General features: G+C 42.0%; 3 protein-coding genes across 4 annotated transcripts; 2 read left to right on the top strand and 1 right to left on the bottom strand.

The window, feature by feature from the left end:
- Positions 1-68187: 68187 nt before the first annotated feature.
- On the top strand, positions 68188-145661 carry B3gat2 (beta-1,3-glucuronyltransferase 2). Its single transcript, XM_041655575.1, has 4 exons — positions 68188-69412; positions 119499-119643; positions 145102-145250; positions 145329-145661. The coding sequence occupies exons 1-4, from the start codon at positions 68819-68821 to the stop codon at positions 145413-145415; spliced, it is 975 nt and encodes a 324-aa protein (XP_041511509.1). The 5' UTR covers positions 68188-68818; the 3' UTR covers positions 145416-145661.
- A 134-nt stretch (positions 145662-145795) lies between these two features.
- Positions 145796-230329, bottom strand: Smap1 (small ArfGAP 1). Of its 2 annotated transcripts, XM_041655573.1 has the most exons (11): positions 230000-230329; positions 197880-198013; positions 185716-185801; positions 178622-178697; positions 171338-171418; positions 165777-165857; positions 160313-160403; positions 153364-153491; positions 149624-149789; positions 148529-148836; positions 145796-146728 (listed from the first exon to the last, which is right to left on the bottom strand). In XM_041655573.1, the coding sequence occupies exons 1-11, from the start codon at positions 230115-230117 to the stop codon at positions 146594-146596; spliced, it is 1404 nt and encodes a 467-aa protein (XP_041511507.1). In that variant the 5' UTR covers positions 230118-230329; the 3' UTR covers positions 145796-146593. The 2 variants fall into 2 exon arrangements, with proteins under 2 accessions (XP_041511507.1, XP_041511508.1); XM_041655574.1 differs by lacking the exon at positions 171338-171418.
- Positions 230330-286913: 56584 nt separating this feature from the next.
- On the top strand, positions 286914-287477 carry LOC121451081 (60S ribosomal protein L27a-like). Its single transcript, XM_041656584.1, has 2 exons — positions 286914-287171; positions 287286-287477. The coding sequence occupies exons 1-2, from the start codon at positions 286914-286916 to the stop codon at positions 287475-287477; spliced, it is 450 nt and encodes a 149-aa protein (XP_041512518.1).
- Positions 287478-288358: the final 881 nt, after the last annotated feature.

Raw genomic sequence — 288358 nt, 5'->3', positions numbered from 1 at the left:
TGCTCCTAAATAAAGCTCTAGACGGGGATGGAAGCAGTGGTGTCCTAATTGCAGCCCTATGAGACACTGGGAGGAAAGCACAGCTAAAATCTTTCTAGGTTGTCCCCTAGAGATACAGCCATTCCTCAGCATCCCTGAGATGGGTCCAGGACCCCACAAGGACAACAAATCCACAGATGCTCAAGATACATAAGAACCAGGTCATAATTCTTAATGTTTTTTATTCTTTTTAATGTTATTTTATTATTTATTTTTATTATTTTATTTAAGAATAATATACCAAGTGAAAAACTAAATCTGTACAAGATGAAAATGTTGAAGTTATTTCTTTTTTCTGTGTTTGTTGGTCTTTGAAAAATATCTGTGAATATTTCTATGTCTGCCATCCATAGTTTAGACATTCTTTTTCAAAAAGGAAAGAGTTTCAACATGAGGAACTGTATTAAAGGGTCAAAGTATTAGGAAGGTTGAGAACCACTGATCCATCATCTATATTAATCATCTATCTATCTATCTATCATCTATCTATCTATCTATCTATCTATTTGTGCTGGTATCAAATCCTGGGCCTTGTGCATGCTAGACAAGTCTTTACTACTGAGCCACACTCCCCTGATCCAAAATTCTCTTCAGATACAGAGACATAAACAGGTTAAATGTGAATGGGCAGGGGGAAAAAGTGTGTGAAAACCAGAAAATAATAATTTAACATCTTACAGAGTGTATTTATTTGTCTTGTTGAATGTGACCAAATACCCAATGGGTAGCAACTAAAAGAAGGAAGTGATTGTTTTGTCTTGAAATTGGAGGAGAAATAGTTCATTGCAGAAGCTCCTCCCTGGAGGAGGGAGCTTGCAGTTGGTAACTCCTTGTCTCAGTCTTGGTAGAACAGGAAGCACAGTGAACAGGAAGTGAGGTCAGCAAATCTCAAGGTAGCCCAGTTATGCCCTTCCTTTAGGAAGCCTCCCACCTCCTAAAGACTCCAGAGCTTTCCAAGTGTGGTCCCACCTGGGGACCAAGTGTTCAAACCCACGAGCCTATGGCTCTCGTATAACACGGGTTTTTAAAGAGAATACATGCATACAGATAGAACTTGCTTTCTATTTGGGAATCTAACAATAAACCCCCTAAATCTCATCTTGTCACCTCCATTTTATAATCAAATTATATCTAGGAATATAGAGGTATAAAGTATAAGTGAGCCCAACCGTCCTGTTGTTGCCTGTGCCAGTGTTTCTCAGGTCTATAAGGAGGAAATAATCTCAAGAGCCAGATTTGACTTCTTCCCTCCCCCTTGGCATATCTCAAGTTTCCTGTAAACAGGCAAGCATGCGTCCAGTGTTGCCGAGGACACAGGAGCCTTGCAAATGGGAACCTGCTGTTCTTCCAAACCCAGAAGGACCGCCAGGGAAGGCAGGTTTGAAAGACAGATCACATGACTCCCTTTCATTTTTTTTTTCCCTCCCGCGCATTTCCCTTTTGATCTTATGTAGTCCCAGCCTCACTTTTCAGTGACCTCGGGTTCCATGAGCTAGGCAGAGCATTAAATTCAAAACAGGAGCAGCGTCTGAATAGGAGGCCTCGGGTGACTGACACACAACCTGAGGATGCAATCTATTTCACAGGGGAAAAATGCAGCTGGTTGTATCTCCAGGCTCTTTGAAGGCTTTCCCATGAATAAAATTTGGCTGCTGAGTGACCCGCAGTAAAGGCTTCTGTTTAGATACGTTTTCTCTTTTTCCCGCTATGCCTCTTCGCTGCTCCCCGCACACTCCTGGTCTCCTTACTTTCACGGTCCTTTAACATCTGCCTTCCTGTTTGAAATTAGAGGCCAATCGTGACTGTTGATTAACCATTCGTTGTGCGCTAGGCACACTACAAAGGACCTCGTATTTCACTAGTCTCATCAACTATCCAAGTAACTATATGTATCCCTGTTGTTAATATTGCTGAAGTAACCCTAACTCGTGTTTTCAGGCAGCAGCAGGGGACCCGACTCCCAACAGACTTGAGCAGGATCTCCTCCGGATAGCATGCTGTGTAGGTTTCCTGCCAACGCTAAGACCCAAGCTATCACCGGGTCATGCTTTAAGGCTGCCCCATCCTTCCAGTAGACCCAAAGTAGCGTAAAATGGCCTAAGTAAGTTTCAACTCATTTTAGTGGCAATCCCAGAACATAATGACTTTTGCTTTCTATGTATATATAAGAAATCTTCACTGTCTTAGTAGCTCCCCTATTGGTACAGTACAGCCATCTCTCTGTGTCCATGGGTTCCTTGTCCTCAGATTCACCCACCAGCAAACTGAAAATATCCCAAATTACACTTCAAGTGCATTTAACTCATAGAGACTGTGTCTTGCCGTTAACTCAACAAAACAACACAGCAGCTGCGCACAGAGGATTAACACTGCATTAGTTGTTCGACTTTTGAAGGGGGTCAAAGGACGCTTTCCCAGAGGTTGCCTATCAGATATCCTGCCCATCAGGTATTTATATTTTGCTATTCATAACAATAGCATAATTACAGTTATGCTGTAGCAACAAAAATAATCAGGGGTCATCACAACATGAGGAACTGTCTTCAAGGGTTTCTGCATCAGGAAGGTTGAGAACCATTGTATTAGGTGAAGGGATCCATAATTGACTGAAGATGTTCCCACACCTTTGACAGTGAGACAAGATGCTGCCATCTGCATTCATAGCTGTTCTGGACACTTGCAGCCTGTGGGCTATAAGGTAAAACACGTCTGAAATGAAGCATTCTAAAGAGGGTGTAAACTATACGGAAAGTCTATAAGAGACTTGAGCAGCGATGAATTTGTTGTCCTCGTGGGGTCTTGGAACCACATTCTACAGATGCCGAGGAATAACTGCTTTTCCAGTGGTCAGTCTAGAAAGACTTTTAGCTGTGTCTTCTGCTCAGGGTTGCACAGTGCCGCAGTTAAGATGCTGCTACTCCTACCCCATCTCTCTGCCTTTAAGGAAAGTTCTCACCCAGTTCTGCTCAAGTTACTGACAGAATTAATTTCTTGGGCTGGAGAGCTGAGGATTCTTCTGTGTTAGATGACAACAGCTGTTTTCAGCTCCCTAGTTGTGTGACCCTTCCCGCTCCACAACAGAGAGTGTCCCCTGCCTTTCAGGTTTCAAATCTCTCTGACTTCTGCTACCAGCCAGATAAAGCCCCGCTTTTAAAGAGTACATGTAATTAGGTCAGGCCTACCTGGGCCATCCTTTTTAAGGTTGGCTGATTGGTACCCTTAATTGCATCTGAAACATCCCCTTTGCCAGGTAATGCAGTGTAATCACAGAAGAGATGGGAGATTGCAGGGCCCATCTGAAAATTCCACCTCCTGCAGCAGCCCGAATTTAATGGATTTTTCACTTATTTTTGTAATCTAGTCTACTGATCTAGCCCATTCTTTGAAAAGCCAATAAATACTGAAGAAAGAAATTCAACCAAAATGAAACTTGCACCCATGAGAAAGTAAGTTTGATAAAGCTCTGATTTGATTGGTACACGGTGGGCAGGGTCCCTGGGGCTCTACATCACAGCCAGTATAGGTAGGATCTGCTGGAATTCAAAATTCTTCTTCCTACCTTTACCTAAGTCCTCTGGCCCTCCCACACAATGCTCAGCTTCATATGAGTCCCAGTGCACCTTTGGGAAAGGCCTGGGCTAGGAATCCTATCTCCTCTCATCCTCATCTGCCCTCTCTCTATCAATCCAATGCAATCCGACTGAGAAGACCTTTACCGCTCCTGTTTCTGATATGGCTGTCTTGTGGATGATCCATTTTTAAGATGCATGGTTTTAAAATAAAATAATTGTTATACCTATATTTAGCTATGCCTGTTATTTTGAGCTGTTGTAAAGGATGGAGTATAGGTTTGGGGCTGACACAGTAAAGTACTGGATAGTTTGGTTGGCTTTTGCTTTCTACATTTGTTTCCTTTATTTCTGAAAGGTGGAAGACCCAAGGTCAAATCACCAAAAGACTTAGGGTCTACATGGTGCTTCCTAGCTGTTCTCACACTGAGGAAAGGATGAACCAACTCTCTGAAACCTCTTTGCTCAGAGCATTCATTGACGAAGACTTCTTCCAAAAGGCCCGGTCTTCTAATATCACAATCTTGGGTGCTATGATTTTAACCTGGGAATGTGGTTGGAGGCAAACACACATACTTTTTTTTCCTATTTTTCCTATTTACTTTATAAGCTCAAATGTATGACACTGACTTTCACATAACTCATACAGTGTCCTAAGCAAAGCATTTCAAATAAGAAACACTATAAACTAGGATTTCTGATAAAATGTAGAAAGACTAAGATTTGTTCTGAAAAAGAGTGGGCTGAGGAAAGGAAGCCTAAATCACTAGGAAACAAATGGATTTCTGTTGAGAATAGGTGTCATCTGGAGAGCTGCATTTCCTGTGTGTGCTGGGTCACTAGAGTGATGAGCAGATACAATACAAATCTTGGATCTGTGTAACAACAACGGTCCTTGGAGAGAAGGGTAGTGTAGATAAATGAGAAAGCTGGGGTACAAAAGCTAATACAACAAAAAAGGAATATAGGGCAGCTGGGAGAGGCAGAGGTTGAAAAAGACACAAGAAGAGAAAGACCAAGAATTGGAAAGGGAGAAAAAAAATAACTTCCCTTGGAAGAGAGACCCTGTGGTGCTTCTGAGCTCCATAACTAGCGGTGGGCTCTGCTCACCCGGCACAGAGGAGATGCTCCTGAGATCTTCCAATATAGGTACCCCAGTCACCATCCCCTGGTCTTAGATGCCAGTGAGAAGACACAGGAGGTGCCCCAGTTGGAAGAGCTAAGGAGCCACTGAGGAGGCCTGGGTACAGCAGTTAGCAGCCAGGCAGTGGCGCACTCCTGGAGTATTCTTGGGCCTCAGGAAAAACAGGTGCGGGTGTTATGAAGACCCACACATTCTCATGACCCCTCTGGGGAATCCAAAGCCATTCAGAAAAATGGGTGCAAGGCTCCTAGAGCGTTTCTACCTGCGACTGAATCCCTTGGGTCCCCTACCCCTCCTTAGTAACCTTCACAACGTACTAATCTCCTTTGAGCTTCTTCTTTTTTTTTTTCAGCTGTAGAATAGAAACACAAAAATTATCTCCCTAGTCAGGACATGTAGAAGATCAAAGAACATTGTCCACATAAGGTTCTTAACAGGCTTTAGGTGTCCTCAGTACTTTAACTCAACCTTTGGAACCTTCAGCAAAGCTTCCCATGATCCGCTGTGCACAAGAGAGAAACCGTAAATGCCATAAACACAGTCTCGCTACTTGTAGCATGCTAATAACAAAGAAAAAATGAGAAATACCAGTTTGGAGAATTGTTGTGGATTAGAAAAGCCCTGCTGTGTTTACAGGTTGATTCCATACTGTCAATCATGACTTTAATCCTACAGGACAAGTAAATGACGACAAGCGGACGCTCAGCACCAAGAACAGATCCCAACTCCCTATTTAGCTCAACTGACCCCACTACGTTCTTCAGCAGTAATTAGGTAAAGTGTACATTTAAAGCGTTTTAAGTTTACACTAATAGTATAGTGTCAGGGGTCTCATTATGAATTTTAATGCATGTATAATGTACTTTGACTGTATTCACCCCTTTGGTTACTCGCTCAAAGCCTTGCTCTCTCTTCTATGCCTCTCCCATCCCTTTTGAGTTCTAGTTTTCTTTGATCACTATGAGTTTGGTGATCAACAAGAGGACCCCAGAGTTTGTACTCTTTCATTGTGTGACACCTGGAACTGCACGTAGATTGTCTTCGCTACTCTTTCTATTGCTGTGACACAAACACCATGACCAAGGCAACTTCTAAAGTAAAGAATTGAATTAGAGTTATGGTTTAGAGGGTTGAAGACCATGATGGTGGAACAAAGGCATGGCGACAGAAACAGCTCCAAGTTCACATCTTAATGCACAGCAAGACGCAGAGTACTGGGATTGGCACAAATCTTTTGAAACTTCAAAGCCCACCCCTTGTGACACACTTTCTCCAATAAGGCCACACCTCCTGCAAACCCCAAGCATTCATATGCCATGAGCTTATGGAGGTCATTCTTTTTCAAATCATCACATAGGCAAACTATTGGTGGCAAGAACAGTCAAGAAAATGTTTTTTATCCCATTTTATTATATTTTATTATAATTACCAAAGCATTAATTGTACACACATGTCTTATTCTGTTTCTAAATATTTATATACAATCCACTGACCATGTCTATCTACCTTTCTATTCTTAAGACTCTTCGTATCCCAAGAAGTTTTAATTTTTTTTCTGTTTCTCATCTCCTTTGCCTTCCTGAAAGCACTGTTCTAAGCCATAGGCACTGAGTTCTTGGTTTCCATAAACGAATTATGATGTGTGATAGTTGTCTTTTTAGCATGGTTTTTATCTGGCATAAACATCTCCAGTTCCAACCATACTGGGTCAAATAACAGGATTTCACTCTGCTTTTCTCCCCACAGATGAGTGACTTTTATCTTAGGCCCAAAAGAATTTAGAGAATTATCAGACAACAGGGAAAAAAATCAGATCTAAATCATTGTTTTAGATAGGAAGGGTTACGGGAGATTTCATTGTTTTGTGACTGAGTAGTATTCCACTGTGTAAATACACTATATTTTCTTTATCTATTCATCCACTGGGATGAGTCCATATTTTAGTTACTATAAAGAGTACTGCAATAAATAAACATAGGGATGGCAAAAATGCATGAAATAATGCTCAGTTTCATGAGACATCCGAGGAACTAAATAAAAATCACACGAAGCATCATCTCACTTCATTACAATGTGCGATGCTTATATTAATTGACAATTGGACAAGACTTAGAACCACCTAAGAAAGGAACCATGTCTCTGGGGGGGTTTCTTGACAAGATTAATTAAAGCAGGAAGACTTATCCTCAATGTGCGGAGTGATGTTTCATTGGTATTAAATAAAAAGGAGAAAGAAAACAGAACCAGCCTGCATCATTCTCTGTCTCCGTACTGTGGGTACACACAGTATGACTGGCTGCCTCCAACTCCTGGTGCCACACTTCCCCACCCTAATCGACTATGTCCTCATATTGTGAGCCCAACTAAACCCTTCCTTCCTCAAGTTACTCTTTTTGAGGTATGTGGTCATAGCAACAAGGCAAGTGACTAATACAAATGCCTATCATAAAAACAATAGGAAACTATGATTTGTTCTGTAGGTTAGCAACACGAAGAACCATCACATGACTCGGTCGGTTGTGTATTAATTGGTGGTGGCGCCACCTATGGAAAAGGAACTGTTGGTCTGCAATTCCCAACCTGTTATATAAACCACAGCTCCTATACAGTACAGTACCCGGCACATATTGAACGAAGCTGGGGATGAATAAATTAGTGGAGCAGGGTATGGCAGCTAGGGGCCTAACTAGTCACACAATATGAAATGATGGGAATTAGGGAAGTGCTGGCTCTCTTGTGTCCTGCACTGGTCCCTTCCATGGGCAGGCGCTGCTCTTCAAGAGAAGGATGGATACTAGCACGTGTCTGCCGAAGTCCAAACAACAAAGGCTGGGAATTGTGAAATAGGGAAGACAGCCAACAGTGTTTACCTTGGAGAAGAGAAGGTGTAGGTATTATCTACAAGAAGGCAGTCTTCAGACACCGTGCCTTCTGGCTGTAACAAAACTGCTTGGTCACCCATCAAAGAAAGCCAGCCTCTGAATAGAGTGTGCTACTCTGGGAGAGAAAGCTTCATAGGCCTGAATATGGAAGACTCACGGGAGACGGGAGAAGAGCGTGGGCAGCCCACAAGCACTCAGTGCTTTCTGCAGACTGTCCAACTCTATCATTCTAAGACACAAATTAATTAGCATATCAGGCCCTTAGCAGTCCTGGAACATCCCAGCTCCTTTGTGTTTTGTGGGAGTACGCAGCCTCGACAAATGAACTCCAGGCTTTTCAGCAGAGACAATTCCAGCCAAATCTTTCAGCATGATTGGATTTTTTTTTCTCTCCCTTCCAACTGTCTGTCAGTGATTACAAAATTGTGTGTTTTGCTTTGTAAGACTTGTGACAAACTGTTGCAAGGGGAATGCTAAAACCCAGAGAGAAACCACTTATTTTCCGCACGTAGAAAGCCTGAGAATAGAATCTGGCCACGGGCTCAGATGATATCAGGCTTTCCTGTTTATACACAATATCATCATTATTCTTCGACTGACACGTTTGATTCATGGTCCTTAATATTGCTGAAGTAATACACTTGATAATTATAATCACTCTATTGCTTTTTATAAAGCTACTCTATACAAAGCCAGCAAATATTCACTCTCCATCCAGTTGGTTGGCAATGTGAATATTTAGACACAGCTGAGGCCGTGATCTGGACGGCATGTACTCTGGGACTGTGTCTAACTTTTCATCGTGTGTGTGTGTTTGTTTGGAGGGATCACTCTTCAGCCTTGTCTGGCCTAGAAATTGCTATGTACACCCAAAATGACCTCAAACCCACAGAAATTTGCCTGTTTCTGCTTTCTCAGTGCTGGGACTAAAGACATGAACTACCACAAGCAACTGGGACTGTCCGTTTTGTTTATTTGTTTGTTTGTTTGTTGGCTTGCTGAGACAGCCTTGGCTGTTTTGGAACTCACTTTGGAGACCAGGCTGGCTTCTAACTCAGACATCTGCCAGCCACTGCCTCCTGAGTCAGTGCTGGGCTTTATAAAAGGTGAGTGCCACCATGCCTGACGCAGGACTGCGTCTTTAAATACTCCAAAGAAACTTGATGAAATGGCTCAGCCAATAAACAATAAAGGTGTTGATGACAAGCCTGAGGACCTGAACTCAATCCCTGGCTTCTACATGGTGGGAAGAAGAAAACTGACTCCTGCAAGCTCTTCTCTAACCTCCATGTGTGCGTCATGGCACATACTTATGTGTGTAAAAATATTCATGCACACAATAAATACAAAAAAATTAAGTAAACAAACACACCAAAGAATCTTCCCACTGAGTAACTGTGCTGCTAATGGGTCTGGGACACCTTGCTTTATCTCCAGCATGTCCTCTTGGCTCCCATAAACCTAGCAAGAAGCCATTTATATGTACACACACTTTATGTGTCCAAATAAAAATGGACACATGAAACAAGGGAGAAAATCACCTGCTTATCAAAACCCACAAATAATTACTAACTGCCATGCAAAAGAAGGTCAAAACTGGTAAGAAAAGGAAAAAAAAAAAAAAGGTCGAAGAGGCACTGACATTTAATCTTTCCCTGTTAGAAACCACAGTCTGCCCGAGGCGAGTTTTCCTGATGGATTGCTAACGTAAGTTGCTGGTATTGGTCTCCTTTTATCCATCTGCGTGTGCCTCTGTGAGACCCGTAAACAGATTTCAAATGCGGTCATTTCGTTCCTGTTTAATGGGCCCAGTGTGTTTGCTGCTCTCTGCTCTGTGATTTGCTTAGCTCGCCGCCATCAATATTCAAAATCCAGCTTTAAAGGACTGGGTAGAGCAGGTCATTGATCAGCCCTGCCACAAAAAAAAATACAGCTGGATTCTCATGTTTGTGTGGCTGAAGCCCTACCCGGGCATTTCTGCATTTACAGCCTTGCCCAGAGTTTGCTGGCTTGTGTTGATGAGCAATGCTACAGGAAGAACTAGAAAGGGCGTCAGAGGGGAGGACTTGCTTCCCATCAGATAGGTTAGAATGGTCAACCCAAAATGTCCTTGAACCTCTGCCTCGTCTCTACAAGTCACGCAAAGATTCTTGACTTGTCTCACTAACTCGCTAGGAGAACTAAGTGATACAGGTAAGCAAATGTACCTAGTGGTAACAAGTCACTAGTATCTTTAAGGTATAATTTTATTGTTTCTAATTATGGGCGAGTGAGGTACATGCAAGTTCAGAAGCATCAGATCCCCAGAGCTGGAGCTACAGGTGGTTGTGAGCTGCCGTGTGTGAGTGCTGGGAAATGAACTCAAGTCCGCTAGAAGAGCAGTACAAGGCTCTTAACCAGGGAGCTGTCCCTCCAGCCCTAACAAATCGCTGACTGAGCAACAATCATCTTACTTATCACATGAAATGGCTGTGGGAAAAAGTAGTTCCCTTCACGGTTGTAAAGAAAGAATATGGGCATGTACAAAGGGAAGAAGAAATCTCACAAATGGAGACATGTAGTTTCTGAATGAGTTTATGAGAACTGTATATTATCTCTTCCTGGCTCTGATCTGAGACCATCAAGAGCATAGTTAGACAAGTCATCTCTATATTGTGCTCACGACAAGTTCATGTCAAACTCCACACAAATAGAAATACAGGAGGGACAGGACTGAGATGGGGTGTTCTCCGGATCAAATCTTATTACCCTGTGTGGAACTGGCCATGAAATTGTCCATTTCTAACTTCTATCTATGGCCTCCATAGGGGCAGGAGTTGTTTTGCTGATTCTGGGTTCCACAGAAGTGAAGCTCCCCAGGCTATCTAACTGAACCACCCTACCATGTGAAACAGAAGTGTGATAATGGCACAGGACACCATAAGGAACAGAGGCCAAATGCAGCGAGGAACAAATTCTTAGTCTCCTTTCCCAGCCTCGGAATCTCAGGGTCTGGGAGTCCCTGCTCCTAGGAACTAACATTGCAAAGGCTGGCATTTGAGAAACACCCAGCACGTCTCAGAGGCTGTTGTGAGCAACCTCTGCATCACGTAGCTTCAGTAAAATGGGCTGACAACTGAGGGGAAACTGGGATCTGAGTAGCACAACCTTGGCAAAGCTGCTTTGCTGCAGAAGCGCCATTTGTGAGATGCTGCTGATGAAAGACCTCTCATAGGACTGTTCAAAAGACAGCGAGGAAAAGGTGTGGAACTCGGATGTGAAGGGCAAGGGTACAGCAGTCATGGAAGCAAGCACAGCTCTCCCTGTTGGCTGCCCATGCCTTCAGAGATTGGCTGGCAAGGAAAAGTCACCTGTAACTGTGATCTGCTCCTTGTGACCCATCAGCCACATAATCTGTTCAGTCCTTATATCGGTATATATGCACCCCACCTAAGCAATGGCTTTGAGTCTCAGTACTGAGACTTGGACCTGCCTCATCAATGTTTCATTTTTAAAAATAATATTTAGCCCTATAATGACAACAACATGCAATTTATCAAATATATGGCTAAATTCCCCCAAAAGATTTTAGTAAGTGGTATCATTGGTATCTCTTCCCTTCTAACAGAAAAAGAAACCAGGATTGCTGAGGTAGCTCAATCAGAAGAGCATCAGAAGAAACTCTAGCAGGTTTGAATGGGTCCCAAAAGTATTTGGGTCCCCAAACCTGTGTCCATCAGCACCATGTCTCAGCACTCACTCATGGGAGAAACGTAGCCTGTGTTCCTTCCTTTCCTATTCTGCCTTCACACACATAAACAACAGAGCACTGGAAATAAAAGTTGGCATCTGAAGTCCACGCATGTGTAAGCATGGCCTAGTCACCCATCAGCCTGGCCGGTGACGGCCCTGTTGTCCTGAGCTGACTTCTAGAGCTGGTTATCTTGGCTAATGTAGATGTATGTAACTATGGTTACATACAGAAGAAATGGACTTGAGTGTGCTGATAGTGGTTCAGGAAAGAATCTACACACAAAGAAAATTACTAGAAAATCTATTGTAAAGGCTGCAGCTAGGATGTAACATTGAGTGTAGGAAATTACTGGAGAGTGAGTCTCTAGGTGACAATGCAGGAAGCTCTTCTCTGATAGATTAGATACAAAAGTATGGTCATTTCGATCCCACAGGAAGATTACAGTAGCTGCTTCCGGTCTCCGTAGGGTATCTAGAAGTACTGGTGCATCTTCTTTTCTTCTCATCTCTTACCAATATTCCTTGTTCCATCCAGCAGGGGGTGTCAGCAGCCTCGGCAGCAGGGATACCATTGTTCTTGATCTAGAACAGCCAAGACAAGCCTAGAGAGTGGATGGAGTAGAAGACAGGCCCGGGTCTAATCACTCCAATGACAAGTGAAAGGCCCCTTATAAAGCTTTTAAATGACCAAGTAGAAATGGCAGTTCTTCCCTTGCCTCGAAATATCATTTGAAGGCAAGAATGAGTATGGGAGACAGGAACACAAACTCTATCTGTAGTATTCAAGGAAGTGCTATCAGGGGCAGTGCCCCTGGAAGATGCTAACAGGCTTAATCCAGAAACAGACACAGTTCTATGAGGTAAAGGGCCCTCTCCAAGAGGTAAATCCATGGTCCCTTAGTCATATTTAGAGGAAGGATACAGAAGGGAGGCAGTTTCAGGAGCATACTTCAACTGTACTTGGCACAAAGAAAATTCCAGAATGTGGTATGGATAAAGAATCCTAGACATAAGCCATAAATGTTTCTAGAAGTTTGTTCATGAAATAGGAATGAGAATACATGGTCCAAGAATGCATACCCCTCAAAGTATTGTTCAAGTGAAGAAGCTACTACAAGACACGCTTCAGCATATCAGAACTGACGCCAAGGCTAAAGGACATGCTAGCTGAAAGCCCTAAGTTCATTTCTCAGAGCAAACCTAAAACAAAGCAGAGACTATGAGGAACAGAGGTCAAATTCTGAAACCATTTTCATGTTATAATAAATAAGGCTATTTATTACATAAGGAGGAAAAGAGCAACAAACAATGAAAGAGATTGCAGTATGGTCAACACCTGATCTTTTTTGGATCAGAATGAAAACAGCATATTGAATTAGTAAGTATAGCTATATAGTGAGTAGTATATGTAAAGGCAAACACAATATAAAGTCAACAAAATAGTGGGAGGTACAAAAAGGAAAGAATGGGCATAATGGAGATGGTGAAGATTAAAACAGAGACCTGTTCTGAAGGAAGAAGACATAGCCGGGCAGTGGTGGCACACCCCTTTAATCCCAGCACTTGGGAGGCAGAGGCAGATGGATCTCCGTGAGTTAGAAGCCAACCTGGTCTACAGAGTGAGCTCCAGGACAGGCTCCAAAGCTACACAGAGAAGCCCTGTCTCAAAAAGTCAAAAAAGGAAAAGAAAAGAAAAGAAAGAAAGAAAGAACACATGGTTGCTCATTTCCATCACCTTTATTCAATATTTACGAGAGACACTAGGAAGAAACATATCTGTCATTTCTTCTGAATAGTCCCACTCCCCTCATGGGAAACAAAAGCACTAAGCCAATGTTAAATAGTCAACTGCTTTTCCACTCATGGGCCATAATAGAAATGGTTTCTAATGACATCATTTTTAATAGCAACAAAGATATAATTGTACACAGAAAAATCTAAACGGACAAAGGACCACTGGGAAGGAAATTATAGAATTTTCTTATAAATCATAAAGGACTTACATAAGAAAACAATATTTATAAATCTTCTTTATCAATTGCCAAATTTCAATTCCAATCACAATCTAAACAACATTTTCCTAAGACTTAAAAAGCCCTCAAATTTATATGAAAAAGCAAACCTTTAAAAGAAGAATGGGTGGAGGTATTGGTCCCATAAGATGGGAAGATTCATCATGAAATAATATTAATTCGGTTAAATTAAGAAGGGGTAGAATTGGAACAAGTACAGAAAAGTTGGTCACTAGAGGGAACTGAGCCTAGAGCAGGCGTGTATGAGAAAACTGGCCTCGCCACAGAGGCAGAATGCCAGATCGGTGGAGAAAGGAGAAAAACTGAACTCACGACAGAGGCAGAATGCCAGATCAGTGGGAAAAGGAGAAAGTGTTTAATAAATTGCACAGTAGAGAAATAATGGGCCAATTACTCATCCATAAAGTACACATGAAATTGGATTCCTACCCCATATTATATAAAACTGCAATTCCAATCAGATTAAAGATTTAAACAGGGAAGTCAGAACTATAAATCCCATTTTAGAAAGATCTTAGAAAATAAAGGAAGACCCTGCTTTTATATCCCGGCAGGGATGGGATTTCATAAGCAACCACAAATGAGATCAAGTTCAAGTCTGGTATATTAAACAAATTTAAAATTAAGACCCAGCCACAGAAAATAACCACAATGGCAGTGGAAAGACGAAGCCACACAGCCGTAAAAGATTCCAGCAAATACATACAATCCACAGAGTGTGGCCAGGACATTTCTTCTACCTCAAAAAATGAAAACTCACATCCCGGATGAGATGACAGACAAGAACTTGCCTCCACAGTGGGAAGTTGCAATAGAAGAAAGATGGACTGTATTCAAAAGAGAGAAAGAGATCCGAGTCCTCTCAAAGATAACAATGGAATTCCTGCAAAGTGCAGAGAGAAAAGAAAGATGGCACAGTAAAGTAAGCCAGCCGGGCTGAACACAAGGCAAGTTGTGAGGAGCCCTGCAGCTTGGTTGTGGAGGAGGGGCAAGCAGAAACCTCGCCTGAAACACAAGGAGGGTGGTCCTAGTGAGGAGAGGCTAAGGGTCGTAGCCCCAGAGCAAGCCCCATCAACAACCCTCAGCTCTAACTGCAAGGAGGCAAGTGTTTGTTTGTGTGCGGGATGCTGTTTGTGGTTGGTTTGAAGAAGGGTTTCAGTGGGAAAATCCTGCCGTTGCTCTGTAGGACTCAGAGAGAGGTGGGTAAGCCCCATTCTGAAGGATGGTTTAGAAGGGAGATGCACTGAGGAACTAAAACCAGAGAACACCCACAAGCCGGGGGGCCTGAATTTAACCTCCCACAACCTCAGGATGAGAGGCATCCCCCAGGCGGTGATGGAAACCCCGGTGGACAAAAGAGACAAATGAAAAAGCGCAGAGAGCAGGGGCCTCGGCTCAGTTAGTGAAGCGTGCAGAGGACAGGTAGCCCTGCTGCCAGCAGCTGGGGGCAGGACTCATCCACTGAGAATAGCCCTGGGTTTGACAGCCTGAACCTGAGGAGGTCAGCGGATGGGTCAGTCTCTGGAGCTGCCTGTCTGCCACTCGCTGCTCTAGAGCCGAACACATGGACTGGGCTCCTTCATACCCACAGCTGTATCCCTACAGTACGTGATTAATACTTAGATCTTTACAACACAAGGCCAGCTCTCAGCATCCCGTAGGTGCCTGTGGTTCTCGGTGTAGAGTGAAGGCCTTGTGAACTGTCCCCATCCGCTTGCCCTGTCCCTGTTCAGGTCATGTTTGCGCAGTCACGTTGGTAAGACCTCATGAGTGCAGCTTCTCCTATTTCTAGGAGACATGCTCCCACAGCAAACTTCCTGGCCCTGCGTCCCTCACAGTTTTTCTTCCCCCTACCACGATGATCCCTGGACCTTAGGTATGAGAGCTGTGTTACAGGTGTGTCCGTTGGCACCAGACTCCACAGCTCTGCATTTTGATTGGTTGTGGCTTTCTGTAATGGTGTCTGTTCGTTTCAAAGAGAAGTGTCCTTGATGAGAGTGAAAATTATACTTCACTGTGGGCATAAGGACAAATATTTAGAATGTAGCTCGTGGTTCTAATACTGGTTATTAGAATGGCAGTTGTTTGCTTATCCAATAAAAATGGCCTGTTTTACACATACACATACATATACATGCAGGTACCATACAGACTGGGCAGGGTGTGTGTGTGTGTGTGTGTGTGTGTGTACATACCCATGTGTATATATATATATATATATATATATATATATAACAACAATTAAAGAAAAACTAGAGGGTGAATTTGAAAGAGAGCAGGGGAGCACTTGGAAGGGTTTGGAGGAAAGAATGAGACATAAATGATGTAATCACTCTATAGTCTGAGAATATATTTAAAAAAATACAATGCCTTTTCTGCAGGGAAGAGAAAGAAATCTTAAATAAATAAATAAATAAATAAATGAAAAAAATACAATGCCAAGCCCTCTACCTAGATCAATCTCGGTGCTGTGGTTGCTTTCTCTACACCCAGCCAGAAAGTCAACCACACTAGGGGGAGTTGGGGAGGTGAGATAACTCGTCTGGCTGAGAACCTGCAATGCTAAATTTGGCCAGCAGAGGCCCCTGGTACACAGAGAAGGGAAACTGTGACCATGAGGCTAGCTCTAGGAGGAATCAGACACTTGCCCAAAACCGGCTCAGCACTTACAAGCTGATCCCCAGCGTCAGCTGACCACCCCCACAACCCCCACTTGTATAACCAGCAGACCTTAAGCTTCAAGGATGCCAAAGGCGCCCCTACAACAATATGCCTTTTTTTTTGTGCTTTTATTTTCTTCTGTGTACTTTTCCCTTTTGTTTATTTGTTTTTAGCATATTTTAACAGCATTTTTCACTTTGTATTGACTTTTAAAAATACGGTTTGGAGCCTGAAAGATGGATCAGTGTTTCTAGGGACTTGCTTCTAACCCTGGCCATCTGAATTTAATCCCTGGGAATCTATGCAGTAGAATGACAGAATTGATTCTTTACACACATGCTAATCACACATAAATAAGTGTAACAAACATTGAAATATATGTGGTTTTATTTCATACATTCTCCTGAACCACGGCAAGCACACTCAAGCTAACGTCGTAGACACAAGCAGCCTGAGTCTCAGCAAGAGGAAAACACCTGGTGCACAGGTGTGCACAGAATCTAGACACCGAAATCTGCCTAACATACTCAGGAAATGGTTTCTGACGGCGGTGAGGGGAGTATCCTAAAGTGTCACACGTAGGGAGGGCTGGTACGCTCCTAAGGAGAGCTGAGTCCCACTGACACCAAGACAGAAGCTCATCCGTGAGACCTTAGTCTCAACAGAGTTGCTCGAACAGATTTGGACAGGTTACGACACTTCCCAGCTGAACCAAATCCACAAACAACTAAGGGATCAGGGGAGCGTGAAATTTTACCACCTAAGAGACATTGGCTAATGACAAGCTATCCTTCTTTTACTTTATTTCCATTGTTTCTTTCTCAGCTTCACTGCCACGTAGACGTTCTGTGTTAGCTTTTCTGTTGCTTACTTAGGTTTTATGAGGGTTGTGTTTCAGGACTTGCTCCACCGTTTTCTCTACTCATTCACAGCACCTATTACCTCTCGGTCTTGCTTTCTTTCCTTTGTCTCTCCCCATCCTATACACTTATTCTTATTTTTAACTATGCATCCATGTGGCAGGGTGCACAAGAGCACTGGTGCCCATTGAGTTCAGAAGAGGACGTCAGATTCCCCCGGAACTGGAGTATACTGGCGGTTGTCCGCCACCTGACAGAGATGCTGGGAGCCAAACTCGGGTCCCCTGTAAGAGCTCTTAATCCCCGGCTTGGTTAGGGGACCTTAACCAGAAGCAACTTGTGGAGGAGAGGGTGTGTTTGGCTTCCATATCCTGAATCACTGTCTGAAGAAGCCAAGGCAGGAACGCATGCAGGGCAGGAACTCAATGTGCAGTCTTGCTTCCTAGCTTGCTTCTTATGGTTTGCTCCTCCAGCTGTCTTACAGAACCCAGGACCGCCAGCCCAAGGCACCACCCACAATGGGGCGGGGCCTTCCCCATCAATCACTAATTAAGAAAATATCCTGCAGCCTTCCTTGCCTGTCCACAGCCAAATCTTATGGAGGCATTTTCTCAGTTGAAGCCCTTTTCTTCCAGATGACTGCCTACAGCTTATCAAGTTCACACACTCACTCACTCACACACACACACACACACACACACACACACAAACTAGCTGGGAAAACCACTGAGCCATCTCTCGAGCAACCCCATATACCTCATAATCACAATTTTCAAAAGCTTTCGTCATCTCTAAGCTCCAGTTACCCAAACACTATCTCAATTCTCCACCCTTCTCTTTACTCTCCTTCCTCTATTATTTCTCTTGTTCTTAGTTAATTCCTCATCTTACTCCACTTATCTTCTCGTCATTCTTCCTTACCATAATCTGTGTCACACTGCACAGCTTCAGACTGACCTACATGGGACAGCAAGAGAATGAAGAAATGAAAAAACGCATGGTTGGCGTTTGATTGTCCGCCGGGCACCTGCACCTACTGCTATGCCTTTTGGCCCAAGGTTGGTTTTATTTAATTAATGCTATCTTGTGTTTCACAGTGTGATCAAATTATCCACAACTCATGGATACAAAGAAAACTTGGATAGAGAAACCTCAGCATTCCCAAAGTTCAGCATGTTTATCATATACAGCTGAATGGAGAAGCAGGGTTATTACAGACAGCTGAAAAAGGAGGAGGGGTTATTCTATAGCTGAAAAAGGAGGCGGGGTTATTTTAGACAGCTAAACAAGGAGGTGGGGTTATAGACAGCTGAACAAGGAGGCGGGGTTATTTTAGACAGCTGAATAAGGAGGCGGGGTTATAGACAGCTGAACAAGGAGGCGGGGTTATTTTAGACAGCTGAACAAGGAGGCGGGGTTATTACAGACTACAGCTGAACAAGGAGGCGGGGTTATTACAGACTACAGCTGAACAAAGAGGCGGGGTTAGCTAACCTCCTTAGAAACAGTCTCTGTAGGCGCTGTGGGGGTAGCTGTGGTGAACATTTCACATGCTCTTAAGATCTGAGCATGGGCTAGAAGAAGGCTTTGCCATCCCTCTGAATCAGACCCAGGAAGGCTTTGCCACTGCCATGGGTCTGAGGCTAGGAGTGCTTGGTCTGGCTGTGCCCATGACAACAGCACACCTCCACTCAGCACCTCACCGCCTCCCTACAGTAACCAGTGTCCTGGTATAAACCGCACTGTGTTTGCTTGCTTTGTTCCTGAAGTGTGGGAGTTTAAGGGGCAGTTGTTTGGGACTGACTCTTACTTCATGGCGCCATCACCCATCCCTTGGGGTTCGGTTTGTGCAGGTATTGCTCTTTCGGGGTGCTGCTGAAGATGGTGTGTGTGTATGAGTAAAAGTGAACTAAGGCTAGAAGGTTTTGCTTTTCATTCTAAACCCTTTTGTGTCTTTTGTTAATTTTGCACATGTGGGTATGTGACCTGTTATTTTTTAAGCACTATTTTACAAATAAAGCAATCATTGCTTATAGTACACAAAAACCCCTAAAATCGGGGGATCAGCAGAGGGTCACAGTTTATATTGCTTCTCAAAGACATATCCCGACAGGAGGGATGTAGGAAAACTCACATACAAATGTGACTGTGGACATCAGGACTGTAACCAGAGGGGTCCAGGAGGGATGGATGCTCTTACTCACAGAAGGCAAAAAGTGGGAACTGGGTGGTTTGGCCCTGACACCAGCATCATCTAGAGGCGTAAGTCACAAACAATGCCACACCAGTTTGGAATTATGATTAATAGGGTGGTATTTATTTAAAGGGGGAAAAACTTACAGATGACCGTCCCAGACAACAGCCCTCTGCACAATCAGGAAGAAGTCTAGTCGCCGGAACTGGAGCAGGAAGCAAAGAGAGCAAGAAGGGAAGTAGCCACTTTTTTAAAGGGAGAGAGACCACACCCCAATGGGCTGGTATCTCAGCGGCTATTGGCTGGAGGAGCGGAAGAACCTCCTGCAACAATCATCCACTGCATCTTCACCAGAAAGCTTTCATTTGCTTCCAGGATATGGCAGAGGCAACCTCACAGCTAAGAGCAGTGAAACAGAAAAACCTGGAATAGCAGGGAGGAAAGAAAAGTGAAAATTCAGCTTAGCCATTGCTAGCTGCACACACCGATCTGGTTTACCCAATCTGGGCCTGTTACTCAGTTCGTGAGGCCCAGTGCAAGAATACACAGGTCCCTTGGTCAGAAAAACAGGGGATGCTCCTTAGGAAAGACCGTGTAAGGAAGCACAGCTCTGACCTCTGCAGCTCCCTCAACTTCTCTTTCTTTACATTTGCTGTGGAATGGCAGTCTAAGGGGAAAAAAGATGCCAATTTAAATTATCAGCCTACAATGTGATGTGCTAGACTTTATTGGCTTCCCTTGGGTGGCCTTACCCTGTCTGAAGAGTGGATAGGGGTAGGGGGGAGAATGTGAAGGGAGCAGGAGGAGGGAGGGAGGGGGAACTGGGATTGATATGTAAAATGAAAAAGTTTGTCTTAAATTTAAAATAAAGTAAATAAAAATACTATTCTAGAAATAAATAAATAAATTATCAGCCTAACTTTTAAAACTCATCTCTCTATTGCATATTAAATGCATTAATTCACAAAAAAAACATGATGTTATACAATTCATATTTCTAAGCCCATACCCACAAATATGGGTTATCCTTACCAGAATGATGGAAATACCACATAGAATTGACCGTTTGGTTTTACTTTCTAATATGCAGTCATTTTGCCAACACTCTTTGCCTTCAGCGTATTGGCAAGTAAAGACAGACTGAAGGAAAAGGAAATGCGGACTACCCTGCTTCTACCTTTCTTTATGACATTCACATCTCTGAAGTGATTGGCTAATACAGAAAAGTGGCATGAGTGAGAAATAATATGACTGGGATCCTTGGTCATTCATATCTCTTAGAAAGTCATTGCCTTCCCTACCACTCACATATACAATGGTTAAAATAAAAATATGGTTTTTTAGGAGTGTTGGTACTGATATTTTTTCATTTATTGTTCATTCTTATTCAGAGTTTTCCCAATGACTCTGAACATTTAAAGATGAATTCATGGATGGATAGATAAGTAGGTAGGTAGGTAGGTAGGTAGGTAGATAAATTAGATAGATGATAGGTAGGTAGATACACACACACAGAGAGAGACAGAGACAGAGACAGAGAAATAGCATTCCTAGTTGAGAAACACCCATGTGTGCCAATCCACTAGACTCCGATGCCTAGGGCATATCATAAACATTGCATGTAAATAGAAGGAGAGGAATGGTGACATGCTTATTATCTCTGCTCAGCTGCATGCCTCATTCATTTATTCAATCTTAATTTACAAAAAGCAAGTTAAGCAATAAAACTATCAGGAATTCGTGTGGATAACAGGCATGCTTTAAATCTATTGTGGAGCCCTTCAGAGCACAGACCCTGGGCTCCTGCACATGTCCCGTGTCCAGGAAGCCTGCCCTGCATCTGGTCTATTATTAAAGAAGAAACTCTGTATAGCCAGTTATCCTCACCGGTATTTTTCTTTGTCCCTTAATATTGAAAGACCCTCCAAGAGTGTCTTTCCTCTGGGGAGACCCTTCCCAAGGAACAGCGAGACCACTTGTACGGATGCAAACAGCAAGAGGTTTATTCAGATACACAGGTACCTGGGGCGACAAAGTCTCTCAGAGGACTTGTGCACCTCCAGGTCGGGGTAATGGGTTTATATATGTTTTGGGGAGCAAAAAGCGCGGTACAGAAGCGAGAAGCATAGTTACAGGGTTTTCATTGGTCAGTTTGAATGTGGCCGAGTTCAGGTCGGGACAAGGTCTCTAGTTCCCAAGAATTCAGATATGGGCTGCCTTGGCTCTTATCTAGGGCAGACTTCACCGTTCCTCCCCGCCTGGGACAGACGGTGCCTAGCCATATTCTCGGTATTCCCGTTCCTCCCCCGGCCCAGCCACAGGTGTCTCTAGCTTGTTTTGGCAGCTTTTAAACTGCCCTTTGTTCAAACCCTGAATATTCAGTACAAGCCTTGTAAAATGGCGTTACCGGTGCTAAGTCGTTTAATAAGCTGGGCGGGGGGGTCTTTCATTCCCCCATTTCTCTCATGACTTTGAATGGAATCTTCCATTCAATTGTTTTAAGTGGATTCGGGAATCTCTAGGTCCCAATCATTTGATCCTTCAGCTAACTGGTAAAAATCGGGTGTGAGAGTAGGCCACCAAGTGTTAAGTGCATGGTTGTCCTGAATTTCCCAAACAATCTCTCCACTTGGGGACAGGACTTGCCATTTTAAGGAGAATGTCTGGTGTGGGCTCCCCTCTAGGGTTGCCCCTACCAGTCTTAGCAGGGCCCAGAGAGTAATCAAGGGGCCCCACAGGTGAGTCTTAGTTTTAACGGGTTTTGGATGCGCTGGATTCTCCATGGTGGGGTCGCAGTTGGCTCCTTCTCCTCAGGGTGATGTGCTGCCTTGACGTGGGAGGCGTGGACCCAGGTGGTGATGCCGTCATTCAGCGCCGTGGGGGTGGTCAGCAGTACGGTGTATGGTCCCTTTCAGCGGGGTTCTAGGTTTTTGGTCTGATGTCTGTGGACCCAGACAATGTCTCCTATCTGGAAGGGATGTGGTACCACCAGTTTGTCCAGTTGTTCCCGATAGGCTGCAGCTAATGGCCTCCAGACCTCTCTTGACAATCTGCAGTGCCTGTAAATGAGCTTCCAGAGAAGGGCTGTTAGCAAAATCAGCAATATTAGAGTCAAAGAAATTAATGAATGGTGGAGGTGTCCCATATAGTATCTCAAATGGGGTGAGTCCATGAGGGCCTGGCATGTTCCGGGCCCAGTAGAGGACTGGGGGAAGGAGGAGCACCCAGTCTCTAGAGCCAGTTGCAAGCGTTAATTTGGTCAAAGTCTCCTTGATGGTTCTATTTATCCGTTATACCTGCCCTGAACTTTGGGGTCGGTATGCACAATGTAATTTCCAATCAATCCCCAATAGCTTGGCCACCAACTGACTTACCTGGGAGATGAAAGCAGGTCCATTATCAGTGCCCAATACCTGGGGCATGCCATACCTGGGAAAGATTTCTTTCAAGAGCTTTTTAGTTACAACCTTAGCAGTCTCGTGTTTGGTGGGAAAGGCTTCCACCCATCCTGAAAAGGTGTCCATGAATACCAATAGGTATTTGTATCCATATTGTCCAGGTCTTAGTCTTACCTGCATTTACTTGAGCACAGGCTTTATTTTTATCAGTTACCTTTTGTAGGGCCCAATCTCTGTTTAGGAGGTTGGGGCCAGTTTCCTGTCATTCCAGTAAGGTTTCTCATTGGCATAACAGTCTTTTCCTTGAAGACCCAATGTTACTCTTTGGGGTCATAGGTGGCCCCCATTTTCTTTAGGAGGTTGGTGTCCTCTTGACTTTAGGGCAGTGGACATCAGAACAGCCTTGTATTTTCTGAATCGGTCAGAGTGAAGGCTCAGGAGGTGCTGATTGTTTTTAGGGCAGCCTCTTTGGCGGCAGCATCCGCCAATCGATTTTCTTTTGCCTCTGGGCTGTGACCGTTTTGGTGGCCAGGACAGTCCATAATACTCAGTTTTTGGGGCAGAAATAGGGCTTTGAGTAGTGTCAAGATTTTAGTCTTATTTTTAATTTTTTTCTCTGAGGTCAGGAGCCCTCGCCTTCAGTAAATTTCCCCATGTATATGGGTAGTGGCAAAGGCGTATCGACTGTCCATATAGACATTAAGTTTCTTACCTTCTGCCATCTGGAGCATCTGGAGTGTCTGGGTCAATGTGATGAGTTCTGCTCTTTGGGATGAGGCACTTGCTGGTAGGGCCTCAGCCCAAATTACCTCAGTTTCCGTGGTTACTGTTGCCCCCGCTCTCTGTTCCCCGTTTTCCAGGAAGCTGCTATCATCGGTGTGCCAGGTGTAGTCAGCGTCCTGAAGAGTGTGATCTGTCAGGTCCGGTCTGGTCCCGTGCATTTCCGCAAGGATCTGGAGGCAATCATGCTGCTCTGCCTCCTCCAGCAAGGGGAGCAAGGTTGCAGGGTTGAGAGTGACCACAGGTCCAAATTGCACCCGGTCCGCATCCAGGAGCATGGCTTGGTAATGAGTCATGCGGGCATTGGAAAGCCAGCGGTCTGGAGGCTGTTTGACCAAGGCCTCCATTGCATGGGGTGCCAGGATGGTCAATGGCTGGCCTAGAGTCAATTTACCTGCGTCCTTGGTAAGGACTGCAATAGCTGCTACCATCCATAGACAGGGTGGCCATCCAGAAGCTACTGGGTCAAGTTTCTTGGACAGATAGGCCACAGGACGCCTCCAGGGGCCCAGTCTCTGGGTCAGGACCCCCTTGGCATATCCCCGCTTTTCATCTATAAACAGTTCAAAGGACTTGGTAACGTCTAGAAGGCCCAATGTGGATGAGGTTAGTAAAGCCTTTTTGATATTGTCCTCAAAAGCCTTTTGCTATTTCTTTTCCCATCTGAACATTGCTCCCTGCTTGGTTAGGGGGTACAGGGGTGTAGCTATCTCTGCAAACCCTGGGATCCAGAGGCGGCAGAACCCCGCTGTTCCCAGAAACTCCCGCAGCTGGCGGGGGTTCTGGGGGGCAGGGATGTTAGTGATAGTCTGTTTGCGCGCCTCGGTCAGCCATCTCTGTCCATCTCTCAATGGATAACCTAGGTAAATGACTTGTTTCTGACATATCTTAGACTTTTTGGCTGATGCCCGATATCCTAATTGTCCCAATGTCTGTAGGAGGGCTTTTGTGCCCTCCTGACATTCTTTTTCCGAGGCGGCCGCCAGAAGGAGGTCATCAATATATTGGAGCAATATCAGGGCGGGGTACTGAACCCGAAAGTCTGCCAAGTCCCAGTGTAAGGCCTCATCAAAGAGGGTCAGGCTATTCTTAAATCCCTGGGGGAGCCTGGTCCAGGTCAATTGACCCAAAAGTCCAAGATCTGGGTCCTTCCATTCAAAGGCAAAAAGGGACTGGCTCTCAGGATGTAACCGCAAGCAGAAGAAAGCATCCTTTAAGTCCAATACGGTGTACCAAACGTGGGATGGTGGCAGAGTACTCAAATAGATTGTAAGGGTTGGGGACCGTGGGGTGTACGTCCTCCACCCTTTTGTTAACCTCTCTCAGATCCTGCATTGGCCAATAGTCCCCAGTCCCCGGCTTTTTTTTTTTTTATTTGCAGGAGGGGGGTGTTCCATGGCAATCGGCAGGGAGTGAGAATGCCCTGATCCAGCAGCCTCGTTCCTTGCAGTAGGCACATTGGTCAATATCCATTTTGGCCCCCTTCCATTCTCCCAGCCTACCTCCCTGTTTATCTTGTCCTTGAACTACAGTGGCCAGCAGCCTGCTTAATTCTTTATTCTTTTCATGTCTTTTTCCTCCTGATTTTTTTTTTTTTATTTTCTGCCATAATCTCTCTTCCTTCAGTAAATCCTGTAAGGTATATCCCTGCAGACCCTCCAATCTCTGCAACTTGCTTTGGATATCTGGGCTGGACTGCCAAATGAAAGACATCGAAATGCTAGTGGCCTGTCCAGGCTCCTCAGGGTCATAAGGGGTATACATTCTATATGCTTCCTTAAGCCTTTTAAAAATGCTGAGGGTGTCTCCCCATTCCCTTGTATCACTTGCTTTACCTGAGCCAAATTAGTGGGGTGGTGTGCTGCCCCTTGGAGACCCGCTATGAGCAACTGGCGGTAAAGACATAGGTGTCCCCTACCTGAGTCCATAGTAAAGTCCCAATTAGGGCAGGTCAAGGGAAAAGCCGCATCAATCTCATTCGGCAGCTGGGTCGGGCGTCCATTGTGGCCCAGGACATTCTTCAAGCCTCCAAAAAGACTCTTTGTTTTTCCTCCAAGGTCAACAGAGCCTGCAAGAGCTGCTGGCAGTCATCCCAGGTGGGCTGGTGTGTAACTAGGATAGATTCTATCAAGTTAGTTGCTTCCAGTTGTAAAGATCAGAAGCTGAGAATGGCCAGTGCTGTTGCTGGTCATTCGGACCCTCTCGGAGGGGAAGGGCGTGGGAGGTGGAATCAGGCGGTGGCCTGCGTCTGCCCCTCAGTCGATGGGCCATAGGCGAGGGGGCCGGGGATTCTATGTCGAACATCTGCTCCTTCACCTAGGAAATGATATCAAGGTTAAAAGTGCCGTCCCGCGGCTATGAATGTGGGCCATTCAGACGAACAGACAGTCACCCATTTTTTCTTTCGCACTTCGACCGATTGATTGTTTGCTCGGTCCCGGACATCAGGCCAGTGATCTAAAGTGAGACTTAAAGGTGTTGTTAACGATTGTCCCATGGTACCAGATTTAGACTCGAGTACAAACAGATATACCAAAAACAAAGGACATAAAAACAAAGAAACAAAACAACCAAAACCAAACTCAAAATCAGAAGCTGCGCAGCATTACGGATTCAGATGGAGGCCTCCTGGGAACTAGAGGAGTGACCTGGTCACTCTTAGCCCCTATGGATACTGGAGTGTCCTCCAGTTACGGATTGAGCCCCAAAGGCTCCAGACAGACACCCTTAGAACGTCTTCTAGGGCTGCGGGGGGGAAGTCTGAGCTCATCAGCTCCTTCCCTGGCCCGCTAGATACTGATAGACCCTATCGAATCTTACTGAATGACAGAACGACAAAAGACTCAGACAGACATAGACACAGACACAGACAGGGCACTGGCCAGCTTACCTCCCGGTGGTGGGTCGGTGGTCCCTGGGTGGGGGTCTCCAAATCCGGGACGAGCCCCCAAATGAAAGACCCTCCAAGAGTGTCTTTCCTCTGGGGAGACCCTTCCCAAGGAACAGCGAGACCACTTGTACGGATGCAAACAGCAAGAGGTTTATTCAGATACACAGGTACCTGGGGCGACAAAGTCTCTCAGAGGACTTGTGCACCTCCAGGTCGGGGTAATGGGTTTATATATGTTTTGGGGAGCAAAAAGCGCGGTACAGAAGCGAGAAGCATAGTTACAGGGTTTTCATTGGTCAGTTTGAATGTGGCCGAGTTCAGGTCGGGACAAGGTCTCTAGTTCCCAAGAATTCAGATATGGGCTGCCTTGGCTCTTATCTAGGGCAGACTTCACCGTTCCTCCCCGCCTGGGACAGACGGTGCCTAGCCATATTCTCGGTATTCCCGTTCCTCCCCCGGCCCAGCCACAGGTGTCTCTAGCTCGTTTTGGCAGCTTTTAAACTGCCCTTTGTTCAAACCCTGAATATTCAGTACAAGCCTTGTAAAATGGCATTACCGGTGCTAAGTCGTTTAATAAGCTGGGCGGGGGGGTCTTTCAATATCACAATAAATGCTGCTGGGGCACATTATTAGAGCCATCGGCTGAAAGCATGTATAACAGACAAGGAGGATGCTGTAAATTTTGATTATTTCTCAAGGTCCTACTGATCAGTTCATCAGCAACTTGTCTCTGTGTGAGAGAACAGGACGGCCTTCCGTGCGCTCTGAGTAACACTGCTTCTGGATTCTTAGGATTATTAATGCAGGCTATGGAAATTTCCCCTGAAGAATTGAGAGCGAATGCTTAAGTCAAGAGTTGCTCTTCAGGGAATCTATTCAAACCGATAAATTCTGGGATTAGTATGCAGTAGGAAAACAGAGGGGATTTGGGAGTGCTGTTGGCTCCCATCGTCAAAGTGAGGCTTGTCAAAATGTCTCGGTTTCTCTGCACCATTTGTTTTGTGGGGTACTAGAGAGCACATGATGGGAAGAAGGGGTTTCAATCATTGTGATGAGTCCACTGAGAGCTTTTCAAAATGCATTTGACTTCCAGTTGCCTACGAAATAAAGTTGGCTCTATTACTGCAAGCCACTAGATGCTCACAGTGGAAAGTCAAGTTCCCCTAGGTTTGATAAGCTGTTTGGAGTACAAATATATCCTTGTACATGAGTTGAGGCAAGGGCAAAGGGGTTGGTTAAAAAGTATTAGCACATGGCATTTGTGTGATTTAAACACAAAAGACAAGACTGAATTCTAATGGCTTGATAAATGTTCATTATTATCCTTATTAGCTGGCGTTTCAATTCTCAGTAAACTTCGTGGTAGCCTAGCCATTCCTTGTCAATCATCCTTTACTTTCTTTCTTCCCAGAATCCCAGGAGACACCGTTAAAGGAGTTTCCTCCAGGCAAGGCCTTCAGACATTCCCCGCTAGGTGCCTCCACCTTAGGTAACTGCCTCTTTAATTTAACAGAAGGTTCACAAGGTGGGCAATTTGAAAAGCTTCTTCCAGCCCTATGTCCTTTCCCCAGAGTGTAGGCTGAAGTAATCATGGGAGCTGCTCTCCTTTTAGGACTGGTCATCACAGGTCATCAGGACGCTGGCTTATCCTAGTCATACCAGTATTTCTTTTTACTGGAAGAAGGAAGTTAAAGTCTAAATTGCCCAAGTTATTAGAATAAGTGTCCCCGTGTCTTTAGTAAGAATTGGTAGCATGCCCATAATTTAAACCACAAAACCCCTTGTCAAGAGTACTGAGCAATGCAAGCCTTAGCATTTTGAAAGCATTTTACAGTTGTTACCAGGAACAACAGCCCTTTCACCTCTACCAGTGAGGCTAGTCTGAGAAGCTACTGGCTAAATAGATCATGATAGTGAGGACACAGCAACTTCTCCAACTACAGTACCTCATTTAAATTGAACAAGCATCTTAATAATTATCCCCAAAGCATCAGCTTAGTCCTTTTTTTCCCTAAGTAAATGCATAAGATGCTGCAAGCGTATTAAGCAGAGCGGCCTATGAAGATTGCCTAGTGGGGCAAAGATCAGAGCCCAAAGGGAAAGAAATAAATTAATAAGTAAACTATTAATGTGAGAAATAATCAGATAAATTTGCCCTGAATAAATACAAAGCAGCAATGTAAAAATGCACGAAATATAGCCAAAGCCAGATTCAAAGGGGAATTTATAGCTTCATTTGCTTATATTCAAAACATAAAATCTCTTATTGAAGATAGTAATCTTAGCTTTGACCTTAAAAACCTAAAGAAGAAAAGTATATTAAACACAAAGAGAACAGAGGAAAGAAATAAATAGAAAACAGGCCCCAATACATAAACAATACCGTAAAAAGACTAAATTAATGCAGAAAATGACATTTCTTTTAGAGTCACAAAATGTATAAATACCTGGTAAGATCAAAAAATGAAGAAAACATAAACCACTAATGCCCCAAACTACAGCTAAGGATTGTCCACTGAAGCAATGTGTTGCTACAAAGGATAAGGGGGTATAATAAGTAACTATGGCATTAAATTAGAGCCAGATTACCAACATTGAAGAAAAGTGTATTTTATTTTTAAAATATGAAAGCCAGGTATGAGGGTGCATGCTTCTAACACCAGCAATCTGAAAGCTGAGAGAGTACCACAAGTTCAAGGCCAGCCTGAACTGCATAGTAACATCACGTCTCAAGAGATGGGTGGAATTGGGGAAGAAGAAGAATGTGATCAAAATATTGTATGAAAAATTCAATAGGAGGTCTTAAAAACCATAAAAATTAAGATTATATTAAATGATAAAATATAAATAGCCCTGTATCTTTTAAACAAACTGAGTTTAAAATGTAAGGCCCTTCCACAGAGGTTTGGGTCCAGAGAGTTTTAGAAAGTGATCCTAAAAAAGCAAGACTGAAGGCCTTCTGCTAAGCTGCATATCTAGTTTAAAGGCACAGCAATCACACACGTGATATCTGTCTAAATACGGATGAACAGACTGACAAAATGAAATAGAAGATTCAGAAATAAGCTCAAGATCATATGGTCAGTCGACTTTCAATACATACTCAACCATTTGTTATAATATACGTGTGTGTGTGTGTGTGTCTTTTTTGCATTGTTTTCACTTTATGTATGTGGACACTCTGCCTGTGTGTGTCTGTGATACATGCATTTCCAGTGGAGCCCAGAAGAGGGTGTCAGAGCCCCTGGGACTGGATTTCGGGGTGGTTGTTAGCTGTCATTTGTGCACTGAGAACTGAGCCCCGGTCCTCTGGAAGACCAGCCAGCCAGTGCTCTTCACTGCTGAGCCATCTCTCTAGACACAAATAGGTTTTTTAAAAATGTATTTACTTTTAGTTTTGTGAGTATGGGTGTTTGCCCTAAACATGCATGTCTTGTACATTCAGAGTTCTGAAGAGGGTGTCAGAACCCTGAACCAGAGTTAGAGATGGTTGCCAGGCATCGCGGGGGTGCTGGTAGCCAAACTTAGTATTATCATAAAAGAAACTTAACAAGATTTAAAGCAATTAGGATGGTACTCCAGTGGCCCAAGTGATGATCATTAGAAGCTGTAAGTAAAGCCAGAGAAGTCAACTCTCCAACGGCTGACAGAGGCAATAGTCTCAACATGTCTGGCTTCAAAGCCAATGATTTCAATCGTGTGATGGAAAGAGACCTAGCATCTTGCAGCTCAGTGTGGCATAGACCAGCATCACTTCATGTCACCTTGCTACAAATGGGATTCCTTAGATAAATCAGGATTGAGGGGTGGTTGATGCTTCCTCCCTACAGCCCAGGCTTCACCGTGCCAGAAGATGCTATGCACAGTGCTGGGGAGAAAAGTCCTGAACAGTCTTAGACAGCTGTAAACCACAATAATGACCTCACAGGCAAGATGAACCCATGGATGCAACAATGGCATAACTGTTAGGGAGAAAACAACCGCTCTATGATTTGAGGCACTTGCTGAAACATGATCAAAAGAATGACACACGGTAAACAATGCCTTGGGGAATTGTGAGGAGGCTCCAGGAAAATGCAGAGGGCATTCTGCTCCCTAAATTGTTCTTGGATATGATTTTGTGCCTCCTGCGTTGAATATTTACATTCAATTTTTAAGACATGTTTGTTTTGGGGGCATGTCAGGGCACAGCTATAGAACCCAAACTGGTCACTGTATCCTGACTCTGGATATGGCCTTCTGCTTTGCTTTCATGTTTTACCAGATACAGTCTATAGGATGTTCCAGGTAGTTGTGTTTAAACTGGTCCATCATGAAAAAGTCCTGGGAAAACGCTGCGCTCTCAATATTTAGTCTGTGCTTACTGGAACTTATTTACATTTTCTTCTGGTCATGTTTTTCTTAACTCAGACAACCTTCCTTGGATCATCGCTTTCTTTGTTAAATTCTGTATAAAAAGTACGTTGAAACTGACGTAAGGGTGTCTATAACATTAGACTGTCGCTCACCCCATTCTCTAAGGGCCTCAAATCCCAGATCTCGCAGCAGATCTTCATAGGATGGCAATCAAAACAACTTGGGTAGGAAAGGTTCTGTTTGGCTTACATATCCAGAATCACAGTTCATTGAGGGGAGGCAGGACAGGAATTCAAACCAGGCAGAAATCTGGAGGCAGGAGCTGATGCGGAAGTCATGAACGGGTGCTGTTTATTGAGTTGTTTGCCATGGCTGATCCAGCCTGCTTTCTCAGAGAACCCAGGACTCAAGAGTATCCCCACCCTAGTGGGATGGACCCTCCCACATCAATCACTAAGAAAATGCCCTACATGCTTGTCTATAGCCCTATCTTAAGGGGCATGTTCCCAACTGAAGTTCCTTCCTCACCGATGGCTCTGACTTGTGTCAAGTTGTCATAAAACTAGCCAGGACATGTCTCATATGTTAGTTTTGGATCCTCAGATACGTGTGTTTCCTTTGAAATACACACAGAGGTAGGAACATTTTACAAAAAAAATAAAATAAAGACTACCCTCCAAGTTGTTGCTAGGCGCCTGATTGCTTGCTTGTTTTTCCCTAGCCCTACCCATACACTAGGTAAAGTTAGGGCGTGGCATGAACCTCAATGAGGAAGCCCTCGATGAAGGGCCTGGGTTCACCTCTCTGCAGTAAGGGGCAGGGCTATTGTTTTCCTGTGTCCCCCAATTCACCAGGTTCCCGAAAGATGTCAACCTTTCCCTGGAATCTATTGGTTGAACAGCTGATCCTGAACAAATAGAGGATGATGGCCAGGAAGGCATCGACCAACATCATTCCTGCCCCTGACTGGGGCGCATGGAATGCGCTTTTAGAAACCTTGCCTCCATTCAAGTCCTAGAGGGCTGTAAGGTCCTCATTCTAAAACTGCCGGATTAAGGATACTTTTCATAAGACAATCACACTGAGGGTCCCCATAATCAATAGCATCTGTAAAAATAATCCCATGAAAACAAAACGGGACAAGGAAGTCAGTAGCTAAACTGAGTACGTTTGGGTAGTGTGTCTTTCTTTGGAAACATTCTTTGGGCCTTACTAATATTTTGATGTGACTTGAATGTGTATTTCTATAAAATTAGAGAAACGTTGGTTCCAGGTTTGGGCAATGCTCTGGTGTCAATACCAAAGGACACCAATGTGTCTCCTACAAACCAAAGGACAGCAACTGAATAGTCTGTCGCCTGGAGGAGTGCCTGTCTCTCGAAATCACTTGATAGACATCTGTCAATCAGTGATTTCCTTCTGGGCCTCAGTAATTACATTTTTTACTTAAACAAAAGAACTCTCATGGTATATAAGTATACAGCTTTCAAATGTTTCTTATGAAAAGAGCATTAGTGACTACCCTCGTTTTGAACTGCAGAATGCAAATGAGTTCCTTGCTTTGTTTAAAATTCCTCAGTCTCATCCAGGCATCCCTCTGAGAGCTCAGGGTCTCCCACTTCTAACGATCTGCTGGCTGAAGCCAGGGACACAGTCGCTGGTGCTTAACTTCCCAGCACACTGGTTGTTAATAGTAACAGTGGACCCACGGCTTTCTGGCTGAGATGGCACCGGGAAATCGATAGCTCTTTGTTGATTAATAACTGATTTCCCCACTGATCAAAATGCACTGATCGATGGTTGCTCGTGTGGAGGCTGTTTCTTTAGGGCAGCAGTTCCTGTATCAGACTCACGCTTCTTTTTGTCCAGAACGGGTCCAGGGTACCCCACAGTAAGCAAGAGGATTGGGCCATCCCCCAAATTTGGCTCTCAAATGTTCGAGCCTGTTGCCTCTGCACTGCCCCCCTCTTCTGTCCACTAGATGGCACTGCAGACCCGTATTTTAACACTTCGCTGGGTTTGGGGAAAGATGCGTGGAAAAGCTCGACAGGTTCCCGGGATGCTGTGGAATGCTTAAAATTTGTGGAAGCGGATGCTTCCCCCCATCCTGCTCTGTGCGCACGTCTTATCGGGCACTTGAATAAAAGGCCCGTCCAAATTAGTGAGACTGTACAGCGTTCCCATCTAATTACTGCCCCTGGCAGCCTGAAGCATCCGTGATTTCAGGACAAGGCCCTCTTGGTACCTCTGTGTTTTAAATTCAAGCAGCTGTTTATGCAGTAAAGAACAATAATAGGCTCCCCAACGGGTAGACTTTATGAGACTGAGTAAGCCTGGGATCTCCCAAGAAACCACTCAGGAAGATCAGCGGCCTGTCATATCTCAGGATTCATTAATTGTACTACAATTCCAACACACTCAACAGGAAATCTAGGGTGGGGATTTTGCCACCAAGGTATTCTATTACCAGCCATAACCTTCAGACCCGAAGGTCAACATCACGGAAGAATCGTGAGCACACAAGGAAACCTGGATGCTCCTTCTGCGCAGGAAAGAACCCCGTTTCTAGTTATTTCCGTGGGTATCCCACCGCTGAGGGTCAGGGGCGGAGCCCAGTCACCATGACTCCCACGGAGAGCAATGTGAAGCCTCTTTGATAAAAAGGCCAATTCTGTTGTTCTGCTGTGCTTTGTTTTGCCTTTCTTTGTGGCATCGAGGGCCTCTCAGCAGTGACATAAATCAAGCGGACCTGCCTTGCAGGCCGCCAGCAGCCTCTTGTTCCTATGACAAAATGGATTTAACCTCATTTGCGACTGACCACCCCCTTTTTACTGATTTTGGATTGTTTGGTTAACTCGCTGTGGGAAGGAGTATCAATAATTCAGCATTAGCCAGTTGGCATGTCACCCTGACAGATGGAAACGGCGACAGTGCTATCGATTGGCTCCCTCTTGGGGGCCGTGGTGAAATTCTACCCCCACCCCCACTGCCAGGCCCTGTCATTGGGATTAGTAAGAAGGGGAAGAGTGATTCCAGCCCAGTCACTAAAGCCTGTTCAAAACCTCTGACTACAGCCAGATGTGCAGATTTTCTGGGATGTTTTCACATCAGGGAGAAAGGAAGGAGAGGAAGGCAAGGAAGCAGGCGTCAACACCGCACCTGAGAAAACTGAACACTTGAACACAGGTAAGAGGGACCCAGAGAATAGCTGAGCTGGGAATCAGACTCCTGATTTTGATCTGTCATTCTCTGGTACCTTAGAAAGAGGATGCATGCTCATGTGTGCGTGCGTTCATGTGGGTGGGTGTGGGTGGGTGTATATCTGTTTATACATGCGGTGTGTGTTTGTGTATATGCATATGCTTGTGTGTGTCTTATGTCTGTGTGTGTAGTGCATCTCTTTGTGGGTGTGTATCTGTTTACATGTGTGGTTTGTGTCTGTGTGTATAGTGTACCTCTGCATCGATGCGTATCTGTTTATATGTGTGCTGTGTGTGTCTGTGTGTCTTGTGTCTGTGGATGTAGCGAATCTCTGTCTGGGTGTGTGTCTTTACATGTGTGATGTGTGTCTGTGTTTGTGCACGTGTGTGTGTGTGTGTGTGTGTGTGTGTGTGTGTTGTATATCTGACAGAAAGACAAGGAAGGGGAAAGGAGCTGAGAAAGCAATAGAGCTAAAGTGTGTATGCCATGCTCAGTGAGGCTACTGACTCTCAGTTTCAGATTTCTCAGTTGCTGCCTCAGAGCCAAAGAAAGCGAAGAACTACAGACTCATCCCCAGAAGTCTACCTAGTGGTCATGGGCCTCAGCCAAAAGGCTCACAACACACATCTTTGACTCATATCTAGCGAAAACAAACTGATTCTGTTTTATGTTTCAACTGTCTTTGAATTCATAGCTATCAGAGCACCATAGAGCCTGCACGTTCGGAGTTTAGCATGATTGTTAATGAACTTCTAGCTTATCCCTTCCATTAAATCCCCAAATTACTGAACTTTAATACAGCAACGGTATGGGAGAGCCAGAAAACTGACACGGTACAACTACCAGAGGGCCCAAGCACCCTGAATTGCTGCAGAGCCAGCAGTGGGAAAAGTCTTGGAAACACACTTGGAAACCAGGAAAAATAAATCATCCCTATGGGGATGAGATGAAGAAGAACCCACCTTCTTAAAGTGTAGTTCATGACTTCAAATAGAGTTGTTGAACTAAATGGGGCCATGGGAACTTTGATAATGATACCAGGTTTCTGAGCCCCAGAGTGACTGAAAACTAAGTCAAAGTCAAATGAACGGACTGAATAAGCATGGGATGAAACCAGACTTTCTGAACGTGGCGGACAATGAAGGCTGATAAGAAGACAAGGACAATGGTACTAGGTTTCGATCCTAATACATGAACTGGCTTTGTGGGACCCTACCCTGTTTGGATGCTCACCTTCCTGGTCCTGGATAGAAGTGGGAGGACCTTGGACTTCCCGCAGGGCAGGGAATCTGGACTGCTCTTCACTCTCCAGAGGGAGGGGGAATGGAGTGGAGGGGAGGGGGAGAGGGGTAGGAGAATGGGGAGGGGAGTGAAGGGGTGATGTGTGCGAGGAGGGGGAGGGAAGTGGGAAACTGGGAAGAGGTGGAATTTTTTTTTTGCAACAACTAAAAAAATAAAATAAACAAAAAAAAAGTCAATTGAACAATGAATTCAAGGGGTTTGCGGCAGCACTTGGCCATGTTGTATCACAAGACCCCACTGCAGTCTTGCTCTGAGCATACAGTATGTGCACACCATCACCCCTGCAGCCCGCACCTCAGCTCAGACTCCAGATGTTAGATGGCATAAATCTCAGTGGTTTCACTGTACACGATCACGTCTGCTCTTATGACACCTAACGACTTAACCACCAAACACAAAGACAGTGTTCTCCTATTGTCATCCCTCATTGTGTAAGCTTCAAAGAAGCGTATTTTTAATTGTATTCGAATGTTTGAGTTTTCAAAGTTTCTGTTTGAGTTGATAACTTGAGTTTTATTTTTGAATGAGTTTTGACTTGGGCCTAGGACATAATTTCCAACAATTTCTGAAATAGCTTTAAATATACTTCTGCTATTCCATACTGTGTCCTTATGGCAAGCAGTGTTCTCAGCACAGACAATTTTAAAGCCAAAATATCAACCAACTCCAAAGTGCATTGACAATGCTTGCATATGTCTTGCAGGGTCAAATGCTCAGTCAAGATTAATTCTGTACATAAAAATCAAAAAGAACATACTTTTCATTAGGTTACATCTTCTCCTTCATCTCTAATGATTAGGGAAACTACAGATAGAAAAAATATTGTTTTAAAATAAGTTTAAGATTTATAATTAGCAAATATTTTATTTATATAGTATTTCATGTCTACATGGCTAAGGAGTCAAAAATATCTAAGAAGATTTGAATAAAAGATTCCCAGAACCTTCCACATCAAAAGCACTGGTCCTCACAGACTTTGTAATTAGAAGACCCTTTGTCCTCAGAGTCTGACCCCATCTAAAGTCCTCACTGCTGAGCCGTCCTTAGAGTGGAGAGGTCTGATACCAAGGGCCTTCTGTAGGCACTCACAGTTGCCCAGCTGAAGTGATGTTGCTTATGCCCAGAGGAGGCTGCTGTGCAACACATGATTAACCCACTCTCCAGAGAGACAAAGAGTTGAACTTCTCAGCAACTTAGACTGCAGGAGAAGGTCAGTGCCAGACAGGCGGGGCACTGTGCCTGTTCTGTCTAGGGAATGGAGTGACCAGTTCAAAGTTCTGATTCCGTGTGGATGAAACATCATGTCCACACTACCCAGAAAACGCAGTTGCAAAGGTTGGTGGGATCTCTAAATCCCTGAGGGAGGGAAGATGTGCCAGGGGAGTGAGACAATGTCTCTCTAGGAGGGTTTCAGTACCACATGGTTCACCATGGTAGCACCATGAGTCACGGAAAGTGACACAGAGCATCAGGTCCTCTAGGGATGACTGATAGAAGGAGGGTGTAGAAAATGTCATGGATCCTCACCTGACTATTCCCTGACCAGTGTGTATAATTCTGTCTGAATTGTAAGTGACTTCACAGTCTTGGAGGTGCTACAATATACAAGTTTGGGAGGTTAATTGAAGAGGGGACTCCAATTTATGCTCCTTTGAGGAAATGGTCATCCATGCTTGGGTATGCATGAATATTTTGGAGTCACCAACACTCCTATAAATAGTCCCTTACCCGTGCTCTGTTAGTAAGGTGTTTGTGGGGTTGTCCAAGCTGGACTTTGGAGGAATACACTTTGGTTTGTTTGTTGTTGGAGCATGGGTGTCTGGCTCCAAATCCACTCTGAGCCACTTTGTATAAGGAAGGGGTATACACTTGTTTATGTCTCTCAAGAAAAAATCATTTCTACAGTGTTATTGTATTGTTTTCTACATCCTGGGTACCACATCACAGAGGCATCTTGCCATCCTAGTTCCTTGATGCTGCTATACCTGGTACCACGGAACCTGGGCTACAACATTGCCATACCATTTAAGTGTCCAAAGTCACCAATGATTGGGTCCTCGTAACCCAGAGCCTGAGGTGCCACTCTGTCATTTCGGTTCCAGGACCCAAATTGTTGATAAAACTTGTGTCTAGAATTACAGCTACATCCTTGCATCTGAGTTATTAAAGTGTGCCTCAGAGAGGGAAAAACCCTTTGACTTAGTTGGAACACTGGATCCATTGTGCCTTAAAGAGACTTCACTTCAGCTTCCAAGTACTGCAATAGTTATGTAAGACTCAAAGCATGGGTGTCTGGCTCCAAATCCACTCTGAGCCACTGTGCCACAGATTACAATGTTACTGTGATGACTGTGAGCTGCACCAGAAGACCCTTTCAGCCAATGATCCTCATTGCAAGAAGACAGAAGCAAACATGCCCCTCCAACCTTACCCTAAAGGTCTATGCAGTCACTACATCGTAGTGACTGCCAATTCCACAGATTCCTGCAGCCTCGATCAGTGATAGTCCATACTCATCACTACTAGTGCACAAGTCTATACGTGCATGACTGCACTCACACACAACCTGAGCCATTGCACTCTGCAAACCAGCACCTGCAGACCACACACTGGTGTGTGTTGCTTCTTGTGAGATTCATACTGTTAGATTCAGAAATGGTAGCCCTGGTACATAGACAGCCGGCAGCAACAGAGCTACAAAAGCAAAGAAGCATGATACCAATTAAGAAAAACAATAATTCAGCAACCAATGGAGTTTACACTTCACCTGAAAGGGAATTTCAAATAGCGCTCTTGGGGAAACTTGGGAAGATATAAGAGAACACCAATAACTAAGTTAATGAAACCAAGAAACAATTCACAACTTGTGTGAGAAATTCCACAGACAGTGATTATTAACAAGAACCAAACAGAAATCTTCAAGCTAAAATTTTAAACAAGAAATTTTTCAAAGGCAAATGAGAGCTTTAGTAATTGTTCTGTATGAGCTAGAAAGTGATTTGCGATGGCTGTGTTTTCTATTCTGAATGAGTGAGTCTGTTAAGTATCTAGAAAGCTAAGGTAAAAGAATAAGTAGAAAAAGATGACTGACAGATAGAATAATAGAGAGAGATGATAGATTAGATAGATGATAGACAGATGATAGATGATAGAAAAATAGATGATAGATAGATAGATAGATAGATAGATAGACAGATGATAGATAGATAGATAGATAGATAGATAAACAGATGATAGATAGATAGATAGATAGATAGATAGATAGATAATAGATAGACAGATGATAGATAGATAGATAGGTGATAGATAGACAGATAGATAAACAGATGATAGATAGATAGATAGATAGATAGATAGATAGATAGATAGATAGATGATAGATAGATTATAGAAAGATAGATAGATAGATGATAGATGGATAGATAGATAGACAGATGATAGATAGATAGATAGATAGATAGATAGATAGATAGATAGACAGACAGATGATAGATAGATGATAGATGGATAGATAGATAGATAGATGGTAGATAGATAGATAGATAGATAGATAGATAGATAGATAGATGATAGATAGCTGATAGAAAGATAGATAGATAGATAGATAGATAGATAGATGATAGATAGATAGATAGATAGATAGATGATAGAAAGATAGATAGATAAACATCATCAACACAGCTACTTAAAGCATCCAGCAGAAATCACAGAGAAAGCCCCTTTAAGGCAGCAGGCTGTAGTTCCCAAGAGAGACAGTCTAGGGCAGAGCAATGAGGTTTCCAAGTAAAAGAACCAAGGACAACCAGATGGAGGGAATGTCATCAAATCAAGCTCTCAGAACATCCAGCACAAACCAACTGGGGAAACTGAGGCAACTGGCTGAAATTCCTGATTGAGCTTTCACCCCATGGCTCAGCAGCATGTGGCTGAGCTTTCAGCTTCTCCCCACTGCACGGGCACCATTTTTATCATGGGATAAATAAAAGGAACAGGGATCTATTGGAAATAGTTCCATTTCTAGCTACCCTCAAGGGCACAAGGTTTTTACCCTTGACCTGCTCTTGGGAGGCCAGCCCAGCCTCAAACAAAAGGTCTTGGGGAATACTTTGGGATAAATGTGCTTGGGTCTGAAATGAGATTGGGTGAAGTCCTGCTTCTCCACCCCACCCAGCTTCTCACAGAGAGTTCGAACAGTCCATGACACTTTATCAATATAATGTACATGACAGCCACTAAAGAAGATCAGATAAAAGAAAAAAAATCTGTGAACTTGAATATAGGTATCTTAAAATAATTCAGTCAGAGTAAGGGGAAGAAAAAGAGAAAAAGAAGGAGTAAAGACAGCCTATAGAATAATGGGAGCTAGTCCGTGAGCAACACCTTACATATGGGCCTGATGTAAGAAAGAACAGAGAAAGAGACAGAAAGACTATTTGATAAAATAGTTCTTGGAATTTCCCTCTGCCTTGTGGGGAGAATAAACATCCAGATCCATGAGTTCCAAATAGAATCATCCAGAGATGTCATCCCTAAAACACACTGAAGCTAACTGTGAAGGGGCTAGAAAGACGGCTCAGTGGTTAAGAGCGCCTGTTGTTCTTGCAGAGGTCCCAAGGTTTATTTCCAGTACCCACACAATGGCTTTCAATCACCTATAGCTATAGTTCCAAGGGATACAACACCCTCTTACAACAAGCTTGAGATGCATAGTGTGCAAACATACGGGCAAGCAAGACACTTAGACACTTTTTGAAAATAGCAGCTAAGTGATGGGAAGGATTTAAAAAGGAGGAAAAGAACAGGGAGGCTCAGTAGCATTTGCTGGGTTTCAAGAAGAGGCAATGTGAAGCAGGGGAGAGTAGATAAAACACCCAATACGCGTAAGAATTAACAACAGCAGCAAAAGATATCAGTCAAGAATATTATACCCAGCAAAGCTATACATTCGAAATGAAAGATAAAACCTTTCAAAATGTGGGGTGAGGGAGGATCTGAGGAAATTCTTTCATTTCCACTAGAATTCCTTTGCAAGAAATAGTCTATAGATGGGCGTAACTGTGATAGAAATGATCAGGGTGACAGTAGTCTCTATAAGTATGGGGTGTTTTACATAAGTGTCATGTAAACACTAAACAAAAGTGCAGCAGAGTACACTAGAAAAAGAAAGGAATTTCTTGTTTGTATTTTTGTTTTGTTTTTCAAGACAGGGCTTCTCTGTATAGTCCTGGCTGTCCTTGAACTCGCTTTGTAGACCAGAGTGACCTAGAATACACAGAGATCCACTCACCTATCTCTGCCTCCCAAGTGCTGGGATTAAAGGTATGTGCCATCGCACCTGGCGAGAAATAACTTCCTTTTTAAGTTAGTATTACAGACAACTAGCAAACCCCAAAGTAAAAATAGCAAAGGAACTAATGTCATTAATAAGCCCTTACCTACTACTAATATTGTTGAAAGGATTAAATTGTTCAACCAAAACTCCCTGGCTGAACGAATGAAGAACAAGACCCAACTGTAAGCTGTCCTTCGAGAGACGTGGGCTGAAGGTAAAAGAATGGTATAAGCATCCCGTGCAAGTGGCAACCAAAAGAGCCAAGGGAGCTACACTTACACCTGGCCAAATAAACTTCAGCTCAGAAACTGTGCAAGACCCAGAGAAGACCACTAAGATGAAAAAGACCACTTATGCAAGAGGATGTAGCTATCAGAAATTCCTATGTACCATGCTTTTGTAGGCGTATGCCACCACACCCAACCCTAGTCTCTCCTGTAAAAATGTGTGCCTGTTGAGTACGTGCATGCGTGCAGTGTTCATGAAGGCCAGAAGAGGGCGACCTATCCCCTGGAGATGGAGTTCCAGGCAGCTGTGGTCTACCTGATGTGGTACTGAGAACTGAAGCCCTGAAGCCAGGTCCTCTGGAGGAGCAGTACCTACTCACAACCACAGCCATCTGTTCAGCCCCTCTCTCTTGTTCTCCCTCTTAGTTTCCTGGTTGATACTATGAGCATTTGCTGCACCCTGGTGCTCCGTGTTTGCCATTGTTATTTAGCAGCCCCAGGAGGGGTCAAGGTAACAAGTCCACCTAATACTGGACAGGACCCTCTGGATCCATGAGCTAAATAAATCCTCCCTTCCAAGTTAATTGTCTGGGTTGTGTGACCACAGTACGTCAGAGCTGACATCACCGCCACTGACTTGGTCTCCTCCTGTTGCCACCTGCTGGAAATGGGAACATGGGGGAAAAATGTGTTTATGGCCATCCATAGGGCCAGCCCCCCCCAAAAAAACCCCTGCAGCATCTTCACAGTGTGAGCACATCAAATCCTTTCTGACCCACTGTTTGTCGGCTTTAGAGCACTTTGCATTTAACTCATTTACAAGTCCATTAGTGAACTTCTGAGACAGGCCAAGTGCCATGGCCACCATCTCACGTATGAAGGGACAGCTCCAGAAGAGACTGTCCTATTCCTCCTCCAGAGTTTCACTTCTAAAAAAAATGAGACCTAACCAAGCCACTTGGAAAAATGTATGGGTTTTTTTAAGTGTTGCTTTTATTCTCGAGCACACTATACTGTTGAGATGCAGATGCACTTCCATCAGGCTCTAAGATAAATTAGCTTCTCCATAACCACGGATTTTGCTGGACTACCTGACAATTATAAACACTTAAGGCTACAAATTAGCAGGTGCATGTTGGAGGCCAACAGCAGAATATTAAGAAGAAGCCTCCGAGAGGTATCAGCAAGCTGTGTCCTAGAAAGTAATGGACAGCCCAAAGCTATTTAAGATTCCCGTCTCTCATTCAAAGTCTCCCATACTATATCCTCCCCCCCCCCCGAAAATGAAATGCTCACACAATTTGATCTCCCGCTGTGTTATGGCAAGAGACAAAGATTCGTCCTTTTCTTATTTATACTGCGTTACGGCATCAGCCCCAATTACCCACAGAAACTTGATTACAACAATGAAGATGAATTAGCTATGATGGGCCTAAGTATATTAACCATACCCTGTGAGTCTTTCCTGGCACCATCAATATGAGCTCAGAATGTTCTTCAAGGTAACCCTTAGACATGAACAGGAAGCATAGGTGGACTATTTCTCCGTAAACCAGAAGGTATGCTTGCAGTTAAATCCAGATCCTTCAAAGTCAGCATCATGGGAAGAACAGGCAGCTGTGTTTGGACATAACTGAAGAGGTCATTTGAAAGACACGCAGATTCGTCTCACTATGGCCAGACTGTGAATATGATTTGTCTATGCTTGCAAACACTCTATGATGTCACCAAAACAGATTTTCCCAAGCTTGATTCGAGACAAGATAGAGACACACTTACTCTAGATACTCTTGGAAGTAGCCAAAATTCAGGTCTACCCTTAAAAATATAAAACTTTGATATTCAAAAAATGATGAATTCAGCAGGTGCTAAGTGTTCAAATGGGGCTCTTGATCTGAAAATAATTGTTATCCAGCCTCTTGAGACAGGTCAAAAGTTACTTCTCTTGTTCTCTGTTGTTCTCTCATTCACTCCGCAGAACTCAGAGCCAACCTGTTCCCACATGGAAAGAGAGTAGAGTGTTCTTTTCTTTCTTTAAGCAAGATTTTATATTTTATTTATTATTATTTTTAACTATGTATCGGTGTGCATATCTCCATGTGGGTGTATATATATGAGCATAGGGACCATAGCAGCCACAGGTGTCAGATCCCCTGGAGCGAAAGTTACAGATCGTTGTGAGTTGCCATTTGAGTGCTGGGACTTGAACCCAGGTCCTCTGGAAGAGTATCCATTGCTCTAACTTCTGAGTATTCCGGTCCTAGAGTGCTCTTAATTGTTGACTCTCAAAGAGTGCTCATTCATGCATTTCTCTTAGCTCTCAAGCCCCTGTTATTGCTGCCATGAATAATGGAGAAAACTGAAGTCCAGGCAGTGAAGGAGTTGGGACATCCTGGCCTAGCCATTTCAGTTTACCAAGACAATATTCTTTTGCCCACACTGGTGCATGTCTGAAGGTAAAAGAGTTCACTGTGGAAGTCTGTGGTAGTTTGAATGAGACACCCCATCCCCCATAGTCTTGGGGCATTTGTATCCTTGGTCCCCAGTGGGTCATAATGTTTGGGTTTAGGAGGCATGGCTTTATGAAAGAAGTATGTCACTGGAGAGTGGCCCTTGAGGTTTCAAAAGCCACACACTATTCCCAGTTCACTCTCTGCTTCCTGTTTGCGGATTGAGATGTGAGCCGCAGCTGCTCCAGTAGCCACGCCTGCTAGCTACCATGCTTCCCTTCTGAGAAGGTGATGGAGGCTTATCAGTCTAAAACCGGAGAGCCAAATAAGCCCTTCTTTCTGTAAGCTGTCTCGGTCATGGCATTTTATCACAGGAATAGAAAAGCAAATTAATACAAGGTCTAAGTGATGTAGATGTGGAAATGAATTAAATTACACTATAATCATCCATCGTATTTTAGAGATGTCATACTTATGGGGACAATGGCATATATATACTCCAATGTTATTTCTTCTTTTCATACAATATTTTTGCTTTCCATTTATCTTATATGTTCCATAAAAGGTTGTTTAAACCCTTTCCTCTCAATTAGCTAACAGCAAAATGAAAGCAATCTCTCATGATTGTATTCTGAACAATGTTCACCAAAATAAAACCCAAGTACCGGGAAAGATGGCTGTCAGTAAAGTGAGTGTCTCACAAACGTGAGGGCCTGATATTTGGATCCCAACGTCGGAATGTAAAAACCTCCAATCCAGTGCTGGGGAGGTAGAGACAGGAGCATCCGGGAACTTACTGGCCAGCCAGTGAAGTCAAATAGGTGCACGCCAGATTCAGTGAGAGACCACGCTGAAAAAAACCGAACAAATAATAAAGGTCAAACTGGATATATGCTCCAATGGCTAAGAGGGCTTGCTGCTATCGCAGAAAACTCAAGTTCATCTCCAAGAATCCACATCATGCAGATGGTAACTGCCCGTAACCCCACGTGCAGAGGGCCTCACACCTCTTCTGACCTCTGCCAGCACCCATACTCATACGCCCACACTCCTCCCCACCACACACACACACAGAAAAATGCTCAACTGTCAGAAGTCATCCCCTACGTCCAAGCAGGGCCCGTGACGTCAGGACCTCCTATGGTTAGCCCCTCTGAGTTCTCACAGGTCTTTATCCAGTTAGCTTTCTGGTGGATGACGAAAAGGGGAGGCCTCTTGTTTTCTGCTGCCATTATCAGTGTTTCCCTACACGAAGGGAAAATATCAAGTGCATTTTCAGAAGTGCAGAAGGAAGTAGGGCACACTGTGTTTATCAGGCGGAATAGAGAACTTTGACAAAGGCAGAGGGCCTGGGGAACAAAGAGCCCATTCTGATTAAATGAGCATTGCTCACCAGCTTAGCTCCAGTCCACACTGTTAACCCTCTTGGTGGCCTCTTCAATAGCTCACCTGGAAGGCAGCGAAGAGAAACTCTCCCTGGAGACTACAGCAGCTTCTGAAATTCAAGGCGAATGTTTAATATAAAAGATTAAATTGTGCCTGGCAGTAGTGGTTCTACAAGTGATTTCTTGGCTTGCTATCTGTGCACACAATAAACACAGTAATGTCTTTAAGGGGGAAGCTGGGGACAGTTTTAGCATGGCTAGGTAGCATTTGCATGAAAACAGGCATAGCAGAGTAGTTAATATGGAATGCATGCAATGCTAAGGCTTGGTGTTCATGCATATTTTCTTCTTTTAAAAAGAATTATTTTAATAATTATTATTATTTTAAAAAGAATTTATTTATTTATACAGTATCCTGTCTGTAGGCCAGAAGAGGGCACTAGATCTCATTATAGGTGGTTCTGAGCCACCACGTGGTTGCTGGGAATTGAACTCAGGACCTCTGGAAGAGCAGTCAGTGCTCTTAACGGCTGAGCCATCTCTCCAGCCCTAGTTTCTTCTTCTTAAACATTAAAATAGTAATGAACATTCCTTTCAGGGACTTTTTCTGATGTGCACCCTACTCATGCTCTTCACATGTGGGAGAGGATGTGTATAGTCAATGTCACTTCAACACATATGCATACGGATGACACATGTGTGGTGTGTGCCTTGGCAAATGCACAATTCTATGCATTTAGTGTCCATTAGAGAAGTTATGATCTGGCATACAAAATTTTTGAAAGAACAAAGATTGTACCTGAGGCGCTGTGATTGGTGGTGTTTGGCAGAATCTAGTCTCACCTGGCATTCCAGGCCTCCGGGCACGCCTGTGCGGGGTTATCTTGATGCTTTTAATTGGTGTGCGTAGATCCTTCATAACTGTGGGCGTGGCCGTTACCTGCATCCTGGGTTGTGTAAAATGGAGACCACCAACTGGACACTAGCGTGCTCACAATCCTTGCTGCCTTCTGACTGTGACTATGGGAGCAGCTGCTTCAAGCACCTGCTGCCTTGACCTCCCCGACATGACTGAGTTAAAATAAGCCTTTCTCCACGAAGTTGCTGCTGTCACGGTATTTTTATCCCAGCGACAGGGAAAGAAACCGAGCAGCTGAGGAAGCTTAAGCAGACACGCAGGTCCTGCCATCCTCGAAAGAAACCCATCTATACTGTAAGATGCATCTGACTTCTTGAAGGAAGAATTGCCCTCTCTGTGCCTGCTGTCTCGCGTTGTCATCAGAGACATTAGTGTCAGCGCATGGCACGTAGATTTCCAGTCATGACCGTTAGTGGTAATAAAAATGTAAATACATTCCCCATATTTATGTAATTGGCAGTCCATGCGTTTCTCTGTCACAATGGCTGTCACTTCCCAACATGCTGGCTTCCCAGAAGCCCTGAGCACCGTGCCTTTGCTCACTGTCCTCACCTCGTGATTGCATGCTCAATGCCACACTCACAACTCCCACGTCTTCCTCGTTTCCATCTAATTGCCTGCCTTCTGAAACCGCGGCTGTCCTGAAGATGCGGAGGATCCGCGGAGAAACCAATAGCCAAACCAGTGCAATCAAGTTTGACAAGATGCCAAGGGTACTAAGGCAGGTTGCAATCCCATCCTGTGGATTCCCTCAGCAATCAAAAATGGCTTTCCTTACTTTAAATATGTAGATATTTGGGGACCCATTAGAGATGTCAGCTGCCCTCCACTGGGTAGATGGAGCATGATCTCCCTCCACCCAGTAATTCTGGTGAAATATCACTTTGATTAGAATAGAATATTCTCTAGCCATCCTGTAAATTGGCAAATGAATGCCCCTCACATACACACACACTATCTCCTTCCTTCCTTTCTTTCTTCCCTTTCACACAATTTTAATGTACTCTTTCTACCAAAAGTAATTGACTGATTTGTTTAATTTAAAAATTCTTCATCCACATTTTACTAAATTTCCAGAAACAAATTCATTGTGAGAGTTATCCAATTTTTCTTTCCAGGTTCAGAGGAAATCACACACTCCTGACTTTACTGACAGAACCCCGAAACTGTAAATAATGAGGTCTCCATCAACAAGTAATTAAATTAGTCAGGCACTCTGAACTTTACAAGAAGTCTTTAATAAAATATCTGTCTCTCTTTGTACAGAAGCAGTTGGAGGATTTTGTTTACTATAAACCACTACCACCATAACAAATATAACAAGAAAAGAGATTTAATTTTTCTAAATCAACTTTAAAAAAAATATGTGTCCCAGTTCAATAAAAGGCCAGCGTCAACTCTGGAACCTTTCGTATATCCAATTATGTCGCGGTTCAAATTGATGTGCACAATGATAGCCTTCAGCCATCAAGAGCCTCAGTCACCTAAGAAAAAATCAATTATGCTCTGTGCCTTTCATCCTCTGCTGTATAGCAACAGCAATAAAATTGCAGGCTACTTCTTGACGATAGCTGAGCCACAACCACCTTTGATTAACTCTGTGCTGACCTCAGAGTCCTGCTAGCTCAACCCTCTTCTTGATCAGACTCTACCGTAGCAAACGTTATCATGAGCTTATTGCTCCTTTAAAATGTCTCCCATGGGTCTCCAATAATAAGACCTTCTACACTATGGAATCCCGAGTTGTGTTTATACATTCTACCTTGGTGTGGGAGTTCCTTCTGTTTGTGTGTTGCTTTCCTTGGGTAATGAATAAAGAAACTGCCTTGGCCTAGTTGATAGGGCAGAACTTTGGTAGGCATATCAGACAGAACTGAATGCTGGGAAGAAAGACAGAGTGGCAGACGCCATGGATCTCCTGCCTGAGGTGGACGCTGGTTAGAATCTTGCTGGTAAGCCACAGTCACATGACGATACACAGATTAATAGAAATTAAGTTAATTTAATATGTAAGATTAAATTAAGATGTAAGAGTTAGCCAATAAGAAGTTAGAGCTAATAGACCAGGCAGTGTTTTAATGAATACACTTTCTGTGTGATTATTTCTGGTGCAAGCTAGCCAGGTGACCGGGACAAACAAAGGGCCCCCCCCCCCCCTTGTAAGGTGCCAGGAACTTTATTTGACTGATTTGAAAATCCAAGCACCTCGAAGAAAATAAAACCAACTTAAAACAGGTTAGAAACGCAAGAAATAGTCTAACAAAAGTAGGAAACTTAGGGCCGTGAGTGAAGGAGGCGCAAAATGCGGACTGTTAAAATCCTTCAGGTGAGGCGGTGGAAGCCATGGTTTTCTCGCTGCTCCCTTTAGCCACCAAACCTTTGCTCTATAATTCTTCATTTCACAGAAACTTTCCGCAATGTTTACAGACCATGAAATGCTGAGGAGCATAGAGTGAGCTGGATACAGGAGATTCGAGGTTCCCGAAGCCAGTCCCTGGGATCACAGCTACAGGTCTTCAAAAACCAAGGCCCAGGGGGAAGGGGAATAAAGACACCGCGTGTGCCTTCTGCACTGCTTACTGCGGAACAGCCTCGGTGGAGAGCAGTGTTTCTCAGCTGTGTTCCTTAAGTTCAAAACCAGCCTCAAGGATAAAATCTCATGGGCTAGAGAGGTGGCTCAGCAATCAAGAGAACTCACTGCTCTAGCGGAGGACCAGGATTCTGTTCCCAGCACGTGGGTCAGCTGACAACTCCTAGTTCCAGGGAATCTGATGCCCTCTTCTGAGCTCCAAGGACAGTTGCACGCATGTGTACTAACATACACGTATATACATACATAAATAATAGATCTTTTTAAAGTATAAATGCCTAGCTAGCAAAAGCCAAATACAAACTAACAGTAAAAGTAATCGCTCATGTCTATAAATTGTACTTTCACTGAAAATAAAAATACGGTGGTTTCCTCCCCTGAGAAGAAGGGATCAGGGTATCTGCAGGGCAGGCAGGGCAGGGTCCTGACCACCCAAAGGGGCCTTCCTAAGAAAGGGCATGTTAGACCCTGGCAGACTGCCCAAAATCCACATGGAACTTAAACAACAGAAAGCAAAGAGGAGGGAAAGTGCACAGTCAGACAATAGAACCTGGAGTGGAGCTGCAGCCTTTAAACAACTGACTGCTTCCTCTTTCCCTGCAGCCACTGTTAGTAGCCAGAGGAGAGCATTTGAAGGGAGCAAACATGGAGCTCAAAATGCAGCCCATGTTCCCCTTGTCCCATGATTATTTTAGTACATTCCAAACATGGCATAGATGATATTCACATACATTTAACATTTCAGAGACCACCCCCATGCCATCTAGACTTGCTGCAGGAGTTTCCACAGAGACTGTCATTTGCCCTCTAGATCTGTTCTTCTACCTCCTAGAGGAGGCTGAATAATGGATGCTGACCTTCTCGCCATATCCTGGGGCTATAACACTTAGACTTAGTCCGTGGGAGGCACAGAGGTCCTTGTACTCACAGACAAGTGCTAGGAAAACCTGTGGTGTTAGCACACAGAGTTGTTCCTTCAAGGGAAGGAATGCATAACCTGTTATCCACGCAGAAGGCTGGGAGAAGATTTGTATACTAACCTGGTGACCTTTGTATTATCTGTGTGGCCACTCCAGACCTTCCCCCAGATCTTTATCATTAGCTTGTTTCTCTCAATCTATAAAATCCACCTTTAGAAAAGGTGTCACATGTCCTTTACAGAGAGCTCTAATGTAGTCACATCTGATCTTTATTTAGCTTACTTTGTTCCTGTAGGAGAATTATGTATGCTTTGTGATACACATAGGGTCAGGTTAATGATCACCAAAAGTTTTCACTAAATTGTGCTGTGGTTAAATATACCTAAAATAAACCGCTTAGGGTCAGACTCCTGAAGTTTGAACCAACACCAGATACTCATTCACACTAAACTGAGCTATCTTCCTGCCTTTCACAGGTCATTCCTTTGCTGGCAAGGACATTGTAGAGACCCCTGCATTAGATAATCTTAGGCTGAGTCTGTGTTTGGGCACACAGGGAGGAGGGTTCTGCTGAAAAAATCTCCCTATTTAGCAAATACAGGAGAGGCAGGGGGCAACAAGCCAGGCAAATGATTGTTTGCCTTTTTCTATGACAGATGCAATTTTCTTAGGTGCTTAATGAAAGAGTGGGTGTGTGCGTCCTTAGAAGATAAGTTGGTTGCATTGTAAATAAATTGCAGCCAAATTTCAGGGTATAATATCAGGAAAAACGTCCCTTCTGTAATTAACGTAGGATGGATATTGTAAGTACAAATGAAATGAAGAAAAGGTGCTAGTTAAATGCTTTCCCATGGTGGGGACATGGAAATTTTTGAAATCTTTTACACCTCAACAAATGAAAACATAGGACACATTCATTATTTTGAATGAGGCATTTGGGGGCAATAAAATAAATAAGGAAAATATAAAATATCCGCATAGATCAACACATTGCAGAGATCTTCATGAAAAGCCAGCGATTCATGCTGCTCCAACTTGCATGTTTGACTGTGGTGGTTTAAAGGAGATAGATTCTAGAGTCTATGGAATAAAAAATGCTTTAGGGGCTAAAGAGGTAGCTCAGTCAGCACAGAATGCGCCTCCCAAGCATGAGCTCTCGTTCAGTTCTCAGACTCTACATACAGAAACCTAGCATGACGGTGCATACTTGTTATCCCGGCAATGGGGAGACAGGAGGATCACTGGTCCTCCATGGCCAGCCAGCCTAGCCTTGGCAAGCACCAGACTCTGTCTCAAACCAAGTAGATGGTGTTCTTGAGGAAGAGCACCCAGAGTATGTCCTCTGACTTCCACACGTATGCACACACACACACACACACACACACACACACATGCATGCACACACACATAAACACACATGTACACAAATGAACACACACTTTTAAAAGACTTTGAAAGGGGCATTGAATGTGGCAGCTAAGTTTCTTTTAAACTGTCCTTGATGAGTGGGGTGACCTTGAGCACTAAAGCTGTCTGGCCTCCATTCCCTCCTTTGAAAACTGGGGAGCTAAAGGATTATTATCTGCCATCCCCCAAATTGTATGGATGCACTTTAGGTCTGGGGATTTTTATGTTTGGAATTACTGTGAAATGGCTTCTATTATCAGTTTCCTTTCCAGTTGAAATAAAATCCATGGTAATTTGTTTAGAAAATTGGAGGAGAATATGAACCGTATGAGATGGGAGAACGCTGTGAAGGATTTATTCTCTGGGTGGAATTGTACCTATCTGTCAAACATATCTGGCTACTCTGAGTCAATTTTTTTTTATTCATGTTTCAAGAGAGGGGAGAAGAATTGTTGTGGAGATATAGGGTTCTTACAATGGCTCAGGTATAGGTCAGTATGATAAGTAAAAGAAAACCATATGAATTCTGTTCAAAACCAACAGCATGCACACCAGCCAGAGCAGGCTCACACCCCATTTCAGCTCTCTAGCATCATATCGTGGACTGTGACAATGTATTTTAGTGTCTAGAATCCCTTCCCAAGTTTTCTTAGGTTTTACATGGATTTATTCAGTCCCACATTGTACACCAATTTGTAGTAAGGAACCACTTGTTTGTTTTCTGGCCTCCCAGACTCCCAAAATAATCACACAGAAACTATATTATTTAAATCACTGTTTGACCTATTAGCTCTAATTTCTTATTGGCTAACTTTTACATATTAATTTAGCCCATTTCCATTATTTTATATTTTACCATGAGGCCAGTGGCCTACCAGCAAGGTTCTGGTATGTCTGTCTCTGGCGGCTCCATGGCTTCTCTCTGACTCCACCTCCTTTCTCCCAGCATTCAGCTTAGTTTTCCCCACCTAACTAAGTTCTATCTTGCCATAGGCCAAGACAATTTCTTTATTCATTAACCAATAAAAGCAACACATAGACAGAAGGACCTCTCACACTATGTGTGTTGCTTTGTTTGTTTTGTAGACAAAAGTCTCAGTGTGTACCCTGACTGACCTGGAACTTACCTTGAAGACCAGACCACAGAGATCCACCTACCTCTGCCTTCTGACTGCTAGGATTAAAAGGAATCCACTACCATACCTGGATTGAACTAGCTTTTCTTTTTTTGTAATAGAGCTACTTACAGCCTTGCTCCTTTTGGCTTGCTTAGCTAGATTTTTTTTTTTAAAACCGCCTACAGTGGGCTGGGTCCTTCTACATCAATTAGCAATCAGGAAAATGCTGCACAGGCCAATTTGATGATGAAGGCAATTCCTCGGCAGAGATTTGCTCTTCCCAAGTGTGTTGCAATGACAACCAAAAGTAGCACTGACATTTCCTCTTGCCAGTTACGCATGCAATGACCCAATTGCCTCCCTGTTATAAACGTCTTCCTGCCTACCCATATTCAGAGTTTTCAATATTTCTCCCTCATGCTATGACCTCAGTACATTTCTCACATGAATCAAATCTGTCACTATCTTTTCCAGTTCCCTTTTGGCCCCGGTGCTAGGAATTCAACCCAGGAACCCCTGCACACCAGGCACATAGTTGTTCTCTCACCAGGCTACAGTTCCAGCCTCAGCTCATCATCTGTAACAAGGGGGTTGACTAATTTTTAAAATATTCTTCCCATCAGGAATCCATACAATAGCAAAAGGTTAGGAAGGAAGTTGAGGGGAAAGGGCAGAACACCTCCAGATACTACGGTGAGAAGATACTTTTAACAAACACTGCAAACAAAGAGCAAAGATGGATCAAGGTTCTCCCTGGGAGGAACAGGAGATCCACCAAGCTTCCACTGAGACCTGTGACGTGGGAGTGTCATATATCAATCTGTTGATTTCATTGGTTAAGCAATAAAGAAACTGCTTGGCCCTCATAGGTTAAAACATAGGTGGGAGGAGTAAACAGAACAGAATGCTGGGAGAAAGAAGCTGAGTCAAGGAATCGCCATGATTCTTCCACTCCAGACAGACGCAGGTTAAGATGGTTCCTGGTAAGCCAGCTCGTGGACTACACAGATTATAAGAAATGGGCTAGTCCAGGTGCGAGAGTTAACCGAGAAAAGGCTAGATATAATGGGCCAAGCGGTGTTTAAAAGAATACAGTTTCCGTGTAATTATTTCGGGGCATAAGCTAGAGCTAGCCATGTTGGCGGCCGGGGGCCAGGGTCGCAGCCCCGCCACTCATATTATAACAGACCTGGGCTTTGGGATTCGGGAATGACTCTTGACATAAGAGTTCAGGGAGACAGAGCAGAGCATTTCAAGGCAGACTAACAAGGAAAGATTTGCATGCTGGTCTGTGCGTGCTGAGTGAGTGAACCATTTCTTTGTGTACCATATCAGATGCTGGGAAATCCAGGAACAAGACGCTGGCAGGCTTGCTGGGGGGCTGTTCTTTGCTTCTGATATAACACCTTCTTTCTGCATCATCATGACCCTACTGGCAGAAATGAAAGAAGGGCTGATCATTTATGAGGGCATTGATCCCAACACAGGAGCAGATTCCTCATGACATAATCACCTCCCAAAATGTTTCATCTCTTAATGCCATCACTCTGAAGATTGTATCAACTGGAATTGAGGAGAGACAGAGAAATTGACACCGTAACAGTGAAGTGTACCAAGAGAACAGTGACCCAATATATCATGTTAACACACACACACAGGGTTATAGTTATTGGATAGTCACATGGTTGCTATTCTAATGAACTTCTTTCTTAAATAACCTAATCAATTGCCTTAGAAGTTAATAAAATGTTGGTAAAACCTTAAGTGAGAATTCTAATTTTTACAGTAAAAGTACAAAGACTCAAATATATAGTCACAGTTTGTAAGCGCATTCACCTATGGCAGCAGCTATGACTGTGCAGTACCCTGCGGAATGTTCATGAGAAATGATCACAAACCATTAAATTAACCCCTTTTCCTGAATGATCACATTTCAGCTTGGCAATGGCAAGTGGTACTATGGTAATTTTTATATTTAATAGTTATAGTGGCTACCTTTTTATGAAATAATCGATTCATACACAGAGGAGTAAATTGGTTTTGCAGTCCAGAAGTAGTGTGCTAAACAAATGAAGTGAAATGAAATTTGATTATAATAAATCTAATGTGGTAAATGGCATATTTAATAAAACCTATTGCTCTTCATAGATAAGGAATCCCTGACATAGATGTGTCAAGTAAAATGTTAATTACATCATAGAAAAATGACATAATAGCTCATCTTTCATGGAAAAGATAGAAAGACTACTACATAATTGCTTCATTGAAAAATTAAATAGTATTATGGTTTTTATAAAAAGTTATGCCCAGGATCTGAGTAAATTTTTACTCAGCTTTTCAAAAAAAGTATATTTTTAAGTGCTACAATACAAAATACTTTAAGTAGATAAAATGAATCTAGAAGAACTATTTAAAATTCATATTTCCAAACTGCAATTACAAAGTAAAATTCACTTATTTTAGATACATTCCAAGATGATAGATCAAAACCATGTCATTTCAGGAATCAGAAATTTTATTTGAAAGCTGAATTATTCTTCTGCATTTCTACTTGAAACCACTATAAATTAAGATTAGAATTTGTATGTGAGAGTATTTGTTGAAATTTGATTCTGGAATTGTTAGCTCTTATTCCTCATTTTGAAATGAATTTGGTAAGCAGACATAATTGCTTTTCTGGAATTCTATTTGGTTATTTATGTCCCAGTTTTCTCCAACAATTGTTTACAGTAATTTAGAATGCTGGGTAAGACAGTGTAAGGTAAAGTAACAAATGACGAGGAAGGTTGGTTCATTGCTGAAGGTCCGTGCTGTGTGAGCCTGGAGTTCCCGTCCCAGAACCTACATAAGAGCAGATGCTGCAGCGCAAACATCTGTAACCCCAGTGTGCCTGAGGAAAACGGGAGGCAGAGACAGGGTTTCTCCAGAACTTCGGGGGGCAAGATAACCTGACTCTGTTTCAGCAAGAAGGAAAGGAAAAGTAAGGACTGACATCTGGGGTTGTTCTCTGATTGCTGCACCCCAACCATGGCATGTACATACATGTACACGCGTGCACACATGCACATATGTACACACACACTTACACACACATATATACACTCACACGCATGCATATACACACAGACACACTCACATAAACACAGTCTCACACACATACACCCTCACACAATACTCACACATGCATACACACACTCACACACATGTATATACACAGATGCATATGTGCATATACACACTCACACACATACATACATAAACACACATTTATATACATTCACTTTTACACATACACACTCACATACACAAATATAAGCTCACAACATACACATGCATACACATACTCACACATATACACATATAAACACACTCTCTCACACACACAATACATACATACACATACTCACATACACACACTCATACACACATAACACATGTATATGCATACACATAAACACACTCACACACCTATACACACACACACACACATATATATATATATATATATACACTCACATTTTCACACACACATACACACAAATGTATTCACTCACTCACACACACACTCACACAAACTGATGAGGAAAGTAAGTTGGAGGGGAGGCGGAACTATGAAGCCTGAGTAAGCTTTATACCCTGACATGGAGCAGGAGTCTTGCACTCCTCACGGTCTTACAGTGACAAGTATCAATTCTGTGTCTAGGATTGCTAAGACATTATTATGCAGCACACACTGTGGGAAACTCTGATTTTCAAAACTCATCACAGAAGCATTTCTAGCCCTTTGTACTCTTCCAGTCAAGAGGCAGACTCCCTTCTCCGTGAACTTGGGGAATGATTTGGGAGGCTGCTTCAACAGTATGGGGTTTCCACAGCCGGGCAGCAATGATATGATAAAGCCTCTACTGAGTATTCTCTCTCCATCTCCTTGTCTCTCTCCCATGTTCTCACCTCCTCCCCTTCCCTCTTTCCTCAGATTGGTAACCCTACCAAAGTGCATAAAGAACCATGCACCACACACCAAATTCCTATTGGGAGGCTTGGAGGCTTCTGACTGAGTCTGCAAACATCACAGAACAGAGACAAGCCACCCTACAGTCTCTACTTGGAATTCCCGGAGCAGAGAACTCATGACCAAAATAAATAATCCTTTCATGGTAAGTTTTAAGGTCGTTAATTAGCACATAGAACAACCCTTGAGACGAAACAAACCTGCAGACTGTCATTCCCACGTTTGAGGGAGCAGAAAAGACGTTCTCTCCTGGGCTTTGATGAAGAGAACAATGTGGCGTTAGGACGTTGTCCCTCCCAATGCTTGCACAGTACAGTTCTGGGGTACTAATCACCCTAGTGACATTTCGGAGAGAGTGAGTGCCGTGGAGCAAAGGGCAGAGTGGTAAAAACAAACCCGAGGAGGAACAGGAGTGCAGTTTACACTCATAGCTCTCTGGGGGCCTGACCCTGTGCAAAGGCAGCATGTGGTAGCTGGAGGCTACACTCTCAGGAATAGCTCATACCGCATAACAGTGCTGGGAGTGGGAAGGGAGTACCAGGCAACTTCTGTTGCTTCATCTTCAATTCATACTTCCAACACTTACTTCAATAATGCCATTTTTAAAGAAAGAAATTGAGGGTTAATGAAGGACATGGGGTTTGTGGCTCTGCAGTAGAATACGCTCCTATCATACCCAGACCCTGGTTTAGATTCCCAATACTGGAAAAAGAAAAATATGTATATTAGGGAGTATCAGTGATGGTGCACATCTTTAATCCCAGGACTCAGGAGGCAGATGCAGGTGAATGGCCATGAGTCTGAGGTCAGTCTGGTTTAAACAGGAAACCCCAGGCCAGCCAGGCTCACATAGTGAGAGCCTGACTCAGAAAAAGAAAAGTTATTGAAGCTTTACTTATGCACAGGAATTTATATCATAGTCTTACAAATCTGAGGCATGGATTTTTTGAATTTTCCCTTTGGTTGGCTTTTATCTGAGTGGTGCTCTCTGCTAGACATAACTATAGAAGAGATTAATATGATCTTTTTTCTAATTCATAACAACCACAAGCTCATCTGTTTAGGTGCTTCTTATTGCTTATGGAGCAAGAACTTAATCCCCACTAACCTTTACTCGGTTCTGAGAGTTGTGTGTGTGTGTGTGTGTGTGTGTGTGTGTGTGTGTGTGTTGATTAGGGAGTGAGCAGGTATATGCCATTCTGATTGGCTGAATCCCCTGATATTCCTGTTATTCTAAGTAGCCAACAATGTCCAGTTTGCCTCGCTTTCCTGATGTTATATGTGAACTCCGTCTCTCTCACAGTCTTGAAGAGGCATCTTTTCTCTCAGTAGAACATTTGTTTCCCAAGAATTCTGAAGTTCTGTCCACTAACAAGTATACTCTGAATGGCCAGGTTAAGTTCAGCGTCTGGATTAGAGTAGATGGCACATCTACTTAGAAAAACTAAACTGGCTGCCTTAGGACAGCATGGTCACAGAAGCCAACTATGTGACTTTGTCACCTCCTAACACTTCTGTGTTCAGTAACAAACCTGAGCAAACTTGATTTCATTAACTAAAGAATTTCACCTTGTTGAAGAGTTTTGGCCTTGGCCCTTGACCCTTGGAGGTCAACTCTAAGTCAGTGTGTTGTGTAGCTACTTCCAACAGACTGAAAGAATTCCTATGAAGGGAAGTTCATGAGACTCAGGAAACTTCAGAGTCACAGAGTTAAGAAAAATTATAAAATTCACATGCCTCCTCTCCTGAGGCTGAATAAGCAGTAAACAGTGGGAAGGAGATTCTTCTATTGAGCCGCCTGCATGATGGACAGGGAGCTCCAATAATTCTGCTTCACCGGTCATCTCCCATGTTGGAGTTGGCTTTTCGGTGATGCAGCTCCTTCTGAGTCACACACCCCTTAACCATGCTCTTGTAAATAACCCCAATAAACTTATTGGCATCCCTTATCCACACTCTGGTCAGTAACCCCAATAAACTCATTGGTTTAACAAGCTGGAATTGGGTGGGGCAATCTCCCTGTCCTCAGTCATCACAATTCTAAACAAGGATGTCATCTTGTTTGCCTGGAAGCTCTCAGCCACCTAAACAATGTGACATAGGGTAGGAACATTAGGTCACGTGGCATCAGCATGACCTCTAAGGGGTGGGAGATGAGATCAGCCACCCCTATGGGTTGGAGTACTCTCAGAAAAGTTAGAACTTGGTGACATCCCAGGGACGTTCATGGACTTGATTCTGGCACTTGTTATTTTGGTTTGTTTGAATCTGTGGCCTTTAGCTTCTTCCATAAGCGATACTGAGCATAGAAAATTCAACTGGTCCCTGTAAGTTCTTCTACCAAAGAATTGAACCCTAGGATAATGAATCTTCCAACTTGTAATTGGTGTCGGATCCAACACATTGTCCCCAACCTTGAACCTTCTAAGGTAGCAAGATTAGGAAGTTTTTAATGTTTATTTTATCTTATTTTTATGGTATTGAACACAAAACCCAGGGCCTCTTATATGCTCGTCAGGCTCTCTACCACTGAACTGTATTCCCACCTATTGACTTTAAAAGATAATAATAATTTTCTCATTTGAATTATAATTACAGCATTTACCCTTCCCTTTCCTCCCTTCAGCCCCTCTGATGCACACCCCTTTGCTCTCTCAAACTCATTGTCTTTTCCTTTAAGTGCTCTTATATATACATCTATTTATGTATACATAATACATATTCCTAAATGCATAAATATAAGCAGTTCAGTCTGTAAATTGTTCCCACATGTATATGATCTGAGGGCTGACAGTTTGATATTGAATAACCAATTGATGTGCTCTTCCCTGGGAAAGACTATTTCTCCACTCTCAGCATTGCCCATCGTTCTTTGTCTAGATTGTGGCCTCAAAAGCCTCCCAGCTTCTGTGTTAGCATCTCCATTGCTATCCTAGGTGTTCAGGTCTTCTTTAGGCAACCACCTAGCGAGCTGTGAATCATAATCAATGGCACTCAGGTGAACTAGGAAAATAATAATGATTATCAAGGGGTATAGGAGAAATACAGTAGAAGTGGGACAGTGGGCCAGGAGCAAGTGCCTCAGTCAGAATTCATGAACTTTCTGAGGCTGGATTGAAGGTCAGAACAACTAGGTCAAGCAAGATGACCAGATGGAGTCCATCATGGAGACGCAAACAGGGATCCACGCATCTGAAGGAAGGACAAAGCCCAGATCAGAGGGTAGACCTCAGCCTTAAAGGGACCACATTTAGCTTTCTCTCATTATCGCCTTCAGAATTCCCAAAGGACAGAAGAAACCCGATCATAGACACCTTGCAGCAGCCCCCGCCCCCTGCTTCTCCTGGAAGGCCTTATATGAGCTCATTTTCTTGCTGCTGTGTCAAGATACAGGATGATAACAACTTAAGGATAAAGGTGTTGATTCGGGCTTCTAGTTTCAGGGAACACGGTCCCTCGAGGCAGGGAAGTCGTGGCAGCCTGCATGTAAATAAATAGAGAGAAACATCGGTGCTCAGTTCACTTTCTTCTCCTCCTTCTCTCTAGCCCACTGAATGCTGCTGCCCACATTAGGATGTGTCTTTCCACCTCAGCTAACCAAATCTAGAAACTTAGAACAGGACTTTGTTTCTGTGGGGATTCTAAACTTTGCTGTTTACCATCAAAGGCCCAGGTGTTAGACGTTCCTTTCCATTCCTTCTCCTCTAGAATTCTGAGGAGGCTAGGGAAGCTTAGAGTAGGTCTTAATTAGTTAAAAAAAAAAATGAGCAAACGAAAACTCAGATTTAACACCTGCTCAAGCCAGTTTCTCTCAGTCTTCATGAGGATACAAAACTGAGGGAGCCACAGACCCAGGCCATCAATTGTGGCCTTATCACCAAAGTAAGCAACCAATCTGCAATCAAGCTCCTGAAAAAAAACGGTGGAGAGTGAGCATGCACTAATTGGCTTCCTCCCTCTCTCCAGCTTTTGTTCCACTCAAGTGCAGAGAAGTGGATGGCGCTGCCTGTGTTCAAAATGCTTCTTTTCTTGTCAGTTCCACAGACCAGTTATCTCCGCAAACACCCTAACAGGCACACTGAGAAATGCATTTTAATAATCTCCCAGGCATCCCTTCCCCAATCAAGATGACAATCAAGATTATCTGTCACATCTGTGAAAAGGCTGGTGCATAAATACTGGTGAGTATTTTATCCGCAATAGAAAAATAATAATAACCAGTCTGCATCGCTAAAACAATGACAAATTCTGATGCATATTTGAGTTTATTTGGAACGAAATACGTGGAAAGAAAGCTGGAGCTGGGGATGAAAGGAAGCGAAAAACAAAACAGAGAGAAGATGAGAGGCAGGACAGGTGCTGTGCTCTTAAGAGCAAGTCTACTAAGAGAGCACCCTGGGTAACATTGTATTTAGTGTTGCTGAGGATCATCTTTCTCTTGGTCAGCAATAGACTCTGTTAAAGGGAACCCTGGTAGACATGCACCTATTCCTGAGAATCTGCAGTTTGCCCACCACCTTACATCACCCACAGAAGGACCCTAGATACCCCTTTCTCTCCGACCACCCCAGCTCTGATACAGACAGCAAAGAGGAAACACGATGTTCTCATAAGTCCTTGGACTCAAGAGACACCCCTATCCTCTGATACGCTTTTGTCGTGTCATTCCTGTTTATAAAGGAGGTTCACTCACACACTGCGGAAGCTAATTCTCAGGAAATACTGCCCTGTTCCTCTTGGGTCTTAGAAAGGACAAAATGGGACGGGCCAGAACGGGGACCCTAATCTTCTGTCCGGAAATCCAGGCCTCTTCACCACTAATTTGTGCTTCTGCATTACAATGACTACTTGATTATTTAAAAATGCAAGTAATCAAAGTAATCAGTCCCATTTGAATTGTCCCCAGTCCCCTGCTTGTTGATGGACCAGAAGTGTACCTTTCAGGGTGATGATGATAATAATCGCAGTCCGGCTTTAGTGAATACTTACCAGGCTATTGTTCTAAGGGTTAGCTCTGTCCCAACTCATTTAATCACAAGTTCTAATGCTGAACAACTCACATTCACAGATCCGTTATCCATTCAGCTGGGGATAGTTGTAGAAGTAGTTAAAGACATGTGGGCTTTGGGATGAAAAGAAGCACTGTGTTTAACTTTGTAGCATTGTGTTAACGTATGTTTAGTGCATCACACAGAACCTATTCCATGACTGTGTTGTGGGATGCTCCTTCTGTATGCTGGGAATCTGTTTTAATTACCACTGGTTAATAAAGAAACTGATATGGCCAATAGCCAAGCAGAATAGAGCCAGGTGGCAAATCCAAACAAAGATAAAGGGAGAAAGAAGGAATATTCAGAGAGACTCCATGTAGCCACCAGAGGAGTAAGATACCAGAACATTACCAGCAAGATATGGCCACATGGTAATATACAGATTAGTAGAAATGGGTTAATTTAATTATGAGGGCTAATCAGTAATATGCCTGAGCCATTGACCAAACAATTATAATTAATATTAAGCCTCAGAGTGATTACTTTATGAGTGGCTGTGGGACCCAGTGGAACACATAAGTTTCCAGCTACATGACTGTTTTTATAAAGCATCTCTCAGTTCTAGGAGCAACAAGAGGCCACACTGTTATCATGTTCATTTATCAAGTATAGAGGCAAGTTTAGATAGCTGAGGCTAAGAAGTGGCTGGGCATCTAAGATGGGTTTGGGGCCCCTGGTCCTGAGGCAGCACTTTTCCCTGGGTGTCATGTTGCACCTCAGGAGTTTCAGGTGTGTCCAAAGCAATCTCTAAATACTTCAGGAGTCGGGCAGAGCAGGCACTGTTCACACATTTCGTCTGTGTGTTTTATTCTGACCCATTTCAAACTAATCAAGTGCCCAGATCCTGAACCGTGAGAGGGTTTCAACCGTAACAGCCCTGAGACCAAGCCACTGGAGAACAGATGGGAGTACGCCCTTCATTTGGAGTGAGAGGGCTTTCAAGTTGTGCTAGGTGAAGTATGACTCTCAGCACAATGAGTCTGCAGTTTGTGAGTGATGACTTGCTTGCTTTCTCTCTGAATAGATTTTGGAGGCATTTCTCTTGAAAAACAGCTATACTCAATTTCACACCCTATGTACTATTTCTACTATAAAATCGCACTCTCTTACTAGGCTCCTTTGCCATAGAGGCCTCTGCAGCTAAAAGGTCTTTGCCAAGAAGATCCTGGCTATAAACCAATGGGCAGAATAATAAGAAGGCCAACCCTCTCTTCATTCTGAGGTATTCACCTGTCACTTAGACACCAAACACATGTCCAGACCACATCACACTTAATTTGGCACTGAAGGAACAGAAAGTAATCAGTGATGACAACCCAATTGTCTAACTGCAGGCTCCGAGATGAATATTATTAAAATAATGAAAACGAACTAATTCAAGCCAGAAGAAACTGAACGTAAGATACAGACCATATTCCCTTGTTCTAGCTCTGCTATCGTTAGATGAGTTGCTGCTAGAATGTGTATTTGTGCGCAGGGACTAGATTTGCTCATGAGACAATGAATTGGACGTACTGTTTTCTTTAAGAAGACACTAGAAACGTTAATTCTATCTACATTTGCCGTGTGTGTGTGTGTGTGTGTAGAAGCTGGTCACAACAAGAACTAAGAATAGAATAGAATAGCAAAAGTTTAATGCAGACCTAAACAAGGATGATGCCAATAGACACGCTAATGTGGAATGTGGAAATCTCAGAGGAGACCTCAGCCCTAGACAAAGAGCTACAGGTGGTTAAGGAATGCTGAGAGTAAGAATCATCTTCCGGGGAAGAGCATACAAATTGGTTATTCAGTACCAAATGCTCTGGAAACATACACACAAGTAGCATTACACAGATTCAGCTGGTTTTATTTATATATTTAGGCATATATAGAGGGGAGGAGGTGAGTAGGAGAGGTTGGAGTTAGGAAAGGGATGGGGAGTGATATAACTACATTTCAAATAAAAAATTAAAAATTCAGAATTCAAGAAGGTTGAATACAGCTAGAAATACTAGTGCACACCTTTAGCCTTTGTGTTGTAGAGGTAGAGGCAAGCATTATCTTTGTGAGTTCCAGGACAGCCTGCTCTGCATAGCAAGTTCTAGGCTAAGGAAGGCTATAGAGAGAGGCCCTGTCTCAAACACAAAAATGTTAGTGCAAACCTACCAACCTGGAAAAAAATCAAGGTGAATTTTCTATGGAATTTTAGGGACATTATCTGCACCTGTTGGTTTGTTGGTGGGTTGGTTGGTTGATTTTTTGTGGATGAAAAAATGAGGCCCTAAGATCTGAGACTTATTCCCGAGCAGGGCGAAGGCTGGAACGCTCTCACCTCTGCTTGAGGCCTATTTCCTCAAAGCATATTTTTTTTTGTTCTCAACATTGAAACACCTATTAAAAGATAACACCAACACCCCCAACAACAATTGCAAACAAACGTCTTCATCTGAATAAACACAAAGATTAGAAGTAGACCTTGCTTATGAAGCTTTTTTTGTTTGGGTTATCTTTTGTTTGTTTGTTTTTGAGATAAGGTTTCTCTGTGAAATAGTCCTGACTGTTGAGGAACGGACTTGGAGCAGACCAGCCTGGCCGTGAATTTATAGAGATTGGCCTTCCTCTGTTTCCCAAGCACGGGGATTAAAGGTGCACCACCACCACCTAACTATAAAGGTTTTTTTTATATATAATTTGCTCTTTTAAATTATCTTTATAAGGAAACACCACATTGTTTCCTTTGTATCTAATAACAGCTTTAAAAATAGGATATATGGCATTAAGTGAGAATCCTAACAAATTACTATTTTAATGTACATGTCCATTTTTAAGAGAGCAATAGGGGAATTTTTATTATTTATAAATTTATAATTTATTTATAAAGCCATTTATAATAGCTTTATCATCATTTTATTGGCTTTTATGTATTTTATTAGTAAATGGAAAAGACTATACACTGGCATCTTACATAGATTTCTCTTTTATTCAAATCAAAACTATTATGTTTTAGATAGTTTTTAGGGTCAGGACTGGAGAGATGACTCAGTGGTAAAGAGTAGAATCCCTCCCTTCCAGAGGACCACAGTTTAGTTCCCAGCACCCATGTCAGCCAGCTCACAACCACTTGTAACTCCAGCTCCAAAGGCTTCAACTACCTTTTCTGGTCTCTGTGGGCATGTGCACACATACACATAATTTAAAATAATGAATATACATCTTTGCAAAAAAAAGTACTGGGTAATGTCAATTTCTAGTTGTCTAGAAAATGTGGGTGCTGGATAACTTCCTATTCTATACAAATGGGATTATAGTAGGACCAGAGAGATGGCTCAGTGTTTAAAAGGACTTGATATCCTTTCAGAGAACCCAGGTTGGGTTCACAGCACCCACGACAGTGTATCACAACCATCCCTAATTCCAGTCCCAGAGGATCTGATACCCTCTTCCGACCTCCAACGGCAGCAGGCATGTGGAACAAAGGCATACATACATACAAACTAAACATTCATACATATGAAAAATATTAAAAGAAAAAAACAAGAGGAATTTTACTGAACCAACTGCATTTTGCTCACAGCTGCAAATATCTGAAATTGTAAGAAAGCATTCGAATTTCAAACAATTTTGGTCTAACATGATATTTGTAGAGCGTTAAAATGGATGAAAATAAAACAAATGAATGAACCATTTAATATGTGATCTGAGTGTCATGTTTCTGACAGTGATCAATAAAACTGGTGGTATCCCTGAAATATGCCGCTAGAATTACTGACATAATTCTTTCACGTATCCATGGCTGACATTTAGACAGAAAACACTTATGTCCATGTAAGTACACATGCATGTAAGTCCGAGTTAACTCGTCACCAACACTTTTATATTAAATCATCCCTCACCCATGAATGAGCTCAGAGTCTATCAACTGATCTCCATAACTACATTCTCATCATCTAGATATTTAAAATTACATAATTGTGTGAGGATTTTTTTTCACTTGATCTTTTTCTTACTTGACTAAGAATACCAAGGATGTCCCCGGTGCTCACTTGAAGCTTGGTTTAGTCACACTAGCAAACCCCAGGCTCAAATGTCAAAAGGGATCAGTCAACACGGTGGGCTAACCGTGCTGCGGCGTGTGTGCTGCAGGATTCCTCAACACAGCAAAGCAAATGTTTAGTCATTACACATGCTTTCTGTTAACTCCCTAGATGGGATTTTTTTTTTTTTACCTTTGTGCATTTGAGAACAAAGTGAATGCAGAAACGCCGGCAATCCAAGGCTTCATTAGTACAGGAGAAGCAACGCTCACTTTGCTACACAAATAATTAGAGAGATTAAATGAAAATAAACACGGAGAGGCTGAGCAGAGACTCTGAAGTTAGGTAATTATTTTAATTACTCTAGTGACTTCCACCAACCTTCATTACCAAGCACAGATCAAATTTCAACTGTTTTATATAAGAGTATCATGAGCCTGAGCTCCATGGGCAGGCCCAATAGCTACAATACCTCAGAAGCAGGACATTTTCTTCAAGCTCCTATCCTCGGTGGTTTCCATTTCAGCACCTGATAAAGTCTACATATTTGAAGGTGATACATTTTTACACTGGGAAGTGGTCAAGTCTGGGTTTTTTGTTCTTCTGATGGACATTCTTAGTAACTTTGTATCTTTACTTAGATTTGATCATGGATGATTTGGGGTCAGGTTTTTTTTTTTTTGCCACTGAATGTAAAGCAGTATGGCATATTCTGCCATTTGAAATAAATGTCACTTGGAATCATATCATCCTTATTGCATATGCTTTATTTGGGGTACACTAAGGTAAACTAATTTCAGCTTTCCACTTCTGCTTGTACCAGCTTAGGAAGAGACCACACCACACCGGTGCCCCACCCTACACGTGGGGTCACTCTTGGCAGTCTTGCTCAGAAAATACTTTGCATTTCAGCCTTATGACGATTATGATGCACAGAGGTCTCCAGGCTGATGCCAATTCTTCTGGTAGAATCTGGTGGATTCTAACTTACCCCTTTTTAATCCTTTCACTATCCTATGGAGTATATGTACATTATTATCGCATGTTCTAGATAAGAAAACTGAGCCTGAGGGGCGGGGGGGGGGGGGGCAAGGAGTGGAGAGGTATACCACGAGGCAGAGGAATGAATGAGAACAAAGTATTATGTATGAGGAAGGCAGGAGGAATCCCATGACTTCATGTATGTTTACTGACTTTTCTGTTGCTACGCTGAAACACCGTGACCAAAGTGGCTTACATAAGTACTTATGGGGCTTACATTTTTGGAGGTTGTGGATGGGGAGCAGAAAGAGTTTTCAGGAGCAGGAAGCTAAGAGCTCACTTCTCAACAAGTAGCCAAGCAAGCTCCTCTCAGAGTCCACCCCCCCCCCCCCAGGACACACCTGCTCAGCAAGACCATACCGCCTAAGCTTTTCCCAACCAGCACCACCTGCTGGGGAACAGCTGGAGTGTTTAAATACATGAACCTAGAAGAGGCTTTCTTATTCAAAACTAAGTAATTCAAAAAATTAAGCAGACTTTCAGAGGTCCATTGACTCAGTATATAGAAGTAGAAAGTGTCCTGACTGACAACCAAACCCAAGAACTGAGACAATCCCCAAGACAGGAGATGGATCTGAGCACATGGTGAGGATTGTTCTAGATGGTTTCATGCCAACTTAACAAGCTGAGTTGAGAAAAGGGACCTCAATCACGAAAATGCCTCCATAAGATCGGACTGTAGACAAACCTGTAGGGCATTTTCATTATTAGTGATTGGTAGAGGAGGCCACTGCCCATTGTGAGTGGTACCTGGATCTCTAACAAAGGATGAGCAAGTCATGATGAGCAAGCCAGTAGGCATCACCACTCCATGACCTTTGCATCAGCTCCTGCCTCCAGGTTCCTGCCCTCTTTGAGTCCCCATCCTGGCTTCCTTTAATGATGGACCAGGATGTGGAAGTATAAGCCACTTTCCTCTCCAGTTTGCTTTTTGGTCACCTTGTTTCATCACAGCAACCCTAAGACATCATAGTAATCCTAAGACATGGGCAATGGGAAAGGATATGAATTCTATATGCTAGCTAACATCTCTCGTTAATTTTCACATTCGGTTGACTGGTAAAGTGTACTGTCTTTGACTAACCCTGTTCTGGAGCAAACACAATTCAGAAGAGGTTTTATGGTGTAGTGGAACTAACAAAGATATCCCTACTAACAAAGGTTAGCTATGCTTTCAACATGACTCACTAACCACTGAGTTTTACTACCGCTATCACAAGGCAATTCTCTTCAACCGCATTTAAAATGTCCAAAAGAATAAGGAAGGTTTCAGCAACTACTTTGGTAAGGGGAGGGGATCAGGTAGATTTGTCTGTGACCTTCACGACTTTAAGGAAAGCTTGTAGCAGCTTCCCTCCCTTTCCTCTCCCTCCGGATGCTGGCGTGTACGTCGTGTCCTGAGGTAGAATACGGGCAGGGAATCCAATGGAAGCACTGTTTTCAGGTTTTGGGCTCACCACTAGGGACAGTTTTGGGTTCTGGAGATCACAGGGAAGGTGGAACCGAAGGGTAGGACTTACTTGGGTTGTGGGGCAAGGGGAAATGTTTAAAAAGTCGCTCCTAGTTTTCGGTAATCTAAGAGGATCTTTCTGAAAACTCACAGCCATACCGTGCCAGACCCTGGGAGCTACGTGAAGAGGAGAGAGATGGAATGGGCATCTACCCGCCATAAGGACAGCCTGGGGTTCAGCTAAGAGATCCTCAACAATTGAGAGCATCTTCCAGTCACTGCCATGGCTCCGCTTGTCATCCTCGGACAGGCTTGATTTGATGGCACATCTTCCATCTAGGAAGAGCCATCACTTGCAACCAGGCGGTGTTGACCAGGTGTGCAGTGAGGAAGTGGAGGGTTATAGCCAGGACACCTGCGTTCTGTTTCCACTCTGCCAGTTACCACTGACCTCGGCAATCCTTTAAGTCTCCATCTTCCACTCCCTCATGCAGAAAATGAAGGTGACCCCACTTCCAAGGCCTCCTTCAAAGGATCCCAGGGCGGATCACGAGGAATAATTCCTAAGACTGCAAACACGGAGGGCTCCAACATGAAGAAAAATAAGTTAAACCTACTCAGCTGGAGTTTCCAGAAATTTCTTCCCCAGAGATCCAACTGTGGCCGGGCAGCGCCAGTTCGAATTGATTCATTGCAATGGGCTGCCACACATGCCAAATACCTATGTGCGGGACCCCTCCATCCCCGTGGGTTTCTGTTGATTTCTCCCTTTCATGAAAAGCGGTTTTTGTTGCCGAGATTCTGTACACCAACTCCACAAGCTGGGAGCCTGGGAAGGGACCGTTTTTGCCTCCTCCGCCTCTTTCCTCCCTCTCCCCTCTTAAGGTCTCTGGAGTTGTCCGCATGTGAATGGGTTTCTTTGGCTGATCACCAAAGACCCTGCAGCATTCCCGAGAGCTGAGCCCTCTGGGCGATCTGAGAACAGCATTCCCCACAGGCAGAGGTCGCGCAGCCCCACAGGGACCATCCTCCCTCTCGCAGCCTCTGGCCGCGGGGAGCACCGGCTCAGACCCCGCAGAGAGCTTGGGCCCTTCCCGCCTCCGCCCCGCAGCCCCTCTCCGCCAGTAGCAGCGCTGCTATCTTCCCACAGGAGCACTGGGAGGACGCTGGAGTCTGCAGCGCCCCCGCCCCTTCGCTTTTTCTTTCTTTCCCTGCTTTGGGATCTTGCTGTCTGGAGCCGGGAGAGGTTCCGAGAAGAAGAAAGCTAGGGGCGCGAGCGCAGGTTTCTGCCGCGGCGCGCGAACGGAGCTAGGGGAGCAGCATCCTCGGTGTCCACTTAGGATCGCAGCTGCACTGACCGACATGTGAAGGAGGAAAGCCCCTCGCATCATCTGTCGCCGCCTCCAAAAGGGTCCCAGAGCGCTCGCCGAGGCCGACATCCGGAGCTGCTTTGCCAGCAGCGGTGTGGGACGGGAGCGGCTAGCACACCGGCTCGCAGGTTCCAGGCTCGCACTCTAGGAAGAGCGCAGCGGAGACCACCGCCTCGCTCGCACTCGGCACAACTCCGGGGCCGGCAGAGCGCTGCTGGACCGCGTCCAGATTCCCGCCGACTTCAACCAGAGTGACCCACAGCTCCAGCCCGTCCCTCTGCACCGCCTAGAGTTCCAGATTAACCGGAATCTGCGCCGACCCGCACGCCCAGGTCCCCGCAACGCCCCGGGCTGGATGGAGAGCGCGCCTGCCGCTGCTCCCTAACTGCTGACGCCGCCGTCCGAGCCGCACACCGAGGTCCCTCCTACACCGAGGCTAGTCCTTTTTGGGGGTTTTGGGGGTGCCCTAGACGCTGGGGAGCGCGCACCATGAAGTCGGCGCTGTGCAGCCGCTTCTTCATCCTCCTGCCCTGGATCCTGATCGTCATCATCATGCTGGACGTGGATCCCCGCAGGCCCGCGCCCCAACTCACTTCGCGCCCCTACTTCTCTCCCCACACAGTGGGCTGCGGGGGCTCCCGAGTCCCGCTCCGACGGAGCAGCCTAGGGCGTGACGCTGCCGAGAAGCGCAACGAGTCCCGGCCTCCGCTGCAGCCGGAGCCGCGGTTGCCCACCATCTATGCCATCACGCCCACCTACAGCCGCCCGGTGCAGAAAGCCGAGCTGACCCGCCTGGCCAACACGTTCCGCCAGGTGGCGCAGCTGCACTGGATCCTGGTGGAGGATCGAGCCACACGCAGCGAGCTGGTGAGCAGCTTCCTAGCGCGGGCCGGGTTGCCCAACACGCACCTACACGTGCCCACGCCGCGGCGCTACAAGCGACCGTGGCTGCCGCGCGCCACCGAACAACGCAACGCGGGACTCGCCTGGCTGCGCCAGAGGCACCAGCACCAGAGCGCGCAGCCCGGAGTGCTCTTCTTCGCCGACGACGACAACACCTATAGTCTGGAGCTCTTCCAGGAGGTAGTGGCCCGGCCCCCCGTTGGGGGGGGGGCAGGGGCGGTGGGGCTCCAGGGGCTGCATCCCCTTTGTGTTTCGTGTACACTTTTGAGTTCTCAGTCCTCCGTGCACACATCCCGGACTCAGCGTGGAGCACCTACAGGATGAGCAGTCCCCAGCCTCCTCCTCTGGTTGTCATGGGTGGAGAAGGGGCTTTGTGGTCCAGGGGGGAAGAGTTGGCCTTTGGATATCTTGCCCTGTCCGCGACTGGACCCAGTAACTAGCACAGGTGATTTGTACAACTGGATGGAGCCCAAACCTGGAGCTGGGCTTGATTAACTTGTAGGTTTTAACAGTGCCTACAGGTGATTCTGAGTTGAGACGCGTGTAGGAAGGGGGTACTAACAACTCAGTTTTGGAACCAATCTCTTCTGGTACAGTCAGCCAGCCCCCTGGTGCTAAATTAATCCTTAGAGCAAATACTCAAATATTGGGGGGGGGGGAGCTGGTCTGCCTGGCCCCTTTTCTAGGCCATTCTCTGAGACCTCTCTGGCTTGGAGTTTGTCTGGCCACTCTTCCTTGGAGCGAATGCTGCCTTGCGTTCTCTGAGGTAGATCCTGAACACCAGCCGCCCCCTGCTGCTGAAGTGGCCAATGTTCCCTGCAAGGCCACCTGCATGTGCGCAGCAGCGGCGGAGCAAGTGGCCTTTCTTGAGGCTGATCTATGATAACGCTGTGGGTCTATGAAGGAAAATGAGCTAGAGCTCTTGTCCTTTTTTTTTTTCTTCCCAGCACTTAGTTACAGCTGAATGAAATCTTGATTTCTTTGCACCGTGGGACTGTAATTCTCCACCTGAAAGTCCTTTGCATCCAGTCTCCTAGAGATTCCCCCAGCTCCTCCATTCCCTTAGGAAACTGGACGTTCGGGAAATACTATTTGCGCAGGATACTGGGTTCATAAAACAATCTGTGTATCCAGCAGGCAGATGACCCCCACCTCCATTCTGTCACCCAATGTCAGGTGGCTGTCTTGGCCTCAGGACAGTGGCTATACCCTTTCTGTTTAATTTTTGTCTATGCGGTTTTTAAAAATCTGTTTTTAAAAAGTTAGTTGCCACCTTCATTTCTACCCTCTCCTTGAATAAAAGAAGCAGTAATTGTTCCCCATTCTCTCATTCCATGGGACTTGGTTTTTATGTTTCCCCAGAGAAATAAGTTTGGTTTAGTGTGTAGCATGGCTTTTATTATACCCACGATTAGAGCTACCAAATGATTGTTTTGAAGTTGGGCTTTTATTTTGAAGATGAGTGGTTTCCCTGTTCTTTCCACTAAAAGGAGGACTTGTGCTTTGAAGCAAAGACCTTTAACTCTGAATGCCTGTTTATTTTTAAGCCAAGTCTTCTTTATTGCCCATCTCCGAAGTTGCTTTACCTATGATGTGTGGTCTTGTTTAAGAAAAATGGTGCACATTGCTGTTAATTAACATTTGAGGGGGCTAAACTGGAAAGGGGGAAGACTGCCTTTATCCAGTGTTCAGCTTGCTGGCAGGAGGTGCCAGAGGAGTAGAGAAGTTGGCACACACAGGCAGGGAAACAGTTCAGATACAGTCTTCCTTTGGGACTTCCCCTGCTGAAAGGGAGGCTTGTGCGGAGCCTATTAAAGAGGGGAAGAAAAATCAGTGGATTTTTTTTCCATCAGTCTGTGGAGGGCGACTGAAGACTGATAAGGGGAAGAGGACCAAGTAGGGAGGAAAAAAAATGTATTGGCAAAGAGAAAAATCCAATTTTTTTAAAAGCAAGTGAAACTTTTAAGGCAGGAACATTTTACACAACTAGAAATACTGTAATACTCAGAATAGATATTTTCAGACCACATGTAACTTTTTATGGATACATGTGTGGCAGGTGTTTTGTTTTGTTTTCAGTATAAGATGCAGGACACACTGTGTCTCCTGAACCTCTGTCTCAGACAGCAGTTTAGATCAAGCACCTTTCCCCAGCGCTGCCCCAATTCCCTCCTCCCAGGTATATTTTTTTTTTTACAGATGAGGCTTTTTTAAATTATTGATATGAGTTTCATATTTCAACTTCCTTATTCTAATCCTGTTTTTCTTACATGACACTCAACTTGATTAGTGAGGCTTATGTATCCTCTTGTATTCTTTCTAGAATTTGACGTGTATTTCCCTCTAAGCTCTTGATTTCATTGGTGGGGTGACTCACTCTGCACCCCTTCTGGAATTAATGATTCTATGTGGACTGCAGTCTAGACAGTGTTCCCTTGGAGAAAATAGAGATGTCTATAAACTCCTCAACACTGTAGTTCCTCGGGGGGAGAGGAAGGGAGGGAGGCTACAGAGTGGACTCCTAGATCTCAACCCTTTGTATTGAGAATATGCACAAATTCACTTTAAGTAATTAATATCATGTAAGGAAAGAATGTCCCAAGCCAGGCTTCGTCGTTTTTGCTCATAGAGCTTCTAATCTCCACGGTTGGTGAGAGAAAAACAGATAAGATAAAAGGAGGAAAATGAACCAGGTACAAATTAGCTCACCAAGAATTGGCTGCAAATGAAGGATAGCGAAGGATGAAAGGCTTCCAAATTAAATTAAAGACGCAATCTGCAATCTTCATTTAATTATTCCTCCCTGGTAACTGGAATACCATGGGTTTTTTTTTTTTCCCTCCTGTATGGCTAATTTTCAGCTTTCCTTTTCAACTGAGCCATGATGACAGGGAGGGAATATTGGCACAGAATGATCTCGTGTGCACAGTCAAACCTATCTGCAAATGAAGCTGAGTGTGAGCCACAGCCTCAGAAACTGTCTCAAGTAAGCAGGGAGGAAGTAGTGGGTTCTTTGCTGGTTTCAAACACCTCAACTCCTACAGTTCTCCCTGTGGACATCGACAAGTTTTGTTTTGCATGATGGGTCACTGGTAATCCTGCCTGCCTGTCTGCATTGATCAAGCTTTCTGAAAAAGCTTATTTGCAAAGGATTTAGGCTGCTTTAATAAAAGCCACAAGTACAGATAAATGGGACTTTATACCTGGTCATATTTTCAATAACTATCGATCAGATGTCTGTTCCTCAAGGCTTTCCCAAGCTTAAAGTAATGCTCTTCGGCTGACTGTGTTTTCACCTTTGGAGATCAATTGAATTGAAAAGGTAAAAAAAAGAAAAAAAAAAGAAAAATAGCACTTTCCAAGCAAAAAAACAAAAACTTTAAAAATTTAACTTTAATGAGATGAGACAGGAAGATGAAACCAACTAAGATATTCAAGCGGTGCGGGAGCCAGTTAATGAGATGGTGTGGGAGGTATTTTCAGAAAGCAAGGACTGAAAAGTGGAGAGGTCCCTGGCTGGGATATCTTTCCGGATGCTGTTAATCTATTCGTGTGCTAGGCAGACAAAGCGAGGGTATTTAATTCCATAGTATTATTGCTTTCTAAAGCATTCCTGTGTTCCCTTCTGCAAGTTAGTTGCTGGAATCATAACCCCAAAGACTTTTGGGGTTACAGGGTTGGCAGCCCCTCCCAGGAGGCACTAAGCACATCCGGAGAGGAGGCCTGGTTTTCTTTCTTTTTTTACCCTGACCTAATTGCCTAGCTTAGGGGAGTCTTCACAAGGAAGCCTAGAAGCTTCTCATAGGTGTAGCCCAGAAAGCCTACCCAGAGCATACCCCTTGGATGGTATGTCTTCCCCTCTGAGAGTGTGGTAATAGGCCATAGAACTGATAAAACTTGATTTCATCCTTTTATGGTTTTTTGTTGTTGTTGTTACTGTAAACTGCAGTCAGTCTTCTGAATGTTAGAGATCTTCAGGTTTTCTTCATGCTCCCTGGGTGTATATTACTTGAATTATGGTTCTGCTTTGATAGTTTTCCTCAGAGACCAGTGGCCTCCATTTGGATTTTGAGGTTTTAATGGGCCAGAAATAATAATTTGGGTTTAAAAGACGTTGCCGACCTGCCTCTTCCCATTGTGTTTTGCTACCATTCTTCTCTCCGCCCTACTTTTCCCTGATGAGTCTCTCATGAATAGGCATGAAGGCATGCCCGGAGTAACATTTGGTGTGACGGATGTGTGTCTTCGAAACATTTAGGTTGTTTGCAGCTTCTTGGAAACCAGAGTAGGTGGCTGCGTTTTCCTGTCTGTTTCACTTGCCTCTCAATTACGAGCTGGTAAATTTTCTCTTGTGTGAACAGTAATAGAATAGTAATTGCTTTTAAGACAGGCTGAAAAAAAGCAAACAGAACAAAAGTCGACGGTCTCATTTAACCACCGCAGGTGGTGTTCAAGGTGTGTGAGTGCATGCCACAGGACTCGGTACTGCCGGGCTGTAGCTGTTGAAGCCTTTCTGACTCTAGGATATTTTGCAGGCTGATAAGGAAGCACATTATTGTATGTTTGATTCACAGGGCCATTGAAGCATGAAATTTAGGTTTTGTATGGTTCTCAGATTCTCTCCTAAAACATTAGGAAAAATGTTACAACAGCCCATAGAATCCTTTTCCGATTTACAGAAGGAAAACCGTAATTGTTTTCTCAGTCGTGCTTGCTATGTTTTCTATACAGTTTTAAATAAGTGTCAAAAATATTCTCTAGACCATTATGGAAAACCACAGCCAAAAAAATGCAGAGTTGTGGAACCCAGTCCCAGGTGATACATCTGCACTACAACTCCTGCACCACCGAAGGCTCAGGGATCATTGCTGAACAGGGAAGCAGAAAGAGCCAGAGGGCCCAGGAGGCAGCTGTGAGACGGTGTCTCCTGGAAATGTCAGACACTAGAGCCATGATCAGAAGACAGCTTTCAAGCCTTGGTCCTCTCCTTCCACCAGGGATCAAAGTCAGGTGACCAGCTTTGATGGGAATCACCTTTACTCACTGAGCTGTCCTCTCACTGACCCCGCCCTTGGAGCTTCACTTACAGTAACTCAGGCTCACTGTGCCTGCTGAGATAGCATCCCCTCACCTCTGTGTTTAAATAGAAAGGCAGGCTTTTGACGAGTAAAGGGAATTTAAGCTAATGCAATTTCACTACGGTGCCATGCAAAGGTCATATAATTGGTAGATGCAGGATAAGAATATGAATCTGAGTACCCTGGTCTAGCCTGAACCACTGGCTACCTGGAAGCTCCCATTTAGTATTCACAGCTGTGTGAAACGTGACTTGAAAGTAAGGAAAACATTGTATCAACAGAGTCTCCTGAGGTGCTGGCTGTCTCTGCCATGCTTGGTCTTCCTTCTTGACTACATCAACTCTTTAATATTGTCTTTTACACTCTATGATGCAATACTGGGGAGTATATTCAAGTCCCCCTTCATTCCAGGCAGATATTTGACCCCTGAGATCTATTCCAGCCCCACTTTGCCCCTCTTTTTCACTGTTTGGTTTAAGTTGACAAGAATTATAGACATGTGTGCAACATGGTGTCTTGATCCAGCATCTACTTTAGACAGACTAGAGAAGGTTAGCTAGCAGTAACCTCACGTAGTCTTTATAGTGACAATATTTAATATAGTCTCCAATTTTAAAATATGTAATGTCATTATCTAGACTTGCCATGCTGTACTATATATGCTCTGAACTTTCTCGACTGAAATGTTACCGATTTCAGGCCACAAACCCCAAACTCGCAGCACCCTCGCATCTGATCTCAGAACTATCCCACATTCTCCCTCACTGTCTCTAACTTGTGAGTCATTTGATTCTAGAGATTTGTTTTCAAGTCAGTTGAAAATTGCTACATTCGTATGTGAACTAGAGTCAGAATATCTAAAATGGTGCGTTCTTGTGAATAGTTCAGGATCGCCCGAGTTGGAGAGATGGCTCAGTCTGTAAACTGCTTGTCTTCAAAGCACACAGACCTGAGTTTGAGCCCCACAATCCATGTGCGGTGTGTTTATAATCCCACGTCCCCGGCCTCACTGGCCAGGCAGCCTAGCCTACTTAAGAGGTTCAGGTCAATGTGAGATTTGTCTCCAGAAGCAACAAACAAAAAACAAGATGGACAACACCTAAGGTTGTCATCTGGCCTAAGCGTGTACACAGACACACACACAGACATACACACACACACACACACACACACACACACTGCCATGGGGGAGGGCATGCACTACACATACTACATACATAGCTGAGCACTCATGAACATGAATCCATACACACAAGCACTGTACACACATACCTGAACACACATAAACACTGCGCACACACACCTGAGCACACAGGTCCACATGTATGCATGTATGCATGTGTGCACGCATGCATGAGCGAGCACACACACACATACTTCTGAAGATAAATAGTAAGGTATGTGTGTGTATACAAAAAACTTGATCTCCTAGGCTTCTGTCTTATCACCATAGACAGCGTTGGACTCTTCAGGGCACAGGGCTGGGTGGTAACTGAATTGTTTCAAGTAGGGATGTTGGTCTCCTGCTGGCACAAGAGAGGAAGTGGGGCCTGAACTCAATATGTGGTAGTGGATACCCTTTCCTGCCCCTCTCTTGGAGGCACACCTTTCTGTGCACATCAGCAAGTACCTGGTGGCCTGCTGTGGGCTGCTGATGGCCAGTTCGGTCAGACCCACCTACTTGTTCACTTGCTCATAGGTTTATTCGTGTTCTTCTGGATTAGGACTATTCCTGGATTCAAAGCCAAATTAATGAACCGTGAGTTGAGCCTTTTTGTATGCTTGAAAAAGCAAATCAAAGCCAGAGCCTCTGAGCTGGATTCTCTGAAAGGAGAAGTCATGATCTCCACCAATGTCGCGTTGTTTGGTCCTTTCCCACAAATAACAAACCCAGTAGTTTTTCTCCTTCCTTTTAAAATATCAATCTCCTCCATTAATAGAGAAAAGAATTTAAATGCTATGTTTAGTCCCGTTGAACTGAAGACTATCATTGTCCCTTCAGCTCTAATTGTAGGGACACCTCCAGACAACTGAGTTCTATGCAGTTCTGTCATTGTGCCAATGTCATGGAGGGAATTCACATGGGCCTATATGTTACAGACCTATGTGGCCTCTTGGCGTAAATCAAGGACAGAGCGATCATGAGCTCATCCAGCACAAGACAGTGTGTTTTTCTGCCACCTTCCTAGTGCACTTCACTCTAACATAATAATAAAAAATACAGTAAATACACATACAGTGATGAAGCCATTTCCTACCATTGATACAGGGAGAGATCAGTGGAAGGGTAGGTGCTGCTGCAGTACTGGGCTGCTAGAGTCCCGGCTGCATGTTCATGCTACATGCTACATGCCTGTGGTGCCACCAACACATGAGGAATGCCTGTGCTGCCACACTTGGTAGATGTTGACGGGCAATGGGGATTTTTTTCATCCCTGTTATAATCTCATGGGCCAGCATCACAAATGGTGTCTGTGGTTGACAGGCTTGTATCTTCATCTCTATAATGAAAATGGAAAGCGTTAGATGTCAGCCATTCCCCATATACTGAGACTTGTTATCAAGCAAGTTATGTCTTAGCAGTAATACTGCAGCTCTCTAAAGATCCTCCTCTGTGCCCGACCTTAAACAGCATCACAGTCAGAGGACATTTGAGTATGAGAAGTCAGCTCGCCTTCCCTGCAACGTGACACAAATGAATGCAACATCTACTGTAACGCCAGGCGCTATACCCAGGGAAGACACTCACTGCGTGTGTGTCTACGCTAACTGTGCCACACTCTGCGTGTGTCGGGAGAAAAGCCAGCGTCCTTAGTAGAGTTCTACTGGGACGAGCAGTTGAGGGAGTGACAACTGTCTGAGACCTGAGGCATGAAGGACCTTGTGGACAATGGCACAGGGAGAACGAGCTACCTAGAGATGGATCCACATTTGCGAACCTGAGGAAGTAAGATGTGGAACATTCAGAGGCCTGACAGATGCTGCAGTCATATCCAGGGCTGGCATGGTGAGCGGTCAAGTGAAGGATTAGGAGCCAGGCTTTCATCGCCTGCATGTCCGGGCATGGTCCTTTCTCTTTGGGATGAGATTTAGCATCTATGCCCAAACCTGTCCTGCAAAGAAGTCTTCAGTTAGTGTTTGCAAGTGATATTTAAGTCATGCCCATTATCTTCTTTTTCCTGGAAACTGCTACATTTTTGTGCGAATCCGGAACTTGAAAATATACACAGGCTGCAGAGGGCATGCCTTGCTTTTTATTTAGCTTTTGTTTCACATCTTGTTTCAGAATGCCCACTAGGAAAATGAACTTTTCCAACAGAGCTTGTGTAAGACAGAGAGTAAATTGACAAATAAATGGATATTGTCATATTTATATGTATATATTTTTATATATAATAAATCACTGTTACTTTTAATATTGAATCTTGATATATAGCCCAGGTTGGCCTTGAATTCTCTATTCCTGCCTGGTCTCCCAAGAGCCGGGACTATGGTGTAAAAGCCTCTACACCCAATCGATAGGCTAGTATTGGTATGTCTAACAGTACCAAGAAAGCAGCAATCCACTATGAACATTACCTGAAATCATGAGATAAGTGTATTGTGGCTGCTTCTCCAGCTAAAATACAAAGGTGGGGGTTTTCTTTTATTTCCTTCTGTGGCTTCAGTGCTCAGGGCAGTGCTAGCATGTCGCAAATGCTCATTAAATATTTACTGAACGAATTATAGGAGACTTAAAAGCTGAACGAATTTATTACTGCAGAAAAGAAAATTGATACCAGAAAAAAAAAATCCTACACCCAAAATGGCATTCAGGTGATAGTTTGGAAATCTGTGTTATGATTGAATTGAATCCCTTAAGTAGTAACTTAAGAACTTTCATGCTACAAAAGGCCTATGAATATTCATGTGTCGGGAAGGCACCATATTAATAGTCATGAAAGTGGACAGTTTGCCAGTGATGCTAAGAGCCAGCTGAGTGTTGGGCTTCCACACCTGCAAGACTGGTAGGATGTAAATGGGGATCACAGGTAGGCTTTGGGGAACACACCGACCCTGGTTCGAGTACTAGCTCGCTACTTTGTGGTTGCAATATGTCAATGAGGACTCCGCCTCAGGTGACTGCCGTGAGTAATGAGCACACAGCTGTAAACATAAGTCCTTCCCCACTTTTCCCCTGTGGCAGGACCCCCACCTTTCCCTTGTGGTGGGACCGACGGGACTGGGGGAGGGTCATTGAAGGAGATGCCAGAAACGTGCTGTGTCCATGCGTTAGAGGTTTTCAAGCATCAGCTTCTGATACCTGAACCGAGCTTCTAAATGCCCCTGAGAGGAGGAGACAGAGGTACTTGGCTTTCCCAGATTTGTCCAGACCCAAGAGGAAAAGCATTAGCCAGCTTCATATTTACAACTTTGGATAGTGCCATAATAAGCAGAGGAACAAGAGGTTTGTCTACAAAGGATTCTGGGAGAAAACGAGATGTGACTATTTCTTAGCTGGTATGATAAAATAGCAAGACCAAAATGAACTGGGGGACAGAAGAATTTGTTCCATCTTACTACAGAGTCCATCATCCAGAGAAGTCAAGGCAGGAACCTGGAGAGAGGAACTGATCCAGAGACTGAGGAGAAGCACTGTCTTTGGTCTACTTCGCATGGCTTCCTCAGCCTGTGTTCTCATATGCCCAGGCCCCCCGGCTTCAGCGTTGGTATCACCCACAATGGGCTGGGCCCTCGCACATCAATCACCAACCAAGAGAATGCACCACAGGCTTTCTCATGTGGGGACATTTTCTCAATTGAGGTTCCCTCTTCCAAAACGACATTTGTGAGTGAAACTTGTATTTATTCAATAGAGTTATCAACTCTGTACCAGTGTGATACCCCAAACATCCACTTAGTAAACACAGCTTTAATACAATTTGGAGGGAGGAGGTGTGTGTGTGTGTGTGTGTATGGTGCTAAGGGTGGAATCCAGTATAAGTTATGTTTCTTTTAGTCAGCCACCTTTGAGAAGTTACAAGGAAAAATTATTTCTCGCATTTCTTAATTCTTCAGCGTTATACCAAAAATCACATGCGGTGACCCCTTGTGCAGTGATGTATTGATGGCTAGATCTCCTTCAATTGGGTTGAATGAGTAATTAGAAACGTCTTGTCTCCCAAAAGGATTTATTACCCATTCATTAGAGACATCGACTTTCTTAATAAAGACGGCCATATTTCTAATTACCTTTGCCTGGTGCCCGAGAGGTTGTTATCACAAGAGACAGTGCGTTTAGAACTCAGGATGGGTGAGAACGGCGTCCTGCAGGGAAGTGAAGGCTGGGAGGAGGGGCACAGCTTGCCCAAATCCAGTGTGTCAGCCTGAGGGGAGCAGTGGGGCACACAGAGGGCTGGGAGTTTGTTTACTCCCTTCCTGGAGCCTGCATCATCCCTGGATAGTCTTTGTACATTCTCAAGGAGCAAAACCGATGGGCTGGTGGAAGGATACTGGGTGAACAAGCAAAATGTGGCCTCCAGGTCTGGCTGACACAGGTGCTCCACTCCCACAACCTCGGGGATATGCTTGTATGAATACCCATGTGCGTGTTTGCAGCTACGTGCTCGACCTCAGCCTGAGCAGTCAGTGCATGCTGCTGTTTAATTTTCATGTTGTTCCTGAGCGGGAAAAGGTTGCAAAAGCCCTAACATTAGGCTTCCTTACAGGGCTGATAGAGATGTGCAGGGCGCTGTGGGGGAAAAAAAATCGTGATGCAAGGCATGCTGGGTAAATGAATTAGTGAGTGAGGCATACCAGGTAAACAGGATGACTTCCCTACCTCTTTGGGCGTCTCCTTCCCAGAAATCAGGACCAGTGGAGTCCTGGAGAGGCTCCAGCAGAGAAGCTCTCACAGGTCTACCTCAATGCAATTGCTGAAGCAACCCGACTCTCTCAGTGGCCCTGGGGTGCTGCCCTATGGGTTCTGGAAGTGAGTGTTTCAGTCCACTCCATCTGTGGACCTGTTGTTCTAAATAAACTTGGCATTGAGAGAAGAAAATGCCAGTGTCGTTCTGAAAGGTCAGATGACGGTTTGGGGACATTTTGGTTATGCGACGGAGTTCCCCAGCTGCATCTGCTTCCACTGCAAGACCGTTGGTGAAGTTCCTGCCGTCCCAGGAGCTACAGTCGTGTCTTACAGGGAGCCTGTGACACGAGCCATCAGAGCTAGAGACCCTGTCCAAGCTGCTCATTATATTTTCTGCTTTCTTTAATGAACATCTCTTTTTATTCTGTCGGTGCCCTTCACTCTTTTCCCTCCGCAGTTTCCTGCTGCTGACCAGAGCTCAGTGCAGGTTTTGCGATTTTCATCTCTGCTGCTCTTCCCTTTTTTCCTTGTTTTAGGTTTTAAGAAGCAAGATTGTTAAGCCACTGCATGAATATGCTTGCTTCTAACGTGTGTGGTCTCCCTCGTGGGAATCCTAGCTTCTAACTTTATATTAAGAACCCAGGAATGTGAGAAAAGGGACCCATGAGAGAGAGGAACATTTCTTTAAGAGAGAGAGGTTGCAGGACACGTGTGATGTGGGAGTAGAGGAGTGGACTGCCAGGGGTGGAAAATTCTAAGTGGCGAGGGCTCAAGAAGGGGAAAGGTCAACCAAAACTAATAGCATATAAAAGACTTTTAAGGAGATCTGATACTTGATAAGTTGATCAAAATATTGTACACAAAATGTTTGATTAGAGGTATTGTGTGGGTGGATAAAGCTTCTCCCAGAAGTCAAAGGTTGTTAAATGAAAACCACAGTGCTGGGAATAGGATACCACCAAATAAGTTGTTGGTGCGGGAGGCCATAGGTGTTCCCAAAACAGTGTAGGCAACTGTCACTGCTGTTAGATGCCATGGGAATGAGATGACACCCTTCTGTTAGAGACAATCCATGGCTAGGCCTTTGGACACAGAGAAATCAAATTGTATCAGGGATAGAAGCTTCCTCCATGACGGCTACCCCACATCATACCAGAAGGTGCTAGGTAGGTTTTTGGGAGAGAATTAGCATCAGCAGTCTTAGACAGTTATGGATACTGTAATGCAATAATATCATGCAGCCAGGCCAGATGAGACTCTTGGTACAATAGTAGGATGGCTTTTAAAGGGTGTGTACCATTTTATGTTGGATTTGATGCTCAGCTCTGATACTGTAAACCTGGTCAGAGCTCATGGTTGGGGAGACCACAGGCCCTAGAAGAGAAGTTGCCGTTGCCATTTTGGTGAATGGACAGGATGGAGCTGTCAACATTGCTTCTAAATAACTGTGCCCCTGCCCATAGATAGTGGTGTTGTCAGCTTTGGTGTAAGAGGCTCTTTTCTGTTTGCAGTGGTCACAAATGAGTCCAGAGACCTATAACTGCTCCCAGCACTGAGATAAGTGATTTTTAAATGCCCAGCCATAAATGGGACATGGGTATCATCCTTCCTCACCAAGACTCGGGGAAATCTTGTGGAAGAAAAAAGAGTAAGAGCTAGAGAAAGGGACGAGTGAGGTGTGGATGCTGTCTTCTGGGTGTGGCACAGAAATTACACTCACACTCACAACAGTTGTGACTTCCAGCATAAGACCTGCAAAGAATTGTTGGCATCCTGCGGAAGAACACTCTGTCTTCTTTCTCTCTAAACATAAAGGGCAGCCAGGGGAAGGAAAATTGAGTTTTTCTGTTATTTTTTTTTTGTAAATATATTTTACCTTGATAATACCCTGATTTGTTAACCGTGTATTTATCATTACATATTTAACCTGGCATATACATAACCTGATGTATACCCTCTAATATGCCGTCTCTTTGAATTGGACTTCTCTGGGTCGTTTCTGTAGATGGAGTCATACAGTGTTTAGACTTTTGTTTCTACTTACTTTCATTAGCACGTGTCCTCCTAGTTCGTTCATAGGCTAGCATGTCATGATTTCAGTCCTTTCCCAAGCAGCCTGCCATGCCATCCTGTGCCTCTGCTATACTTGTCTCTCATTCACTGATGCACACTGGGCAGCTTTCACAGTTTTCCTATTGTGAAATGTGCTTTCTGAATTTTGCTATTATTATAGGTTATTGGTCTGATCATTGGTGTGCAAATACCTGCTAGAATCCTGTTCTAAATTGTTTGGGGGAACAAACACAGGATGAGAACTGTTAACTAAAGCTTCCAACAGTGCTACATATAATTTTTTTCTGGTACAAGAACTATTTTATCCTTTCTTTATTTTTGAGATTGTAATTTAATTGCAATGTTTTTTTCCTTCCCTTTCCTCCCTCAAGACCCTCTGATATACCTGTCTCCATTCTACTTTATGCATGGCCTCTTCTTTCACTAACTGTTACTGTATTTGTACATACATATGTATTCCTAAATGTAACCTCTTCAGCCCATATGATGTTACTTGTACATAGTTCAGGTGCTGACCACCTGACCCTGGACAGTCAGTGGTGTGTTTTCCCTGGGGAGGACCACCTCTTCCCCTCCCAGCTTTACTATTTGCCCAGAGTTCTTTGTGTGGAGTTGAGACCTCATGAGCTTTTCCCCATCCCCTTTGGTATGTTTGTGGGTGACATTCTTGTTCGTGCAGTCATGTTGCTGAGACTTGTTATGGGTAGCTTCTGACTTTACCGGAAGACACAATCTCACAGCAAATTCCATAATGCTGTGGCTCTTACAAGTCTTCCCACCTCCTCTTCCCCAATGTTTCCTGAGCCTTAGGTTCTGCAAAGTTTTGTGCATGAATCCATTGGGACTGGGCTCTGTAACTCTGCATTTTGATTGGTCGTGGTTTTCTGTAGTGGTCTCCATCTGTTGTAAAGAGAAGCTTCCTCAATGAAGGGTGAAGACTGCACTTATCTTTGGGTATAAGGACAGATGTTTATAGACTCTTGTTAGATTGTTTTTTTGAGATAGGGTCTCCCTATGTAGTCACAGCTGTCTTGGAATTCACTATGTAAACCAGGCTTACCTTGAACTCATAAATCATCCTGACTTTGTCTCCCAAGTGCCAGAATTAAATCCCCAATGTCTATCATTTCTTACACTGACATGCAGTATTCCATAGTGGCTCTAGAAACTTCTGTTCTCACAGATAGAAAACAGGGTAATGTCTCTACACCTTAAACAACACTGACTTTTTGGTAAGTGTCAATCAAAAAATAGGTCATAAAGTCTCTTTCACCTGAGATGAAATGTGTCCAATGTGGCTTTTCATTTTCCTGGTATTTGATGACTTGAACATCTCTTCATGCATAGTTTGGCCATTTGGACAGATGTTTAGTCCAGTCTTCACCTGGTTTTGAGTTAGAGATTTTTATTGTTAACGTTTGGGAATTATTCCTATATTCTGGAAATCAATCCTAAATCAGAGAGATGTTTGCAAATATTCTCTCCTACAAATGATTGCCTTTTCTTCGCATTAATGGTGGCCATTGGTGGATAGGCGCTTTTAATTTTGAAATTCATTTTTCTTTTCTTGTACTTCTATATCATATTGATGAGTGAGGGCAATTCTTCCATGCCTCTTCCTTCCAAGAAATGTGTATTTTCAGGTCATATGTGTAAGGTAGGATGTGAGGGTCCAGTTCTGTCCCTTTGCATGACTATGTTTCTCCATAGACCATAAACTGAAAAGATCTGTTCTCCTCTTTGGCTTATCTACTGAAAATAATTGACCTTGTCACAAAAAAAAAAAAGCAATCGTGTGTGAAGGTTTGCTTTTGTGCTGTTTGTACAGTTTTGATTAATGTAGCTTTGTAGTAAGTTTGAGTCAGAAAGTATGGGCCCCACAATTTTGTTCTTATTGATTGTCTGCCTGCTCAAGAAGTCTTGCAATTCATTATGAATTATTCATCTATCTCTTATGCACACATTGGGGTATTTTGCTCAGGGATTCCACTGGATCCACAGACAACTCTGGGCAGAATTGCATTTCACAGCATTAAGTCTTCTTAGCTATGGTTATGGGATGCTGTCCCATTCACCATGTTTCTCAGCATTGTTTTGGTTTTGTCATTTTCTCCTCCCCAAATCACTTCATTTGTAAACATTTTATTCTTTTTCTTAATAATTCCTGATGATTTATAATTTGGTTTGACTGTCCGTCCAGTGTCTGAAAAATGAAATCCCAGTTTGCGAATAGAACTGAAAACTCCATAGGCTGGAGAGATTACTCCGTGGGTAGGAGTGACTGCTGCTCTTACAGAGGATATTAAGTTCAATTGTCAGCACCCATGATGGGCAGCTTGCATACCTTTGTAACCACAGCTCCAGGAGATCCAAACCTCGTTCCTGGCTTTGCAGGTATCAGGTCTCTGGTGCTCATAGACAAAAGTGTCTTAAATTTGTCTGTTTGTTAAGAGCTAAAGCATCTGTGCCCGAAGCATATACAACATAAGAAGAGTAAAATGTGTGGCACAGCACAGACAAATGGGGAAAGGCCTTGCACACTGCCATTTTGTACCCAGACAAGACACAGAGACCACACTTCACAGGGTCACTCATAGCAGTTTAGGGCTTCCGAGTTCTGTTGCGGAGAACAGAGAGAGTCCTCTGGTAAGATGTTTCCAAGCATGGCTGTAAATCATTTGATTCGCAATGATGCTTCTCTGTACATCCGACCTCAGACAGGCATCAGAGATTAACTTTAAACTCAGACATACGGAGAAGGGCTCCATTCTGGACCTAGATCTATGAAATATATTTGATACAACCTTTTTTCTAGAAATGTAAATATTCTTTATTGGACATTTTAAAGGGTTTGGGGCTAGTGAATGGCTCATCAGGTGAAAGCATTTACAGTTTAAGCCTCATGGCCTGAGTTTGATACCTGGAGCTCACAGTGAAAGGAAAAACCCAGCTTCTACACGTTGTCCTCTGACCCCCACAGGTACCCCATGGCCCAGGTATGCCATCACAAACACACACACACCCCCTTACACACTCACACATCCACACAAACACATAATAACAAACAATAAAATAATTATATAATATTATTTTATATTATACATAATTATACACAATGTGTTATACATAATATGATAATATTAATATTATAATGATGATAATAATTGGTAGATAGAAGCTAGTTGGATCTCTGGGAATCACTGACTCTTAGCCAAAGCAATGAGTGCCCAGTTCAATGAGAGACTTCATGTTAAACGCTAAGGTGGGGAATGACAGACACCTGTTGCCTACCATTGACCTTTAGCCTCTGCAGGTTTGCTTGCTCCCTCGCTCTCAGATTCCCTGGAGCTGGAGCTGGAGCTGGAGCTGGAGCTGGAGCTGGTATGAGCCACCTGACATGGGTGCTGGGAACTGAACTGTGGTCCCCTAGAAGAGTGATATAATACATGCACAAAGCTATAACGTTTTCTGTAGGTGAATTCCAGCACCATCGCACACCTTTTACACTTTTAAGCTATTTCTAAAACTTGGTGGATGAACTCCCAGCGCTCGGCCTGGTGCTCGGCTGTGCATCTGTGCATCTGCTTCCTCCAGTTACTGGATGGAGACTCTAGGATAACAGGTAGGGTATTCACCAATCTGATGACAGGGGGAGGCCAGTTCCGGAGTCTGCATGGGACCAAACTAGGCCCTCTGCGTGTGGACAGCAGCTGTGTAACTTGACATATGTGAGGGGCCCCTAGCAATGAGACCAGGGTCTATCCCTGCTTCATGAGCTGGCTTTCTGGAACCTATACTCCAAGATGGGATGCCTTGCTCAGACTTGATGCAGGGGGGAGGGGCTTGGTCCTCCCTTAACATAATGTGCCAGGCTCTGTTGATTCCCCATGGGACACCTTACCCTTTTGGGGGAGTAGATAGGAAGGGTCCCTTGGGAGGAGGTGGTGATGGGGAAGAGGATAGAGGAATGGGAGGGAGAAACGTGGTTGGTGTGTAAAGTGAATAAAAATTTTAAAATAAAAAAAATTAAAACTTAAGAGTATAAGCCAGATGGTGGTGGCGGCACATGCCTTTAATCCACAGCACTCGGGAGGCAGAGGCAGGTGAGTTCGAGGCCAGCCTGGGCTACAAGAGTTAGTTGCAGGGCAGGCTCCAAAGTTACAGAGAAACCCTTCGTGTATGATATAATGAGTGTCAATATGATGTCTTCACTCAGACATAGTATGCACATACTAATATTCTCCTGCCGTTACCCTGCCTTGTCCTCTATCTCATTAGCCCTGCTTCACCTGTCAGTTCCTTTATGTTCGTGTCTTATATGGACATATTTTAATCTCACCGTTCTACAAATGAGAGAAAATTCACACAGGTATCATTTGTGGTTTTGACTCTGGCTTGTGTCACAAAATATGTCCACTCCCATTCATTGACCTTCAAGTGACAATTTTGACCTGATTTATGACTGAATAAAATCTATGGTGTGTGTGTGTGTGTGTGGTATAATACATATAATTAAGTTATATATATTAATGTAATTTATTTATTATATACTTATTATATATTTCCTAAAGGAAGTTAAGCTAGAAGCAGAAAGACTGTACCTCAACATAAAGGAGGCTTCATGTAACAGACTAATAACCAACATTATAGTGAGTATGGATATATGGCTACACACACACACACACTCACACACACATATTCAAATACACTTTCCTTATCCATTCATCTTTTGATAGACATCCGGTCTGATTGCACATCTTGTGAATATTGGTTGACAATCATGGATGCACAGGTACTATGAGATGTTGATTTAGATTCCTCTGGATATATACTCAAGTGGTACAACTGGATCATATGACATTTCTGTTCTTGAGTTTTTCATATGTGTTTGCCTTCAACTATGTATATAGACTACATGTGTGCAGTGCCCATGGAGGCCGGATGAGGGCATCAGATCCCCTGGAACTAGGGTTGCAGAGGGTAGTAAGCCATCATGTGAGTACCAAGAATTTAACCAGGTCTTCTGTGAAAGGAGCCAGTGCTCTTAAACCCTGGGCCATGTCCCCAGTTCAATTTTTAGTTGTCTTTTATTGTTGCTGTTGTTAGCTTTATCTGTTTGTTTTTGAGGAAACTTCATTGTGATTGCTGTCGTGAACACATAGGTTTACACTCCTACCAGCAGTGTGTAAGGATTTCTTTTTTCAACTTCTTTGCCATTGTTTGCTGTCATTCAGTTTCTTCGTGACAGACTCTCTGGTAGAAAGAAGCTCAATGTAGTTTTAATTTGTATTTTCCTTGATTGCTGAGGACATTGAATATCGTTTCATATATTTTTGCCCACTTGTTTGCTGTCTTCTGAGAATGACTTTTCAGTTCATTTGTCCACATTTGACTGAATTTTTTTTAATAAAACACTGTAGAGTTAGACTGTACATGGTAGACATTTATGTCTCCTTCCTGACTTGGCAGTAAATTCTTTCAGTTTTCTGCAATCACTATAATGTTGGCTGTAAGCCTATTACATGAAGGTTCCATTATGTTGCGATATAGTCTTTCGGCTTCTAGCTTCCTTTAGAAATTTTATGATGAAGAGACGTAGAACTTTGTTAAAGGCCTTTCTACATCTATTAAGTTGATATGATTCCTGGTCCTGGCCATTGATGTATTTATATTAACTGACTTGTATATGTTGAACCATCCTTGTATCTCTAGAATGAGATCAACTTGATTATGGTATATGATCTGTAGTCTTCTCGTATCTTTATCTGGTTTGGATATCAGGATAAAGCTGGCTTATTCAACAAGTTTCTTAGCACCCTTCTCTTTCTATTTGAACAGTTTAAGGAGCATTGTAGCAGGCTTTCTTTTGGCCCACCAAACAGCTCTCAAACCACGACACAGAGACTTATTATTAGTTATAAATTCTCATCCTTAGCTTAGACTCCTTTCTTACTAACTCTTATAAGTTAATTTAACCTGTTTCTCATCATCTACATTTTGACTTGTGGCTTTTTAACCTTTCTTTCATTCTGTATGTCCTACTCAGTGCCCAGCTGGCTGGTGGCTCCCTGGCTTTATGTTACTTCCACTCTTTCTCCCCCATTCTCTTCTCTCATTCTCTCTAGCCTAGATTCCTCCTCCTACTTCTCTCTGCCTGACAACCAGCCCCACCTATCCCTCTTCTGCCAAGCAATTGGTCATTCAGCTTTTTTTTGGACCAATCAAGTGCTTTAGGCAGGCAAGTTAAAACAGCAACACATATTTGCATGTTTAAACAAATGCAGCATAAACAAACGTAGTGTATTTTTTTAAAAAATATATATTTATTATGTATACAATATTCTATCTGCGTGTATGTCTGCAGGCCAGAAGAGGGCACCAGACATTACAGATGGTTGTGAGCCACCATGTGGTTGTTGGGAATTGAACTCAGGACCTTTGGAAGAGCAGGCAATGCTCTTAACCACTGAGCCATCTCTCCAGCCCAACGTAGTGGATCTTTACACAGAGTAATAGTCCACAGCAGAGCATTGATGGTATTTTCTCTTTAAAGGCCTGATAGAACTAAACTGAATTGCTCTGGTCCTTAACTTTCGATCTCCTTGTTCATTATACACTTAAAAATTGATAGTCTTGATTTCACTTTGATATGTTGCATGTGTCTTGGAACTTAGAGGTTTCTTTTGCTGTTCTAGATTTTTCCAGTCTTAAATTGGCTTTTAACACAGTCTCTCATGTTTCTCTTTATTTCACTTGTATCTATTGTACTTTTCTTTCATTTTTTCTTATTTTCATTCATTTTCTTGCTTATTTCCTCCATGAAATCATTGATCACTTTTACTCCCAGGGTTTTGAAATTCTACTTCTGGCATCGAAAACATTAAGTATCTTTGGTTCCAGTTACTAAGAGGTTTCTTTTGGAGAAATCATGTTACATTACCTTTTTGTGTTTATATTCCTGCATTGCAATTGGTTCGTGTGTTGAATTGAATATTTCTCTTAGTTTTATGTGAGAGTCTTCTGCTGGTGAGCCTCCTTTTCTTGAGAGCTCCATCTTTATTGATGCTCAATGAGGGGGGAATCATAAAAGTGATATCACCAACCAGATGTAGAAATACACTAAGAAACTACTAAAATCATCTTCTCTGCTATCAATGACCTTAAAAATAGAGAAGAAGTGGCTGGGCGGTGGTGGCGCGCCTTTAATCCCAGCACTCGGGAGGCAGAAGCAGGCGGATCTCTGTGAGTTCGAGGCCAGCCTGGTCTACAAGAGCTAGTTCCAGGACAAGAACCAAAAGCTACAGAGAAACCCTGTCTCGAAAATCAAAAAAAAAAAATAGAGAAGAAGTAATAACAATAATATTATCTATGAAGCTACAATTTAGTGTAAAAGGGAAATAATTAGTGACTGAATGGGTCAGAGAAAGAGGGAAAAGTAAAAGAAGACAGATACAAAATTAAATAAAAGAAATAAAAAATAGTTTGAAATTGAGCAAGGAAACAGCAAAAGATAATGTAACTTTAATTTCACAATGAAAACAAAATGCACTGTAAAAGAAGAGGTTCGCGTCTGAGCCGAGAGTGTGTTTACAGGCAGGGGAGAAATGGGCCCCATCCCCTTGCTTTCGCATGTTGATGCACGGTATGGCATGGGAAAGATCATGGAGGTAAAGTTTTAAAATGAGCTTCAGAATCTTCAGCCCTGAAGACCATGTGGCAGAGAGGCAGCTCCAGGTATGGTAGCCAACTAGAGCAGGCGTCCAGGCCCTCAGCCTCCTCAGGTGATGTAGTCTGTTCCTTGCCACAGCCAGAGTCTCTCAGTGTGTCCAGGTCCCACTCTTTCCCTTTTGGCAGCCAACTTGTGGGACCATCTCCCACCCAGAGACTATAGCAGGGTATCCCAGAGTCTCTGAGTTATGACTGCTCTTGCATTGAGGATCCCAGAGTAGCTTAGTTTCAAATAAGATGCACCCTGCCCCCATCCAGAAGGCCCTTGGGTAGAGCCCCATGAGATGCAGAGCCTGACAAAATGGATTCCTTTCTTGATACTGACTTGACCACAGGAGTTTCGTGGCCACACTGCCTTCCTCAACTGGATTCAGTGTTTGTGGGGCCTGAGACCTTTTCATGTGCCTTGGCCTCCTAGTTCCCTTTGTATCGGGTGGTCCTGGCTTGCTGTAGCTTTGGTTTCCTCTTCTCCGTCAGGGAGGTGGCATTAGGAATAGGCTAAAGCCAGTTTTTGTTTTCCAGTGTTCTTCAATTTGTCCAGCTACATCTTCTGTGATTTCTGGTGTTTTCCTTCTTCTCTTTTGGGAAGAGTCTCTCTTGGTTGCCCGAACGCTTCCCATTCATGGTGCCGCCCAGAGGTGGCTTCCGATGTGCCGTTACCCTGTATCCATACACTATAGTGCTGGGTCTCCATAGTTCTCTCTTCAAGAGTTTTTCATTTCTACTAAGGTACTCATACAGTTTTTCTTAATTTTACTAGGCATTCAAGAGCTGTTAATTTACAAACATTGAGCTGTCTTTTACTTTGCAGTTGATCTATGGTGTGTGAGCCATACCTACTTGGGCTCTGTTGAAGTATATTAACATATCAATTATATTCCAGCATGCTGGAGATAATGCTGCATGTTCTGTGTGCATTCAGAAGAACATACCCTGTGGGTGTTTAGATACCGTGTTCTATATGTCAGTGAGACTGTGTGATCGTCAGATAATGTTATCCCTCTTGTTACTTGGTTTGTTTGCTCTACCAAGACAAAATGAATAGTCAAGTTCTGATGGGTACTAATCCTTTCTCCTTTTAGGGCTTCTATTTGTGCTTCCAAGTTCTTTGAATCCATGTTCTTGGTGCATATACATTCAGACTCCGTTTTTTTTTTTTTTTTTTTTTTTTGCCTGATAGATTGACCTTTTTCATTATAAAGTAGTCCTGATTTTCTTGTAATCTCTGTTTTGAAAGTCTCTTTGTTGATGTATTGTATTAATATAGCCATAATCACTTTCCCAGGCTTGCTGGTCTGTTATTTCATTTCTCATCCTTTTGCTCCTTCCCCCTCTGTTCTTATACTTGGACATGTCAGTTGTATATAGTATATAATTGGCTCTTGTTTCTTTATCCATTTCACTTTTCTAATGCTCTCCTCCCAATTAAGAAGGTAATAATCTGTAAACAAACACTTATTTCAAATAAACCCTGCTGTGAAGCTTAAACCAAGTAAACAGCCCAGCACTGTCTGGTTGATAATTGGACTTTCTGCCTTAGGTTTTCTTTCAGCATTCATTTCTATTTTTATTTTTTTGCTTAAACACAGATGGGTCATTCTAGCATTGCAAAGTAGCTTTAGAAAGCAATATTTGTATTTCTGTACATGTGTGTGATGGGTATGTAGGCATGAGTGCGTGTAGCCACAGATTCCAGAAGTGGGTGTCCAATCCTCTGAAGTAGGAGTTATAGGTGGCTGCGAGCCTCCCAGTATTGGTGCTGAGATCCAAATGCAGACCTTCTGGAAGAGCAATACGCACTCTTAACCACTGTGCCAGCCTTCTGGCCTTGGAAAGAGCTTTTTTATTAAAGCCCTAATAAGTTTACGTATCTGTCTAGAAAACACCCTACCAACATAACCTGTGTTGGTCACCTTAGCGACTCTTCCCATGTTTATTCTCTTGTTCGCTTGTAACGTAACCTGAGCACATTTCTACCAGAAAAAAAGGAATATGTTTTTCCTTTCCTTTTGAATTCATGTCTTGAGACAGAGCATGCCGTTCTCCATAATTCCACCTGCTATTACTTTATTCTAGGCAGGCACCCTCCCTTATTCGGTTTACTTCTTTTTATCCATATCCTTGGGTATCTGTCCTGATGTGCACAGCCTTATGAAGCAGACAGTGCTCTATGTGCAGTGGTTTAAAGGCACATAATGCCATAATGGGCTTTTCCTATTTTTCTGCTCCATACCTCGTCTTAAAAGTCTATTTACCTGGCCCTATAGTGTGTTGCTTCTAACAGTGAAACTTTTTTTTTTCCAATTGGACCTCTCATGAATGCTCTATTTATTTGGGAAATTAGAATTTGACACAAGGTGCCTCTCTGTATTCAATACCACAGCACTCTAGTGGTTTGCTAATCAGTGAGAGAAAAAAAAAATTAAACTCCAGTCCCGCTGTTCAAAGAGACTGCTTAGTCAGTGGCCACTGCAATGCCTCTTCCTTGTGAATTGGGTAGTAATGACCTTCAGCTCCCAGAATGACCTCTCTGGGGACTATGCCTGCCACCCCTGCCCCTTGTCGTTGTAGCTACTCATCTTTTTTAAATGAGCTATGTTGATTTTTTTTATAAATTCATACCACATAGTCCCTAGTGCAACAGTCTAAAGCTTTTATGACCTAGTCCCTAAGTCATAACCCAGAATAGCTCTGTTCAGGAAGCTGTTAACAGCAAGCCTCCTCTGGGCTTCACTATGAAGAATATTATACATTGTTGAGACTTCTGGTCCAGACAAGTGGCAGACATGACAAGTAGGAAGTCTTGGGCTACAAAATCATACCCCCAACTTTAATCCCCTCAAAAAATAGGCATCTGCTGCCACCATATCCACACAAAAGCTAGTATTTCGCGGCCACTGTAGACAAACCCAGGAGCGTGGTACAATAAAAGCATGTTGCTTGGTCGCACAACATCTGCTTGGTTGAACAAAGAGAGGTAGATTCTCCAGGGCTTCCACCTGTCAGGGCATCATTTGCAAAGTGTGTTTTGTGAAATTGCCCTGGCGGATGAAGAGGGCAGATGGATCATGCAGGCTATGGCTAAGGACCAGGCTTGGAACTGATTTCTGAGTTCTTGTGCCTATGTTCTACTTGTCCAACACGTTTATCCTGTATTCTAAGACCTGGAGTGGTACTGGGAGGTAGGGAGAGAAGAGTGAGGGAGGAGGAAACCAGGAAACCGTGTGATAGGAAGTCTGCCGCAAAGGCTGACATCCAGGTCCTGGGCTCCTCCCATCTCTCTGTACTCTGCCATCTTCACAATGTCAGCTGTATCTTGCGGATGGTCCACTACATGATTGAGAAATGACTGCAGCTGTCCCAGCCATCACAGCCAGATGTGGCAATGTGACAAGCGAAATAGACCATCACAAAGAAGGGGGGAATGTTTCCCAAAGCCTTTCACACACATTACCAAAACCCAAACTAATCGCTGACCAATCCCTAGTGATCTCTAGCTCTGACATTTGGAGAGAGATAGCCTTCTCTCAGTCATTTGGAGGATGGTCCAGTCTCCACATGAATCAAGCTAATAAGGGAATGACGGAATAAGGGAACAAGGAGAGACGTTGAGCAGACATCCTACAGTTTCTGCCACAGCTAGATCCTGTATTGGCACCATTTAGTTTCCATAATAACATCTGTAATTTTCGCCGCATGCCTCTACCGCTATTCTCAATGAGTTTGTGTCTAGCGATGCCCATTTGGTCTCGCTGATAAAAGCCACTTTCCGTTACATTTGCGTGCCTATGAGAAAGCTATTGATTTTTCCAGTCACCCCTGTTCAGCTTTCGTTTATCTGTGTGTCTGAGTAAACTGCCTTACATCCTTCTTTGAGCACTATTAGATGTTAATTAAATCCTGGAAAAGAAGCCCAGAGGTAGAATGAGCTGAAGTGGGAAAAGGTGGGACTGGAAAACGAGAGGGCCAAAGAATATTGTTTCATTCCTGTGAAAGGAGCAGAGGAATTCATTGCCTGAGGATGAAGTGGGATTCTGTGTTTTCTCAAAATTTATTTTGAGTGCTTCACATGGGTTGGAGACGAGATACATGATTAATACACAACATGTAAAGATATCTGAGTACCACAGAGAGTTTTTTTCTCCCTTGTCTCTGGGAAGAATAGATGTGTAGTTGATTTTATATGAAGACGTTAAATAGAAACACAGAGACTCTACACACAATTGAAGATTAAAAGAAGTTTTGAATTGATGTTTATTCAAGAGAAAAAAAGGAAGATGGACAGGATGAGTGGTCTCGTGGTGAACTGCGCCATTTCTTAGGTAGTGATGAGAGGAACAGCCACTTGCATGCCTCTGCCCCCTCTATCCTCCTCATGCGACACTATTATGCTTTCAAATTCATGCTATTATAATTTTTGTGATATCAATCGGCTGTTTTGTACCTGAGTGCCTAGAACATATAAGTGCCTGTAGGTTAAAGAGGGCTGCCATCTGGTATTGCTATGAAACCCTGTTGCATGACTTTCCCTGGGGAGGGGATGAACACATATCTATTCTCTCTACATAACCAGTGACGGTGGTTCATTAGTAGCAGACCAAAGAAACAATTCTAGCAAATCCAACTTGGAAAACCAGTGAGTTTATTGGGGTTACTTACAGGAACATTAGAAGACTCAAAAAGCCCACCCCAATGTAGGTGACAGCTCAGAGAACCTGCGACCCTGGAGCTCTTTGTATGGCTCGAGGCTGCTGGGGGTGGTCAGAGACCCTCTTTTCTCCTCAGCAGTCTTTACTGCTTGTATAAATCAGAAGCAGAAGGGCTTTGAAAGTTTTGTAAATTTCAGGGACTTCCTGAAACTTGTGAGCTATTACTCTTTGAGTGGGAGGTAATGGGCCTGCTCTAATTTATAATGTTTCAAGTTGGACTTCTCATGCTCCAGGGAAGAAATGCTTCAATTTGGAGGACAGTGCTCTACCAAAAAAAAAAAAATCCCATGCCAGTGGAGCACCAGATGCATTTGAACAAACACTGCTGTTACATGCCGAGCACACTGCCAGCACTGGCAGGCTCTCTGCCATGTGAGAACCAAGAGTATTTAACAAAGAATCATAGTTCAATCAAACAACAGTTTAGCATGTTAGATTATGCAATACTTGCTACTTTGTAGAAGTTTTCTGAAATGCTAAATATAATTTAAATATATTTTTCTGTTTTGCTATCCACCTGAAGAATATAAACATGACTATTAATAGTTGCATTAATATTTTCAATAAACACCAACATTCACTGCAGCATAGAGGCCATTGCAGGGAATCATGGAATAAAGTTCAACTCGTTTTATTTTTTAAAAGAAGAAATGTATGTGGCCAGCTGTTATGGCACATGCTAGGTGCAGGAAGATTGCTGAAAGCCAGCCTGGTCTACATAATAAATTCTAGGCCAGCCAGGGCTACATAGTATAGAAAGACCCCATCTCTGAGGAAGGAGAAGTGTTGGGAGAGGAGGAGGGGGGAGAAGGCATGGAGGGAGGGAGAGAAAGAGAGAATGTGAGAATTTTCATGCCAGAAAGAAGGACTCTTGTGGTTAGGGTTCTCCCAAACAGTGACTTTCTCTTGCTGTCCCTAAACACTGTCACAATAAGTGTTCTACCACACATTAGTAAGTGCATGCTTGATTCTCTACAGAAGTTGCTACTTCTTAGAAACTCTGAGGAAAATAGAAACTTACATATGTCATAATTTGGGGCTTGGTAAATGTGCATGTGGTACAGGTGCACCCCCGCGCCCGCGCACACACACACACACACACACACACACACACACACACACACATATACACCTGCAGTTTGCTCTCCCCAGGCGTCATCTAGATCCTTGTAGCTGCCATATCCAGTGAGGCCGCACATGCTCTCATTCATGTGGCAATGCCAAGCCTGACAGGTCAAGGGAGTGGCTGCCAAGTCTCTCACTGCAGAAGTGCCTCTTCCTCTCCTTGTTATTCACTGACCCATAGGGTGAGACTCTGAGGCAACGGGAATGTTTTTGCTCTAAGGAGACTTTTATCGAAGCTGTCCAGGTTGTAACCATTGGCTGTACTCTGCCCCCATCCACCCCAAGTGCTTTAATCCATCCATGTCTTCCATGTTGCTCTTCAGATTGTGTGGGAGCCCTGTAGACCAGCTCTGTATTCAATGACCTCATCTGTGTTTAGTCTTTGACCACTTTTTCTCCCATCAAGCAAGATATTCTAGCTTCATCTTGGGCTCTCCCTGTGTCAAGCCAGGAATCAGTCACTTTTCACGTGGGTCCTGGTTTATGTTGGTAGAGATTGCTACTTATAAGCCAGTATCTGGATGTTAGGGATCTTATTGCCACTGAAGTAATCATTTTTCTAGGTCTTGCTATCACAAGTTCATATTGAAGCCTACTACCTGGACCAGCAACATGACTTAGTGGGTGAAGGTGTGTGCAGCCACCTCAGTCCCCAGAACCCACTTGATGGAAGGAGAGAACTGATTCCTGCAAATGTCCTCTGACGTCTGGATGTATGCTCTGGCATGCACCTCTCTCTCTCTCTCTCTCTCTCTCTCTCTCTCTCTCTCTCTCTCTCACACACACACACACACACACACACACACACTCATCCTTACACACAAAATAAATAAAAACATAAAAAAGAAGCTTCCTATTTATTTTGCTTTTGTTTTAAACTATTTTGAGGTACAAGGTACCTAAAACAAAGCATATTCATTTTAAATTTATGGCTGGCTGTATTTTGGCAAATCCATGAACCCTCGAAACCCATCGTTTGAAATTTTGCAGTTTCCCCATTTGTAATTCCTTATGTGCCTTCTTCTCAAGACATGGAGGTTTATTTTAGAGCATCATGTAAGTGTGTAAACAGCACCATTTCTCTCACCTTCTCCATACATTACATGCCTGAGGCTCATCCATCTGTTGCTGAGTAGGAGCATGTGTGTGTGTGTGTGTGTGTGTGTGTGTGTGTGTACATGCGTGTGCATGTGTGTATCACAATTGGTTTTACCTGTTTGCTAACTGATAGGCATTTGGGCTGTTTCCCGATGGGGGCTGTCATGGGAAGAGCGGCTGTGACCACTTGAGTACAAGGTTTGTGCAGACTCAGGCATTTTATAGTTTTCCCTCTTAGAGGTGTATCAGAGGATGGCTGTTCTTTTTTAAGTTTTCTCACTTCCGTCTTCCTTGTGGGTCAGTAATGGTTCTACTCTGGTTTCAATTTGCACTTCTATAATACCTGATGGCAAGCAGCATGGGTTCGGGTGGCAGCTGGTCCTTCATATGCCTGTTCAAATCTGGTTCCTGTTTTGAGACCTTGAGTTTGTTTGCTTTAAGATGTTAGAACTTGTTCTGTAGTGCACTTGCTATATTTTTTCCAGCCCGAGACACACGAGTATCTGGATGCCGTGATTATAGATGTGTGCCCCTAGGCTTGGCTACTTGCCTTTAAAAAAGAGTAAAAAAATGAGTTTCAGGGCTGGTGTCATGGCTCGGTAGAGCAGTGCTTGCTCCTGGGATCCCACCAAAGGTGCAAGGAGAGGAACTACCCCACAAATTTGACCTCTGACTTCAGCAATCCCAGCATGGTGCATGCATACAATTGTGTGTGTACAAACACATTAACAATGGTGATTAATAAATATATCGTTAAAACATTGAACTATAGGGTTTTGTATGTTCCAAACACTAGGGTTTTGTCAGATAAATGTGTCAAGATGTTATCTTTGATCTTTGAATTACTTTTGAGGTCTTGGGTTCTTCTTAACAACATGTTTTGAAAAATAGCAAATTTTTATTTTGGTGAAATCCAATTTGTGGAAATTTTAGCGGTCATATTATTTTGTATTATCTAAAGGAATTTTGCAGCTCCTAAGATCTCATGAATATTTTCCTATATTTTCTTCCATTAGTTTATAAACTGGATAAACACTAACCTTTGCAATTTTGTCTACGTGCCCCCTTTGAGGTAATTTTTATGAAACTGGAAATAAAAGGGTTGAGGCTCTCTTTTCTTTCACTTGTTTTAACAGAGAAAAGAAAACTTTGTGGGGCTAGAGAGATGGCTCAGCAGTTAGCACTAGCTGCCCTTGTAGAGGACCTAGGTTCTCTAGGTTACACATGTAGTCTAAACACTCGTGTATGTAAAAATAAATCTAAAGCAAGATTTTTAAAAGAAAACTTTGGTATCTTCATGGCATATGGCATGTTCTGATATATGTCTATATGTTGGGAATGGCTAGATCAAACAAATTAACTCATATATTAATGCATATTCGTTCCTGTGGTAAGAGCACTTAACGTCTGTGTTCTTAACACCTTTAACCGTGTGTTTTTTATCAATTGTAGTCACTATAATGAACAGTATAGGTTACTTGGCCTTGCTCCTACTAACTGAATTACTTGTTCTTTGACCAAAAGTTCCAACATCCCTTTCCTCCACTCCCTGCTTCTGTGCTGCTTATCCTTTTGTTTGTTTGTTTGTTTTGTTTTTTAATTTGGAGCCTGTCCTAGAACTAGTTCTTGTGCACCAGGCTGGCCTTGAACTCACAGAGATCAGCCTGCCTCTGCCTCCAGAGTACTAGGATTAGAGGCTTGTGCCACTACTGCCCTGCATGGTTTATCTTTTTAATTCCACATATAAGTGAAGTTGTTCTTCTTTCTGTGCCCACATCCCTGCATACCTAACACAGCTCTCCAGTGTCAGCAATGTCACAAATGGCTGGACCTATTTTATCTATCCATCTGTTAATTTATTATATACAGAATCTCCTTTGCCAGTTATCCATTGTTGGACACTTAAGTTGGTTTCAAGTCTCGACTAATACTACAATAAACATGAAAACTCTCTTTGTATTTTGAAAACACTGTGTTCCTGCCTTGCCAAGGCTACAGCTCAGCCTTGCCTTTGCTAAGCAAGCCTTCTCCCTTGTACTGGGCTCCGATGCTGTGCATTTCCTTAGAAACACGGATTTCTCATCCTGTGGATGTACACACAGTGATGTGATTGCTGGGTAATAGTGGTCCTGATTTTCCTTTTCTGAGGCCTCTCCGCACTGTTTTCCATAATGGCTTTACTGATTTACATTCCCGTCAACTGCCAGTGAGTTTTCTCCTTTTCTCTGTATCTGTCTTTTTCTAGCATAGATGTCTGTTTGTTCCAGTCTTGTCTACTGAAAGCACTGTCTTTTTCCCTGCTTGCCCTGCTGATGCTTCAAAAGTCAACTGACCACAACGAAACCCTTCAGTGTCTTCTGTTTACTTGTATATTTCTCTTTACACTAATCCCACGTTGCCTTCATCACTGCAGTGTTCTAAGCAGGGCCCCTGCCAGCCCCTCCCAAGTCGTCCATACCGGGGCTCACAGATTCATGCACTTTAAGTAATTAATATAATTAAGTAAATTTATCCGTGTATAAGCAGTCCCCTTCATTTTAAAACTCAACACTAAGATTTGAACAGATATTTTTATTTATTAAACTTATTTTTTTTCTTTTTTTGTTTTTTTTTGGTTTTTTTTTGGTTTTTTTGTTTGTTTTTCAGAGATTAATGAGTATCTTTATTATACATTTGGTTTTCAACATTTTAGACACAATGTTTACCACAGTGTAAAATTTAGCACTGGGTGATTTTCTTTTTCTTTTTTTTTTTAATTTATTTATTTATTAAAGATTTCTGTCTCTTCCCCGCCACCGCCTCCCATTTCCCTCCAGGCATTTATTAAACTTATTAATCATGTCCTCTTCCCATGTATGTTTCATGGCTTATTTTGGTTAATTTCTAATTCTATCTTTTCTACATAAACTGTACACATTAAATGCATAAGAATATCCCTCATTTCCATATACCCAGCAATATTGCCTTCCTGCTTTCTTCAAACATCGCTCATTCAGTCTGTCTTCCACGTTAAAGAGGGGGGTTAAAGCGGGGTACGTCTCTTGCAATAAGATAGGTAGGTAGCTAATGCGGATTGGCATGAAGACTCAGCACTAGGGTTGTGATGGAGCATGACAATCACGACAGGCTTGAGGCTACAAGGAAGGGACTTCGACATTCCGTGCCACTATTGCCACCTGAAGGGCTAGCCCAGTTTGCCACATTTTTCAGAAGCCTGACATTCTAAACTTTAATACATCTCAATTTTCTTTTTTCCATCCCCTGCACTTGCTCCAGGGTTCTGCTATGCAGACCAGGCTGGCATTCAATTCATGGTCCTCCTGCCTCCGTCTCCAGACTGCTGGGCTATGGCATATACCACGGCTTCAGGCAACAAATCTCAGCTTAAACCAAAGAGAATAGACCAAACCAAACTTCCCTATAGGGTCATGAGGCTACATACTCCAGCTTGTGAAGCCAGTCTGCACGAGCTTAGGACGTGGGTGAAAACATTGGCTCTGGAAGACATAAGTCATACTTGACAAGCACAGTGGTTCCTTATAAGGTGGGTGTTTAAAATCTTTATAGATGTTTAAAACATAGATGTCTTTATTCTTTAATAATTTCATATACATATATAGTGTATTTTGATCATGTTCACCCCCATTACTCATTCTTATTCCCCTCCCACTCCTACTGAACTCCTCAAAACAAAATATCTTCCTACTTTCATGTTCTGTGTGTGTGTCCTAACTGAGTTTAACTGGAGTTTCTTGAATGTGCATAGGTAGGAGATTAGTTACTAGAGCATGAACAACTTACCAGTGGCTCCACCACTGAAGGAAATGGCTCCCTTCCCACCCCCACCCCAAGCAATCATTAGCTGTTGATAGCTCCTCAGGGAGATGGGACCTCATAAGCCTCTCTGCCAGTGAATGGTGACATCGATGGGTTCAATCTTGTGACGATCTCATGCAGATAGTTACAGCTGCTCTGAGTTTATGATCACAGCAGCCATGTCTTGCCACAATGCTCTTCCCCATCCTCTGACTCTTAGGGTGTTTAGCCCCTCTTCTAAGATGTCCCCAGAGCCTTGGGCAGGACAATATGGATACCCTTTTTAGGACTGAGCATTCAATGGTCACTTATTCTCACACTTTGGCCAGTTATGAGTCTCTACATTGCCCACTGCCCATGGCAAAATGAAGCTTCTCTGACCAAGATTAGAAGCAGCAGAAATCAGTGGGTACAAACATAAATATTTCAACCATTTGACAGCATGCCCGTTTGGCAAAAACAGCAATAATTTGGTTGCCCATGAGGGCCTATGACCTCAACAGCTAAGGCTGATTGACTGAGTTTACAAAGTTCCAGGCATGAATTCCGTCCTGTGAAACAGACCTGAAATTCAGTTAGAAAATAGCTGGTGTAGTAGCTCCAGGAGCTCATAGTGGAGTCAGACTGTTGATGGCTTTTCTCTCCCAGTGTCTCCCATAGTACATGCCAGCACTGTTGGGAAAGCCTCCCGCAAGGAACTAGCTCTCAGTCCAGTTCCACCATGGTAGTTCCATGTCCCACAAGTGTGTGGTGTCTTCGACAACAGAGTCCCACTATTATCTAGTCCTGATTGGCAATGGCAATCACTCATATCGTTTGGGGAACTTGTGAGGCCTCCCTGGCCAACAACTCATAGGAAGACATCCCATGCTCAACACTGGGGCTTTTATTTGATTAACCTATGACTTCTGAGAGCAGCATTCACCAATCTTAAGTCTTTTTGTTCAAACTCCATTTTAATTATATAATTTTGATCTGCTTACAAAGCAGTAGGCTTCCATGTGGCTTTTCAAACATCCTTACTTTTGGCTGATACTCCCCCACCCTCTTCTCTTCCCTATATCCCCATTTTATATTACTATTCCTCTGTCTTGGGGCTCTTTCACTTCCTTTTTATCTCTCCTTTCTGGCATTCTGACCACTACAGATACTCCAAATTAAACACACAAATCTTAAAATTCACAGCCAGGAGCTGCATATAACATATGATATTACTCTTAAAACAGGTTTTGGATTTTTTTTTAAATTATATACTACAGAGTTTCCATGTGCTCCGTACTCAGTTTCCCCATGACACACATTAGTGATGTACCTCCGGGACATTTAATAAGCCAATATTAACTGTAGTTTGTTCTCTGTTCTGATGCCCCAGGGTACTTTTCTGTTCCAGGATCCTGTCCACAATTTCCTCCTTGTGTTTTGCTATCCTGGCCCCTTTTGCTCCCCTTGGACATGACATTATAGATTTTCTATATTTCGGGCAATTTGCACAGTTTTGAATGTTGGTCAGCATCTTACTGGATGACCTTCTGTTGGAACAATTAGATTAAGATTCAGCCATCTGGAGAAGCAAATCACAGGGCAGAGTACCATTGCCATGGCACGTCAGGTGTGCAGCGCTGTGCATTTTGTTGTGCAGTTGATCCACCATCAGCCGTTAGGTTGCAGTTAACATGGGTTCACTTAGCCTTTCATTTAGTTGATCATTGAATGTGCCCCTTACCTTCTGGCATTGCAAGCTGCACCAGGCTCATCTAATGTGCTTTCCACCACAGGCTTAGAGTCAGCTGTATTCTGGGGATTTGTGGTTCCTTCTATAATAGAACCGTAAGGTTTCTAACTAGACTATAAAAGGCATATACAATATTATATACTATACTATATACTATATAAGGCATATACTATATACTATAAAAGTCATGGACAATCAATGTTATTTATCAATAATGATGTTGGCCTTGACCATCTAGCCAAGGTGGGTCTTAGCGGCTCGGCTCCTTCACGGTAGAAGTATTCCCCTCCCTCCTCTTCCATATCAGCATCTTTGGAAAGACATCCTAAGACACAACACATGCATAAGAAGCAGAGTTATGATTTACGTTCTTAGAGTTACCAATATAAGTTATTTGGAATTCTCCATGCAAGAGTTGACCATTCCTCCATTTATTGTATTAACGTGGATCAGTAGTTGTTTTGTTTTACAGCTTGGGTTGTGATCAATTTCTCTAGCCACACTACTCTAGCTTTGTCAGGTGAGATTTTTAGTTGATTCCTGTTTGCCTTTGATAGGCCCCCACTCACAGCTGGGAGATTGGGGATTTTGTTTTGTTTCTGAGCACTTCTGTGCTATCTGGACGGACAAGGCACCTCAGAAAAATCTTGCGTGCTTCCTAGGCCTAAAATCAGCTATCTATCAGTGTGATTCCTCTTAATGGAGGATGACATAAGAACAAGACCTGAGTTGTGGTTGCACTCATTGCTACCAGAACATCCTTGTTTCTAAGCCCCCAGCTTACACCACCAGGAAATACGTGCGTACTAGCTGGCGTGAATGCACGTGTCTATCACCAGCTTCGTATAAAACTCCATAAAGTTCAAAACTGTGACGGCTGCACTCCTCCACCACCATGTGGAACATTCGAGCCTCCAACTTGCCAATCTTTCCATTTCCACTCCAGCTATGAGAATTGAAGTCCCCAAAGCCATCACCTGCAACCATTCTTTCATGAAAGTACATAGTGGGAACGTGGTAAATGACTCTCAGAATTTCTAGAACATTCTTGGTGATTTGTGCTGCTCATGCTTTAGGCTCGATTCTAGCTGACGTCTTCAAGGAAACCACAACAGTCCATGGATCAGGCCAACTTTCTTCAGTACTCTCTCATGATACCATTTCCTTTATAACCTTAACCAGGAAAGACATTCATGACTAATTTTGCAATGAGTTGCATAATTGCTTTTACTCTCTTAGAATTTTGGCTTTGAGAGGTGAAGACCTTGGCTCCCTTGCTCAGAGATAAGCACAGCATCATGCATGTGTGTGGTAAATATTAAGAAGTTGTTGCTGATGTGGGTTCAGTTTTCTACCCAGTGAGACAGGATGAAGGCTGAGAATGTGGTCTTAATGACATTTCTGCTTTCTGGCATATTTAGATCCTCAGAATAATTTGCTTATACACCTAAAGTTCACAATGTGGAAATGACACACTATTGAAATTAAAAATAGGCAAAAGAAATCCAAGATTCGTAAAGTCATGCATAGGATACCATTTGGAATGATGGCATTAAGATGAGCAGCAACTAGCTGAGGTGTGTGCCTGTTAACCCTGAGGGTTCCTGTTAACCATTGCCATGGGAGGGACCAAAAAAATCACAGTTTAAAGCTGCAGAAAAACAGATGACTCATGATGTAGGAGCTGGATATTGCAAAGAACCAACAACCATGTACTGCACAGTTGGCGCCTCCCTCCTCCCCTAGAGGAGACGTTGATGCGATGCAAACTGTCACTGGCTTTTTTTGATTTCCATGCCATTTGCCTGAAATTTTTTGTATTATTATTTTTTTTATTATTCCTCAGATGCCTGTTTGCTTTCTTTTGAGAGAAAGGAAAGGGATGGACCTGGATGGGGATGGGAGTCGGGGAGGAACTGGGAGGAGTAGAGGAATGGGAAAATGTAATCAGGATATGTTATATGAAAAAAAAAGTCATTTCCAATAAAAGAACCAATAAAAGTTAAATTAATAAAAGTATGTTAAGATGGCTACCATATTCTTGTAACATTTCTTAGAGTAAATTGTTATAATTACTTGGAGAAAGGCCTCCAAGGAAATGCTGACTGTATCCTGTGTGTCCTTTGTAACACTGAGGTGAGGCTGTGTAGCTGTTTAACACTGCTATTCAGGCCCTGCCTACGCTGTCCTTTTAATTGAGAGCTGTGGCAGGAGGATTAGCTGGCAGAATATTACATCAGTATTGAGTAAATAGGAAGACAGTGCCTTTCGGGGCCAGACCTGTTCATAATATTGTACCCTTTCCTCCATGCTTCTAGCTTTCTTTCTCTCTCAGACTGGGGCTCACACCAGGCACCTGAAGCTGTGACTGTTGTTTTGCATTAGGAAAGTAACAATATGAAAAAAAATTAAAAACATGGAGAATATTTCAGTTACTAGAGGGAGCTCCTGGTTGCAGTAGTTACTGTCTGTAACATTTTTTCCTCTTCTGAGCCAAGCTGCAGCCAAGGAATCCTTAAGGCATGGAGGCTGAGTGAAAGGACACAGAACAAAGGTTAGATCCCAGGGGGAATGGAGAAGCCCTGTAAGTAGCTGTGCTATTTTCCTTTGAAACGTCCGTGCTCTTTAGAGGACAGTGGTCCTGGATAGGAGGACAGAGTATCTAATTCTGTGGCGACGCCTCCCCCACTGAAGCTCAGTGCTCTGCCAGAATGCAGGGTTACAGGACCTAGGCAACCTTTTAACTCTTTCAATGACAATCTCGCAAGGAAAAAAGAAATTGGCATAATTGCAAACATCATTCTGCAACATTGCCTGTTTTCCTATGGTCCTGTCCATCATCTCAGCATCCTGCCCTCTGCAAAAGTGAAACCCAGCTGATGCTAGCTAGCCTGAGCTGCCACGGATCAGGCTGTATTCTGTGGGCAGAATCCTTTGTGACTTTCATGGCCTAGTTTAAAGGGAAAGCCTACATAAAAAAGCCAGCTTAAATTCTATGTCCATGCTTAATCATCCCTTTCTTAGCCATCCTATACTTGTGAGCTGTTCTCCCTCACCCCGTGTGTGTGTGTGTGTGTGTGTGTGTGTGTGTGTGTGTGTGTGACAGGTGCTAGCCTTGCCTCCCACGTAATTCAACACAGTCTCTTATTTGCTAACAGTCTTCTGAGGATTTTGTCTCCCTCTCTCACCTTGCAGTAAAAGCACTGTATCTACAGACATGCGCCACCCTCATCAGCTTTGCATGGATTCTGGGTACCCAAACTCAGATCCTTGCACCAAGTCAGCAACTCTGCCATCTCCCTAGCCCTAGCTTCCTTTTTTAATGATAGTTTCTCTTTTTATGTTTTACAAATATTCTTGCTTATCATTTGTATTTATTGTATGCCTTTACATCTATTACAACTGCCAGTGTGTGTGTGTGTGTGTGTGTGTGTGTGTGTGTGTGTGTGTGTGGTGTAGTGTAGCTTATCCATCTAGAAGTCAGAAGACAGCTCCTCGGACTCTGCTCTCTTCTGCCACCTTGTGGGATCAGAGGATCAAATTCAGGTGGTCAGGCCTGTGCACATGCACCTCACCTCAAAACATGTTTGTAGCTGAATGTTTTTCTTTGTCCTGCTGGTCCCCCTGGACTGGATTCTTTCCTGCTCGTGGGTCCCTGAAGCTGCTTATGAAATAACCACTCAGTAATCACAATCCCAGAGAACCTAGACAACAATGAGAACCCTAAGAGAAACATAGATGGATCTAATCTACATGGGAAGTAGAAAAAGAAAGACAAGATCTCCTGAGTAAATTGGGAGCATGGGGATAATGGGATAGGATTGAAGGGGAGGGGGAGGGGGAGAGGCAGGAAGGGGAGCAGAGTAAAAAACCAGCCAACTGAAGGAGCCATGGAGCACAAGTCAGTATGTATTGTTCCTCCATGGTCTCTGCTTTAGTTTCTGCCTCTTAAGTTCCTGCCTTGAGTTCCTGCCCTGACTTCCACGAATTATGACTGACTACAAGTGGTGCTGGCATAACTGGATATCAACACGAAGAAGAATGAAAATAGACCCCTATCTATCTCCATGCACAAAACTCAAGTCCAAATGGATCAAAGACCTCAACATAAAGCCCGCCACACTGAACCTTATAGAAAAGAAAGTGGGAAGTATACTTGAACACATTGGCACAGGAGACCACTTCCTAAATATAACCCCAGCAGCACAGACATTGAGAGAAACAATTAATAAATGGGACCTCCTGAAACTGAAAGGCTTCTGTAAAGCAAAGGACATGGTCAACAAAACAAAATAACAGCCTACAGAATGAGAAAAGATCTTCACTAACCCCACATCAGACAGAGGTCTGATCTCAAAAATATACAAAGAACTCAAGAAATTGGTTATCATATAATCCAATAAAAAAATGGAGTACAAACCTAAACAGAGAATTCTCAACAGAGGAGTCTAAAATGGCTGAAAGACACTTAAGGAAATGTTCAACATCCTTAGTCATCAGAGAAATGCAAATCAAAACAACTCTGAGATTTTATCTTGCACCTGTAAGAATGGCCAAGATCAAAAACACTGATGACAACTTATGCTGGAGAAGTTGTGGGGGAAAGAGAACACTTCTGCATTGCTGGTGGGAATGCAAGCTTGTACAAGAGCAGTTTCTTGCCCAAATGGCTAGACTTGCCATTCTGAAAGCAAACTCCATAACAAATTTATTTGATGCCCATCATCTTCTTTGGTTATCAAAGTACCTGGCTTTGGTTATCAAAGCCAGGAGCAGACATCTCACATCCAAAGAATTTTGAGTTATTACAACATTTTAAATGTCATATTTTGTAGGTCTTTTAGAAGTTTTTAAAAATTACCTATCCATCTGAAATATATCTTTGCATATCTAGGAAACCTAACTAACTTGTCTATAAGTTTGACTATATAGATGACTATTATATTCTTAAATAAGCTGCATAAACATAATACCTTAAACAAGAGTAGAAATATACATGCAAAATTGACCTTAAATTTATATCACTAAACCAAAGTCCATGCCAATACAAAGTATTCATTTCTTTATCATATCCCCCTTTTTCCTTTAAAAAGAGATTGACTATGACTATCAGTCATTTATAACTAACCCCATTTAAATGAAAACAAACAGCATTTTGGGAATTTGGTCATAGTTTTTTGTACCACTTTAGGGACATTGTTAATCCTATGGGGACCCTGAGAAAATTTAGAATTATGTTTAAATTCTGGCTGGGGTATCTTTTGTGGTTGGTACATCTCAGCCAGCAGTTCTGAAGCTATCATGTATGCTGGATCACCTGGGCCATTATTTTACGGGGGTCTTGTTTGATCAAATCGTATTGTTCTGGAAGGAATTCACAGCTTCTCATCTTCTATGGAAACAAAAGCAGAACCTCTTTTTCAAAGTAACACGTCCTTAGACTTAAATTTTGAAGTCAAGACACCTTTAAAATATATATGTTGACTTAGCTTAGCAACTCCCACAATCAAATGTCTCTTTGTAGTTAGCTCATTAACAATCAAAAATCCAAAGAAAACACAATGATATACATAATCCAGATTTTCTGCGTATATTTTATCTTTACATGGATTATTATTTTTACTCTATTACTTTTTAGTATTTTATTTTTGCTCTTTTAATTTATGATTGTCTGTACTCTTTTCTTTCAAGCACATGTACAGTTTCTAAACACACTGTGACCCATTTAGAACTTTTTTGTCTGAATCTGTATTTACTATGTATCTGTATTGTTTTTTTTTCACAGGCAGGCATGGCTAGGATCAAAGGGGCGGCCCTGAATGGTGGTTCCACCCCACCAGCTTTTTAACAGGGCAGAGGCAGGTTCACCCACAAGTGGGAGCCCGTGTTCACCAGCTCTGGGAAGCAGTGTTTGCCTTCTGTTCTTATCCTTCTTCTTTGATTGTGACTACACTTCTTCATTCCCCAGGAAAACTTGTTGGGCCCACTTTTAAATGAATACATGGCATGCACAAGCTTGTCACTCATGATTTGGGATGTTGAATACAGAGAACAACTTTGTGTACTACCAAGAGGAGGTAGAGGAACTAAAGTGATGGCTCAGAGATTAGGAGCACACAGGGACCCAACTTCAGTCCCCAACACCCATATTGGGATGCTCTCAGTAGCCTGAAAGTTCCATTCCAAAGAGCCTCTTTGGCTTACATAGCACCTGCATGCCTATGCATGTACACACATGTGCATGTGCCCGTGTACACATCCCCACAACCCCACATCCCCACTAAATTTTTAAAAGAAAAAAATTTAAAGACAGAACCTATGATTTTTCCTCTCACTAATATTTCACAGATTTAAAATGTTAGTACTCTAGACCTGGAAAGTAATGATAGGAGATTAAATACCCTCCCCGAAACACAAAGTGCTATTTTTAAGACATTAAAGATATAAACCATTCTGTTAATGAAAATAACATATGTGTACCAAACTGAAGTGGGTTCTCTGTGTGTTTGTAAGACAAGGACATTTTGGAACTGTCTGAAGTATGTGAGGGGGAGGAACTTGAATGTGTAGTAAATTGGGTTATGTTGTGAAACTTTTGTTAAAGGGTCTACATTTTTTTTGACCAAACTACAGAGAAGAGCAGGCATGCAAATAATAGATTACCTGGTACTGATTACTACTGATTCAAGACTTAGATCACTGAAACAGTGATATAGAGCTGAGTCCAGAAAGAGATGAATGGAGAGAGAGTAGCCATGCTCCTGGTCATTACGGCAAAGGTGCTGTTCTCACCGAGTTGCTGTGTCCACTCCACACTGGAGCAGTCAGTACTGAAACTGACAGAATGTGAGCTTCATATGGAAATGCAAAGGACACAGACCAGTGGAAATAGCTCCAGAAGTGAAGAAAACTGAAAGGGGACCGACCTGACCTGGCCAGGGACTAACAAAACTATGATGACCTGAACACATGACTTTGGCTCCATGGACAAACAATGGATCTCAGCAGAGATTCTAGAAGCAAACCCACCCAGAAGATGTACTGAACCAACTTTTTTATTTTTGGCAAAGAGTCAAAGGTGATTCAGCTAACCACGGCATTTAGGCACTTTCACAGCAAATGGACATCGATAGGCAACAGAAGAAAGGGGAAGAACCTAATAAGTCATGTGAAATCAGCCATGCAGATGCTCAGCCCTGTGTCAAAGGGAGCTGAAAATGGGCTCTCACTGTGCGCTGGTTCCTGAAAGGACGGCCTGCACACTTTCCTGCAGTTATAGTTGAAACTCTGCACAACGTTTCTTTACGAATTGCAGAAGTTGATATGAGCTAGCACAAGATAATTGTAAAGGATTTAGTGTAAAAGTAAAGGGATTATAAAAGTAGTCATTTCACATCTGAGGGGGAACAATGCAGTAAGACTTTTATTGCCTGGGATGCCTCACGCCCTTAAATCTTTTTAGAACAAGGTGGGTTGTTAATAATAAATGGAATTGCGATGCTGGGCTAATGGGAGATCTGATTACTTCACTCTCGTGCCATGAGGTGCATTCCAATTGCATTGGGAAACACCCCTGGTAAATCATTCTTTTCTTTTCATAAAAAAAATTTCTCAATTTATAATCATTTTTATTGTCACTTTTTATAATTTTTTTAAATTAGCATACATAATAATGAGTTTCATAACGACATTGTCAATCATGCATGTCTTTGTACGTTAAACCTATTCATATCTCATTATCCTTCCTTGTTTGTTAGACCCTCCCACTTGTGCCCTTGCGCCCCTGCAAATAGTCCCTGTTCCTTTATGTCCTGTCATTCATATGTGCACGTGTGCATGCATCTGTGTGTGTGTGTGTTTGAGGGGCATTTAGTTATGTATTTATATCAAGTTAGTTTCTTCATTGCTTACATGATTCACAAAAGTCCCTTAAGAGAGAAGGAGTTTGCTGTGGTTCCTAGTCCCAGGGTACAGCCGAACGGAGCAAGGAAGTCACGGCAGCAAGAGCGTGAGCCGGCTGACCACATTTCAACCGCTGTCAGGGAAAACAGGGGGACAAAGGCTTTGGCTCTACCAGTTTTCTCTTTGTTATGTGGTCCTGCCGCACACACAAGGAATGGTGCTGTGCACATTCAAGCAGGTCTTCCCACTTCAGTTATTCTTGCCAAAGTCGTGCTACAGACGTGTTTTAAGGCTGGCATAACGGACCTGGAGGGATGGCTCAGCCGTTAAAGGCCAGGCTCACAACCAAAAACGTAAGGATGACATAATGAAGAAAATACCTCATAGGCTTGTTTCCACCATGGTTCTAGATCAATGGCTCTCAACCTTCTCAATGCTGCGCCTCTTTAATACACTTCCTCATGTGGTGGGGACCCCGATCATAACATTAATTCATTGCTACTTCAAAACTGTGATTTTGCCACCCTTATGAATTGTAATGTAAATATCTGATATGCAGGGTAGCCGATATATGACCCCTTTGAGGGACTGTGACCCACAAGTTGAGAACCGCCATTCTAGATCCTTTCAAATGGACCATCAGGCCATGATTTTGCAAATATTGGTATAGTGGTATACTATTTGTGTTTTAATAAATACAGCTTGCCTGAAGATCAGAGGGCAAAGCAGCCACACTAGTCAGCCATACAGGCCAGGGGGTGGTGGCACACATTTTTAATACCAGGACTGGGAGACAGAGGGAGAGGGATTTCTGTGAGTTCAAGGACAATCTGGGCTACTCAAGATCAATCCAGAAACAAATCCAGGTGGTGTGGTTCACACCTTTAATTCCAGTGTTTGGAAATCACACACCTTTAATCCCAGCACTAGGGAGGTGAAGACAGGAGCAATATGGCTGGGTGGAGAGAGGAATATAAAGGGGAAGAGACAGGAACTCAGTGGAGTGTGGGGTCTGAGGATCTCACCCTTTTGGACTGAAGATTTGGAAGAGGTAACAGGTCTCTCTAATGGCTGGCTGCTTTGCTTCTCTGATCTTTCAGCTCGAACCCCGATTCTGCCTCTGGGTTTTTATTATTCATGCTGCATATTGTCATTGCAGAACATCAGAATTTGTTACATCTTCAGGTTCAATAAACATCCCTAGACACTAGACGGCTCCCTCCCCTGCCCGCATCTTCTAACTCCAACTTTCTCACAATCTATATAGGGACCTTTAGGGTCTACACGATTGTTCCCTATACATGAATTTTTAAATCTAGAGTTCACCTATGAGAACAACACGTGCGATTTGGAGTTCTGAGTCTGGCTTATTGGACTTGGCAGGATGATCTCTAGCTTCACCCATAGTCCTGAGAATGACATAGAAAACTGTATCCTTGATGACTGAATACAGCTACACCTTGTGTCTGTCCCACGTTTCTTTAGCTACTTATCTGCTGATGCATGTCCCGGTACTGCGAGCAGTGCTACAGATGTGGTTGTGCAAGCATATGCGTGGTGTGTTGACCCCAATCCCTTCAGGTATATGCCCAGGGGCTGTGTAGCTGAACCGTAGCATAGATACATTTTTAATGTTGAGGAATCCTCACATTGATGTCTCCGGTTGCTAGGTTAATTGAAATCCCCACCCGTAGTATATGAGGCTCTTGTTTGCCCCACATATTCCTGCTAAAACTTCACAGTCATCCTAACTATTGGGAGGTGGAATCACAGTGTAGTTTGTAAGCTTTATTCATTTATTTATTTTAAGACATGATCTCACTATGTAGCCTTAGCTAGCCTGGAACTCATTCTGTAAACCATGCTGGTGTCAGACTCACCAGCTTCTGCCTCCCACAGGCAGGGATGAAAGGCCTTAAAGGCCTGTGCCTGCCACCAGGCCTGGCTCTCGGTTTAGTTCGGATTTTTCATTTCCCTCCTGGTTAAGGGGGTTAAACATTTTTCTCGTGTGTTAATTGTTTCTGCTTTCGAGAATTGCCAGTTCCATTCTTTCATGTATTGATTGGATGATTTGTTTGGATGTTTAATTTTTTTAGGCCTTGGCAGGTATCAATCCCTTGTCAGATGTAGAGTTGGCAAAGGTTTTCCTCCCGTTCTGTAGGCGCTCTTTGTCCTGCTGCACGTGTCTTTCACTGGGTGGCAGCTTTTTAATGTCATGGGATCCCATTCATCAGCTCTTGCTGTTTCCGGAGTGGGTGGAGTCCGACTCAGAAAGCCTCTGCCTGTGTGCACATCATGAAGTGCTTCCCCAGTGATTTAGTCTAACACCTCCAGCACTTCTTTATTTTGTCTGTGTGTTAATGGCTTTTATCCATTTTGGTGTGGGTTGAATGATGTGGGAGTGTCATCTGTCTAACTGTTGCTTTCATTGGTTAATAAAGAAACTGCCTTGGCCCCTTTGATAGGACAGAAAATTAGGTAGGCAGAGTAAACAGAACAGAATGCTGGGAGAAAGAAGCAGATTCAGGCAGACGCTATAGCTCTCCTCTCCAAGATGGGCGCAGGTTAAGATCCTTCCTGGTAAGCCACCACTTCGTGGTGCTACACAGATTATTAGAAATGGGTTCATCAAGATGTGAGAATTAGCCAGTAAGAGGCTAGAGCTAATGGGCCAAGCAGTGTTTAAAGGAATACAGTTTCCATGTAATTATTTTGGGTGTAAAGCTAGCCAGGAGCCGGGGCGGCAGGAATGCAGCCTGCAGGGTGGCAGGAACGCAGCCCGCAGCTCCTTCTACAGGTGAAATATATAGAACCAGCATCATTCTTCTGTGTGTGGATATCCAGCTTTAATTCTTTCTTCAGTCGAATTTTTTCAGTATTTTTAAGTTACATGCATGTATGGGAGGTGGGGGTACAGTTGCCATGGGACCAGAGGAGTGGAATCTTCCTGGAGGCGGAATTCTCTGTCGATGTGGTTGTACCCTTAACCACTGAGACTGTATGTAACCCCCATTTCTTGAGGAGCTGCCCCTTTCTTCAGTGTACTTTACATCTTGGCCAAATACTTGTGACTGGGGCTTGGTGAACGGACTTCTGGGTTCTCTTTTCTGTTGGTCCACATATCTTGTTTTGGTGTCAAAACTATGCTGTCCCTGTCTCTCTGTAGTATAATTTGAGGTCCAGTATTATGATGCCAGCCACATTTTTTTTCTTCTGAATTTGCTTTTGTTACACAGAGTCTTCTGTGCCTCTATATGAATTATGAATTTTGTTTCTCTATTTCTATGAGTAATGACATCATTTTGGTGGGAACTGTATTGCGTCTGTAGATTGCTTTTCAATAATATAGCCGTGTTTATAATACTAATCTTCTCAATCCTCAAGCATTAAAAATCTTTACCTCTTCTAGAGTTTTCTCCAATTTCTTCCTTCAGTGTCTTGAAGTTGGTCTTATAGAGGTTTCACTTCCTAGATTTAGTGCTTTTATTTTGGCAGGATATTGTAAATGTGATTGTATCCTGATTTCTTTCTTAGCAAGTTCATCATCATCATCATTATTATTACCATTATTATATAGAAAAGCTACTAGTTTTTATGTGTTGACTTTTGTGCTGTATAGTTTTCTATCAACTTGACACAAGTTAAAGTCATCTGAGAGGAGGGAACCTCAGTTAAGAAAATGCCTACTTAAGATTGGGCTATAGGCAACCCTGTAGGGCATCATCTTAATTAGTGGGGGAGGGCCCAGCGTAGGGGTAGTGGGTGGTGCCATCCCTGGGCTAAATGTTCAACAAGAAAGCAGGCTAAGCAAGCCAGTAAGCAGCACTCCTCCTTAACCGCTGCCTCAGCTTCTGCCTCTGGGTTCCTGCCCTGTTTGAGTCGCTGCCCTGACTTCCTTCAGTGATGAACAGTAATATGCAAGTGTAAGCCAAACAAACCCTTTCCTCCCCAAGTTGCTTTGGTCATGGCGTTTCATCACAGCAATAGAGAGCCCTAACTAAGTCAAGTTGGTACCAGGGACTAGGTATGTCTATGAGCCCTGACCGTGTTGTTTTGAGGAGGATTGGGGGAGGACTTTGGAACTTCAGGCTAGGAGAGCCTTGTGTGCTGAGAGCTTTGTGGACTGTTCTGTAGGAATTTGGAAAATAGAATTCTTAAGGACAGAGCAGAGCAGAGGATGAAGGCCTGGCTTGTGGAGTTTCAGAGGGAAGTATAAAGACTCTTTTGAGGTCATTTGTTATTTTGAATTAAGATTCCATGGTTCTGGTTAGCTGGGGCAGAAGAATCACCTGTGATTAACAGGATCCCAGAACTACTGAAGCAAAATCTTTGCTTTGCTGGGGTACTTGATGCTGGTTGGATGGAACTGAAAAATTAGTGCTGCTTAACAAGAGATCATTTCTGTTGAGGTGAAATCTCTTTGAAAGTGTTTCCTGAAAGTCAGTATACAGAGGCTGTGTTCCAGACATGGCCAGGGTTGTACCTGACAGCTAAACTTGGTAGGGGAAGAGTCACCAGGTGATACTGGTTTTGAAGGCATGAAGCTGTCCTGGGGAGCGGCAGAGGCTTGGCACTGTGTGGCAGGGATGGAGTCCCTGAAGAGAACCCAGGAGAGGTTACTGGTAAAAGTGCAGGCCAGTTACAGCAGAGACCCCAGCATTCTGGAAATGCTGGTACCATGGAACAAGAACAGAAGTGGAAAGGTGGAACAGACCAGAGCCTAAAAGACAATCTGTGTGTGCTGTAGAGGACAGAGTTGGAGGGGTGGCCCAAGCCCTTTGGAGGAGCCCAGGAGATCGTGAGTGAATCCCAGACATTGAACTTTGAGTTATTTGCACGTTGGGGAGTTTGGTTTTGCTTTAATCTGATTGTGGCTGTACCCTGGCTCCTCCCTCTCCAAGTGAGAAGGTATTTAACTTCATTTTGATTTTTTTACAGAAGACCACAGTTGAGAGATTTTGAACTTTTAAAAGAGGCTATGCATTTTTAAAGAGACTAGATATTATAATGGAATTGAACTTTTTAAGTTTTTGAATTTGTAAGACTGTGAGACTTTTAAAGTTACTTTTGTTTTTAATGTGAGATCTCAAGATGGTTGAGAAAGGAAAGCTTGTGGCATAACTGTTATGATCCAGCATGAGATTGGACCTTGGGGGGTGGGTCCAAACCATGGAGGGTGGGGGACAGCACACCCTTACAAGGAGAGTTTTGGTGGGGGAGGGAGAGAGAGAGGAGAGAGAAAGGGAGCATAGAGAGACCTTGTGGGAAGAGAAAGAGAGAGAGAGAGAGAAAAGGAAGGAGAAAGAGAGAGAAAGAAAAGGAAGGAGAAAGAGAGAGAAAGAAAAGGAAGGAGAAAGAGAGAGAAAGAAAAGGAAGGAGAAAGAGAGAGAAAAACAGACAGAGAAATGCAGGGAGAGGAAGAGGAAGACGAGAAAGGAGTAGGTGGAGTTTCACATTTTAAAGGGAAGGGCAAGACCACATTATAGGCCAGGGTATAGCCTGTCATGCAGTAGGACCAGGCCAAGGTCTGCCAGGTCCCCAAGGGCGAGGTCAGGTGTGCCTGGATGCTAACAATAACAGCTGTGTGTTTGTGAATCAAGTGGACAAGTTGTGCCTGGATAATTTTATGTCAACTTGATACAATCTAAAGTCATCTGAGAGGAGGGAGCCTCAGTAAGAAAATGCCTGTGTAAGATGGGGCTGTAGGCAAGACCCAAAGGTTGTGACCCCTTTCATGGGAGTCACCTAAGAGCATTAGAAAACACAGATATTTACATTATGAAGTAGAAATTAAATAATCTTATGGTTGGGGGTCACCACACCATGAGGAACTGTCTTAAAGAGTCACAACATTAGAAAGGTTGAGAACCACTGCTATAGGACATTTTCTTAGTGATTGGTGGGGAAGGGCCAAACTTGTTGTCTCTGGGCTGATGGTCCTGGGTTCCACAAGAAAACAGGCTGAGCAAGCCATGGGGTGCAAACTGGTAATCTGCAGCCCTCTGTGGCCTCTGCATCTGCTCTCAACTCCAGACTCCTGCCCTGACTTCCTTTAGGAGGGGATGTGAAAATATAAGCCAAATAAACCCTTCTCTCCCCAACTTGTTTTGGTCATGGTGTTTCATCACAGCAATAGTAACCCTAACTAGAACAATTTTGTGTCTTGGTACTTAGCTAAAAGAACTAAAATTCTTAAGCTAAGATGTTTCTAGAGAGGCCTTTAGTATCTTTTAAGTGTAAGAACATGGCTTCTCCAAATAGGAATATTGAGTCCTCCCTTTCCTAGTTTCCTATTTCACCTCACTGGTTTAAAACCAGAGCAATAATCAATGTATTGACTAAAGGGGAGAAGGTCGATACCCGTGTCTCAGCCCTGATTTTAGAGGAAATACCTGGAGTTTTTCCTCATTTAGTATAATGCTGTGGTAAGGTTTTTGTTTACCACATTAAAGCATTTTCCTTATTTTCCTTCTGGAATGTTATCATGAATAGGCGTGGGAGCTTGTCAAAAATCTGGTAGGATGAGTAATGAATCGGCCTGACCATTGCTTGACTTTCTTGGGAGGCTATTACTCTCTCAATCCCATACCTCATTACATAGCCACCTGAGCTGTTTACATCCTCTTGATTCAGTTTTGATAAATCATATAGGAGTAGGAACTTATCTGTTCCTGTTAGCTTTTCCGTGTTTTTGGAATATGTTTTTCGAAGTGTTCCCTAATGATACTCTAGGTTTCATTGGTGACGATGCTAATGTTTCCTTTCAAGTCTGTGCTCACTTGGATCTTCCCTTGGCCGAAGTTTGGCACTTGTATTCATGTTTTCAGAGAACCAACTCTTTGCTGCATCGATTCTTTATGTTGTCCTCTCAGGCTCCATTAACTTCTACCCTGATATTGATTATTCCTCCCATTTACTCATTTGCTGTTTGGTTTCTTCCTGTTTCGCTACAGTGTCAGGTGACTCATTCAGTTATCTGTCCGTGTTGCTGCTGTTTGTTATGTATACATTCGGAGTTGCAAGCTTTCTTCTTAGAAACCCCTTTGCTTTACCCCAAAGGTTGTAATTGGCTGTGTCTTCATTTTAATTTCCTTCTAAGAACGTTTAATTGCCTCCCTGATTTCTCAATGATCATTCAAGAGTTTATTGTTCAAACCCCACACATTGTTATAGTTTCTCTTGCTCTGTATTTCTAGTCTTGTCCATTACTATCTCATAATAAAAAAGAAATGAGTTTAATTCACGTGAATTTAAGACTGACTTTCACAATTTATATGTAAAATGTCCCTGATAGGCTCATGTGTGTGAACACTTGGTCCCTAGCTGGTGGCACTTTGGGGAAAATTTTAGAATATTTAAGAAGTGGAGCCTGGGGTGACTTACTAGGAACTGCCTTGAGGTCTCGTGACCCTGCCTTACTTTCTGATTTCCCATTTTCCAAGTGTGGACAGAATGTGACCTAAATGGGACACACTTCTTCTCCTGCCACCATGCCTTCCCTGGGTGATGCCATTTATTCTTTGTGTCATGATGACCTCTAACTGCCTGGAACTGTGAGCCAAAATACAAGCGAACCCTTCTTCTCTTATGGCACTTTTGACACTGTCTCTTGTCACAGATATGATAAAGTCACTAAGATTGTGTTATAGCCTAAACTGCATTCTCTTTTCGAGAAAGTCTCATGAGAAAAGAAGCTATGGTTGGCACTCTGAGAGAATTTCCAGTAGATGTCCCTGATTTGACCCATTTGATGTATGGTGCAATTAACCCCAAAGCTGGTTGTTTTCTGAATGACCTATTTGGAGACACTTATTATAAACATCTGGACTCATCTGCCCGTTATGTGCAATAGTATTGCAAAATTGGATGTGTCAATATTTGGTACATATATTTATAGTACTTATATCTTTTATAACCTTTATAACCTTCTTTCTCTTATCTGAGAAACTTATCCGTCAAGCCTACTCTATTAGACCTGAGTATGCCTTGTTTTCAGTTTCCCTTTGTCTGGAATATAATTTTCCAATACTTTGCTTTCAGTTCATAATTACCTATGAGTCACCTCTTGCTTTTTTTGTTTTTTGTTTTGTTTTGTTTTAATCAACCAGCTACTCTTCATCTTTTAAGAGGAAAAGTTAAATGTATTTACATTAGGCTGTTACTGAGCAGAACTTGCTGATTCTTGTATTGGTGGTCTTTTTAATTGGTTTAAATAGTTTGTTCATTTTCCATTATCCATCACAACGTTTTTCTGATCTGCTGAAATGATTTAATTTGTTCAAGGTGTGTATTTGTTTCTTTTGAAACTTATTCTGCCCCAAGCTCTTATTAAGATCTTATTCCCTCTATGCATAATTTCTCTAAGATTATTCTGCAATGTGTTGACATCTTAGTTTTATTTATTTTTTATTTTGTGCTTGTCTTAGAAGGTCTTTATTTCCCCATCACTTTTAAAAGACAATTTCACTGGGTATAATAATCGTAGTTGTCAGGAATGTCTACTTTCAAGGATTGAACAGCTTCTGGGGTAGTTAGGGTTTCTGCCAAGAGGTCTATTGTTATCAAGATAAATCAAGATAAAGTTGCCTCTCTAGGTGAGCTGGCATTTTTTTTCTCTTGCAGGTTTTAACTTTTTTTTTTTTTTTTTTTTTTTTTTTTTTGTGGCAGGGTCTCTCTGTATTGCCCTGGATCTCTTTTAGAGAAAACCAGTCTGAGTGACATCGCTTACTGAGTCATAAAGTTTCCTGGGAATAATGTGGCTCATTTTAGAAGACAGGAGGTTATTTCTTAAAAGATTCAATTTTCAGACAATGGAAAGCATTTAATTATCACAGGTAGACTTCAAATAAGTGATATTTGGGGACTGGTACTTCATCTATAGTTTCTTTTTTTCTTTTGAGACAGGGTCTGTGTAGCTCTGACTGGGCTCGAACTCACAAGATCCACCAGTCTCTGCCTCCCAAGGGCTGGGACTAAAGGCATGTACCACCATACCCAGCAAGTTTATTTCTCTTAAGCCTTGGGCCAAAATGACAATGAACGGGGATAGAAGATTCTGTTTGGAAACCTTAAAATTTTGAAGCCATGGTAACTTCATTCCTGCCGTGTAGATCACTACACATTAACAAAACTTACGCACATCTTTCCCCCTTCGTAGATGAGGACCACCCGCAAGGTTTCTGTCTGGCCTGTGGGCCTTGTTGGCGGGCGACGCTATGAACGACCACTGGTGAAAAATGGCAAAGTTGTTGGCTGGTACACCGGGTGGAGAGAAGACAGGCCTTTTGCCATCGACATGGCAGGTGAGCCATGCACATGCGGGTATTTGTTCCTATTGGGTGGGGCTTAGGATGCTCCTAGAAGGAAGCTTCAAACGACCAATTTGCATAAAGCCCTGGAATGTACTTCATTCATCAGTGGAAATATTTGAATATCCAAAATAGGTTCTTTACAGTTCAAATTGATGCTGATTTCGGAAGTGGTTAGAAAATAATCATCCCTTTTATCCTCTTACCTAACAAACGTTTGTGTATGGGTATTGAATTGGGCATGAGGGGTTTAGAGTAAAGGAGCCATTGTTCCTACCTCTCTCTAATTTCTCAGTTAAAACCTTTTGGTGCCCCTGTGTAGAAAGCTGGTTGATGTATTAAATATATTGTAGTAAGAGGAACAGGCTGTGTCCCGCTGCCCGGCTCCCAGCCGCCTGGCTAGCTTAGCCCCCAAAATAACCATACAAAAACTGTATTCGGTTTAATTATAATACAATTTCCATGTGGTTATTTCAGGGGTTAAGTTAGCCGGGTGGCGGGATGCAGCCCGCTCCTTCTACTACAATTTATCATGTTTATTGATGTTTAGTAATGAATTAAAATTGACAAGTCATTTCGATGTTTGTTGGTAAATTTGGGGGCTTACTAATAAATAGCTAAAACATAAAATTAGATTCTGGTTTTCTATATATGCATTACTTTTTTAATAGATCTGTATTTTAAAGTTGTTATTTCCTGGCCAGCCAACCGGATTGAATTAGACCTGTGTAAACCTCAAGTTTTCAAATACTGCTTGATCATGAAGGGACTCGTATTCTGTGGGTTATAGAAAGTGAAGCTTTTGATTGCTGTGCTAGGATGGGTTTGGAACATGAGGGTTGGATGGAAGACAATCGCTGCCATCCATAACTGACAAGACGAAGTCAGAAAGGTTTCAGAATTGATCACATCCGTTACCAGCACTCTCTGTCAGCCGGCGCTCTCCCAGTTCTTTCCTGTGTAGCTCCCACCCACGGTCAGAACCTCTGTGCTCAGAAATGCTGTCTTCTAAACTGGACTTGCTGCATTTATTCTGAAACTAAAAAATTTGAGAAAATAAGATTGTAAAGAATGTTGAGGATGAAACTCTCCCAGATGGCTGCAGGCTGCATGTGTCGCAATGCATCATGGTAAAAGACAAATGATTTGTGCTCCATATTTTACATGCTGCAAAAAGAGCATAAATTTGAAGATATCTGCTGAGGTCTCTGACCCCTTAGCTAGCCTAGGTCCCTTGTTCCTACTCTCTATGGCTTTATCTCTCCATATCCTTGAGGTTTAGTTTTTAAGGCTCTAGAGCTATACTGGCACTTCAGCTAAGACATTTGCCTGGAGCAGCTAAGAAGCAGGAGAGCCATGCTTCAGAGAGCCCAAGGGGTCTTCTTTCCTTCCTTTCCTCCTTCCTTCCTTCCTTCCTTTCTTCCTTCCTTCCTTCCTTCCTTTCTTCCTTCCTTCCTTTCTTCCTTTGTTCCTTCCTTCCTCCCTCCCTTCTTTCCTTCCTTCCTTCTTTTCCTTTTTATTGTTAAATGAAACTTTTGAGAACTTCATCTGTCATTCTCACCCCTCCTTTGCCCTCTCCAGATCCTCCAGTGCCCCCCCCCAATTCATGACTACTTCTTCAATTTTTGTTACGTGTATATACATTTGTGTGTATATATATATATGCAGACATTCATAAAAGAATCCTTTCCCATCCATCCCATCCATGGCTCTGACAATACAAGGCTAAACATCACGCATGCTGGGAAATTGAGCATCCTCTTGACTATGGCATAAGCTAGAGCAGAAAATGTGTCTTTCCACTTGTCTGGGATGCAGTGTCCTCCTGTGGGGAGAGAGGAAGCTGCATGAGAGGACCACTGTCTGCCGACCCCCAGTGTCATGTCTTGATAAACACGAGGAGAAGAGTAGGTGCTGGGCATGCAAGTGAGCATCCAGGACTGCAGTAGAAGTCAGCTAGCAGACCTTTGGTCCTCAGCTTCCCTGGAGACTGTTTCAGGGCCATTCCCCAAAAAGCTTGCAGGATGCAGTTACCTTGCGTGAGCAGCATCAAGGTGAGAGCAGCTTGGATAATTCCTAGCACTTGTTTCCAAATTGATATTTCTGCAATTCAAGGAAGACATATGGGTTTGTGCATAGGGGCCTCTTACTGCAAAACCTAAGAGATGTTTTTCACTGCTAACTTCTCTTCCCAAGGGCATGGCCATTGTTTGGCCTTTTCTGAACATTTCAATACATTTTCAAACCACAATGAAACCTGCATAGCACAACAAAATATGATCTACTTGTTTTCTTGGTAGTCTTACTTTAAAATAGGAACTCAGTTTCACCTTCGAGGAAACGTCACTCCCCACGTGCCTTTGCTTGGCATCTCAGTTTTTAGTGCATCCTTGATTTTTTTGGAATCCCAGAAGTGCAGGTGATCTTGTCAGTAGAATAATGAGTCCGGGTCTGAAGTCTGCCCTCATTCTGAAACTTCGAAATGCTTGTCTTGGTTTAGAATTGTATTGTCTGGTCTTCACAGGGAACAGAGGCCGCAGGTCCTTAGATCCATGTGGCTTGTCCCTCCTCATTTTCACATTAGCGTGGAGAGAGAGGGTGAAGGAGACAGATGGGGGGGGGGAGTAGAGACATGAGCGGGGAGGGAGGGAGAGAGGGAGAGACACAGAGAGGAAGAGAGGGAGAGGAAGAGAGATGGGAATGAAGGAGAGAGAGAATGGATATGAGAATGAGTGAACAAATATGTGGGGGAATGAGAAGACCTGGAGTGAGAGAAGGAAGCCAGAGGTCACATCCTGTAGGGCATCGTGTTCAAATGGCTCTGTGGTTGAATGTGAGGACATATTGGAGTGTGGGTCTCTCTAATATTATAAAGCTAATTAAGAAACCTGCTTTGAGGATTTGAGCACACTAAGCAGCAGTCCTCAGAACCCAACCTGTTGGTGTCTCTGTGAAGCGCATCACTGGAGTTCATGTAGCAGACATGAAACAGTGGACTTCTGCCTGACACCATGCATACAGTACTTAGACTGACGTTTCACTGTCACAGTGGACTTTCCCGGGGCTGAAAAATCACTGTCAGGTGGCACCAGACACTGCTTTGAAGTTGTCCTGTGTGTCCAATGTTAATAAGGGTGTGAGGATTGGATCTGGTCCACGAGGGCATTTCCTAAAACTTTCTAATCACTGCTCCTTATGGTAGTATGCGATGAGATGGAGAAAGGGTTTCACAGGCAGCTCTGCCGTGGCTGACTGTTGGTTTCTGGTGTGACCCTGGAGTATTTCTCCTGGGCTGTGCCTCGGGCTTCTCTTCTCTTCTGGCATCTGACAACAGACTCGAAGAGAGGCAGTCCATGCAATGTTTTTAGCCTGCTTTGTGGGCAGGGAATTACTTTCAAGTGACAGTCTCATTTTGGCCACTTCCACGGAAATGTCAGTGACCAACATGGCTTGAAAGAGCTGAGCTGAAAGGAATTTGAAGCTCAGTCAGAGGTCCAGATTTGCTTAAAATCGGAACTTTACGCTGAGATCCTTACACTGGACTTTTAAATATACACCTGTTTATATTTCTTTTTTATATTAAACCTTTTTCATAAAATATATTTTGATCATGTTTATGCTGAATTCTTTTTTTTTTTTTTTTTTTTTTTTTTAGTTTTTCCGAGACAGGGTTTCTCTGTAGCTTTGGAGCCTGTCCTGTGCTGAATTCTTAATGTTTGCATATACCTTAGCATTATCTCTAGCAGGCTGCAAGCAGGGCGTTGTGCTCAGTTAATAACAAGCACAATCCCTAGGTGAATGACTGGCAGTCAGTAGACACTCTATTCTGGTGTGCCACAATTCTGGCATTAATCCGTTAAAGTAAGTTCATATTCCACAAGTTGGAGGGTTTCAGACAGACACAAGCCACACTTTAGGGATTCCCAGGCCAAGTATGGCTCCTGAGACTCTATCGCATCGATGTGTTCATACACAAAAGCGGAGGTCCATTTGAAGTGATATTCCAGGGTCACCACTAATGTTTTAGATGTTTCATGACTGACACAAACGAGCTGTGACCACGAGTGTTTCCTCACACATGACTTACCAGGAACGCCTTCCTAGATGTCTGTAAGTTCTCTGAATTCTCTGCCTGGCGGCCAGTGGCCCGTGGGTATGTGGTAACCCTTAGAAAGGAGGTGAGCATTAAGGAGAGTGGAGATGCCTGGGATTGTATCCTGGGAGACAGAACCAGAGACGATGAAGGTCCTGGGGTGCACCTGTGAACATGGTAGTCGGGAGACTAGACGGGGAAATAAATGGTGCATCTGGTAGTTAAATACCTCAAGTTGTAGTTGGCAGTGGATGTTGAGCTTAAGAACTGGGAGCACAAACAGCATCAGAGTCAGGAGAATGAACAGGCTACACTCGGTAAGAATAACCTGTCAGCAAAAGGGAAGAATGTGGCTTCCAGAAGAGCAGATGGCGACGTTTGACCCGTGAAAGGAGTGGCAAGGGCAGGAGTGGGCAGGATGAGTGTCAGAGGGTGTTCTGGGTGCATGAAGCCAAAAAGGTCTGTACGGAGATGTCACTGGGGACACAAGAATGGGATGACCCTGACGTCCCTTCAACTCCAGTTGTGCGACTTGGAGCAAGTTCTGTTTTTAGGAATGGGGGCTGGTCATACTGTGGTTTCCATTGACACTAGCTTTTTCTGATCATTGGGCTTATCATCTTCCCAGGTGGCAGAGTTTCTAGACTCCGGGGCCCATCCTAGACCTTTGGGGGAAGTGGGTGGGTAATGGGTGTGGGGCTGGAGGGGGGGGGTCAAGGGTGATCAAGAGGTAAGAGAAAGATGGTATCAGTTTTGGGAGCAGGAAAAATAGGATCTCCCTCCCTCACAAATGAGATGAGTCTCACACATGACTTTCGCAGGAACGTCTTCCTACATGCCTGTCATTCTCTTCATTCCCTGCCTGGAGGCCCGTGGTCATGGGTGTGTGGAAGCTCTGAGGACGGAGGACGGAGGATAGAGCTGCCTGGGGTTTTAGTCAGGATGTAATCTCCTCACATGGCTACTGGAGACCAGCCAGGGGGAGCTGGGGAATGGCTGCACTGAACCAGTAGGGAATTCCTAGCCCCTGCCCCCAAACCAGCAGAGTGGAGATCGCAAGACTCAACATAGATAACAGCAAGAGATAGAAAACATGTTTGGAGTTAAACTTAGAGTAGATAGCATGGCTACCCGGCCTGACTCAGAACTGGTATGGAGGAAGAGGTGGCACCTGGCAGTCACCTTAGTCTGCTAGCTCTGTGTGAATAGGGGTAAACCTCAAGGGGGCACCTTTTGGGAACAGCAGGTCGGGGGTGAGTCATTCTTAGGGGAAAGGCAACAGGGGTCAAATTGTGAGGACTGAGCGGTGACGGGTATGATTCTGTGTGGTTAGTGGAGAGTCTGAAATCCTTCGAATAGCCCTCTAGTGTGATCAGAAATGCGTTTGCAGCCACGTCAGTGGGTACAGTGTGAACGGCAGCTGAGGCAGGGTCTCTGCAGCTGTCTGAGGGGATGAGGCAGAGGAGGATGCTAGGTGAGAAGTGGCCTGAAATGCCACCGTCAGCAGGGACATAGCATTTTAAGGCTCCGTTTCCTTATAAAACGGTCGTAAGTCAGCCGACATTTAGATGATGGCACCCTTTCTGCTGGGTGATGGGGTGGGAACGGACGTGTGTTAAATTTAAGTTTGGTTCGGTTTGAACTGACGTAGTTTGTGTTATCCTTTGAGTTGTCATTTGCAATTAGAAACTATGGTAATCGCGGGTAGTTAGAGCTGCCTGTTAGCCAGAAGAGCAGCTGTGCAAGCTATGGCGCATGCCCAGTAGTAGGGGGAGGAAGGCCATTGCCTGACTAATGTGTCTGAGTGGATGCATTGTGGGTACGCTGTCCGCGTGGAGAGTTGTGGAGTCTGGAGAGACTAGCAATGAAGGCGTCAGCCACGGTGCCTGCTCGGGCTTCTTACACCACACCCGGCCTTTTGTCCTCAGTGGTTCATGCTTTATCCCTGAGCAGAAGCAGAAGCCATCCTTAGGAATGCAAGCTGGATTCTTGGCGACCCTTTAATCACAGGTACTCCGAGGCCACTCTTGGCTCCACTGGCAGAGTCCTGCCTGCCTGCTGCCTCCTGTCCTACCAGCCTTGCCCCCTCTGCCAGAGCGTCGGGTCCTATTTCCTTCAGTCCCAACGCCACAGCCTGGCTTCACCTTACAGCCCCACAGACACTGCTATCAGGAAGGCTTCCCTCAGTTCCACCCTGCTCATCCTTCTGATCTCCGCATGCGGGCCATCTTCATGGAGACGCCTTCACTAACACCCTAGCTTAAGCTAGCCTAGTCTCCCTCTGTCATAACCCGCCACACTGCTAAGTTCCGGTATGTCACAGCCTCCTGTATGACACTTCTCCCGTAGCTGAAACTCCCGCCATTGCCTTCCCCTGACAGGAAAGCAGCGAATGTGTGGACAGAAGCTGTGACCACTCTGTGCTCCCCCGTCTCCAATCCTGTGTGTGCCAGATGCCCTGGCACAAGGGGGGCTGAGGGCTCTCCTAGCTCGGAGGGCACCCTGCCTGCCCACTGCTGGGTGAACCTTTCAGGAAGCTATTGCACACAATGGCCATGAACATGGTGCCATCCAGGACCAACAGGTGGCTCTGGGCAGCTCCCTGGAGCTCTCCTCCTGTGGGTAGGCTCTCTGCTTTGTCTTGCTATTTGTTGGTAGGAACTTCCTCTTGGGGTAATTTGTTTAGTTAAACCCCTTTGTTGGTAGGTAGCACTCTGAAAAACTGGGAAGCAACCTGGATCAAATGGTCACCAAAGCCAAATCAGCAGGTAATACCAAGACGTTTACTTGCTTCCTGAGAGGAGATGTCGTAAGGAGGCAGAAGGGCTTCCTTGTTTCTTTGGGGCCATTTGCCACCCAAGCATGCTGATTTTCATACGTGCAAGCTCTGCGTGGTGCAGAATGTCCTGGGATGTTCTCAGAGTGGCGACACGTGTCTCTACCAGCCCAAGGTCTAGAGAGAAGCTTAGGGCTTTGATCTCGGGTCGATGTGATGTAGCTGGAGTTGTGTGTGGTTCTCTAGGAGAGAACTTCAGTTACTGGAGCCAGGGCGGGGGCAAAGTGTTCTGTCGAATGGCAACTCACTGCTCGCTTCTTACCCACTTGCAGAACGAGGTGTCTGATAGAGGTGAACACGGGGACCTTGGCTCACAGGGGATCTTCTCCAGGGCTGTGGGAAATGAAAATAGATGAGCAGCTGTGCACCTCTGGGTGTTCACCATGCTGGAGCTCTCTCTGGTGCAGCTGGTGAGGGGGCAGGGCAAGGCAGGGGTAGAGTGGAAGAGCCATAGGACTAGGGGCGGGGGGCAGGTTCCGGGGTACATACCACTTCAATTCCAGCTGCTCTGTGTATATAATAGACTCTCCCTTGCAGTATCAATCCAATAAGTCATTTATTCAGAACTAATGATATGGGAAACCTATACTTTTCCTTATGTCTTTGAAATCCAGCCAACTCGATAATTACATGTTATCTGCTGAGCATTTAGCAGACATTCCTTAGGCTCTCTGTGTGCTTTCCCGTTGAATTCGAGCAACATTTTGCTAGTTTCATCTTCCCCATTTCAACTAGACATGATCAGTAACTTGTATGGGGATTAAGTGATTAAGAGCGGGAATCAGTTATGTCCTTGTAGCTACAGAGGCAGGCTTCCCACATGGCCTCAAATCCCACTTGCAGTCAGAGGACCCCAGTCTTTGATCTCTTTGAGCCTGTATTTTCTCTGTGGAGAAAATGAAATCCTTCTTAAGACCTAGCAGGTGAGCACCTAGCAGAACTCTGTAAGCACCCAGTGGGTGTTCTGTGCCTTCACCAAGAACTACGATGAGGGTGACTTAGAGGTCAACTGATTTGTTTCGATGACTCGGGTTGGCACTCTGATCACTACAGCTGGCAGATCCTTGAGGCAGCTGCTGGTAGGCGGGGCACTGACCCCCTGGTAGGCGGGGCACTGACCCCCCAGGTCCTCCCTGGGCATCAGCCCGCTGCACATGGTAAAGATCTAACTCAGACCATGGCCTGTTTCCTGATCTATCGATGGGGGTTGTACCGCTTGCCCTCTGGGTGGTGGTGTGTCCGGATGGGACTGTACATGCAGATGCACCTGCTGATGTCAGAATCGACGCCTGCATTCGGCTTTTTCAGCTCAGTCCAAAGTCGGTAACTTCAGAGCACACGAACTCCACTTTGGACCCACACACTTCCTTTCTCTGCCGGCTCCTTGCTCATTATCATTCCGTGAGTTGCTCAGCATGCAGGCTGCTGTGATGAGATAAATGTTGGCCCTGGCTTCGGATTAAATACCCCAAGAAGAGAGTGATCAATAAGAGAACAGAACCATAAAGGATCATTATAAAGAGTTGTTCAGAAGCAGGTATGCGTTCATTTTTATAATTTCCCAGCTGAGGAATCAAACAAACAAAAGCATGCAAGCTTGCAAAAGCCATTTATAACATTTAAATCTGCTTCTCTGATCCTGGTTGCCCCCGTGAATGGTCAGGGAAATGCGGACATGCATTTGGTTGTTGATGTGCTCAGGAGTTAAAAGACTTCTCATTTGTCTGCTTGAGTCATAGGAAGAAGTGTCGTTCTTTTCCACCGCCCTCATTTTCCAGGAACATCTGCAGATACAGCTTATGTCTCAGATCTATTAGAGCGTTTATGGCAGTTATTCGTATAAATAATTAGAATGAAGATCTTTGTTCTGCCCAGGCGGCGGTGGCGCACACCTTTAATCCCAGCACCCAGGAGGCAGAGTCAGGCGGATCTCTATGAGTTCAAGACCAGCCTGATCTACAGAGTGAATTCTAGGACACTCAGTGTGGGTACATAGAGGAAACCCTGTCTCCAAAAAAAAAAAAAATACCCAATCTTGTTCTGTCTGATTAAACCAGGAGCTGGCTGGCATGGATGTCAGTCTTTCTTTGGCATGTAGACTGGTTGCGGTGGCCGCCACATCTCTCTGCATTGTCTTCGTAAGTTAAACTTAGGCAGTGCTCTCCTCCAGAGGCAGCCACAGCCACCCAAACCCAGACACTCTAGTAGCTCACTTCATAACCATAACCACCACCAACTACTGCCATCCCCGCCCAGTTATCGATCGGATAGGCAAGTCATCAAGAATGGCATGGGTTACCTTCAGACCGAGTACACAGTGTCCCCCTGTCTTCCTGTGTTTGGCAGCCAATTTCTAGTCCCTGTGCCAGGCTCATCAATGATGCAGTAATGATTTTCTCTGGGAGATCATAGACTTCCTCTTCACCTGTTTCCCCGCTGGAATCCTACACTTCTTCATGTGGCCACAAGGTGGCGCGAGTGTCCCTGTTCTCCCGACCTCAGCCAGTGAAAGAGACTAGGAGAGGGCTCCAGAAGGGGAAGCTTCCGTCCCTGCAGGTAGCTGCGGAAGTGTTTGCTGAATTCACTCATTTTAACTCGTCTTTCCCTACCACTCTAAGGATTTTATCCAAATGAAAGGTTATCGCCCCATTGCTTGTTCTGAGACAACACTGTCGTTATTTCCTAACAAGGAAATTTCAAAAGGAAAGATGCTGAGTTGGATGGCAGGACACACTAGCGAGGATCTGTCTGATTCATCAGTCTCATTGGGCTACACATCAAAATTCTAAGATACCCGCTTATGATTGGTTAGGCCAAACATCTAGAGGGTGGGCCTACTGCTGATACAGGGACTATATATTTGTGTTGTATTATCTTATGTAGTAGCTATAGGATGTCACCAGGGATAAGAATGGGTTGTGAACGTGGCTAGAAGCTATAACCACATCTCTCCTGCAGTTCACAAGTTGTTCTAGGTCACAGCTCCACCTGGACCCTGCCCAGGCCTTGCCCTGAGTCAGTTCTGGAAATCTCAGTCAGGATGGCCTTATTGCCAAGCCTGGGGTACACAATGGGGTTATTTATATAGATTTCTCTTCAACAGAAAAGCAAAAGGAGAGCGGTTGATTGTGCTTTTCAGGAAGCGGGGAAAAATCAGCCACATAAGTGGAGATTGCCTGCTTTCACTGAGAATACAAGAGGGTCTCCTTGAAATATATGTGACCTGTAATTGACACAGAATTGTGCATGTTTGTAGGATAAAATGTGACAGTTGGCACACGTGTCAAATTTGTCACAGCCAAGTCGGAGTAATTAGCATATTCCTTGGAAGACCATCTGTGGCGGGGCGCGATGGTCTGAAGGAGATGGCACCCAAAGTCTCGGGCATTTGAAAGCTTGGCTCCCATTTTGCGGCACTCTTTGGGGAGGGAGCGGAGGTGTGGCTTAGTTAGAGGAAGCATGTCATTGGTTACACACATTGAGGTTTCAAAGCCACAATCTGTGTGCTTCTTACTTGCAGTCTGAGATAGGAGTTCTCGGCTGTTCTGTTGCCATGACTACCTCCTGCTGCTGCAATTCCCTACCAGGATGGATACTAACCCTCTGGAACCATAAGCCTAAATAAACTCTTCCGTAGGTTGCCTTGGTCACCGTGTTTTACCATAGTAATAAAATAAAATGCCTAATATGGAGGGATTGTCAGAGTTTCCCTGGTGGCTGTTGGGAATGTACCTTACCGTATTGTCAGCCAGAGCCACCATTCTGGGCTATACCACAGTGGGACTTAGTCATCCTGGCAGTGATTTTGTACCTTTAACCTCTCCCGGTGTCGTCTTCTCCTCCCCTTCCAGCTCCAACTGTCACACTCTGATCTCTCCTTATCTATCTTCACAGGGATTCTCAAGACTGGGGAATCATAAAGCGATAGCTGTCAGGTAGGAGAAAACAACACCAGAGACTAGGCAAGGATGCTCTGCCCCTGGGGTGCCGAGTCTCCAACCCAAGGCCTCCCCATGGCAACCAAGAGGCAAGAGACCTTGTAAGTCAAAAGCATTAAGTCCAAATGCAGCCATAGCACAGTGGCTCCAGGCCTGGGGATGCTGGGAGGGCTCCATATACAAGAGCGGATGGGCTGTTACTGTTGCGAACTCTATAGAACGGCAGCCAAGAGACAAAGAAAGCTGTGGGAAATGGAGAAACTGGTTAGTGCAAATCCAGTAGGTTCAGTAAGAGCTCATGATCAGAAAATGAATACACTGAGTGGGTGAGAAATCGATAGAAACAGAAACCCTTTTACTCTAACGCTTGAGTTCTACAAGAGGCTCATTGCCAGGTTTGAATTTGGGCTCTGTCACCTCTAAGAGACAGACACTTCCCTTGCCTGGCTCTCCGTCTCATCGCCACACTGTATCCCATTCTCTGTTGCCCTCTTTTACTCAGACTACAAGTAACCTCCTAACTATCCTCAGCTTCTATTTTTGCTCAACCCGATGATCCTAGCTGACCCAACAGGCTACTTTACAGTCGGGGCTTCCTTTGCCTCCCAGGTGGTGCAGTGCCCGTGCTCCCCACCCAGTACAGGCCTTTACACATCCCCCCCCCCAACCTGGAACAGATTTTCCACACTCCGTCTACCCTCTCCTCCAGATACCAGCTTCACTGCTCTTGAGGCCTGCCAGCCACTATCCAATTTCTATACTAGCTCTGTGGGAGGACAACGGTGTTCTCAGTATGTGGGGTTATCATAATGTCTTACAGTCCCAGCTGGCCTCGATCACTCCGCTCTCCCTCTCTGAGCACTGTGCCTGCTGGGTGTACTTTTGTTCCATGAATTAATAAGTAAACAAACCCTGAGTTTAAAACTATTGTGTTAGATTTAAAAGCAGGGGGGAGAGGGAGGGAGGGAGGGAGGAAGGAAGGAAGGAAGATCAAGAGTTTAATTGGGGGAGCCCTGCTTCTGTGCCAGAGTGGGAGAGGGACATCAGATTGGTGTCAGATTTCTGACTCTGGTACAGGTGATATAGATTGATGCAAAAGGTGCCCAAAGTTCTGAGGGGGAAATGAACCCTAGAAATTTATATCCAGTGAAAACGTCACTTTCTCAAAGAAAAGTTAGCAAAAGTATAGGAGCCAAAGTCAAAAGAAAAAAACAAACAAACAAACATGGTGGGGTAGATAGTTAAACCAGACAGGAGTGAGCAATGAGGCCAGTGATACACAGTATCTGTCATGGCTGTAAAGTCTAAAGCACTCGGGTGGGATCTGACACATCCCAAAGGCCATGTACCCTAGCTCCCCTGGCAGCGGACGGGCTGTGGGAGACTGATGGGATCATGGGGCCTTGGCCTCAGTGGTGTGTTAGTAAATGCAGGGATTCCTAACAGGACTGTTACAAGCCAGGGAGACTAGAGGGTGGGGTCTACTCAAAGGGAGTGTGTCCCTGGGCGTGCCGCTTGGGGTCTGTCTTATCCCTGCCCCTCTCCCCTTCACTCTCTGCTTTGCAGACTCTCTGACGAAAGCACTTTTGCCTCCACTACACATTGGCTGCCTTGATGTTCAGACTCAGACTCGGAGTCGCAGTGCTGAGCTACTGTGGGCAGAGCCTTCTGCAACCACGAGCTAAGGAAAATCCCTCCTTAAGCAGTTTCTCTCAGGCATTTCTTTCGGCGCTGCAAAGGAGCTAACGGTTAAAATTCAGAGAGAGAAGTGGTGTGGAAATAAAGTTTTCCATTAAAAATTGAGCATGCTTATGTACTAACACCTGTGGTGGGGAAGCAGAGTCAGTAAATACCACGTATGTGCACTCCTTGGGGGGGGGGTGTAGATTTGATTACAGATTGGATGATTGAATTCGTGATAAGGAAGAAATGCTAACTCTTTGGACCTTAAATATTTAAAAATATAGATATAATGTAATACAGTCGATTAAAAGGCATATGCTTTTGTATTCAAGGAAGGAAAAAAAGACTCAAAGTCCAAAGAAGAGAAAGTTTTATAACCAGATCAGTTTAAGATAAATCAAAACGTAAGCAGGATAAATGTGAAGAGACTGGATTGCCCCAAGGTCAAGCACAGTAACAAAATTGGGTTGTTTTTTTTCAAAGATTATTTTAAATTATGACTGTGTCTGTGTGCCCATGTGTGGGCATGTGCAGCGGCCCTGCGGAGGTCAGAGGAGGCATGGGGTGCCCCAGGAGCTGGAGTTATTGGTGATAGTGAGCTGTGTAATGTGGGTACTAGAACCAAACGAGTCCCTGCAAAAAGCCGTGCCTGCTCTTCAGCGCTGGGCCAGCTCTCAGGCCCGGAACTGTTGTTCTTATTAAAAGGCACGCTTAGAAAGGGGTCAGTGGGGATTGATGGCCACCAGCCTAGCACTGGGATAATGAGAGACCCCGTATCAGTGAGAGGGGGAGGAAAGGAGAGGGGGGGGAGGGAGAGAGAGAGAGAGAGAGGAGAGAGAGAGAGGAGAGAGAGAGAGGAGAGAGAGAGAGGAGAGAGAGAGAGAAAAGAGAGAGAGAGAGGGGGGGAGAGAGAGAGAGAGAGAGAGAGAGAGAGAGAGAGAGAGAGCGGGATACCTAACGGTCTCCTCTGGCTCCCATGTGTGCATGTCTCTCACCTCCATGTGTTCACACACATATACACACTCACAGAAAAAATCTGGTACAAGTTCAAAATGCAATCTAGGAATTAGTAAATAACAAAGTAGATGTTAATACTGATGAAGAGGGGGTGAGGAGACCGTGGTCACTTGATGTTGAAGAAGCATCGAGTTGTGGTCTGGAGCCCTACCTCAGCTAGTCCAGAGCAGACTGTGGGGCACAAAGGCCTCAGGCGCTCATAGAAGCGCAGGTTGGAGAATGTCTGCCCATGCCGCATGGCAGGCACTGCCTCTGTAGTCCTGGGAGGGAGTCTCTCTACTGAGCCCACATTAATCAGAATCGCAGGGCTTGTTTGAGCTGGAGGCAGAAATGGAGAAAGATATATTCCTGGGGATTAATGCCTTGAGGAGGCCCCCTGGCATCCATGTCAAAGCTCCTTTGGCTACATGTCTTCAGGCTCTTACAGGTTAAGATAAGAAGGATTTGGGCCGTGGGATTTTTGCATGCAGTAGCTCTGAGGCTGTTAGCGACCTTACTGAGGAGGCTGAGATAAGCGTTTTCACAGAGCAAAAGGCAAGTTGACTTTGATGCTCAAGACTGAGGAGAAGGCCCATGGGAAATGTCCAGGGGGAGCCATAGGCCTGCCTGGGTAGGGGTCAGCTCTGTCCATCCAGCTTCGTTTTCTAGTGACTCTAAAAGGCCTTTCAGGTCTGTGGTGTGAGATGCTCCTTGCCGGCAGTGTGCGAGTTCCCCGTCAGATCTTGCTTACTGCCTGTGCTATGCCTATGCTAAACATAGGCATATGTTTAGCATAGGCATAGTCAGTGCACTATCTATCCTATCTGCTCCTCTTTCCCCAGACCACCTGGGGTCGCTGCCACACCCCTAACTATTCGCTGCCTGCTATGTGTTGCGCCCATAGGGATTTCCCTAAAACTGATTATCAGTCAATAAGTTACTAGAACCTGTTGCAGAACAAGAAGAATCCTAGGATGATTAAAAAAAAAAAAAAAAAAAAAGCCTTGCCTCCCATCCCAGTTGCCCAAACTAGTGCTTGGCCTCAAGCCTCACTTCTTCCTCTGTGTGGGTAGAGACTTCAACTGCTTCAAGATCCTCCTCAGAATTCCCCCTCTGAGACCTCCCTCCCTGCCTCTCCCTGTTCTATGCCCACAGGATTTGCAGGGCCCTCTCCTGTAGCATTGAGGACCTGGCCCTATTTCGTCTCAATATTCCTAGAAGGACTAGGAGTTCCCAGAGGGTTAGGACTGTGTCTAACTCAGTGTCTCCATCAGTGGTAAGACAAGCGATGTACTCAGAAAGGGTCCTTGGTTTGAACTAGCTGTGTAGCCAAGGGTCACGTCAAGCTCCTGGTCCTCCTGTCTCCCACTCCCAAGTGCTGAGATTATATGTGTGTGCTACCATACCTGTAAAGGTTTTCTGGAATGATTGAATTGACCAAAATAAATTAAAAATGGAAAATCGCTGTTATTTAGTATAATTTGGGAGATAAGTAATTTAGAACTGGCCTGGGGATAAGAAAGACCTTCTATTCTGGCAATTCCTCAGCTTCAGCAACGCACGCGTGACTTGCATTAACTGCCCACATCTCCATTTTACACCTGGAGAGACTGAGGCACAGCACACTGAGAGCACTTCACCAAGGCACTTTAAATAGGAGGCAAAGGCGAGATTCAAACCCAGGAGCACTGGATTAAAAGTCTCCCTGCAGCGACTCCTATACGCCATGCCACCTCATTAAAGTAGGTCATTAGGAAATTCCTTACAGCTTAAAGTCTGAAACCAACGAGGCTCCCGCTGGAGATGGCATGTGTAACAGCTTTGTCACTGAACCCCTTGAGAAACTAGGAATGGTTATACTGCTGTTAGCGGGGGTTGGAACCAGACACAAGTTCCTTTGTCTTTTCTCTGCTCTTGTTTTTCTGGATTGGCTTAGAGTAGTTTAGTGTGACCCATTTTAGTAATACAATGGGGAACATAAATCTCTAATTCCTCCAAACTAAAATGTAGGTTATTTTTTACTGCCAGTTAAAGCAACAGTGCACTGGCAATCATGCCCATTGTGTTGGCCCCTCACAGGATGGCATAGGAACTATGAAAGTGCACTTGCACGCATGCCCATTGCGTGCCCATTGCATGCCCATTGCATGCCCAGTGCATATCCATTGCATTGGCCCTTCACACAATGGCGTAGAAAGTATTAAAAGTGCACGTGCATGCATGCCCATTGCATTGGCCCCTCACAGGGCAGCATAGGTTCCATTCCCACGGGTCTCTGAACCAGTGGAGTTCCTTCCCAAGCTTCAAATGCTATCCTGTTCAGAAAACATAAATGGGCATTTGCAGAATTCAGTTAGCTAAGGCTCTGTAATTCACACGGGGCTCTCAGGACCAAGTTTCCATGCATGTTCCCCCTGACAGCTGCTTTCAATGATTGTGGTGTCTTTTGTTGTTGTTGTCTTCAGACTAGAGATTTAAGTGAATTATCTATTTAAAGTACTCCTTAGAAGTACTATAGGTTCCCCTTCACCCCACCCCCACACACAGAGAACAATGACTGCTATGTGGTTTTTGAGGAGTTTTAAGAAAGTAGACAATAGTTAAAGGCAAGGTGGGAGAAGGTGCCTTGAAGCAAGCATGAGGTTCCAGTTAGGATTCTAGAGCAGTTTAATAAAAAGACCTACACAACCACACTATGGCTCACTGTGCCTCTTCATTCCTCTTCCAAAGAAAATGATTCTAAAGTGGATGAGAAGTTAAGTATCGCTGCAGTTCTGTTCGCTTGCCAAGCATGGCAGATTAGGGAGGAGCCTTTGTCACGGCATGTCTTTGTCACACAATGGTGTGTGAATGGTTAGGCGGAGAACCATGGAAACATAGAAAACATAGAGTTCTTGCTCTCTCAAAACCGGATTAGCTGCTACCAGAGGAGTTTGTTACAAAGCAAGGTTATCCGTGTTTGTTTCTTCCGCATGTGTCTGCTTGCTCTTTGCCCTTCTGGCGTGTTATGATGCCCTTGCCACCACGGTGTCCAATAAACCTCCTACGTGAGTTTGCTGTGTACAATGTAATCTGTTCTCACTGCTAACTACAACAGCCACGGCCATTCAAACATGACCATATTGGATTACCCCTAGAAATGCAAGCTCAGATATAAAAGTCAATGTTGATAAGATATGTCAATATAAGGGGAAAACAAACAAAATTTTAAAAGCAGTAAACAAAATTTAAATATTTCTCATAATAAAAATACTAGGTAGGGACCTGGAGAGATGACTCACGTAGCGCACATGCTGCTCACTCAGAGGACCCAAATTTGGCTCCCAGCATCCATGTTAGGTGACCCACAACCACCTGTAACTCCAGCCTCTGTGGGTACCGGCATACACGTTCTTATATCTATACACAGACACATAAATAAAAAATAAATCTAATAAAGCCAGACTAGGAATGGAAGGAAACTGCCTCTATTTGATGACATCCATCTATGAAAAACACAGAGCGAAGATTCTTAGCCACTTCCGCCTCCAAGATTTTCCCTCAGGGATCAAGGATAAGGCTTACTCAACTGTTTTCACAAGTCCATGAAGGTTTTTGCCAAAGTAATCAGGCAAGGAAAAGTGAAAAGCAACCAAGTTGGGTGAAGACAGGAACGGGAGAAGTAAAACTCTCAGAGATGGACTTTGGCATGAGAAAACCCTGGGGTACCAATGAGCTCGCCTGTGCTGCAGGATGCAGAGAACAAACATAAACTGGGCATGGGGAGCCACCTGTAATCCCAACACTGGGAAGCCGAGGCAGGCAAATCTCTGTGAACTTCAGGCTAGCCTGGTCCATGTAGCAAGTTACAAGCTATCTAGGGTTACATACGGAGACCTTAAACTCTTAAAACAAAAAAGCAATCAGTTATATTTTAGACACAGTGGCAGAGAACAGTCAGAAGTTAAATGAGAAATTTTTGTTATTTTTCATTCACAGTTATGGTAAGGATAATAAGATATTAAAATGAAGTACAAGACCTCTGTACAATGGAAACTTAAATCAGTGGAAGTAAAGAACTGAACTGAATGAAATGACTTGGTGTTAATGGGTTAGAAGACCTAACAGAGAAGATTGCGATAGTCTTCACACTGGCCCATAGCTTCAGAATAATGGGTCAAAACTGCGGTCGTGCTTTTTGTAGAACTTGAGAGAGCCATCCAGTTCATAAGGAAAAGCAAGAGGTTCAGAATGGCTAAAACAATCTTGGTGGTGGGGGCAGGGGTTGCAAAGCTACAGGGGTTACACATCCCAACTTGAAAATGTAGTCTGTGTCTTCAGTTTAAAGACACTCTGGGACAGTGGTTTTCAACCTTCCCAGTGCTGTGGCCTTTAATATACTTCTTCATGCTGTGGTGACCCCCAACCATAAAATTTTTTGTTGCTACTTCATAAGTGTAATTTTGCTACTGTTATGACTCATAATGTAAATATCTGACATGTGGGATATCTGATATGTGACCCCTGGGAAATGGTCATTCAAGTCCCAAAGGGGTCTTTACCTACAGATTAAAATCTGCCATTCCAGGACCTGGAGAGGCGGTTCAGTCCATAAAGTGCTTGCCTCACAAACACAGGACCCGAGGTTAATCCTTGGCACCATGACAACTGTGTAAGTATGGTGGCATTCACTTTGTAACCCGGAGCTGGGGAGGTGGAGAGAGATGGATCTCTAGTACTTGCTGGCAAGCCAATCTGATGTAACCAGAAAGCTCCAGGTCCTTCCAAATCATAAGACCTTGCATTAGGAAATAAGATGGAAGTTCTGAAAAGGAACATCCAAGACTGACCTCTGGCCTCCACTGGCACATGTGTGTGCACCTACATGTACGTGTGTACCTACCATATGTTGAGTATATAGATTAGTGAAATATAATTGGCAGCCAGGTAATCAATTCTTATATTTATAGGTTAAAATGATTATGCTACAGAGGCCAGGAGAAGGCAATGGCAAGAATAGTTCTTTAAAGATTGGTGCCCAAAGTTGGGAATACCTAGGCATACCATTTGTAGTGGCTGAGTAAGAATGGCCCCCATAGGCTCTTATGTTTGAATGCTTAACGGAGTGGCACTATTTGAAAGGTTTAGAAGGATTAGGAAGTATGGCCTTTTGGAATAAGTGTGTTACTGGGAATGGGCTGTGAGGTTTCAAAAGCCCATGACAGGCCCAGCTCAGTCTCAGTCCTCTCTCCCCTCCTCTCCCCTCCCCTCCCCTCCCCTCCTCTCCTCTCCTCTCCTCTCCCCTCTCAGTCTCAGTCCTCTCTCCTCCCTCCTCTCCCCTCCCTCTCCCCTCCCTCCCTCTCCCTCTCTCTCCCTCTCTCTCTCTCTCTCTCTCTCTGTCTCTCTCTGTCTCTCTCTCTCTCTCCTTCCCTCCCTTCCTCCTTCTCCATCTCTCCCTATGGGTCAAGGGTGTAGAACTCTCAGCTCCTTCTCCAGAACCACGTCTGCCTGAATGCCACCATGCTTCCTGCCATGATGATAGTGGACTAGCCTCTGAAACTGTAAGCAAGTCCACAATTAAATGGTTTCTTTTATTTTTTTAAAAAAATGTCTTGGCCATAATGTCTCTCCATAGCAAGAACAATGACTAAGACATCATTTTAATGACTGTGTGTATGTGTGTGTATGTATGCTATGAGAAGCAGAGGTACTACATGTACCTTCCTTTTTCCAACAAGTTCTGACTCGAGTGTGTGTGTGTGTGTGTGTGTGTGTGTGTGTGTGAGAGAGAGAGAGAGAGAGAGAGAGAGAGAGAGAGAGAGAGAGAGAATGTGTTTTATTTTGAATTTGAAATCATCATTCTTTTTCAGTGGATGGAGAGGGAGATTAGAAATTAATTGCCATCAGTAGCATTGAAATAGCATGTCTAGGAGCTAGAGAGATGGTTCGGCAGTTAAAAGCAGTTAAGGTCTTCCAGAAGACCCAGGTTCGATTCTCAGTACCTGCAGGACTCACAACCATCTTTTAATCCCAGTTCCAGAACATCCAATGTCATCTTTGGGCCTCTGCAAGCACCAGGCATGCATATGGCATGCAGATATACCTGCAGGCATAATATCTATGCACATAAAATAAGTTTTAAAAAAGTATGTCAAGAGTCCAGTACTGCTGGTCAGTGATCCAGTGATTTAGAAGGTGGTTACTGTCCTGTGATCAGATTATAAAGGCTTTGCTGCCAGAAGTCATGCTACAGGAAGCAGGAGTGGGCTTGATCTGCAGAAGACCTGTAAGATTAGTGTCTATACAAAGTGAGGGGAAAAGACTGCTGGGATTCGCCAGTGAGGCTGTCTGGCCCTATAAAGGAGTACTGCAAGGTGGCCTGCCTGTGCCCTTCCCTTCAATAGTAGGCTATTCTTCATTGGCTGTTGCTTTGTAGTTTGTCTCTTAATTTGTCTGTTCTAGTCTGAGGTGTCCAAATCTCTATCATAAAGTTAATACTTTTTGTTATTCATGTTACTAGAGTTCTCTCAGCATTGGTGGTTTGTGCCTTCTACTTCTCAAGAAGTTATGGGAAGATGTTTATCAGTGTATTCGTTACTTTTCTGTTGCTGTAATAAGAAAGCATCATGACCAGAAGCAACTTAGAGAAGTGTGTATTCGGTCTTAACAATTCCAGAGGAATAGGAGTCTTTTGTGGTGAGGAGGTACAGCAGCAAGCATCAGGCTTGGCGGCAGGAGCAAGCAGCTCTGGGAGCTCACATTTTCAGAGTCAGGGAAACTACACACGCAGGGTGAGGCTGTACGCTTACAAGCTTGTCCTAGTTACACACTGCTAAGCAAGACCTTGTCTCCTGATCCTTCCCAAGCAGTGCCACTGCAGCCCAAGAGTTCAAATGTCTGCATTTTTGGGAGACATTTCTCATTCATACCACCACAGTCAAGTTTTCTTCTCCCAAAGAAGCGGACTTTATTGCACATTTTTCTATTCCTGATTTCTGCTGTTACATTAATAGTACTTCAGGACTTGGGTTTTGTTTTGTAGTTTTCTAAAAGTGGGACCTCATCTTTCTAGTTTAGCATCTAAAGATATTTTTGAAAATTATATTTGTTGCTTGGCGGAATGTTCGATATAGTTTTAGCTACTTAGAAGGCTAAGGCAGGAAGTCTCAAACTAGTCTATTGGAGCATCTGGACAGCACAGTGATGCCTTGTATTTAAAAAATGATTTTTGGAATTGGGATGGTAATGGCTCAATGAGTCAAGTACTCACTGCACAGGCACAGGGGCTGGAGTTTGGATCCTTAGCATCTGTGTAAGCAGCTGTATGTGGTGGCACATGCCTAGAAGTCCAAGACAGGAGGGAGGTGAAACAGGAGGATCTGATGGGTTTGCAGCCAACCAGTTAGCCAGTTGGTCGACTCCAGGTTCAGTGAGAGACTCTGTTCCCCAACATTTTCCTCTGACCTCCACACCCGTATACACAGTTCTACCTCCCACACATGTTCACACATGTGTGCCACAATAATTTCCCGTGTACTATATTAGATTCAGACTTTCATGTTTTGTTCTCATTTCCCTTGATTTATGTGACCTGTAATTTACCAACAGTTTCCAAATATTTGAAACTTAGGTTTGTTATTCTTTTCAATTCTATCACATTAGAGACAGCATACTTTATGTAACTTGAATTGTTCTAAGTTTTGGGGGGAATTGGTTTATGACTTCTGTGATTTGAGAACATTCACGTGTGAAGATTGGGTAAAGTGCTATTATGGTTGGAGCGGTCTTCATTTAGGTTACATTGTCTGACAGGGTGACTCAGGCTTTACATAACTTCACTGAAGGCTGGAAACAGTCATCATTTCTTCATCTATTTTTGTCTTCCTCTCATGTTTCATTCCAATGCTCAAAACACTAGTCTTATTTTTATTTTATTCTATTTTTTTGTTATTTGTTCTTTACTGATCTTTTATTCTTTAATATCTCATGTTAATTCTACCCAGGACACTTTACATCTTCTTGTATTTTTATTACTAAGAAGACCTTGGCCCTTTCTTATCTCTCCCATCTCTTCAGTTTTCTTGAATATGAAAACATTTATAATATAATGAGCATATTCATTATACTCTATAATTCGATCATCTTTATCATTTCTGGATTTATTTCTTTGGTTATGTCATTTTCCTGCTTCTTTGTACACCAGGAAGTTTTGGTTCTGAGACCTTTTTTTATTTTCAGAGACAAGTTTAGTGGGTTATGAAGGAAAAAGGGTAGAAGGGGGAAGATGAGAGGGAGGGAGGGAGGGAGGGAGGGAAGGAGGGGTAAAGGGGGGAGGGAGAAACAGTAGCTACCTCTTCAAAAGAGACAGAAAGAGCGGTTCTGAGACATTTTGAATTTCAAATTGTTGGGTAATATTGATATACATATATATGTAGTATGAGCATATACACATAACATATGCTGCATTATAAATATGTACATATTTTTGAACTTTGTACTGGGACATGATCAAGTTATTTGGAGGCACTTTTATCTCTTCAAGACTTGTTTTTAAATTTAGGCAGGAGCATCTGAGCTTTCAGAGCTAATGTGACCCTGCACTAGCCAGCCATCTCCATGTTCCATGCAGGTGCTGCAGGTAAGGTACTATTAGGATGCTGTGCTCTTGCTGAGAATGCAACTGTTACCTGGCTAAGTGAGTCACTATAACTGATCCACCTGCTCCTTTCTAGACCTCTACTTGGCCTGGGGACTTTTGCAGGCATCAGCTGATCACATTGAAGGTCTGAGAACAACCTCTAACCACTAGCACAGCGTTTGGCTCTGCAGATATCTGCTATGGCTTCTTCAAGCTCTAAGTCGTCCACTAAAGCAGACTGTAGAGTTTGGGGATTCCTTGCCTGTGGAGTGGCCTCTTCAGAGAAGCTTTGGCAGTTTTAGGGCTAACATTTATCTATTTTCTGAGAGCTGTAACATATGTGTTTCACTCCCAATGTCTGAATACTTTCCTTGTTTATGTAATCCTTTGGCTTAAAAAAAAAACTAAGCCTGCATGTATGTATGTGAACACGTGTGCATGTCTGGTGCCTGCAGAAATCAGAGGGTGTGGGAGCCTTGACACCAGACCGACAGATGGTTTTGATCCCATGTGAGTGCTGGCAACTGAATGTGGATCCCCTAAAAGACCAACTGTTCTTAGCCAATGAGGCATCTATTCTCCAATTCCCCTGTGGTTTTATTTTATCCAAAAATTAAATAGATTGGATACTAAGGTTCCACCTTGTTTCCAGCCAGCATTCAGTAAGCATGTAGTCTATTGAGGCAAGCCCTTCCCTCTGCCTATTAGGGAATATATGTTCTTCCTCCCTATCGTTGGATGTTAAGAAGCCCAACATACACAGCAAATCGTCATTTTTCGCTGGCATAGCACATTGTTCTGTAACTAACCCAGACAGAAAACCCTACTCCTATGGTTTCTGTCAGGACCCTAATACCTGCAAACACAGAGCAGTACCTCTAAAGCTAAACCAGTCTCTGAAGATAAACATGTTTGAGGCACGAATCTGAGCAAAACTGAAGAAAACCCAAGACACCCATATAGACTGAACATCAATGGTCAGGAGCTAAAAGTTCGGCCCATTTCCAAGGGAGACCACTTTAGCTTCTCCCTGGCATCTCATCCGGGCAGTGGGTTTCCCTGAAGCAATTCAGTTTGGCTTACTTCCCTGATGATGACTGCTTGCTGGCTGCGACCTGCTTCCTGAGTGGAGAATGGGCAGAGCCAGCTGAGGTAAATGAATGAAGAACATCTGGATTATGTTCTCTCTCCCTCTGGCCCCTTTGTTAGAAAGGAGGTTGTTTTGTTCCCGGACCAAGCCACTCCCTAAGGTCTTTGAGAGTACTGCTGTTCAGGTCTCTCTCATTCTCCAGTGAGAACAAGAGGGTACCCAGCAGAAACAGTGGTGGCTTCAGGACTAGCTGTGACCTGTGCTTCATTTTACCAAGTAGCTCTACACTGCTACAAGATATTCCTGAACCAGGGAAGTGCAGAAAATAGTTACTTAATCTGAATCTTTCAGGGCTGCAGATGATGAGTTTAACATCTTAGGGGACAATGAAGGAAATCAGACCTAAATGGTTCCATATTTTCAGAATTACTTATGCATAATTTGGCTCATTGTGTGTGCATATGAAAATAGGGATATAAAAATCAGTGCTTTGAAACCATATAAAGAAACAGCAGTATGCGTGAGGACAGACTTCCATTTAAAGGATGAAGCACATGAAAGACAGCAAAAAACCATTAACATCAATCTGACTTGGTCTCGAGAAAAGGCACTTTATTAACTTCACGCTTTGGTTGTGTTGCTCAAGTCTTGTGCTGACCTAGCTGTATCTGATGAAGATTGAGATGTCTTGTCAGTCACGTGACAGGATGTGGCCTGGCTCTGTGCCCCAGAACTGTCACAAGCCCTTCACCTGTCTACTCTGATTTCCGCAGCTCTGAGTGGTGGCTGGTTCTACCCAGCCCTCGGTACTTTTCACAGTGACACTTCTGTTTGCACACTGCAGTCCTCTGCATCAGGAGGATCTTTACCCTACACTAATACCAAGGTTGAGCTTTCATATTTCCCTTGCAGAAATGGGGACATTATACAGTTAACAAAGGTGAAGTGACTTGGCCAGTGTGCCAAATGGAAGAACCTAGTTAGTGAAAACCAAAAGGCTGGATTCCAAATTTCGTGTTGCTTACTAGACAGCATGCACGGTGTATTTCTATCTGGTGGAGGACACTGGATTCTGAAGGGCATTCTATGAGTTCTGGGTTGTTTTCTGATTTGTTAAACTTTGCTTCACTCAGCACTTCCTAGACCACATCTGTTTGTGCGTGGCTAAGAGTTAACTATTTCTAAGAAGCAGCAGGGTTCAGGGTGCAGGACTGACCAGTCAGGCACCTGGAGGTGATGGGCGTGGTCTTCTCGCAGCTCTTCCACTACTGTCAGTCACGTGACAGGATGTGGCCTGGCTCTGTGCAGCAGAAATCCACTGCCGAAAAGAGGACATAAAGTTATCTATGGAGACATCCCTGGCTTGGCTCTCAACCCATCAGCTCCTGGAGGGCATTGAGTTCTGTGTCACGGGCTTCAGACTTCTAAAACATGTGTGGCTGGCTGTGGCGTGCATTAGGAATGTATTAAAGCAGGTTAAATCCTAACAGTTCTGTCATATAAACAAATCACTGGAGGGAGTTCATACTTCTTTGTCTTTGCAGCACTGAAGGCTGAACTCAGGGCTTCAACACATGTGAGGCCAGTGCTCTACCATTAAGCAATATCCTTTTTAAACAAACACTCAAATACAAAAACCAAATTTACCAAATGACTTAATAGTGCCTGTTCTGATTTCTAAGCTCACTTCCTTCATGCTTAAGAGCAAAACTAATGATTATAAGTTAGGTAATACTTACGTTTTGTATGACCATAGTACCTCTATCTCTGATCTTCTCAATGTCAAGTCATTTGGAACAGTGCTGACCGTGATGATAAAGCACATTAATGATGTCAAAAGCAAGCAGGAAGGCTGGGCCAGCACTCCAACACCTCAAGGATAGTTGAGACATCTTTCTGAAACGCCTCAGCTCAATAATGCAGAGCATCAAATGTGGTGCCGTGGTGACCTCTCTGAGGATAGCAGCTTCTGAATTTACTTTTTATTATCAACAGATTTGAACTCATATTGAGGTAGGTATCCTCAGAGTGTACAAAGTCACAGTGACTAATTTTTCTTTGAGAATGTAAGCAAGCAATGCTCCTATTCAAGTTTGAATACCAAAATCTAACCATATAATAGTTATCTTGTACTTTTTGACGTAGCCACAATTACAATGGGAAAAAGTACAACAGTAATTCTTTTTCTTTAATACAAAGGATTTGCCGTGAGTCTGCAAGTCATCTTGTCCAATCCTAAAGCTGTATTTAAGCGCCGTGGATCCCAGCCAGGCATGCAAGAATCTGACTTTCTAAAGCAGATAACAACAGTTGAAGAATTGGAACCAAAAGCTAGTAACTGCACCAAGGTACTTATCATCTCCTTCATGTGGTGGGACAGCAAGTGTCGATAGTTCTGCAGCTTAAAATATCCCCTTCCCCTGTAGGTTCTCGTGTGGCACACTCGGACAGAGAAGGTCAATCTAGCCAATGAGCCAAAGTACCACCTGGACACAGTGAACATTGAGGTGTAGACGCCAAGACACAGGTGTAGAAGAGGAAGTCTGGAATTTAGGCTGCAGCTCATTCAGGTATTGTTCCTTTCCTTCAGCCCTTCCTGTCAGCCGATGGACATCTGTTTAGACAGCTAACTGGATGCTACAAAATGTGTTGTCTTCATTTGTTCTGCATGTGTTCTCTAAAGCTAATTGGGAAGATATTTGTACACTGAAGCTACAGGACACTGGGGAAAATTCTGAGTATCTCCTGTCCTGCTGCTCCCTCCCTTCCTCAAGCCATCTCATAATTGATGGAATAGGTCTTAGAACCTGATCCATGAGTATTTTGTCAACTAAACAGTCCCAACTCTTGGCATTGTACACTGAAGGAAATAAAACCCACAAATAGAAAAGTGTGGATTCATCTGTTTAATATAGGGAAATAACATTTTGTCAATACTAGGCACCATAAAATGTAAACACAATAACTGTCATAAACCTGGATATACCTTCAAGGATTAAAAGTGGCTTTGTTTTAGTTACCCTGTGTGCATATAGTGCAGAAAAAGGGTCTTCTTATTAGCACTATGTACATGAGAAGAGGTCCAAATTACAAGAGGCAGCGAAAATTTGAATTCTTGAAACACTAAGTTTTACAGTAACATCCAGGTTTATCTTCCTTTCACTAATCACGTTCCCTGTTAAGCACATCGAAACAACAGCACAGTGAAGTGAGTGATGAGTAAAAGAATTTGATACACTAGAAAACAGTGCTCAGTGATACATTTACGTTCTATTTATATGATTAAACATTTGATCATACAGTACCTTCCTACAGGATTACTGGCTAATTTGGGGGTGGGGTTTATACTGTTAGAAGTATTACTAACATGATAACTACTTCCCTTATATGCAAACATTAGAGCTATAATTTTGAGAATAAAACCGATTATGCAAGTTAACTGAGCAGCTTCTCAATGTGGCTATGACATCATGGGAAATATGAGCAAAGCTGCCCTCCACAGAAGATGGTTTCTCAACCTGCTTTCACATCAGATTTAATCAGCACAGACCAACAAGGTCAATCAGGTAATTCTTCATGTGAACAAATGGGGGAAAGGAAAATACATATGTACATGAATAAACGGGAACTAGATGCCTTTGCAGCGAGGAATGTCGGGTGTTGGATTTGGATGAAACTCTGTTGCAGCTTTTCACTTCCACAGTTGTGTGCTCAGAGTCTGCCCCGATGAGCTGCCCGACCACCCTGCTGTGGTGCTGGGGGGCTGGCCAAAACCTGTAGTAGGGTTTGCACTACTGAGACTCATGCCGGCCATTTGCTGATTCATCTGTGAAACATATAAAAAGCTTAGTTGACAAGGATTACTCACTTTTCATTCTTAATTCTTTAGCTACAACCAAACTTTTCATCATTAATGTAAAATTTAGTCAAAACACAGAAGTAAAGTAGACCATGCCCAAATATCTCTCTACTGATTCAAGAATAACCTTGTTCTTTATTTTTTCCTGTGTTTAAGCACTGCTTATGTGTTTAAGCACTGCTTATGAAGTAATCCATACTTAGTTCACTTTCTGTATTTAAATTTTTATCCCAAAGATTAACAGCAATTGAAAAGAATACCAAAGTAATCCTCTAATTTGTTTCTGAGTATATAAGTCAATGGACTCTTTCAACTATGAGAGTATTTCCTGAACGGAGAAATTTGAGAAATTAAAACATCCTAAAATTATCCTAACATTTACAAAATACCTGTATTCTCTATTAGCATGCTAAGTGGATTTAATACACTTTCACACTAAAAATGTCATAGCATGTGTTTTAACAGCTAAAATTAAATTTTATATCCTATAAAATAAAAGATTACATGTAATTTTCTTCCAGGCTAGAGTCCAGTATATTTATCTGCCTCTTATCTAGCCCAGTGGTTCTCTCACTACGAAGGTTGATGACAGAGCAGGCAAGGTAGGATTTTCCACAATACAGTTCCAAATCTATGATCACTGTTATCTTTTGTTCTTTTTGCAGGGTTTTTGTAAGACACAATAACCACACCAGTGTTCCAATGTGTCTTAAGGCAGGCAGATCACATCTTCACTTCTGCTCACAGACACTATCATGGCCTTGCTGACAAGGGCTGCGATTTTTCACTGGCTCACTGTAATTTAACCTGAGCTGAGTGAACTTCAGCATCTTGGCAACAGAACAGCGATTACTAACGCCCGGCCAGCACTTACAAGTTTCAAGGCTTGCAGTGCGCACACATGAGCTTTATGTACTCCTGTAAACCACAATTCTAAGATATTTGGTGATTTTTCTAATGTTTGTTAGAAATCAATGTTCTGAAGGTAAAGCTGCTGGTCTTACAGGAACCAAGACACTAAGATGCAGGAAAGGGAATGAGAACCAGAACATTTAACTCAAAAGCCTCTGAAGGCTGCAGAGAAGTCAGAAGAGCATTTAATTCAGAAATGGTACTCCTTGACTTAAACTATCCCAGAGAGACATGGAATTTGTCAGTGATACCTGAGGCAAGCAGAGTTTTTATTATCATAGGTACTCTCGAGCCAATGGATGCTCCTCATAAATCCATAAGCAGTAACCATATGACAGAGACAGCTTTGATCCTTCATAAAACTGTACTTTGAGAATATGAAGCTGGATTTCTTTCTCATTGGTAAGAGCTAACCAAAAATGATCCACGCTTACTAGTGAAGACAGACTGGCCTAGGTGGACGACTAAAAGACCCCACCCAGGAGCTGAGTAAAGCTGGTACCAAGCCTGACAGGTGGCAGATATCAGAGTGCGGTGTCTCTTGTATGCTGCCAAAGATAACTTCTAGCTGGTAATGGTAGATTAGGCATGTTCACTATTATAACTCTGTTACAGGCCAAAATGGGAAAAGGAAAATCCTAACACTTATTTACAGAATATTCTTAAAATAAGGATGGTGGTAGTGATAGTGAGTCATTTATCTATCTGATAAAACCTCATGACATCTATAAACATTTGGATCTGATCAAACTTATCTTTATTCAATTCTTTTGCTACATCATTAGATTTCAAACAAACTACTCAGAATATACACATGGTTTCTTGGACTTTGAGATGGTAGTTTATGAGCCCTACCTGTGAAAGGTTCCACTGAGGCTGCTGAGCTTGTGGCAGGCCAAACTTACTTTGTGGTGCACCCATCTGTCCCACCATTCCTCCTTGAGGGCCAACAACATTCTGAGGAAGTGGCATCACTCCAGTCTGTGTGTTTCCCATAAACCCATTGGGCATGGGCATGCCCACCATCATGCTTGTATTCTGTCCCATCATATTTCCTATAAGACCGGGAGCTGCAGGCACTGGCACGCCCATGGAAGGAAAACCTTGAAATGTAGTTGCTGCTTGTGAGGTAAATGGCATATTTGTGGGTCCCATAAACACACCTGTATTGTAAAAAACCACAAATTTTAAAAAAGAAACCAACAAACAAAACAAGAGGCTCTTTTATATGGCTGCACTCATCTCCAGATACAGAAAAGAGGGTAACTTCCTGACTCTCAGAACAAATCTCTAAACAACCCACACCTCCACCTTGAGAGTCTGTTATTTCCATAATGCAGACAGATGTTCTGACTATGTGAAAGTGATGCACAGCCTGAGAGTACATGCTACTCCTGATGACGCACACCACTGCTCTCTCATAAACCAACCAGGCGGGTAGTGCGGTGATTATTTGCTTTTATGAGGAAGTACGTGGGTGGCCACACAGTTTCAGTCTATATATGAGATGAGCTTATTTTGAAGGAAAGGATCTGATGAATTAAAACTGAATAAATTGTATGCTAATATTTTACTATAATGACAAGGCATTTCCAAATTTTGCATAATTATATATATTTATGTATAACTCTGACTGCTTATTTGTTTGCCTGCAGAGAAAAGTGTACACAAAGCCAAACTTTATGTAAATAAAATACCAGTAATTCTTCAAAGATAATTCATGTCCTATAAACTTGTGGAACAATATTAAGTGATATGTGACCAACTTGTCAAGTTTCAAATGAATAAAGTTTGTGAATCCTATATTGTTTAATTCTAATCCTTCATTCATTTCAGTTAAGTAGAGAAATATCCCCTGCCACAGGAAAACGCAACTGCCATTACAGTTTCAAAGGATGTACTCTATAATACCACTGTCATTCACTGGAAATAAAGTTCAACATCAATTACCAGGAGTGCTTTGCTGTGTTCCTGTTCCATAGAGAGATAAGATGGAGTCTTTGGAGAGTTGTTTCTTTGCTACTTCTTCTGACTTTGTAGTCTGCTCAGTGAACAGATCCAGATCCCCAGATGTTACAGTAGACAGGGTAGCAGCTGCTGGTACAGAGGCTGTCCCCTGGGCAAAACACCAAAATAAATAGTTAATTTCTAAACAGCACATCTAATGGTGACATCTAATGAGATCAGTTTTGAGTCCACACACGAGCATCTCGAGTGAAGGCGCAGTGTTAGCGTAAACAAGGAGACTGGAGCTCTTTTCTGGCCATATGCAGCAGCTGAGCAAAGCAGTTTTGCCCATCACATCTTGAGCACACTGAGTCTGGAAACATGCAGGAACAGTGTGAAGACGGACACAACTTCTCTCAAGAATTAGTGTCACTTCTAATAAAGAATGTTGCCACTTGCAGAACCAAAAGGTTCTATAATAGCAGATTAAACACTTTTACTTTTTCAAAAACTACACCGAAGAATGTTTATGCACTTGTTCTAGGTCTATTTTAACAATACTAGAATGCTTCAAATCCAGAAGTGAAATACAGAAAAACTTAGCTACCTATATTCAACCATAAGCAAATCAACACAAGTAATTTAGACATTTAATACAAAACAAGCTTCCCCTTAATCTACTTATACAAGGATATGATTGTGTAATGACAGTCTTCCTTAATGATTAGTTTTAAATATGAAAAAATTAAAAATTCTCTGAAGACTCGTAAATGCTGGCTCACATTCTTCTCAAACTACAGATTGAGGTGAGTAGCAATGGAGGTTAAAGTTACATATTTACTGTCCTGGATAGAGCACTATGCAGGAAATTACTGTCAAAGCATTTTATTCAAACTTAGTTAAGCAGAGCCATATTTTGAACCCATTATGACTAATTTAGCAAGACTTATAAGAGACATAGAAAAGACTATCTTATTTTGCAAAAACTCTAAAATGTGTAAGAAATTAGACATGAGAGAATACCAAAATAGTGTCTTTTAATCTGACTATATCTTAGTTACCAATGAATTATATCTTAGGACCACAGAGTCCAATAAATGGTTCCAAGCTGGACTGGATCACTACCCTACCCGAGTGTTGAGATAGGTGACCTTACATCTGTATGCCAACTGACTTCTGTCCAATGAAAATGAAAACAGGCTTTGTAACCCCAGGGCCTTACACAAAGTTAAGTACTTACTATTTATTATTAACACTGAAAACAAAATGACACCACTAAATGATCCTTTCATCATGTTTCACCTACGTGCAACACAGGAATCTACTCAACCCCTTGGGATCCATTCTTGATGAATGAGATTTCAACATGAAAAGATTTCCAAATGGTTGGGGAAACACAAATTTTGGTCTTACTATAGAGCAGTCTAACGAACATTCTCATGATCTAAATACTTCATGTGAGGAAGTATGACTATCGACCACAACAGAGACACCAGCTAAAACTGGCCAGTCTAAGTGGCACAGCTAGCAAGCACCTGAAGTCTGCTTATCTACTGGGCTTGCATTTGCCACCATTTTACCACCAGGGAGAAAGGAAACCATGTTTGCCTGTTCGCTTTCTGGCCTTTTGGAAATCCCAGGGACTAAACCAAAGGCAGTTATCGGCATGTCTACATATGCATTCTCATATATTCATAATCTCTCCCCCCTCCCATGTGTCCATCTCCCCCTACCCCCATACGTGTACATTCTTGTCACTCAGCTATTTCCAGGCAGATGGTAAACCTAGGCTATTTTATATTTACACACGGGCAGATCTTTCATTAGAATTTACACATGCTTAGAAAACACCAAAAGTCAAATAAGGTTCAGAGCAATTCATGATCTTGGTACTTGAACCCAATTACAGCTCAATTTCATATACTAAATGCCCACAAGAATCAACAACCTTCAAAGTTTCAGCATTCATATGAACACACACTTCTAAGATACTCTTTACTGGCAAAGGCAATATTTTGAAAATGTACTAATCAGAATGCACAAAGCATAAAGGTTAGTCTTTGAGGCTTACCATCGGGCTACAACTTGATAAGCATAAAAGTTAGAACTTGATTACCAACTGGCTGGCCAATCAATGAAGCTTTAGGAATCTACCCATCTCCCTACCACCCCTAGCACTGGGGTTAGACACATGCTGCTGTGCTCAACTTTGTATGTGGGTGCTAGGGATCTGAACTCATGACCTCATGCTTGCACATCACGCATTTTACCGAACGAACCATCTTCCCAGACCCCAAAGTCCCTGCTCTGACATGAGCTGCAATAGGGACTAAAAGGGCCAAACCACAATATGCTAGCTACCTTTCCTGAAATACATACTTTTGCTACACTCAAATTTGTTGACTCATTTTAGTCTAATTAATTCCCAAAAGATTTACTTTTCAAATTCAAGGCACGAACACAATAATTTTCATAAAAATATGTAGAATAAATCATTATTAGTCTCAATGTGATATAGACTTGTTATTAAAACCTTTACATATTCCCACAGAAAAGGAGTATTGCATCTCAAATACTTTTCAGAAAACATACTGGCTGCTTATTTGTAGTGTTCCAATGTAGGAGAGAATGATAATATTGCAGACTTGTTAGAGACTTTAAATTGCACCTTGAAATGTAATGTTTCACCTGAAGGAAACTCTATGTAATGCCACAAAAAAAAAAATCAGAATTTATTCACCATTAGTATTTTAAGTATCTTATTGCCTCTTTCAAGTTTTTATTTAGTCATTAAAAAACAGCAAGATTCATCTTAAGACTTACTTAAAACCTAATTTACCTTCAGAGAAAACGAATATTTAATTTGCTAAAACTTAATTCAAAATGTAATAAAATGACAATGTTAATAGCACTGGCTTGTCAGAACCTGAAAACAACCTAAATGCCCCTCGACTGAAGAATAGATAAAGGAAAACGTGGTAGATTTACATAACAGAGTACTACACAACAGAGAAAAATAATGACATCTTGAATTTTACAGGCTAATGGATGGAGCTAGAAAACATCATATTAAGTAAGGTAACCCAGACCCAGAAAGACAATTATCACATGTACTCACTCATAAGTGGTTTTTAAACATAAAGCAAAGAAAACCAGCCTACAAATCATAATCCCAGAGAACCTAGATAACAATGAGGACTCAAGAGAGACTTACATAGATCTAATCTACATGGGAAGTAGAAAAAGACAAGATCTCCTGAGTAAACTAGGAGCATGGGGACCTTGGGAGAGGGTTGATGGGGAGGGAAGAGGCAGAGAGGGGAGCAGAGAAAAATGTATAGCTCAATAAAATCAATAAAAAATAAAAATAAAAAAAATAACACTGGCTTGTGATTTAAGGTCAGGTTGAGGTTGTCTCATTCCCAACCTCACATAAGCATTCTAAATACTGTTGTTTCCTGAAAACAAAGGTTAAACTTTAAGGATGGTGAAGTCTGACTGTATGGGTCATGTCAGTTTCTACTGTAAGTGCCTCTGCTGCTTAGCACCAAAGTAGCTGAGAACTATACATCAACAGAAGGGACGGTGTTTGAGTAAAACAACTGTTTAAACAAAACAAAACTCCAAGATTAGTTTCCCAGCCCTGACTAAAGAACAGGCTTTCAGCCAGTGACTGCTTAGGGATAGTGATTTCAAAGTTCAGTTTCTGAAGTTGTCACACAGAACCACACTTCACTGCATACCTGAGCTGGGGGCATGACAGTGGCAGGTAAAGGATTAGAGATCATTGGTCCAAAAATGTCCAGATCATCATTCAGGGGTGGCACTGTGGTTGTGTTCCCATTGGTCACTGGTGTATCAGCAGGACCATCTGAAAGGAATATAGATTTTTGTCAATATAGAATCTCTTATATTACATGAAACACGGTGCTCTTTTTAGAATATTTTTTTTAATAAAAACAATCTAAAAGAAAACTCTGTGTTTCTTTCTACCCTAGGATCTACCCTCCATCCATCATATATGTTCCTTTTCGTCTTAGGATTTACCCTCTACCCCAAAGAGAACATTTCAGTTTTGTTTGTTCTCCCAGAAACAGCATTCAGCATAACTCCATCCTCTTCTCAACAAATGTTTCACACTATTATTTCACACTATTCTGAAGACTTATTTTTGGAAATCATTAATCATTTTTTACCTACCCCCAACAAGCACATGAACAGCATACCAGGATCCACCTCCTCTCTATCCCAGACTTCTCATTATATGGTATTTTAATAATTAGCTTTGGATGTCACTTCCATAAATATTCCTTTTTGCCACAAAAGCTACACATATACAGAATTATTGAAGAAACAACTCTTAATAACCTTAATTAAAATATTTCAACCTAGAAAATCAGTAAATACAAGTTCCCAATGTGTTTAAACATATGCTGTCTTTGATTACTATCTTTGGCATGTTTCACTGAAATTATTGCTTCAATTCATTTTCAAGGTCACTATTTCTAATTTTCAGTATTTAAATCAGGCAATAAGGATTCATTATCACCATTATTAATATCACATTGGCCTGGATGATTTTTGTCCCATGGAAGATGATACTTTCTCCAGGTATTAGGACAAAGAGACCGAGGGCTTCCTTTGTGTCAGTGTTCATGCTAGGGCAGACTCTTCTGAGCCCTAGGCTGGGGACCTGTCTTTAGACAGACCCACACTTCTACAAAAGCCATGGGGTCATGGGAAAGAAAGGACAGTAACAACAAGAATATGATCAAAACATATGACCAAAAGTGTCATCTTGAAATCCACTATTTTATATAACTGAAGCCACATAATTACAAATACACTTAACTACAAAGGATCACTTAAAATTCTGAAAATTAAGAACCGATCTTCAAATAGTTAATTATTTGCACTAAGCTTAAAACAAAGGAAGAAAACATTTTGGTTCAAATACCTTTCCACTACACTGTCCTTGTACAAAATCCCATTGTATGTGTAAAGGGAGGAATACAGATGGTATGATCAGCCCTCAACTAGTGAACAATATTGCAAAGTACTAGGAGTTAAATACACCCTCCTGATCAAAGGACTACTATAGCACATTCTTTAGTGATGGAATGAAAGCCAGTAGAACACCAAGAGGCTGAAAACAATTTTTTTTTAAAAAATTTAAGTTATTCAAACAAGACATGGTGGAGCATAATAACTAAAAACAGAACATAAATCAGGTTCAGTTGTGTCTTATTTGTGCATTTATAGACACATAAGTAGGCATCCAGACAATTAGAAGTTTCCTCTTCCAAACACACAGCCCAGCCCCTACTACAAGATAAGGGACTGTATACACAGGTAATCAGAAGTTACTGTGGACATGCACTGTGCTGTGCACTCCTCGCTTGCCTACAGAATGGGGGATAGGAGCAACCCTGGTGTAGGAGGTCCTTCTGTCTGTGTTGCTTTCATTGGTTGAATAAAGAAACTGCCTTGGCCTTTTGATAGGGCAGCACTTAGGTAGGCAGAGTAGACAGAACTGAATGCTGGGAAGAAGGGCAGAGAGAGAGCTGCCACGGAGCTGCCAGGTCAGACATGCTGAATATTTCCTGGTAAGTCACGACCTCGTGGTGACATACAGATTATTAGAAATGGGTTGAATCAAGATGTGAGAGTTAGCCAGTAAGAGGCTAGAACTAATGGGCCAGGGAACGTTTAAAGGAATACAGTTTCTGTGTGTTATTTTGGGTGTAAACTAGCGGGACAGCTGGGATGAAAAGCAGGCCCACTCCTCCTGTTACAGATTGGCACCTCAACTAGCTCCATGTAAAACCTGAGATTAAGAGTCTCATGCTGTACCGACTTAAGCTAGCAGGGCAGGATGGAACAAGGGGCCCGCTCCCTTCAACACAGCCCCTTTGATCATTAAGTGGAAATAGTAGTTGGTGAACAATAAAAATAGTGGGAGATTCAGAATACAAGAAAAGCCTCTAGAAAATGCAAGGAATTTAGCTGGGGACACCATAAAAGATAACAATAAGGCACAGAATCCTTGAAAAGGCATTGGACAAACAGAAATTAGATCAATGCAGTAAAATGAAGAAAGGCTTTCAATCTTAAAGACAAAACCAGACCTATAGTTAATGCTTATAGGTAACTATTCTCTTTCTACATTATCTTAACTATTCAAGCTAACATTTTCTGAACTAAGTTGACTGAAATGAAAATTTTCAAACTACACATATAGCAGAAATTGAACAAAATAAAAAACTAAGGTTGAAATATTTTCAACTACAGAAAAAAAGTGTTAAACTGGTATAACTTCTTATGTCAGGGATGTTCAATCTGTGGCCCGCCCGCATGCTGCCCAACATGTGTGCTGACATCACTGTTACAATGTCGAAACGTTAAACACTTCTGTTCACACGAACTACAATCATGCCCAGCATGTTTACTGACTTACTTCACATTATAACACTGAGAGATGCTTAGAAAGAAGGTAACATTTCAAATATGGCAGACTTTATCACCACCCCAATCACGAGGAAACATTCATGGTTAATATGAGTGAGCTTTTCAATTCTAATTAGCCTTGCTACATTGGACTGATCTGATTCCAATAATCCAAATGAAGACATGGTAAACAAACACTACTTAGTGTCCCATTTGTGATCCGAGCACCCACGTAAATGAGAATTTATAAGCTAATAAGAATTAAGAATACTTTGTATTTTAATGATACATATTTAAATTCTAATATTTCTTCAATCTCCATTTAGTCCTTTTATCACCTTAAAGGTTTCTAACAATAAATCAAGGATTTCAAGAGAGGTTAACAAATAGGTGTACCTGAAAAACTCAGCTGCCAGCTAACTCCTCCTTGCTCACAAACCCTATCTGTTTGTATTACAACTACTTCATAACACCAGGGCTTCTTGTTTCCAGTTCACTTATGAAAGAGACTGAAGTTCTCCTAATCAGGAATACATTTACAAGTCACTGTCCATAGTTCAGCCCATCACTGTTTTCAGAGTACCACATAAGACAACTCACGAACAGAGAAGCCTCCTTCACCAACTGCCCTGCTAGCTGGATCTGCAACTTTCTCCTACAGACCAGTTCCAAGTGTACCATCACATCATCCGATGGGTTCTCCAAAGTTGTCTGCTCAATGAAAATGCAAATGGACTATAGCTCATAAGATAGATAGATAGATAGATAGATAGATAGATAGATAGATAGATAGATAGACAGACAGACAGACAGGCTCCATTCCCCTGTCCCTACCCCTGTAATAGGACAATACATCTAAAGAACCATCTATATGTATTTATTTTTTGCCTTTTTTTGCCTTCCAGTCTCTCTCAAATTCCACTGATCATTCTTACATTCCAAACACCTTGGAATGTATTCTTGTTATCTGTGTTGAATGCACTGATTTCTCAACCTTCACTATGCTTCATCAACCAAAAACACAAGACAACTGTTTCTTCCTTCCTCTCTTCCTTACTTTGTCTACATATTTGATGGCACTTCAGTGGCCTTGTCACCACTGAAATTTAAGTAACAATCTTCAGAGACTGCATGTGACCTGCTATGTGCTCCTATACCTGTCATAAGCCACATGTTGGGGTGACTTCTGCTGCGGTCCAGCCATGACTGGTTCGTACATTCTAGAGTAGGGGCATGGGGATTAAATCATAAGGTAGGAGGAACAAAGATATGAAAGAAACACAAAGACATAGGATAGTACCAGGAGGGAAACCAGTAAATACTGAATACTGAATTCACCTGTGTTTATTTTCCATACGCTTTTATACCCCAATACAAATGGGGGAGGGAGAGAAGGCAAAGACTACTTTAACATGATACAAAGGACAACCAGAACGGTTAATTGCTTCAATACTTGAGACATCAAGCCATTATTTCCTGAGTAAAGCATTTGATGTTTTGGGCAGGATATGCAGTGAACACAACCTAGATCTAGTATCCTGTGGGCAGCCATTCCCTGGGTCAAACCTCCTATTTTAAAATGAAGGAGCAGGAATAGGCTTGAATTCTCTGACCTTTGGTCAGGGTGAAGCAGAAACACCTCTATGAGTCAACCTAATGTCCAAAACACCAAGTAGCCACACCCTAGGTCAGGATTTCTTGCTTGTAGCCACAGCTGTGGTCAACTTTGAAGGAGTAAAAATAAGCTCAAACACTGGTGGGACAGGCTCACAGCCTCCACAGATCCCTTTGTCATAATTCACAGCAATGGAGACCAGCGGCTTGCAGACTACATTTGGTCCTCTGCCTTTCTACAAATAAAGTTTTAACAGAACATAGTTTATTCATTCCTTCCTAGTCACCTTTCTAGGTCTTTTATCTCCTGGCCTCTAAATAACTAAGTACCATAGGGCACAGAACTTAAACCTCTTTTTTTCTTAAACCTCTCTGTTTTCACTTTGTTAATGATCTGGTCTAATTTCATAACTGAATAACACCTACAAGCTGGAAACATCCAATTTTGTATTCCTCGCCTAGGCCTCTCTTTAATCCTAAGTCATCTAAATACCTAATTAAGATTTTCTTCTATTTGCATTAGCTTTTTAGTGTAATAAATATTTCCAATTAACTATGGTCAAACAAAACTCCTAATCCTCCATCCAGACTTCCTGCAGACTTTCCCAACTCTATTGCAAACTCTATTTTCTGAGTGTCCAGTCCAAAACAGATTTAATGCTACCTTTAACTCTACCTTTTCTCATATTTAATTAGCCAACAAATGCCACCAAACCTCAGAAAACAAAAGGTCCCATGAGAGAAAAAAGAGGCTTTAAGTTATGGTGGAGCAGTAGACCACACATGAAAGTGGAAGAGGAAAGTGGAGATAAAAACAGTTTAAGTAGTATAGGGCAAGAGGCCATCCAAAACTAAGTGTGTATGGAAAAAGCCATAGAAAACCTCACACTTGATAATTAAACTAAACAACAAAAAGAGTAAGACAGACTTTGACCAGAGGTACCCTGCATGGGCAGAGCTCTAACACTTTGGAGGAGACCTGAGCAGAGCTCTAACACTTTGGAGGAGAACTGAGCAGAGCTCTAACATTTTGGAGGAGACCTGAGCAGAGCTCTAACACTTTGGAGGAGAACTGAGCAGAGCTCTAACACTTTGGAGGAGAACTGAGCAGAGCTCTAACACTTTGGTGGAGAAGACCTGAGCAGAGCTCTAACACTTTGGAGGAGAACTGAGCAGAGCTCTAACACTTTGGTGGAGGAGACCTGAGCAGAGCTCTAACACTTTGGTGGAGACCTGAGCAGAGCTCTAACACTTTGGTGGAGGAGACCTGAGCAGAGCTCTAACACTTTTCTGGGGAAACCCTCCCATGCAGTAGCAGAGTTGCCATACTGGCATTGGGGAAACCTTTCCTGGAGCAGAGCTGTAAGCTGCTATGCTTACACTGACTTTGTGGTGTACCTTGGCTCCCAACTGCCAGGATACCTTTCCATCTGAGCTCCAATGCTTACAGTTCACAAAAGAGATTACATATGTGGTACTGTAAACTTGTTCAAAAACTCATGGCTAAGAAAGTCGGAGGCCCTACTAAGGAAGGCACTGTTGAGAAGTTTACAAAATCAATGTGATATGCCTAAGAAAATGTCTTCTAAATATCTGTTTATACCTACACATTTCTGCTGGTGGTCAAGGAAGCTTCAGTTTGCAGTAAGTAGTGATTAATGCAGAAACTTCAATGGGTTAAAGTCTGAGGATGAGTGGCTACTGAATGCTCGGTTACAAATGAGGTATCTGTATCACCACTCCAAAGCTCAAGTAATATCACAGAAGAGGGGATGAAAGAATGCAAGAGGCAAAGGAAAGGGATGGGATGTTGCAGAATGCTGTCTTCTAGGAAAGACACATCCAATAGGCTACTGAACACTCAAAAGCTGTAATTACACAAGATTGGACTCTCAACATTTCATCATGGAACATGATGGGTACACGAGGCCTTGCCCTTCTCTGAACAGCTATGGGCACTTAATAATTGTTGTGGGAGGAAGAGACATTTTTTTCAGTGGTGAAGTCACTGGTGAGCTGATGCATCTTATAAATAATCCCTTATCCATACTCCTATTAGTAACCCTAATTAAACTCTCTTATAAGACATGGAAGTAGAAGGGAGACACAGAAGCAGTGGGGGGGATCAGGGAGGGTAAAGGAGAGGCGAACATGGTTAAAATACATTGTGTACATGAAAATGCCATAATGAAACCATTATTATGCATAATATATGCAAAACAATTCTTAAATGCATTGCTTAAGTTAAAATTAAATTAAAATTTGAATTTATGTATTTGCTAATAATATTGTTATCAAGAATTATTTTACTAAGGGGGTGGGAATCCCCCTATTTTATTTTAATTGAGTGGGGCTAGGAGGACTTACTGTTTACTTAATCTTGAAATGTCACATCTACCAAGCTTTTGAAGGTTACTTTGATATCTTTCCCCCCAAGGAATTCATTACTTTTATTTCAGTAAAGAACAGAGCTGATGGACACTGGTTTTCCTTATTAAAATGTGTCTTTTCTGTGCGAGTTCAGCATACTTATCGGACCATTTCAAACCAAATCCTTGATATAATACTGAAGAACTGGACACCATGTTCATTTCCAGTAGGCTTTCAGTTGTCTTACAGTCCATTACTTACCAAGTCCTAGAAGATCAACAGTGGGCTCTGCAGCATTTTTTGGGCTAGTGCTTTTCTTAGGCTCAAGTTGTTGATCTTCTTTCTTCTGTACCTTTGAAGTAAATCATTAGATTGATAATTTTATAAATCAAACCAATCTTTTAAGTTTCACTTATGCATAATTTTCATGAAGTTAGCATGAGGAATCCTAAAGCACTTATTATTTTTTTAAGCAGGTAAACATGGTCTTTGAATTTACAATAGTAATTCTTACACAATGAGACCACTGAATAGTGTCATTATTTATCTTTCCCCGTAGTACTGGGAATTGAACCTGTCACCTTATACATGATAGGCAAATGCTATCACTGAGCTATATTCCGAACTCCTTCTTCTTTATATTTTATATTGAGTCAAGTCTCATTAAGTTGCCCAAGTAAGCCTTCAACTTGTAGTCTGCGACCTTCCAAGAAGCAGAGACCACAGGACTGCATCGCCAGGCACAAATTTTTATACTTTTATCTCTTCATTTATTTTGTGTGGTATGTATGTGTATGTGCATACCATGACATGTGTTAAGTTCAAAGGGAAACTCTGAGGGGTCAGTTCTCTCCTTTTACCCATCCAGGGTCCAGGGGTAAAATTCCATTCAGGCTTGGCAGCAAGTGTCTTTACCTGCTGAGTCATCTCGCCAGCAAGTTACACTTTTAAGGAACTGGATCACATATTATTTTCTAGTTGCTACTAACACTTGTTAGTTGAGGTTGGAGAGGAAAAAAAATTGAGCACAGGTAAATATCAAAGTATTCTGACAACCACATCGCTCTTTATTTCACTATCACCCTTCTGACAGTTCATACTGAGCTCAGAAGTGGAAAACAGGACATGTAGAATCACTGCACTGTAACTTATTCAGCTTCCATAAGCATCACAGACTTTCTTTGCCTTTTAATAAGGCAGCGATCTCAATCGGTGAGTCAAACAACCATTGCACAAGGGTCACCTAAGACCATCAGAAAACACAGATATTTACATCACAATTCTTAACAGTAACAAAATTACATGTATGAAGCAGCAACAAAAATAATGCTATGGTTGGGAGCCACCACAACATAAGGAACTGTATTAAAGGGTCACAAGCACTAGGAAGGTGGAGAACCACTATTAGAAAACCTGAGTTAACTATGTAAGGGTAAAGTTAGGTGATCTACAATTTACTGAGCAAAATTTTTCAGCAAGTACTTACATAAGTAAATTCAAATAAAGCAACTTTATAAAATTTATGGAGATTCCCAACAAGCAGGAGTCCCATTCAAATTACTACAGTGTTATCAGCAGAAGCTTCGCTGCCCAGTCTTTCAGTAATTTACAAAGCTACTTCACAGACTGAACAGAATAAAAGCTTACTTTTCAGTCACCCTGTTTTTGACATTTCTTGTTCTTTTAAGTAACAGGTATAAAAGCTGATCCTCAAGAATGAGATACCACTGCTCCTTAGCTGGCTAGTTAATGCAGACAACAGCACATAAGGAATCTAAACTGATGAATTTAACAAGTAGAAAGGGCAGGAGGATGAAAACTAAACATCTCTTTTAGATACATCAGAGAAAAGAAGTCATAAGGCAAGGGTGTGTGTGTGTGTGTGTGTGTGTGTGTGTGCGCGCGCGCGCGCGCGTGCGTAAAACTTCCAAACCAGAAGCCAGGCAGACATCAAGAAACACAATGTATGCAAAAGAAACCCACTCTCAGGGAGGAAATTCTGAACTGTAACTGGCATGTTGCTGGAAGCCAATGTGAACATGTCTTTGAGATTAAAAACTGAGGACTTCAGAATGAGTGTGTCGAGGCAGGAACTGTTCACTGCTGTGTTCTAATAACCTGCTACAGTCTATCTACACTGTGTATATATGTTACATATTAGCTGTCTTCAGTTTTAGGTATAAGGCAGACTACTTTAAGAATACTTGTAAACTAAGATCATTTCTTGGAATATTACATTACAGGTTTATTTTGTTTGTTTTGTTATACATTATTTTTGATAGCACCTCACTATGTAGCCCAGGCTGCCCTCAAATTCCTACTTTCCCATTCTGGGTGCTGGCATTACAGATATGCATTATCATACTCAGTTAAAAATTAAGCTTTAATCATAATCACTGAATTTTTCCTGACTCCAAAGTCCATATTCTTTTTATTATACCATGTTGCCCAAACAAACCTTTCTTAACGTGCTTTTTGGTTGACAGCAACAAGAACAGTAGCTAATACAGTAAGGCAGCAATAAGCTCCTTCCCAGCCACCCTTTAGAAAGATGACTCCACCAATTATTACACGTGACCTTGAGCCAGCTTTTCTTTATGAATTTTCTATTCTTCTTTGCATTAATTCATATTAAATTTGCATAGTCACTGTCCTGAGACTTCCCAGGATTACTGTCATCCCTAAATGGCACACATGAAATGCTTAGCACAAACAACAGCACTTAGTAGAAAGAAGAGCTGATTCTCTGCCCTCCTGTTCCCCCCCATTTTTAAACTTCATTTATTTTTTTGTCTTTCACAGCATGCATCCCAATCACATCCATCTCCCATTCTTTGTATCTGCCCTCTGCTCCTGCAATACCCCTCAAAATAAAATAAAATTTAAGATAAAAAGGTCAAAAAATTAAAAAGGGGGGAGGGAATCCCTCATCATGGAAACTGCAGTGAGTGACACAGTAAATCCCTTTAGCCATACATCTTTACATGCAGACATTCATTGCAAAGAACCACTGGTTTGGTCTGAGGCCTCTGGTCTCTACTACACTATCAATACTGGGACTCTTCCTGGACATCTGTGACTGCCCTTTGTTGTGGAGATCCTGTGACTCTGGATCCAGCAGATCACAGATGGCATGGATATTGGGATGGGTCAGCACTTAACCCTGGTTCTGGGCCTGGGTAGTTGAGGGATTGGTCGGCCTGACAGCCTTCCCCTGTCTTTAGCACCAGGGTGAGTTCTCTGGCATTTCACTGGCTAGTTCACCCCTTGCGGGGTCAGTTCTCCTGTTTTCACATCCTCCAGGTAGGCTCTCCCACACCTACACCTTCAGGGCGAGCTCTACTGTGTTGCCCAGGTGAGGCACAGGGGCCACTCTCCAGAGTACTGCAGTTGATGAGGGGCAGTGACAGCTCTCCTGCTCTTGACCTCAGGTCCAGCTCTCCCACCTGATGGTGTGAGGGGGAAGGATCTCTCCCCTATGTGGCCACAAGACAGATGGGGACATCTCTCCCATCTGCCTCAGGCATTGATGGGAAGGTGGGGGAGACAGGGGGCAGTCTCGCCCCTACCCATGCCGCCACATGACAAATACATAATGTCTCCTTTTTTCTTAATCCCCTTTTGGATGGTAGAGAATAAACTGATAGTGCACACAGTATATTACTGTTCATAGTGCATGCAGGGAAGGCAGATGCTTAGTGAATCTCAGCTTAGTCACTACTTAACAGCTGTGTGACCAGGAATAAACTGCTGATCCTATATCATTCAGGTTCAAGCAAAGAATGAAAAAAATAAAAAACAGTCATACCAAACTCAAAGTACCATGAGGACTATGAAATAATACATTTAAAGGCTTCAAAATGATGTTTACACTACACTGGGCACTCAGTAAAGTTCTAGATGGTTTCATCCTTTTCAACAACACATCTAATTTAATTGTTGAGCCTTAAATCTTGATGCACTTAACTGGGGGCTTTAGCTCAGTGAAACTACTTTTTATCAAAGCATTTTTTGAGAAAATAACTCCTTTTTTCTATTTAAGAAAAATTTCTAATTTACAAAATAGGATTGTGAGCTTGCATGCTTACTGAGCAAAAGCCTTTCTTTTATTAAGTAGGAAATGAAAGCTTTACACATAAAGTAATTGGATTTCTTCCTTATTTTATTGCTTCACTTGTGATAAAACGTTAAGACTTAAAAACATTTCAGAAATTCCATGGAAAAAATGTTTTCAATTTACTACAAAGCCTATAACATATCTAAAATATGACTTTATATATATATACACTTTATCATTTCAGTTATTTTAATAGTAACTAAGTATTAAAAAGCTATTATGACTTCAGTAGGTTCCTCATGCTAGACTTCAGGGTATTTTAGTATATAATTATTTATTACTGTCATCTTGTATAGCTTTCGATAAGACAATACTTTAGCTACTCAATGCTTCTGGTTTAAACTATGTAAAATAGTAAGAACACAGCAGACCATTTAAGCTGTAAAAAAATTCTTATCTCAAGCTAATTATTTGCCCAGGCATATTTTACTTGTTTTTGAGTCCCACAAGTCTATATGCCATTTATCAAGAGGATATAAAATCAAAGGGAATTAATCATTCTCTTTCCATGTTTCCACACATGAATGATGAAACACATTCAAAATCAAGGCACCAGAATTATACACCCAATTCCTTTGCAAAGATGATGTTCTCCTTAACTCTAGCTTATCTATCATACCTTTCTTACATACTACTGCAAAAATAACCTTGCAAAAGAATGTGTCTAAATTAGGTGCACCACTTCCTGTAGAAACTCAAGTACTAGCCAGGTGTGGTGCCAAACATCTGTCAGTCTAGCACTTAAGAGGACCAGGAAGAGGAGGTAAGCATTTAACCTGGGGGGGGGGGGTCACTGAGATGGCTCGGGAGGTGCCTACTGAAGATGTCTGTTTCCAAGCCCAGCTGACCTGAGTTCAATTCCCAGAACCCACACAGCGGAAGGAGAGAACCAACTGCAGCAAGTTGTCCTGTGACCTCCGACTACCCTGGTGGAAATGCATACACTTGCTACAGCACACTCACACAACACATCAATTCAAGTGTAACTTAAACATTTAAGAAAAGAGCTTGAGTTGGCCTGAGCTACAGAAGGGAGGGATGAGGAAAGAGAGAAAACAAGAACAAAGTGTATTCCAGGACCACTCCTCATCAGAAGAATAAATACTGTGATATGAGTTCACGCTCCTGTTCTGACCTTACTTTTCACTACATCTGTCCAAACACACTTTATTTCCGGTTTCCAAGACCATCTCGAGGCTGCCTTACAGTCTAGCATCTTCTTTCTTCCACACTAAACTACTCATGCTTCAAGATCTAGCTCATATGTTATGAAGCAGAAAATCCTCTCTGAGCTTTTTCACCTGTGACCTCTTCATTTTGTAAACTTACTCCAGCCTCACTGTACATGGCAGCTAAAATCACCATTTCAGGGTCACTCAAAGGAGAATACTTGCTTCATAAGGATTTGAGATGATGTGAACCATACGTATAACTGACTAGAAATCACATAAGAGAAGCTCATGAGGCTATGCTCAGTATGAAGGATTAACTGCATGATTAGTTTCTGAAAAGCTAATAATTGGCATTTCATAAATATCCAGAAAGTCTTTAATACAGGCATATAATAAGATGATAATCTTAGATTTTTTTAAAAAAAAGAAATTTTACCTTTTCAGTTGTTAGTGGTTTGGCAGGCTTTTCTGGCTCCTTTTCTCTCTTTTTCTCTTCCTTTTTTTTTTCCTTTTCTTTCTAAAACATAGCCCAAATTTTTCATAAGTTTACTTTTTAAAACAGAAACTTTTAGTTCATTTTATTCATTGAAATCATCATTTGAGAAAAGACAGAAATATCAAGTGCTTACATTATCCACATGCTACTGAAATCTGAATGTCAAAAGCAATTTCATTTTTTCATTGAGGTTAAATACTAAACACAATACAGAGGATTACTCAAAATTTCACAAGTGAGACAATTTAAACTTCAGGATTTGTTTTAAAGGATAAGAACTCAATTCAGCAAATTCTAGTAGATGTTTACATCAGGCTAATACTTAACTTCTTACATACATAAGAAGTAAACCAATTGATAGGATGGATTTTTTTTTCTTTTTCTTTTACGAGACAGTGTCTTACTCTGTAGCCCTAAATGTTCTAGAATTCAACCTTTAGACCAGACTGGCTTGTTACTCAAGAGATCCATCTGTCTTTGATCCTAGCATTCGGGACACGGAGGCAGGCAGATCTCTGTGAGCTTGAGGCCAGCCTGGTCAAATAGTGAGTTCCCTGTATCAGCGGTGTGGGGGTAGGGGTAAGAGATCCACCTGCTTCTGCCTCCCAAGTGCTGGGATTAAAGGTGTGCACCACATACCCAGAAGAACAGACTTTCTTTGTGATATAGATAAAGTAATACTATATCAGAAAAACACAGGAGTTAAAATACAAAAATCATCTTAATTTCAAAAGTAACACAAATTTTTAAGTTATAATTTTATGCTTTTAAAAACTATTATAAAGATTTTCTTATTAAAAGTACTAAGGACAGTACATGGAGCCAGATTCAAATATTGGTGTAAATAGTTGGGGAAAATTATAATAATGGTATTACGGTGTTCACCATTTGTACTCCATGGAGAATTAAGAACAGTAACAACAATTCTTAAAGGTCGAGAGAGAGAGAGAGAGAGAGCAAAGCTGTGCCTGCCGTGTATAAATGAGTAAAGCGAACAGCGGTATCCTAGACTATAATATGAACTAATAGAACTTCAAAGGACTTAGCCACTCATATAAAAATGAAAAAAGACAAAAAGTTTGTAGGCATAAGAGTATAAAACTGCAAAGTAATAAAATAATTTAAAGCACATTATGCACAAATAAAAACACAAAATTGATACTGATGCTAAGTGAAAAAGTCAGTATGCTAATTACCTCCAAACAGAAAGAATGAAGTGATTAAAGATTATAAGATGGGAGCTTTGGAAATGACAATAACATTCAATTTACATAGTGATAGGTGATAGTTATATAATATTGCTTATTAAGTATTGAAAAATCAACGTAATTTTAATGTACATTTATTTTAAAAAGGTACTTAAAACCTCAGAATACTGTGAACTATAAAGCAGGACACCAATATGAGAAATTTAATTTCAATTTCAGCACTTGCAGCAAAATATAAAAGAGAAAATAAAACTCTCAGTATTGGTCCCAAATTGAAAAAAAAAAAAGTATAGCAAATATCTTTATGGCATAAACAGCAATGTCTTCAACTATAAGATTAAGAACAACGCAAAATTCTAAAGCACTTCTCCTGTTACCATTTCCTTTTACTGGCAAGCAACTTACTGTGCGTAACAGTAAGTTGGTGAGAACATTTGTATACAAACACCAACAGTGTATGTGTAGCAAAATGAGAATGCATCACTAAACTTTCAGAACCTGTGTGTTAATACTTAGTGTCAACTAGAAACAACCTCTAGTTAGTTGGAGAACTGTCTTGATCGGCTGGTCTGTGGCTGCGTCTATGAGAGACTGTCTTGGCTGATGTGGAGGCTCAGCCCACTGTGAGGTACCATTCCATAGGTGGGCCTGGGTTCCATGAGAAAGCAATGGCAGTGAGCAACCTAGAAAGCAACATTCCTTCATCGGCTGCTTGAGTCCCTACTTAGGTTCTTGCTCCACCTTCCCTCAGTGATGCACTGTGACCTAGAAGTGTGAACTAAAATGAACCCTTTTCTCCCCTAAGTTGCTTTTGGACATGGTATTTATCATAGCAACAGAAAAGCAAATTAAAACAACCCAGATTAAAAAAATTATATTTGGCCGGGCGATGGTGGCACACGCCTTTAATCCCAGCACTCGGGAGGCAGAGGCAGGCGGATCTCTGTGAGTTCGAGACCAGCCTGGTCTACAGAGCTAGTTCCAGGACAGGCTCCAAAACCACAGAGAAACACTGTCTCGAAAAAAACAAAAAACAAAAAACAAAAAAAAAAAAAACAAAAAAAAATTATATTTAAGGTCCCTTAGGACAATTCTCTCAAACCATCTGTTTCAATCATGCTTTTCAAGAACAAAGTAAATGTAACATAATATTGTATTTTCTGAATACCTAAAGTGCTAAAACATAAAGAGCAATTGATTTTAATTAACAAATGAGCATATATAAAAATAGACTAGAACAAACAGAAGACCATCTAGGAATTAGGTTATTTCTCAGAATACTTTTCTATCTGCCCAACTACTTGGAACTCCAGACTAAAAGTAAACTTTAAGCTCCTGGGGGTCAATTAGAAGCATCATCTATATCTGACTCAACTATAACCCAAACCAAACCTTCACTTCTAAAATACATCTATGCGAATTTCCTTAATGTCTAATTTAATCTTTGCAAAAACTGTTCAAAGCAACTATTGTCATTACTGTCTTCTTGTAAATGAAGAAAGCAAAAACTTAGGAAAGCAATACTCAAAATACAACCACTAGTCAGTATCCCTTTGTGCTGGTGGAGGACAGACCCAAAGCACTCAGGTCTCACTGCTCACTCAAGTACAGTGGAGCTTTATAAGAAATAATCTGCTGTTATTTCTTAGATTACAGCTAATAGCACAGGCACTGTTCCGAACTCATTTCATCCTCACAACAGCTTTATGAAGTAAGCAATCATCCCAACTTTGTAAGAAAAATAAAATGAGCTAAAAGTTCTAATAATGTCTTCCAGACATAATTAGTAAGGTTTAGTGATAAAAGCTGACCCATGTTAATAAGCTAAGTAAGTTGCTCCTTAACCTCTTAGAGATGTTACTTATTCTACGGTTGAAATGTTTGTGGCCACTTCAAAATACATGTATTGAGACTAAAACCCCAACACTGCGAGACAGTATTAAGAGCCGAGGGCCTTTGCGAGATGATGAAGTCACAAGAGCAGAACCCCTATGACTGGGATTAGTATTCTGATAAAACAGGACCCAGAATGAGTCTTACCCATTTCCACCAAGTGATATTCACAGCAAGGTGCCATTCTATGAATAAGCAAGTGGGCCCACACAAGACACAAGCCTTGGTCTTGAACTTTACAGCCTCCAGAACTGTGAGAAATAGATTACTGTTGTTCATAAGCCACACAACACATGGTATTTTTGATACAGCAGCCTATAGAAACCAAGTCATTTTTCAAGGAAAACATCACTAATGAAAAGGGCTCATATCTTAATCACTATGATTGGTGGGCAAATTTGAAATCATCCAAAATAAATGTTCTTAGTTACATTTAATAGGGAGAAACCAGTATGACTTGATTCCCTTTTATACTAGAATGTCAGCCAATGCAATACTGATTCCAGTTATGACATAATGATCCAGGGTTGGAAGAAACATTAACAGTATGGGCTCTAAATTAAGATCATAGAGTTTGACCCAGACATTGATTCTTACCCACAGAATCAAAAGCTGGTGGGTTGTTTTGTTGTTTGTTTTTTTTTTTAAAAAAAAAAAAAAAGACAAGCGTGTCACACAGCTGCAATCCCAAAACTCCAGAGGAGGATCAGGAGTTCAAGGTTGCCCTGAACTACATCAAACCACATGTTAAAAGGGAACAGGAAAGTGGAGAAAAGAGAGAAAACAGAAAAAAGAACAGAGGCTCTCCAGGACTTCAACTGAACACCAAATCATCAGAGCCTACTCACTTTTAACCCTGCGCTATGTGCTCTAAAATCCAGTCAGTCTCATGAACTCCCCTGTGCTAATAACGCTCAGCTAGTATCCTGGAAATGGCTTCCTCTGGTGGTTCGGCATGCTATTCAGAGCTGACACTCCACCTATCAAACCTCTGGATCTCTCTCTGACTTGTATAAATCTCTATGTCCAAATACCTGCTATCACCTGTAACCTCATACTGAATGTGCCTAACTTTGAATCCATTTCATTTTCCATTTTTCTCTTCAAATCAGATCCTCACATGGAGATGCTGAAGTCAGAAATGGAAGCCAAGGCTTTCAAAGCACCCCATTAAACACCACATAGTCTACCTTATGATCGCTCTAAACTACACTCTTCTTTTCTCTGTCCCACTTTAGCAGGTGTCCGTCATTTTATTTCTGGATTAAGTCTGGTTCTTATGCCTTTTTCTTCATTTGTTACCACAAAATTCACTTTCCCAGGAGCCAGTAGAACAGAGTTTCTGAAAACATGAAAACCTTGTCATTCGCCCCTTCCCCTTAAAACTCATATTAAAGTTCCACAGCCTTCAGAGCGAAGAACAATCTCCTTCCGTGGGTTCTTAAGGACTCCCTCCTACTTCTCCCCCTTCTTTCTTGTTTCCGCTACACCATTCAACCTGCCAGTTCTTAAACACAGTACTCCACCTATACCTTTTCACAAGCTGCTTTCTCTACCTGGAATACCTCCTGATCCTTATAGTTAATGCCTTCTCAAGAGTATAAAATCCATCAAAAGTATATTTTCTAAGAGTAGTAGCAAAGCTATCTCAGCCACAGCATAAATACACCGCATTATAAACTGCTGTATTTCCCCATTAGACTACAAAGTCCACAAGGGCACAGGCGTATCTTACTTGTCTTTGTGTCCCACAAGTCTACATGCCATTTATCAAGATGTAGACACAAAAATATGAATATCAAAGGAAATTAAAATTCTCAAATATGTGCACACGAGACTTGAATACATAATACAAGACATAAGAATACCTATCTTATTACCACACTCAGAATATACTCTAAAATTCATCATTGACAGTTCTAAAGTCACACTCCCATAAAATACATAGTTTTCTATATGACCGTTGATACTGCTTCAAAGGAAAAGAAAAAGAAATTTGACATCAACTTTCAAGTACTTAGAGAAACAGCACCATAGTCAGAAAAGATTTTTTTTAACCAAAGATGTAGAAATCAGAGAATTCAACAACAAAGTATCTTTAAAGTTCATCAACCTTTAAAGTTCCTATAAGGCAGTTATGAATATGACAACAAAAAATTGCTTAATGGTTAAATATGGTAATAGCCTCAAAATCAGTCACTCTGAAATTAAATATAAAACAAAACTCGTTACTCATGCCAATGGCATAGAACAAGATTCAGCAAATTAAATATTTGACATTTTTTATTCTGGATATTACTCAAAACATGATTTCTATTGGTGTTCCTAAACCACAGTCTTGTGAGAAGAAGCCCACCTATCAGCAACACCACAAATGCACATGTGGAAAACTTACTATACCTCTAGTTTGTTTTTATCAACAGCAGCTTGCAGAGAAGGAGAGGATACCAAAGGCTGAAGAGGGGCATCAGAGGAGGAAATCTAGATGTGCAGACGCAAAGTTAGGAGGAAAAAAGAAGAGAAGGTGGTGATCAAACTGACAAACACCAGAAAGAAACCAACACTCATGTTTATGATAAAAGCAGTTTAAAGAATTTTAACAAAGTAAAATATTGCCATCAAGAATAAGTATGTTTTAAAAACAATGTCTATGTGAAATATTTAAAAGGACATAGAAAAGAATATACACTTAAAATAGATTTTACTAGGCTAAAAATTTAAACTGTTTAGATAAGATCATAACAAAACTAATAAGTATAATTTTCTCTGGTAATTCATTCTCAGTCAATGTTACTACTGAAACCATAACATACTCAAGCAAGAAAAGGTTTTATCCAAAGTAGGAGAGTAAAATTTTCTTTTTATTTTTGCTGATAATTACTTTAAGAACGGAAAGTAAAGCAGGGGAAATAGTAAAAGATAATTACATTTTTAACTTGAAAGCAAAAGCAAAGACTAAGAGAAGACTGGGTTAATGTAACAGCTGAGTAGCAACAGACTTATTACAAAATAATTTATTCATGTCCTTCACGACGATGGGCATGCACACAGAAGTCCCAAAGCCGTATTTGCTGGGTTACCTTAAGGGACTAAGGCAGTCACACATAAGCAGCCATCTACACACAAAAATGGAATTCACCTGGATAGAGGTGGGCAGTCCTTGGGCTTCCCACAGGTCAGGGAACCCTGATTGCTCTTCGAGCAGATGGGGGGGGGGGGGACTTGATCGGGGGAGGGGGAGGGAAATGGGAAGCGGTTGTGGGGACGAGGCAGAAATCCTTAATAAATAAATAAATTTAAAAAAAAAATGGAATTCACCTGAAAGCTTTGCACACATCTTCCTACCCAATCTACATGCACTGGCGAACACTTCAACAGAAGCATTTCTTACTGCTCTCTTCACCACAGAAATAAAACTGACTGTTTATAAAATGCATGCCAGATCTCTGGAGCCATAAAGCTGGCACCTCTGTATTTCCCTGTCATACTGGGAGGGCCTATGGGGATTTCGAGTTGCTATTATAGATGGGCTATCATGTAATGTCAAAATAGTACTTCACGATGCCAACTTCTCCTTCAATCTGCTAGTTAATTAAGACTGTAGTTCTTGAACCACTTTGGACGCTTGTTTCTCCCTTGCACAGTGTTTTTCTGGTGTGATTTGCGTAAACTAGATATTTAATTAATATTAAAGCAAGCCTCACATAAAAGAAAATGCACAGCACATAGAAATGTAGAATTTCCATTAAGAAAAAGTCAAACTAGCCAGGAATAATGGCATTACCCAGCACTCAGGACACAAGACATTCCAGTCCAGACAGAGCTAAATAAAAAGACCTTGTCCAAAAAAAGAGAAAATCTGTTCAAACTGTACCTTAGAGCCCATCTTGTTCCTAGAGATATTTATTGAAATTTTCATGTAAAATGGGATTAAAAAGATAAGATTACTTAATAAGGTAACCTGTATCATAAAACTTATTTGTACAAACTTGTAAAAATAAAACACAGAAATATAAAAGGTGAGAAGGTAAATTACAAAACATCAAGAAACAAAAAAACCCACTTTATTATTAAAGTGATTGTTATCCTCTTTAGAAGGTGTAAGAAAGAAAGGAAAAAAGAAACAAACTAGGTACTCTTGAAAGGTCTCTATCTCTCAAAACCATGTCTTTCTCATACCTCACTAGCAAGAGGGTACAACTGTCTCCTGGAATAGTGCTCCTGACTTCCCCAAATCCTGGCTCTATACTTAAGTTACTCTCACATGCAAATCTGATCTTAGATTATTTACACACTCTTTAACTACCTCACACCTACTGTATCCCCTTTTCCTTCCCTGCTCTGGCTACACTCTGCATTCTGTCACCTACAACTCCTCCTAGTCTGTTCTCTAGTCTGTCTCTACTGACTTTTAGGAACCTTTGCTCTTCTTATCCTGACTAGGTAAAGTGCCCACACTTTTATTAGTTCTTTCCTCTTGACTTGGCATGGCTTTTTCTAGGACTCCAAGTATTCACTGATTCCTACTGACTGGGTTATATAGCCCACATTGGCTTTGAACTTACTCTCTAGCCCAGGCAGGCCTAGACCTTGGGATCCTTCTGCCTCCGCCTCTAAACCACCTCTAGACCGGTGATTCTCCACCTGTGGGTTGCAACCCCCTTTCATGATATCTTGCATATCAGTTATTTACAATAAGATTCAAAACAGTAGCAAAATTACAGTTATGAAGCAGCAATGAAATAATTTTATAGTTGGGGGTCACCACAACATGAGGAACTGTATTCAAGGTCACAGATTTAAGAAGGTTGAGAGCCACTGCTTTAGACTAAGATTACAGATCAGTCAGTACCACCAGGGCAGCCTACTGAAGGCATTTCTTATAGCTGAAAATAACTCATCCCTGGAATGAAGAAGATTCCACTCTAGCTTCTCTCACTCTCACTGGATTCCAGCAGCCTTGGTTCATGGCTACACTAAGGCTGTGGAACAACAGAAAACAATAAGCTCCCTGCTATTGTTTCATTGCAGTTTACTGCTTTGAATTTTATCACATTTTGAAATAGGTATAGAAAGCCAAGAAGTAAATTAGTATTTTGTTTTGAAATTGCCTAACATAGAGAAAAAGGATCATTCTTAAAATAGAAAAAAAAATCAAAAGCAGTAGCACATTCTGACAACACAATAACATCTGAATCAGGAAACAGATAAATTATAAAAATAAGACATTAAAACAAATTAGAGCTATTTAATACAGAAGTTATAGCCACATAAAACTCAAAAGTCATCAAGATAGCTCTTGGTCAGAGTACAACTAATGTAACTAGTGTCCAAATGGTCCCACTTCTTTCAGGAAATAACTTAGAAATAAGACACTCATATTCTGTCTCATTTTTAAAATCTGGTATAACCTCTACTTAGTATTCTAGCTGACTCTGAACATGGGTTACATGTAAATAACTTTCATAAATGTTTCTGGATTTTCATTTCATTAGTAATACAAACTCAGGAGTTTATAAACTTTTACTTTTAATTTTTTTTTTACTTCCAAGCCTACAAAAAAAAAAGAATAAGAAAAACATAGTATCAGTGCCTATATAAACACTAAATTCTTCGCATGTTAACAACACACCATGTGTGTTCTCTACGCACTCATACACATATGCATGCCAACTGCCAGATTTCACTGAACTATTTGAAAATGAGTTACAAACATGACATTTAATCCTAACACTGTAATTTTTTTAATTTATTTATTTATTAAAGATTTCTGTCTCTTCCTCAGCACCGCCTCCCATTTCCCTCCCCCTCCCCCAATCAAGTCCTCCTCCCTCCCCAGCCCGAAGAGCAATCAGGGTTCCCTGCCCTGTAGGAAGTCCAAGGAACCCCCACCTCCATCCAGGTCTAGTAGGTGAGCATCCAAACTGCCCAGGCTCCTACAAAGCCAGTACATGCAGTAGGATCAAAGACCCATTGCCATTGTTCTTGAGTTCTCAGTAGTCCTCATTGACCGCTATGTTCAGCAAGTCCGGTTCTATCCCAGGCTTTTTCAGACCCAGGCCAGCTGGCCTTGGTGAGTTCCCAATAGAACATCCCCATTGTCTCAGTGTGTGAGTGCACCCTTTGTGGTCCTGAGTTCCTTGCTCGTGCTCTCTCTCCTTCTGCTCCTGATTTGGACCTTGAGATTTATGTCCGGTGCTCCAATGTGGGTCTCTGTCTCCTTCTATCGTCTGACGAAGGTTAATATTCAGGAGGATGCCTATATGTTTTTCTTTGGGTTCTCCTTATTTAGCTTCTCTAGGATCACTAATTATAGGCTCAATGTCCTTTGTTTATGGCTAGAAACCAAATATGAGTGAGTACATCCCATGCTCCTCTTTTTGGGTCTGGCTTACCTCACTCAGGATAGTGTTCTCTATTTCCATCCATTTGCATGCAAAATTCAAGAAGCCCTTGTTTTTTACTGCTGAGTAGTACTCTAATATGTATATATTCCATACTTTCTTCATCCATTCTTCCATTGAAGGGCATCTAGGTTGTTTCCAGGTTCTGGCTATTACAAACAATGCTGCCATGAACATAGTAGAGCATATACTTTTGTTGTATGATAAAGCCTCTCTTAGGTATATTCCCAAGAGTGGTATTGCTGGGTCCAGGGGTAAGTTGATCCCGAATTTCCTGAGAAACCGCCACACTGCTTTCCAAAGTGGTTGCACAAGTTTGCATTCCCACCAGCAATGGATGAGTGTACCCCTTTCTCCACAACCTCTCCAGTAAAGGCTATCATTGGTGTTTTTTATTTTAGCCATTCTGACAGGTGTAAGATGGTATCTTAAAGTTGTCTTGATTTGCATTTCCCTGATCGCTAAGGAAGTTGGGCATGACCTTAAGTGTCTTTTGACCATTTGAATTTCTTCTGTTGAGAATTCTCTGTTCAGCTCAGTGCCCCATTTTATAATTGGGTTGATTAGCCATTTACGGTCTAGTTTCTTGAGATCTTTATATATTTTGGAGATCAGACCTTTGTCAGTTGCGGGGTTGGTGAAGATCTTCTCCCAGTCAGTGGGTTGCCTTTGTGTCTTAGCGACACTGTCCTTTCCTTTACAGAAGCTTCTCAGTCTCAGGAGATCCCATTTATTCAATGAGGTCCTTAATGTCTGTGCTGCTGGGGTTATACATAGGAAGTGGTCTCCTGTGCCCACGTGTTGTAGAGTGCTTCCCACTTTCTCTTCCATCAGGTTCAGTGTGTTCGAGCTGATATTGAGGTCTTTAATCCATTTGGACTTGAGTTTTGTGCATGGTGATAGTTATGGGTCTATTTTCATTCTTCTACAGGTTGACATCCAGTTTTGCCAGCACAATTTGTTGAAGATGCTCTCTTTTTTCCATTGCATACTTTTAGCTCGTTTATCGAAAATCAGGTGTTCATAGGTTTGTGGGTTAATGTCAGGGTCTTCTATTCGATTCCATAGGTCGACTTCTCTGTTTTTATGCCAATACCAAGCTGTTTTCAATATTGTAGCTCTGTAGTAGAGTCTGAAGTCAGGGATGGTAATGCCTCCAGACGATCCTTTATTGTATAAGATTGTTTTAGCTATCCTGGGTTTTTTGTTTTTCCATATAAAGTTGATTATTGTTTTCTCCAGATCTGTGAAGAATTTTGATGGGATTTTGATGGGGATTGCATTGAATCTATAGATTGCTTTTGGTAGAATTGCCATTTTTACTATGTTGATCCTCTCAATCCAGGAGCAAGGGAGATCCTTCCATTTTCTGGTGTCCTCTTCAATTTCTTTCTTCAAAGACTTAAAGTTCTTGTCAAATAAATCTTTCACATCCTTGGTCACAGTTACCCCAAGATATTTTATGCTATTTGTGGCTATCGTGAAAGGTGATGCTTCTCTAATTTCCCTCTCTGTTTCCTTATCCTTAGTGTATAGGAAGGCCACTGTTTTTTTGGAGTTGATCTTGTATCCTGCCACATTACTAAAGGTGTTTATCAGCTGTAGGAGTTCTTTGGTAGAGTTTTTGGGGTCGCTTATGTATACTATCATATCATCTGCAAATAATGAGAGCTTAACTTCTTCTTTTCCGATACGAATCCCCTTGATCCCCTTATGTTGTCTTATTGCTATTGCTAGTACTTCAAGCACTATATTGAAGAGGTATGGAGAGAGTGGACATCCTTATCGTGTTCCTGATTTTAGTGGGATGGCTTTGAGTTTTTCTCCGTTTAATTTAATGTTAGCTGTTGGCTTGCTGTAAATACCTTTTATTATATTTACGTATGACCCTTGTATCCCTAACACTGTAATTTTACTATATTTCCTATGACTGAAAAGATTATCTTAACAAACAGTACCTATACATGAAAAAGAGAAAACCAGTTTTCATCTAAAGATAAAGCTCTTATGAATTAATACATAATCCTAACTTCCAATTTGCTGAGAAAAAAAAACAAATTCAAGTGAAAAGGTTTAGAAAGTCACATTCAGGGTTTAATATAAAGTAGTATGTTTTATAAAATATTCTAAATAATATTTCATATGAAAATTTGTTAAATATTGAATTAGTTCACGTAAGGATGAATGGAGTCTTAAATTCAAGCACATTATAAACATCATTCTCAACACTGTTAATTTTTATTTATCCTTCAACAGCTTTTGTCTGTTCCACCCACCAAAGGTGAAGAAGCAGCTCAAAGGACTACAAGGGCTATCTTGGTACCAAAATCTCCAGATATTTTAATACTTGGTTCCCCGTTAGTGGCTTAGGAGGTGTAGCCATGAGGTCTTAAAGATCTGTGTCATTTCCAGTTTGCTCTCTTTGCTTCAGTTTGGACTATGAGATGTAGCACTCAGCTCTCAGCCTCCAGCTCCAGGTGTCCTGCCTGCCTGCTGCCACCCTTCCCTAGTGTGGTGATGGACTCTTAATGCCACTGAAACTGAAGAGTAAACTAAACCCCAAATAAACCCTTCTCTTTATAGGCTGCCTTGGTCAGGGTGCTTCACCACAGCAACAGAAAAGTACCTGAACAGGAACTAAAAGAAAAGGCTAATTTAATGCCAAATGAGATGAAAACTCTCAGAACTGCATGATAAATGATTTCACAAAATTAATTACTGTAACACTTTCTTCTTAAATAAGGAATCAAAGGCCAAAAATTTATTTCAATGATAAAGGAAATTAATCTTATATAATTAACTAGGAAGGAAAAATTTTAATCTGAAATAAAAAACTAGATAAATGCAGTTGATTAATTTGATTGCTACAGCAAGGTAACAACTTTTATCATATACTTGCTAATAATCAAGGAAAGTATCCAGCATTAATATGCTCTTGGGATACTCTTCATGTTTCAACAGACCAAACAATATTCTAGCAGGAAAAAAAGACTACAAATTTTCTTTAGTATTCATTTCGAGAATTTACAAAGTAATTTTATATTCCCCTCTTTTTTTTCCCAACTGGTGGCTTAGTCTTTTTAATTACATAATTGTTTTAATGAAAGGTCAAGTAAACTGGACCCTCTCTACTTTAAGTTACGTTATATAACCAAAAAAACTAATATTTAAAGTTAAGCATATGCAACTAATATGTTTTATAATAAACAAAATGAGCTATATGTTAAACATCTGAAATCTACTTAACGAACATCAATTGATAAAAAATGGTTTTACTTACATTTGTAATAGCTATAGCATTTTTATCATAGTATTTCTTCTTTTCATATTTATCTCTGATGAAAAATTCTACTGCTCTGAAAACAGATAACTTAAGGAAAAAAAGTGAGTTCAGATATTTCCCTTATTCATTCCTCTCCAAACAGCCCACACTATTCTTCTAATCCCCGATCTCCACTTTCTCACCCTATTCTGTGCATGGTCATACGTTTCTTTTCCCTCTCCCCCCACAGAAAGTGCATTTATTTCAGGAAAACTCATTCTAAAACAATAAACAAACAAATCATCCCAACTTGAAAAGAAAAAAACAAGAGTATAATTCTTCATTCCAGTCCACCACCACTTCTATCACCCAACTCTCAGTTTAGCTCAGGTTCATTTTACAATAAACTAGCATCCAAGCAGTACTCAGAATGTACCAAACAGTGCATGCCGTGTGCTGTACACCGATTCTTTGAATGTGTTTCAAAACCAAGTTAATGTACTTATGGCTATTTTCACACCATAAATGAACAATTAGCAACTCAGTAAGATTAAGTACCTGATTCTAACATGATTTTTTCCCTACCTTACCAGCTATCTCATGAATTGGTGACACTCAGAATTTCCTATTTATTAAAACAGTGGTCATTTTTTTTCTTGCAAAGGTGAGGAATGAAGAAATTCAGGAACTGAAACTAAGGTTTCCACTTTTAACAAGAAAGCTTCTCAGAAATTATCTATGTAGTAAGTAATATAAAAATTACACACGGTCAAAGTTGATCTGTCTCCTACTGTTTAATAAAAATAAGAGATTAAGAGTAGTGAAATCATTAAAACTTTCGTAATTATTAACAGAGAACTATTGAGGAAAAAAAAAACTATTTTTCAATTCCAAGGAAATGACTTAAAGAATGGCTATGCTAGTTTTGACTGCTCTCAGTTCCTAAGAACCCCTTAGCAAAAACACTCAGGAAGCACACACACACATGTCCTTGTGCATGTGTGTGTGCACATGCACGTATGTATGTATTTGTGCATAATACTAAATGCAACCAATTCTTCATTGTTAATTTTACCTAACGTAAATAACGACTAAACTCTAGGGATCTGCACATTTTGAGGAGCTGGTAAATATTTTATGATATTTACAAGAGGAGATCTGTTTTGACTAACTACTCAACTCTTATCTCTACAAGAGTCCATGCAGTCACAGAATATTGTTACTGGTGGGTATGGCTGGATTCTAACTAAAGTTCATTTGTAGAACAGATCCTTGTTTCAAAGTTTTATAGTCATTCATGAATTCTATTCTAATATTCCGGACGAAAAAACCAAAATGGATTTAAAGGGCTAGCAACATGACTCAGCGGGTAACAGTGCTTGTCAACAACCCCGAGAATGTGAGTTCAAAGCCAGGAAGCCATGTTGTAGGAGGAAAGCACAATCACAGCAGGTTGTCCCCTGACCTTCACATGCACCCCATTGCACATGTGGACACAAGATACTCAGTAGATACTTATTAGATATAAGGACTATAACATATTTAAAGAGGAAACTGTCTATAAACTGTCATTCCAGGCATTTCCAAAAGAAATTTTCACTGTATGTCTACTGATGCTAATGCCTAACTCCCAAAAGCAGTTTCCAATAAAAAGGAGACACTTGTGTATCTATTAGGTACCTACTATTAACTTGTAATTTCCTTAACTTTCAAGTTGGCTAATTATCAAATAAATACTTTAGTAGATAAAAACACGACGGAAAAGCTGTCATCACAGGTTGGTCAGAGTTTTGAGAATACATATAAATATTTAAGCAATCAACAAATGAAGCTAGTTTTTAATTTATATACTTCTGTGCCTGAGTTTCATCAGCTTTAAAATAATATTCATTGTAATTTATTTATAACTAATATTATTGAATTATTATAAGAATTAAATGTCAGTCTCTGTAAAGTACAAAGTAAGTAAAAAATGCATGGTACAAACTGCCATTTTAAGTATTAGCTCATAACTAATAGAAAAATATTGTGATAGAAAATGTTTTTAAAATATAAGATCTGTAGTAGAGGATGAAATACCAACTACTATAAAACTGTTGGCTGATAACCAATTTAAACAAATGAGAAATGACAACAAAGCCAATATATTTGGAGATCGGGAAGCATTAATGTAGTAGGAGACTGCTCATTCATTCCCCGGCTGCTCAGAACCAAAAAAATCACACAGAAACTATATTAATTACAACACTGTTCAGCCTATTAGCTCAGACTTCTTATTAACTAATTCTTACATCTTAAATTAACCCATTTTTATTAATCTGTGTATCACCACGAGACTGTGGAGGTGGCGTCTTTCTCCTTCAGCAGTTACATGGCATCTCCTTGACTCCACCTATTCTCTCTATATATATATCTCTGTTAGGATTTCTCACTTGGCTGTTCTCTGCTATGCCATTAGCCGAAACAGCTTTATTCATCAACCAGTAAAAGCAACACATATTCAGAAGGACATCCCATATCACATTAATCCTTTTTCTGTCTCTTGATACTGAGACATAAGGACTTAGGTATACTACTGATGTAAATGAACAACAATGGAAATACAATAATAGTATTTTCAGATGACCAAAGTAAATAATATATTACTTACAAGTCAAGTTTACATAGCTGTTTGAGATTTAGTAAATAAAACATGAAGATAAACATGTATTCTCAGATCCCTCTCCTCCACTTTAAAGATACGACTCGAAGTACATATTAAATTCTTTTCTGTTCCCAAGAACAAGACCTTCCAGTTTCACACTGCTAACAGCTATAAAACTTTGAAAAGCTCAAAACAGAACTGGTAATGAGTTTTGATGTACAACAGAACTCATGGAACTGAAGTAATTGAAACATTTAGTTAAGACAAAATATCGTAATAATGGAAAGCTTTATCGTAATAAAGTAAAGCTTTATCTTTTGCCGTACCCTAGTACATGAAGCTATAAGTAACCACATCTCACATGAGAAATGATAGTTTCAGTAGCATTTGCACAACCTTTCTAAACTGTAAAACTTTGAGAGAGCAAGAAATCTTGTTAAGAATGTAACAAGGTCCCTGTTATATGAATTTAAATCAGTTTAGCTCCAGTGGCCTAGGGTTATATATTTATATCCACAAAAGTGCAGAGATATTAGACTTTGCTCAAAGACCCATAAGCTTTACAAGGATGGCTGGAAGGAAGAAAGGAAAGAAAAAGAAAGGAAGAAAGAGAGGAAGACTGACTTTTTCTTACTTAATTCCCTTATGAAATTGTATTTACAACTATAAAGGTACAGAAATGTGAGCTTTTTAACAACCAAGGTCAGCCTTGTAAATTGCCACGTGGATGCAGAGAACTGAACCAGATCCTCTAGGAGAGCAGCCAGTGCTCTTAGCTACTGAGTCATCTCTCTAGACTGACTTTTTCTTTTCTTTTCTTTTCTTTTCTTTTCTTTCTTTCCTGGGAATCCAATCCACTGCCTTAGGCATACTACCAGATACGCATTCTGTCTCTGAGCTATAATTCCCATCCTGGTGTTAAGTTTTTCTAAGAAATTTAAGCTTCAGACTGAAAGGAGGCACAACTGATTTTCTTATTAATCTCTCTAAATCAGTGGTTCTCAATCTGAAGGTAGAGACCCCTTTGGGGGACTGAAAGACCCTTTCACAGGGGATGACTAAGAAACACCATCAGAAAACACAGATTATTTATATTACAATTCATAACAGTAGTAAAATTACAGTTATGAAATAGCAATGAAATAACATGAGGAACTGTATTAAAGGATTGCAGAATTAGGGACGCTGAGAACCACTGCTCTAAAAAGCAGTGCTTTAGAGTGCTTTAGAGTAAAAGAAAAAATGATGACAAATATTATTTTTGAGAAAGGATTCATTATGTAGTCTGTCATGCTGCGGCCTCCTGAGTAGCTGGAACTACAGTACCTGAACTTTACTTTTAGGCTATATAGGCACGTGGTGGCTAAGCTCACAGTCCAAGACTCGTCATCTTCTACTCTAAACTTCATATATGCTTAGACAATGTCCCTCCCTAAACACCTTCCAACAACTATAAGACCATCTTCTTGTAAACAGAAAAAGATCAATACCTCATATTAATATGATCGAATTTAGTAAATGCTTTGGGAAAAGTGGTATTTACCCTGACAGATCACTTAGTATGTCTGGCTACAGCTATGTCAGATTCTCATATGTTTACCTGGCTACATTTCTTCTACAAATATGTGCTATTCTTCAGAGTCTGTGTACACCTTCACTTTCAGAGAAGGAAAGGCCACTCCAGAGAGTATCTCACACACACACACAAACCCAACAAAGGGTGTCTATCACTGACTCTCCAATCTGTATTTCCTTTTTCTTCTAGACTCCGCTCCTTTAAGAGAGGTTTTCCTGATTCATCAGTAGCAGAAAAAAAGCCACAGTTTTTTGAAACAGCAGCTTCCTGGGCCATGCTGCCAGCACAAACACTGGCTCTTTTTGGAAGCCAAGCATTTAAATGGAGTTTGTGGCCAGAGTTCTACAACTTGCTTAATGGCAACATAGACCTGTTGTGTGTCTGAAAATGGGGCTGTGAGCCTGACTCACATTAAACAGACCTCCGTCCCACCATGTTGGACTGGGCAGAGCCAAAAGGCAAAGCAGTCTTAGAAGTGCTTAGCATTTTAAGAAGCACTCCTGGACAGAAAAGATTTACAGATCCACAACGGGACAGATTCAGACATAAAAGGACTCTAAACAAGTCACAGTGTGTTTAAAAAATATATGTAGGCTTGGGAGAAAAAGAAAAAGAGTATAGCGAGTTATAAGAGGAAAAGTAAATGGTTTATTTTAAAAAAGTCTTTAAAGAGTACAGACAGTTGTATATTAAAGTAATAAAGAAAATAAAATAAATATTAAAAAATAATAGAGTAAAAACAAATAAGCCACAAAAATATGAAAAATACACAGAGTCTAGATTATGTGTATTATTGTTTTTTCTTTGAATTTTTTGACTGCAGAGAAACATTTGATTCTGGGGACTGCTAAGCAAAACCAACATATATACTTTAAAGGTATCTTGATTTCAAAATATGGATCTAAGGATATGTTGCTTTGGAAAAGAGGTTCTTCTTTTGTTTCCACAGAAGATGAGAACCTGTGGAATCCTTCCAGACTAATGTGGTTTGATGGACCAACCCCCACCCCCAAAAGGATGCCATAAACATGTCCAAAAATTACTTCACCCAACAAAAAGCAGAAAGCAGTTTGAAAAGAACTACCCCCAAATTCCCTAAGTGATTGTTTATAAATGTTTGTTTACACTTAAAGGAGGATATGCTATAAAGATTTGCACTGGTATAGATCTGAGTTTATTGATACAAATTTAAAGTCAAATTTGTTGTTCTTGATCAAGGTATTATGTTTATGTAGCTTATTTTAAAATGTTATGTATAATTAAGAAATATAGGTTAATAGATAATCATCTATAATAGTCAAGCTTGTAGTCATATTAGGTTTTCTAAATATATAGAGATATATTTCAGGTAGATAGATGATCTTCAAACCTTTCAAAGACTATAGAATATGGCTTTTAAGATGTCTAAGAACTTAGGACTTTTCATGACATTGAGACACATCTGCTCCTGGCAGCACCAAGCTACTTCAAGAGGAAGATGGGTACCGAAGAGGCTCCTTATGGTATTGGTTAGCCATTTGGGTAACAAATTGCTCTTGCCTGGACTGCTTGATGTTGTAATGTATGAACTCGACATGCAAGACCCACAAAGAAATGACTGCTAAACTTGCCTAAAGGTGAGACCATCCTTTGCGGTTCCTGCCTCATGAAAGAGTCTGCAAGACATTCAGCAGGACACAGAAGAAAGTTACCGACAAACTGCCAATATAGGTGAAACTATCTTTGAAATTTCTTGCTTTGTGGAAAAGTCTGCTGGAAGCTATGGGCCTGTAGGCTGAAGAGGGATGCCCAAACAGTACAGAAGAACTTTGGGTGACTGTCCAGGCAGCAAGATGTCTCTGTCAATTCTAGAGTTTTGAAAGTGGCTTAAATTGCACTTCCTGCTTACTTAGGTAATATTATATCCTTCTGGAGTCTTTGATGGAGTTGAAGAATAGTTATAGTTTTCTTTAGTCATGATACAAGATAAAGTAGATATTGTAACTGTAATTCTTACTTGATACCTGCTTTGTTATGCATAATTTTACTATGTTAAAGTTAAAACCTTCTTTTTATTTAAACAGAAAAGGGGAGGTGATGTGGGATTCCCCTCTGTATGCTGTGGATACCTTTGGTTAATAAACTGTCTTGAGCTTGTGATAGGGTAGAATAGTGCAAAGCAGGGAAAAGTAAATTGAATGCTGGGAGAAAGGAGGCAGAGTTAAAAGAGAAGCCATGGAGCCACCGCCAGAGACAGACATGTTGAAACTTTGCAAGTAGGCTATTAGCCTCATGATAAAATATAAAATAATGGAGATGGGTTAATTAAGAAGTAAGAGCTACCTAGCAATGTGCTAGAGTAACTGGCCAAGCAGTGATTTAATTAATACAATTTCTGTGTGATTATTTTGGCAATCTGGGTGGCTGGGAAACGAATAAGCCGCCTCCTCCTCCTCCTCCTCCTCCTCCTACTACTACTACTACTACTACTACACACACACACACACACACACACACACACACACACATATTCACTACTCAAAAATCAAAGCATAGTTAGGGCAAATCAATTCTCTTTCTTTTTTCTTTTTAGGACATGGAGATCAAACCCAGGACTTTCTTCTACATACTGAGCAAGCCATTCTACACAGGCTACATTACTCATTCCTAGTTTTCATGAAATAGGTTCTTACTATGTATCAAACCTACAAGTTGGCACATAACTTAGTACTTTACAGCTCTACCTCACAGAATTGGTGAGATTATAAGTATGCACTATCATGCATGTAATTTCCATCTTTAATTAATGCTACCATAATACACTTCACATCTTCCTCAATACGAACATAAAATACTAATGGTAAAAATGTGCTAACTCTTTTAAACATACAATATACAAAATTTAAAGGATACTGATCTGTCTGTGGTCTTCGAAAGTTCTCTGGAAGATTGGCTTCATAAAGTAGTCTTGCTTTAGTATTTCCCATATCTTGCATGCACTGTAATAAAAAAGAAGACAGGTCTTTTCATTATTCACATGAACAAAAGTAATTCTGGCACACACACATAAATGAACCCTGCAAAACAGTTACAATTTCCAACATATATTCTCCTCTTTAAGATAATACTTTAAATCCTAACTACAAGGTTAATTATTTAAGTTCCAAGCAGAGTCATTATATTCAATCCTCTAATCCTATATGCATGTGACTCCATGATTTCTCAAATGTCTTTTTCTGTGAAAGCAACCCTACCTACTACTTAAAAATGAAATTCCTGGCATTTTGTGGGTAGTTCTAATGTTTACAAAAATGGAACATTTGAACAGTGCTGCCATTTCCTGGACTAACAACTTAAGATCAAATTTACTACAGGGTTTACTCTAGGATTTTCATAATTACAGCCAAGAAGATGCAAGCCTGGTAAAGAGAGAGGGCTAACCTAAATTCCACACAGTAGATTAGCTGCTGTGCAATGAAAGCTTTCCTTAAACAAAGCAAAACCACCTTTGAGCCTTAATGGCTCAATTTTATATACAAGGTCAGAAGTGCACAGAATACCACTGTAGTTTAAGTATTCCCCAAAAGTCTACTTGTTAAGGGCTCACTCCCCAAAGTGGCACCACTGGAAGGTAGTGGGGCCTATAAGTGGAGCCCAGTGAGATCATGGTATAACAGCTGACTTCACCATGCACCCCACATGCACACCATTACCATCCTCTGGCTTCAATATCGCCAAGAGCAGAAAGGTGCCTTCCTGGACTGGAGCCTTCAGAACTGCCAGCTAAATTATGCTTTTCTACTTACGAGTTCATTTCTTTGGGTACAGTATACACAAAACTAATAACAAACCCATTACAAACCTCTTCCCTAAACTCTAAGAATTCAGAAAATATAAAATAATTGTATAATCATTTTTTAGATTTTTATAGTTTCTTTTTAGTTTAGATTTTTATAGTTACAAATGGTAGCTAGCCAAATAGCATGTCCTTGATATTTTACCACACTACAAACAAATACAAGATTCACAGACAAAATATTTTAATATTATATAATTTACAGACAACTTGCATTTAACTATTTTAATTAGAGATTCAGTTTTTACAATGTAATATTTTTGTCCTGATTTCCCAAACATAACCCTAAACTCCTGAGAAAACAATTTAAGTTTAAGAACTATCTTGACGCTGGTCTTGAGTTGAAGCTCTAAAGAGGACAAAGAGGTATTTTCCTTTAAGTAAAAATAAGCATAAATTCTCACAACTGAAGGCTTGCTGGTGTCTAAGGTCCCAGCATACACTCAAATCTGGCTCTCAGGTAAACAAGATTGCTATTCCTCTTGAGAAGGGATGCAGGTGGAAACAGTGTAAAAAAATGTTAAAAGAGATAAAAAATTAAATATTTTTATCATTTAGTCCTTTCAACATAAAGGAAACGAAATCTAAGTAACTTGAGATACATCTCCAACCCCCATGGTGGAAGGAGAAAACCAAGCCCTGCAGGCTGTCCTCTGACATCCACAGATACATTGTAGCACCTTGTACCCATTCTATCCCTAACAAATAAAGATTAAAAATTCTTTTAAGAAAAAAGTAAGCATTATACTGTAAAAACCTGTTTTTACTCTCTAAGAGGAAAATACTTGTACCCAAGCCATCAAAAATTCAAATATACTAAGAATTGTAACCAGGAAGAAATGTAAGCTGGGGTTATCAATGAGATTTCTTCACTTTTACCATCTAGTTTCTGGGAATCAAGCCAGACTATAAGTACTAGACATCGTTCTTAAAAACACATTTTCCCCACATTCCTGAAAAACACACTTTTAAAACCTGTTTTTACTCTCTAAGAGGAAAATACTTGTACCCAAGCCATCAAAAATTCAAATATACTAAGAATTGTGAATATTATCTTATAATAGTGAGGTTATAACATTATCTGTCAATACCTTTTTCTATTTCACCCAGTATTCCAATGTGAAGAAGGGAGATGTATGGATTATAAGCCAATATTTTTATTAACACTTTTAAAAAGATACTTTAAAATGAGTTCATTTTGAAATTAAGACTTTAAAAACACAAAAAAACAAGCATCTGGCAAACAAAAAATACTCTGACTCTAGAAAATGTTTTCAAAATACTACAAGATCATATAGAATACAAAGCCAATGTTGTTGATACTTATAAAAACATATAGTGTATTGAGGCTCATAAAGGAACTATGCATTTCATAGTTATGATATGCCAGCTAGATAGAACATACTGTAAAGTTAACACTATTTACTTTAGCCATTAGATTCAGTCTGTTCTTGGGGATATGAACTCAGTGGTAAACACTAGCCAAGCTTGCTGCGCTCTAAATTCAAATCCCACTACCATCTTAAATTCACACTGGGCCGATTTATAGTATAATAAACAACACTTAAGACTCCCATAACCAGAGCAGAGAAAAATGTAGACTCAATAAAATCAATAAAAAAGCTGTTACTTTAAAAAAAAAGAATCCCATAACCTGCTACAAAAAGGATTTTGCCCTTTTTAATCTATAATTTATTTTAGTTTTTCTATGTAATCCATAACTTAGAAAATACACCACAAGTAAAAAGCCAGACAATATTTCAGAATCAATTTCAAAAAAAATACAACTGTAACTGAACATGCTGAACAAGAAAAAGTATCTACGCTTACATACTGTTGTTACAATGCAATGCCTGGGGCTCACTGGCCAACCAGGCTAGCTAATTCCAGGCCAGTAAGCCAGTAAGAGACTATTTTTTTTTTTATTTTTTTTTTTTTGGTTTTTCGAGACAGGGTTTCTCTGTGGCTTTGGAGCCTGTCCTGGAACTAGCTCTGTAGACCAGGCTGGTCTCGAACTCACAGAGATCCGCCCGCCTCTGCCTCCCAAGTGCTGGGATTAAAGGCGTGCACCACCATCGCCCGGCTAAGAGAATATCTTTTAAAACAGAACTTGAGAAGCACTATCCAAGATTGATCTGTGGTCTCTACAAACAAACGCACTTGTATAACACACACACATAACTAAAGTCAGACAGAAACACAGGTGTCCAAGCAAGACTAATAATAACCCCAACTGAAATCTCAAGTAAACGATTCTTTTTCCTGAGAATGAAACCTATTGACTTTTTTCTTTGTGTTAACATTCCAACACCCTGAACAGCAGAGTTAAGAGATAAGTTTCTATTTGTCCTACCCTAAAAAATAAACTGGAAATACAGTTCTTCCAGGCTCAACAGCTCTGTGTACTGTGGTTCTGGGATTCCTTGTCCCATCTCCCCTTCTCCTGAGCATGCTTCTGTCTATCCTTGGAATGCTCCTGGAATTTCATCACTGAGATGCTGAGATGAACTTGCACAGCAGACATTAAGAGTAAAACTAAGTTTTGAACTAATCAGAAAGTTACTTGTCTAGTTTTCACTAGTTTTTTATACTTGTCTTTTAAGGTTTACTGGTTGCTTTTATTCAGTAGTGTATGGGGAGAGAGTTATACGTATGTGAGCACAGGTACAATCACTAGTACATGCATGTGGGAAGTCACAGAACTCAATGCTGGGTATCTCTCCTCAGTTGTTCACATCCTCTGAGACTCTCTCACTGAACCTGGCGCTTGTTGCTTTGGTTATACTGCCTGGTTGGTGAGCGCTGCTCAGAATCTGCCTACCGCCACCCTGCAATGCTGGGGCATCTGAACTCAGCTCACACATATGCTGCAAGCACTTGCTGAGTCATCTCGACACTCCTCTGCTTGCTTTTTAAAAATAAGATAAATGAGTTGAAAAATAACAGAAAGCAGATATTGTGAATGATTAGAGTATAGTAATGCCCTCTAAGTTCCCAAAGACAAAATGTGAGGTACTAAAATAATCAAAATCTTAAATAGACATTAGTGTTTTTAGAAGAATGTTTATAGAAAGATGCTGCATATCTCTGATAAATGCAGAAGAAAAGTAGAACTATTTCAACTAGGGCTGGACAAATGTTTCAGTCCGTAAACACTTATTTAAGAGCACGAGGACTTGAGCTGGGACCCCCAGGACTCACATAAAGAGCTAGGCACAGTACAGCACATACATACAGATTCCTGAAACTCACTGACCAATGAGTCAAATCAGGCAGTGAACATTCAGGTTCAGAGAAAAAGCATGTCTCAAAATAATAAGAACAGGTGGCACATTCATTTAGTCCCAGCATTTGGGAGGCAGAGGCAGATGGGTAGCACATAGCAAGAGTTCCAGATCACTCAGATCTACACAGTGAGACCATGTCTCTCAAAAATAAGGGTCACAGGGGAGGGTGGAGAGTGACTAAGGAAGACACCCAACATCAACCTCTAGCTCTAAAGAAGCACACATGAGCATACACAACCATTTAAAACATCTACCTAATTTTCTGAGGAATAGATCCAGGAAAGAAGAATCTGATGGCCAGGTCAAAACATTCTTATATAATGTTGTAAAAACATATGCTATCTAAATGTTTGTATATTTATGCATAAAGTATTTCAGGAATGACACACAAAAAACTGATTAACATGGCTATGTCTATGAAAATTAGATGGCTGATGGTAGAATTAAGAGACAAGTATTCCTTTCACAATGTTGTAATCTTGGGCATTTGTGCAATGCCCATTATTTCCATTTCCCCAAACAAAATAAAAAATGAGAGAAGGGACATTAATTCTGCATTTTCCCTAAAATACTAATAACAGCATGGAACTGAATGGGAAGAGGCATAAAAAATGTGGCAAGAATAAAAGGTTTGTCAACATGTAACAACTGAAAATTAATTCAAAGTCAAATGTATAGAGTCCAAACTGCTTCTGGAATTCTCATGACTTCACTGCAGCAGAGGTTTTGAACACACAATGTTACATTTTGAACTGCATGAGCTGTCACACCATTTAGTGCCAATGAATACTGCCTGCAACACAGGTCAGGGCTCAAGATGACTACAGATGCTATAAATCAGTTTCTACGGCACACTGCCCTTCCCTTGTGTGAACATTATCACAGAATACAAACACTTCTAATATGTGCCTACCACCATTCCTTTATTGGGTTACAGTGTTCAGTTTGAAAAATTGTTGTTTAAGTTGCTGGTATGAATTCCATATAAAGCATAAAATTCTGGCTTAGGATTAGGACAGATTTTCCAATGGCCCTAAACATACTTCTGCCATTTTGTGCTATTTACTCATACAAAGCGGCATTCTTAGCATTGCTGTTTATAAAATCAAAATATCAAATAACTCTGTTAAAGATGCTCATTAACTTATAATATCAAATATTCAGCTAAGATTAAACATTTTATGTAACAATCAACAAGTACTCATTAGTATGTAAATTTCCCTTTCTCTTTAACATCATAAACAGTAAACTCAAATATATGCTAAAGAATTCCTTTAAAATAATCTTATTTATTATCAATAAATTTTTGGTTTGTATGCCATTTTACATACCCATAAACCCAATCTATTTAACTATTTCACACTCAAATAGGTCACAAGTGGAAAAAGGCTTTTTTTAGAAAGGGGTGGAGAGAGGACTAGGCAGAAAAAAACCACTTGTTATTCTTGTAGAAGACCCAAGTCAGTTCCCAGTACTTGCATCCAAATGCTTACAACCACCTGTAATTCCAGGTACAAAGGATCCGATGCCTCTTCTGACCATTGAGAATCTGCACACGTGTGAGTGTATATAGAAACACACATAAAAAAAAAATCTTTAAAAAAAACTTTACAAGCCGGGCAGTGGTGGCGCATGCCTTTAATCCCAGCACTCGGGAGACAGAGGCAGGAGGATCTCTGTGAGTTCGAGGACAGCCTGGTCTACAAGAGCTGGTTCCAGGACAGGAACCAACAGCTACAGAGAAACCCCGTCTCGAAAATCCAAAAGAAGAAAAAAAAACTTTACAAAAAAGCTTAAGAGGGAACTTAGAACCTGAACTATAGTGGAGAACTTTGTCCTTCAACTAAGAACAAAGTCTTCTGATGGATCAAAAGGTTATGAGCCAAATAACAGTATGAATTTCAAAAAACTGTCATCCAAGTAGATCTTCCACTCAAAACTGAATCCAAAACAGATTCGTGGCATTTATTTACTACATCTTTTCTCAGTAGGATCATCTTCTTAGATATAATACTATGGCTTGGGGATCTTAAAAGTTTAATGTATTTTATAGGAAAGAGAAGCAATTTGCTCTGTTTTCTCTATCAGCAAAAATCTTCAACGATAGAGTAAGATTTTAAATGACCTAAACTAATATGTGATTTTTTTTTAAGAATTAATTATCAAAGTGAAATGAATGCTGGTAACTCCTAGAGAAAGTCTTCCCATCAACAGACTCATCTCTACCACTACAACAGCTGTCAAAAGGCACAGGATTCCTTTCAGGGGTGGCCTTTGGAATCCAGCCACTGGAAAAGAAGGTTCACCATTTCTTGTCTTGGGAACTCTTTGAAATGTTTAAAACAGAGTCCATTCCTTCAGCTTCATGAAACTGGGGGAGGGAGGTTGCTGTCTTTTAATTTGTTTTTTATTTTTTTTTGATATTTATTTATTTATTATGTATACAATATTCTGTCTGCGTATATGTCTGCAGGCCAGAAGAGGGCACCAGACCTCATTACAGATGGTTGTGAGCCACCATGTGGTTGCTGGGAATTGAACTCAGGACCTTTGGAAGAGCAGGCAATGCTCTTAACCGCTGAGCCATCCTGCCAGCCCTTAATTAGTGTTTTAAAAAATAAAAAATACAAACTTTTACTGATGGTATAAGTTTAGAGGAGGCCTTTATACAATTTCAAGATATTCTCAAACCCTGATGTATTTGCACCTGTGTGAATAGATAGTCTGTAATTAGTCTCTTATTAGTTTCATTACACATCACATTTTAGAATTAGACTCTCTCTTTCTGCTATATGGCTGTGGGGCCTCCACTGACTGGAATGTGGCTGTCACATCCTAAAGGAAAACTGACAATGGCCAGGAGGTGGTGACAGCGCACACCTTTAATTCCAGCACTCAGGAGACAGAGGCAAGTGGAGCTCTTGTAAGCTTGGGGCCAGCCTGGTCTACAAAACAAGATCCACGACACAGGACAACCAAAACTGTTACACAGAGAAATCCTACCTCGAAAAAGCAAAGTCAGGTAGGAAGGAAAGAAAAAAGAAAACTGAATTTCCTCATCCTCATTCCAGCAACTATCAATTGCCAATAACTCTTCTGCTAGAGGTGGAACTTCATGTCTACAGCCTACCTACCTACCCCACATCCTTCATACTGACTCTGTATGGCTTGAGTTTGTGCGGGTCTCATACAATCTGCCATAGCCACTGTTCACATATACAACTGCCCTGCTGTATGCAAAAAAACAGTTTCAATGTAATTATTCACCACCCTGACTCTTACACTCTTTCCTCCGCTTCCTCCACACCCTGAGCCTTGAGAGGCAAGTGTATGATATGATTTAGATGTCCCATTCTGAATGCTTTAAATAAGAGACCTTGGGCACTTATGGATCTCTTTATTAATCACTGTCCACCACAAAAAGAAGCATATCTGATGATGGCTGAGAGGTACACTAATCTAAGTGTACAACAGTAAGTCATTAAGATTTGTTTTAATACTATACCCATTTAGCAGAATAATAGTAGTTGGTTTTCCCCTAAAGCCTAGCTACAGGTTCTTGAACCCATAGTGATGTCAGATATCAGTTTCATTTTGTGGAGCAGGCTTTACGTCCAATCAGAAAGCAGCTGGTTACTCCCAGGCACTGGTGGGCATGTCTTAACAGGCTGGTTGTTACCATAGCTCTCAGGAGTCACAGCTGGGTAAAGCTGATGACTATTTTTCTCTTCTAGTAGCATGGAAACCACCTTGCAGCACTGTGAAAGTTAGCCAGTGGGATGAAGCTCCCAGGTAAGTACCAGCTTGATCTCTCAATGTTCTAAGAGGTATCTTCAGGGTCTTACCATCAAATTCTGGAGAAGCACATCAACAATAACCTATAATGTTTGGAAGTCTACAGGGTAACATTTAGTCACTGCTAGTAGGAGTACAAACTGGTGTGGCTAACATGGAAATCAGTCTTGGTTTCTCAAAAACCAAGATACAGATCTACTATATGACACAACTATACCATTCCTGCATATAAATCAAAGGATTCTATATCCTACCGAAGAGATACTTGCTCATCCATTTGCATTGCTGTTCTATTCACAATAGCCAGGAAACAGGAATGACCTAGATGTCCAACAGTTCATGAAAGGGTAACAAAAATATGGTACACAATGGACTATTATTCAGCTGTTAAGAAAAATGAAGTTATGAAATTCACAAGTAAATGGAAGAAGCTACAAACAACCATCCTGAGCGAGGTAACCTTGACTCAGAACAACAAACATCATATGCTTTCGTTCACTTCGGGATGTTAACTTTGAATCTTCACATATGTGTATTTCATAGAGGTCATGAATCAGTAAGGGGCCATAGTGCTGGGAGGGAACTGTTAAAAGAAGTGAGATAGAACACAGTAGAATAAAGGAAAAAAGGAGAATGAATGAACAGAAAGGGTTAAATTGGGGTATGGGTTGCAGGGTAAAGAGGGATAACTAACACTAAAGACCCTCAAATCTGTACAAGCTTCCTAAAATGCATATACACACACATATAAAAAGAGTGTAAGTGGATTTATTCCATAATGGGCTGACAATGCCCCTACTAGATAACATGGGCTAGCACAAATAAAAAGCCCAGTGCTAGGCCTGGCGGTGGTGGCACACGTCTTTAAACCCAGCACTTGGGAGGCAGGGCCAGGCAGATATAGGGGGAAATGTAAAAGAGAGGCAGAACAAGAAAGTCACAGAAAGCAAGTAACCTTGCTTTTAAATACGATATGAAGATCACTAAGGAGAGAGGTGTATAAAATAAAAGAACAAGGCTACCTTAAAAGAAAAGTCAAAAGTTGTCAGTCATGGTGGCTCATGCCTATTGTATCAAAATGCCTTGCCATCTGTATTAGTTCTTTGTCTCCTTGTTGTGACAAAATGATGGGCATAAACAACTTAAGGAAAGACACATTTATCTTGGATTATAGTTCTAGGGGATATATTCAGGGACAGTATGGCAGCAAGAGCAGGAGGCAGTATGTCACCCTACATGTAGTCAAGAGTCTCTTGACTCTTGAAGATGTGCTCAGTTCACTTTCTCCTTTCTATTCAGAAAGAGTGACCCCAGTCCATAGAATGATGCAACCCATTTAGGGTGGGTCTTTCGACTTCAATTAACCTAATCTAAATAATCCCTCAAAGAGATGCCCAGTTTTGTTACCATGGTAATTCTAAATCCTAGTAAAGCTGACAATCAAGATTAACCATTATAAATGAAATTACTATTTTTGGCTAGTACTCTCAAAGAGAAATTTCTTAATATTCAATAATACAGAATAATAGACCCTCAGCAGTAAATTTAGAAACCAACTCATCACAATCTATCAGAAAGATGCTAAATTGCTTGAGATATTTCATGGTAACAATGCTGAGGGTTTTATATAATGTATAAATGAAATGGATACTACTAATAATAATTTATTAGCATTTATGGCTTGTTTAAAATGTGTCAGATACTATACCAGCTCATGTTTCACCCATTCTCACTCATTTGATTCTCCCTACAAAGCAGACAATATTACTCTTATTATACAAATAGAACATTGATGCCTCCTGAAATCAAATAGCCTGGGAAGCCATACAAGTCTAACCTGGCAGTCTGTCTTAATGATTTTGTTCTATTGCCTTGCTGGAATCAACTTGCCTTGAAATATTCTAAGCCAAAACATAGATTGAACAAAACTCAGCATTATCAATGACAACTTAACTTGTTTTAATTTGACTATCTCAGAAAGTACTTTTAAAAACAACAGTAACTACTTCATATGGCTTACAAGTACCTGCAGAGCCCACCACAAAGTGGTAGATGGCCACCTGTTTATGTGACTAAGTTCTAAAGTAAAACAACTGCTTATCGCTGGATTCCCAAGAACATCCTAGCCTTACTTCTCATCCAGGCACAGTGGGAAGAAGAGCTCTGCGGACTATGGGCCAGACAGAGTATTCACTGGTGACAAACAATTAGAAAGTCTTACATCCCATAATGATTCATACTTCAAGAAGCTGACAGGTAACATCTGTTAATAAATATGTTCTGCCGGGCGATGGTGGCGCACGCCTTTAATCCCAGCACTCGGGAGGCAGAGGCAGGTGGATCTCTGTGAGTTCGAGACCAGCCTGGTCTACAGAGCTAATTCCAGGACAGGCTCCAAAGCCACAGAGAAACCCTGTCTCAAAAAAAAAAAAAAGTTCAAATATGTTTCAAATATTGTATATAATTTGTTTTTAAAATTCCTAATTTCTTAAAATGTCAGTATGCTGCCAAGTACCTATTATCTATTTCACAAAAACCAGTTAACTATAGTTCTGATGGGAAAATTATGCTCTAAAATGTACAACTACCTGCCTCAGATAATCTGTTATTCAAATTCTCTCAATGGTCTTTATTAAAATATTTCCAAAGAACCAGAGTGTCTAATGAGTCTTTTTTTTATTTAAAATGAGCCATTAAAAAGTACACATCCTTTGTCTTCAATTTTTATCCTCTATAAGTATTTACAAGTGCAATTTAAATATTTAATTTACTCATCATTCTTTCTTAAGAAAGAGCATGTCATTTAATTACCACATCTGCTACAGAGATGCTAGTAAGAACACTGTCTCATATGAAGTATTCAAAAGTTCTCCTTCTCTGATCTAATTTGTATGGTTTCTCCCCCGAGGTTTTGAAAATACTCAAAGAATAATATTTGCTTGTATAGCCTTTACCAACAATAACCTCAGAAGGTAATTTTAAGACAGAACTAAATCAACTATACTTGACTTTATAGCCTAAAAGTCTTTACAAATTCTGTTACCATAGCCCATAACCACGTAGGTGTATCTTTTCTAATTCTGAGGTATGTCCGTGTATCACTGAAGTCCCCCAAATACCATTGTCCTCTGTATCTTTGAGCTCTGCATCTGAAGCCTTTTATCAACTACAGACTGAAAATAGGAGGGAAAACCACATCTGTACAAAACATAGTATTATTGTGTGCATGCATGAGCATTCATCCACTTCCTTTTCCTGTCATTATTCCTTGAACAAAATAGCTTATCTAAGGGTATCTAAGTGGTACCCAATACTGTAAGTAACAAGGAATGATTTCAAGCATGTGCAAGAATGTGTATAAATAGATATGTGCAAATGTTATTCCACCTATTAAAAGCACCCGAGCATCAGTGGGTTTGGCTATCTAGCAGGCATCCTGAAAATAATCTTTTGTGATACCAAAAGATGGCTGTGTATTGATATATTCAGAATGTCTTAATGGCAATTTCAAAGGGCATAATAAAATCAGTAAGACCAATAAAAGTAACTGTTTTTACATGTGCAGCTAACCTGAAGGATTAAAAAGTAAGACTTTAAAGATTTAGAACTGTCACCATGGAAGAACAGCAAACTCATACAATTGTAAATTTATCTGTGACAAAGCTAACTGCTCTCCACAAACCAAAACTGGACACAACAGCACTTTCTCATTGGACTGTCATCTACTACTAGCCTCCTCCTGCACCCCAGGAACACTTCTAGACAGAAGAGACAGTCTTCCTGTCAGTTTTCAGGCAAGAGGAGGGTTTTCCCTTTATCTTTACTCAGACTCCCTCTACTGGCAGGAATATTAAACTAATAGAGGCAAATTTCACCAACTCAAATAAAACATTTTTAAAAACTGTGAAATCAACATTTTAGAACAAAAAGAAAAAAGAAAAATGGATTTGAAACTGACTACCACAGACTCAACAGGAAATTAACATCAGTGAATTAATAAGTGAAATAATCCAAATTTTAATATGACATATACCATTTCAGCATGTATTTTAATATTAATCCTTAGACACAAGAAAGATTAAGTATTTTAAAGTTATTCAAAATACATTTTTAATAATTTCTTTTTAAGTAATGTTTACCTGTATCTGTTCTGGCGTCCATTGGTCTAAATTGACTGACTTGACCCTGGATATATGAACCCCAAGATTTCTATGAATTCCAGCACATCTGATGCAAATAAACACACCAATATTCCAGGAAGCCCATCGGGGACCTAATTAAGAAAAAAAAAAGGAAAAACTAGTATTAGAAACTAAAACATCCTGACTGTACACTAGTTGCATTCTAGTTCATAAACAGTTGTTAATAGTTATAGAAATCACATGCTCAAGTTTCTTTAAATGATACTGGCAACAGTTTCACAGAATGCCATGCCAGACCTGCACTAAAAGGTTACAAACCAATCTTTAAGAACCTTAGTCAAGACTGGGGAGATGGATCAGTGGGTAGAAGTACTTGTTATCCATGCATGAGGACCTGAGTTCAAATCCCCAAGCATCCACGTAAAATTCCAAGCATGGCAGTGTATGCCTATAACCACAGCATTGGAGGACAGAGCCAGAAGATCCATGGACAGCAAGCACCCTAGCCAAAACTGTGCGCTTCAGATTTAGTGAAAAACCCTGTCAAGACAACATGGTAGACAGGGACCCATTGGGAAAATACCAGACAATATTCTGCTCTGGCCTCCACAGAAGCACACAAGAGCATGCACACCCATATTTATTGTATACATCACATGCACAGAGAAAAGAACTCTAGTCATTCTACTGGTCTTGCTTTCCTGGCAATGTTTCCCTAGAATTTAAAACTAATTAATTCAAACAGTTTTCACTATGCATATTTGAACAGCAGTTATATACCTCAATGAAAAATTCCTTATTAACTAAGATAATAATTAAAATGTTAACTAAATCAAATAAAGGTTTTGTTTGTTTTTTGTTAGACAGGGTCTCATTTAACAGTTCATGGCTAACCTCAAACTTGTGACTGTCTTGTAGCATCTTGAATAGTTAAGATTCCAAGGGCAGAACACTCATTTTTCAAAAAGTGTAAATATTTCTGTGAATGGTATGCAGGCCTATAATTCCAAAACTTTGGAGGCTCAGGCAGAAGGCTCACAAGTTCAGGGTCAGTCAGTCTATGGTAAATAGCATGATTATATCTAAATAAAATGCAAATATCAGTAAGAAAGGACAAACAGAAAAAAACAATGAGTGGATAAAAACAAGTGGGTACTTGAGAGAAAAAAATGTTTATCCAAGAAATATGAAAATAAGCACACGCTCAAAATGTTCTTTAAACTACAAGGGCCTCAACTGTGCTCTAATACAGTGGGGAAAAGTGCTTGCAATAACAAAAACAAGACTGCCTCAAAAAGCCTTGTACCCAATGATGAATCTCAAAAGTATCAGATTTTAGAATGTTTTAAAAGGAATACAGAGTATTAAACCACTTGTGAAGTTGAAAATATGCAAATATAACTTGGAGTAACTGAAAGCTTCTACACCTCTGAGGTAGGATCTGGTAATGAGAAAACAGGGTGTGATCAGAGAAAAATATCTGGGAATGATATGCAGGCCTGGAGGGCACTGGCTATTCTGTGCTGCTGAAGGTGGTAAGAAGACAAGTGTTTGTTTCACTAACACTTAATGCACATATAAAAGCTGACGTTCTACACACTGAACCTGATAGAAGAGAAAATGAGAAGTAGTATACAACACATGGGCACAGGAGACCACTTCCTACGTATAACCCCAATAGCACAGACAATAAGGGCAACATTGAATAAATGGGACCTCCTAAAACTGAGATGCTTCTGTAAAGCAAAGGACACTGTCATTAAGATAAAGAGGCAACCTACTGATTGGAAGAAGATCTTCACCAACCCCGCATCAGACAAAGGTCTGATCTCCAAAATATATAAAGAACTCAAGAAACTAGACCGTAAAAATCTAATCAACCCAATTATAAAATGGGGCACTGAACTGAACAGAGACTTCTCAACAGAAGAAGTTCAAATGGCCAAAAGACACTCAACCTCCTTAGCGATCAGGGAAATGCAAATCAAAACAACTTTCAGATACCATCTTACACCTGTAAGAATGGCTAAAATCAAAAACACCAATGATAGCCTTTGCTGGAGAGGATGTGGAATAAGGGGAACACTCATCCATTGCTGGTGGGAATGCAAACTTGTGCAACCACTTTGGAAATCAGTTTACTGTATGTTTTACCTAGGATTCTGTGCCAACACTAGCTTTAATTCTGCAGTTCCTGGACTGACAACAAGAATTCTGTCTTTCTGTTGAGTTCCCAAGATGCCCATGACGTCATTCAATGACCACATTTTTGAAAAGCAAAATCCTAAAAGTCTTCAAACATTCAGCACACAATAACCACATATAGAACTCACCAAGCCATAAGAAATGTGTTCCAAGACACAGACACTGACTACTACATGCATATTTCTTACACACATTTGTTTATTTAGGCAGATCAGGAATACCCAACCTTCCAAAATGGTATTTTGCAAAGGGTTAAGCATTATTAGCTAAAGTCCACTGAAGAATGTTGATTTCATGTTAAATCTGTATGGTAAGTAGCCCTTGATGTTTTTCCTACTTAAATGACTAAAGTTACTTAGGCATGAATTGTTGGGCTGGCTGACTCAAATCTGTCAATCCTTTCCCTGTCCCTTTGGATGCCATGGGGAACAAAACCAAGTAACTATACCAGATAGGGCAAAGATGTGAACCAGAAATGAGCCAACTCTGCTGTCTGTGGTTCCTAAGTACAGTGGGACTCTGCATGATACTTCTACCATGCTTAAAGGTATACTTCATTGGCAGCACACACATCTTCAGCCATGCCATTCTGCAAAATATGTGGGAGCTTTCAATCAAGCAGCCACTTCCCTGGAGATTTCTGGAGTTGTACAGAGGAATGTTATGGCTGCTCAGGGACCATTTCCTCAATACAACTACCAATACAAGAAGGAGGCTTCACACAGCAGAACCCTCCAGGAGGTTTCCTTCCAAGTACTGACAACACAACTGTGATGGATGCCATTCAAGCCACAAGAAACTGTTCTAGTCACAGCCACTCCACATACCAGTCAAGTCATGGAATCAACTTAGGTATCAGTCCATCTGTGGGTAAGAAATAGTAATTTGATTTAAGGCCCACTCCATGAGATGGAACCCATATCCAATACTGCTTGGGTTATGAAAAACTTGAGACCAGGGACCTAAGGAAAAATTAAAACCAAAATAACCCCTACAGGCATTCTACTATACTCTTAGATCAGTACCTTGCTCATCCATCATCAAAGAAATTTCCTCAGGCAAAAAAAGGGGAATAAATACAGAGACCTACGTCCAGACTATAGGCAGAGAGTGGGAGACGTCAGAATACTAAAAAAGGGGTGTCTCCCTAAAATTCCTCCCCCTCAGAGCTCAGGGGAACCCTGCAGAGAGGAATGTAAGAGCCAGAGGGGAGAAAGGATACCAAAGAAACAAGAATTCTAAACACAGCAGGACCAATACAATATAAACTCAGAGACTGAGGCAGTATACAAAGGCCTGCCTGCATGGGTCTACATCAAATTATAGTGGTATATTAGTGTTTTAATAAATAAAGCTTGCCTGAAGATAAGAGGGAAAAGCAGCCATACCAGTCAGCCATATAGGCCAGGGAATGGTGGCACACACTTTTAATCCCAGGGTTCAGAAAACAGAAGCAGTTGGATCTCTGTGAGTTCAAGGCCACCCTGGGCTACGCAAGGTTGAATCTATCTAAAAAAGAAACAGAGCTCATACAAAAGTAATCCCAGCACTTGGGATCCCACACCTTTAATGCCAGCACTAGGGAGGTGGAGACAGGAGGAAAATTGCTGGGTGGAAAGAGGAATATAAAAAGGAAGAGACAGGAACTCAGTGTGGTGTAGAATTTGAGAATTCATGGAGACAATATCCTGTCCCTTTGGTCTGAAGACTTGGTAGAGGTAAAATGGCTCTCTAGTGGTTGGCTGCTTTGCTTTTCTTATCTTCAGGTGAAGGAGCAGAACAAACTCCATTTTGAGAAAGAATTCCATTTTAGACAGGGCCAAACTGAGGAGTGAATGCAGCCCCAGCAAAGTCATAAACATTTCCAAGAAACTGTGCCTGCCCTGGTCAAAGTGACCCCAATAGGGTATCCAAACAACATCTGCTTGCTTCAAACATCCTTGTAGCTATCTGATTAATCAATGTTTTAAAATTTTTGTCTGCTGATAGCCACTGTTTTTGAAATCCCCCATACCACAACCAACGAATTAAAAGGTTGTATGCCTTTACCCAATCCTGAAACACCAAGGCTTGTGCTACCCTGCTTGCAGTTTTTCCCTTTAAAAACCCCTTACTCTGAGGGCTAGGGGCTGTTTTCCTCCACCTGTTGTGCTAGTGTGTTGGATTACAATGCATCGGATCCTGGCTCTGTGGTGGTCTTGTTTTGGGGTTCTATGTGATGCGGGTACAACACAGGTTGAACCCCCATATCTGTCTCTGTGTTTTTATTATTCATGCTACACCAGATGGGGTCCCAGAGCCACCTGTGCATCCCATTGTATGTAAGAATCATTGTTTCCTTTTTTCTTCTTTGAACATTTATTTTCTCACAGGAATACAGAAGAATTCTAGTCACTTGTAAGGATTAGGCCTGTCACAGACTGGGGTGGGATTTGGGGTGGGAGGAAGAAGTGACTGACAAAGAACAGTTCAGCCAAGGAAAATGGATTTCTGAAAAGCTTTACTATAATTTCAAGTTATTAGTTTTTGCTTGTCATAAAATTAAAAAAAAAACCCGTGCTCAATTTCCACTTAACTTCAACACTAGCAATGGTGATTGAAACTTTTTTTTTAAGAGAGGCGAGCATGGACACCAAGGAAGGCCAGAATGTTAACCATTTTCTTGTAACAAGAAAAAGGGGATGTGTGCTTCTGAGATGGTCAGTAGGTGCTTGTTTGTCCAAATCCAAACTTTGGTGAACTTGATATCCTCATTTCTTGAGTGCAGCTGTTATGGGATAAATATCTTCGTTTTGTTACTATCCTCAACTGCTCATCTTCTCACAGCATGATAAATTCTTAGCCAAATCTATCCTCCTTCCCATTAGTCTATGGTTCTTCCCGCCCCTTTTGCTAAAGATAAGATTCTTTTCTCATACACTCTATCCTGATTACAGTTTCCCTCTACTCCTTCCAGTGTCTCACCACCTCCCCTCCGACTGGATCCACTCCTTTTCAGTCTTTCACTAGAAAAGAACGGTTGCTAGGAGATATCAATCAAACACAACAAACTAAAATATAATAAAACAATTGGACAAGGCAAACCAACAGAAGGAAAAGAGCCCCAGGAGAAGTCACAAGAACTAGAGATCCACTCATTCTCGCACTCAGGAGTTCATAAAAATACTAATATGAAAGCTATAATAGCCCTATAGTGGAGAAAATAATTTTGATAATTAATGTTTCTCTGTATAAGAACTGATACTTTAAAAAAAGGTTCATATAAACAAAGCAGAAACTATTGGATAAAAGAACATTCTGAACTAACTGTAGAGTCTAACTACTCTTTCACCAAGTTCATAAATAACAGAGAGTTGACTAATGCCCTTTAATGGCTCTGATATAACATATAATAACACTGATAAATCAAAAAATTAACAAAATAACTATAGAATAAATGGGCATTCTTTTTATTTTTAGCATAAGAAATACAAAGATGAAGATGAATTTTGTACCATATTAAGAATAGCAAGCTATAATTATGTTAACAGATGTTTTCAAAAGTATAAAAGTGAATGAGATGAAACACAAAGCAGTTTTAATAACATAGTACAGTATATAACCAAATGTTTGCATACGGCTTGAATATGTGCTATCAGTGTTTAGCAAAGTAAAATAAAACATAAATGAAGACTATGTCTTAAGAAATTTCCTCTACAGACTGGTTTAGTCTTCAGAGAGTAGAAGATTAATGCAAATAATATGTATTATTTGGTCAGTAATGCCAATCTTTCACTGGAACATAGGAGTAGTAGCAACATCAATATCAGTAATTCTGTCATTTTTTTTCCAAGTTATCTAAGAAATGCACGAGGACAGATGTTACAGATAAACCTGAATACAACTATTATCTTCAAGGAACTTGGGAGACATGCAAATTTCAGTAAAACTAAAACATTTCCATGTCTGTTACTACTAAAACAACACACTGAATTCCATTTCTAGCCAAATGTGAAACACAATGACTAAAACAACTTAAAAGGCAAACAAAATACTTAAAGCAGCATTCCTAAAGAGATAAGTTGTCAAGAAATGGCAAATAAAACTAGGTAAGTAACCTACAATAAACTTAATTTACTTCTAGGAAACTATCTAGATTGTGTCACAAAGATAAGCTCAAGCCAAGCCAGGATACATAACAAGACCTTGTCACAAAAGTAAAATGTGTGTGTGTGTGTGTGTGTGTGTGTGTGTGTGTGTGTGTGAGAGAGAGAGAGAGAGAGAGGGAGGGAGAGAGAGAGGAAGGGAGAAAAAAAGGAAATGAAGAAAAGAAAAGAGGAAGAAAGGAAAAAAAACTGAAAAGTTAGATCAGCTTGGGTTTGCTTCATTTTAGTTTTTATGAATCTAAACATGCAGTTACCATACAAGTCAGCAAACTGCACTGTTGGCCATTTACTTCAAAAATGAAACTTCAGTTTGCTTTCTTTTGCTGCATGGCCAAAAGCAACCTGAAGAAAGGATTGCAGCTTATAAGGATTAAAGCCAAGAAAAGCCAGAGCAAGAGCCTAAGGCAGAAGCCTGAAGCAGAAACCACTGAGAAGCACTGCTTCCTGCCTTGTTCTTCAGGGCCTGCTCAGCTAACTTTATTAGTCCAGGCCCACACCTCTCACAGTGGACTGGGTAGACGTACCAATCAAGAAAATGCCCCACAGACACCCACAGTCCCATCTGACAAAAGCAGTTCCTCAACTAGGATTCCTTCTTCCCACATGTGGCTAGGCTTGTGTCAAGTTGAGAAAAATTAAGCAGCATAAAGTGTCTGTGTTTGTGTGTGGATATGGACGCATGAGTGCAAGGGCACTCAGCGGCCAGAGGTATGGATCTCCTGAAGCTGGAGTTACCCAACTGCGGTGCTGGGAACTGAACTCAGGTCCTGTATAAGTGCAGGGCATGCTCTTACCAAGTGAGCAATCTCTCTAGATCCTACACAACATTTTTAAATGGGAAAAAAAATTGTAAAGTGGAACAGAAACTCAAGTCTTCCAAAGTTAGGCATGTGAAAAAAAAATAATAGAAATGTGTGTATATTTATGAGAGGGCAACTGAGAGATCTTTATGGTGATGTAACCTTCCATATCTTGATTTGAGATGCACGATTTTTAATCTACACATGTGGAAATATGTATACAGCTAAACAGATATACATATATATTTATACACACACACTCAAGTAAAAGTAGTAGTAAGTAAAATCAGTCACTGGTGAATTATATCCACGTCCATATCCTGGCTAGGAAGCCTACAGTTGTATAATCATCAGAAACTGGTTCAACTGTCTGAATTTTCCAACCAGTGGAATACAGACTACGCCATCATGCACACTGTCATAAAGTTAGATTCTCTATGTACTGACTCACGCTGCCTTCCACTCCAAACCCACCAAAAAGGAAAAGTAGCTTTTACCTCAGCTATGGTCATACTTTCTAACTTTCTATCTCAAATATTCATAGTAAGGAATCAAAATGCTGGAAATACTCGATACTCTATACTGAGAAAACTAGTCATTTGGCAATAAATACATACAAGCTGAAGTAATTACATAGTACAATAAATAACCATCTTCTACCCTACCAAAAAAATCCTTCAGTTAATTATTTATGTAGAAAGTGTTCTATGTGAAAAGGTTATATGGCAAAGAAACAAATGCATTACAAATTTAAGAACAGTGGTTACTTCATGAAAATTATAACCCTTATTTCAACTGTGAAGGCTGGAGCTGGAGGCATAATAAAAGCAACAGCAAGGAAGTAGAAAAGTGGATCAGAAATTCACCAGACCAAGCTATAAGATTAGTTCATTATGGCCAGCCAGAGCTCCATGCCTTAATAAAATATAACTTTTTAATGTTAACATCCTTATTGAGATTTCTGTGATATTAAAAATGAGCTATACAGTCTACATTGTCCAACACCCACAGCTCTTGGCTAAACATGACTATTAAACCTTGAAAAGTAGCTAACGAAACTAACTGAATGTTTAAATTCAGTTAAATAGGCACATACAGCTAGTAGCTTCCACAGTAAATAGAGCAGATCTAGAATTTGCAGAAAAATTCCAACAATACAACTACACACACACACACACACACACACACACGGCCACAATGCAGTATTAATCACTAGTATAATAAGTATTTCTCAACAAGGGCACTACTGACATTTTAAACAGAACAATTTACTATATAGGACTATAGCAAAAAAAAAAAAAGAATACATCTCTTTTAAATAAGAAGGGTATTTTCCCCAAACTCTATTTTATAGCACTCTTAAGTTACAAAGTATTATTTCATTCAAAAAACTTACTAAAGTGATTTTGTTTATTAGCAAAAATATATTTTCTCCAGCAGAGGGCAGATATAACACCACAATATACTACATTTAAATGTTTTAAAAGTTCTACTGTAGGAGATCAAAGACATCAATATATTCACTTACACAAAAAAGGTTGTGGATTGTACTTTAATGCTGAAAAGGAATGTATATTTTCTTTAAAGTATATTGACAATTTTCATATCTCCCCAAAAACCTGGTTTTGCTCACTTTATCCATTTATTCTAGTTAACTATCATTCCTCAAACAAAACAAAATAACTAACAAATGTCAATTCATATTTAGGAGCTACTTACATATATATAAATAATATTTCCTCAGCTTAAAAATAAATTACAAATCATTTTCCATGTACAGCATACATTCTCTGAATTCCAACAAAATAAACATTTGTTTCAAAAGTAAATTAAACACAGAAAAATAAATGAAATTTTAAAAATGTGATAAAAATGGAAAATCGTATTTAACAATTTGTGAAACAGTGCTAGTAATCAGTGATAGTAATCAGCCTCTGGCTTGGAATACAACACCATGCCCACATTAGAAAATAATTTTTATATATCAACTAAAAGCTACAAAAATAAAATGAGTCTTCTAGTCCCCTTTACTTCATATTATATTTAATCTTCCTGATATGATCGCCAATTAAATTTCTTTTTCTTGAGACTTCTGTTTTAGATTCCTCTCTTTCTGATGCCTCCTTAAGTTCCTTCCATGATTCTATTTCCTCCTGACTAAATCTTGGTCATCCAGCCTCTAAATTAGACAAGCATCTCGCTAGTCCAGTCATTATGGCTTTGACAAATTCATCTATGCTAACAACTCTCCAAATGCAACTAACTTTTGTCTATCTTCTTTTGTGAATTTCTACCGGGGACCCAGACCTGCTTCCAGGAGAAAATGCATCTTTCCCAAAGCTCTCCCTTCCAGGAATAATTGTGCCCCATTCTGATTCAAGAGACTATACCTCTTCAAAAAACAAAAACAACAACAACAAAAAACACCTATTCATTTAAAGCCCTCCCCCAACATCTAATCTTGGTGATTTTTACTTTCTGTGTACTTCTGCAACATTCCATGCTTGTACAGCACCTTCCACATATGCAGTCAGACTACACTGGTTATGCCCTGCCTGCCTGTTTCTTCAACTTAAAAATTCAACTGCAGCAGTAGCTGAGAGCACACATCATGAGGGAACATCCACCAGGCAGCGGCAGCGAGACAGAGTGCTAACTGGGAATGGTGTGGGCTTTCAAAACCTTAAAGCTCACCCCAGACATAACTCCTAATCCTTCTCAAACATTCTCACCAACTGTGAACCAAGAACTCAAACATATGAGCCTATAGGGGTGAGGGAGTTCTCATTCAAAACACCACAGCAAGGGTTCTATTATTTCATGTTAACTTAAAAAACAATTTGAGAGTTGGGTGGTGGTGGTGCACACCTTTAATCCCAGCACTCAGGAGGCAGCACACAGAGGCAGCTGGATCTCTGTGAGTTCGAAGTTAGTCTGATCTAACAAACAAACAAAAACAATTTGAAAAACTTCAAGTGTGCAAGCAAGTACACTACAACCTTTCTTTCTTTACCCCTTCATATTGTTCTATCGCTTTTTGTAAAATTTCTCTCTTAACCACACAGAGTGTACAAATACCTTTCCTTTTTTGTTGTTTTGGAGTTTCTGTATGTTTGTTTCTGAGGATTGAGCCCAGGTCTTTGTACCCACTAGGCAAATAGTGTTCTACCCCTGAGCTAAATGCCCATCCCTAAATACTTTTATTTTCCACACTGTTCACAAGTTTATTTCAAGAGCTAACTATATGCTTTGCTGACACTGCAGCCATCAGAAAACAGGAATAAAATTTTTGAAAGATTTTCCATTATTGCCAGATTTATAACAAAATGACCAAATAGTTATATAAAATCAGGACCCATTTTAATAACTTTTTTCAAATGCTCCCATTATTTAAATGTAGCTTGACTGAGATATCAACTAAAACTTTACCACCTTCCTCACTGTATACATGAATGCTGAAGAACCTAAAGAGATCTAAAGAAAAAGAAAAAAAAATCTCAACGCTAGTTAACTTTTTCTATAAAGGCTACAGGGAACATGTTAATCTGTGACCTAACAAAGGCTGACATGATACTGGGGTACGCTCCCATATTGTCTCACTACTCCACAGTTTTGAGCAAGCCAGCAAATGTAGATTGCTTCATCTAAGATGAAGACAGCAGACTAGACACCATCACAGCTTCCCCTAACGCTAAATGTCATATAACTTCATAACTATAATATATATCAGTCACCGAATACTTTTCCAAATACACCACTGCTTCCTACTCATTAGCATAAAACAGGCAGACTACAAAGCTAAATGGTTAGAGCCTACCATGCCCATAGGAATAAATGTTGTCTAGAATTTTATATTCTCTTGGTCTGATTGAATAACCAAGACAAAATTATGAACAGTGTTACAAAGCCAAACTGAAGGATAGATCACAACAGACCAGAAATAACCAGTAAATATACTAAAATTCTTAATCATAAAACTAGTGAAAATATTAGCAAAATAATCATTTTCACAATCAAATCAAAGAATCCTATTAAAAATATGAAAACTCTGTAACAGATTATATACAGGTCAGTCAGCTGAAAATACTAGTGATGGGAATATTAGCTAGTCTCATCACTCAGCCAAGACAGATAAAGTTTTAAATCTGATACACACTAACATGCACCTTAGATTTAATTCTCTAGAAATACTTATGTATACACATAAAGCTTGATACCATGGATGTTTATAAGCATAAAATTCAAAAGCAAACATCTAGCAGTCAGGACAGATTACTTTAAAAATCTTTAGAGTATTTAAAAATACTTACAACAGCAAATATTCAGTGCAGGCAATAACCTTAAATTTCCTACAGTAAGCCTTTTCCTCAGCAAATGACATCATCTCCTAATTGTTCCCTCATATTCCAGAACACTCAGATTCCTCACAATCTGATTCATCTGATGATGGGGGAGGGGTTTCAGTTTTAAACAGTTGTCTAAGGAATCATGTTCTTTCCAAGCCACGCTGTAAGTGTTCCACTCATTGTGATGCAACTACGAAGGCAAAGGCCATGACCAACACTGCTGGTTTCCTTGCAGTCTCTTGTGTGGTCTACTTCTGGTGTTCCTTTCTGTATTTGGAAGATGGAAAGAAAATTAAAAACTACATTTGGTTCTTTTATAGTTAAGAACTCTGTGCTGGTTAGTTTTTATGTCATTTTGACAAAAGTTAGAGTCATCTGAAAAGGAACCTCAGCTGAGAAAATGCCTCCAAAAGGTCAGGCTGCAGACAAGCCTGTAAGACATTTCCTGAATTAGTGATTGATGCAGGAGGGCCCAACCCCTGGTGGGTGTTGTCACCCCTGGATGGTGATCCTGGACACTACAAGAAAGCAGGCTGAGAAAGTCATAGGGAAGAAGCCAGTAGGCAGCAACTCAAGTTTCTGGAAGGGGTCTTGTTGCCTACAGATGCATACCTTGGGAATCATAATCTAAAGGCAAACATAACAGCCAAAACCAAGACACTAGATGGGAGTGAATGCAGATAGAAGAAAGATGTTCAAGTACTGAGTCAAGCAGGCCAAGACTCACGTCTTCTGATTTAAAAAGAAAAGGAAAGAGGAAAGGAAAGAGGAAAGAAAAGGAGGGGAGAGGGGAGGGGAGGAAAAGGGAGGGGAGGGGAGAGGAGAGAAAGGAAAAAGAAAAGAGAAAAAAAAAAGGTGTGGTGGCACACTCATGTAACACTATTACTTGAGAGACAAAGGCAGGGTACTGTTGTATGTTTCAAGACCCACCCTAGTCTAAGTAAAGAGACTGTCCAAAAATGAGGAGGAGCAGGAAAGAGGCAGGAGAGAAGGAGGGAGGGTGTTAAGGAGCTCAAAGCAAATGCCTATTGGAAAGCTCTTTAATAATAGTCTTGAGGTCAGAATTCACCTAACTTACACAACTTCAACTTGCACAGCCAACAGAATTCGTACCCTACATAAAAGTAGATGTTCAGAAAGTATCTGTGAAATGTATCCACCAGGGGTTTGACTCTAAACTTCCCTTTTTCCCCAAAGTAGATATTACAATCATGAATGACAATGGCATAGTATTTACATAGTTTTCATACAGTCTCCTGTATTCTTCAAATTATTTCTAAATGATGTACACTCTATACCATATAGTCACACACAAAAGTTATTATTCTGAATTGCTTACAGATTAATAATGAGAATTAAGCCTACACATGTTTGGTACATGTTTTACATATTTTTTAAAAAAATATCTTTTAGCCGGGCAGTGGTGGTGCATGCCTTTAATCCCAGCACTCGGGAGGCAGAGGCAGGCAGATCTTTATGAGTTCGAGGCCAGCCTGGTCTATAAGAGCTAGTTCCAGGACAGGCTCCAAAGCTACAGAAAAACCCTGTCTCAAAAAAACAAACAACAACAAAAAAAAAAATCTCTTATCTGCAGTTGGTTAGATCCATGGATGCAAAATCTACAGGTAAAAAAGGGGATCTGTTCTTCTTTAAGTAACCCAGGACAAAATCCTCAGTAGTGGTAAGGCCCAGAGGCTTAGGTACACTTTCATGATACACTCTTTGTTATCTTCTTTAAAAAAGGATGATGGCAAAATAAATTAGAAGAACATCAATTACTAAAACTTAAAATGTTCTGATAAAACACCAGAGCACTTCCTAATAATACTTTTCCTGACACAGCATACTAAAATGACTAAGACTTAACATAAAGAGAAAAAAAAAGCAAACATTAATTATTCCTTAGGCATGCTGTCTTATCAATCATTTAATGGTACCTTAAATTTTGAGCTTCATATTTATACTCTCAATATGTTCTGAATGGCTGATCTATACTTAAAAATGATTCAGTACAATATTAGATAAAAGTTCATATGTTACATATACAGTATAGTTGAATAAGTAAAAACATCTTAAGGAAGGGGAAGATTTATTTAGCTTAACATTTCCAGATCACAGTATATAACTGAAGGAAACCATTGAGAAATGCTGCTTGCTGGCTCGATCATAGCCTCATACTCAGCTAGATTTCTTAGAGTCCAGAACCACCCGGTACCACCCAGAAAATAGCACCACTCATGGTGCACTGAACCATTTTATATTAACTAAAGCAATCAAGATAATCCCTCACAGACACGTCCATAGACCAATCTGATAAAGATAATTTCTCAATTGAAAATTTTTTTCAATTAACTGTAAGATGTGTCAATGTCTTAGTTAGGGTTTCTACTGCTATGCTAAAACGCCATCATCAAAGCAACTGGAGAAGATAGGGTCTATTTCATCTCACACTTGCAACATCAAGTTTACCACTGAAAGAAGCCAGACTAAGCACTCAAAGCAAGAATTAAGCAGAAGCCTTGGAAGAATGCTGCTCACTGGCTTGCTCCCCAGCTTGCTCAGTCAGCTGTTCTATACAATCTAGGACCATCTGCCCAAGGGTGACACCACCCTCAGTGAGCTGGACCCTCCCACAACAATCATTACTTGGGAAATCCCCTACAGACTTGCAGGCAATCTGATGAAAGTGTTTTCCTAGTTAAGGTACCCTCTTCCTAGATGTGTCTAGATTTGTGACAAAAACCAACCACCACAGTCAAGTCAACAAGTTAAGGCGAACCAAGAGGCCACACCTAACAAAACTTCCCAGGGTAATCTAACACTCAGCACATATTCTATTTCCCATAACTGTGCTTTGATTAAAACAAACAAACAAAAAAACCTTCCCAAAAGTGTATCTCATGTACTTGGCATGCCTCTACATCTTTCTGAATGTAGAAGAGTACAACCTCCCAACTTTTTCATATCATTTGACTTGACAAAGCAATCCTAACCCTAGGCTTAAAATAAAGAGTAATTAAAACTTAAACATTTTCAGAGGGCACGGACATTTATGTCACTAATCCACTGGAGTATTCACTCTGAAAGCAGCCTACAGGTGTGGTGGCACACACCTTTGATCCTAGAGCCCAAGATGTAGGAGCCTGTGACTTCTCTGAGTTCAAGGCCAACCTGGTCAACAGGGCAAGATCTAGGCCAGCCAAGGCTGCATCATGAGATCCTGTATCAAAAAAATATATATTTAAATTAAATTAGAAAAATTATCCTGAATATGAACACTCAAGGGCCATAAAAAGTTACCTTTCAACTAAATGGGAGTGACCTTAAAAATTCAATTCCTGAGCCAGGAGTATAGCTTAGCACCCCTGCTTACCATGAGCAAAGTCGTAGGGTCATTCTCCAGCATGTCAAAAATAAAACCAAGACACACTGATAACCTGCTCTTTGGTTGTTGTACTGAGGCTGATATCCTCTTCTATAAGATGTTCTTCTTAAAGATTTGTTTATTTATTATGTAGACTGTGTTCTGTTTGCATGTGTGTCTGTAGGCCAGAAGACAGTGCCAAATCTCATTACAGATGGCTGTGAACCGCCATGTGGCTGCTGGGAATTGAACTCAAGACCTCTGGAAAACCAGTCAGTGCTCTTAACTGCTGAGCCATCTCTCCAGCTCTATAAGATGTTTTTAAATTAAAAGAATTTCATACGTATTGGATAAGCTTATTCAACTTGACCACTATAATTTAGTCCTTTGTATGTTAAGTTATACACGTATTTTAAGCAAATTCATTTGAAATATTGTAAAAATATTATATTCACAAACACACATATGTTCCCAGTACCTCAACCTTTTTTATTTTATTTATTTTTTTAATGATTGATAAAAAGAATTGCTGAAAATGGTCTTTGGTAATGTGCTGTGGGGTAAGAGGGAACATACTCCAGTCTTACAACTGTCTCAGTCCTTGACTCACGCTGTCTGTCTCTTGACTGTGTGCTTCACAAGTACTTGGCTGGGTTTCCACATTCCATCAATGGTTAGACAGGTATGGCTAGAAGGGTAAAGTTGGAATTGTTTATCCCTCAGTACATTAACTGAGGTTCAATTAATAGCTTCTCCTAAAAACAGACATTAAGAACTGAGTGTTCGGGTGTACAGAAAGAGCTTCAGAATGGGTTTCCCTTCCTTCTGCTGGAGGAATGAGAAGTTTCTCCTACATTCCTTTAAGAATCTGGCTGACATTATTGATCGTCCTCTTGTCAGAGCTCTGAGAATATGACATTTTAATAATAATTTATTAAGAATTAAAAAAATCTGGCTGAACTCCACTGCAGTCAGGGTCTGCATTGATGTCCCAGGAATGCAGATCCCTGGGTCCCCAGCAGCCCAAGAGAGCTGCCCCTCCACACACACACACATGCACACATAAACACACACACTTGGGAAAGTTCACCCTACCCCTCCTCGTGAGCCTGGGAGAGCTAGCTCTGCCCCTCACCTGACAGGAGTAGTCCCAGAGCCCAGACCAATCAAATCAGCTGCCACCCAGGCACATATCCAGGTTATGGAGTTGGCACTCAACAGCTACCCCATCTTTGACCTGCTGGAGTGTGAAGGAACTGATACTGTGGAACCATAGCCACGGGATCTCCACACCTCTAAGCAGCAACAGCAAAATATGGGAGAGGACTGTCAGTGGGGGTCCAGTATTGAGGCCTTGAACCTGATCAACAATTCATTACACAATGAACATTTAAAGTAATGCTATTTGGCCAAAAGGACAGACTGCAGGATACACAGTAGTTCCCAATGCCATTAAGATGAATGAAGAGGTGACAGAGAAGTGGGAAAAATGGAAGAGGTAGAGGTTTTTTCCTTTTTTATCTTATTTTTATTCTTTTTTAGCTTTAAGGGGGAAACACTATAAGGGTGAAGGGTGGATATGGAGGGAAAGGAAAACCTCACAAAATTTGAAAGTCACCTTCTATGTGTGGTGATATTTTGTTTATGATTTAACAAATAAAGCTTGTCTGAGGATCAGAGCACAGAGCTAGCCACACTAGCTAGCCATAGAGGCCAGGCAGTGGTGGCACACACTTTTAATCCCAGCACTCGGGAGACAAGAGGCAGACTGATCTCTGTGAATTCAAGTCAACCTTGGGCTACAAGAAACTAATCTAATCTAAAAGAGAAACAGCTCACAAAGGTGATCCCAGCACCTGGGATCACAGGCCTTTAATCCCAGCACTAGGGAAATGGAGACAGGAGTGATAGGGCTAGGTGGAGAGAAGGATATAAGGTGGGAGGAGACAGAAGCTCAGTGTAGTCTGAGGAAGCAGTCAGTCTGAGGACACAGTCTGAGGAAGCAGTCTGAGGGCAGGATTGCCCCTTTAGTCTGAGATTGGTAGAGGAAAGAATTCTCTAGTGGCTGGCTGCTCTGCTTCTCTGATCCTTTAACTTTCACCCTGATAGCTGACTCTGAGTTTTTATTATTAATAATACCAAATAGAATTTGTGCTACATCCATGAAACAGTCCCCTGAGAATTTTTAGTTCCAATTATCTGGGTTTAATATAAAGAATAATTACAATCTTCCTTTAAATATTTTTAGGGGGCACATACCTATAAAAATGCCATTCATCTGTGTACTTAATGATATTCATTTGGTATGAATTATATAGTCTGAATGTGAATATTCATGATCTTCAAAAACTAAAGCTCAGCTATAGGTGGGACTTATACAAAAAAGCATTTTATACCATAATATATATACTTATTTACTAGTTAGCTCTTTTACAGCTAATTTCTGTAAATTAGCTGTAAATTCTGAGATATCGACCCCACTGAACTGAGTTTCTGTATCCTCCTCCTCTATCCAAGTCAGGAGCAAAACAATTTGCCCTAAGATCTCATTCCTCTGGAGGGTTTAAGAACAGTTGGTTTTTCAAAAACAGCCTTATTACCCAGACACATCAGAGTTAAGACAATCATAAATCAAAGGGAAAACCTTTGATCCAATGCCCAGTTGCCTATTAACAGAGCAATAATTCATTTTGGCAAAATAGCCATGAAAATCGAGGAATCTTTCCAAATCTACAACAGAGGGATTCTTTGCACATACAGCATATTACAAATTATGCTTTTACAAACTCCCTAAGTCACTGGTATGTTAAACAGGAGACAGCAAGTACATGATTGTGAAACTGATGATCTGCTTTCCAGACCAGGTAAGGATAAACCAAGAATAGCCCTGTCCTCAGGCATCATACTGAACTGAAGAGAAGCTAGAAAGTACCAGGTTGATTGTTCATGTTTGAATTTCTGGAAAAGAGTGATTTCTAAGTTCCTATTCAACTCATACTAAAAATCCTAGTGATATAGAACCAAAAAGTTGTACAGATCATAACTCCTTGGAGTTGATAGTATTTAAATAGTATTCTTTTGGTTACTAAAGACAATTTTTATAGTCACATATGCTATCGCACTGCCTAACAAAACACAACTAAAGCACCAAAATAACTCACATTACAAAGATGTATAATTAAGTTTAGAGCTGTATGTGGTGAACAGCACAACCCTCCAAGAAAAGCAAGTCAGACACAGTGATATACACACACCTGTAATTTCAACACCCTTGGGAAGTTGAAGCAGGAGACTAGGAGCTCAAAAGCATCCTCAACTCTCTGAAGAGCTCAAGATCAGCTGGAGCTACAGAGACCCTATCTAAAAGCAAAACAAAGCTAAACCACTGATTTCCATGGGTTTGTTTTCTTTTTGGTTTGTTTACTACTCATTAATATTTTAATTGATTGAGGAGTACCAATCAAGAACTTTTCCATGATCAGTGATAAAAGATGGCTCAGCAGTTAACGGTACTGGTTAGATCCCCAGCACCCATAGGGTGGCTCACAACCACCTACAACTCCACTTTCAGGGAATCCAATGCCTTCTTCTGGCCTTTTCAGGTACTGCACACATGTGGTGCACCAGACATACATGCAGGCAAATCACCCATACACACAAAATTTTAACAACAATAAGAAAAAACAGAAACAAGAACAATTTACAAAATCTTTATTCAACCCATTAAATTTATTTTCATAGACAAAGCAAGTTTAGTAGTAAAATACAGACTGCAAATTGACAGCGTACTTAAGAAATTACTGTAAAATCCTTAATAACTATTAACATCATTTGAAATAAAATGTATACATACATAATTTTAATTTTTAAAATGTCTGGCTACCACTGATCTATTTTGTATATGTTTTAAAACTTTAGAGTGCTACAGAATTGAAACCACAGTTTTTGAAGTTCTTTGTATAAAGATTCCTTCACTATACATTTAAGACTTGCCCCACCTACTGACTGGATCACTGGTCATTCCTTTGTAGTGAAAAGTACTGTTCCGTTTTATAGATATAGCATTTTGGTTTTTTTGTTTGTGTGTTCTTTTTGGTGGTGGTGGCAGTGGTGGTGCTGCGGGGGGAGAGGGGCGGTGCTGGTATGGTAGCAATGGGTTTCTGCTTTTTTTTGAGAGTGAATCTTTGAGACTATGTGACCAGGCTGACCTCACTGAGATCCACCTGTCTCTGCGTCCTAGTGCCAGAATCAAAGCCATGCCTATGCCTGGCCCTCTGGTGTTTTCTTTATCCATTTACCAAATAATGGACATCTGGATTGCTTCTAGTGGTTGGCTATGATGATAAAACTTCTACAAACAACCAAATTCAAATTTGTGTTTCTTTATATATTCTGAGCAAAAATTCTTATCAGATACTATGTTTTCTCCAAGTCTGACTTGCCTTTTTTTCTTTTGAAAAAGTTTTTAATTTTAATGAAATCTATTTTCGCACTTTTATCTTTATAGGACATGTGTTTGTATCCTATCCAAAATATCGTAGCTTACATCAAGTCCCAAAGGTTTTCTTTCATGCTCACGTCTAAAACTTTTATAGTTTTAGATCTCAAATTCTGTTTTATGATCCATTTAAATTTTTATTATGTTATAAAGATCAAAATACATTCTGTTGCTACTATGTGAAAAATTATCCTTTCCCCCTACTGAGTTATCTTGTCACTTGCCTCTCTTTAGTTAACAGACCACAGTCAGTATATTTCCAGATTGTCACTTATATATGTCTATCTTGACACCAATATATCACATCTTGATTAACACCTAGGAGGTTAGACTTTCAAGAGTTTTTTTTATTTTCAAAATATTTTTTGGTATTTATGTAGGATTATTTGTATTTCATTAAATTTTAGAATAAACTTGTTAAATCCTAAAACAAAGGGAAAAACTGATTTTTAAGAAGAATGATCATGTTGGCTATAGAGATTAGAATTGTCATCCTTAAAACACAAAGTTGTCTAATCCATGAGTAAGGTATATCTGTTAATTTGTCCTCAACAATCAGAGTAAACACCTTGCATATATTTTACGATATTCATTCTGAGATTTTTATACTTTATATCACCATCTATAGGAATTTTTCAACTTCAAAGTATGTATTGCAAATATACATGGTTAATTTTTCTTTATTCACTTTGATTCTTATAACTTGAATAAACTCAATTCTTGGTTTGTTGGGGAAGGCTGTTCGTTCATTCCTGGCTGCCCAGACACAAAATAATCACACAGAAACTATATTATTTGCAATAGTGTTTGGCCAATGGCTTAAGTGTATATCTGGCTAACTCATATCTTAAATTAACCTATTTCTATTAATCTGTGTATCACCACATGGCTGTCTTACCGGCAAGGTTCTGGTGGGCTCCAGTGGAGGCTACACGACATCTCTCTGACTCCACCTACTCTTTCCTCCTCTATCTACCTGCGGCCTGTTCTGCTAAGCCACTGGCCGAAACAGCTTTATTCATAACCAATAAAAGCAAAACATAGACAGAAGGACTTTCCACACCATTGGTTCTAATGGTCTTTTCTAATAAGTTCTTGGGGGTGTCTACATTAATGTGCATACTGCAAAGATAGTGTGAAATAACTTTTCAAATCCATATACTTTTTAAGTGACTGTTGTAAGAATGACTGGTTTTAACTTTATTCTTCACTATCCTGTGCCATTTTAAATACATCTAAAGCAGAACCCTTTATAAATCTAAGTCCAAAAGCCAGATGCCATGGTATATGCCTGTAATACAATACTTGGAAGACCCAAAGGTAGAATGACCAAAAGTTCAAACCCGACCTGAGCAACATAACAGAATCCCCAGAACAAAAGCTAAATTTAAGAAATTAAGTTCAGTTTGCATTTTACTATAAATCCATTTTGTTTTCACCAAAATAATAACCTTCAGAGATGCGCATGTACTTATCTCTATCTGTTAATGAATTAAGAACACTAGTGACAGTATTATCCTGGATTATCTCCATAAGACCATAATCATAAGGATCCTAGAAGATGTAGTGGTCTAAAAAAAATGAATGAGGGAACATAAGGTGGCTTGCTGATGTCTTTGAGGGTAAAAGCATCCATGTGCCAGAAAGTAAGAAAAAGAAAATCAGTTTTCAGAATTTCTCCTAAATCTTCCAGATGGAACAAAGGCCCACCAACACTGCTTTTAGTGCAGAAGGTCTCATTCTGGACTTGAGCTCAGAACTATAATAGGATGCCCTATATTGTTTCAAGCCTTGTAATTTGCAGAAATATTTTTCTAAAACTACTAAGAAGTGGTATAACAAAGATCACTTTATATCAGTAAACATACTCTGCTTGTTTTCTGATACAATCACAAGCTATTTTCAAGAGCATAAATACATGAACTAAACACATCAAAGCTAAACTCTAATTCTTATGGATTTTCTTGTATCAGAAAATAAAATTATCCTGAATATGATTTTCCACAGAATCCTCCTTATTTCTTTTTAATCTGGGGTCTGGAGTCATCACTGGTCTTTGAAATATTCACTTTAGAAAAGATCAAGATCAGACATCTGAAATTCTATCATCAATCACCCCTAAAGCAACTACCTGGATCTCTTGTAAGACATAGATTAAAAACTGGATGAGTGAGGAGAGAGAACAGACTATGGAAGTCTGTGAGAAAGTTCTTGCAGCTCTCAAAATCCTTACATTTACCATTCACCATATGTGAACATAATACTAGCACGTGATCCAAATAGCTTTATATAAAGTTTAAATGAAATAAAATTTCAAAGTGTAAATGAAATTAAATTTTAAGTAAATTCTCCAATATTGCAGCTAAATGTTATGATAGTTAAACAGAGCTCTAATACTTTAAATAGAAAATTATACTGATAAATACGCATAGACTGGACATTATCTATGGATGCTTTCTTTAAAATTAAGGGTAAAAGGCTCTTGCAGGGCCAGCAAGATGACTCAGAGAGTAAAGGCAATTGCCACCAAACCCAATGACCTGAGTTCAATTCCAAGACTCACACAGTTAAAGGAGGGAACCAACTTGTGCGAGTTGTCCTCTGACCTCCACATTCATATCATAACACATGTCCTCCCATATACACAATAAAATTACATTTTAAGGGAAATGGCCATGGTAAGATGCTTCAGCAGATAAAAGTGCTTACCATGAATACTTGCAACCTGAGTTTATTACCACAAACACCACAAGCTTATGTAAAGGTGGAAAGAGAAAAACAAGTAAAACATCCTCTGACCTCCACACAACACACCAGCCAAAGCATGTGTGCACAGGTATGTACACACACACACACACACAGACACAGACACCAGAGACACATACACAGACACAGACACACACACACGCGCGCGCGCGCGCACAACACAATAATTTTTAAAAGGGTGTTTTTATAGAGCCTAGGGAGATGGTTCAGTAAGAATTCTTGCTTGGCAAACAAAGGGACCTGAGCTCAAAATCCCAGCACCCACATAAAATGCTAGGTAGGGCTATGTGCTTGTATCTCTAGAACTTCAGGACCAACAGGCAGATCCTAGGACCTTGCTGGCCAACCACTAACATCCCTTTTAGGCTTCTGTGTCTACACAGATGCATATACTTGCACACTTACATACACACACCACACACACCTACATAAAGAAACAAAAATAAAGCTATTTTATCATCTAAATGTATACCTTCAGACTAAGTTTGTGCCATAAAAAAAAATAATTAAGGAAGTAGAGAGATGGCTCAAATACACTTGGTACTCCTGCAGAAGATTGGGGTTGAGTTCCTAGCACCTACACAGCTCACAACTCTCTGTAACTCCAATTCCAGCAGAACTGACCCCCCCACTTCTGGCCTCCATAAACACTGTGTGCACGTGGTGTACTTACAGTGAAGGCGTAAGTCACAAACAATGCCACACCAGTTTGGAATTATGATTAATAGGTGGTATTTATTTAAAGGGGAAAAAACTTACAGATCACCGTCCCAGACAACAGCCCTCTGCGCAACCAGGAAGGGAGTCTAGTCGCCTGCGGAGGGAGCAGGAAGAGAGAGAGGAGAGGGAAGTGGCTGCTTTTTTGAAGGGAGAGAGACCACGCCCCCTTTTGTTTGTTTTTTTTTTTTTTTTTTTTTTTTTTTGATTTTTCAAGACAGGGTTTCTCCGTAGCTTTTGGTTCCTGTCCTGGAACTAGCTCTTTTTTTTTTTTTTTTTGGTTTTTCGAGACAGGGTTTCTCTGTGGCTTTGGAGCCTGTCCTGGAACTAGCTCTGTAGACCAGGCTGGGAACTAGCTCTTGTAGACCAGGCTGGCCTCGAACTCACAGAGATCCGCCTGCCTCTGCCTCCCGAGTGCTGGGATTAAAGGCATGCGCCACCACCGCCCGGCTCCCCTTTTGTTTAAATAAGAGAGTTCTAAACCTACTATGAAATTATATACAATAAGAACAAATATCCTATTCTAACTAGCTTAGGTCTTGTATAATAAATAACTTGGCCAGCCGGGCGGTGGTGGCGCACGCCTTTAATCCCAGCACTCGGGAGGCAGAGGCAGGCGGATCTCTGTGAGTTCGAGACCAGCCTGGTCTACAAGAGCTAGTTCCAGGACAGGCTCCAAAGACACAGAGAAACCCTGTCTCGAAAAACCAAAAAAATAAATAAATAAATAAATAAATAACTTGGCCAAGTCATGAGAGAAAAGTAACTACATTTATATAGTCTTCAACCCCATCAAAGATCTGAGAAGGGAAATAATGTTACCTGAGTAATTAGGAAGTTCAGTAAAACAACTTCCAAAACATGCAACAAATCACAGAGACAACTAGCTAGCCTGAGCAATCACCCAAAGTCACGTTAGCAGCGTTGAAGCAACCAACTTTGGCTAAGGCCTAACATAACTGACATACCATTTTCAATGGCAAGCAACTTTTCAAAACTATCTTACCCTGGCTTGGCAGGATATGACAGTCCTGTTTTATCCATTGATGCATGCTCTGTATCTCTGTCAGTGGTTGAGGTATGGGCATTTCTTTGCCCAAAGGCCAGTTCTGCCAAAAAGAAAGGCTCCAGGTGGAGTGTCTTTGGTGCTCAACATTCTCTCGGGAATAGAGTGGTGTTGCCAGGAGCAATTGTGTCTCACTACCGCAAAACTCTGAGTTAGATTAAAGGCCATTTTCTACAGCTCTTTGAAGAAGTTGAAGATTATCTATCTATACTGAGTATAATCTCTATATATCTAAAGAACCTGATTAGTCTAATTATAAATGACAAACTTAGATGACTATCAATCTATATAATTCTCAATATCTATCTAACTTAAAGACTAAGACAATAAACAACTGTGTAACAAATGAGGATAATGACCTCCAAATATAAACAATGTACAAATATACATTGCAATATGGTAAATATATATCAATAAACAGACAATATATAAGTATCTTAATCAGAGGTAAAAATGTACACTGCAATATGGTAAATATATACAATATATATATCAATACAATATATGTCAATACATAAAAAATATTTTAAACAGAGGTAGAAACATGCATGCATACAATAGTCAATATAATTTAACTTTGTATCAATACACAAGAATCAATACCAATATATTTGTCTAAAAACAGTAACTCACAATTATAAATCTATTATCCCATCATCCCAAATACACTTGGTACTCACTCCTGCAGAAGATTGGGGTTGAGTTCCTAGCACCTACATAGCTCACAACTCTCTGTAACTCCAATTCCAGCAGAACTGACCCCCCCACTTCTGACCTCCATAAACACTGTGTGCACGTGGTGTACTTACAGGTAGGCAAAGAACTCATATGCAAAAAGTAAATATAATCTTTTAAAATATTTTTGTTTAGCCAGGCATGGTGGTGCATGCCTTTAGTTCCAGCACTTGGGAGGCAGAGGCAGGCAGATCTCTGTGAGTTCAAGGTCAGCCTAGACTACAAAGTGAGTTCCAGGACAGCCAGAGCTGTTTCAGAGAGAAATCCTGTTTCAAAAGACAAAAAAAAAAAAAAAAAAAAAAAATTGTTTAAACTAAAAAATTCTAAAGGGAGGAGGGTTGGATTTATTAGTCAACTAAAAGTAGAGATTTGTTGAGCCCTAATCACTCCAAGGAAGCACTGCAGTGAAGTGTCAAGACTTCAACATGTCCTGTGTGATACATACTGAAACATACATATTACCAATTATGTTGAGGTCTCCAAGAGCACCCTCAGATTCAACAATTTGCTAGAGTTCAACAATGAGTTATTATAGTGGATGCTGCTATGATTTATTATAGAAAGAAGATGGTGAGCACAATCAGCAAAGGACAAAGGTATAGGGAACAAACTACACAGGCAATCAGGAGCAACGAGTTTTCTTCCAGTGGAATTACTCTGGACACAATTATTGTAGCAGTGAGTTCTGACAACACATGAACTATTGCCTATCAGAGATGCTCACAAGAGACTCAGTGCCTAAGACATCACTGGTTCTAGCCAAGCAGACACTGCTGTCTTGCACTTATGCAATTGAAAAACTATGGGGAGGGAGGGTCAGCAAAAAAAAAAAAAAAAAAAAAAAACATGTTTTTATACAAACATTTTAGGAACAATTTGAGACTCATTGTTTCACATAGTGAGACCATCCCCAAATCCAGGTTTTACAAATCAGACAACTTCTCTGCGGATTAGTAGATCTTTTAGAGGTCCATGTGCCTGTTCCCTATTTTGATTCCCAGTTCCTAAAAAAGGATCTAAAATACAGTAGTCATGTAAACCTTTTTCTTTTTAAGAACAACAACAAAATCCCTGACTCTACCCCTCTTGGCCCTACAGTACTCGTAGAGCTGTTCAGGATCTAGACTATTTCCTCATCAGTAAATAGGATGAAAGAAAGGAGCACCTCAAAAGGCTGGTTTGTGAATTAAGTAGTATAAGGGTTTTGTGTCTATTAACATCTTAACTAGCTTATGGACCACACTTAAAAAGCGTCTGCAGGAACAATGGTATTTAATCTTCATAATGGTGGGCTACGGTTTGGACGTAGTCTGATTGTCAAGCCTTCATTCTGAAAGTGCAGTCCTCAGTGTGATGATGTAAGAGAGGTGGAACCTCTAAGCTATGAATCCTCTGAGCTGTGGAAGTAGCTCACCCACACAAACACAATAACCTGAATTTAATCTCTAGCACACGTGTAAAAGCTAGCACAGTGGTGTGTGCTTACTTAGAACCATGGAGGCGCAGACAGGTGAATCCCTACAGCTCACTTTATCTAGCCAAATCTGCAAGTCCCAGAGTTCAGTCTCAAAAACATTCTCCTGAAGAATGACAACCACGGCTGACTCTGGCTGCCACATACTCATATATATACACATTCACATATTCACACACAAAAGAAATAAACCCATATAGTAGGTGACTAGGTCACTAGCAGTACTCCACTTCAACAGTACTTCTCACCAGATCTTATTATTTCCTGTGAGTTGTTATAAGAGCAAACGTAAATCCTCCCTCTCTCTGGCTTCCTGTCTGGGTGATGTCCCCTACATGATCTCATAGATATTTGATACAAATAAGGGGGCCCTCCCCACAGCCTCTCAAGCTATGTAGTCTTTTCTATAAAGTACCAAACTGCAGCAGAAAAGTAGCATAGCCCAGAAAAAAGTTATATAGGCCTGACCTACCAAAAAAAATTGTATCTGTGAAATAAACAGTTTACAGTGACTCCTTTTACTACCCTGTAATCAACTTTTCTGATAATTACAACTTAAACAAAACACCCTCTAAAGTACTTTGGTCATACCGGGAAAACTGAAAACTAAGAAAAAATATGGCTGGATTCTATCCAGCAGAAGATCACTAGCAGAGGTACCATTAGCAGTAAGAAAAGCAAGCTCGAGTTTATGACTTACATGATCAGAACACCAAATGTTTTATGTATGATTGTGTGTGAGAGAGAGGATTGTTTAAGAGTGTCAGAGTGTCTCTGGGAGAGAACATGTGAGAGTATACGTGATCTACCAGAATGAAATTCAAGTGATGACGCCAAAAATAAAAGAGTATCATAAATAAATCTTTAAGGGACAAAAAGGAGAAAGGGACTATAGTTCAGGTTTTACAATAATACTATGTCAGTGAGAGACCAGTGGTTTCCACTCCGGCTCTGGGATGAGAGATCAGCACGGGATCATCAGAGAGAGCATAAGCAGAACTCGAAGGACAACAGAGCCACAAAGATTAAGGCTCAGCATTTGAGAAAACTCTCAAATTGACAACTTCTTAAAAGAATTATAATCACACACCTCTGTGTATATAAACTAATTCTGTAAGATTAACATCAGCTCCCCAGGGTAAACTTTACTTTTCAGTAAAAGTTCCTCTAGAAGAATTTTCTCCAACACGTGTAAAATAACACACACACTAAAACCTGTTCTGAAACCCCTGTTAACTCTTGGGACTGGCTCTCGCAAGCAAACGAGCTCAGCTGTTTCTACTTTCTGAGGAGATTAGAAAGAGACAAGACTCCTCAGAAGGCAAGGTGTCTGAACTGATTAGATTCTGCCAACTACATGCACATGAAAAGCACAAATGTAGTATGAGCCGTACCCCTACAGTAGGGACAACTGACAAAAATGTCTAATAGACAGTGTCTCAATCCTCCCACCTATCACCAACCGTGAGAGTGAAAAGCAGCCCTGGCAATCAGGCCAAGACAACAGTGGCAGGATGTGTGGCCTATGAAGTGAAAGTCCAGAAATGACTCCTAAGTTTTACTTCCTGCAGTTTTCCCAATGATTTCTAGAGTCCCTGACAAAAAATAGATACAGTGGCTGTTTATTGCTCTACACCCTGCTCCATACACTGACAATCCCTTTATCCTCATCCGTTGTCTACTAGGAAACATCACCTCACTAAATGACTTTCTAATCATTTCTACCATCCTGACTCTTCCTCTGATTTGCCACTATCAAATCTGATCATACTTAGTGACTGATTACCAAAATAAAATGGCCACACAGAAACCACTTGTACCTCTCATATACCGTACCCTGTGTGACATACAGCTGTGTCTAATTCTTGCTCTACCTAGCCAAAGCACACTGCCTTAACTCCCAAGACTCCGGTGATTAACAAATGCCACTCCCTTTTACAGATGCACTCTCATTCACACACCTTGCTTCCATGTTCATTCTTCCATTCATTCATACAACCAAAAGGTATTTGCTGAGTTCCATTTACCTACGAAACGTCATTCACTGAGCTTAGGGCTGAAGAAACGACTCTGAGCAAGATAAACAAGATCTCTTCTCCTTCAAAGCTATAATTCATTTAACAGGAATATGGAATGCCCAATCATTACTTCAGTAATGTTCTAATTATAATTGTGTAAGTAAGATTCAGGGCAATGTCTCAAATGTACAAATGAAAGCATAACTCAGTCTGGGAGGATGAAGGGGAACTGATTCCCTGGAAAAGGTATTTAAGCAAAATGTAAAGATGCGTAGAAGCTGAGCAAGGGGAGAAAAAAAAAAGGCAGAAGGCTTAGAGGTAGGAGTAAGACCAGTATGTAAAAAGGCATGGGGCGACACTCTGGGAATCATGAAAAGCCAATGGGCAAAGGTCAAGACCCAGGGAAAGAGCTAGAAAAGAGGGGGTTGCGTCTTATAGCTGCTACTCTTGCACTCAGCACACTTTCAGAATTATTCCAATATTCAGTCTCCTTTAAACACGCTCTTTTCAGTCTTACAAATGTTTGTGCCCCAAAACCTAATCCAGTGCTTAACTGTCCTAAAGACATGTGGAATAAAGAAGTGTTTGATCTAAGTAAGCAGCTTCTCTTCCAGATACTAGAAAGCTTGAACAAAATGAACTACTGAGTTCAAAAACATGAACTTCTGACTGCCCTAAAATTAACTACTGAACAAGAGAATAATTTTCATTCTATTTTTTTACGTATTTAAAAAGATCAAAACCAGTATTACTTATGGATAAAGCTCTAAATTCTGAAACCAAATTTAAGATGGCAAAGGAATTTCCTATCCTCACTGCCATCAATTAATAACCCAGAGAACTGCTTTTTAACTCCCACAGTCACAGACAGCCAGAGATGTGCAGCTGCACCTGGCAGTTCTCACTCTCCAGTTGTACAATGTACTGACGAACAGGGTCAGGAGCAGGAACTAGCTAGCACCTGTGCCATCATGTTCTCCTTCCTTACTAAAACTGTCAGTACAGGAAATACAAGCTAGTGACTAAGAAAATGTCAAAATCCAACTGGCATTCCTCTACTAATTATCGGGAGGTAACAGAACAGGGTAACTATTAACCCTACGCTTTAGTTTAGGTACATGTTCTCAAAGGATGGGGAAAATAGTCTTTGAAAGTAAGAAAACAGAATTAACCAGGAAATAGTTCTAAGACAGAGTAAGAGTTCAATGCAATTACTATTCAGCAAGGAAAACACCGATACATATGCAGAATGGAACGTCTCAATAACTGATCTAAGATTCTTGTGTCTTTCATGGGTACATTTAATTAGAACTTCATATCCTACATTTATTACATTATTGGCACATATAACAACAGATTGAAAACTCATACAAAAAGTCAAGAATTCTACTATAAGAATATGCCATTATCAGCTCACCCATAACAAAGACACAAAAACTTTACAGAAATATATTTAAAGTTATACAGTGTGTAGCAATGCATACTCAGGAGACAGAGACAGGAAAATCATGAGACTCAGATCAACCAGGACTACATATGAACCCATCACAAAACAAAGTGGGAGGAAAAAAAAAGCCAGGGATAAAACAGTGGTAAAATTACTTGCCTACCATGTATAAATCACTGGTGTTTGCCGGGCGGTGGTGGCACACGCCTTTAATCCCAGCACTTGGGAGGCAGAGACAAGTGGATCTCTGTGAGTTCGAGACCAGCCTGGTCTACAAGAGCTAGTTCCAGAACAGACTCCAAAACCACAGAGAAACCCTGTCTCGAAAAACAAAACAAAAAAAAAAAATCACTGGTGTTTGATTTCTCCAGCACACACACACAAAACTATAAAATCAAACCTAATTAGGAAATGGCTCTACATGTGAATATTTCCTGAAGTATCAAGATAAAACAATGAAATAATTTACAAAAGTGCTTTAATATTATTCCAGATTTAGTAGAAAAAATATTTCTAAATTATGACAACAGATTTCATGACCTTCAAGTTCCACCCTTTGAGCTCTTGATACTAGTTTATCCTACTTTTCCACATCTCAAGATAAAAGGAAATATATACACACACACACACACACACACACACAATAAAGCTGTTCATTCACCATACATGGATTGACTTCTGTGGTTACACAATAATGATAAAAACAAATGTTGCCTACCTTTCAGAAGTAAAACCACTTAATTAAAGAAGACTGAGACTACTCTCCTTCCATTCCCAAAACTAGCACATGAAAAACCATTAACACATTGAGTGAAAAACTGATTTTCTGCAATACTGTTTTGGAGAAAAATTAAAAATTTTAAAGTTACTTCTATAAACAAAAAGACTTACTGACTCAGTGAATTTTTTTTAAATGTGTGTCAATCTTCATGTGTCTGTGCACCATCTGCATCCCTGCTGGCTACAGAGGCCAGAAGAGGGCATAGGATCCCGATAACTGGAGTTACAGAGTGAGCTGCCACGTGGGTGATGGGAATCAAACCCAGGTGGCTCTGGAAGAGCCATCTCTCCAGCCCTGAATCACTTACTTTTTAATGACAGACAGCTTTCACATTTACCAGCACCTTAAATGTTATGACTCAAGACAATGAAACGCAAACTTACTCTAGCCCCTTTCTTTTTCTTGGTTTCTGAAAACCATTTTTGAGTGTTTATGAGTAACGAGGTAAGCAAGTAGCTGAGCTTTAACACAGAACAGTATTAACAAATAACCGCATGCAGAACCAAGCATCAAGCAAGCAAACGTTCCCATGACAATCAGGCACACCTCTTCTTTTAAAGGCCTTGCCTAACGATTCCATAGGACATACAGCTGACTCAGTCAAGTTACCAGAATATGGAAAAGTGCTTCATAAAATTTCTAATTGAAGCATGTATATGTGATTCGTCCAGTAAGCCAGCAGCTGTTATGACAGAGAGATAAGGCTGACATTATGAGACTCAATTTATTCAAATGCCACCAGTCTACTGCAATGGACTCTTTTGCAGAGTGTTGAGAGAAGACAGTAAGACCTCAAGAAAAGTAGGTTAAATAATGCAGCAATCTTGGGCAGCATTCCCAAAGACCTCTGCTCCCATCAACTACCTATTAATAATCAAAGAAATGTACTTACAATAACTATTTTCTTAACTCCATACGAGCTTTGCTTTTTTATCTGCAATATGCCTCCCATATTACTTACAAGACATTAAAAATAAATCACATCTCCAAACAAAACATATCAGCTAAAAATAGTGTATCTATCGCAAAGGCTCAAAGCAGAAGCCCTTCTACTGAACTAAATTTAGTGGTTTTTTTTTTTTATCTCTGGTTCGTCAAAATGCATCTTCTATGTTTATGAAGCACACAAAGTAGTGCCCATATATTCTCCAACGGGTCGTGGGGAGACTCTAACGACTAAACTCTCCATGAACATACTAAACATAGCCCACTTTACACACACGATACACGCAATCAAACTCCTCTTCACTATAGCGATCCAGAGTCAACATACGTGTGCATATGTGGTTCATAATATATACAAATAAGGGAGAGAGCCTTTCTCGATTATGTTTATGCAGTGGAATTTCAAAACACTGTCCTTTTTCAGAACCAGAAGTAAACGCCCAGCGCAAAGGCTGTCAGGTGGGCGGCCAGGTAGGGCTCCACCTGGGACGCGGCGGCAGCGGGGAACGGGAGGCCGCGGTCACGCGGGAGGGTCGAGAAGGGGACAGGGACCTAAGGGCGACTCCACCCACGGAGCAGCTCGGGCTGAGGCAGGAGGGCTCCCACAACCCTCCTCAGCACCACCCAGCCGGCGCCCCGAGGCGGTGGCAGCATCGCGACGCCGGCTCGGGAGCCGGAGACTCAGGCCGCGACCTCCGTCCGTGCCCCAGGCTGAGGCCGCCCGCCCTCCCTCCCGTCAAGGGCCGCAGGAGGGTGGGAAGGTCACGGCCACGGGAGGCCTCGGCCGAGCGGCCACCAAGCCCGCGCTACCTTTGGCCTCGCAGTCGGCGCAGTACTTGTTGTCCTCCTCCCTCAGCAGTTTGGACAGGATGAGCTGGTGCTGCTCGTTCAGCTTCTGAGCCTTCTCCCGACAGGAGCGTGTCGCCATGTCGGCGGCGGGGCGGCAGGCCGGGACGCGGGCGGGCGGGCGGGCGGGCGGACGGCGCTGGCGGAGCCGGGCGAGCGAGGGCACCTGGAGCCACTGGGGCCGCGGGCGGACTCGGCCCAGGAAGCGGCAGCGGCGGCAGCGGCTGGAACCAGAGGAGGGGCGGCGGCGGCCGAGGCAGCGCCGACGTGTCCCGCCTCCTCGCCCGGCCCGCCGCACGCTCCGCCCCAGCCGGCAAGGGGCGGGGCGAAAAGAGCCGCGACTTCCGGGAGGACGGAGCGGTGGACGCTGCGCGTGCGCCGAGCTGCCCGTGCGCCGGGAGTGTCCCAAGGTGATTCCAGGGCGAGTTTCCCACTCTTGAGGCGTGCTTGTCGCTTGAAGTCTCTGGGGACCTGGAAATGGAAGCGTTTTTGCCAGGAGGCGACTTTGAGTTGTTCCCCGGCCATTGCTTTTGCGTACACAACACGGGGAATGCTCAAATTATAGTAATATCGAGTGTATGCATAAATGGACCCCATGTTTGGGCATCGGCAATTTGGAAGCAATATTCTAGAATCTAGAGATACGCATGGATTGAAATGGGATAAAAGTGTCTTACATTTTAGGGAAAGGTAGTACTCTCGTAGTGACGTGTGATGGGGGTTGGGTGGTTACTCTGGCATTAGCTGTTCGCTCATTTAACCGGAACACATTCAGTGGTATTGATAACTTCATATACAAATAAATGAGACCAAGATTCTAGTCACTTGGCCATGCTACAAGTTGAAGAGTTAAACCAGGCAAAAAGTCCCACCCAGGAAGAAGAAAAGCGATCAAGGAGCGAAATGTTTAAAGGGGCGTTACTTCAGCAAGAAACCATGCGCTGCTAGGGTTTCTTCCCTGGGAGAAATTTCAATAAAGTCTATTTCTTCTCCTAAGGCCCCAAAGACAAACTTCGGTACAATTCCACCAAAACTCACCCAGGGAAATATCAATGAGCTTGTCAGGCTGAAACAGAGTAATGGGTAAAGGGTACGGGCAGGAACACAGGTGGCCTTAAAGTAGCCACAGGGACGATGGATTCTCCACGGCTGCCTAGGATGGAACTCCCTCCTTGATTTCCCCCCCACATACTTCCCCTAGCCCCTTCACCAGACCAGCTTCAGCAAAGCAGAATCACACACAAATGACTGAGGGGTAATTGGATATTCCTGTAAGGGTCCAATAGGGCCTCGCTGTCCGACCCTCCTACAATGATCAGGAATCAACAGGCCCAGCTGTGATGATCTTTTGCAAGCAGGCCAAGCAGAATTCCAGAAGACTAAGGCAGTTTACTTCAAGGACTCTTCCTACACAGCACAATGTGAACAACATTCTTCAGTGCAAGAAGAGACGTGTGAAAGAGAAGAAATTCTGATTACAGCCCATCAGGATCATTGGGTTAGAACTCAGTGAAATAGTTGGAATGATTTGGCTCACTGTGGATTAATATTAGCAATACTATATGGGGATTATGTAAACAGAATAAACATAGCCTTGACCTGTGGTAGGAAAGATGCTAAAACTGGCAATAGGCAAGATTCTCTGTGTTACACGCTACCTAACTCTCTTGGGCTTAAAATTCCAGAGAGATAGGAGTCAGTTGTGGCAGCAAGCAGCAGACATGGCATGTGGAAAAGAAGCTAAAGCCTCACTTCTTAGGACAACAACCAGGAAGCAGAAGAGCATGCTGGGAACTTATAGATGCTTTTTAAAATCAAAACCTAGCCCAAGGGGCACACTTCCTTGAGCAAGGCCACAGCTCCTAAATTTATACAGTGTCACTAACTGGGGATCAATAATTTCAGCATCGGGAGGGGGGCTAGCTATAGGGTTTGAATGCAAGAGGCACGAGAGACAACAGGATCTTTTACTGGGAAAAAATGACTTCAAAGGCTTTGTTCTCAGTGAAGCAGAGAACGATGTGGAGAATCTGGATCGCGGAATCTGTTATCAGAGAAAGAGATGATAGGGCTGGTACAGTACCAGTCCAAAGAAGATCTGATGAGGCCTATTTTAAGGAAATAGCATAGGATTAGAAAAAGAGAGAGAGAGAGAGAGAGAGAGAGAGAGAGAGAGAATCAAGTGACATTTTAAAATTAGAAGCAGCAAGATTTGGCAGCTGACTGTATGGGGGGGTGAGAGAAAGGAGGTGAGAAAAACACTAAGATTTCTAAGTTGGGAGACAGGTAAAATTGAGATGCCATTAACCCAGATGGAGACAAGAAGGGGCAGGCCCTTTTGGTCTGGCAACAACAGAGCTGAGCTGGTGGCGCTAACCTGCTAACCCTTCCGGCATTCTACCCATTCACAGTCCTACTGCCTGTCACTAAGGATGTCCTAGTCAGCAGCATTGTCACCGTTATCTCAAGGCCTGACACCAGTCACAGCCTAGCAAAGACAACACACTAGAAAGCAGGCCATAGCCTAGAGCCATAGTGCATCCTAAGGACCAACCGCATTGTTTTGTTTGCCTACCCAAGCAAGGCTCAGGTATCCTGTTTCCTGGAGGGGCTGAAATGGTTTGCCTTCCAGGATAAATACAGATGCTATTGTTTTGTTTTATTTCTTGATTTAAAAAGACTCTTCACCTGGCTGTTGAGAAGGAAGAGGACTTATTCAGAAAAAGCATTTGTCACCAAAACTGACAACTTAAGTTTGATCCCCAGAACCCACATGATGGAAAGAGAATCAACTCCCACAGCTGTCCTCTGAGCTCTGCATCCATGTTATAACACCATCCATGTGGTAGCATGCGCTCCTACACACACACACACACACACACACACACAAATAATAGTTTTAAAGCTACACCCAAGAGGTTTCCTCTCCTTTCCTCTACCACTGTGCCTCTTACTCCTGACTCAGTCTCTCACCATGTCATCTCACAATCAAATGATTCCCAGTCAAGAAATAAAATCAAAATCAACCCATTTCCCCCAACAGACTGACATCTCAACCAAATCAGATACAACTCCAAGGCACTGAAGGAGAATCCTCCTCGGTCTGAAGGGTGTCACACATCAATGGCACAACGGCACAACTGACTGGGTATGCTGAGTCGTGGTTACCCGTCAGTCTTACCAGATGAAGCTGGAAGTCTTTACGCTGGAGAATTGGTCATGTTTAGTTGGGAATCTGACTTGTTTTCACCTCTTCTGATTTGAGTCAGTTGGCTGTTTGGGTAATGGATACACAGAATTATTTGAAAAGAAAAAAAGTTAAGCCAAAGAAGGCTACTAATTGTGGTTCCCAAAAACTGCATAGAACACTTTTATGATCTGTGATCAAGTACCAGTATTCTCTTCTTCACAGAAAGAGTGAAGTAGTGAAATATATATACATACATATGCATATGTTATATATACAAAATACATATAAATAATTACACACACACATGTACGTCGGCAAATGGTTGCCATGGTATATACATATATGGAGGCCAAAGGAGTTGGTTCTCTCCAAGAATCAATTTCAGGCCATCAGGCCTGGTAGTGTCTACCTTTACCCACTCACTGGTCCAAGAGTAAAGTTTCTGTTGAAGATGACTCACCCAGCCCTTCCCCACCTTCCTTCAGAAGTGAGTTCTTTTCCAATACTCATGAAACAGGAGCCTATTTATACAAAGATTCAGAGCATTCCACTGCTCAACATAGGAAAAAGAACTTTGCAAAGTCCTCCATCCTCATCCTTTTATTTTTTTTGTTTTCTTTTCTTTTTTATTTATTTATTAAGGATTTCTGCCTCCTCCCCACAACCGCTTCCCATTTCCCTCCCCCTCCCCCGATCAAGTCCCCCTCCCTCATCTGCTCGAAGAGCAATCAGGGTTCCCCGACCTGTGGGAAGCCCAAGGACCGCCCACCTCTATCCAGGTCTAGTAAGGTGAGCATCCAAACTGTCTAGGTTCCCACAAAGCCAGTACGTGCAGTAGGATCAAAAATCCACTGCCATTGTTCTTGAGTTCCCAGTAGTCCTCATTGTCCACTATGTTCAGCGAGTCCGGATTTATCCCATGCTTTTTCAGACCTAGGCCAGCTGGCCTTGGTGAGTTCCCGATAGAACATCCCCATTGTCTCAGTGTGTGGGTGCACCCCTCGTGGTCCTGAGTTCCTTGCTCGTGCTCCCTCTCCTTCTGCTCCTGATTTGGACCTTGAGATTTCTGTCCGGTGCTCCCATGTGGGTCTCTGTCTCTGTCTCCTTTCATCGCCTGATGAAGGTTAATATTCATGAGGATGCCTATGTGTTTGTCTTTGGATTCACCTTCTTATTTAGCTTCTCTAGGGAACATGAATTATAAGCTCAATGTCCTTTATTTGTGGCTAGAAACCAAATATGAGTGAGGACATCCCATGTTCCTCTTTTTGGGTCTGGCTTACCTCACTCAGGATAGTGTTTTCTATTTCCATCCATTTGTATGAAAAATTCAAGAAGTCCTTGTTTTTTACTGCTGAGTAGTACTCTAATATGTATATATTCCATACTTTCTTCATCCATTCTTCCGTTGAAGGGCATCTAGGTTGTTTCCAGGTTCTGGCTATTACAAACAATGCTGCCATGAACATAGTTGAGCATATACTTTTGTTGTATGATAGGGCCTCTCTTGGGTATATTCCCAAGTGATATTGCTGGATCCAGGGGTAGGTTGATCCCGAATTTCCTGAGAAACCGAAACACTGCTTTCCAGAGTGGTTGCACAAGTTTGCATTCCCACCAGCAATGGGTGAGTGTACCCCTTTCTCCACAACCTCTCCAGCAAAGGCTATCATTGGTGTTTTTTATTTTAGCCATTCTGACAGGTGTAAGATGGTATCTTAAAGTTGTCTTGATTTGCATTTCCCTGATCGCTAAGGAAGTTGAGCATGACCTTAAGTGTCTTTTGGCCATTTGAAGTTCTTCTGTTGAGAATTCTCTGTTCAGCTCAATGCCCCATTTTATAATTGGGTTGATTAGCCTTTTATGGTCTAGTTTCTTGAGTTCTTTATATATTTTGGAGATCAGACCTTTGTCAGTTGCGGGGTTGGTGAAAATCTTCTCCCAGTAAGTGGGTTGCCTTTTTGTCTTAGAGACAGTGTCCTTTGCTTTACAGAAGCTTCTCAGCCTCAGGAGGTCCCATTTATTCAATGATGCCCTTAGTGTCTGTGCTGCTGGGGTTATACGTAGGAAGTGGTCTCCTGTGCCCATCTGTTGTAGGGTATTTCCCACTTTCTCTTCTATCAGGTTCAGTGTGTTCGGACTGATATTGAGGTCTTTAATCCATTTGGACTTGAGTTTTGTGCATGGTGATAGATATGGATCTATTTTCATTCCATCCTCATCCTTTTAACACAACAACAAAGACGCTGAAATGTGTTTAGCAGTCAAACTTGCTACAAGTAGCCAGCAGGACACAGGCAATCCTTTGGTCACTATGATGCAGCTTTGGAGACCAAAAAGCAATCTTCATATGTCGCTAAAGGCAAAGGCCTGATCCAACCATGGAAGGGGTGACTTCTCCTCATGTCTGACCATGGAAACTGTTGACTTCTGGACGTTACTCTCCTCAGCACCTTATCAAAGCATAATTAAATAACCATGGGCAGCTATTTTGAAATTGCCTCTTCTCGTTCTATACCTTCCCCAACCCACGGTCTTTTTACAGGACGATTGACAGTTCCTCACAACTCATTTGGCCATCAAATCAGCGATATAGTTTTGAGTTCCTTCTGTGTTCCAAGTACTGTGCTATGTAGAGGGGATAAGCATTGGGGAAGAAGAGTGGGATAATGGTGCGGGTAGTGCACAGCTGCAGTTACAACACTCAAGGAGGGGTGGCAGAAGAGGGAGGAGTTTGAAGCCAGTCTAGACTAGATAAAGTGAGACCTCTCCCCCCCCCTCTCTCTCTCTGACACCACACACACACACACACACACACACACACACACACACACCAAACAAATAACCCACAAGAACTGGAAACAAAATAGTCACAACCTCATCCCTCACTTCTTTAACAGCTGACAGTCTATTTTACACAGAGACCAGCTTACCCAGAGCCTTCAACACAGTGTTAATACATATGAAAACCCTCAATAAATATCTACTGAAAGAATGAATAAGTAAATGAGACTGAATGTTGGTACTTGTATATGACAAGATTTAGCTTCTAGAAGTGAATGAAGAATGAAGAAACAGCTTGTGTGTGTGTGTGTGTGTGTGTGTGTGTGTGTGTGTGTGTGTTCCAGGAAGTTCTCTGGAATAAGCTGTGGCACTAAGGAGGCTATGTCACTGGTGGACCAGAGCCAGGACAGCTCCTGAAAGTCCAGTTTTATATTCTCATTTTTTACTCTAAAGTCACAAGGTGGGGCAGGCAAGCAAGCGGGATTTGACAGAAGCATACTTGGCAACCAGCAAGTTATTAAGGGCAATGACCCATTGTTTCAGCTTTTCCCCCAGGTCACTCTGTTCCAGGAGCAAGTGAAGTCATGCTTGGCAAACAGGCAGAGCAGCCTGTGCTTTATGTAAATCAGTAAATGAATCGGTTTCTAATAATTAGTCTTTTGTACCTAATTCTACTTCATATTTATATTTGAGATACACACACACACACTTGAGACAGGCCCTTTCTATGTAGCCTTCACTTGCCTAGAACTCCCTAGATAGACCAGGATGGCCTCAAACTCAGAGATCCTCCTGCCTCTGCCTCTTGAAAATTAAAGGCATCATGCTATCATGCCCAGCTGAAAAATAACTTTTAAAGTAACTTTTCAAAACAAAGAGTCTAACATACACAATTCCGTTTTATAAAGCCTTCTTTTTAAATCCGTTGTTTTGTTTATGTATTTATTAATGCATGTGTGCAGACACTTGTATGCCGCGGTGTGGGTATGAAAGTCAAAGGGTATCTCGTGTGCGTTCATCCTCTCCTTCCACCCTATGGCTGCTGGGGATTGAGCTCAGGTCATCAAGCTTGACAGAATACAACCTTACCGGCTGAGCCTTCTCGCTGACTCTATTTATATAACTTCCAATTTACTTCCATTCTTGATCGAGCCCCTTATTTTATTTGGTACATCTGGGGTTTTTTCCTCACTTAATAATAAATTTCACAGAATCAGCATTTCAGTTTAGAAAGATAAACCCTAACTAATCATAACGGCACTGTCAACGTCAAGATTGAAAATGGCACTAACAACAAAACCTAAAGAGGTCTGATTGGGTGCATTCTGCTATCCCAGATCTGACCGAGGCAGGGATCTAACTTCAACAGCCTCAGTGACTGGAGGAAATACTCACTGGTAAGAGGATAAGTTATTTCTGTTTATGTAAACAGGAGACATACATCCAAGCTAAAAGATACACAGCCAATAGACTTACTTATCTGCCTTGTGTCTGGCCCTGGTAATTATAGTAGCAGCGCCTCTATTCTATGTGAACAATGATTCCTCTCACCTACTGAGCGTGTTTTTGGGAAATGACTGCCATCCACAGCCCTTATACTACACATGTGACCACCTAGGTTCTTTTCTTTTGAAAGCCAGACTTCAGAGGAGGACCATCATCAAGCAGATGCAGTGGGGGACACTCCTCCTCCCAGAAACCTTGTCCTCTCATCCTGCTCTCTGATCCCCACGGCCACTCCAACTTTGATCCTTTCTAAAAACTGGCTAGTCAGCTTCTCCTCAGAGTCTCTGATGGCTACCTGTCTGTCTTTTGATGCTTTTCTCTTTGTTTGTTAGAAAAAAAAAAATGAATCAAAGTGAGACATATTTAGGGAGTGGACCGCCTTTGCTGACAACAAGCACCGATCTGAATCTGTGTGACCTTTCGGCATTACTACATGGAAAGCTAACTCCAGTTTGATTATGTTAAGTGGTGAGGCTGGGGAGATTAGATCATCAGGGCAGAATCATCATGGATGGGATTATTGTCTTACACCAGGGGACCATGCGCCTACTGAATGAGAATGCAGGGAGAGGAGATTGTCTGTGTGCCACGTTCCGGCTAGATGATCTGTTCTTGGACTTCCCACCCTCCAAACAGTGAGCAACAGAATCATTTTGTTTATAGGCAGTTTAGCCTAAGGCTTTTTTTGTGATAGTGGCCTGAACAGACTAGGGCCATGAAGGAACATGGCCTCTTTTTCCTAGTCTTTCAAAGAATCCCTTCTTTTAAAGGAGATCTTTGTCATTTAGCAACCGTGCCATTATGAGATATTTTACACAAAATTTTCTCCTGGTTACCTTCTTACCAAAATTACCATCTCCAGAACTTTAAACTAAAAATAACAACATTTTATCAGGAAGAAAAAAGAAAACCGGTATAGCTTTGTTTAAAATTAAAACTGTTTGTTTAAAATCCATCCATTGGCGGCAGCCATGGCCTACGGTGGAGGACGGCAAGGAACCGTGTGTGGGGGCGACAAGATGTTCTCCTCAAGAAGTGGAACGTGGTAGCCATGTGGGGCTGGGACGTTGATGGCAGCCTGCCTTAGATGTCAGGCTGAAAACAAACATGCAGTTAAAACCTAAGCAAAATACTATGTATTGTATAATTCCAGTTATCAGAACTAATGCATGTCTATAGAAATCAGACCTGTAATTGGCTGTGATGATCAGAAAGTGACTAGACACTGTGTTTGTGAAGCTTTCTGAAGTTACAGAGATGGTGTGTGTGTGTGTGTGTGTGTGTGTGTGTGTGTGTGTGTGTGTTGTTAGGGACCAGACCCAAGGCTCTGGGAGAGATAGATGAGCACTCTACCACTGAGCTACATTCTTAGCCCTTGGCTATTGGCTTATTTGTATCTTATTTGAAAGTGATGGTTTACCTGGGTTTACACTATTGTATAACTCCTTTATCTGTATCCACAGGATAAGTACATTTTTTGTTGTGATATATTATACTTCCATAGAAAGAATATTGCAAAAGGTATTGGGGAAGGTTACTTTACATGGAAGCACCAGGAAACTGAACATAACTTGCCTGCATTCTTATATATTATTCTTTTGTTTTACCTTGCTTCTAGATGAATTCTCATTATGTAGCCGTGGCTGGCCTGAAACACACTGTGTAGACAAAGCTAGTCTCAAACCTCAGTGATCACTTTGCCTTTGCCTCCTGGGAATGAAGCTGCACTCCCCCCTCCCACACACACACACACACTCAGGACTTATTCATTATTCTTGACTCTGTGCTAAGCATTCCTCTTGGCTCTTAGAAGTCTGCTCTGCATTTTTGGAGAACTCTCAAAGCATCTTAGCTCTATGTATGTATGTATGTATGTATGTATCTATCTATCTATCTACCTACCTAGATATCTCTGAGCCTGTGAAAAACGTCTTTTCTAAATGGGATACATATCTGTGGTGGAATACTATCTAGTCACAAAGATTCTGTCCTTTGTGGGAGTATGAATTAAACTGGGTTATGTGGAAAAAATGAGCCATAAGACAAATGCCACATATTCTCATTTGTGTGAGTTATACAAAAGTAGATCTTACACAAGTAACGAGTAGAGCTGTAGTCAGGAGAAGCTCGGAAGTGTGTATGGAGGGACAGGCGGAGAAAGGTCAGATAAAGTTAACCAAGGAAGCCGAGAGAGGGAGTCCCAGTTTTCTGTATAGCGGTGAAACAGTTTACAATAACTTGTAACACATTCTTTTTTTGTTTGTTTGTTTTGTTTTGTTTTGTTTTTCGAGACAGGGTTTCTCTGTGGTTTTGGAGCCTGTCCTGGAACTAGCTCTTGTAGACCAGGCTGGTCTCGAACTCACAGAGATCCGCCTGCCTCTGCCTCCCGAGTGCTGGGATTAAAGGCGTGCGCCACCACCGCCCGGCCTTGTAGCACATTCTATAGAGAACTAGAAGAAAGACATTTAAAGCTTCTTTGGTCAATGAAATGGCAGAAATTTAAGGAGGAGCCTATACTAATTTCCCTCATCTGATTATTATAGATGGTATGCATGTAAGTACCATACTGCATTCCAAAAAATGTGTATGACTATTATATGTCCATGAAAAAAGATATGAAACAATAAACATAATCTTCATGCAAAAAACAGCAAAACTTCTCTTTCTGTCTGGTTACTTCTTTTACTGGGGCTGAGCCCTCTGCCCAGGGCTTTGTGTCTTCCTTAGTGCGTGTAGTTATCCAGGCTCTACTGTCCCAGCCTCATCTTTTAATTTCTCTATGAGGCACTAGCATAGTAATCTTTGCATGTGCCCAAAGCCACAGGTCTTGGCAAATTTGATAGACACTCTCCCCAGGCTCCAAGAATCCTTACCAGATTTTTGTCTCCCCCAACACCCCTCAAAAGTTTCCCACCACGTCTGGTGGCATATTTTTCCATCTGTCATCTCCCACTCCAATTCCACATTTTTACCTTGGTACTTTACCCTGGCAACTCTGGCCATCTGCTCTGCATAGTAGGTGCCAAATCAGTATCTTTGTGCCTACATGCCTATCTTGCTTTGGTCCCTGCAGAGCAGAGAGGATGAGCCATCCTGTCTCCTCACCTTACGGCTCCTTAGACATTGTTACCACCACAGACGACGTTCCGTGAATTTCATGCCTGTCATACAAACCACAATCTCTTAATTCCTAGAAGAACATGACAACATGTAATGATCTGTCTTGGCTAGACACATGTTTATGATCCCAGTATTGGAGAAGCTGGGACAGGAAGATGGCTGCAATTTGGAGGTCAGTCTGATCTACATAGTCAGTTCCATGCCAGCCAAAGCTATATAGCGAGACCCTATCTTAACCAACAAATGGGAGCAGGAGGCAAGCAGAAAAGCAAACCCAAATTCAATTTCCTTCTAGTTCAGGATCCACTTTCTAACTTCCCTTCTTCTAACATCAGCAAGTTCAACATCTCAACCCAATAAGTGGTCCAACCACTTCACGCCTTTGTTTAAACTATCTCATATGATAGATATCGGAGAAGCTCCCATTTAAAACCATTTTAGCTCATCTGTTCCGTCTGCCCGGATAGACCGTTATTTTCAGCAACCCTTGACCCTAACTAGCCAATGACATTTTCTCAGGCTCCACAGAAGTCACTTCAAAGGGCAGGGTCATCAACTATCAGTCAGGAAGAAAAGGCAGCTTAAAAGGCCAAAAGTTCCTAGCAGTTAAAGGGCTTGAGTCTGCTTTCTTATATTTATTTATTCATTCATCCATTCAAGAAACACATTTTGATCATAGAATATTGACTAGTCAGTGGGGATGTGTTTGTTGTATTGTTTTTCCTGCGGAGAAATGAATCCAGATAGGGCACCAATAACTAACCAGAGAAACAAATTCTATCCCATTCCAATTTGGTGACCCAATGACTCTGAGCTACTTGGAGGAGAATGAATGAGGGGATACTTACAGAATCAGGAATGAGCATGAGTTCTAATCTACATGGGAAGCAGAAAAAGACAAGATCTCCTCAATAAACTGGGGACCATGGGAGAGGGTAAACAGGAAAGCGGGAGGAAGGGAAGGGAGCAGAGAAAAATATATAGCTCAATAAAAACAATACATAAAAAATAAATCCTAAAAAAAAGAGAGTACAAAATAGCAGCTTCAGCAAAGATGAAAGATTTTTGCAAAGCCTAAAATATTTGTTACTTGATTTTGTTACAGCAAACTCTTTAGGTCTGTGCAAATGGCTTCTGTTATTATTATAATGATTTGTTTCCATGTTACCATAAACTGTCAATTTCATAATTACAAAATTATTCACTTGAAGAAAAATGAGCATTAGTGACCCCAAAACAGCTGCATTGAAGAAAAACGCCACCACATCAGCACAGATGATAGCAATCAAAAGCTACTGAGATGCTATATTCTATATGTTCTAGTTTAGCAGTCCCTGGGACCACTGCAGCTAAGAGAGGACTGGGCAGGAGAGAGGAGGGGCTGTCATCTCAAATGTTTGTAATCTCAGAGTTTGAAGATCTTCCCCCTTACTCCTGCGCTGAGGGAATGTTATTGTGCTGGTGTCTTAGGGTTTCTGTTGCTGCTTTGAAACACCGTGACTGAAAAAGCAAGCTAGGGAGGGAAGGGTTTATTAGACTTACACTTTAGCATTGCTGTTCCTCACTGAAGGAAGTCAGGACAGGAACTCAAACAGAGCAAGAACCCGGGGCAGCGGGAGAAGAGGCCATGGAGAGAAACTGCTTATTTGCTTGCTTTCCATGACTTCTTCAATCCCCCTTCTTATAGAACCCAGGACCAGCTGCCTGGGAGGGCACCACCCATCACGGGCTGACACCTCCCCCATGGATCACTAAATGAGAAAATACCTTACAACTGGATCTTGAGAAGGCATTTCCTCAGCCAAGGCTCCTTTCTCTGATAACTCTAGCTTGTGTCTAATTGACACACAAATTCACCCAGTGTGGTTGGTCTTGCATTGGTGAATCAATCAAATCTGCTCTGATTACAAGATACAAATGTTCGTGTCATGCCCAGAGGACCACGCTGTACAATGGTCACAAGTGGGAAAGACCTACACTTTCTGTTCTGAAGCCCATCACAGTCTGTCTTAGTGAGGGTTTTATGGCTATCAGGAAATATCGTGACCCCAGAACCTCTTATAAAGGAAAACATTTGTTTAGTTAATTATCATTATGGGAAGAAGCATGGAGGCATGCAGGCAGACATGGTGCTGGAGAAGGAGCTGAGAGGTCTACATCTTGATTCGCAGACAGCAGGAGTGTGTACCACACTGGGTATAGCTTGAGTATAGAAGACCTCAAAACCCACCTCCATAGTAACAAACTTCCTCCAAGAAGGCCACACCCTCTAAGAGTGCCACTTGCTATGGGCCAATCATTCAAACACATGGTCTATGGGGGCCTTTCCTCCGCAAACCACCACACAGTAGATAGATAACGATCACATGACCATGGAAGTGAGGCTCTGAAGGAAGGGTGTTACTACACTTCTGAGGAGAATCATGGCCTTCACCATGGAACTCTTCTACAAGAAAAGATTCGGGTGTGCTCGCCAAAAATGATCTGGTGTTTGTGTTCAGGCGTGGGCTGAAAACAGGTAATGCTCACATTCAAAGAAGTAACTTATATAGCTGAGAATATCAAAGGCTTCATGGTACACGATGAGGCTGAGGAAGTAGGCAGGGGCCAAGCCACACTGGCTTTGTTGTCCTGAGAGCTAACCACTCCGTTGTCCTATGGGGCAAGCACACGTGACAAGCAATCTGAGCTGCTGCCCTTCCGGATCTACTATGGTGCTCTCACTGGGGCACACTTCCCCTGGGTCAATAATTCACAGCCCCAAACTGAATGTACCCAGATATTTGGTGTGGGGCTGGGTAACTATCAGACAAAAGGGTCCTTTAATAGCAACACTGGCTCAGAGCCATGGTGACCTGGCCAATCTGTTCTCAGAACTTTGGTGGCAATCTGAGCCTCTTTTCCTGTCTAGTCTACTTCCTCTTCTCGAAAGCTGCTCGGCAGTCTGACGGTCTAAATTCTCCAGCTCCGTCTAAATGGGTGTGCCTCCCGAGAAATACCTTTCACAGCTAATCCCACCTTAGCATCTGTTTCTTGAGGAACTCAAACTAACAGTTTGTTTCCCATGATTGGAATTTCTGCCTTCTGTTTTGTTTTATTCTTCTCTTAGACATTACAGTCCCCCTACCATAGTTTTCCCTCCCTCCACTCTTTCCCATCCTCCTCAACACCTCCCCTCTCCCCTTTTTGCCTTAAAGAGCAACCAGAAGTCATGTATTTAAAACTCTGGATTGACATCTTCAGATTTATGGTTTAAGGAAAAAGAAAACAAGTTACTGGCACCAATGCGGGGAACAGATTGAATGGAGGCAAGCATGGCTGCAGGGGACTGGCTAACTCTGTCTGGCAGAGTCTGGATGGGATGATGATCATTAGATCCGGGTAGTGGCGATGGAGATGGTGGGAAGTGGGTGATCCCGAGAAGCAGCAGAGAAGTGAAGCCAACAAGGCACAGTAGGCTATAGTTGGAGGAAAAGAGAAGCTCAGCACCATGGAGACCAGGCAGCGTTTGCTCACACAAGAAAGGCAGCAACCCCAAGGGACAAACCCCAGTGCTTTAAAGTGGTGGGGCCCAGCTCTACATCATACAGTGGTCGATTATGTAAAGGCAGTGTCTGGGAGAAATGATGCCCTGACATCAGAAGGAACAACAGTTCACACAAAGCCTGGGAATATAGCTCAGTTGTAGAATGGAGTTATGGCTTTAATTCCCAATAGTACTAAATAAATAATAAAACAATTGAAGTGTATGGTAGCCCATTCCTATGATCTCAGCACATGGAAAGCAAAAACAAGACGATCACCCACACTTCAGGCCAATTTTGTTTACTAGTGAGTTCTAGTCCATCCAGAACTGGAACAGTCTATCCAGAACACAGCAACATTCTGTCTCAAATAAAAGACAACAAAAACCCCATACCATAATTATGTGCTTAGAACTCTATAGTGGCTCCTCATTTCTTTCAGGACCACGATAACGTCTAACCGCTCAAAGTGGACATATAGCATTCTTGCCCTGAGCTTTGTTCTTGTGATGATCTCTGTCTGAGACTCCTCTCCGTGCCCCATGCCTATGTCTGGCCATTTTTATAGATTTTAAGGTTCATTGCAGATTTCATACTTTTTCTTAAAGATTTTTACTTATTTGTGTGTGTGTGTGTGCCACGTGTGTGCAAGTGCCCGAGGAAGCCAGAGAGAGCATTGGATCTCTCAGAGCTGGAGTTACAGGCAGTTGTAAGCCACCTTACATGGCTACTGGGACCCAAACTTGGGTCCGATGGAAAAGAAGCAATTAGGTGCTGAACCATCTCTCCAGCTCCATCATTCCCATTTCTTTATTTTTCTTTATTTTATTCTCCCTTCCTAGAATATTGCCCTCTGTCCCTTTTCCCAGCCGATGACAACATCAATATCTGGACAATCAAATCTCACCTTCCCCATGAAGATCCCTAGACTGTTTCTGCCCTCATCAGTCACCCTTCCCTCTAAATCCTTATTGATCACATGGGTTCTAGCTGCGTTGTATGGTAGATTTTTTTTTTAACTTTGGCTTTCTACAAACCTTGTTTCCCACAACTAGATGGGAAATTCCTAGAAGAAAAGCATTCTGTCTTATGTCTCTTATGACTGTTGCCTTATGGAATTATAAAGTTGAACAGTGCTTTCAAGAATATTACCCTCTCCAGAAGAGAACCCCTCCCTCCCCCCAGAATTAACAGGTGACTGAATTGAATGTAGGCATTGTTTCCACCTTCAGGGTCCTGGGAAACAATAGTGAGCAGGCTGCCCATTCATTGTTTGGGGGTTGTTTGTCTGCTTTTGTTTTTCAGTGGGACAGGGGGTGGCTAGGATTCTGACCTCCAGACTAAAAGTCCCATGGTGGGTAAACTTAGCCAAAGGAGAGGAGAGCACAGAGGAGTCTGAGCCAATATTTCATAAAGAATGTAAAGGAAGAGGAAAGAGGTATCCTGACTCATTGGGATGGGCAAGTATCAAGCTCAACCATGGACTTACTGGCTCGAGACAGTCAGAGAAGAGCGTTGTGAGGCTGAAGGTTAGGATCTTCAATCCTGACAGTGTTTTCTATGGTCTGTGCTGTCCCTGAGAATTTCGTGATTAATTCAACAAATCGTTCTGTCACCAGCAGTTGTCAACCTTCCTTAGGCTGCGACCTTTTAATACAGTTCCTCATGTGGTAGGGACCCCAACCATAAAATTATTTCGCTGTTGCTTCATAACTGTCATTTTGCTACTGTTATGAATTTTAACACAAATATTTGATATGCAGGTTATCTGATATGTGGCCCTCAAAGAGGTAGTGACCCATAGGTTGAGAACTACTGTCCTAGCCGTCTCAGGCTGAGAAGATAGCATAGCTGATGAAATGCTTGCCTTGCAAGCCTAAGGACCTGGCTTTGATCTCCAGAACCCATGGGAAAATGCAAGGGCATTTTGTAATCCCAGAGCTGGGGAGGTAAAGAAAGGCAGATTTCTCAGGGTTTCTGGTTGGCTTTAAGTCAATGAGAGACCCTGTCTCAAAAAAAAAAAAGAAAGAAAGAAAGAAAGAAAGAAAGAAAGAACAAGTTTAGATGATTCCTGAGAATGACACCCAAGATTTTCCCCTGACCTACACACACACACACACACACACACACACACACACACACATCTGAACACACAATACACCTGCACATGCATGTATACACACACACACCTGGACACACATATACCTACACACATATACAGACACACACACATAAGAATTGGAGCTTTTGAATAAATGGTTAAGACATGAAAGCTGTGCACTTATACAAGAAACTAAGGGAACAGAGACTCCTTCTACCTGCTGAAGACACATAGAAGCTGTAGTAGGTGAGGATCAGACCCTATCTAGACACCAAATCTGCTGTCACTTTCATTTTGAGTGTTCTAAGCTGTAGGCTCTAAGCAGTCTCTTGACTATAAATCACCCAGTTGAAAGTGTCTTCATTATAGTACTCCCTATGGCAATTTCCTTTTCTCTTACATATGGTCCTTTTGTTGGGCATGAAGATTAGGCCCAGTGTCAGGATGGGGCCAGAGAGGTTAGGAGATGTCCTTGTGGTCCATCCCAATGATATCTTGTCATCTAAGGGAAAGGCCTGTGAAGGGACATTAGCCTCAAACAACCACTTAGAAAACAGGTTAGGGTTGCCGCTGTCTCTTGCCCTTCTACTTGAAAAAGGAATCACCAAAACCTGTAATTTCGTGACAGGATTAGTACAGGCCCATTCTACAACTAACTAAATAATTAATCTAAGACAAGCTGCACTCTTTTGCACTTCAATAGCCATGTTCTAAAACTATAGTTGGTGAGAAGTAATTTTGCAAGCAAGTCACTAAACAAATGCTTCGTTGTATGTGATTTTCAAAAATAAAAATAGCGACACTCTCCAATCAGCCCACAATACTAATTAGTCCTCTCTTAAGTCTCATAAATGGTTAGTCAACTTCATCTGAGAAAAGGCCAGATGTTTTGTGGAACGCTCCTGGAAGCAAAAGGCAGAGAATAAGTTTGGTCTCCCAAGCTGTTTCCTCACGGGCTCCCGGCGAGACAGCCTGCCTCCCGGTGATGCGGCTAACGTAGCATTTTCTTCAGACATGGCTGAAGCTCTGAGCATCCAGATCGTGCTGTGGGAGCAAATTAGTTCCAAATTTAAGGTTGGCATTTCACAAAGTGCATTAACTCCTTCAAGTCAGCGGACCGCAAAATAAATATCCCTGGGACAGCCGCTGATGCTTGTATTGATTCGAGTAGAAGGCGAGAGAGACCTAGGGGGTTGCAGTGGTCGCTTGGGAATGTCTAAATGGGCTCCCAAGTGGCCTGTTTACATTTAAAGAGTTTCCAGGTGACTAGAAACAGCTCATTATGTCAATAGGAAGTCCTCAACCTGGTTCCACCTGGAGTTCCTCCTTTGCTGGGCAATTGAACAGATAGTTCAATATCTGAGCCTTTGTCTAAAACAAAAGCTTTTGGTGTTCCTCGCTAAGAAAATGTTCAGGTATTCTCCATTGTACGGCTGGATAATGAAATGAAGTCCATAAAGGCGATTTTCTGTGAGGTCAAGCCAGCTTCACTGAGTTCTTTTCACCTCTCTGACCATGAATAACAGTGTTTGTGTACACGGATCCTAGGAACTGATGATGGAAATAGATCAGGGTAACACACACCCTTGACCTTTGAGTATTTGTAAAAAAAAAAAAAAAAAAGAATATGGGCAGAAAAAAATGAGAACAATACATTTAGTTTAATTTTGGAAATATTTCCACTGGAAAGGAGTTCAAGTAAGATTCCTTTGCAATTTATATAGAACTGCGAGAGAGTGAGAAGCAACCTAAATGTCCAAGCATGAGTCAACGGGTGAGTCACCTCTGGCAGGGCCATATAATGACCCATTATCTCAGGACTGGTGCAATATTCATGAAGAATCTTTATAGCATGGAACTATGTGATTATAATTATATTCTGATTAATATACAGGGGAAAAATCTGGATCAAAGCACAATGATAGAAGAATTTATTTTTGAGAGAAAGACCTGTGACTAAGTTTTTAAACAAGTGTTTGCTTGCTTATTTTTGTCAGTTTACACATATGTATATGTGACTGTATAATAATATGTAAGCTCCTACAGAGGCCAGAAGTGGGTGTTAGATCCCCTAGAACAGAGGTTACAGAGGGTTGTGAGCTGCCATGTGGGTGCTGGAAACTGAGCCCGGGCACTCTGGAAGAACAGCCAGGGCTCTTAATTGCTGAGCCATTGTTCCGGTCTTACATGTCCCTTTCAGATTTGTTCTTTTATCTATAGGGACTGAGACTAAAATTTCAAACTAATTGTATTTCACTTTTCACAACACAATACTAAACCCAGAAAATACTTTGATAGAACTAGAAGAGGCGCCAAATGCAATGCTGTTTTCTCAAACCATATCTCATGTAGCCCAGGCTGGCCTCAAACTCACAGTGTAGCGAGGATGAGCATAGACCTTACTGCTTCTCCAGTGTTGCTCATACTTACTCACTGTGCAGTGTGAAGAGGATTGGTGCCATCAGCTCATGTATTTGAATGCTTGGTCATTCCAGAGGGGCACTAAATGACAGGGGTTAGGAAGTATGGCCTTGTTTGGAGAGGTGTGGCTTTGTCGGAAAAGGTATGTCCCTGGGGGTGAGCTTTGGGGTTCCAAAGGCTCAAGTCAGGCCCAATGTCTCTCTCTTTCTGCTGCCTGCTGATCAGAATGTGGAACTCTCCAGAACCTCTCCAGAACCATGTCTGTCTGTACGCCACCATACTTTCCACCATGACTAGTCATGGACTAAACCTCTGAATCCGTAAGCAAGCCCCAAATAAATGCTTTCCTTTATAAGAGGTGCCATGGTCATTGTGTCTCTAGCAATAGACCATTGAGTAAGACCCTCGTAAAATGCACACTACAACATACACTAATAAGAAGATTTATGTAGATTATCATATCGAAAGTACGTCTCAAATCCTGCACTGTTTCTGTTGTTCTTTTTTTAAAAATGCTGCAAGATACCCGGTGGCAGTAGGCAGCAGAAATGCTGTAGGTCCCAAAATGGTGGTAGCGTGGTAGCGGGCCATGTGGCGGCAGACAGCGGGCTCTGGGAGCAGCCAGTCCCAGGCAGAAATGACTGCCGGTCCCAGAGCGGTGGCCTGAACGGTGGCGGTAGGCCATGTGGAGGCAGACAGTAGGCCCTGGGAGCAGCCAGTCCCAGGCAGAGACAGCTGCTGGTCTCAGAGCAGTGGTGGCAGGCCATGTGGCAGCAGGCAGTGGGCCGCAGGCAGAGATGGCTGCTGGTCCCCGAGCAATGGCTGGTTCCAGGCAGGGAGACACATGGCGGGAGGGCAGAAGACAGAAACATGGATAGACACAACATGCAGGGTGAGGTTGAATGTTCATTCAGGGGGTTATGGAGGAGGAAGGGTGAAGGGGGGGACAGAGAGAGAGAGAGAGAAAGAGAGAGAGAGAGAGAGAGAGAGAGAGAGAGGAGGAGGAGGAGAAAGAGACAGAGAAGGGGGGAAGCAGAGAAGTGGGGAGAGAGGCAGAAGCAAAGCTGCCTCTCTGAGAGGAAGATGGAAAAGGGGGCAAGCTCGGGCCGGAAGCTGAAGATCAGCCTGCCTCAGCAGATGGGGAGGGGAATGGGTGTGGTTTTTCTCTTAAAGGGACCAAAACCATAACATTCCCAGGTCTTCCTTATAATAAAAAGCACATATGTCAAGGAAGCAGAAAAGGAAGGGCCCAAGATGGCGGAGGGCAGGTCAGAGGTAATGAAAGTGGGCGTGGCTTGCCCCTTAAAGCGACAGGAAAGCACAACATTCCCAGGTCTTCCTTATAATAAAAAGCAGGAGACACCATCTCTGCTCTGGGACCAGCAGCTGTCTCTGCCTAGGACTGGCTGCTCCCAGGGCCCGCTATCTGCTGCCACATAGCCCGCCACCACCACCGCTTGGGCCGCTGCTCTGGGACTGGCAGCCATTTCTGCCTACTGCTCTGAGACCAGCAGCCGCCTCTGCTTGGGACTGGCTGCTCCCAGGGCCCACTGTCTGCTGCCACATGGCCTGCCACCACCATTTGGGACCTACAGCATTTCTGCTGCCTACTGCTGCGGGGGATCTTGGAGCATTTTTTAAAAAGAACAACATTTTGGTGCCGCGTGACTCGGATGATTCGCCCGCCCCAGACTTTCACCTGGGGCCAGAGTTCTGGCTGTAGGCGCTGTCCGGGACTCTGAGCTCCCTCCTGGGGCAGAATCAGGACTCGAGGACCTTCTCTACAATGACCCACGTGTTCCATCTGCCTGGACGCAGCTCCTCCAAACAACAAATCAACTAATCGTGAGTGTCCCCATCTCGGCTAGCTTAACCATCTCTTTTAACCCAAGGGATTGACTGTTGAGCTCCCGGCAACCCTTCACGGTTTTTAGGGATGGGGGGACCTCCAACCACGGGCTTTCAGGGCCTTGGTTGTTCCCTTCGCTGGCATTCAATTCAGCTTGTCTCCTGTGCTAAGCCTGTGCCTGAGACGGCTAGCCTTAGCCAGCCCCTCAGCTCACCCGCGCCTGGAGGCCCGGGGTCTCCAGTTCTCCCTCTTTTTCTTTTTTCATTCCTTTTGTTCCTTCTTTTCGTCGTAACTGCTGCTACAGTGCAGCATGCCGCTACGGTGCGGCCTGACCTTGGCTGAATCCCTCCTGCCCAGGAATCCCTCTCCCGTCGGAGGCTCGAGTCGATTCAGCAAGGTTATAGCACCCCCCCCCCCCCCCCCCCCCCCCCCGTGAGCTCGGACGCCTGTTCACAGGGCCTGGGTGTTCGTGCCATCTGCATCTTGCCTTAACGGGGAGCCGTTCTCGTTGTAGGCTAGAGGTGCCACGGTTTTTGTGGGTGTTTTCACGGCCTTGACCATGGGAGCCAAGCCATCCAGACCTATCACTCTGGCCTCATGCTTTAAATGCCTCACACTTATCAGTCTCTATCCAAAATGGCCCCAACTACCTTAAAAAAAATTAAATGGCCGGTTTTTTCGGTTCCAGCATTTTGCCCCTCCCCTCTGCGGCTTTTGTTATGGCATGGCAGGCTCTCCAACAGAGCAGACTACACGTGGTGGTCGCCATCTTGGCTGAGGGCCAGATGGGTCAGGTGACTTTTTCCGCCATCTTGGCTGAGGGCCAGATCACGTGACCACACTCTCCTGGTTTTACCCTGCCTCTTCACTTGGTTTTCACTAAACTCCTCATGCTAACTCTGTTAAATGTGTTTTGAGCAATGGCATGTCCCTGATAGGGCCCATCAGAGTTGTCCACATTGCCCAATTCCTGTTCACTCTTTCTATACATAATAATACATATATTTTAAACTGGTGAGAGGTTTTGCAAGGTGACCCCACCAAACAAATTTCAAACCAAATTTATCTCTTATGCTACAGTCCTTATATGTCTAAAACTTCTGTTTTCACAAAGCCAAGGAGTTCTTGTGAGTGTCAGGGAGCCGAATTAAAGAATCCACCTTAAACTGGGACACCAGACATTCCCATGCCACAGACATCGGTCAGAAGCAAAGAGACCAGCTATGCCAGGATGTGACCAGCACCCAGCCTTCTCTTGCGCCCCCCACCCCAAAGACGACGCCCACAATCAGCCAGAAGCAGTCTTGAGAGTTCGCCGCCCCAGTTCCTTTGGGCTGTGGTGCCTGGTCTCCTGCTTTTTACTATAAGGAAGACCTGGGAATGTTGTGCTTTCCTGTCGCTTTAAGGGACAAGCCACACCCACTTTCATTACCTCTGACCTGCCCTCCGCCATCTTGGGCCCTTCCTTTTCTGCTTCCTTGACATATGTGCTTTTTATTATAAGGAAGACCTGGGAATGTTATGGTTTTGGTCCCTTTAAGAGAAAAGCCACACCCATTCCCCTCCCCATCTGCTGAGGCAGGCTGATCTTCAGCTTCCGGCCCGAGCTTGCCCCCTTTTCCATCTTCCTCTCAGAGAGGCAGCTTTGCTTCTGCCTCTCTCCCCACTTCTCTGCTTCCCCCCTTCTCTGTCTCTTTCTCCTCCTCCTCCTTCTCTCTCTCTCTCTCTCTCTCTCTCTCTCTTTCTCTCTCTCTCTGTCCCCCCTTCACCCTTCCTCCTCCATAACCCCCTGAATAAACATTCAACCTCACCCTGCATGTTGTGTCTATCCATGTTTCTGTCTTCTGCCCTCCCGCCATGTGTCTCCCTGCCTGGAACCAGCCATTGCTGGGGGACCAGCAGCCATCTCTGCCTGGGGCCCACTGCCTGCTGCCACATGGCCCGCCATCACTGCTCTGGGACCAGCAGCTGTCTCTGCCTGGGACTGGCTGCTCCCAGGGCCCGCTGCCTGCCACCACATGGCCCGCCGCCACCATTTGGGACTTACAGCATTTCTGCTGCCTACTGCCGCGGGGATCTTGCAGCATTTTTAAAAAAGAACAAAAGTTTCTCTGATTCTCCACATAACATTTAACTCCTTAAAATGTTTCCTCGAGCCAACACTAAGCATTTCTTCACTGTGAAGACCATGAGGGGTTCACCCACTGAGACAGTGTGCCTGAGCTAATAGGAGCTCACCAACTCCAACTGGACTGGGAATGTAGGAGCATGGGATCAGACTATTCCCTCTGAATGTGTTTGACAGTTGGGCAGACTGAGGGGCCAATGATAATGGCGCTGGGATTTGTCTCTACTGCATGTACTGGCTTTTTGGGATCCTATTCTCTTTGGATGTATACTTTTCTCAGCCTGGATGTAGTGGGGAAGGCCTTGGACTTTCCACAGGGCAGGGTGCCTTGCCCTCTCTTAAGATTGGAGGGGGGTGGGGGAAGGGTGTGTGAAGGGAGTGGGAGGGAAGTAGGAGGAGGGGAGGAAGTGGGAATTTGGATTGGTAATTTTTTTAAAGTAATAAAATAAATAATTTCTTCAGTGCACCAGGCTTGTCTCCTTCAGCGCTCACTTGCACACTAGACTACATAATTTGCACAGTTCAGTGCAAATGGACAGTGAATGACTATTGTTTTTAAAAGCAAGCCAAAAAAAAGAGTGCAGTTAAATATGATAAAGCATAAAATACATAAATTTTCCTTTTGAAATACCTCACTACTTATAGTAGGAATAATAGTGATACATAAGAAACAAAATAATGTTGCCAGACTCTTCCTGGGGAGACACAGCACACTCACCCATCCACCCCAAATAGGAGGGCTATGGCAGGTCAAAGTCTGGATACCACCAGCCTAGAACCTGTTTTATTAGGGTTCCTTACAGTAACATGTGTGAGAGGTTATTACAAGAGCAGAAATGACTCAGAGAGAGCCGAATCACCAAAGTCCACACCAGCAAGAGAAACAGCTCCCCAAACCCGGAAATCTCCTGAATCACACTGCATAGCCTGCAGCAGTTTGACTGCTCTCTGCGTCTTCCTGGTGACTGGGCTCTGAGAGAGACTCCCAGAAGTCTTTACTGTTTATTGTTGAGAATGGAGAGACCTGGTGAGTCCAGTCAGTTTCAGGGACTTCCTGAAGTGATTTTGATTCTATTTAATAACAACATTTTAATCTACTTATTAATTGAATTGAGCATGATTTTACTTAGTAAAATCAATGAGGACTCCTAGTAATGGAGAATATGGAGTCTGAACCAGCCATCTTAAATAACCAGGCTAGGTTCCCAGGGGTGGGACTGGGACACCAACCTAGTCACAAAATCTGTGATTCATAACCTTCCCTGCTTGCAAGATGTGCTGGGACAATGGTGGCTCCGAGCTTTTGGGAACTGCCCAATACTGACTGGTTTAACCTGAGGCCCACACCATGAGAGGGAGCCCATGTGCCACACTGCCTAGATCGCTAGGATCTGGATGGCTCACAGATCTAGGGTAAAGCCAAACACGACTGACAGAGAGAAGAGAGAGAGAGAGAGAGAGAGAGAGAGAGAGGCTTCCTCAGGCAGCTGATGAGAGCACATAGAGGCCCACAGTCAAACATTAGGCAGAGACAGGGGAACCCCACAAAAGAGGGTGAGAAAGATTGTAGGAGCCAGAGGGGTCAAGGACACCCAAGAAAGCAGCCCACAGAATCAACTAAGCAAGGCTCATAGGGGCTCACAGAGATTGAAGCAACAATCACGGAGCCTGAGCAAGGTCCTCTGCATATATGCTGTGATTGTGTTGTTTGGTGAAAATAAAGCTAGCCAGCACGCAAACCATTCTGACAGCTCACGGACTCCTTTTCCTCACACATACTGAATAGTATACCTGAATGATTTGCTTACCTAGCCTACGAACGCAGAGCAGTCCCAGTGCCAATGACCGTTGTGTTTATCTAAGTTGTTCTATTACCAATTAAGACTTGAGAGTTAAATAGTGGGGTGAAAACCTGATAGATCAAAAAACAAATTACAGCATGTGTAGCTATAGAAAAATCAAGAGTCGAAAGAAACACTGGGGGACTAGGAGATAGAAGAGATGATCATGGCAGTATTGTCACGTGTGGTGAACATGGACAGAACCAGGTGACGATGAGAGCCATAGTCAGTCTAAATACTGAGAAACTAGGAGCTGAGGGTGACGGGACCAGTGAAGACTTATGGGAGCTCTCTTCTGCTGCTTCCACTCCACAGCCAAACATACATAATGGTAATTAGCCAGGAGCAAACACGAAAAAGTTGAAGAGTTTAGGGATATGAAAATATAGTCACAAGGACAGATAAGAGGATGACCAGACAAGGGAAAAATGTGACTAGTAAGGGGAACTAGGGCGTCCTCAAACCCAGTGAGCTTAAATTTAAAACAAAACTTGTTAGATTTTTTTTTCCCCTCCAGCCATGTTTGAGAAGAGAAAGTGTGTAGAGAATTTTACCTCCATCATGTGGAGCTCTGCCTGGTGAATATGGAAACGAGGTAAGAAGCTGGAGATGTATTCAATGGAGATGCTTGCGGTGGATCAGCTGTGTGAGCAAGACAAGGTAAGGATCCACACGGAGGTGAAGCGAGAGATGTGGACAGGTTGCAGAGATAGAGTTAAGGACTGTTGGCACTGGATACGGGGAGTGAGCTAGAAAGATGGAGGGAGGCAATCTGAAAGTCCAGGCCTTGCAGATGAAATTATGGTCGTGTGTGTGTGTGTGTGTGTGTGTGTGTGTGTGTGTGTGTGTGTGAAAGAGAGAGAGAGAGAGAGAGAGAGAGAGAGAGAGAGAGAGAGAGAGAGCCATAAGGTCTCATTGAGAGCTGTTGAGAGAGGAGGACCCACGGTTAGCAGCCTGGAACTTGGCATGCATGTTGGAACACAGCGTTTCATGCAAAGGACAAATTGTGGAAGGATGCTGATCCAGATCCCGCGGAGCTGCAGTATCATTCTCCCACTTTTCACGGTGACAGTTCCGCACATTCCCTCCTTTCCTCACGCTGTCAGCACAGTCTCTCCCTTTGCTCTCTCCAGACATCTTGCTTCTTTATGGAAAAAAAAAAAGTCCCCTAAGAAAATGAAATCAACCTAAGGACGGTCCCAGATGCACTCGCAAGCTCTAACTCCCCGCTTGCTGGCCTCCATCCCATGTTCTCGCCTTCCCTTCTGTTTGGAAGACAGACCTTTGCCATGCCTAGTGCTCCTGGACTTGCATCTTTGGATCACTTCTCTCCTCCATGATCCCTTCTCCTGTTGTGGGTTTGCCTGGTCCCCTGACAAAAACTCAAGGAAGACACACGCTGGATGAATGAGGGTAATAGTTCCTGTGCACTGAGATTGCGCCTGGGACCCCGTGCATACTGCACTTAATTCTGTCGCCAAGCCACACCCTTATCCCCGGTTACACTTCAACTCGGCCTCCAGCTCCCGTCATCCCTCTTCCTTACTGCTTTCCCACAGATATGCCCTCCTTATCAGCAAGCGTGATTATTCACAACGCTACAATAAAACTATATGTCACATGCACGAGACCATTCTTACTTCCTGCTCTAAACCTTCCAGGGACTCAGATCACATCTAGAGTACTATGCACATTTCATCATCATTTACAAGGCCTACATATCCGACTTTGATTCCCCAAACCCTCCCCTGAAACTTAGCTCCTTGTGAAGACCCCTCAACCCAACAGTACCTCACACCAGCCGGCTCGCCACTCCCCTCATCCCATGACCTTTTCATTGTCCCACTCCTTTTCCTTAGACTTTCTCTGCTTTCCTTTCTCACCTCATTCTCCTTCAGTCACTTCAGAAGTGACCTTTCCCAAAAGCAAAGCCCAAACCCCTGCGAATTCCCTCGCCACCCTCTCCATCACAGCATTTGGCAATATCAGATTTAACCTTGTTTTCTATACATACTTATCTGCTTGCTGTGATCTTAGGATATGTTGACATATATATCTGCTGCTGTTTTCTTCCATAGTCCCTAAGTCACCTTGATTCCCCACCACCCAAGAAACTATAGACCTTTTTTTTTTTTTGCCCAAGATGGGTCATAGAGGGGCTCCAGAGATGGCTCAGTGGTTAAGAGCACTTGCTGCTCTTGAAGAAGACCTGGGTTCAGTTCCCAGCACCTACATGGAGGCTTACAACCATCTAGACTTCAGTTCCAGGGATCTAATGACTATTTCTGACCTCCACAGGCACACGGTACACATATACACATGCAGGCAGAACATCCATACAAATAAAATAAATTAAAATTAAAAAGATGGGTTATAGACATGAATCTACTATCTTTCTGTCTTGAAGATGATTATAAAATAATTTTCTGAGCCTTTGCCAAAACAGTTAAGTTATTGGGTTGAAATTAAACCATTTCTGGTTCAGTCATGGGGTTTCACAGAGCAGAAGGACAAGAAAGAAAGAAAGAAAGAAAGAAAGAAAGAAAGAAAGAAAGAGGGAAGGAAGGAAGGAAGGAAAGCAAGTTCATTCCTGACCTACCCTTGTCATTGCAGATGATCCAGAACCATCTCCTGAAGGGAGGAACATTGCACAGGGACCAGGAAGAGTGATAGGCCTCCCTGCCATTCTCTAGCAGTCACCAATGCGATTGACAAGTGCTAACTCCTACCCCTCTTTTCCAATCACATCTCTGCAGTTATCCATGTATCATGCCTGTGTTCAGAGTCCTCATAAAAGACAACTGATCACAGGGGATTGCCATGTACCTTCCCAAGCATGCCACCCCGTGCCCACCATCATATATGTGCATTATAATAAACCAGGAAACACTGGCATTCCCATGAGTTTTATGAGAGATTCAAGCAATTATCTATGCTAGTTGGGTTTCCTGTTACTGGCTAGCTGGTGGTATGCACTCCTGTAACCCCAGCACTCGAGAAGCAGAAACAGGAGAATCTCTGTGAATTCTGGGCCAGCCTGCTCTACAGAGTGAGTTCCAGGACAGCCAGGGCTGTTACACAGAGAAATCCTGTCTCAAAAATACAAAAACCAAACCAAACTGAAACAAAACCAAACAAAAAAACAGTATGACCAAAAGCAAGTTGGGGAAGAAAGGGTTTTGTTTGTTGTTGTTGTTTGCTTTTGTTTTACAGCTGTTTTTCATTTGGGGCTTAAAAGTTGCAGTTCGTCATCAAGGACAACCAAAGCGGAACTCAAGGCTGGAGGCAGGAATTGAGAGATGGACCATGGAGGAATGATGCACCCTGGCTGGCTTCCTTGCTTTCATCGGTCTTGCACATACAGCTCAGGCGCCTGGCTTAGGGATGGTACTGCCTACAGTGCACCGAGCCCTTTTTTAATCAATTAAGACAAATTCTGCAAGTGAGGCTCTCCACCCCAGGTGATTCTAATTTGTGACAAGCTGGAGTTAAAATCAACCATCACATTAATCAAACCAGCAGAGAGGGTTATAGGGATTCCGACTTATAGTTGGTAGATCAGAAAGAAACACAAGCCAAATCACACAGGGCTTGTGGTTAGCATTTGAGGTCTATATGAAGCAGTCTTGGGACCTGACACTATTTCTAACTACATAGTATCAGAACTGAGAGGGATTAGGGGATTCGCAGTGGGGTCCAAGGCAGAATTGCTTGCTACCTGGTGAAGAAACCCTTTGCTTTTGAGGTCACAGAAGTCTTCCTTGTTGATTGTTGTAAGGACAGAGGAAACACATGCATTTTGTTGTTCTCAACATGCTTATTTATTTCCACAGTAGAATATAATTCCCAGTAAAACATGGAGTGTGCTTTCTCTACTACATTCTGACCCATTTCTCAGTTATAAATAGTTGCTAAATAACAGTTATTAAAAACTGGGTACGGTGGCACCCTGTAATCCCAGCATTCAGGGGGTGGAGACAGGAGGATCAGAGGCTTAAGGTTTGATTTTTGGATCTCCAGAACCCACATAAATGCTAGGTAGGTCTGTCAGCCAGCCTGTAATTCCAGCCTCGGAAGACAGAGATAGGGGATCCCCAGAGTAAGGTAGTTAGAACAAGCCTAGCCATATCACTGATATGATTTAACTGAAAGACTTTGCCTCCACAAATAAAATGGAAGAACAAGAGAGGATGAATTTTCTGTCAGTCTCAGAGTCCACACAAGTGCACCCACGCACATGCAAGACACACATGCGCACCACACACATAAAGTGGAAAAAGCAAAAGCAACTATTGAATAAAGCGCTGATTATTAAATATTTATTGGAAATATACATGAATGAGGGAAAGGCACCAAAAAAAAGTAGCTGTAGTTCTTGGCCTTCAGAGCTGGCATGACACCCAATTCCTGAGCCTCAGACTAGGTTACCCTGAGATATGGATAAAATGAAATGAATAAGGACACTTCATAATCTTGTCTAAGAAGAGACAAGGATGCGCTGTGGTGTAGCTTCCTGGTAGAGTGCTTGATTAGCTTGAGTTTTTGGATTTTATCATAAGCAACATAAGGAAAGCAGATAGAAGAGGATGAAGAGAGGAGAGAATTTGTGTGGGGCCGGAGAGATGACTTGGTTAAAAGCAGTTACTGCTCTTGCAAGGGACCTGGGTTCAGTAGCCAGAGCCCTGCCAAACAGCTCTCAACTGCTTTTAACTCTAGAGAAGACATGAATACAGGGAGGAGAGGAGGTGAAGCAGGAGGAGATAGAGGGAGGAGGACAATGAGAAGGACGTAGAGAAGACAAAAACGGAGTTAATGCACTACTCCTACAATACCAAACATGCATTTCTCTTGAACATGATGACATAATGTTTTTCTTTCAAGTTCTTATTTCATCCCCACTCTAACATGGCCTTCCCTTGAAGATTTACATGGATACTCAGTTATAGAACTGCCCTGCATTTGACAGCAGCCAACATGGACCAAAAACCCTTCCATTCATCCTCAGCTCTCTCTCAGAACATTCAACCAAGGTGCAAATTCTATCACACACTCTTACTAAGTCCCTCTCACCTAGGGACCCCGTGATTCCCCACGGTACATGACATCCTCATAGTAATGAGTAACACACCCACCTTGGTCATGGGTCTTGGTGGTCTCGAGTAGAAAGCATCATTAGCATAGTGGTGTACCAACTGTTCTTTGAATTGGAAATATGGATGATCCTTTCTGTATATGTTCCTGCACTTGTGTATTTTCCAAGGTTTCTATTTTAAAAAAAGCAAGAATTAAATTGGAATCTGAATGTTAATGGATATTTAAGTCAGCTGTGGTAGTGCTTCCCTGTAATTCTAGCACTGAGGAGGAGAACGGGGCATTAGGAGTTCAAGGAATAACCCTGACTATCTAGCAAATTCTAGACCAGTTTAGGCCACATCAGACCCTGTCTCAAAACAAAAAAAAACAAAAAGAATATTAACATATATTTAGCTTGAAAATTACAATTAAAAGAATTTAAGAGATACATAAATTCTTAATAAATGGGAGACCTAGTTTCAAAGTCAACAATTACCTGCTGTATCTGAGTTTACTTAGGCAAATTATTTTGCTGTTTGGAATCACACTGCTAGAAGGTAGAAGGATATTTTCTTAGACCGATTGCAGCTTTAAGAGCTTTAATTAATACTCAGTCATAGTATAATTGCATCAATTTTATTATATGATGTCATAATGTATTTTCCAGAGTGTTGTATCGATGTAGCCTCCCAACAGCCATGTGAAAGTTTCCATTTGTCCACACCACGTCTTGCATTTAGCAACTATTCCATTTTAGTTCTTGCCAATCTGATGGCTCACTGTACCTTTGTTTTGTATGTCACTGAATTCCTGTATGTTTAAGTCATTAATGTTTTTAGTTTCTTCCCTTCCTAGGCTCTTTGCTGTAGCACATCACGCCCGTCTGCGCTCTATGTGCTACCATACAGTTCGTGAACCGGGCAAGGGGCTGGAGACTGAAACACACAAAGACTCACAGACAGAGACACAGGTCATCCTTGATGCCAGAATGCTCCAAGAATGCCCCCTTTTATTGTGTCCAGGGGCAGCTTATATAGGGATAGCCATGCCCCAATGAAACGCACCAGAAACCATTCCCCTGCCATCAGGAACTCCTGAGGATCTTGTGCTCAGAGAAGCTGTAGGCACTCAAATCAGGGGAAAACAAGTTGTTTACAAGAAATTCAGGATCTGGGGGTTCACAGCTCCCAACACTTTGCCTCTGCTCTACTGCGTGGTCTTCCCCTCCCGGGACCTTTGCCTGTGCTCTACTGAGTGGTCTTTTTGTCATTATCACAATTTTTTTATTAAACATATATTCTGGTAACTTAAAAAGGAAAGAGATTTAATTAAACCTCTTCCAAAGTAATGTACTCGGGGCTGGAGTGATGGCTCAAAGGTTAAGAGCATTGCCTGCTCTTCCAAAGGTCCTGAGTTCAATTCCCAGCAACCACATGGTGGCTCACAACCATCTGTAATGGGGTCTGGTGCCCCCATTACATACATACACACAGACAGAATATTGTATACATAATAAATAAATATATTTTTAAAAAGTGATGTACTCTACCTGATACAATAATATTCAGGGATGGGACAGTAAGTTGCATATTAAAATACTATGCATGCCAACTTTTCTTACTTTTCTCCATGGTGTTGGACAAATTATTTTGAAACCTTGATTCCTTCATCCTTTTGAGTAGTTGTGAATTTTCGCCTAATGAAGATTTCCTTGGACTCACTTTGTAAATACACATGTCAGTATCAGGAACAGTTAGCCTGTTTCTGTCCAAAGCTGCTACTATGGAAGTCAGTGAGTGTGTGTTTCAGTCACTTTTCTCATGGTTGTGACAATATTCCAGACAAAGGCAACTTGAGGAAAAGCCAGGTTGATTCTGTCTCACGGTTTAAACGTACAGTCCATCGTGGCCAGGAAGGCCTGGCAGCAGGAGCTTGAGGCAGCTGGCCACACTGAGTCCACAGCCAGGAAGCAGAGAAAGGGGTGAAGTCCTGGATGTCAGTCCATCGATAGTTCCACCTACACTCATGATGGGTCTTCACCCTTTAGTTAAATGCATCCAATCAGTTGACAGGGAAGATCAATCACAACTCTATCCCTTGTAAACTTGACCTTTGAGCACATGAAGCTGGCTATAGAACTACAGGGATCCCCCCCTAGTCTCTAGCCAAAACCCCCCTTTGCCCCCAAAATAAGATAGAGAGCTGGGCAGTGGTGGTGGACACCTTTAACCTCAGCTCTTAGGAGGAAAAGACAAGCGGATCTCTGTGAGTTCGAGGCCAGCCTGGTCTACAGAATGAGTTCCACCCACCAATCCCAGGCTGAGGTTATAGAAGTGTACCACACCTGGCTTTTTACCTGGGTACTGGGATCTTCCTTATGGAGCAAGCACCTCACTGGCTGAACCATCTCCTCTGCCCATAGCCTATTCTTATTTAGCTCTATTTGACAGAATATAATTTCCGTCTATTTAGCCCACTGCACAACTCGCTCTGACTTCTTTTGTTTTGCTTTGTTCTTGGAGACAGGGTCTCCCTGCACAGCCCTGGCTGACCTGGAGCTAGCTGTGTAGAGCAAACTGCCCTTGAACACACAGAGATCCTCCTGCCTCTGTCTCTGGAAAGCTGGAATTAAAGACCTGAGCCACCATGCCCTGCTTCTTTCTTTCCTTCTTTTCTATTCATTTTGTCTTTCTCTTTTGGTGCTGGGGGTTGAACCAAAGGCCTTCTGCAGGCAAGACAGGTGCTCTACCACCAAGTCACAGTTAACCCCACCCTGTGATATGTGCACAAGAATTCCAGCTCCACAGATAAACAGAGCCCAAGATCACATATTCTTCCACTTAAGTGGCTCTTTGGCTATTTTCAGACCATTGTCTTGCCTCGCCTTTGTGCTATTTCCCAATGGGGGTACCTTTGTCCATAGTCCTTTGCCATCTCCTCCTAAAATGTTTCCCTCAGCAGAATCCTTTATCTCAACTGTTCCAAGCAGCAGAAGCAGGGCTGCCTGCCCATCTCCCGTGAGCTGAGCACTGTGGTTTCCTTCCACAGAAGCCTGCTTTCTCTCCTTTCTTAAGTGTTGGGCATGCTGTGCACATTAAGCTCGCTGTCCACCAGCATGTCACTTTCTTAACCCAAGCTGTATCCTAGTAATGTCTCCCTGAGCTTGTCTCAGTCAAACGACATTTTTTTCTTAAGGACAGGATCTCACCATGTGTCTCTAGCTGGCCTGGAACTGGAACTCACTGTGTAGATCAGACTGGCCTCAAAGTCAGAGATCTACCTACCTTTGCCTCTGGAGTGCTAGATTATAGGTGTGTCACCACACACAGGAAAGAAGCATTTTTTTTTAATCTACTGAGCAATGCCTTTAATATTGTTAAAATTCTGTTTTATACTTCAGAAAAATTTAGTAAAGAAGAGCTGAAAAGAAAAAAAATGTATCTCAGCAGAGAGGTAAAAGCAGTGATAAAGAAGTAGTATTTTCCAATTTATTATAGGCCCATTTCACAAATATTAAATTGGATATAAAATATAAAAGAGTGAAATGATAACCTTTGGCATAAAACGGCAATAAAATTACTAACTGAAAATCGCCTGAGAATAAAATGCTCTTTTCAATAAATGACATTTAAAGAGACTAACCTTCCGGGGTTAGTGTCTGTGCTGAATTATGAAGCAGTACTTCCTAACCGTATTTGTACCTCTTTAATGATACATATCTTAGTTCATCTTTAGGGAGTTTTATACTGAATGTGCTGTCTGTAAACTGCACAGGAACACACGGGGAATGTTCTATTCCTGCGCCTGAATGAGGCTCCAGCACTCCCCCAGGGGAAGCTCTGCTCCACCCAGTCTTTACTCTAAGAGGGGTAGATGTTGCCTTTCCTCCCGGATCCTATGGGGAAAGGGTGTTCCTAATCAATAACGCAAGCTGTGTTTACCAAACTTACATTTCAATAGATCCATGTCGTTAGTCTTTTAGAAATAAAGATGTTTTAAATGTCCAAAAATAAAATTAAAGATGGAAAAAAAAAGCAAGGATGATGGGGAAACACAAAACTGAACAGAAGTGGAACAATTAGACCATGTGATGGTTGCCATCAATTTGAAACAATCCAGAATTAGCTAGAAGACCCGGAGAGAAACTCCCAGGAATGCCTGGGGAGTTATGCCTGCGAGGATTATCTGTGCTCTATTAATTGATATGAAAAACCCATTCATTCTTCCAGAACAAATGAACATTTAAACTACAAAGGAGAAGTGACCTAATTTAAGCAGACTTTGAACATAATGGAAGAGAAAAATTTAAAAGCTATCAACAAATCTTAAATTCTACAATCAGTTAGTTTCTCTCTCCTCTCTCTCTCTCTCTCTCTCTCTCTCTCTCTCTCTCTCTCTCTCCTTTTCCTACAGGGATCTCTATGCACAGGTGATAAGAAGGTAGTTGGGCCCAACATAACTCAATAGCTAGCGCTGGTACAACCTTCTAGAACCTGATACTGGGCAGTTTATTTAAAGCATTTGCTAGTATAAGCAGGATCATTATCGGTTTTTTACTTGTACTAGGAGCCTTTAAAAGGACGCTCAGAAAGAGCTGTTTGACAAAGTCGAATTCCTGATAGGACACCTGATATTTTTCTGGAGTCTACTGGGCCCCATGCCACGCCTGGGGCCGTCCTCTGACTAGTTAAAGAGAGGCACTCTACTTGCCAGTCGTGCATTCCAGCATAGATCTCTACATACCTGACAGCAGAGAAGTCCCCAACCACAGACAGCCCTAGTTCCAGATGTCAAGGTGATGTGAGAATCTCTCACTAGTAATGACACACTACGAGCTTGGAACAAAACTCGTGTTTTCACTAGAGGTTAGGCACCTCATGAGCCTCTAGCTTTCTCCCTTGTCAGAGTCTAATCATTTATCAGACTAGGGGTGAGCACAATACTAGGAAACAAACATAATCCACTTAACTAGCAATGGCCATTAACTTCAAATTTTAAACTTAAGGTTATAAGATTTGAGATCTTTAAAATTCAGGGCAATTTCATTTCTGAGCTCAAGAAGACACAATCTTTTTGGTGAAGCATGCAGAATTTTATTAAAAAAAATTCTCCTTGTCGATTGAAGAGACATCTGAAAACCCATTAAAAGCAATCTCTATAGGAGTTTTAGAAGTAATTTTAGACACTATCATGGGGTATCTTCAAAAAAATCTTAAAGGGGGATCTTTAGGAGAGTGGCAGTCTGTAGACCTCCAGTAACATGTTAATACAACCTGCCAGTTATTATCAGTGTGGAAGAAATAATCAACCTGCATTTTATTTTATGGCACAATTATTTCTATAGGTTCTTTACCAGTAAGTGGTTTAAGATCTGCCCTTTCTATCATTGTTAGATCTACAATTTTTTGTAAATAAAGGGTTGCAGATTATTGTGGGGAATTATGACTTGCATAAATTCCTGCAATACCATTATTTTTGTTGATATGTAATTCCAGTGAATAATGAGGTGGAATGAAGGATAAGTAATTGATAAGGAAGTGAGGGATTAATTCTATGTGCTACAGATTTAGCAGCAGCATGATTTAATACAATAATAACCTACTCGGCTTCAGATGTTATATTTCTTATGGAATTTAACTTAGAATCTCCAGAAAGCAACTTAAAGGGTGAGACCAAATCGCTAGTAGCAATAGGCAGATAAAAGTATACCCACTGACATGCCCCAAAATTTAAAATTTTTCTCTTTTAGTTTTTCTACCATCAAATAATCATTTGAGTGTTGATTAGATGAGCAGGAGAATGCCATCCATGTAATGAATAACCAACACCTCAGGAAATTTAAACAACACCAGTTCAGGTGCCTTATGTCCTAGGTTGTAATTGTTCCTCTATTAGAAGTTGGGCCTATTTTAATTTTTCCCCATGAAGGAACCATTGATCAATCTATATTGAATCACGCAATCCTGCTGTGAGGTAAAACAAAAACAAACAAAAGCTCCGCTCTGGGGCAGCCATGGCAACAGAGCCCTGCCTTCTATCTCCTGGAACTCAAGTGTTTTGGTACTCCAAGACACCCACAAAGTCCATTCAGCCTGCCCTGGTAAGTCCAGCAGAAAATTCTTATTTTCTTATTCTCTCTCTCTCTCTCTCTCTCTCTCTCTCTCTCTCTCTCTCTCCTCATTCTGAAAGAGCCCAAGTAACATATTACTGTACTCCAGCTTGCAAAATAATTGACAGGGGTTTTACCTCCCATTTTCATAGGCTCTATTTACATTAGTTCCTATGCATTTCCAACAATGAACACCTATGGTTCCTTGTTCAGGAAACCAAGGATTCAATTTTATAGTCACTTGTGTGAAGTTGCAGAGCAGTTGCTCTGAATATTCTGCTCCTTTGTATCTTAACAAATAGCTCAGTAGTTGTCTAAAATGCTTTGTCTCAGTGAGCTGGTTAAAATCCAAGATTATTTCCACTCTCTCACCTCAAGGTCACAAACCCTTGGGTGAGAGAATTGAATTCTGGGTCATTGAATGCCATGGTCAGTGGGGTAATGATCCACATGAGACAGAAAGAAAATCTGGTTCAACATGATTCAGTAGCAGTACTGGGTTCTAGAATGTGACACTGGGTAGTTTATTTGAGGCATATTCTAAGTGCAGTATAATTTGGACAAAGGTTTTCTGGTGTAACACAATCCCATATGCCCAAGGAGGCACAACTGTCATGGAATAATCAATCATTCAGTACACTATGATACATATCACTCTCATTGGTTACTCAAGAGCTGATTGTCTGGTAGCCAGGCAGGAAGTATAGGCGGGATAGTCAAGGAAGAAGGGTGGAGTCAGAGGAATCACCAGGAGAGGCAGAGGAAACAAGATATGCTGGAGGACAGGTAAAGCCATGATCCACATGGCAATACACAAATTAATAGATATGGGCTAATTTAAGTTGTTAGAACTAGTAAGTAATAAGCATGAGCTATTGGCCGAACATTTATAATTAATATTAAGCCTCTGTGTTGGTTATTTGGGACCTGGGAGGTGGGAGAGAAACTTCCACCACACATAGTTACATTGGAACTCTTCTCAAAATTACATGTCATTTCTTCTATGAAGATGGGGTTCTTAATGTAGGCTACATGTGTTATCTTAAGAGCCTGGGAAGGATCTAGTATGGACTCCATCATACAGATAGCACAGAGGTCACCTAGACCATCTATGGTCCTGTTTGTGGGAGCTTAGTGGAGCTAGATATGGCCTATCCCTACAGATAGCACAGGGTTCACATAGGCTATTAGCCACCTCCATTCCTAGCCTTCTGGGTAGAAAACGGGTTACACATCTCTTCCATTGAAGAGACAACCCTGCATGTTTATCATTCTTGGTTTCCCTAGTGCTTACCTGTCTTTATGCTTACAGAAAGAAGGACAGTTATGTTCCAACAAGAAGGACAGTTAGAAAAGAAACAAAGATGCCCATACCAGAATCCAACCTGAGTAAGATCTCTTCGGTATCAATGGGTGGATACATTCCCAAAGAAAAGAATGTGGCATTCATGAAAATTACTGATTTTCAAACTAATCAAAGGAAAACAACCCCAAGTCAAATGAAACCTGACACCTTTGACTAAACGTGCACAAATTACAGTTTCTAGAGTATTTTATAAAATATCTGCCTTTTATGAATATTTTATAAAATATCCACCTACATAATAACTCCTAGGAACATTTCAGGCAAATGTTCTTCCAATTCACCATGACGAGACACACATGAATCCACTACACTATTTAAAGAGTTGTTGGTAATAAGCTTTCATCTTCTTAGACAGAAAAAGGAAAAAGCTTAGATTGCAGGTCTGGCTGAGAGGAAGTACTCATCCTCACATGACCTGCATGGGTGGGTTGGAGCTGCAGAGTGGCCCATCACTGACACTTCATACAGGATGATGCTCTGAGCATTACAGTAAGGTGCTCATTACCTTATCACTTCCAAGTATTGCATTTATTTCTATTCCTAAGATTTATTTTGTTTTTAGTTGTGTGTGTGTGTGTGTGTGTGTGTGTGTGTGTGTGTGTGCCTTGAGCTGCCTGTAACTGGTGCTAAAGGCAGTTGTGATCCATCCAACTTGGGTGTTGGGAACTGAACTCAGCTTCTCTTCAAGAGATGCATATGCTCTTAACTACCGAGCCATCTCTCCAGTCCCTACCACTTCACTATAAAAAAAATTGTGACTGAAAAAGCATGGGATAAAACTGGACTCTCTGAGCATGGCGAACAATAAGGGCTGATGAGAAGCCAAGGACAATGGCACGGGGTTTTGAACCTACGTAATGTGCTGGCTTTGTGGGAGCCTAGCCAGTTTGGATGTTCACCTTCCTAGGAATGGACGGAGAGGGGAGGACCTAGGACTTACCACAGGGCAGGGAACCCTGACTGCTATTTGGACTGGAGAGGGAGGGGGAGAGGAGTGGGAGGAGGGGGAGAAGGGTGGGAGGAGGGGGAGGGAAAAGGGAGGCTGGGAAGAGGTGGAAACTTTTTTTTTCTCCTTTTCTCAATAAAAAAAATGAAAATAAAATAAAATAAAATAAATTGTATTTAGATCCTTTAACACTTGAGCTCTTATTCAAAACAAGTCCAGCTTCACCTCAGTGCAGAAAGGAGCGAGCCAGCCCTTCTGCACGGTGCTGGGTGCCCTGATCAGGTGTGGCTGATGTTGAGGAGGACATGCACCTCAATGAGCAGCGCTCAGGGGAGGGGGGTTGACTGGACTCAGTAGAGTAAAGAGTGCTGCCAGGTGTGGTAATGTTCTCAAGATTCTCCAGGGACATTCCACCACCTCCAGCACAAGCCAGGCATCTTTCTACGCCTTCCTGCACGCTCGAAGAAACAGCAGTAAGGACTGAAGGGACAACACCCTCCCTGATGGTCACCAACCCTCCTCTTCGACTCCGTGAGCTGCCCTTCTGGAATGAAGAAAATCTTCCTCCAGGTCAGAGAGCAATGAAGTGTCCTGACTGCAGCTGATGGCTAAGCCTTTGGGGCATCCTCAATGGATCTGGAGGCTCTCTCTGACGGGGCCAACATGGTGCCGCACCTGCCAAGTGGTCTGTCAGAACCCACCAAAGTGAACCCATTCCACCTTGACTAAAGGTCAGAGAGCTCAGGCCTAGTCTTGCTCATTCAAGATTACTGACACAAGATTTGATTTAAGGTGTGGCTGATAATAGGATGTCTTGACCTAGGGTGTGGTTACTTGGTGTTTTGGGTATGAAATAGGTGGTACATTTTGTTTGTTCCTTGTATTGGAAGGCTTCCCTGCTGAAAGGATTTGATAAACTCCAGCTCCTGATTTATAGGAACTGACTAGAGAAATCATGAATATCACATTCCTTAGCCACAACCGATTCTCAAAAACCTGTAAAGCAACTAACTCCCCAACAGACTTAGACGCTAATTCTTTTCTTCTGCTCTGCATATACCTGGAATTTAAAAGGCGCCGGCAGAGCCCGAGCCCCGTGCTGATTTCAGAACCAGTTTTAGGGAGGATGGGACCTTTCTCTGCTGTTGTTTTTCCTTCTTCCTCAGGGAAGCCTGGTGCCTGCTGAGTGAGAATCTGGAGCTGGTGGTGAGGCTACCATCTGCCAGAAGGAGCTGGGGCCTCTGAGGTCTCAGTGGCTCCAGAAGTTCCGGTTACCACTTCCCTCCCCACCACGCAAAGCTCCAAATGCTCCCCAAATATAGCCACTCCTTCTGCTAGCATCTTCACTCCCAACTTCCTCCAACCAGAAGTCCTCAGAGTTGTCACTAAAACTGGAACAGATTAACTTCGGTTGCTGCTTTCTCATGGCTTTGCATATATGCTGTGACAATCTTTATTTTTCATATCCTTTGTAGATGTGGTCAACTTTCAACTATTTAGCATGTCAATCATAGTTGTTTATAATCTATATCTGATTGCTAGACAGTTGAAGTAAGTATGAGTCAGTTCTGGTTATTACATTTACTGGGACTTATTACCTAGGGTCATAGTCATCTTTGCTACTCAATGCTTACCGAATATTATTTGTGGGAAATCTCTGGAGACCAAACATGTCACTTTAGTGAAGCCTTTTTCTTTACTTTTACAACAATATGAAGGAACCAGCCATTGGGAAACCACATCATACTAATTCATAACATAAAAATTTTATAGTCCATGCTATATTCCTCATCTCTAATATTTGACCTATGGTCCCATCAAATTGACATAAACAGAAATCTCTTTAAATCCTGAAAGGATCTGGTTTGCACAACAAATTATTTCACTCTTCTTAAAGGTCTTTCATGTGGCGCAGATATAAGACACTCTTTTAGTTAGGGTTTTACTGCTGTGAAAAGACACCATGACCACAACAACTTGTATAAAGCAAAAACATTTCACTGGGGTTGGCTTGTAGGTTCAGAGGTTTAGTTCATTGTTGCCATGGTGGCACGCAGGCAGACATGATGCTGACGACAGAGCTGATAGTTCTACATCCAGATCACAGGCAGCAAGAAGAAGAGGCCTGGCTTGAAAACTTGAAACCTCAAAGCTTTCCCCCAGTGGCACACTTTCCCCAAGAAGGCCACACCTACTCCATCCAGCAAGACCATGGCTCCTAGTAGTGCCACTCCCTCTGAGTCTCTGGGGCCGTTTTCATTTAAACCACCACAAGCATGCTCAAAAGCTTCAGGGGAATATGGACACTGGCCTTTATCCCATTTCTTAGTCAAGTCATTCTCCAGGACACTAACGGCACTTTGATGTTTTGGGAGCAGTTACCTAGGGGAGTATGTGTATTATATTTTTATCTAGAGGTGTGTTGTTGGAGGGAGGCCGCTTGTTGCCCGAAGCTGTTTGTTGGTTTCCCAGCCGCCAAGACATCCGAAATAATCACACAGAAATCTGTATTAACTGCTATACTGTTTGGCCAATAGATTAAGCATATTTCTGGCTAACTTATATTTTAAATTAACACATTTCTATTAATCGTTTACCAGCAAGGTTCTGGTGGGCTCCAGTGGAGGATCTGCCTCCTGTGGGCAGCTACATGGCTTTGCTCTGACTCCACCTACTCTCTCTATAGATCTCTTTCAGCCTGGCTTTACTCTGTTAAGACATTGGCCGAAAGCAGCTTCTTTATTAACCAGTGGCAATAAAACATGTTCACAGCATCTAACACCTCCCACATCAGAGGTGTCTTTTTTTCCTGCTGCTTTGAGTTAGGGGAGAATTCAAAACCCCAAAACAAACTTGAGCTGATTAATAGCACTATAGACTTGTCTATGTAACTCTGAGCTGGAACTGGGAACCAATCTTCTCATTGGAAAAACAACACTACAAATAGATTCTCAGTCTCCATCTATAAATCAAATTCCCTTACAAGTTAAAAAGTTTAGTTTTTACTGGCCACTTACTTGTCATGCTGTTTCAGTGGCAAAAAAAAAATGCATTCAGTGTAATGATATGTGGCGAGGTGGGACCACTGATCCCATGGTGGGGAAACAAACATGCTATCAGACAGAGCTTACATGGGAAGGAAGTTTATTGGGAATGGAGGGGAGTGAGAAGAAAGAAAGTGAGAGAGACAGAGACCTCCCTCCTTGGAGAAATGACAGAAAGAGACTGGGAATAGGCAGGAGCTGATGCAGAGGCCATGGGGGATGCTGCTTACTGACTTGCTCCTCATGGTTTGCTCAGTGTGCTTTCTTATAGAACCCAGGACCACCAGCCCAGAGGTGGCACCACTCACAATGGGTTGGACCCTCATCAATCACTAATGAAGAAAATGCTCTACAGAATTACCTAAAACCCAGTATTATGGAGTCATTTTCTTAATTGAGGTTCCCTCCTCTCAGATGATTCCAGCTTGTGTCAAGTTGACATAAAACTAGTCAGCACAGTTGCTAACACTGACCAATTCATTTGTATTTGATGTGGCTGCAAAGGTCAATGTCCTACAGCCTTATCTTGTTGTGGCTTGAAAATAAAATTTATTGATAATTTAGTTACATTGTTAAGTGTATAACATGTATAGATATAGTCTGCCTATTTTACCTTATTTCTTGGGCTTTTCGTCTGTGCATCTGTGTCAAGATGTCTTGATGACAGAACAGTATACGCGGGTTTCCATTTGGGATCTCAGGGGGAGGCTGCTATTTATGGAACTTAAAAATTGTAGACAGATTTTTAGCTTTAACACTAAGCAAAATCATAGTGGTGATAGCAAATGAATCTGAGCAGAAATGGAGCATTTAAAAAAGATTTTTTCTGCATAACTAGGAAGAAAAAATATCCAGCTTTGCCTAGCTTTAGCCCCTTGGGGAGTTACACACTGAGTGTTTTTCTAGCTCTCCCTTTCTGCCTATGGAGACCAGTGAGGAAATAATTTCTTCCCAAAAATTATAAATAAGGGGGCTGGGAAGATGGATCAGTGGCTAAAGAGAGCACTTGTGGTGAAATTGGGAAGACTAGAGTTCAGATCCCAAGAATCCCACATACATACATACGTACGTACATACATGCATGCACACACACAAACACACATATATGGGTGGTGATGTCTATTTTGTCTCTGGCTATCACAGGTTTCATTTCAAATTCTGCTGGCTCAATTTTTTGGGGGCCTGAGGTTTCACAGACTATCATGGTGGTAGGGGCATGTCGTGAAGAAAGCTGTTCGTGTGTGGAAGTGAGGAGGCAGTCAGGAGCCGAGGACGAGATCTACCTGACAAGCCATGGCTCCTAGCTGCAAACCTTCGGGTGTGAGTGAATAATGAGGAAAGAAAACAGGGACCATCGAGGGAGGGAGAAGGAGCAGCAGAGAGGGAATAGCAGGATATAGGGAGAAATGGGAAAAATGAGGAGGCGCTTGAATTGGGAGAGAGTGACAGAGAGAAAGAGAGAGAAAAGAGAGAGAGAGAGAGAGAGAGAGAGAGAGAGAGAGAGAAGTGAGGGGTCTCTCTTTGTAGCCTTGGCTATCCTGGAACTCACTATATAGACCAAGACTGGCCTGGAACACACAGAGATCCACCTCTGCCTCCTGACTGCTGGAATTAAAGATATGCATCACTATACTCAACTTCATATTATTTTATATTTACTAAAATAACATATAATACTTATAATTGTATGAATATACACACATATACACCCTATAAATACATGTGAATATACACATATGCATATATGCACATCCCATATATGAATATATACATATATTCATATGTATGTAGCTGGATCTTACCCAAATGCCTCTTTCCGGAGGACTGACTTTCATAATACTGGAAGCTTCCATGCAAGCTGCCAAGGGAGGGAAGAATTCAATATCCCTATCTAACTGTGGTGCCTCTGAAACACAACAATTACCTGCAGGCAAGCTTCCTAAAGGTTTACAGCTAGTCACAATTTAGAAAACAACTGAGCACAGGCTGCCCAGCCCTGGTTGACACATGAAAACACAACTCGTACTGGTTCTTGAACCGTCAGAAAAGATAAGGATTGTAAGAGCCAGAGGAACAGGAAGTTTGCTGAAAATTTGAGTCTTCCAGATATGACAAAGGAGCCACACCCCCATGAAATCTAAACAGTATGGCTGCTTAAGCAAGACCTGCACAATAGCAACACAGGTGACACGCAAAGGTGCATGGGAAAATCGTGCAGAGCCCTGGCCCTAGATGAAGAGCCATAGGTGATGTAAGAACTTTTGACAGATAGACAATTAGCCTTCCCTAGGAATGAGAACTCTAAATGGTTATCCAGCACCAAGTGATAAGCCCTTAAAAAAATGTACATGCGGGGGTGAGTGAGTGCGGCGGCAGCGGGGAACAGGGAACGCAGACATTCCTCATCCCTCCTCCACTTCCTGGTCATCCTGCAGGGGCTATACTGCCCGATACCTCCTCTCTCTTCCTATCCCACCTAGCTTACATCCAGAACCCCCTACCCCCTGTCTCCCTCCCTCCCCTCTTTGGCGGCATAGCACCTCCCAGCTCAGCCTGCTTGGGCGCTGGGACCGAACGGGAATCGGGAGGGCAAAAGGGAGGGCAGTAGTTCCTTTGTTTCCATAGCCTGCCTGCAGCAAGCAAGGTGGGCCCTTTGTTTGCCAGCTACCCAAGCAGCACGGAGATCCGATCTGGACACCAGGAGAACCATCACTGGGGAGTGACATCACTGGGAAGGTACATCAGTGGGCAAGAAGACCTGATCCTGTAAAAGAAGATCCATAGGGGAGTATTCGGAGGAAGAGATGGGCAGGTGCCAATGCAAGAATTCACCCAACAATCTGAAAAACAACATGAAACCATCAGAACCCAGCGACCTCACAACAGGAGGACATGAACACCTTAATCAAGAAGAAGTAGAAAACACTGACTTTATGAAAGTGATAGAGGCCCTTAAACAGCATATAAAAAATGCCCTTATAGAAATGGATGAGAAGTATAACAGAAAGTTTGAGGAATTGAGTAAATCAGTAATGATACCCTAGGAAACCAAGGAAAAACAATCAAGCAGATGAAGGAAATGGTTCAAGACTTGAAAACTGAAATGGAGGCAAAGAAGAAAACACAAACAGAGGGCCGGCTGGACATGGAAAATCTAGGTAAATGAATAGAGACTACAGAAACAAGCATAACCAGCAGAATACAAGAGATGGAAGAAAGAATCTCAGATTCTGCAGATAACACAGAGAAAATAAACGCACCGATCAAAGAAAACAGCAAGTCCAACAAACTCTCATCACAAAACATTCAGGAAATATGAGACACAATAAAAAGACCAAACCTAAGAATAATTGGAGTAGAAGAAGGAGAAGAAGTGCAGCTCAACGGTCCAGAAAATATACTTAATAAAATTATAGAAGAAAACTTTCCCAACCTGAAGAAAGATGTACCTATGAAGGTTCAAGAAGCATACAGAACACTGAATAGGCTGGATCAAAAAAAAAACATCCTCTTGACATATAATAATCAAAACACAAAGCATACAGAATAAAGAAAGAATATTAAGAGCTGCAAAGGGAAAAGGCCAAGTTACTTATAAAGGTAAACCTATCAGACTTACACCTGACTTCTCCATGGAAACCATGAAAGCCAGAAGGTCCTGGATAGATGTACTGCAAAAAACTAAGAGACCATGGATGCAAGCCCAGACTACTATACCCAGCCAAGCTTTCGTTCACTATAAATGGAGAAAACAAAATTTTCCAGGATAAAAACAAATTTAAACAATACGTAGCCACAAATCCAGCCTTACAGAAAATAATAGAAGGAAAATCACTAACCAAGGAGTCCAACAATGACCACAATAACATCTAGAGACCCTTCACCAGCGCAACTCAAAGAAGGGAAACACACAAACCCTACTACTAAAAAAGTGACCAGAGTTAACAACCACTGGTCATCAATATCACTTAATGTCAATGGGCTCAACTCACCTATAAAAAGGCACAGGCTAAGAGATTGGATACGAAAACAGGATCCAACATTCTGCTGTTTACAAGAAACACACCTCAACCACAAAGACAGACACCTACTCAGAGTAAAGGGCTGGGAAAAGGCTTATCAAGCAAATGGACCTAAGAAACAAGCAGGTGTGGCCATACTAATTTCTAACAAAGTTGACTTCAAACTTAAATCAACCAGAAGAGATGGAGAGGGACATTTTATACTCATAACAAGAACAATTCATCAGATGAAGTCTCAATCCTGAATATCTATGCCCCTAATATAAAAGCACTCACGTATGTAAAAGAAACATTACTAAAACTCAAGGCTGCCATCAAACCGCACACACTAATAGTAGGAGACTTCAACACACCTCTCTCACCAATGGACAGGTCAATCAGACAGAAACCTAACAGAGAAATTAGAGAAATAATGGAGGTAATAAAGCAAATGGACTTAACAGACATCTATAGATTATTCCACCCAAAGAGGAAAGAATATACCTTCTTCTCTGCAGCACATGGAACCTTCTCGAAAACTGACCACATACTCGGTAACAAAGCTAACTTACACAGTTACAAAAAAATATTAGTAACCACCTGTGTCTTATCAGATCACCATGGATTAAAGTTAGAATTCAACAAGAATGCTACCCCCAGAAAGCCTACAAACTCATGGAAACTGAACAGTCAACAACTGAACCATACCTGGATTAAGGAAGAAATAAAGAAAGAAATTAAAGTCTTCCTTGAATTCAATGAAAATAAAGGAACAACATACTCGAACTTATGGGACACTATGAAAGCAGTCCTAAGAGGAAAGTTCATAGCACTAAGTGCCCACCTAAAGAAAACAGAGAAAGCACATATTGGAGACTTAACAGCCCACCTGAAAGCTCTTGAAAAAAAAGAAGCAGACTCACCTAGGAGGAGTAGAAGACTGGAAATAATCAAACTGAGAGCTGAAATCAACAAAATAGAAACACAGAAAACAATCCAAAGAATCAATGAAACAAAAGCTGGTTCCTGGAGAAAATCAACAAGATTGATAAACCCCTATCCAAACTAATCAAACGGCAGAGAGAGAATACACAAATTAATAAGATCAGAAATGAAAAGGGGGACATAACCACAGACACAGAGGAAATCCAGAGAATCATTAGATCTTACTACAAAAGCCTGTATACCACAAAACTGGAAAATGTAAAAGAAATGGACACTTTTTTAGATAAATACCATATACCAAAGTTAAACCAGGACCAGGTGAACAATCTAAACAGACCTGTTAGTCGCAAAGAATTAGAGGCTGTTATCAAAAACCTCCCTACCAAAATAAGCCCAGGACCAGATGGTTTCAATGCAGAATTCTACCAGAACTTCCAAGAAGAGCTAATACCTATACTCCTTAATGTATTCTACAATATAGAAACAGAAGGGTCATTACCAAATTCCTTTTATGAAGCTACAGTTACCACACAAAGACTCAACCAAGAAAGAGAATTACAGGCCAATCTCACTCATGAACATCAACGCAAAAATCCTCAACAAAATACTGGCAAACCGAATCCAAGAACACATCCGAAAAATTATCCATTATGATCAAGCAGGCTTCATCCCAGAGATGCAGGGCTGGTTCAACATACGAAAATCTATCAATGTAATCCATCATATAAATAAACTGAAAGAAAAAAAACCATATGATCATTTCATTAGATGCTGAAAAAGCATTTGACAAAATTCAACATCCCTTTATGATAAAAGTATTGGAGCGATTAGGGATACAAGGGTCATACCTAAATATAATAAAAGCTATATACAGCAAGCCGACAGCTAACATCAAATTAAACAGAGAGAAACTCAAAGCCATCCCGCTAAACTCAGGAACACGACAAGGCTGTCCACTCTCGCCATACCTCTTCAATATAGTGCTTGAAGTTCTAGTAATAGCAATAAGACAACATAATGGGATCAAGGGGATTCAAATTGGAAAGGAAGAAGTGAAACTTTCGTTATTTGCAGATGATATGATAGTGTACATAAGCGACCCCCAAAACTCCACCAAAGAACTTTTACAGCTGATAAACACCTTTAGTAATGTGGCAGGATACAAGATCAACTCCAAAAAATCAGTCGCCCTCTTGTACACAAAGGATATGGAAGCAGAGAGGGAAATCAGAGAAGCTTTACCTTGCACGATAGCCACAAACAGCATAAAATATCTTGGGGTAAATCTAACCAAGGGAGTGAAAGATCTTTTTGACAAGAACTATAAGGCATTGAAGAAAGAAATTGAAGAGGATACCAGAAAATGGAAGGGCCTTCCTTGCTCTTGGATTGGGAGGATCAACATAGTAAAAATGGCAATTCTACCAAAGGCAATTTATAGATTCAATGCAATCCCCATCAAGATCCCATCAAAATTCTACACAGATCTGGAGAGGACAATAATCAACTTTATATGGAAAAACAAAAAACCCAGGATAGCCAAAACAATCCTATACAATAAAGGATCTTCTGGAGGCATTACCATCCCTGACTTCAAACTCTATTACAGAGCTACAGTATTGAAAACAGTGTGGTACTGGCATAAAAACAGAGAAGTCGACCAATGGAATCGTATAGAAGACCCGGATTTTAACCCACAAACCTATGAACACCTCATTTTCGATAAAGGAGCTAAAAGTATACAATGGAAGAGAGAAAGCATCTTCAACAAATGGTGCTGGCACAACTGGATGTCAACCTGTAGAAGAATGAAAATAGACCCATAACTATCACCATGCACAAATCTCAAGTCCAAATGGATTAAAGACCTCAATATTAGCCCGAACACACTGAACCTGATAGAAGAGAAAGTGGGAAGTACTCTACAACAGATGGGCACAGGCGATTGCTTCCTATGTATAACCCCAGCAGCACAAACATTAAGGGCCTCATTGAATAAATGGGATCTCCTGAGACTGAGAAGCTTCTGTAAAGCAAAGGACACTGTCGCTAAGACACAAAGGCAACCTACGGACTGGGAGAAGATCTTCACCAACCCCGCAACAGACAAAGGTCTGATCTCCAAAATATATAGAGAACTCAAGAAACTAGACCGTAAAAATCTAATCAACCCAATTATAAAATGGGGCACTGAGCTGAACAGAGAATTCTCAACAGAAGAAATTCAAATGGCCAAAAGACACTTAAGGTCATGCTCAACCTCCTTAGCAATCAGGGAAATGCAAATCAAAACAACTTTGAGATACCATCTTACACCTGTCAGAATGGCTAAAGTCAAAAACACCAAGGACAGCCTTTGCTGGAGAGGTTGTGGAGGATGGGGTACCCTCATCCATTGTTGGTGGGAATGTAATCTTGGGCAACCACTGTGGAAATCAGTGTTTCGGTTTCTCAGGAAATTCGGGATCAACCTACCCCTGGACCCAGCAATACTACTCTTGGGAATATACCCAAGAGATGCCCTATCATATGACAAAAGCATTTGTTCAACTATGTTCATAGCAGTATTATTTGTAATAGCCAGAACCTGGAAACAACCTAGATGCCCTTCAATGGAAGAATGGATGAAGAAAGTTATGGAATATATACACATTAGAGTACTACGCTGTGGTAAAAAAAACAATGACTTCTCGAATTTTGCATGCAAATGGATGGAAATAGAAAACACTATCCTGAGTGAGGTATCCCAGACCCAAAAAGATGAACATGGGATGTACTCACTCATAATAGGTTTCTAGCCATAAATAAGGGTCACAGAAACGACAATTGGTGAACCTAAAGAAGCTAAATAAGAAGGTGAACCCAAGGAAAAACATAGAGTTATCCTCTTGGCTATGGGAAGTAGACAAAATTGCCGGGGAGAAAATTGGGATCTTGGGGGTTGGGTGGGATGGGGGTAAGGGGAGATGGGGAGAGAAAAATGAGAAGGGAAGGTGGGGGGGAACTTGAGGAAACAGGAGGATTGGGATAAAGGAAGTTTGGACAGGGGAGCACGGAAGCACAATTCTTAGTTAAGGGATCCACCTTAGGGTTGGCAAGAGACTTGACCCTAGAGGGGCTCCCAGGAGCCCATGGTGATGTCCCCAGTTAGTCCCTTGGGCAGCTGAGGATAGGGAACCTGAAATGACCCTATCCTATAGCAATACTGACGAATATCTTGCATATCACCATAGAACCTTCATCTGGTGATGGATGGAGACAGAGACCCACACTGGAGCATTGGACTGAGCTCCCAAGGTCCCAATGAGGAGCGGAAGGAGGGAGAAGATAAGCAAGGAAGTCAGGACCATGAGGGGTGCACCCACCCACGGAGACAGTGGGGCTGATCTATTGGGAGCTCACCAAGGCCAGCTGGACTGTGACTGAAAAAGCATGGGATAAAACCGCACTCTCTGAACATGGCGAACAATGAGGACTGATGAGAAGCCAAGGACAATGGCACGGGGTTTTGACCCTACTTCATGTTCTGGCTTTGTGGGAGCCTAGCCAGTTTGGATGTTCACCTTCCTAGACATGGACGGAGGCGGGCAGACCTTGGACTTTCCACAGGGCAGGGAACCCTGACTGCTCTTTGGACTGGAGAGGGAGGGGGAGAGGAGTTTGGGGGAGGGGGAGAAGGGTGGGAGGCGGGGTAGGGAAATGGGAGGCTGGGAGGAGGCGGATACTTTTTTTTTCCTTTTCTCAATAAAAAAATGTACATGCAAGAAAAACTAAATGCACTTAGCAGGCTGCACAAATGTGTATGAGTTTGTGTGTGTGTGTGTGTGTGTAACACTTAAAATATAAGAGGCTATGGATCAAATGGGCGTGGTTGGAGAGAGGACAGGGGAGGGAAATTATGTATTTATATTTCAGATAAGAATTAAAAAGATACATTTTACAAGCCTGTACCTCCAGTCTCACTGATGATGTGAACACCCTCTGACCCATTCACCTCCCAGGACAGACCTACTGCTGAACACTGTGGTACCGAGGACCGAGTCTCCAACACACAAAGCTTCAGGGGAAATTTTCTATTTTAGACACCCTAGCTCCAATCCAGTGTGTCTGCTGTCCTCGTGAGAAGAGGTTCCTGTGTAGACAGAGCTGGGAAGAATGCCACATGGCTACAGGCAGATATTAGCATCACACATCTGTTAAGTGCGCCTGACACCTTGCTAGAGGCAAGCCAAGGAAGGACACCCATTCCGCATTATAGGGAGAAAGTCCTTGCTGCTGACTTGATTTGGGACTTGCCCTCCATAACTGAGAGACAGTATGTTTCTGTAGTTTTCAGTTACCCAGTGTATGAGACTTTGTCATGGTAGCCCTGAGAAACGATCCTGTTCTCCAGGTTGTGGCGATTGATACTTACCCTTGCTTGTTAGAGGTTGTCCGCTCGGGCATGCTACTTAGGGTGGGGTATAAATAGGCATTGCTCCTTTAAGCCAAAGCCCCTGTTCCCCCTTGTCCCTTTCAGAGGTGGCCCAGCCTATTCCTCATCCAAGGACTGACTCGCAGAAGGTATTTACTTCTCTTGAGGTGTTAGGTGGATATAAAAAGATCCCGAGCCTTCCAGCAGAGTACTGGCCTCTTCTTCCTGGGTCAGTGGAGAGACAGACATGCTATTCCTTCCTGCTGAAGCCACAGTAATCAAAGGAACCCAGTGGTATTGATTCACTCCCCTCCCCACTTAATAAATCGAAGCACGCTTAATAAAAACTCAGGGACAGAAACTGGGGTTCAACCTGAAGATCTGAAAAGCAAAACAGCCACCCACTGGCTCTTACCTCAACCTCAGACTGAAATGGCGACCCGGTCTCTAGGAATCTTAGAATGAGACTGTGTGTTTAGAACTGTTTCCTCCTGTTATTTATTTATTTATTTATTTATTTATTTATTATGTATACAATATTCTGTCTGTGTGTATGCCTGCAGGCCAGAAGAGGGCACCAGACCCCATTACAGATGTTTGTGAGCCACCATGTGGTTTTTGGGAATTGAACTCAGAACCTTTGGAAGAGCAGGCAATGCTCTTAACCTCTGAGCCATCTCTCCAGCCCCTTCCTCCTGTTTTATAATCCTCTCTAGGACTGGGATTAAAGACATGCACTGGCCAGTTTCTATGGCAACTGAGATTAAAGGTGTGTGTCATTATGTCTACTGATATTAAAGTTGTGTGTTGCCATAACCTGGTCTATAAGGCTGACCAGTGGGTCTGTTTTACTCTCAGATCTTCAGTTAGTCTTTATTAAAATATAATTGAAATGCCACTATAATAAGTTATTCTGTTATGTTTTCATATAGGTGTACCCTAATCTGTGCTGTCCTAGAATAGCTGTAGTCACACTAAATCTTCACAATAGGCTGGTGTGAGCAGCAGAGGGCATGATTACAGGAGGGTATGGTCTCTTCCCCATTCCTGATGCCCAGGCCAGCATGTTGGCATCAGTGTTCCAACTCAGACTAAGTAAAATAGGTGGCAGGGAAATGGGGAGGTGTTAAAGGTAATGCATACATTGTGCTGTGACAAACATTCTTTCCTAGACTTCCAGGCATCAAGTGGTCCCTCTTAGGAAGGTTGTGTGTGATAGCAATTTGAGTTATAGTCACAATTAAAAACAGGGTTCCAGGACAGTCAAGGCTACACAGAGAATCCCTGTCTCAAAACCAACCAAACCAACCAACCAATCAATCAACCAACCAAACAAACAAACCCAGGGAGTCATCTGAAAGTCATATGCTAAAAGTTTGAAAACAATGAAAGATTTTTCTAAGGAATAAAGCTGACCCCAAAACCTCATTTCCACCTGCCCAAAGGACAAAAACTGGACATATACAGTTGCATGGTACAAAGAGACCTAAACTGATAATAATTCTTTCAGTGCAAAAGATGACAAAAATTTGGGTGTCTTTCTTTCTTTCTTTCTTTCTTTCTTCCTTCCTTCCTTCCTTCCTTTCTTTCTCTTTGTTTTTGTTATTTTGAGACAGTATTTCTCCATGTAGTCCTGGCTGTCCTGGAACTCACTTATAGACCAGGCTTGCTTTGAAGTCACAGAGATCTGCCTGCCTCCACCTCCCGAGTGCTGGGTTGAGTCTTTCTCAAACTTCATGAAATCCCTCACTGTGGTCTTAGGCACAATGCTCTTCACTTAAGATAGCTCAAAACTGGAAGACATGGGGCTGGAGAGATGGCTCAGTGGTTAAGAGCATTGCCTGCTCTTCCAAAGGTCCTGAGTTCAATTCCCAGCAACCACATGGTGGCTCACAACCATCTGTAAAGAGGTCTGGCGCCCTCTTCTGGCCTTCAGGCATACAGACAGAATATTGTATACATAATAAATAAATAAATAAATAAATAAATAAATGTTTAAAAAAAACCTGGAAGACAGTGAGGACATTTAGGAAGTGTGCTGGCACACTTAATGTTTTCTAGTATCGTATATTAATTGTACATAGCAGGTTTCATTATGATGCTTTCACAATGTAGTTATATGATATTCACCCCTCCTGACCCCTTTCTACTTTTGTGTCGTGTGTGTGTGTGTTTGTGTGTGTGTGTGTGTATAGTGTGTATGTATGTTTGGTCTAATTAATGTGGTGAGCTTAGCTTGTTTGTACAAATAAAGCTTGCCTGAAGATCAGAGGGTGGAGCTAGCCACTAGCTAACCATAGAGGTCTGGAGGTCTATACAGACAGGAAGTGATATGGCTGGGAGAAGAGAGGAAGTAATAAGGCAGATGGAGACAGACACTCACTCTCCCTTTGGCCTGGAAGTTGACTAGGTAAGGTGGCTGTGGTTTGGCTCCTTCATTTCTCTGATCTCTCAGCATTTCCCCCATATCTGACTCCGGGCTTTTATTATTAAGACCTTTTAGAACTTGTATTACAATCTAATGAGTTTCATCAGGATTTTTATTAACGGAAGCATGAACACCTTCCCAGTGGTTATATCACAGAAGGAACTATCAACCACTGACTGTGTATTAATAATCAGGGCAGGGCCCTGTGAGTCTCTTCCCTCTAAATCAGCTTTTTAAAATTAAATGTTAATTAATTTACTACTCTTGTGTATGTATTTATGTGTGCACATGCTACTACATGTCTTTGGAGATCAGAGTTGGCTCTCTTCTTTCACCATGAGGGTCCTGGGGATTGAACTCATGATGTCAGGCTTGGCTGCAGGTGCCTTTACCTGCTAAACAGTCTCACTGGCCCCAGTTTGCTTCCTCATAAAATAATACATTTCCACGATGAAATCTATTACTTTGTGTGCTAACCTAAAAAACTAATAAATAAAATACAACATAAAATATAATTCCTCCATGATAACAATCACCTCTTTTCACCTTTTGCCCCAGATATCCTGCCCAGCCAGGAACTCATCTCTAGACATTGTGTTAATTCTGTATCAAAACATAGAGAAAAAGTATAAAAACATGAATGAACCAAAATTAACAGCTTGATGAATACCTGTATCTCTTTTGCTTGGGTAAGTAAATGGAGGGGGCCATATTATACTATCTTTTCTATTTTGTGCATTTTTTAATTTCCACAGTAAAAGCTTAATTAACAACACAAAGATGATATTTAGGAACTTGCTTAATGCCAAGTGGTAATGACTCGATTGACATAATTACCATAATCTACACATTCACAAGCACCTTAATGTCGCAGTGCATCTATTAGGTGAATGGGCAGGAACTCTGGTCTGCCGGATGCTACGCGGTTAGAGGAGGCAAGGAAGTTTGATCAAAGAGCCTAGGTTGTGATTTGAGCCTTGAACTGGTTCTCAGCATGCCTGAACATTTTCCTTCACACATTTTGAAGGGAGAGTGGAAGAAGCCTTGGCTCTTGATTACTGAAACAGTCAATTCATTTTGCACGTCAGCATATCTCCTGGGGCCTGTCCCTGGCAGGGCTTCCTCAGCTCTGCAGTGGGGACAAGTGGAGTGCTGTGGGAGGCCTGACAGGAAACATAGCAGCTCTTCAAGCCACGTGACATCCTCTCAGGCACCTGAGCCTTGCCAGAACATCGGAGAAGTTCAATCTATCTTCTCTGTACCTATTTTAGCCTTTTATATTTTTGTTATTTTAAATTTTGGAAAATATCTAAACATGGGAAAGAGTTCAGAATCGTTTTCCTTTGTTCTGTTACTTTGGCACTTAATGTACTTACAGATCAGTTCCTATTTCTGGTAATTTTTTTCATATTTCTCAGTAAAAAATAAGACAGGAATAATTTGGGGTATTCTAAGTAAACTAGTTCTCAAAGGTAAGTTCAGAGACAGAAAGATGGCTCAGCAGTTAAGAGTACTTGCTGTTTTTCCAGAGTTGGTATTCCCAGCACCCCAACTTACCCAGCTCACAACTGTCTGTGTAGTAGATGTCTTAGTAGATCATCTGATGCCCTCTTTTGCCTCCCTAAGGACTAGGTACAAGTATGGACTATATACATACCTATGGCAAACACTCATATACATAAAATAATCTTTAAGCAAGTGGACGCAGCTTCAGGTGGTGTAAAATTCTTGGCTCACTGAAAGAAAACGTCGGTAAAGGTTTTGTGACAACTTAGGTACTTAGAACAGTATAGAGTGCAGGTAGTCTCAGGCATACCAACATGTCACCTCCCTGTCCGCTGAAGAGCTTTTGCCTTCCCTCATACAGGACATTAGCCTGACCTGGCCCAGCCTTATCTTCTTCAGATATCTCATGTATCTATTTATTTGTTGGTTTATTTGATACAGAGCCCTATGATGTCATCCAACTCAGAGGCTCAAGAAATCCCGTGCCCTCCATCTTCCAAGCAGCTGGGACTGCAGGTGCATAGCTTGTGATTGGAGTGACCGTTAGTCACTTGCCACTTGTGACTGGAGGGAGACGTTGCTCTTTTGTCTTCTTAGAAGACCCCAAGGCTGATGGGATGGATGGTTTCGTAGATAATGACATTGCACGTAAGCCAGACGACCTGATTGGAGGAAGGAGAGAAGCTAGCCCTGAAGGTTGTCCTCTGGCCTCCACACACATCTCACGGTACGCATGCTTTTCCAAGCCCCTTTCCCAGAAATAAAGCAATAAAAATTCTAGAAAAGACTCTGAATCTTTTCATATTTTTGAAACACATCTGTTAGACAAAAACAATTTCATTAGTAAATTTGCAAGAAGAATTAAGACAACACATACGTAGGGCAATTTAAAAATTTTAAATTACCAATCGTTCTAAATCAAAGTAAGGAGCAATATACATACTGCCAAAACATTCTTTGAGTGACGGGATTATTTGGTATTACTGACAGGTCCAAAGGATCAGCTCTAAGATACCAAGCTCAGGTCAGATTACCGGGAGATGAAGGAAGTTCAGCCCAGTAGACTCATCACTGTGTACAAAACCACAATGTCAAGCAAATAGGCATTAGCTCATTGGCATGGGAGGCTAAGGGAAGGGACCCATGCTAAAGCAATAGGTAGTGGGACTCAATTCATTTAAAAACAAGATGGCATGAGTCTGTCTATATTTCAGAGGATATTTTGAACACACACATAACATCACACACACACACACACACACACACACACTCAGATTACAAGGAAAATGCGGTGGGTGCTGGATAGAACACAAGCACTTAAAGCTAAACCAGACATTTATCTAGAGACTTGAGGTCAAGGCACCAGTGACAGCAACCTGAATTCTCTATTAGTTTTCATTGTTGCATAAGAAATTAGTAGCATGGAGTAATAGAAATTATTAGTTCCATTTTCCTTGAGTCAGGAGACCAGATACTAGTCAACTGAGCTGCTTCTCCTGGCCTCACCAGGCTGAAAACTAAGTGTTGGATGGGCCGTGACTCCATCTGAGGCTTGAAGGCCTTCATAACTTTATACAGGGTCACAGAGATGACAGGGATGGAAACATATCTCCAACCTGCCTCCTGCAGCATCCCGAGATCTTCTTGTCATCTTTTATTGGCCTGGACTCAGGTGAAGCCAGATTACAAAACCAACCAGTAATGAAGGAGCGTTGGAGTTTATTAAAGCCTTCTTTCAAGCACTAGGCTTGAAAGAAAGACAGGCATGGGTGTGGGTTTCTCAGAGAACAGTCACAATTATGGTTGCCGTTACTGAGGTTTTGCTGGCTTCTGAAGTTACAACTTGAAGGGGTTTGAAGGAGCCCGAATAAGATCACAGGAGGTTCCTATGCACTGGATAAAACAGCAGCCCCTAGGATGCAGGGGATGCAGAGAAGTTAAGATGTTTTTGCTGTAAACAGTCTTGTTTGAGAGATTCCCAGAAAATATCTGTGAAAGAGAAAAGGTCATAATGGGGAGGGACAGAAAGACAGGAGCCTGCATGGAAACATGGGAGGGAGAGCATTGGAAGGAAAGCCCGATGACTCCCACCTGACCTGCTGCGGGAGCCAGGAATTCAAGGCACCATTGATTAAGCCAGTGTTGCCCCATGGAGACATACGGTCAAGGACAGTAGGTAAACTGCGCCCTCTTAGGGCACAAATGATGTACAACCTTGAGTTTCTAGTATCCCCTCTTCCTCATAGATCCACCTCGCAATGTCTTTCCAGATAAGGATTCTTCAACTTTCTTGTTGTTGGTTTGTTTGTGTTTTGAGATCTGGCCTCACTGACAGACTTGGAACTTACTCTGTAGACCAGGCTGGCCTCGAACTCAGAGAGCAACCTGCGTCTGTGTCTCCCAATTACAGGAGTCTTTAACTTTTAAGTTTGCTATAGCATGCACTCTGTAAAGCCATGCAAAAGGGGAGAGATTTCTCAGAAAACTGTGGTTGACTTTTCATGCCATTCTTGTCTTGCACTTGGAAAATTCCACTCCTACTTATAATATTAGCTTTCGAGCTTTTCCTTTCTGCCACGGCCATGCCATCCAGACTGAGAAAGACCAGGAACCTCCGGGGCCACGTGAGCCACGGCCATGGCCGCATTGGTAAACACCGCAAGCATCCAGGAGGACGCGGGAACGCTGGAGGCATGCATCATCACAGGATCAACTTCGACAAATATCATCCAGGTTACTTCGGGAAAGTTGGGATGAGGCATTACCACTTAAAGAACCAAAGCTTCTGCCCGACTGTCAACCTGGATAAACTGTGGACGCTGGTCAGTGAGCAGACCCGGGTCAACGCTGCCAAGAACACGACTGGAGTTGTGTGGACGCTGGTCAGTGAGCAGACCCGGGTCAACGCTGCCAAGAACACGACTGGAGTTGTGTGGCCGCTGGTCAGTGAGCAGACCCGGGTCAACGCTGCCAAGAACAAGACAGGAGTTGCTTCCATCATGGATGTCGTGCGATCGGGCTACTACAAAGTTGTGGGGAAGGGAAAGCTCCCTAAGCAGCCTGTCATCGTGAAAGCCAAATTTTTCAGCAGAAGAGCGGAAGAGAAGATTAAGGGTGTTGGAGGTGCCTGTGTTCTGGTGGCCTGAAGCCACTCAGGGAGGCCAATTAAATGCTAACATTTCCCCCCCCCCCAAAAAAAATATCATTTGATGCTAATAAATTGCTAGTAAGTGCTATTACAAATTTTCTCTCCCTGTAACTAATAATTTAAAATTTTCTTTAGGTGTAGAATTGTATAGTCGATTATGTAGTTGTAGTATTGTGTGCAGGCACATGTGTGCTATGACATGTGCAGAGGTCGGAGGACAACATTGCAGAGTCAGCTCTCTCTCTACTATTACATAGATTCTGAGATTAGAACTCAAGACATCAGATTTACATGGCAAGTGCTTTTACTCCCTAAGCCGTCTCATCAGCCCCAAACCATTCTTTTCATACAATGAACATTTACTTTTTTATTTAATTTTTAAACTCTTTTTTATTGAGCTATATATTTTTCTTTGCTCCTCTCCCTTCCTCTCCCCTCTTCTACCCTCCCCTATGGTTCCCATATATACTCAGGAGATCTTGCTTTTTTCTACTTCCCATGTAGATTAGATCCATGTATATCTCTCTTAGGATCTTCATCGTTGTCTAGGTTCTCTGGAATTGTGAATTGTAGGCTGATCTTCTTTGTTTTATGTCTAAGAGCCACTTATGAGTGAGTACATATGATATTTGTCTTTCTGGGTCTGGGTCACCTTACTCAATATGATATTTTCTAGATCCATTCATTTGCCTGCAAATTTCAAGATGCCATTATTTTTTTCCACTATGTAATTACTCCATTATGTAAATGTACCACATCTTCCTTCCTCATTCTTCAGCTGAGAGGCATTTAGGTTGTTTCCAGGTTCTGGCTATGATAAACAATGCTGCTATGAACATAGTTGAGCACATGTCCTTGTGGTACGATTGAGCATCCTTT

Source organism: Microtus oregoni, unplaced genomic scaffold (assembly GCF_018167655.1).
Source record: "Microtus oregoni isolate MIOR12 unplaced genomic scaffold, Mior012 000007F_ref0000211, whole genome shotgun sequence".
Taxonomy (NCBI): Eukaryota; Metazoa; Chordata; class Mammalia; order Rodentia; family Cricetidae; genus Microtus; species Microtus oregoni.
This window is presented reverse-complemented; position numbering and strand designations above follow the sequence as displayed.

Excerpts from the sequence above, each read along its gene's own strand:
- Smap1 (XM_041655573.1), bottom strand. The coding sequence starts at position 230,117 with ATGGCGACACGCTCCTGTCGGGAGAAGGCTCAGAAGCTGAACGAGCAG. Across the intron at positions 198,014-229,999 it reads CGCCGACTGCGAGGCCAAAG|GTCCCCGATGGGCTTCCTGG; the intron begins GTAGCGCGGGCT and ends TTTCTTAATTAG. Across the intron at positions 149,790-153,363 it reads CTGTCATGCCCCCAGCTCAG|GGGACAGCCTCTGTACCAGC; the intron begins GTATGCAGTGAA and ends TGTTTTGCCCAG.
- LOC121451081 (XM_041656584.1), top strand. The coding sequence starts at position 286,914 with ATGCCATCCAGACTGAGAAAGACCAGGAACCTCCGGGGCCACGTGAGC. Across the intron at positions 287,172-287,285 it reads TGGTCAGTGAGCAGACCCGG|ACCCGGGTCAACGCTGCCAA; the intron begins GTCAACGCTGCC and ends GTCAGTGAGCAG.
- B3gat2 (XM_041655575.1), top strand. The coding sequence starts at position 68,819 with ATGAAGTCGGCGCTGTGCAGCCGCTTCTTCATCCTCCTGCCCTGGATC. Across the intron at positions 69,413-119,498 it reads GTCTGGAGCTCTTCCAGGAG|ATGAGGACCACCCGCAAGGT; the intron begins GTAGTGGCCCGG and ends CCCCCTTCGTAG. Across the intron at positions 119,644-145,101 it reads TTTTGCCATCGACATGGCAG|GATTTGCCGTGAGTCTGCAA; the intron begins GTGAGCCATGCA and ends TTTAATACAAAG.